The sequence below is a fragment of the Mustela lutreola genome, chromosome 3, assembly GCF_030435805.1.
Source record: "Mustela lutreola isolate mMusLut2 chromosome 3, mMusLut2.pri, whole genome shotgun sequence".
Taxonomy (NCBI): Eukaryota; Metazoa; Chordata; class Mammalia; order Carnivora; family Mustelidae; genus Mustela; species Mustela lutreola.
In genome coordinates this window covers 199,063,715-199,352,072 of record NC_081292.1, presented here as the reverse complement: position 1 = coordinate 199,352,072, position 288,358 = coordinate 199,063,715, and the positions used below count along the sequence as shown (strand labels likewise).

At 43.0% G+C, this 288,358-nt stretch overlaps 1 protein-coding gene, 4 long non-coding RNA genes and 1 other non-coding gene across 11 annotated transcripts; 2 read left to right on the top strand and 4 right to left on the bottom strand.

Annotated features, from left to right (window-relative positions):
* Positions 1-24,995: 24,995 nt before the first annotated feature.
* Positions 24,996-31,830, bottom strand: LOC131827597 (uncharacterized). 2 transcript variants are annotated; one of them, XR_009352066.1, is made up of 3 exons: positions 31,744-31,830; positions 28,408-28,675; positions 24,996-27,433 (listed from the first exon to the last, which is right to left on the bottom strand). It is a non-coding gene; the product is annotated as an uncharacterized LOC131827597 (long non-coding RNA). The 2 variants fall into 2 exon arrangements; XR_009352067.1 differs by lacking the exon at positions 31,744-31,830 and adding an exon at positions 28,808-28,923.
* Positions 31,831-33,617: 1,787 nt separating this feature from the next.
* On the bottom strand, positions 33,618-42,409 carry LOC131828211 (uncharacterized). Its single transcript, XR_009352288.1, has 3 exons — positions 42,277-42,409; positions 35,825-35,881; positions 33,618-34,010 (listed from the first exon to the last, which is right to left on the bottom strand). It is a non-coding gene; the product is annotated as an uncharacterized LOC131828211 (long non-coding RNA).
* Positions 42,410-108,985: 66,576 nt separating this feature from the next.
* Positions 108,986-109,087, top strand: LOC131828347 (U6 spliceosomal RNA). The gene has a single exon (XR_009352365.1). It is a non-coding gene; the product is annotated as a U6 spliceosomal RNA (small nuclear RNA).
* An 11,887-nt stretch (positions 109,088-120,974) lies between these two features.
* On the top strand, positions 120,975-288,013 carry SPATS2L (spermatogenesis associated serine rich 2 like). 5 transcript variants are annotated; one of them, XM_059168478.1, is made up of 13 exons: positions 120,975-121,090; positions 144,972-145,021; positions 202,576-202,636; positions 228,155-228,263; positions 232,093-232,142; positions 234,708-234,957; positions 249,871-250,077; positions 251,431-251,566; positions 271,348-271,406; positions 278,232-278,341; positions 280,857-280,959; positions 284,127-284,347; positions 287,097-288,013. In XM_059168478.1, the coding sequence occupies exons 3-13, from the start codon at positions 202,598-202,600 to the stop codon at positions 287,490-287,492; spliced, it is 1,680 nt and encodes a 559-aa protein (XP_059024461.1). In that variant the 5' UTR covers positions 120,975-121,090; positions 144,972-145,021; positions 202,576-202,597; the 3' UTR covers positions 287,493-288,013. The 5 variants fall into 5 exon arrangements, with proteins under 5 accessions (XP_059024461.1, XP_059024464.1, XP_059024463.1 ...); XM_059168481.1 differs by lacking the exon at positions 120,975-121,090 and adding an exon at positions 121,201-121,300; XM_059168480.1 differs by lacking the exon at positions 120,975-121,090 and adding an exon at positions 121,369-121,626.
* Positions 231,928-233,827, bottom strand: LOC131827596 (uncharacterized). Its single transcript, XR_009352065.1, has 2 exons — positions 233,214-233,827; positions 231,928-233,046 (listed from the first exon to the last, which is right to left on the bottom strand). It is a non-coding gene; the product is annotated as an uncharacterized LOC131827596 (long non-coding RNA).
* Positions 275,835-287,097, bottom strand: LOC131827595 (uncharacterized). The gene is made up of 3 exons (XR_009352064.1): positions 286,282-287,097; positions 284,674-284,859; positions 275,835-277,667 (listed from the first exon to the last, which is right to left on the bottom strand). It is a non-coding gene; the product is annotated as an uncharacterized LOC131827595 (long non-coding RNA).
* Positions 288,014-288,358: the final 345 nt, after the last annotated feature.

The window sequence follows — 288,358 nt, the reverse complement described above, 5'->3', positions numbered from 1 at the left end:
TCCTGTTGGCTCTGAACCCTTACAATATCATTGTGTCTAGAGCTCAGTTTGACAACATCTGAACGTACTCAGCCAGTGTCTCGGCCCCCTGCAGCACTCCCCAGGTCTTTTTTTCTTGTGTTCTGACAGGAAAATATTCCAGATTCGTTAAAAAGAACAAGTACTCACCTGAAACCTGTTGACCAACATTAATTAATTAATTAATTAATTCCCCACTACCACCACTACTGAAACAAGCCTCGCGAGGGTTACCTAGGACTCCAACTTTGCAAAAGCTAATGGTCACTTCTCAGTTCTCATCTTCCTTGACCTCATCACTTGACATTGCTGATCGCTCTCTCCTCCGTGAAACACTTTCTTTAATTGCCTTCCAGGGAACCATATACTTTTTTTCTTGGTCTTCCAGAAAACCATGCTTTTTTTCTGGTTTTCCTTCTATCTTTGGAGCTGCCCTGTTTCCGTGTGTGCTGCTGGTTCTTTTCATCTTCCTGGCCCCTAAAATTAGAGCACCCAGAGTCCAGTTCTTGGACCTCTTCTCTTTCTCCAGTCACGCCCTTGGTGATCTCAGCCAGTCCCGGGGTTGTGCACTCTTGGATTTATGTCTCCAGCCTACTCCTCTCCCCTGAAGGCCCAGCCTGTACATCAACAGTCTGTTCTTCAGTGTCTAGTGGTCATCTCCACCTTATAACATCCCGAACTGAACTCATGGTTTTCCCTTTTAGAGACTCTCTTTTGAGTTTTTGCTCTCTCATAAATGGCAAATCTGTTCTTCCAGTTGTTCAGGTAAATCTTACATTCATTCTTTCCCTCACTCCTCCGATCTAATCTATCACAGTATCTCTACCTTCTAAATATATACTAAATTCCTATTGACTAAGCCATCACGCTATATTCAAATGCAGCCACTCACCAATTCTATTATTACCATCCTGGTCCAAGTCTCTCTTCTTGATTAGAAAAACATCCTCCTGTCTGCTCTCCATCTTCTACCCTTGGCCCACCACAGTCAATTCTGAATATAGCGGCTGGAATGATCTTTTGTAACGGTAAGTCAGATCATACCCCTATCCCCACAAAACTGCTCCTTTCAGAGGAAAGGCTCAAATTCTTTCAGTGGCCTACAAGTACCTACACAATCTGCATTCCTCTGATACCCTTCTCAACTCATTTTCTGCCACTTTCCCTCCTACTCAGCCCCCTTTAGCCAAAGCAGCCCCCTACCCATCCCCGGCACATGCCTGGCACTCTTGCCTAAGGGTCTCTGCAGTTATCTCTTTCCTTACCTTGAATAAACTTCCACCAGATACTGCCGTGCCCCCTCACCTCCTTTAGGGATGCACTTTCTCAGGGTGGACTTCTTCAGTTGCTTTTAGAGCCACCAAATAAGCTCAAAACCTGGCAGGTAAAACAACCACCATTTTATTATGCTCAAGGATCCTATAGGTCAGGCATTCATAAAGGGCACAGTGAAGATATTTGTCTCCGTCCACAATGACTGGAGCCTTCAAGTCTGAGGGTGACGGGACAGCAAGAGTTGAAGGCTCACTCACTCACATGTCTGCCAGTTGATGGTGCCTGTCAGCGGATACCTCAGCCAGAACGTCTCCATGTGGCTTCTCCGTGGGGCTGCTGGGACTTCCTTACAGCATGGTGACTGAGTTCCAAAAGTGGGCATCCCAAGAGCACCACGTGGATTCCTAGCAACTCTCATGTCCTAGCTTCAGAAGTAACAGAGTACCCCTTTCACCACAGATGCAAGCCCATGAGGTTCAAGTGGCAGACAATCAAGGTTGCATTGTAAGAAAAGTATACAGGATGGGAGAGCTTGCCCTAGCCATCTTTAGAAAATACAGTCTGGCACACCTTCTCTGCTTGTTTTGTTTGAAATTATAATCACTCTCTGCCCCTGCCTCCTCCACCTCAAAATTCTCTATCCCCACGCCTTCGTTTTCCCCATCGCATTTGTATTAGCTTCCGATTGCTGCTGTAACACATCGCCTCAAATTTAGTGGCTTAAAACAAGTTTGGTGGGGTGTTTGTTTGTTTGTTTGTTTATTTACAGTTCTGGGTCAGAAGTCTGAAATCACAGAATTAAAATCAAATTCCTTGTGGAGGCTAGAGCAGATTTCACCCCTACCCTCCCCAGGTTCTGTTGGCTGCCTGCATTCCTTGGCTTGTTGCCCCACATCCCTCTGACCTTTACTTTTGTGGTCGCAATCCCCCTGACTCTGATTCTCCTGCCTCTTTTTTTATGGGGATCCTTGTGATTACATTGTGCCCATCTCAATATCCCCCAGTGCCCATCTCAATATCTCCCCACCTCAATATCCTTAGTTTAGTTATATCTGCAAAGTCTCTTTTGCCATATAAAGTACCATATGTGCAGGTTCCCGGGATCAGGATGTGGACATCTTTGGGGACCATTATTTAGCCTACGAAAGTGCTTGTCACCATTTTAAACACATGATACGTTCTAAGTATTTGTTCACATGCTCTTTACTAGAATATACAATATAATATCTCTAATAATCTCTAAAAATCTCTAAATTCTAAGTATTTGTTCACATGCTCTTTACTAGAATATACAATATAATATCTCTAATAATCTCTAAAAATCTCTAATAATAATGTAATATCTCTATTACATTAAAGATTTTTCCATTTTGTTTTCTGCTGTATCCCATGAGCTTAGAACAGTCCCTGGTACATGTTGGGAACTCAATATCTATTTGCTGAGTGACTTATTTGCTTGTTGAATGGAATGGTCCCACAGATGTTACTGAGAGCCTACTACAAGCCCCATGATATGCCTGACTCAAAGCCTTGCTAATGCTTCTTTCCGGTTCCTTTTTGCCACACCTGTGTCCATAAGGACAGCCTCCTCTGTGGTTCATCAAGGTAAAAGGGAGTCCAGCCCAAAACCACAATACAATAACTTTTTTCACTTCTTCACAGATATGATATTTTAAAAAGATATTGTCTTTCTTATAACCAGCATGCAGATTGATTCTCTGTGATTTCCTGACCCAATCACTCGTCCTGTAGAGAGGACATCGTGGGTGGAGGGAAATTCAGACCTTGGCTCTCAATTACCTACACAGGGTTTGGGTACTCTCTTCTTTTAGCTCTTAATTGTATTGTCCCAGGGCCATACTTAGAGTTTTGTTTCCATAACATTCCACGATATTTCTCCAGACAGTCCACAAATAAAAATGGTTTTCATTTTTACTTTGAATTTCCTGATTCTTTCTGGATCAAGCCAGATGTGTGGAAATGTCTGTGTTTGTGTGTGTGTGTGTGTGTGTGTGTCTGTTTAGACACCCATCCATATGCTTGCATGGATGTGAATTCTGTGACCTTCTGTTCTTTCTTTTGCTGGATGACTCGTACACACAACCTCATAAGGCAAATCTCATAATTAATTTGGATCTGGTTCAACCATGAATTTTTCAAAAGATCATAATCATCATGGTTTTCGTGTTCATTTAAGAAACAATGCAGTCACATATGTCCACAAATGAACCTCACAAAATACTGCCCTTATCAATTTGGTTTTGGAACAGGGGCCAAATTGGACTTATTTATATTCATTTCAGATGTAATGCCTTAGCCACTCACTAAACATCACATAGAAAGCAGAATCGCAAAACAACGTAAAATTAAAAGAAGCCAGTACTCATTTCTGTATCAAATAAAGTTAGAGACAATAGGAACAGAGTAACAAAGACTCGTTAAGACTTCAAGCTTCTCTTTAAGGCTCTATTTTCCCAGCTGTGAAATGGGAACAGGAAGATCTTCCCTGAAAACCTCCTGGATCTCTATAAATTTAATTCTTTATGTATAAAATCGAGATGATAATAAGACCTACCGCACAGGGAGTTGCTGGGATGAAATTAGTTTTAAGCATAAAGTGTTTCTTTCGATGTCTGGTGCTCAGGAAACATTCAATAAATTCTAACCCATTATCATTATGTACTCATAGCATTAGGTGAATTCTAGACATTGAATTTACATTAACTATGATTAGTATTAGTAGCTATGATTTTTTGCAAGCAGAAAAGACTCCTTTAACTGAAAGACTGAAGAATCACTTATATAGTGTGATCTCAGAAGCACCAAGAATGTTCTACTCACCCTTTGAAGGTCCTCTCCCACCTTGAAATAAAACCTGCTCTTCCTCCAATAAAGCTTCATTTATCTGACTTAAAATGTTAAAATGAAAACACTCCTAGGAGAAATATTACTTTAAGCATCCTTTGCTATTTACACTTTGAAATGAGTGAATTTTATGTCTTGTTCTGAGAAATTTCCCTGGGGGTAGGAAGAAACAACACGAGACCACTGGCAGCAAAGAAAACAACTTCACCTGCCCCACAATTATAAATAACTTCTATGAATATCAAGTTTAATGACATATATAATGTTTTGGTCTCTGTGCATCTCCCACAACTGCCTCGTGATACCCCAGCTGAGCCATGGGGCCTCAGAGACATTACACATATGGACAAAAATCCTTTTTATTGACCTTGATTGGACATCAGAATTGTATTGTTAATGTCAAATACGTTTCAAAGGAAAGCTACCACTGTTACTGGGGGGCATTTATTTGTTATAAATTTCATGGCTGGGATAAAGCTTGAGAGAAAAAGAGAGCCGTTGCTTATACATTCCCTCCTGTTTCTCCCTCCCTTCTGCTCTTGCCAGGCACCCGAGATCCGCGCATCTCCCCCACAAGGCACCCCAGCCAGGCCCGGGCCTGCCAATAGCTTTCCTGGCGGAAGCAGAAACACCGCACAAAAACCGCAGAGTATAATTAGGTAGATTGCCTATTGAGGAAGCAGCGAACATTTCCCTCAGCTGGTAAGGACCGAGGCGCTCGTCCCAGCTTTCACAAATGAGCTGGCCCTGGCAAGTCACATCCATTCTCTTGGCCTTGGTTCCCCCAGGAGTGAAACGAGGACTGCACACGTTAGTGAGTGAGACGACTCCTCTGGTTCTAACACTGGGCTTGCTCCTTGATGGTGGTGTGCTCAACTAAATGCCGGCTGTCTTGAGTTCCTAGGGGTTCATGGCCGACTGGAAGGTGAGCTCCATTAGGTCAGAGCACCAGCGCTCCCGCGCTCCCGGGAAAACTTGGCTTTCGTTGCCTACCCACAGCAAAGATGGTCCCCAAGGATTCCAGCCTCTCCTTTTCTCCCCCAGAGTCAACCAGGTAGAAACTCTGAAATCCCAGGCCTCGTTAGAACATGTTATCTAAATTCTCTGAGCAGTAATTACTTCTTTTTAAACACGGGAACAATAATCCCCACCTTAGTGGCCTTGCAGTGAGAATCAAGTCGCGTAGTGCACGTAACTTGCCTCCCTAGTGCCTGGCGCGTATTGGCCCTTGTCCCTTCCCTTCAGTTTCACTGCCCTATGCTTTTAAAATTCTAATTCTTCCTCCACATTAAAGGAAGGGAAACTATTTGGTGAGGCTGAAACTCATTTATACTGGATGTTGGTTTCCCCCGGGCTCCTCTGGGGTTCAGCCTTTTATCTCTGACCGTGGAAGGCTTTGACTCTTCTATAAAGGATCCCATGCATCTGGGGTGCAGGTGGCAAGTAGGGGTCCCTGGCTAAGCTGGGACTTCGCTCTGATTCTGAGCTCAAATGTCCTCAGGATCAGTTCCTAAGTCTATTTGAGTTATTTCCTAGGAAGCCAGAGAGCCGGGTAAGTCTGGGTGGGAAGGAATGGCCAATCTCCACCAGTTCCACATGCCAAAACGCCAACTGTCTGGGCTCCCTTGGGAAGCAGCGGCAGCTGCTGGAGATTCTGGCCTGGGAACGGAGTGGTGTGGAGGACTCGGAGCTGGCGGGGAGGGTTGTTTGCACCGTCTCCTCTGCCCCTCCAGCTGGCCACGGGTGTGCGGCTGAGGAACAGGTGGAAAGAAGAGGAAGAAGGGGCAGGAGCAGCTGGGCTCTCGCCACGGTCCCACAGAAAAGGCCGTTCCAGGACCTGAACCCTGGGACCCAGTTCAGGGAACTCGGCCCCAGGCCATTAGCAAGGGACTCACTCCCACTGTTGCCTGCAAAGGGAAGTCCAAACCTTCCACGGTGTCCGGGCCCCTTCCCAGCATAACTGCTACCCAGCTTCATCTTCCCACCACAGCTCCTCACCCTCCGCTGGGCAGCCTCCACGCCTCCACGCCCCGTGCGTCTGGAAGGCCCCTCCTTTTCTATACTGAAAACTCCAGCACAGTCACAAAGACTCTTCTCAGTCTCACCTCCTTTGCGTAGACCTTCAAGTCTCTGCCCTGTGTCTCCACTGCTTGCAAACCTCCGCTATGACCTTCCTACCGCTGCATTCTTGCCAGCTACTTACACGGTTAGTTCCTCCCCTAGGATGCAAGTCCCTTGAGAACAGGGACCCTGCTTGATGCCCCATAATCTCCAGCCCCGAGCCTGTGCTGGCACAAGGCATTTGCTCAATAAATGCTGATCCCGTAGCCATTGAGCCCCCGTTGCAAGAGAATTTATTTTTTTTAAGATTTTTATTTATTTATTTGAGAGATAGAGAGAGAGATTGAGCACAAGTGGAGGGAGCGGTAGAGAGAGAGCAAGAAACAGGCTCCCCATTGAGTAGGGAGCCTGACCCGGGCCTCCATCCCAGGACCCAGGGATCATGACCTGACTCGAAGGCAGACACTTAACTCACTGAGCCACCCAGGCGCCCCTGTAAGAGAATTTAGAAAGAGAACTTGACGTTCCTCCCTGAGGACATCTAAGAGGTCTGAGGAGCTCACAGTACCAAGAACTCAGTCCACGCTGACACTGATCAGAGTCTATTAGAAGATTAACCAAAAACAAAAACTAGAAATTTGACCCAACTGTTCAAAAATAGTATTCATCTTGGGCACTTTCTTCCATATTCAAAAAATTTTTTTTCCCTTGCCCACGGAAAAAGTCCTCTTATGGTGATAGCAGAATTGCCTGCTCAGCTTCTAAGGAGATGTGTGGCGCACCGCTCCCTCTTCCTCATCTTTATGATCCTGGAGAAGCAACTGAGAGGAAAAAATCAAACAAAACAAAGATCATTCTCGGATGGAGTCAGAACTCTGTCACTAAATGGGCATCAGAGCAGCTAGCTGAGGGTAATTTTTCTTTAAGAAAAACTCTGTGATATATTAAACATGCAATAGCGTTTTCTAGATTCTCTATCCACTTCCTCCACCCATGGAGGACTTCCAAATCTAATTATAGGCATTTATGGGAACTGCTTTCATTTGTGCCTAATTGCCATGTAGTACAATAACTATTATGTACACCACTATACGCGTCAGATTAACTTTGCTGTAAGTTTTATTGGATTATCGTATTAAACTCTTCCAAAGTGCGCTGGTCTCGCTAAGCGAGCTTGTCCACCCTGCCTGGCTGACCATCTGCAGAGGACAGTCATCTACCCACATTTTAGAGCAAGCTGGCAGGGATTTGGTGAGTTATCTCTGATCCCTCCTTTGCCCCCTTTATAACTCCTACCTGCCCCCCCCCATGCCATTGCCCTGGGCAATTTCAGGAACATCTGCCACGACTGTCCCCTTCGGAGAGAATGTGCAGCTCGGTGGAAGACGCCAAGAGCGCACAGAACGCTCAGTGGCCCAGAAGTCTTGGGAAGACTCTCCTAGACTTCTGATCTGGCAAGAAGAGCCACACTTTATTTTATTTTATTTATTTGACAGAGAGAGAGATCACAAGCAGGCAGAGAGAGAGGGGGAAGCAGGCTCCCCGCTGAGCAGAGAGCCCGATGCGGGGCTCGATCTCAGGACCCTGAGACCATGACCTGAGCCGAAGGCAGAGGCTTTAACTCACTGAGCCACCCAGGCGCCCCGAGCCACACATTTTTAAAGGGGTCTTTCGAATAACTCATTAAAGAGAGATGTGATTTTGATTTTTTTTTTTTTTTTTGTCACCTTCAGACCTTTCAGATACTACTAAAAAGCAGCCCTGCCATAAGGTGGGGGCAAATGTCACCGAGAGCACATTTCCCCACGTGAGGAGGGGCGGGGCAGGGTGGGGTGATGGACGGTGAGTTGGCGTCAGAGTCCATCCCTGTTCTATCACTACCGGGGGACTTGGGGTACCCCCCACCCCAGGCTTCCCGTTGGGGACTGCGGGGGAGATGGAGATGTGAGCAAGTCCTAAAAGCCCCAGGGAACATTGACGGCTCTGAAAGTCGCCCCGCATGTTTGCGAAGCACAGTGTCACCTGCCGTGTCCCCACAGCCCTTCTAGGCCTTCTGGGCCTTCTCTCTTGGAGACATCGCTTCCTATTTGGACGATAAATGACTGTTCACGACGCTGACATCTCAGGAAAGCACAGGAAAGAGAACTTGTAAAATGGCTCCTTTGGTGGGTTGGAGGGTAGGGGGGTGCGATTCGACATGGCTGAGGGAGACATCAGCCAGTCCCGAGATGGGACTTGAACCCCCAGTTACATGGGGGACACGGTCCTAAAAAGCACTGTGTTTCCTGGAAACTAATAACTGAGGGAATGCAGAGTGTGGACACTGGGGAAGAAGGACGGTGGCAGCTGCGGAGGCCGGCCGAAGCTTCTGGGCTTGATGTCCCTGGAGAGAGAACCTGCCCCGGGCACCTGGGAGCTGAGTCAGGCTGCCTTGTTCCCGGGGAAGCTTCCAGCCCACAAAGGAGGCTGAGCGGGCAGGGGGACAGGGCCTGGCCCGTCCTGTCTAACACCAGACGTCTCAAAGAGCCATCTTTGTTCCAAATGGAGCTCCGCCTGGGGCCAGCCAAAATGTCTCAGAGCTTCCCGGCAGCCGGGCCTCTGTCCTTGCCCCTCTCCTTTCTGGATGCCAGACCTTCGTCACGGTCTGAAGACTGTCCCCCTGCGGAGCTGCTTCCCTTTCCCTTTAACCAACCAGCTATCCCAGTTGCTCCTACTTCTCATTATGTGTAATGTCTGCTTCCCAGAGGACCTGTATTGAGATTAGATGTATGCCCCTAAGATAGGAGAAACTTATTATATTTTTAAAAGGTTATTTTGACTCAGAATATAGGTGCACAATATTTTACTCACAGTTGAACATCCCCAAATCTCTGAAAACGCCAAAACTTGATCCAACCTTCTAAGAGCTTCATTGCAGTCTGTACTCCCTGCACCTGAGGCGTGCGTCGTATTACAGAATCATAAGGTTCTTGCTTATGGGAGGCCGCCCCAAAGTTTGCTGGGCGTACTAGATACAGGATATGCATGCTCTTCCTCTATTGACTATTTAAAAAACCTGAATTATGAAAAATATGTGACTCAAGGGTTTTGAGTAACAGATCGTCGACCTGAGCTGTACACAAATTAAAGTCAGCATGAAGGGCTGACCTTTGAAAAGGACTCTCACTGGGGGCGCCTGGGTGGCTCAGTGGGGTGAGGCCTCTGCCTTTGGCTCAGGTCATGATTCCGGGGTCCTGGGGTTGGGCCCCGAGTTGGGCTCTCTGCTCAGCGGAGAACCTGCTTCCTCCTTTCTCTCTGCCTGCCTCTGTGCCTACTTGTGATCTCTGTCTGTCAAATAAATAAATAAAATATTAAAAAAAAGAAAGAAAGAAAGAAAGAAAGAAAGAAAGAAAGAAAGAAAGAAAGAAAGAAAAGGACTCTCACTGAACCACACGCTCCAGTCTTCACACCCTTCTGTGAAGACTCGAGGTCCTCTCTCCTTGAGTGTGGGTACTTTCCCCAGAGCGTGCGGCCTCAGTCGTCTTTGAGACTAAGCCTTAAGAGAGCCTGGCATCGGACTCACCGGGAAACCTGGCTGCCCTGAGAAACCGATGACATGGAGAAGCCACGCGGAGACCTGTCCCAAGATCACCCGCGGAGCGCCCCAGCTGAGTCCATCCTTCTGGCCACGGCACCCAGGAACCGGACGTGTCACTTAAGCCACCCTGAGTGTTCCAGCTCCCGCCCCCTGACAACCGTAGCACAGGACACTCTAAGTGAGACCAGAACAAGGACCATCTAGCTGAGCCCTGGTCAGCTCACAAACTTGTGAGAAATCATAAATTGTCATTTTAAGTTACTAAATTTTGTGGCAGTTGTTATGTGGCAGAAGATAACATGACTAAAGCGTACTAAAATCTTGCTTGCGAATGAGTCGAGGGCCACAGGATGGGTAAGGGAAAAGCTAAGATGGCCCCGAAAAGACGTAATGCTAACAGTTTCCACTCTTCCACCAGCGGTCCTGCTCCTGAGCTCCTATATCTTATCCCAGAGCAACCCTGGGGAGGAGAGATTCTGTAATTTGTCCAAAGCTTTTCAGCTCGTCCATGGTAGAGCTAGGATTCACACCTGGAAGGTTTTTGCTCAAGTGACCCTGACCACCCCCCTCCGATGTTGGCCCCAGTGGAAATTAATCTCTCTGACCTCCAAATGCCCCCGGACTGCACCCCTGATTTCCCTCCGGGGGATCACCCACCCCACGGTCAATGCATGTACTTTGGCTGGAGATCTGCCCCATGACCTTGGCCTCAGCCCACAAGCACATCCATTCCTCAGGACACAGTTTAGGCTGGAGCAAGGACAATGAATTTAGTGGGAAAAAAACTCTCTTCTCTACACCAGACTTGATACAAAGGAACGTGCCCCCTACATGGGCCCTTGAACCTCGTCAGGGTCTTCGCTTTTACTCCAAGCCTTACTGCGTCCTTAACATTTTCCCAAGCACGTCCTTAGCCTCTTGCCTGCGACACCATCCTCCTACCTTGTTTTTGTCCAGTCGTTTCTCACCCTCAAGACTCGGTTCATATCTCCCCCTGGTCCAGCCTGACCTGACCCCACCCATCCCCCTCATCCCAGGCCCTGAGTCTGGGCTTCCGCGGGCCCTGTATGTACTTGGGTCACCTCACCGGTCACACTGCTGTATCCTCTCTGGTCCGCCTGCCTGCTTCTCTGCGTTCTGCAAATCGCTCGAGGCAGGCGGCATGTCCTACCTGTCTTTATGCCCCCGTCTCCTTGCACGATGCTCAGTCTGTAAATGATAACAAAATCAGATGAATGGCTGAGTGACTGTAGGGTTATCGTGACCTCCTCCACTTAGGGTAGCTTTCTTGTGTCATTTAATAACAGCAAATAGCCGATGAAAATTTCAAAGTCTGTTTTCGGCTTTCCGGGTGTTCTGGTCGTTGATAGTTGGCATTGACATGTGTGAGAACTGAAATACTGGTTACTTTGGGGCTCGGGAGATCATAAATAACATCTTCCAGTGAACTGAGAGCTGAGACGTAAAACAAGACCGTTAAGATTCAAATGTCAGTTTCATTACAGTTAAAACCAACCAGAGAACATGACTTTAATTTGGGGGCCAGGCTCGGCTTTCAAATACTGTCTCAAAGGGAGAGTTTGGGTCTGCAGAGCAAATCATTCATTCAGAATTAACTGCCTCCCTTCATGGCGAAAGGTCCTTCCATGGAGAAAGGACCTTCAATGTTTGCAATGTTCTAATAGTTTCTATCCACACATTCAAGGAGCATGACCGACAGAGGCTGATTCCTCGCAAACCCATCAATCACATCACTACGCGTCTCACGTGAGAAAGCGAGAAGGATCTCTCGCCCCTGGGACAGAGCAAGAGTGTTACTTAGGACGAGTCCCCTCCTGGAAACACAAGCCGAGGACGCGTATGCACCCTGTGTGACGGGCACGCAGAAATCAGGAACACCAGAGCTCAGGAAGCTGGCACCGGGTCCCTAGAGAGACACGGAAGGGCTGGTTTCTTTCCTAGTTGGAAGGAACCACCAAAATACCCAGAGAAAGTGCAATCATGAAGTGCCTATATGAGTGCTTGAAAACACTGATTAGGAATTTAAAACCCGTGCATTTTACCCACTCAAGCAGTAATATTTATGGCACGTAGAATAACAAGGCTCTTTGCTAACATATCCAATGACATTTCTGAAACATGAACAATTATAGCGTTCTTTAGTTTACTTGGATATGTGGTAATTTCTTGGTTTTAATGGAAAATGCTGAAATGTTATATTACAACGCTCAGGCTGAAATAAATGAGTTTTCTGTATTGTTTAGAAAACTTGGGGGAAAAGTGCAACCCCCGCTTACTTCCTATTATAGATTCAAATTTAGCGTGCAGTTGATGATTTTTTTGTACATTTCAAGCTCAGTTTTGTTCTGAGGTAATAAATGGGAGAAGGAGTTCAGCTATATATTTTTAAAATGGCACCAGAGACCTGGTTTTAAGTGTTAACACGGCCAAGTAGCCCATTTCCCTGGAACTCAGTGCCCTGATTCCCCTCTGTAAAATGGGGTTATTCCAATACTTCCATCCCTCGGCTGAAAGAGGGATTGAATCGGACAAAGTGCAGGGAAACCTGCAGGTCAATGCTGGGCATCAAACTAGGTGCTTGATAAATTTTTTAAAAGTAGTCAGCAGGCTGGGACGCCTGACTGGCTCAGTGGGTTAAGCATCTGCTTTCGACTCAGGTCTTGATCCTCAGGTCCTGGGATCGAGTTCCTCATTGGGCTCCCCACTCTGTGGGAAACCTGCCTCTCTCTCTGCCTGCCACTCCCCCTGCTTGTGGTCTCTCTCTTTTTTTCCCTCTCTGCCAGATAAGTAAATAAAATCTTTAAAAAAAATAAAATAAAATAAAAGGAGTCGACAGGTCATCCCAAGATGTGTTACCATCCTCCAGCAGCCAGAGGACACGGGAGTATCTGATTTCACGAGTTTATACGCTGGTGTGGGCTTACCCCGGTGAACACAGAACAACGGCTAACGTGGAATTAGAGAAACACAAGTGTTCACTCTTGAAAAATGTAGAGGGAAGAAAAGAAAATCTCTAAGGACTTTCTCGAAGCCCTGTGACTAAAAATGTCATAGGGCTTCTCAGAATGTAGGCACAAAGGAATGATGGGGACTTCAGGGAGGGAAGTCTTTTCCTGCAGTGCATGTGCCGTTGGCAAGGAGCTACACAATGCAAGAAGTCATTCATTCAAACCTGAACACTCAGCATTTTGCATTAAATATTCAAGGATGCATCTTCAAGTATGCTGAGAGCTGAAAGTACACTTAAGGCTGCAGGATATATGCTGCACAGACCAAGTGACGAGACCACCAGACAAAGGGGCGCTTGGAGGGCTCAGTCACTAGGCATCGGCCTTCTGCTCAGGTCATGATCCCAGGGTCCTCTGATCGAGCCCTGCATCGGGCTCCCTGTTCAGCGGGAAGCCTGCTTCTCCCTCTCCCACTCTCCCTGCTTGTTTCCCTCTCTTGATGTGTCTCTCTCTGTCAAAAAAAAAAAAAAAAAAAAAAAAGAGAGAGAGAGAGAAAAGAATACCAGACAAAAAGAAAAGATCTGAAGGGATAGTCATTGCCTATCTGAAAGTTTTCTGTAAGCATTTGTTTACAATTCAGTCTTTCCCCAGTTGGAAGTTTGGACAGCAAACAGGAAAAACAACTAGGTAACATGACAGAAGCACATTTTCCTAGCAAGTTATTGTGGTTCTTGTATTAAAGCACAATTGGATATGATGCGTACAAGGTTTTTTGTTCAAGAAGGAAGTACATTGATACACATCTTCAAACTGACATTTGAAATTTTCATTTCCTAATTTGACTATGCAAATATAGGACTTACAGAATTAACTTGATCACAAATATTATAGCACTGGGTGTGGCATAAACAATGAATCTTGGAACACTGAAAAAAATAAAATGAAACTAAGATGTTAAAAAAAACCAGTTTATAAGAGAGAAAAAACTATATGCAATATTTTAAGCTCACTAAGCAGAAATTATATCTTTTTTTTTAAAGTTTGTATGTTTTATTTGTCAGAGCGAGAGCGAGAACTCAAGTAGGAGCAGCGGCAGGTAGAGGGAGAAGCAGTCTCGCCACCGAACAAGGAGCCGGATGCGGGTCTTGAACCCAGGACTCTGGGGCCATGGCCTAAGCTAGGCAGACGCTTAACTGACTGAGCCACCCCGGTGCCCCAGCGATTATTATACCTTTTAACCATTGCACCCCTCTTAGTACCTGTTCTACAAAGTAGACTCTCAATGCATCTTAAATTAATATAAAAACTATAAATAGGTTTTTAAGTATAACAGATGACAAATGTTTTTCATGTTTTTCTACATCTTGGAAAAGAAAAAGAGATGTACTCACACACACAGTAGTAGGAACACCTGAGCTTGATTTTGAATAAGTGCAATTTCTAAACAATAAATACTATTCTTCCTATATGGCTGCTTTTTGAGAGTGAACTTGAGACAACCAAAAAGGCAGGTTGACTGACTCAGGCCATCGGAGGATCGTCTCAGGTGTTGTAGGAGCGCCCGGAACAGGAGGACATCCAACGTCTCCGCCCTGCTCCAAGGGGCAGTCGCCCGTCCCTTGCCTTCTCTTGCTTTCCTAAATCCAGCAAGGGTTTTGCTATTGTGTAGATCTCTGGTTTCTCCATTAGGAAAAACAATGCAACTCATAAAAGGTGATCAAAATATTACCTCAAATAAAACCGTTTTAGGTGAGAAAAGAAAGCACCAATAACTTTTCCTCTTCATCTGCTCTCAAAAGCGTCAGGAAGAAAGACATTTACTCTAACAGGAAAAAGAAAAAATGCTCCATTCTGCCATTCGTGCACGGTTTCCTGTGTCATGTCACAAAGGAGGATAATTAGCCTCTCCCATCTTGTTCTTCTTCAAGATAGACCGACACCGGGGCTGCTCAAATCTGGAAAATCCAGGCACAGAACGGTAGGGAAAGCAGATCACCTGGGACCAGAACGGGGCTGCGACATTTTACTAAAAGTGAAGTATTCTTGGGGCGCCTGGGTGGCTCAGTGGGTTAAGCAACTGCCTTCGACTCAGGTCACCATCCTGGAGTTCTGGGATCGAGTCCTGCATCGGGCTCCCTGCTCAGCAGCGAGTCTGCTTCTCCCTCTGACCCTCCCCCTTTTTGTGCTCTCTTTCTCCTTCTCTCTCTCTCAAATAAATTAATAAAATCTTTAAAAAAAAAAAGTTAAGTATTCTTCTGATTCATTTCCTGCAGGATTTATGAAGACAGAGCCACCATAAAGTTTTATTTCCCTGGCACACTCCAGGCACCGGGGCTAAGAGAACTGCCTCTGGGTTCTGCCTGTAGCAACTTCAACTGGAACTCACTGCGGCGGTTCACCGCCAGCGCCTCACTCTGTGTCACAATGACCCAAACTGGGAGACTGATAGCCCGGACTTCACCGAGCCAACACAGTTTCCCAAGGAAACGCGTGTATTTATTAACTAAAGAAAAATGAACACCTCTGTTAAGCATGTGTCTTGGAAGCCTCGGAGTGATTTCTGTAAGACACAGACAATGGCAGACTATCCAAGAAGCAAGCAGCAGAAGAGGAGATAGGATCGACTCAGCAAAGCTCAAATGAAACTGAGAACAATACAGTGCTTTGATTGATAAGGTGATTTAAAAATTAAAAGAAGCGAGTCTATCTGGGAGCTGAATGCCAGTTACCGGGGATTGATGGATGGCATGAGTCTTCTTTTCTTTGTGGCGTCTTTCAGATAAAGATGTGTTTTCTTTTAAAAAGGATCTTTTAGAAGACAATTGCTTGACTAGGAGGGTATAAGTGTGTGTGTGTGTGCGCGCGCGCGCGCGCGCGCGCATGTGTGTGTGTGTGTGTGTGTGTGTGCGTGTGTGTGTGTGCACGCACTGCAGCATTTTAGGGCAGAGTTCTATGCCTAGAATGCAAAGCTTCGTAGCTTTGCAAACTGTCTGTGCTTTCCGTAGCTCATGCATAGATAGTGTTCTTAAAAAACATCCTTTCTGGATAAGCCTTCATTTCCAACTGTGTCTCTGCACCATGTGGTAGCCAGCATGATTAAGGAAAAAGTGATTGTGTGAGCCTCCAAATCCATCTGTCATGTCATTGGCAATGAAGAGCCTCGCTGAAAAATTAGCCTCCCCCTTCCCCCAACTTGTGTTTTCCCATCCTCCAGACAATACGGGAAGCTCTTAGCTAGGAGAGAAGGGAACAAAGGGGCAAGGAATTCAATAAAAAAGAGATCCTAGGCAAAATGAAATATTGTTTCCCTGTCTGCATTGCTTTCTTTCTCTCCAGTTCCCCCCGACCATTAACCACTTATCTGCTGCACTAAGAGGCAGAATTATTTCTAGGATTTGTCTGCAGAAGGCTGCAGTCTTTGAAGAGATCAGGGATGTCCAGAGCGATGAGTAGTCTGGAACACAAGAGACTAAGCTGGACATAAAAATTACAGCCAAATGGGAGGAAATACTCATATTTCCTCCTTTGGAATTTTTCTAGTACACTTGCCTATTTAGCTGCACATACAGGCTCACAGGCTTATTGGATTTTTATATTCTCTGTACACATTTGAAGACCTCCTGAAATTGCATACAAAATTTTATTTACCTGAACATGTGTGCATTTTTCTGGGGAAAGGATTTTTGCAATCTTCAGTTTCTTTAAAGGGTCTATGACCCACAAAGTTAAAATTCACTGCAGCAAGGTGTTTGCTGGTCTGTTTATTTTCTCAGCTATACAGGGTGCATCTTCCCTTTGTAATTCACTGGAGATTAGAAGTTGGGAGAAAAATTCTAGCCACCAAATACTTAGACCAAGAAGAAACCACAAAAAAAAAAAAAAAAAAAAACACAGATAAACCAGGCAACAGATGCTGAATTAGAAGATGAAAGACGATGAGGGGAAGGATATTAGATTTATAAGGAATTTTGTTTCATGTCACAGTTGCAATTCAGACTCCGGCGAAAGGCATCTTATGTGGATTTTGGGATTTTTTTTAACTTTTTTTTTTTTTTTTTTAGAAATTTTCTTTTTTATTTCTTCTTATTTCAGTCGTTGAGAAGAAAAGATGATGAGTGTTTGCACTAATGAACTCATTTAAAATTTCCTCAGTTGATAGTACGTTTAAAGAAAGCTAATGAAAATGGGAAAATTACAGGGTAGCAAACTTGTTTTAGGTTTAGGGGCTTTTGATGGAAAAGATGATTAACGTAGCTCTCCACAAGCAGGCTGGCCTATGGTCAATGAAATGTTTAATCCATGTACATTCATCTTCACCGGAATATTTTCTAAAAGTTAAAAAAAAATCAGCATTCCTAGGTATATTTTATGATGGCGTGTGTTTGCTACAGTAAGAATGAAAGTTTTTAGGCAAGAGAGAGACCCCTGATATTGGGAGTAAATGATGATACTATCTCTCATGAAGAACTGAAGCCTAACACTGATTGCTCATTTATTAGACCATGTAAAATAGCTTAGAGGGACCAAAAACATCCTTTCGTGACCAAAACTCAGCAAACTAGAAATAGATGGAGTTTCCTCACTGCTCAAAGCCATCTATGAAAAGCTCTGGTTAATGAGTAAGAGTAAAAGCTTCAGTCTTGATGGGCAGTATGTTCACCTGAAAAGTCTATCGATTAACCATTTGTGGTAGATTGCATTATTTTTTCCAATTCTTTATCCCCTGGGTAATAACAGTATAAGGTTGAACTATATAAAACTGACATTTTGGTTAAGTAAAAAAAAAAAAAAAAAAAGGTCAGGTATCAGCAGTTTCATGTGGTTTAATCTAACACTACCTATACCTTTTGCCGTGTAGATTTGCGGTTCTCTCCCAGTGGAACTGGCGTGTCCTCCATCAACTCACTGATGCTGGGCTTAGGCTTGGCCATTTGACTTGCTTTCAAGTCAAGTTAGTGATTGTTTGTGAGCAGAGATGTTAAACACGCTTGTAATGTTTGCCTTGTACACCACACTGCTCACCATGAGACCTTTCCCTGGGTAGTCCCTTGCCCAAGGTGGATGAGATACATATGGGGCCCACCTGGAGTCAACCCATGAGCCCGATAGACTTGTGACCTCACAGAGGGCCTCTTAGCTTGGAGCCCCCGAGCACCAATCTTCCTGCAGAGTACTGTGAGTATGAAAATAATCATTTTTGCTGTAAGCCTCCGAGGTTTGAAGCTGTTTGTTACTCAGCATTATCATGGCTATCGCTAACTAATACAGCATTGAGCAAGGCAGAGCAGCCAGAACACAAGCAGGGTGTCTGTCCGAGCAGTATTTAAAGGAAATGGAGTCTTGTTAGACTTCACCTGGGAGTTTCCTAAACTCTTGAAAGAAGACAGGCAGAAGGATGGAGTGTGGCCGTGGTGGCGGGTACCCCAACCAGCAGACCATAGCCCGAAGACAGGCTTTGGACAGGTGGTTGTATATCACACTAGAGGGAAACACTGACAAACGTCAGTTTTTAACACTTCTCAATCGTGACCAAGGGCTGTCTTGCAGCCCAGGCTCTAATCTGAATTCTCATAAACAGGGGGAGGAAATCAAAAAAGGAAAGTTGGATTACAAGCAAGGGCATGGTATTTGTTATGATTGTAACACACTGAGGAACAAAGGCCTGGATTCTAATCGCTTTCATTTACTCTGAATTTTATGCTCAGTATTTTTCACTTCTGCAAGTCCTGGAGTTGAGAACTGTTTCAGAAACAAAACCACAATTAACTGAAGTTGTCGGAAAATGTATAATCATGGGCTCATGCATTTATTTATGCCAACAGTTCCAAAGGAAATTGCTACTAAGTTTTATCAACTGTCATCCACTTGTCCTCTTTCGTATTCTGGGTTAAACTATTACAACAATATCCTCCAGGTTCCCTCATCGTATCAGTACCGCTGTTTATTAAATGCTTACTGCCGTGTACCACAGACTCCGCGATGCACTCTTCAAATGAATGTTGCATCTAATTCCCACAATAACATTGAAAGACAAGTATTATTATCCCCATTTGAGAAGTGAGGTATCTGTGACTCAGAAAGATCAAGTCACTTCACCAATAATATAAATAGCTACGGAGAATGGGAACTGGAATTTGAACCCTGGTCTGACTATGATCCTATTTAATGTTGAGCAAACATCAGTTCTAGCTGGAGGTTTAGTTGTCGAAACAAAAACATTTTATCCATGGAGATTCAGCTACTCATATAGGAAAGGAACTTATAATAAGGTAGTTGCAGTTACCTTATTTACCTATCTAGTGAAATCTATCAAAAAGTTACCAGAAAAATGCCAGTTTGATCTAGATTCTATGTCTCTTCCTTTGTCCAAACATTTAATTCATCCTCACTTCTGTTATTTCCTGTGTCTTTATAGCAGGTTCGTCATGGACCTTTGGCTCTGTCCAGAATGGAGTTTTTGAAAAAGTGTAGTATAAATAAGAATTCCAATCTTTACCTGTATGTTTGAAAAATACAGTGTGGGATATGAATACAAAATCTCTGACAGCTTTTGAAAATTCTCTATCTCCTGGGAACGTCTTGCTTTCCACCCCAGAAAATTCTTCTCTCCCCTCCTCTCCCCTCCCCTCCTCTCTTCTCTTCATTCTCTCGCTCAACTTCTCTCTCTCACCCCTCCCACCTGCCTCCTTCCCTTGTGCCCCTGTCCTTTTCAGCTTATCAGTCCTCTCGGCCCTGCCCCCTGCCTAGACAACCTCTGCTCCCTCCACATTCCCACACTGCTCCTAGGCGCTGGCCTACACGCAACTTATCCAGCCCCATAGAGCACTCAGTGCCTCTTTTATTAATACAATAACAGCCCTTTGAGGCAAGAGCCTCCCCCTGAGGCTCTGATGTCTTCTCACCCTCTCCCTTTCTTTTCTTCTTACTCACTTTTCCCTCTCGAAGTTCTGAAAAAGCAAACTAACCTTCAGAAGGTAGCCCGTAGCTAGTGGGTAACCCCAGAATGTTCTATCTCTGGGAAATAGTCTGAGAAGACTGAGACCTTCCTCATACCCCCATATGAACGCTGTTTGCCCACCATGTGATGCATTAGTTTCTTGTTGCTGCTATAACAAGTACTACTCATTTAGTGGTTTAAACAAGGTCATGTGCTGTCTCAGAGCTCTGTAGGTTGGAAGTCCAACATGGATTTTATTGGGTTAAAACCAAGGTGTCAGCAAGCTGCATTCCTTTCTGGAGATTCTAGGGGAGAATCTGTTTCCTTGTTTATTTAGTGTTATGGACAGAACTCAGCAACCGGAAGTCAGACACAGGGACTGAGATCCCCATGTTGTTGCTGGCTGTCAGCTGAGGGGCCATTCCTAGCTTCTAGAGGTCACCTACATTTCCTGGTTCATGGCGTCTTGCTTGCATCTTCAAAGTCAGTAAGTGGTAGGTTGAGTCCCTCTCGTGCTCCAACCTCCCTCTTCCATCTCACCCATCTAACCCACCCAGGGGAAATTCTTTGCTTTTAAGGACTAGTAACTAGACAGGGCCCCCCTGGATAATCCAAGCTCTCTCTCCTTCTCCTGTCCATACCCTTCATCATATCTGCAGTGTTCCCTCTGCCATGTAGGGTGACATGGTGACAGGTTCCTCGGATTAGGGTATGGATATCCTTGTAGAAAAATCAAATAATCACCTTTGAAAGTCATATGATAACTGTTTTTCATTTTGTTTTGTTTTTACCTGTCCTCCAAATGTCTCCATTAAGCTGCAAGCATTTGGAAAATTTTCCTTCGTAGTATAAGAAAAGATACAAGCTGGAAGATGTATACTCTTTAAAAAAACAAAACAAAACAAACCTAAAAAAAAAAAATACCTGTGGTCAAAAAAGAGAAATCCCCATTACTAGTTCTATGAGGCCACCTTTCTGTAAGATTTGGTGATTTTTTTGTTGAAAGTTCTCCTCACAATGGTCTTCCAAGAAAATACCATTTTCCTACAACATCCTCTCTAATTTTTTTTCTTTTTTGACATTTTGAAGGTTTTTTCTAAATTTTATTTTATTTCTTTTCAGTGTTCCAAGATTCATTGTTTATTCACCACACCCAGTGCTCCATGCAATACATGCCCTCCATGATACCTACCACCAGGCTCACCCCGACCCCCACCCCTCACCCCTCCAAAACCCTGTTTGTCTCTCAGAGCCCACAGTCTCTCATGGTTTCTCTCTAAATGTTTTGAGTTGGATTGCTTGAGATACTTCCAAAGTACCCAGCCCCCAGGGCCCATCACATCGGAATATCACATTTTGCCTTATGTCTCCTGCTGAAGATGCTGAAGACGAGACATTTTAAAATCCAGGGCTAAATGGAAGGCTTGTCGAGAGGAGCTGGGGAAGGGAATATTCGCGGTTATCACTTCTCTGAGTAGCTACTGCCGCTGCTCCGTGCTATCTAGGAAAATTAGAAGCCCAGATTCCAACAGGTGATTGCAACATGCAGAAACAAAGCGGGATACACACACGGAGGCTGCCAGAAACAACATCGATTAAACAATCAACAACGAACAAGTCAAAAGGAAAAACACGAAGCCAGCTAGAGTGCCAAAACGGAGCGAGATACCATCACACATCCACAGCTGATAAGAAGGAAAGCATGTGGGAATGGAAGGCGTTGCCTGAAAATGAGATAAGAGGCTGCACATGCGGGACAGTCTGGGGGTCTCTCGAAGACCTTTCTCAAAATAAATAGTATTTCAGAAGGATGCCGGAATGCAGGAATGCCTGCCTTGCTGTGGGGAGTCACATGCGAGAGAGCTCCGTGCCGTGTTCTTTGCCGTGCATTTTTATCCCACCTGCCAGAACTTTCTACTTATGCTTTCTCTTTTTCTTCAGCAGAGAACAGGAGAGTCATGATGGGCAGTTGATAAAAATGGGGGGTCGCATTTACATAGTCATTCAGAGACTGTCAGGTACCCTGATGCTTATGGAGTACAATTAAGAGAGTCTCTAATCTGAATAAAAATCTGTTCTTTTCATTTCGTGTCATATACAATATCACTACAAGCTCATCTCCATAGTCTATTATAATGCACACTTTTATACTACTATAGCCTTCACCTAATCAGTCCTCCACGAGCTAATCAGCTCAAATACTGTCACAAGTGGCATAATGCATGCAATTATCCTTAATTCAACTTCTAAACATGGAGGTGAAAGATCAGATTTCACCAAACAGGCTGATCAAGCATTCATGAATTGATAATCATGATTAATGGGAAATCACAGCGCAAAACTTGTTTTAATTTACCTGTTCATGTGTTAACAGAGAAATGCGAACTTTCATCCAGCGCAAACAAAGAATGTCTAGACTAGCAAATGAATTTTAACCCCAGAGTAAGAAACACAGGCATTCACTATTTCAAGGATAATCTTAAATGACAGGAATCAGTGTGGCTAATTCAGGATTATAGTTTTGAAAATATCCCGACCTTGACTCACTAAAAGAGAAATAATTACTCAGAAATGGAATCTCTAGTTATCGCCAATAAACGTGGAAAGGGGAGATTTACTTTGAATGGGATAAATTGAATGGCTTGTCTGTGTAGATCTTCAGATTTCTACGGAGCTGGGCAATTTTTGAAAAGTGGCCTTTGCAGGTCACTATGGTAGGATTTGTGTTCCCTTAACTATTGACCACTTTTAAGGCACTCCGAGTACTGACCTATGACTCATTCGTCTATTGAAATAACGTTTATTGAGCAAATATTAGACAGCAGAATCTATGCTAAGTATTGGGGATAAAAATGGTAGATAAAAGCAGTCTCATCTTTGAGAGACTGGCAGTCCAGCGGGCAAGACAACACAAAGAACTGTTGTAACAGGAGGAAACCCTGAGGAAAAGGCTGAGGGTGTCTTACTTTGCGGGGAGAGTGAAACGTATGCTGGCACAGCACCAGTGTTAAATCTCCGAAAGGCTTGGCTTTCCCTTCTAGACCTTCCACGGTGGCAGGAGTCAACACCCCTCGTGTCCCTGGCAGGAGTGGAAGGGATGAGAGCAGACGGTACAAGCGATGGAGAAGTGAGGACTGGTGTCCTGGGTCAGAACTGGTGGCCTGGCCCAACCCCAGGAGGCAGCTTTCCCACAACTGAAAGGGGATGGTGGCTTGGAGGTTTTTGAGGCAGAGATGCACTTGGCTTCTGTATCACGGCGGGGAGGGATGGCACAGATGGAAAGAGAGGCGAATGGGCTGCTTACGGAAACAAGGAGGCTAAGTGCTGTGATTAGGGTCTGTGTCACCGAGTCTTTCGTCCAAGGAGAGGACCCCTGAGAGACACACCTCCGAGCCCCCCTGCTCACCCACAGCGGGTCGGGCACAGAGACAGCAGAGGAGCCGCACCGGGCAGAGCACCGAGGCCATGTTGGCTCCCTTCTCTGGGAACCGCTCCAACACGGAGACCGGACACATTCCTGCACATGTTTGGGAACTCCACAGACGTGACTGAGATTGGATTTCTTGCCACAGGAATCTACCGGCGGGGAGCAAATCCGTACCAGGTGGTGCCAACTAGATGCCTACAGGTCCTACAGGTGCTACAAAGAAATCTGGCAATGAAGACGGCCTGGCTTGACCAAGGGAAACTGGAAGCCATCTGCCTTGTGAAGAGAGTGATTGCTAACCAGCTCCGACCAGTTATGGCCACGTGGGAACACTGGCAGCGCCTAGTGTGAGCTCTTGGATTTTTCTTTACTTTTTTTTTTTTTTAAAGATTTTATTTATTTGACAGACAGAGATCACAAGTAGGCAGAGAGGCAGGTGGGGGGGGGGGGTGAGGGGGTGGGAAGCAGGCTCCCCACTGAGCAGAGAGCCCGATGTGGGGCTCGATCCCAGGACCCTGGGATCATGACCTGAGCCGAAGGCAGAGGCTTAACCCACTGAGCCACCCAGGCGCCCTGCTCTTGGATTTTTCTGATTCATTTTTAAGAGAAGTTGAAGTATTATGTAAACACCTTGAATTTTAAGTATTGCAAACTAATTCAAATTTTAAAAGAGTGTGTAGACCAAATCCATTTCATCTGCCTTATTTGATCCAGAAACTGGTCATTTGCAACCTCTGAGCTACACAGAGGATAAAAAATTTAAAAAAAAAAAAAAAAAGTTTTTTTTTTTTTTTAAAATGTGGAAAGTTGTGGGAAGTGGGTAGAGATGTTACATTTTGAAATGGGAATAGGGGAATGGATGGGGCTTCTGAGAAGATGTGAGATATCAGACACAATGGGAAAAATGAAGCACCAGAATTCTGAAGCTTGTTTATTTCTCATTTGGTCAATATTTACTGAGCACCCCATCTCCGGCACATGCTAAAAGTTAGTACGGAGGTAGGGTTCTCTGCAGAGCCCAAGGAAGTCCGTGGGCTGGATGACAGGGTTCAAGGGGAAGGTGGTAAGAGGAGGCCAGAGTGGTTGGCAGGGACCAGTGCCTGGAGCCCCCCCACACGGGGGCCCCCGCAGAGGAATTCGTATTCATCTAAAAGGCAGTGGAAGATTAATGAAGGATTTTAAACAAGAGTTCTGTGATCAGGTGTGAATACTCAAAGATCACCCAAGGTTCGAGTACAAAACATCGAAAAGAAGGTCAAGTAGGGGGCAATCCTGTTATTCTGGTGAGACCGAAATTCCAGGTAAAGCAGAAAGAAGTGAATGGAGAGAAGCGAACGGATTCAGAGCCATTTAGGAGCTGGAAGGCTGATAAAGGGGAATTGAGGAGCAAAGAATGAAGGCGAGAAAGGATTTAAGGTAACTCCCCCAAGTTTCTGATTTGGGCACAGTGTGGATGATGGTGCCATTCTCTGAGACAGTAACCTCGGGTCCAAACAAACAAACAAAAAGGAAGCAGGTTTAGGGGAAAAGTTGATTTATTCTGCTGTGGCACGTTACATTTATGGAGCCAGAGAAACATCCAGGGAGAGATAGGCATAGGCAAGTGGGTGTCAGGGCGTGGACTTAAAGGAAAGGTTTGCTTTTGGTGCCGTTGGCATGTAGCGGGCACCTAGAGCTGGGGAGAGAGAGCACTGTCCCCAGGGAGTTCAGAGGAAGGAGATCAGACAGTCAAGAGACGATCCCTTGGGGCTAGTGGTATGTAAGGAATGAGTAGAAAGGAAAAGATTGTAAAGACATGAAAGAAGCAGCAGCCAGAGAGACAAAAGAAGAATCAGAGGATTTTAGCTAGAAGGCAAGAGTAGAGACTTTCTTTTTTTTTTTAAAGAAAGCAAGACAACCAAAATATCCTTGAGATTTCAAGACATGTAGGACATTGGGAATTTAGGCCAGAGTAGCAGAGTAGTTTCAGTGGTGGGGAAGCCCAAGGATAAGGTTTATCCCTATCCCTGGTGAAGAAATATAAATAGCAAATGTAGACAGTTCTTTACAAAGTTTGGTTATGAACAAGTAGGGTGCAGTTGCTCGAGCCTTGATGGAAAGGTGGCATGGGACGAAGGAAAGGAGGGTGTGTGTGTGTGTGTGTGTGTGTGTGTGATAAACCTGAACTTCTCTACATGTGGGTAGGAAAAGGAACCAATAGAAGAAGAAAGGGTATTTCGTCCAGTGTAAGGGATGCTGAGTGGTTTGTAGATGTGGCGACCCAGTCAGGGGGGTTCATCCTCACATCTCTTATCGACTGAGAAGGAGTGAAGGAGCTGGGGGCTGGAGGAGACTGAGCGAGGTGAGACCGCGCTCGTGAAGAGTGAGGATGGGGAACAGAATTCTGGGAGGCTTTAGAGCCCTGCTGAGATCGGTGCTCATAAACGTGTAGTGACACAGACTTCCTGAACTGTGATGGTCTCTCTGGCAGAGCCCAGGAGCCCAGAGTAGGGCAGCTGGGTTCCTCTAGTGCTGGGCCATTGCCGGAGGATACAGCAGAGGGGAAAGGGAATGAGGATCCTAGAGAGAAAGCAATTAAAATGTTGGACTTTACAATCTGAGGCCTCCCTTAATAATAATATCACAATAATTTTTAACTGTTATTATTAGTACATACACAATGCTTCCTATGTCCCCGACAACATTCTATATACTTCACGTAAGTGACTCACAACCATGAGACGTCAGTACGAGTTTGTTCCGCATTGTACCGGCAGAGAAACTAAAGCACAGAAAATTTAATTAACTTGCCCCAGGTCACACAGCTAAAAAATGAAGAGTTAAGACTTGGACTCAAGCAGTCTGGAGGTCAGGTTTGTAACTGCTGGTAACGTGTTTGCTGGTAATTCGTTCGTAACTGTCTCCGCCCTTTGTCTCAGCGGGTCTTTCTCTGACATCTATGCACAGGCTTTCTTTTCTACTCAAGGGGCAGAAACAGATGAGCCAGACTTGCTACATTGAGGTATGCACACATGCACACAAAGCCCAGAAATCAGAAGAGGAGTTGGGAGGTTATTAACTCCATTTTTTTTTTTTTTCCTAAAATATCTAGATCGGACATACGACTAGGTGCTCCGTCCCAGAAGGACTGGGAAGCACAGTGCTCTGAAAACCAGTGTCTGTGAGGATTGTGGCCACACCCCATCCCGACCACCCCTTGGGCAGTGCTGGTGGGTGTCACCTCTACTCGTCCCTTGATGCTGCCCAACAGCAGGCGAGAAAGGATCGCTGTCCCCATGCTTCCCTCCTCCCCTCCCCAAAGTCCTCCATCCCCGATGGGCATTTACTCCTTTACATTCGGTTCAAGTGCACGTCCTCTGCTGAGCTCCAACTACCTGCTCTTTTCCATCTCGTTGTGAAAGTGTTTTCTGAACTCGATCTTTACTAGATGGAGATAACAAGGTCATGCAGGGGAAGGAAACTAGGAGTGCAGAGTGGACAAAACACAGCCCCTACTTAAAATTTTATCTCTCCGCTGATGGCGACCGTAGCATTTATAGTCACAGAACAGTCCCACTGAACTGTTCAGACCTAGGACTTAATCTGGACTGGGATTCACTCCTGAATTGGAAGAATTTTGAGAATGAATGTATTTTCAGTGTCTTTCAAACAATGGATTCTTGCTTGTTCTTCTTTTTTAAGTACACGCAACATAGCATTTTTTATAAAGTGTGGTTTCTTTGAGGTCTTTAAAAAGACTCCAGCTGTATAGAAATAGCTCATTAGTGACAAAGACAAAGCAAGTTTTTTCCCCTTTGTTTGATCTAACAATGGAGGACTCATCAAACCCGGGTGCCTCGCAGGCTCACAATGGATTGTACAAGTCGGGCATTTTGTTACCGTTTTTTAAAACGTTTCCTCCTCCTCGCATTTGTCCAGGTGTTCAGACCTCCTTCCAAAGTCACAAAATACAATATGAGTTGAACATCTGGCTCATAAAAGTCCTTTTGAAGGCAAAGCAGCGTGTCTCTCTAGTCAAAGGAAGATGCCGAAGAAAGTATTCCCGAAGATATCTACCAGATACGGCCTGGAGGCTCGGCTTGCTCACCGAAAACCGGAAAGTAGTTGTCCTTCCTGGATCCTCTGCGGCTTGGGATTGTAATCAGGACGTGTTCATGAGCGAAGCATTCCTCCCGGCAAGAGACGGGGCGCCCATCGTCATGCCCTGAGCGCGCGGTCTGGGGAGGCTCGCCAAGGATGTCCCGCAAGCCAGACGGAGAGAGGATGCTGCTGTTGACACGGCAACCATCGGAAAGTGGTGAGCGCTTAATGATGAAGATAGGAAGCAAGAAGGAAAACAGGGAAGCCACTCATATGAACGAATGATGACAAAAATCTGTGTCTGCTAAATCCTAGATGACCTGTTGAACTTGCGGCTAAGCTACAATCAAAGGTTCTGCTCTTCGCTCGACATTACATGTAGCAGTGGTGGGTTTCTTTTAAAGACTTGTTTTATTTATTTGACGGACAGAGATCACAAGTAGGCAGAGAGGCAGGCAGATATAGAGAGGAAGCAGGCTCCCCGATGCTCAGAGAGCCCAATGTGGGGCTCGAACTCAGGACCCTGAGATCACCTGAGCCAAAGGCAGAGGCTTTAACCCACTGAGCCACCCAGGCCCCCCCAGTCTTGTCTATCTTAATCAACAAATGGGTCTCCTTTGCCTTAGATGAGGCCTCCTGTAGGGCCCTGAATCATTTGTTGAATTCTTTAAAGGCCAGATGACCTAGACTAAACCATTCTATAAATTACCTACAAAACAGTGGTTAAAAACACGTACTGAAACGTTGTCAATAAGATTTGGCCTCCAAATAAATAGCCTGTTAAATGGTTTTGTTTCCCCTCAGCTTTGTCCATGTTTTAATAGACATACGTCACTTACCTCACGGTCTTCTGTTCCAACAGAACAGAAATAAAATGATCTTTTCCCTTAGGTAAGTCCTTCCAGAAGGATATATTGCCTCCAGAATGATTTGGTAAGTTTCTACCCTGTTGGGTTCAAATTCCGGACACCCAATTTAGCCAGAAAAGAAAAACTATTGTCTCAATAATTAGAAGGGAAAAACAAAAAACAAAAAAAAACAAAAAACAAACCCAAACCCAGGCCCCTATTGCCCAATAAACCTCCAAGCTGTGTGACAGATATCGAACAAGCACAAAGCCTGAGAGAAATCCAATAGCATCCACCTCGAGAAACAGCTGGTCTCGAGGGAGGACAATTATCAGGTGACCAGTGCTTACCTCACGGGTGTTTGCTGCAGTCAGGTACAAAAGCTCTTCTGAGATTCCCTGACGCATCCCCAGCGCTGGCCCCTGGCCTTTGGCTCGGCCCCCCGAAACTACCAGAAGCACTAACACCCCTGGAAGCAGGAGACTTCCACAAGCAGGAGACTTCCACGAGCAGGAGACTTCCACAAGCGCGCCCCGGTTTCTTTCTCTTTCTTCCTTCTTGCCCTTCCTCCCTCCTTCCTCTCTGTTTCTTTTGATGGTTCAAGGGTTAAAACTACACCTGAAGCAGAGGACATATGGGGTGGGGGAGAGATCATTTGAAAAGAGTTTAATAAAGAGGCTATGAACAAGAGTAGCAAAAGCACAGGAGTATTTTAGCACTCAGCACCCAGGCTGCCTCCGGGGAACTCACCGCCCCAGGCCTGACGGGGCAAGGTAGGCTTAGTGAGACCCGGGCGGCTACGGAGAGATGGCTGACAGGAGCTTCGATGGGCTATGGGCTATGGGCTGACAGGAGCTTTGATCTCCCGTCACTTTTCAGTGACCTCATAGGGAGGGAAGAGCCCAATAAATATTTGTTCCTACAGGGTCCTTCCTGTACTTCCTGTTGCCCTAACCCAACTGGAAGCCAAAGGGCTGCAAAACTCGTTAACATCCACTATGGGTCAGACTCTGGAGACACAGAGCAAAGCAGAAGGAGGTCGAGAGAGAACCTAGGAGGGTAAGCAGAACACGTCCAACACAGGACCAGATCCCTGGCTCCCACATTCAATTTCTGGCTTCATGCCATAATTAAGAAGTCTCTGAGCCCAATTTCCCCCGCTCTCAATTAGATTTGAAGGCATCTTTATTCTTCTGTCTGCTGACTAGATAGCCTATTGTATTTTAACTTCATAGACTTTGATTGCCTACTTTCCAAACTCCATGATTATTTCAAAAGTCACAAGCCAAAGTGATCATGTAGAAAACCAGCCTAGCATTTAATATCAGACAGACACTGATGGGTATTCAAATACTCACTGTTGGCATGTTCAATATCTAGGGTTTACTTTAACACACACACACACACACACACACGCACGCACGCACAGTTTTCTTGGAGCCTACACTAAGAGAGCAAAACCTAAAATCCCTCAGTCCCAAGCCAGACTAAAATGCTAGTTCCCCTAAAGTTAACTACATAGACATCTTTTGTGCTAAAATTCATCCAGGGGGGCTGATACAGCTTATGTGACAGGGCTTGAATCTGGAATGATACACGGAATTCAAGCTTGGAAACCAGCCAGAGTATTTCACCTGCAAAGTTCTTACACTGGGAACTCTCTTCCCGGCTCCAACCCCATTGTGTGGGCAGAGAGATCCTGTTCCTGTCCCCGCCCCCCCCCCCCCCCCCCCCGCCTCCACACCCTCACTCCCTCCGGGTACGGTTTCCCAGGTTAACCATCATCTGATGATATCTAGCCAGAGAAATGTTTTGGTTTTAAACACAGAACTACTTCGAGTCATACATGGGTCGTTTTTCCAACACGCAGGCTTATAGGAGTGGATTTTCAATCAGAACTGCATGTCCTTCAGGCTAGCTATTTTGGATACCATATTTTCCAAGTGGAAAAATAATCATGGTCGAGCAAAGCACATGGCCAGGCGCACACCTGTGGCACTCCACCTCTGGGGCGGCCGTGACTGAAGGCAGATGCCCGACAGCACCTCAAGACAAGTGAGCCCGAACACGCGGAGACCCCGGAGCCCAGACATTCAATGCTGTCTCTTGATTTGTTCCACTACCTAGACTCAAACCAGAGTTTCTTTCTTTTTTTTTTTTTTTTTTAAATTTTATTTACCTATTTGACACAGAAAGAGATCACAAGTAGGCAGAGGCAGGCAGAGAGAGGGGGAAGCAGACTCCCTGCTGAGCAGAGAGCCCAATGCTGGGCTCGATCCCAGGACCCTGGGATCATGACCCGAGCCAAAGGCAGAGGCCTAACCCACTGAGCCACCCAGGCGCCCCTCAAACCAGAGTTTCTTGAAAATAATTTAGGAACTCACCAGGAAAGAGGAGTCATCAGCTTTTTAATGAAGACATCTGTGTATCTCTATGTCTCTATCTATGGATAAGGGTATTATCTATTGCTGGCTCTGGTTACATTATAGTTCAAGTTAAAGGTCCATGTTTGGTCAAGAGTATCTTTATGGTCAGGATTCTAAATGTCTCCCATGATTATACTTGGTTGGTATTGAATCGTGTATGTTGTGTTGAATATTCCTTGACATCTACTCTTGGTCTGTAAGTCATGCAGCAAACTTTAGTCAAAAGCAATATAATTCCGGGGTGCCTGGGTGGCCCAGTCGTTAAGCGTCTGCCTTCGGCTCAGGTCATGATCCCAGGGTCCTGGGATCATGCCCCACATCGGGCTCCCTGTTCAGCGGGAAGCCTGCTTCTCCCTCTTCCATTCCCTTTGCTTGCGTTCCCTCTCTCACTGTGTCTCTCTCTGTCAAATAAATAAATAAAATCTTTAAAAAAAAAAAAAAAAAGACAATACAATTCTGACCTCCTAGTACACTGGCTGGATTCTCAAGGCACTTTTTTATTTGTCTATTCATTTGATCCCTTTATTAAGTAATCAGATAAGAAGAATTTTTAGGTCCTTCCATGTGCAGTACAATAGGATAAAAAGAAATGAACCTCAAGGAGGGTGCCTGGCAGGAACCGTCTGGTCCAGAGAACCAGTCAGCCTCGGGCACCCCACCAGAAAGGAGCTGGTGAAGTAAATACCTGACCTCACTACCTTCCCTCTACTTGGCTTGTACCTCATTTTTCTCTACTTATCAACTATTGACAAATTTATTAGCCTCCCTTAACCTTAACTTTTCTTTTTCTTTTCTTTTTTCTTTTTTGCAAATTTGGGGTGGTGATAAAAAACTATTCCATTGCGTTGCTGCGAATGTTGCTGATTAAATGAAAATGTAAATCCCTTAGGATATCATTTATAAAAATAGTGAAATGAACAATAGCTTCATCCACTGTCTCTTTCTTCCCCACTCCACTGGGCCAGGCAAAAGCACTTGCAAACAAGCTAGGAATCACAGAATTTTATCCTTCAAAATGATCCTAGCCGTCATAGCCCCTCCCTTCCGTGTATCATTCCCATTCAAGGCCCTGTTGCATAAGCTGCGGGGTTTGAGCCTCATTCAGATGCTAGAGAGCTTTGTGACTTTGAACAAGTAAGTCAACTTCTATTGGACCTCAAGGGCTCCAGGAAACGAGAACCTTAACACCTGGCTAGACCTCTCTGGGGGTGGGGTGGGGCGGGGCTGGGGCAGGAGGACAGGGGAGCTCGTGGACACCACCTGACGGCTCTGTCGTGCTCCCCCTCTCTGGCCATGCTTCAGCTCTTCTCCACCTGACGGCACCCTCGTTTCTTCGAATGGTGGTTTTTCACCGGAAAATATTAAAGGACAGGGAATATTTTATGATGGAAACTGGTGACAAAAAATGCCTAACAAAAAGCGACAGCGGGCGAGGGTCTTCCAGACGATAGGCAACAAGGAAAAGGTTCTGACGTTGAGTGTAAGCACTCAGGACGATCGGCGCCTGGTCCCAATATTATAAAGGAAATAGCATATGCCTTCCTGAGAGTGTGGCTGATTTGGGATCCCGCTAAAAAGTTTAAGTGAGAAATAATAATAGAAAATAGGGACTTCTGCAAGTTTTGAAGCCAGAGAAGGAACATAAAAGTGTCTTCCCCTTGGGGCGCCTGGGTGGCTCAGTGGGTTAAAGCCTCTGCCTTCGGCTCAGGTCATGATCTCAGGGTCCTGGGATGGAGCCCCACATCGAGCCCAGCATCAGGTTCTCTGCTCAGCAGGGAGCCTGCTTCCCACCCCCCCACCAGCACCCCCCCCTCCGCCTGCCACTCTGCCTACTTGTGATCTCTGTCAAATAAATAAATAAAATCTTAAAAAAAAAAAAAAAGTGTCTTCTCCTTAAAGGAGGAGCACTCAGCCCAAGATTGTGGGAAAGATGGGGGACATGAAAGCTTAGGGTTAGAGATACCAAAAGTGTGGGGGGCGGTAATGCACACGTGAGCTGATGGGAGCCTGCACTGGGGTGGGGGTGGGGCGTCATGACATAAATAGATAAAGAAGATAAATAAGTAAACGAGACAGTCTGAGGAAACCTCTGATGGGCTGTGAGAACTTCCTGGATGAAGGAGAAAGTGGGAAGAAGTGCGATTCCGAAATTTCACATCCACACACCTGGGAGAACGTGGGAACTTGGATCAGCGGCGGGCGAGGGAAGAGACAGATTTCTGTGGCATTCAGAGCAGAGGGGCTGGCCTACGGGTCACGTGGGTGATGGGAATAGATCCACGGGAGGGAAAAACGTGGTGTTCCTCTTCAAGGAAGCCCACACACGTGGGAGCAGATGGCCCAGTCTGGCTCCAGGCTATACTGTCTTGGTTTATTTGGGTTTATTTATCATCTTTGAGTGGCAGTCCTATTTCCATAGCTACACCATTTTACTCATACAGTTTATGAGTCTGTGTGTCATTCTGGTTAGTTACGTATAGCTTGTCCTTAGCAGACTGGAAGCTCTCTGAGAGCAGGGATCCTGCCTGACTTTTCTGGATACCCTCCAGGATGTCTAGAAAATGGTTTGCATGCAGAGGTGCTAATCGATATTTGGAATCGATGATGAGCTGGATTGCCTACATGCACTGATGAGATCTTCCTAAAAAACACAAAGCAGGCAAGACAGCCGCCTCTATTTCAGGCATGGAACAATGGGAGATAACACATGAAAAGAATATTTAAAAGACTGCTCAAAACAGGAGCCCCTGGCTGGCTCTGTCTGGGGAGCGTGCAACCCTTGATCTTAGGGTTGTGAATCTGAGACCCATATTGGGTATAGAGATTACTTAAAATGAAATCATAATAAAAAAAAAAAAATTCAAAACCAAAAACCAAATTCTTCTTGGAAAAGAGATGAAACAGTAAGGCAAAGCAACAGGAGGCAAGATCTGGGTGCAGAAGCAGCCAGAGGTAGCGGGGTCAACCGTCATCCTGCAGTGGAGCTAAAAGGGTCCCAGGCCAGGCTGAGATGACCCAGTGTTCCTTTTATGTATTATAGCATAACAAGCCACCCCCAGACTCAGTGGTAGGAAGCAACAACCATTTTATTTTATTTAAGAGATTTTATTTATTTGTCAGAGAGAGCGAGCACAAGCAGGGGGAACAGCAGGCAGAGGAAAGAGCAGGCTCCCTACTCAGCAGGGAGCCCGATGTGGAACTTGCTCCCAGGACCCCGGGACCATGACTTGAGCCAAAGGCAGACGCTTAATGGACTGAGCCACCCAAGCGCCCCGACAACCATTTTATTAGGCACATGGATTCTTTGGGTCAGGAATTCAGAAAGGACAAAGGGGACAGCCTTCTCTGCTCCGCAGTATCTGAGGCTTCAGCTGGGACCACTCACGCAGTGGGGAGCGATCTGAATGGCTGGTGGTGGGGACAGCTAGGGCTGGAGAGTCCATTTTCAAGATGGCTTCTTGACTCACATGTCTGGAGCCCAAGCTGGGCTGACTGAACGACAGACTCAGCGTCAACTATAAACCTCACTAGAAAGTAAGGCAATGTGGGAAGAAATGAGAAAAGACAGACAAAATAACAAGGGTCAGCAAGAATGTAAGAAAATGAGATCTACCACGAGCAGAAGGAAAAACTTGTCAAATCCCTTGGAATTTAGTCGTATCTGCTGCAAATAAATGAAGATTCATGTCCCTTGTAACCTAGCAGTTCCATTTCTAGGTAAAAGTCTTAGAACTTTCATTTATGTGGGCATCTGCCATATTAATTAGATGTTGTTGCATAACAAAGGCCACAGTAACTCTATGGCATCCAAGAAGAAACATGTGTTGGCACGCTCACACTTCTATAGGCGGGCTGGGGATCAGCTGAGGCAGGTGGTTTGGTTCCCAGCAGCTGGGGTGGTTCACACCCATGTGGCGGTCAGCTGATAGGACCGGGACTCAGCCAGGAGGCCCAGCTCTGACCCATTTGACTCCTCCTCCTAGGCCTAGACAGTGGTCTACGCATGTTGTCATGGCAATGGCGGACTCGAGAATGCTAATCTGACCACACAGGTTCTTTCCAAGTGTTTGGTCACATTTTTCCTACTAACATTCCACTGCACGAAGCAAGTCACATAGCCAAGCAGGAAAGTTAGTGGGAATAATGGCAAAGTCACCTGGCAAAGGACAGGATCGGAGGGATTCTCCCCTAAGAACGAGTCTTGAATGCAATCTACCACATTCACTGCAAAACTGTTTCTAATGGGATGAGGAGAACCTAAATTGTCATCAGAAAAAAAGAGAATGGGTAAGTAGATTGTGGTGTTTTGGTCCATCCAGCACTGTAGAACAATGAAAATAAACTAGGGCCACCCATATCAACGTGTATAAACATCACAAACAAATGGTTGATTGAAAAAAGAACAAGTTGTAGAATGAAACGTGGAGCGTAAAACCCTTTATGGCAGGCTTTTAAAAGCTGCAGACTCAGATACATATTTCTTATGTACAGTAAAACTATAAATACATAGTAAAAATATAAATACAGTAAAACTATAAAGCAGGGATAAGAAAGATTGACCTAAGCCTCAGGGGAGTGATTAACCCTGGAGAAAAACAAAGATAAAATGGAATCCTGGAGAGGGGCGCCTGGGTGGCTCAGTGGGTTAAGCCTCTGCCTTCAGCTCAGGTCATGATCTCAGGGTCCTGGGATTGAGCCCCACATCTGGCTCTCTGCTCAGCAGAGAGCCTGCTTACCCCATTCTCTCTGCCTGCCTCCCTGCCTTCTTGTGATCTCTCTCTCTCTCTCTGTCAAATAAATAAATAAAATCTTTAAAAAAAAAAATGGAATCCTGGAGAGAGATAAAGTGGGCTCCAGCCATATCTGTGACATTGTGTTTCCTAAAGAAAAGATACAAAGCAAATACAGTAAAATGTCAACATCTGCTAAATCTGGAATGCTGAAGGAAAGATGCTTCTTATCTTGTTTGGTGAGGAAAGGGTTACAGCCAGCCAATGGAATAGCGGTTTTGGCCCTGGAAGAGAAACCACTGTCTGCTGCAAAGCACCTCAGGATTCTGCCCACTCTTTCTGCTGCCTCCCCCCCCTGTCAACATTTTGAAACTGCACCAGGTATGAATGCAAAGCAAATGAGGCCAAAAATGATGACCAAGAATGAGCAAACCCCATTCACCTCATTCTGATCCCTTGTGGGCTTCGGTTTTAAATCGCAGACATACAGACCTCCTCTCGTTTTGTGACACGTTTGGCTGCTTCATGAGTCAGCAAATCAAGTGACTAGGACACCGAGTCAAGGTGCCTTTGTGGAGGGGACTGAGCGTGGAAGGGTTCATTTCACTCACCTTTCTTTCCTTTTAAGTTCATTGTTTATCAAAGCACCGCAGAGTCTCTCCCCATCCCTAGGGGAAAGGAAAGGACCATTACGGAAAGAAAATGACACCCAGATTTTGTTAGCAAATATTAGGAAAATTTTAAATCATGGCAAACAGAAACTACCAGCTGGCCTGGAAGCAGAAAGCCGTGTTGACGTGGGAGCTGGAATGTAAGATGACTCCAAAGCCCTTCACTTTGAACATACGAGTAAAGCAAAAGTCAGAGGAAGAACATTGATTTTTAAGTAATATAAGGTTCAATATATTTTCCCCTGGTAGAGTTCAATTTACTGTCATTTTAGTTTCACTGTGATATTTCACTCGAAAATGTTGGTTTGGGATTGAAATGTACACGCGTATGAAAAAACTTAGAAAAATCGCACAAGTATAATGTAGCCTTTCTAGATGGTCGCCGCTGTTACACCACGGCCGGCTGTGTTTGTATGTATTAATGGTAAACAGAGGACATGTCTTCAAAACACGCGCTTAATTGAAGAAAATGGGATTGTTGGATGCAAGGCCACAAAGGTGCCAGCTTGTATATTTTCCAGAAGCACTCAGCCCAAAATGAATATCCTTGCCTGTTTACGATGTTACAGTCAACATTAATCTGAATGGTTTTTCAATGGAATAATTTTAAGGTCATTAGCTGTGATTTGTGAAGTTGCTCACGGTGGTTATTAATAAAGAAAAATCTCTCGCCCCTCCTCTGACACCTGTCTGAAATTATTTGTTACATAGTTCTCCTTCCAAAGACCCGTTTGAATTTTTCCACTTCTCCCAACTCTCATCCAAGCCATCCCCCTCTCTCCCATGACATTCTGTTCTCCCCGTAGTCCGTCTGGCCTCCTCTTTCTGTCTGTTCTCCATACAACAGCAAGAGGAATCTTTCTCAAGTATGAAACTGGTCGCACAATTTCCGCTTGGAAAAAATGTTTCCAGCACTTGCTTCCTATTGCCTTTAAAATCCATAATATGGCCTGGAAGATCCCACCTCTTGCTTAGGACTGCAGACTCCCCTCATGCAACTCCCTACTTCCTCCAGGGACTCCCGCCACGGGGCGGTTTTCATTTCAATCCAAGTTATAGGACAGTTCTAGAAGAAAGTGAAAAAAATCCTGTGATGTTCATAATGCCCCCATCTGAAGAAATGTCACACGCCCCTCTTCCCACAGCCTCCATCTCCCCAAAGACAACCACATAATTATTTCAGCTGACTCTTTGGAATTTTGTGCTCACATTTCTAAATATCATGGTTTTAAGGCTACTTTTATTTTTGTTTTTATTTATTTATTTATTTTTAAGAAACCTCAAAGCCCAACATGGGCCTTGAGCTCATGATCCCAAGAGCCACATGCTCTACTGACTGAGCCAATCAGGTACCCCCTTTTTTGGTCTTTATTTACTTCACTATTTACTTTAACTGTTTTAAAAATAAAGCTCTAAGTAATCTCTCCACCCGCCATGGGGCTCGAACTCATGACTTTGAGATCAAGAGTTGCACGCTCTACCGACCAGGCCACCCAGGTGCCTCCTATTTTTGTTTTAAGTCTACTCTATTGAGTTCTTACTGTGCAAGGTAAGAACTTATTCTTTAATCCCGTTCTCCAGTTCTGCCCCCAACACCAGCCTTCCCGTTCCCAATATAGTTACTTGATAATTATGGTTAGACATACCCTATATTTACATTATTTGGGCTATATAAACATTTTTACAGCTCAACCATGTGTGTCAGAGGTTCCTCTCCCTTCCTGAATAACTTACTTTCCCTGTAGTTATGAATTGTTTTTTTTTTTTTCCATTGGTTTGATTTTCTTATCACTAAGTCAACCCTACACCCACCTTAGGTGAATAAACATTTTCTCCATACTCTCAATTAAGTACATGTCAGTGTTTACTAAGGTATTTCCCTTGCCCAGACTTCCACATCTGATGAGCAACTGTCATACTGGGTTCTCCCTCTATTCCCATTTTAGTGTAATTTCAGGAAAAAGCAAAGTAAGGGCATGTGTCCCATTTGCCATCTTGAGCCACACTTCTGGCTTCCTTTCAGATCCTTATTCAGAGGCCCAAGGGCCTTTGCACATGCTGTTCTCTCTTCCTCAAATCTCTTCCCCGCTCTTTGCCTAATCTCTTCTTGTCCCTTAGATCTGAGCTTAAAAATCACTTCTTCAGCAGCATTCCCTGATTTCCCCCCAACCAGCCATCCTCATTATACTTTTTCTTAATATCCTGTACTTCTCCTTCATAGCACTTATCACAAGTGTTAGTGCAGTGTGATGGCAATGGAAATATTAATTTTTTCCCTCCACAACTTGTACATGACCTTTTCCCTAATCAGACCATCCATTTATTCAAGGAAAGTGGGATTTGTATAGAGGGAGTGACAAGAGCAGGAAACATTTCATGCTCAGTATTTCAATTTCCAATAGAAGCTTATAAGAATTAAAAGGGCAAGTCATGGGGATGCGTGTGGAGAGCAGAGCTGATGCTGTAGCTTGGGGACTGGGTAAGGAGGAAAAGTGGGGTTGGCATCGGGACCCTGGCCAAGCATCATCCTTGGCCAGGACCGGGGAGCCCTGGGAGGGAGCAGAGACATACAGTCCTGGGTGTACTTCACATATTTGGCAATCTGTTGCTAATATTCACTAGTACATAAGCCAATATATAGATGAAAAATGTAAAAGATCCCCTTTTATTGTCAAAATTATCGAGGGTCTGAAACTGCTTGCAGTGAATAGAAATTACAGTACAAGTCAGTCACTAACTCATTCTACCAACTGCCAAAACATTTGTTGGGTTGTGACAGTTGGTGTGCCCGTGTGTTTGATGCAGCTGTCACTGTCTGAGGAAGATTCTCCAGGCACACCAGGCCACCTCCCCTGGGCCTCCCTCTGATTTCAGTTGCAGCTGAGGTAGTTGGCTTCCATGCACACCATCAGCAGCCCAACACAAGTGTCTGCTAATCTCTTCGCTTTTCTGCCTGGAAGTACCCAACAGCAAACACCCCGGGGGCCAACCTCGCACAATGGTAACCAGACATCAACGGGAAACAGTGCCCTCAGACTCCCATCCTTTGGGAAGACAATTTTGAGGCACGTTCTACATGGTTTCTCCAAGGGTCCCTAGAGGGATCTGGCATCAGTTGCCCACAGGGGAAACCAGCACCATCACATGTCAGCTGTTGACATCCCTTCCTTCCCCATCTCATTCCCACTCCCATCCTCTTGCCTTCTGGGGTCGACTTCCAAATGTACGCCCTGTACCCAGTGCAGTATCCTTGTCTCAGGCTCCGTTTTGGAGAGAAACCCAAGCTCACATGCTCTCTGAATTATTTCCTGGAATGAGTCACAGCTCAAGATTGGGTGTTGCAGGAAACCTTTCAAATGACTTCCCTCTTGAAGTGATAATCATTAGGAGAGTGGAGACCCTGTGAGGACCTGAGTGGTGGTTCACACAGAGGCCCTCCCTCAGCTCAGCTGTGGAAGGAAGACCTTAAGAACTGGGGTGATGGATGTGTTCCTGAACTGGCGGGAGGAAACCTTCACAATGTGTATGTATATGTTTATCAAATCACAGTGATGTACACTTCACATACCTTACCATTTTGCATGTCAATTATACCTCAGTAAAGCTGAATTTTAAAAAAAGGAGGGAGGCTTTAGGAACTGGAGGCAACTTTCCAACACCTGAAATAAATAATCTAAAATCCAAAGCAAGTTCCAATAACCCGCACTCAAAGTCAGAAAAACAGCCTCAGTACTCTGGTACATGGGGTTTCTGCGATAAACCACATGTTCTGGTCTTCATGAATAAATGAAATTTATTCAATTTTACTTCATACTGTCATTACTCTTATATTATTTTGCAACTGACATGAAAATAATCCCGTAGTTTAGGAGTCAGCGCAGTCATTCTAGTGGACCTGAGGGTGATGGGTCCTGCCTGCAGACTTTTATCTCCATTCCAGGATAGGCCTCCACGGGTCTCTGGATAAAGCAGCAGAAGCAAGAAGGGTCAGTCAGTGAAAGACAATTATCATATGATCTCGTTGATGTGCGGAATTTAAGAAACAAAACAGAGGATCATAAGGGAAGAGAAGAAAAAATGAAACAAGATGAAAACAGAGAGACAGACAAACCATAAGAAACTCTTTTTTTTTTTTCACTTTTTAAAAATTAATTTCATTAATTATTAATGTATTTTTTGCCCCAGGGTACAGGTCTGTGAATCGCTAGGTTTACACACTTCACAGGACTCATCACAGCACATACCCTCCCCAATGCCCATAACCCACCTCTCCATACCTACCTCCCCCAGGCTGCCCTCAGTTTGTTTTGTGAGATTAAGAGTTTCTGATGGTTTGTCTCCCTCCCAATCCCATCTTGTTTCATTTTTTCCTTCCCTACTCCCCAAGCCCCCCACTTTGCTTCTCAAATTCCTCATATCAGGGAGATCATATGATGATTATCTTTCTCTGATTGGCTTATTTCGCTCAGCATAATACCCTCTAGTTCCATCCACGTCATTGCAAATGGCAAAATTTCATTTCTTTTGATGGCTGCATAGTATTCCATTCTCTCTATATATATCCATAAGAGACTCTTAATTAGAGGACACAGATGCAGGGTTGCTGGAGGGGAGGGGAGTGGGGGGATGCAGTAAGTGGGTGATAGGCATTAAGGAGGCATTAATGTAACGAACACTGGGTGTTGTACGCAGCTGACGAACCGCTAAACTCTACCTCTGAAACTAATACTACACTATAAGTTAATTAACTAAATTTAATTAAAAAAAAAAAAACAGAATACCACCTCTCCATTCCTAAGACTGTTAAGCCCCATCCAAATGTGGACATGTGGAATTCACCCACCCCACCCTTTTCAATGCCTCTTCAGAAATAGAAGTCCAGGCTTTGTTTCAGTTTTTGCTGCTATGTAAAAAAAAAAAAAAAAAAAAAAAAAATCCCAAAACCCATGAGTTAAAACAAAAATTTATTATAATTTTTTTTAAGATTTTATTTATTTATTGAGAGAGAGAGACAGTGAGAGAGAACATGAGCGAGGAGAAGGTCAGAGGGAGAAGCAGACTCCCCATGGAGCTGGGAGCCCGATGTGGGACTTGATCCTGGGACTCCAGGATCATGACCTGAGCCGAAGGCAGTCGTCCAACCAACTGAGCCACCCAGGCGCCCGAAAATTTTATTATGATTTCTAATGGCTCTGAGGATTGACTGGTCTCAACTGGCTAGTTTTCAATTGTGGTCCCTCATGGGGTTACAGTAGAATGTCAGCTGGGGCTAGTCGTCCAAAAGCTTGACTGGTGGGACATCCAAGATGGCTTCTTTACCACATGTCTGTTTCCTAGCCGGGGATGTTCGGAAGAACTGGAGGCTGTCCAGGCATTTTTCTTCCCATGGGGCCTCCCCATGTACTAGGTCAAGCTTTCCTGCAGCATGGTGGACTGAGGTCAATGTCTGGTTTGTCTTACAGAGAGCCTTCCAGGAGACCAGGAGAAAGACTTCTTCTAGAAGTCTAAAAGCCACACCATGTAATTTCTGCCATATCCTCTTGCTCACTAGCAGCTTATAGGTTAGCCAGATTTAAGGTGAGAGGATGACCAAAAGAATCTGGATCCTGGGAGACCCAGTTCATTGCGAGCCATCTTTTAGAGACTTCCTACCACAGGTCTAGATATTAGAGGGTGAGAAAGGAACTTGGGTAAGACCAGACAATGGCCAAGCCCACCCACCTTGCTTAAATATCTATTTATTTGTGTGATCGTGTGTTTGATGGATTCTATCAAGACCAGGGTTTGGCAAACATTTTCTGCAAAGGGCCGTGGAGTAAAAACGTTAGGTTTTGGGAGCCATGCATCTCTTCACACTTATTCAGCTCTGCCCTTCTGTGTAAAAGCAACTGAAAACAATAAATAAATGGGCAAGTGGGGCTATGCAAAATAATACTTTATTTACGAACACTAAAATTTGAATTTCTTATGATTTTCCCATACTATAAAGTACTGCACTTCTTTTGATAATAGTTTTCAATTATTTACAAATGTAAAAGCCATTCTTAGCTGGTAGGCAGAACAAAAACAGGCGGCTGGCCAGGTTTGGCCCAGGGGCTATAATTTGCCAACCCCTGGTCTAGACTGAGGCAGGGACTGTGTCTGCTTTATCCACCCTTATAAGCCCTGTATTTAGTACATCCCAGCAGTGCTCGGTAAATATTTATTGAATGAATAGTTGATTTATACACAAATTATAACACCCTGAAATAAGAATTTCTCTGAGAAGTCTTTAGTGTTCACCCTCTACATCAATCTCCTCCACTTAAAACCAGGGTCAAAAATTACATTTGCAGCTTTATTGACATTTTGCTGGAAATATAGCAGTATCAGTACACCCAAGTCTCACTTACCCATGCTAAATGTGCCCGGAGTACCTTGAATAATCTGAGATTTCAATACTGCAGAGTGATGGAGGTTTACTGCCTTCTCAGCTTCTCAGAGAGAGGCAAGCGCAGGCCGTGAATCGGTGGTCTCATAACTCGAGCCACACATCACTACGTAAATGCTGACATTATGACACCATAGGGTCCTGGAATTGTCCAAAGTTGTCATGGAGACTCCTGCTCACGTCCCTTCATTTTCCAGCCATCCTGCTGGACACCCCTGCCACGGAGGCCCTAACCACGGGACCTGCTGCCAAACCCATGGTCTCTTCCCTTTCTGCATTCCATCCTGCTGCTGCTCCTTCCTCATCGCTGCCTAACTTCCTTGTTTCCATTAAGGGCACAATCAGTCCCCAGTCCCTGAGGCTCAAAACTCTGGAATTTCCTTTTTCCTCTGCCTCTCCCCCATTATCCCATCTTCTCATCGCTACAGGTCCAGTGGAGATCCTAACCATTCTGGTCTAGACTCTAGACCAATATAATCTCCAACGCACCCCCCCACCACTTCCCACCCTCCCCACTCACCACACATGCACTTTTTGCTTCTTCTACCTCCAACACAATCTATAGATGTAAAACTAGGAGTAACCCTCAAACCCAAGGGTTATTAAGTAACCTTTAATAGTTACTGCCTTTCTTCTTAATCATTCGAGTAGCCAGGTTCTTCTTCTTTTTTTTTTTTTTTTTTTAAGATTTTATTTATTTGACAGATGGAGATCACAAGTAGGCAGAGAGGTAGGCAGAGACAGAGGGAGGAAGCAGGCTCCCTGCTCAGCAGAGAGCCCCAATGCGGGGCTCAATCCCAGGATCCTGAGATCATGACCTGAGCTGAAGTCAGAGGCTTTAACCCACTGAGCCACCCAGGCACCCCAAATAGCAAGTTTCTTAAAGTATAAATCTCATCATGTCACTTGCTTGCCCCAAAACCTTTGATGGTTGTCCACTGTCAACCAAAGTGAACAACCTCCCTGGCCTAACATTCAAGCACTTCTAACCAAACGTTCTAGCCTCACCCATCATAGAGTGTCTACGTTTTCAGCAAAGCAGGAGTGGGACAGACTGCCTGTCTCCCAATACTTATTCTTTCCTTTTTCCTTAGAAATATCACACTTGGCTTTTATTCAGGCATGGGGCCACTGCATTTTCCAGCCTGCCTTGCAGTTAGGCATGTCTACTAGACAAAGTTCTGTCTAACAGGATGTGAGAAGAAATGTCATGTGCATCTTGTGAGAAGTATCACTAAATGGTAGAGGGCATGCCATTTTCCTATTTCTTCCATCCAGTTAGGCAGAATGTGGGTGTGATGCCTGGACCTGGGCAGCCATCTTGGGCTACAAACTGGAAGCCACAGATGAAGGGTGGCCACATAACATGATGGAAAGAGCCTGGGTCTTTGATGCTCACGGTCATCCTACCAACCCTGAACTCTCAACTCCTTTGTAAGAGAGAAAAAGAAACTTCTAACCTGCTTAAGCCATGGCGGTGTTGTCTGTTCTTTTGTTTTATCGCTTGCAGGCAAACCAATCACAGGAATGTCAGGGGTTCCTCCTCATTTTCTCAGAATTTGTTGTTCTTGTCTCCAGGTCTCTCTGTTGTTCCCTCTGGCCATTGTACCCACCCCTTTTTATCCCTGTTCCCTTCTGCTATGCCTATCTCTACATTTACAATCAACCCATTGTCAAGGCCCACCTCCGGTGTCTTCTCTGTGAAACCTTTCCTAATTCTTCAGTCATTAGAGTCTCCCACTCCATAGATGCCTCCAGAACTTTTAATTCCCTTATGCAATGCCATTCTTCCTAGGGGTCATCTATAAACTAATCTTACCCCATGACCCGCCTTTTCTATGTGAATGTGGACAGCCACCTCTGATAAGTTGGTATTTGTTGAGACACAATTCCGGGGTTGCTAGAGCTCACAGTGACTCTCCTTTCTTTGGGAACTCCCACTCCCCACACCCACTCCCATGACCTCTGTCAACATGCTTCACTCTATGCCTGTCCAGAGCCCTGGTTGACTGGACACGTGATGGACACCTTTCTCTTAGCTGACCCAGTCAGATTCTCTCTTCTGAGAAATGGAAGTAGAATTCAGGGGGAGCACATAATCTTGAGAGCTGTGGGCAGCCATGTTCTACCACAGGAGGTGAGGAAGTGGTTAGGGTTGGTCTGCAGTATGAGGAGAGGTAGACAAGACATGGAGAAAGGTTCTGATGACTTTCCACCTTCTTGGAATTTTATTTAACTGAAATTGTTGAAAGGTGACAGATTAGTTAGTGGCCAAATAAGGGAACACATCAGCGCTACCAATTTGGTGGAACAACCACATGGGTTAAAAATTTCACAGACTTCTTTTTCTTTCTCCCTAGGCCCAAATTGTGCCTTCCTTTGGCTTTTTGTGACATTTGTTATCTGTGGCACTCACATGACATTTATCAATTATTTACTGCCTTATTTGGCTAGTCTTCATGTACAAATCTAGCTCATAAATTACAGAGGGGCACAGCTCTCTTACTTATCCTCCTGCTCCCCAAAGCTCAATGAATCCATTGGTGTGTTAGCTTTTCTCTATTTGCATTGGGAATAAACCAAGCGATCACAGGCCAGTGTTTGTTACCCAAATTAGATTAATACCAAGATTGAATTTATTCATAATTTAATTTGGTAGGAAACGAAGTCCACAGATGGAAAGAAAGAGAGAGAAGGCTTTATTTTCTGTACTACCTAAAAATCCTGACCCGAAAGAGAAGGAAAAACCAGAAGTGAGAAGGTTGAGGAAAAATAAGTTTCAGTAAGTGAATCACTTCAGGCTCTAACGTGAAATTCACTCTCAAGCGTGCTGTGCAATGGAACACGTATTCTTCTGTTTTCTGAGTTCAGCGGACAGCTGGAAACCCACACAGGATGCCAAACTATGTGACCTACATTTGCAGCTAGACGGCATTTGCTAATCTTTAGAATCTTTTAGTTTAAATTTCCTTGGGAGTATTATGTGTACTGGGTAATGGGGTAACAGACGCTTTACTCTGTTTTCTTCCAGGTATTTAAAACCACGTTAATCTATCTCTCCACTCATTGAAAACAAAACAAAACAAAAAAACACAAAAAACCAAAACCAAAACCAAAACCAAAAACAAAAACAAAAACATTTCCCTTTTTGAAGGATTTTTTTCAGGTATGAAATATGAATCTATTGAAAGCTTAACCACACGTCTGCATCTTTGGAATGAAGGCAAAATCCTAAAATGAATGGAACCTCTTGCATTTTGGCTTACACTTGCTTTTTGTTAGCGTGGGTGAAATAAATAAGGCTAAATAATTAATATTGCAGTCAGATTCATTTTCTCTTCAGGCAAATGGTCTGTGAGTACATTTTCAGAAGCCAAAAGCAAATGTTTTAAGGGGAACTCCACATTTCCACAGGATTCCCTGAATAGGCTGACTCACATTTAGCAGCTGACTCCTTAAAGAGGGCACAGAGTTCGTTTTGATGATTGTGGTAACCGCGGAGGTGGGCGGGAAACTCTTTTCTGAGGCCCAATCAGGGAGGGACTTCCCTTAAAAATCAAGATCTGGGGACGCCTGGGTGGCTCAGTTGGTTAAGCAGCTGCCTTCGGCTCAGGTCATGATCCCAGCGTCCTGGGATCGAGTCCCACATCGGGCTCCTTGCTCAGCAGGGAGCCTGCTTCTCCCTCTGCCTCTGCCTGCCATTCTGTCTGCCTGTGCTCACTCTCTCCCCCTCTCTCTCTCTGATAAATAAATAAAATCTTAAAAAAAAAAAAAAAAAAAAAAAAAATCAAGATCTGTTCTGCCTCTCAATCCCCAAACCGAGCAAGGGCAGCCTCAACCTGAAGTGACCACGTTCCCTCGAAGCCTGTAGAGGCAACTCACTGAAAGCCTTTTATTTTCCTGCATGTCCAGGAGAACTTAACAAGCTCTTCCCACATTTCGATGGCTTTCATTTCTGTCTGGAATGTTTTTCCTATTCTTCTTTATTATTTCTTCCCCGCTCCCCCCATTCATCCAACTAACATGCTAAGATCTGTCTCAAAGGTCATTTCTTCAGGAAGTCTTCACCAACCCACCAAAATGAATCATTTTCTTCAGTGTCACCCACAGTTCTATTCTCATATCTACAACTCTTACAAATCACCTTAGTAAATGTTCTGTCCCCTTTCCCCAGGGGGCTGCCGCTCCCCCAGTGTATGAACTCCCTTTGTGATGGTGGCCCTGGTTTACTCCTGTTTGCATCTCAGTGCCCAGACTAGACAGAGTTTAACAGAGCTGCAGAACAAAAGTTCGTTGCTTTGCCACATCAATTATGCACTCTCCCTCCTCTTTCTTCCCTGGCTTTTTTTTTCTATGTCTATAAACGTGCTCAAGTGTCTTGTTGGCTTTTTTTAAAACTATCCATGGTAAGAATGAGATCTTGGGAATTGCAACAACATGGTTGGACCTCGAGAGTGTCATGCTAAGTGAAATAAGTCAATCAGAGAAAGACAAACACCATATGATTTCACTCATGTGGAATCTAAGAAACAACAACAAAAAAATAGATAAACAAAGAAAAAAAGAGACAAAAAGAAAAAAGAAAAAAACCCCAGACAAATAAATGCAGAGAACAAATGAGCAGTTTCCAGAGGTTGGGTGGATGGGGGAGGAATGAGATAGATAAAACAGATTAAGAATACACTCATCTTTTTTTTTTTTAATTTTAAATTTTTTTTATAAACATATGATGTATTATTAGCCCCAGGGGTACAGGTCTGTGAATCGCCAGGTTTACACACTTCACAGCACTCACCATAGCACATACCCTCCCCAATGTCTATAACCCCACCACCCTCTCCCTACCCCCTTCCCCCAGCCACCCTCAATTTGTTTTGTGACATTAAGAGTCTCTTATGGTTTGTCTCCCTCCCGATCCAATCGTGTTTCGTCTATTCTTTTCCTACCCCCCCAAACTCCCCATGTTGCATCTCCACTTCCTCATATCAGGGAGATCATATGATAGCTGTCTTTCTCTGATTGGCTTATTTCTCTACGCATAATACCCTCTAGTTCCATCCACATCATCGCAAATGGCAAGATTTCATTTCTTTTGATGGCTGCATAGTATTCCATTGTATATATATATATCACTTCTTCTTTATCCATTCATCTGTTGATGGACATCTAGGCTCTTTCCATAGTTTGGCTATTGTGGACATTGCTGCTATAAACATTCGGGTGCACGTGTACCTTTGGATCACTATGTTTGTATCTTTAAGGTAAATACCCAGTAGTGCAATTGCTGGGTTGGAAGGTAGCTCTATTTTCAACTTTTTGAGGAATCTCCATGCTGTTTTCCAGAGTGGTTGCACCAGCTTGCATTCCAGTGTAGGAGGGTTCCCCTTTCTCCACATCGTCACCAGCATCTGTCATTTCCTGACTTGTTAATTTTATCCAAGGAATACACTCATCTTTATCGCCATCGACCCACAAGGACGACAAGAACCCCCAGTTCAGATGTATCTTTTTTCTCTTTATTTCCGCAAGTCTACACACTTATATACGTTTACATGACCAATCAGTGAGCAGGGTACAGGAGGGAGCGAATCAGGCTGTGCACCTAAATGATCAATTTTGCTAGCAACCAATGCTGTTTACTTCCTCTTTAGGCATTCCGCTTAGTCTCACGAGGAAATCCTAACCTGGCAACTAGCCAGGCGCCATCTTTTAATGGTGGAAGCTGCTCTGGCCAGGGGCCTGCCTCCGACATCTCCCCCTTTTTTCTTTTATGGCAGGGATTGGGCCTGTCTTAGGTTGTCAGTGGCGGGGAATATCCTTACCCGTCATCAGATGGCGGATATCAATGATCTGCATCCTGTCTTAGGTTGATATATTTCCCCCACCAATCTTACCCGTGGTTGACTACCGATCCAGCATACTTAGCCACACTTGGGGGGATGTTCCAGCCTCGATGTCTAACAAGGCCTGCACCATGGCTTGCTGTTGCCTAGGTTGCTGTCGCCTCCAAATTTGCAGTTTCCTTACTAGTAGAATCAAGCCCACTACGAGGATTGTCATCAGACCAATTATGCTAGCCCATTGTTTCGTAAAGGTTAACACATCTTGCAATGTTTTGATTATCTCTGGGAGGGTTGCAAGCTCAACTCTGGTGTTATTTATCCTTGTTATGCCTAGTAGCAGGTGCTGAGTATAGTTTTGGAATTCTGCGGACTAATTCCCCTGCAAGTATTGGGAGAGCTGTCGGGAGACATTCTGTAAGTCACTCATATTAGTATAGGCTATGGGAGTTACACAAATTGCTGGGAAGGGTGCTATACATCCCAGTCCTAATAGGGCCCCCATATGTCCACTTGTTCTTGAACCAAATCCACTCTCTGGTTGACTATCAGGATTCCTGCTTGCAGATGTGCATTGATCTGAGTCTGCGTTTGAAGGGCAGCCGCCATTCCTTCTGCAAGGGTGTTCACAGCTTCCACAGTGGGTATAGTTGCAGCAAGCGAGACTGCTGCTGCCGTGGCAGCTGCTGTAGATATAGCCAATGCTATCACACCAGCGGCTGTGATACCCAAATCTCTCTTCTTTCTGGATAGCACCACCGGTAACTTGTCCTCTGGAATGGAAACTGGGATAGGAACATGGGTAGGGATACGCATAATCACAGCCAGCTTAAAGGCCGTGACATTCCAGCACTGGGAAAGATAGCAATTCTTAGTGCAATTCAACGTATCATTCAGCTCGCTAGCATTTGTTACGAGGAAAAGGAACGGTGGCGAGACACATATGGGAGTGGGTTGATAAGTAATATTATTGGGACAAGACACATTGACTGTTGTCTCAAAGGTACTAGAGTCATTTTGTTTATAAGAACAGTTGAGGAATTTGCCACCATTTAACATGGACACTGCTGAGATATCAGTACATGCTCCTAGCAAGTTACAGACCTGCCATGCATCAAAGGGAGAGGAGAGATTGCTTTGCTTAGGATTTTGAAAGGAATAATTGTACCCTGTAAAGGTATTATTTTTATAAGTAGGAAAGTGTGGAGTGAATGTAAAGCTATGCATTTCATTGATGTAAACTGAGCACAAAGTACTCTGACATCCAGACCACTCCAGTGGCCATACCCTGTTATTGGTGCACCTGGGCAACTTAAAGGTTGATATGGCCCCGAGGCATTAATAGGTTTCACAGGGGCCAAACCCTGGATCACAGGTCGTCCCATTGAGGTATGTTTAGCAAGCCTTCATCTAGGAACCATGGAGCTGCCTTTTCCACTGTATTCAAAAAGGCCCGAGCAGTTTTTGCTTTTAGTGGAGTTCCATTGGCTTTCAGCAGGTCTTTTAAAGACCCTTCTAACAGCACTTTAGATACTTCAGATCCCATTATGAACACACAGACAACAGACGCGGATGTTAAAGACACTAACTAGCACATTAACTTTTTACATGCATATACTTCAGTCGATCTTTACTTCCCGCTTTACCGCGGATTACCTTGCAAGATTCCTTTATTTACTTCTCAGGTTTCGGCACCATTTATCGCCCTCGACCTGCAAGGACGACAAGAAGCCCCAGTTCAGATGTACCATCTCTCTATTTCCGCAAGTCTACACACTTATATATGTTTACATGACCAATCAGCGAGCAGGGTATAGGAGGGAGCAAATCAGGCTGTGTACCTAAACGAACAACTTCGCTAGCAACCAATGCTGTTTACCTCCTCTTTGGGCATTCCACTTAGTCTCACGAGGCAATCCTAACCTGGCAACTATCCAGGCACCATCTTTTAATGGCGGAGGCCGCCCTGGCCAGGGGCCTGCCTTTGACAGTCTTGATGAGCACTGAGTAATGTGTAGAACTGCTCTTTTATTATACATACACATGAAGCTAATATACTACTCTATGCTAATTATACTTTAATTTAAAAAAACCCACAATAAATGATTTTAACTCTTTGAATTAATAAGGATCCATGGGTCCACAGTAACATGAATGAATCATTAAATGAATGGAGAAGGGAAAGCTCTTCTTTATACTGTGAAGCCAATTAATAAATGTAGAAGGAATAATGAATTTAGAAAATTACCATTTTGCAACCCCATATAATAATAATTGATTCAGCAGGAATCATCAACAGATGCTATAGCTAGGGGTGAAATTTTGAAGAAAAATGAGCCATTTACATAGTTCCAAACTATATCCCATAAGATTCTTATTAATTATAAAGAGAAAAACAGAAAGTTTACAGTGAAGAAATCTAGCAAATATCATCACCTTGACCAAACAATTAAAGTGACCAGTGCGGGGCAAATCAGCACTGTGTGCCTCCTGATATGATGCACTGAGAAAGACACAACGTCACGTCCAAAGTATTCCTGCCTGCCATAAATGAACTGGCAGAATGTAATCAGGAGGAACATTGGACTAACCCAACTCAAGCAACATCCTACAAAACAACTGATCTATTCTCTTCAAAAATGCCAGACCACTACAAAGTGTAAAGAAAGATTGATGAACTATTCCAAGTTAAAGGAGACAAGAATGATGACAAATGAATGCAACATGTGGTCTGGGATTTTCTTTTGCAATAGAGGACATTATTGAAACAAATGATGAAATCTAAAGAAGATGTGTAAATTAGATGATGGCATTATATCAACATGAATTTCCTGATATTGATTACTGGGTTATTGTTATGTAACAGAATATCCTTCTCTTTTAGGAAATACACTGAAATATGAGGTATAAAGTGGCATCATATCTGTGACTTATTCCCAACAAGTTCAGAAAAAAATATAATGAGGTGTGTGTTGAGACCTGGAGAAGGGCATAGAGAGAGAAAGAGGGAGAGAAATAAAGCAAATGAGGAAAATGTGATGAAACACTAACATCTAGGAAACGTGAGAGCTATATAGGAATTATTTGTACTATTTAGAAATGATCTGAAGTCTAAAATTCTGTGAGAAAAAAAAAGTCCATCAAACTTCCTTTAACTCTTCATCCTCCAATCAAGTCTCCAGAAGAAGGTATCTGGCAGTCTCTGCACTTGTCATTGACTCTCTCACCCACGATAATCCGTCATCCTTATCTATTACCCAACTGAAATGATCTTGATTTAATCTTCAGGGATCTCAGTGCCGCCAGATCCAGTAACATTTCTCTGTCCTCTTCTACTTGTCGTCCCTGCAGCATGTGACACTCTCTTTACCTTATTCTTATTCTTAGGTCCTTAAGCCTAAACACGGTTTCCTTACTTACTTTTGTAGCTTCCCTCCTGACGATGCCCCACAAGGGTCCTTCCTTACCATTATCGGAAGTCTAGTACTATTTGTGTATGACTCTTTTCATGCATTCACTTTTCTTACACTGCTCTCATCTTCAGTTAGCAAAACCAAATTCATCCCCCATCACCTCCTTTGAGAGGTCTTCTCTGAATGCCACATCAAATTTTAGTGGTCCTTGTACCTGTGACTCCTCTCCACAGCACTTAGCACCATATGATATAGTTGTGGTTTTACTTATCTGTGTCTCCACTATAAAATCCCGAAGGACAGATACTATAGCTTATTCATCTTAAGGTTTTCAACATCTAGAAAGTTCCTGTCCCAAACAGGGCACTCGGTGTGTCTTGGGTGAAGAACTGATTGGCAGAAGTGCCACATTGAATCGGAGGAAAGAATCTGGCTTCTAGACCTCAAAGAACAAAATTTTATTCTCAAGTAGAATGTTGTGGTTGGAAGAAGGCATTCCTTTTTTTTAAGTAAGCATATTTCATAGTTATGGCTACTTAGTTCTTTAGAACTGTAATACCATTTGTGAAACGACTGTCTGGCTCCTATAATAACAAACCAAAATGGGAAAGCAAAAACCTTCCATGTAGACGTCCCTTGACTTGCAGGTCTTCTCAAGATTAATTTCAGTTATATTTCTCTTTAGACTCTAGTTTCCTAGTGTTTTCCATTTTAGAGAGAAAATGAGGTCTGGCATATGGCATAAAATTTGTTCATTAATCTTACAGCAGCTTCAAAGTGATGCTTAAGTAATGGCTTTATTCTTCTGCAAAAATATTGGTCAAATTGTTGAAACAGAAGGAAAGCCTGGAAGAGTTTCACAAGAGAAACACGTTCTTTTTGTCCCCCATAAGGATTCTGCCAGAGACCCACATTCGGAGTATCTTGTCAACTAGAAATGCGCTGAACTACAGCTTGTTTTTCTAAAAACCATGACGATGTGCTAGAGATGATACATTAAGCCCTTGACAGAGTTTACATTTTATGGAATAACAAATTTGGTGTTGCTATTCTTTCTGAATAGTAACAAAAAGCATTACCTTTTTGTGTGTGTGTGTGGGGGGGAGCGATAAGAAAGGGCACATTCAGAGCTAAAACTGGCATGGAGCCTAGTTTCATTGGCCTGAAGTTAGTACCTTTCTGTACTCGCGCTTCCTCTGTTATCTTAAGGAAAACACGGCTTCAGCTCGGTGTGGTTTTGCGGGGTTTGGATTCGCATAGGCATTCTGGATGGACAAGAAACTGTTAAAGCCCATAAAAGTCTCAACAAACTGTGAGGGAGGAGAATTGCTCAGAATTCAAGGACTCTTCTCAAAGACTCCTTTTTCACACACCCAAAATGTAAATCCAAATGCCGCTGTTGTGCCGTGCTCTGCACACAGAAATACAATATTTAGTGATGGTGATGATTTAGGATACACACAGTTTCTGAGGTATAAAACTGGAAGTATAACACAGCAATCTTTCTTGTTCCACAAGAGTACGAGAAGGAGAAAAGGTGACAATAAGATCAGTGAGGACAATTAAGTATTTGGAGACTAATTTTCAAAGGAGAGTACAAAGAAACATAGGAAAACATCTTTGTGCCCTTGGAGTCGGCAACATTTCTTTAGCAAGGCACAGAAGTAGTACTAAGCATAAAAGAAAGGTGGATAAATTAAACCATCTTAAAATATATAACTTCTGTTTATAAAGAGATATGATTCCTGAAAAAGAGAATCTACCCCTCCCAAAAAAGGGGGCAAAATATTATTAACATGAAGAATTTGATTCTAGGACATTTAAAAGGAAAAAAACTCCTATAAGTCAGTAAGACAGAAAGCAGAAAACTCAGTAGAAAAACTGGTTATTGATTTGACAGTACTTCATGAACAAAGATATCCAATTGGCCAATTAGCATATGAAACGGTGTTCAACCTTATTAGTCATCAGGGAGTTAAAATTATTAGTGTATCTTCAAAGATAAGTGATTGTGGCTGTATTTGTTTATGTGTATAACAAAGTATTCAAAGATATGGTAGGACACCTTTTTATTATTTGTCTATTTACTTCATTCTGCATTGCCTAAAGAGAAAGAAAATGGATTCCAAGATGCTCTGGCTCTGTCCCCAGTAACGATAACTGAGTCTTGAGAAAGATCTCAGACGTCATCAAAAGACCTGGCTCTCACTGAGGAAATAGGCTTTCATGGCTGGCCTCTCCTTCACATGTATTCGTTTCAAAATGACCACATCTCAATCACATCAAGCACCTAGATGACCATAATCATCTCAAACCATTCTCTTCAATGGGAGTGGCAAGAAGGAAACAGATAAAAGAAAATCTTTAAAGTTTAAAATGGCAAATAATCTACCCAAATTCCCAAACAAACACGAAACTTTGGATTTTAATTATTCAAGTATTATTTGATCCTTCCTTGGAGAAAACAGTCATTTTGTAAGTATGCTCTACCTGTCAGGCACGGTTCCAGAGTTTCAGGGATGAGAGACATATAAACTTTTGGCAGGTGTGATATTTCAAGTCACTAACTCAGAAGGGCACACATGTAACTTATTTTTTGCTAACTGGAATCAGCTTCTGTCTGGCTGTTGGCATGTCCCTTAGTTTAGTCATTTCCAGATAAAGTCAGTTGTTTCAAGGTCTACTCCCAGATTTTTTCCTTTCCCTCCTTGCCTTCGCCAGGTCATGGGATTCGGAGTTCCCGTGGGCTAGCACCGCAGTAGTAGTGGGAAGGGGAGGAAGGATCTGATTGGCAGTCCTCCTACGCAGGCAGCTGCCAAGGCAGCCAATCAATCATTTGGGTTCTCAGGCACGAGCACACCTCTGTCTGGGATTAGTAGGACAAGTCCTGTCTCCAGCCTTCAGTTTCTGTGTCCTCCTCATCCAGGTCTTAAAACCTACTGTCAACCATTTGCATAACCCTTTCGGAGCAGAACAGCCAGGAACCTCTCTTACCCTTGGGGGGAGTGTCAAGCATCTCAGGGAGCACATCCCATGATGAACATTTCCGTGTTATTGGTACTACACGCGGGTAGATGGGATTATTTCCCCCAGTTGCCCTTTATCACCTTTGGGGTGTGGTCGGCCCCTGTTCGGTAGCTTGACTAGAGGAGAATCAGAGTTCCAAAGAAGGAATTCAGTGGAGACCAGGGTGGGGTGGATATACTTTTATTAGTAAATCAAAATAACATCCCAATGAATGCTCCCAAAGAATTTACACCCTCCTAGGGGAGATAGACTTTTCACCAGTAAATACGAGGAAAGCTTCCAGATCTGTTTTAGACACATGTGTGTAAGGAATTTATTGGAGTCCAAAGGAGAAGAATAGCAAGTTCTATCTGGAAAGAGGTATGAATGAGAAGTTTCCTGGAGAGGGGCGCCTGGGTGGCTCAGTGGGTTAAGCCGCTGCCTTCGGCTCAGGTCATGATCTCAGGGTCCTGGGATCGAGCCCCACATCGGGCTCTCTGCTCAGCAGGAAGCCTGCTTCCCTCTCTCTCTCTCTGCCTGCCTCTCTGCCTACTTGTGATCTCTGTCAAATAAATAAATAAAATCTTAAAAAAAAAAAAAGTTTCCTGGAGAAAATAATTCTAAAATAAAATTTAAAAGGTGAACACAATTCCCACTGATGACAAGTTAGGATAAAACCATTTGGGGCAGAAGAAGGAATATGAGAAAAATCTGAAGACTTTTTCCTAGATACAGCCAATACTGAAATCTCCTGTTATAATTTTTATTAAGTTCTCTTTGGCCTCCCAAATGACTTTGCTTTATTTTCTAGGTTGTTTGGTACATATGGATTTTTAAGTATTATAGGTTCTTCATAGATCATGCTTTTTGCCATTGTATAATCTGGTTCAATGTCCTATTTAACACTTTTAATGCAAGTTCCAGCATATCCAATATTAAAATTATTTTCTGCTTTGTTTTTTATTTTTTCTGGTTTGGTGTTTTTTGGGTTTTGTTGTTGTTGTTTGGTTGGTTTTTTTTTTTTTTTTTTTTTTTTTTTTTTTAGTATCTCTTCTCCATTCCTTTATTTTTATCCTTTGTTTTAAATGATTCTCCTTTAATCAGTGCATCACTGAATTTCGTTTTGATCCTAATTTAATAGTCTCTGTCTTTTGTGGGAGAATTGTGTTGGTTTCCATGTATTACCATCACCAATGTAACTGATTTTATTCCATTTATTTCATATTTATTTTATATTTTCATGTCTCCCCTTTTCTCCTGGTTTTTTTTTTTTTTCTGATTTGATCAAATTGCTTTTCATTCCTTTTCTTCCCTAGTGAGTTCACAATATTTTTCTAATCCATTAAGTTGTAACCTCTTCTACCCTCTTCTCATCATTACTCATCAACTTCTCTTTTATTATTTGAAAACAAAATAGGATTATACGGGAGTGCCTGGGTGGCTCAGTGGGTTAAAGCCTCTGCCTTCAGCTCAGGTCAGGGTCCCAGAGTCCTGGGATGGAGCCCTCCATCGGGCTCTCTGCTCAACGGGGAACCTGCTTCTCTCTCTCTCTCTGCCTGCCTCTCTGCCTACTTGTGATCTGTCTGTCAAATAAATAAATAAAATCTTTTAAAAAATAGGATTATACATTAACTAACTTGAATTTAAATGTTAAAAAAAGAAGAAAACAAAATACTATTTTAATCAACATGATGCACTGTTTCCCCATTGACAGAGTCTCATGCCCTTCTGTCTCTCTCCTGCCTCGGTAGGTGACCTTTAGAATAATTTCACTTCCCTCTTACGCCCTCCCATTCCTAGTTTCTAGGTTCGATCAGACAACTCAACACTTTCGATGTCAGACTGCTTTTGGATTTCACCTGAAGTATGTCATTGATAAGTTTTAAACATGGGATTGAAATGGTCAAAGTTCTGTTTTAAGAGAACACTCTGCTTTATTGAAGAAGCTTGAATAGGAGGCAGATAGACTTTATAGCTCACATTTTCAGATGATCCAAATGCAGAATAAACAGTCAATAATGAAGGATTCAAGCATGCATGAGTTATGTGCAAAAACACGTATATTGTTTCCAGTGACAGCCACGTTTTTCTATTTTGTGCTTTACAAATATCGCCTCATAAACCTCATAAAGAAGTGGTAGATAAGCTAGAAGCAACCGATAGAAATTCAGATGATGATGGGATCATGAACTTCATTTTTTGATTGCTATCTTTAAGTCTAGAATGCCAGCAGCTTAACTTTATGGTAAAGAGAAATTAGAGCAGTTGGGGGAAAAGCATTCACTTAGCATTTGACTCAGAAATCTAAGAATGTCAAAGACCAAAGTCTAATTCTACTGCTATTTCCTGTGGTTTTTGCTTTGTTTAAATGAGATATGTGCTATCTAAACTAATCTATATATATGGATTTAAAATTTTATGTATTTATTTGAGAAAGAGAGTGAGCTCAGGTACAGTGAGAGGCAGAGGGAGAAAGAGAGAGAGAGAGAGAGAAAATCTCAGGCAGACTCCATGCTGAGCACAGAGCCCAAGGCGGGGCTTGATCCCACGACCCTGAGATTATGACCTGAGCCAAAACCAAGAGTCATACACTTAACTGACTGAACCACCCAGCACCCCATCCTATTCTATATTTAAGGGAAACATGGATATACTTTCTTCATCAAAGTGTGGCATTCCTTTAACATTGTAACTCCTTATAATATAACTAACAGTATGACCCCTAAGTCTGATGTCACAACATGTCAGGATATCTCTAATTATCTCAAAGCATAGCCATAATGGCAATACTATCTAATGGGTATTGTGTGATTACCACATGCCCAACATTGTTCTAATGCTTTATATGAATGTTGAACACTTGTATCAGAATTCTCACAAAATGAGCATTTCAGTTTGAGCTAATTAAAAATACACTGTGCCTACAGGTTAGCTGTGTTAGACTCAGGCCTAATGAAATGATTCAGAATGGGGGGGGGGAGAATATGGAAAATGTCCTTTACATGACTATGAACATTGCTCGGAATAGGAAACAAGGGGGAAATACGTAAAATGGGGCATATCCACCTGATGAAATATTAGTTATATATGTTAAATGATCATCCAACACATACTTTCTGCAGTTATCTCTTAAATACCTGACTGCCCTTTGAGAATGCCATCCAAATTTCTGTTTTCTTCCCTACTATACTCTTCGTGGCTGCATCATGTGTCTGCACATAACTGGTGCTCACTTAATGATTGTTAAATTATCGGGGGAGCAACAGAGAAATAGGAGAGGTGCTTATAACCCAACAGCAGATCAAACAAAGAAAAAAGGTCATTATCCTGAATTTATAACTACATAAAATATGTCTAAGAGAAAGGCTGGCTGAGCGCTGCCCTACAGGGGCAAGATTAAGAAATTTATTTTCTACTGTTGTCACAGGACCAAGACTGAAACAGGCTCTAGATGGGACTTTTCCAGTCTATGAACTGAGACAGAACCATTCCTGTTTAAGCGCTCACGAGTTTTCGAACCATTTCCGAACCACACGGGCATGGCTTCTAGACCCTTCTGCTTTCGGCGTCTCTATATAAGAAAAGGTCGGCTGGGTGGCTCAGTTGGTTAAGCAACTGCCTTCGGCTCAGGTCACGGTCCCGGAGTCCCGGGATCGAGTCCCACATCGGGCTCCCAGCTCCATGGGGAGTCTGCTTCTCCCTCTGACCTTCTCGCCTCTCGTGCTCTCTCTCACTGTCTTCTCTCAAATAAATAAATAAAATCTTTAAAAAAAAAAAAGAAAAGAAAAGAAAAGGTCGGCACGGGGAGAAGGTTGGCAGAGAAGTTACCTTGGGAAGAGATTTGTTGGAATGCTCCGCTTTCCTCAGCCACTTTCAAATAAGGGGGTGGCTCGGGCTTGCTGTGGGCCCATGACGTTTGGAGGCCATAGGTCTCTGCCTGCCTCTCATGTCCAGAAGGCCAAAGTGAGGGCAGTGAGCAGAGCGGGTGAAGTGGAAGGAGTCAACGCTCTGGGATTTGGCAAGGCAAACACTCCTGGGGCTTCCCATGGAAACGCAGATGCCCCAACAGGTAGCCAAGCATGCTTTGTCCTGGGAAGACCTCATCGCAGGAGGTCACCAGAGAACCCCCGGAAGTGCCCCCGTAGAGACAACCACTGCTTACCTGTCTGCTACTCTGAGCCAGATAGCAAGGAACAAGAAAAGAGGGGGAGCCCTTGTGTCCTTTCTTCTCTGCAGGTGTTCAAGCATGATTCAGGTGAAAGTACTGAGCAGAAGCAAAGCTTTAGGTTACACAGGAGATGGGAGTTTGCAACCTAGATTACGCTGGACTTTTTAACACCTGAAGCTGCATCATTAGTACACAGAAGTGACTGGAAAAATAATGTGACCCGCCTTCAGTAGCTTTGAGCAAGGAAAGCAGATAGAGCAGTTTTCAGACACGGGGTATGAGAAAATAAAGCTGTTTCACAGTACCACTCCACGGACTCTAGCTCGCTCAACCAGCTGGTTCTGTGGAGCCAAAAAGGAGACTAGGCCTTACGCTTCTTAAATTGTGCGCGTGCGTATGTATGCACATGTGTACCCTGAGGAACTGAGTTGCAGAAAAACACAAAAATAAGTAATAGGCATCTTGATTATGAAGAACAGAAAGAGGAAAAAGGCAATGGCAAATCTTGGTATGAAAGTGAAGAGAATAAAGCCAAAGTTTCAGCCACCAAGTATTTCTTTAGTGCCCTTTTGGTTTGCATCTCCAGCTCTACTGTCTCCAGTCTCTTTCCTGTTGACATCCACGGGCCGCGTCACCAAACCCCTTGTCTCTGGTTATAAAGCCCTTACAAGCAGGTCAGTGGGCTTGGGGGGGGGGGGTACAACCATAAGCTGGAGTATTTATTTCCCGTCGCCTAACCCCTCCCCAACCCGACCCTCCGCCAGTCCTGTAGTCTAGCAGTAGTTGCATTCCTCTGGGTTCCTCTAGGCTTTTCTTTTCTTTTCTTTTAAGATTTTATTTATTTATTTGACAGACGGAGATCACAAGTAGGCAGAGAAGCAGGCAGAGAGAGAAAAGGAAGCAGGCTCCCTGCTGAGCAGAGAGCCTGATGTGGGGCTCAATCCTAGGACCCTGGGATCATGACCTGAGCCAAAGGCAGAGGCTTTAACTCACTGAGCCACCCAGGTGCCCTCCTCTAGGCTTTTCTTTGTCCTTCGCTTTTCTCAGTGGTTTCCTCTTTTTGGGGGTGGCTCCGTTGTACCAGATTCCAGTACTCTCCCTCCACTTCCTCCTCAGATTTCGGGGTGGTCATGGCTTCCTGCAATTCTGGGGTGCCTCACCATCCCCTCCTGGTTCTCCTTATCCTACCCACACCTCCGTAAAAAGAACTTTTCTTAAGTTCTATCCATGAAAGCTCTTGATTGAACCGTCTGATTCTTTCTGAGAGTCTAAATAAAACAGCAGCTCTCCTTGAATCTCTTACTGTTACACCAGGAGAAGAGACGAGGTAACTCCCTTCAAAGAACTTACTTGCCATTTACAAACAAGACTATTGATGTGTCTGGCATACTGTTGGGCACTGTGGAAGCGGCCACAGAAGTGCAAGGTCACTCTTCGTCAAATAGTGACCTTGGAATCCAAAGAGCTGGGTCTGGCTTTCAGCTCTGACAATTACTGACCAGTTACACTTTCTTGTAATTACCAAGGAAGAATAACTCCCACCTTGTTTCACAGGATTGTTACAGGGAAAGAAGAAAAGTTTGTACACGAGAGTGCGTTGCATGTTTTCAGAGCTCTACAAGGATGAGGCCACAGGGCATTGGCTTGTATGGTCCCTAGGAGAGACAGCCGGAGAGCGTTCAGAATATGGGTGGAAACCATGGCCCCAGGGAAATGCCCCCTTCATAATCTTCTGTCTGCAGAGGATCAAGAAGGGCGAAAGGGCAGGGAGAAGAAACGTGACCTGAATCTGCTGAGACTCCAGCCTTCAATCAGGCACCCTGCAGCCTCACTCTGGGCCACTCATCCCCCTTGCTTTTAAAAAACCAACGGAAAAAAAATAAATAAGTAAAAACCAATGAGACTCCACAATAGCTTTGCCTTGACCGTCTTGCTTCTAGCCCGGTGATTCCTCACTTTTCCAGATTGCCCCCTATTTCCAGACCTCAGAGAAGCCACATGATATGAAATTATCTGATGGAGGCACCACACCTGTGTGCCCTTTGGGCATTGTAGGAAACCGCTTGGGCAGACGAGTGCAGAGAGAGAACTTCACAAGGCCAACTGCTTACAGAGGCTGTGCTGTTGCCATTCAAATGTTCTACGCTGTTCTAAAGTTCAAGACATAATCACATCACCTCCTTCAACAATCAGGAGTGGCAGAGACAAGATTAGGTGACAGTCTCTGAACATCTGTTTGCTGGCTTTACATATTTATTAATGAGACTTTTAAAACATGTACAGACTATAAAATTACTCAGAAAATTTTAAATACTTGCTCTTTAGAGGCTAGTGGGGCATATTAATTTCCCATTGCAATAAACTTAACTGATTCTATGAGATGCCTCGATATTTGCAGATCTCGAAGCTCAATACCTGCCAGCACAGAGTTTGCTAACTTTGAATTTGCCCTTTAATTTTTAATCCGTGTGGTTCTTAAGAAAGAAATTTAATATATTGATTTGAAATTGTGTTCAATGAAAAATTAGCTCTCTCTCTGGGCTGCGGTTTTAAATTAATCATCGGTGAATTTATTGAGTCACTACGAAGGACCCGAATCTCTCTTACATGGGTGGTAACATGTCAGTAAGCAACCTCCTTCCCTAAGCAGGGAAAAGATATTCATGCATGGGGATGAGTGAAATGCTTCTAGAATCGGAATGAACTTTGCTGAAGGTTTGCAGTGAGCATGCGTACTTAAATAATGAGGAAAACAAATAATAAAAGACTACTTTGAAGGAGAACGGCTTGAAGACAGACAGTAAAACTTCTGTCCCTAACCTCATTACCCCTTTCTTTGTTCTTGGTACTTCTTTCCCTTCTAAAAATCTCTCCAAGATCCCCAACTGCGAAGCCACATGCAAGAATCATGTAAACTTTAGTAAGCCGTTGAGATAACTTGTCCAAATTATATGCCCTATCTTTAAGAGCCATTCATTTATTCAACAAACATGCCTCTGTCCCCTCCGGTGTACTATCCGATGAGGTAAACCATTCAAAACGCACGGAGTCGGCACGCCTGGGTGGCTCAGTTGGTTAAGCAGCTGCCTTCGGCTCAGGTCATGATCCCAGCATCTTGGGATCGAGTCCCACATCGGACTCCTTGCTTGGCAGGGAGTCTGCTTCTCCCTCTGCCTCTGCCTGCCATTCTGTCTGCCTGTGTTCATGCTCTCTCTCTCTCTCTGACAAATAAATAAAAAAAAATCTTTAAAAAAAAAGAAGAAAAAAAAACGCACGGAGTAAGTTAACTGAGATACTGTCAGTTACACAGTGAAGTCATCATGCTGGTTTGCCCAGCATTGTGCGAACTGCAAAACCTTTTTCTATGAACAAGAAAAATATGGTCCCCGGCCTTGAGTGCCTTCCTTTATGGTTGGGCAAGACAGAACACACACAAAAATAAGCAAGATAGTAACAATGCGATAAGCACTATGAGGGAAACAAATGGGCTGTTTTGAGAGAAAAACTGGGGAAGTCATTTTTTAGAGGATTGAGTTTTGTGTAAAGGGCTGAACCCATGGGCCTAGGGTCACTTCCTTTTGTTAAAATACCCTGCTTCGTTTAAAAAAAAAAAAATTCATTGAAACTAAGTCTCTAGGACGTTTGTTTAGACCGGTTAAGAAGAGCAGACAATCATCCCTCTCGTCTTTTTCTTGGGCTGTGGAAGGTTGGATCCATGTTTACTAACTTTATTTATCAGAAGCAGAATGAAATTTATAGAATTCTCTTCTGAGAGGGAGATACACGGAAGGAACCACCCTACCACCGTGAGGACACAGATACCAGAAATAACCAATTCTAAATCAAATCTGTCGTTGCAGTTCCTGCCTAAAATTAGTCATTGGATTCATTGCCCCCCACCTTTTTTTTTCTTGAGTGTAATCCAATTACTAAATGGTTTAGAAGAAATCCTAACGAAGCAAGAGTCCTGGTTAAAGGGGAAAGAAAATGAGACTTTGAAGTACAACCCAAGGACTGACTTTTTTTCTGTTTCTCTGCGAGCATGATGTTTTCGCATAATTTAATTGGCTCATTGCTCATTTTTTGTCATCTCTTTCTTGTTTCCTAGCCCAGGGGCAGACCACTGTACTTTATACCATTGTTTTAACCTCTATCAAAGGCCTTATTATGCATACCCCATCCTAAGTAATATCAAAATCCATAATCCTTACCTTCAACTGAGTTCAATATAATTGGACTTAAAACAACCAATTATGTCCTCAATTCAGCTCGTGGATAAGGTGAAGAATGTAATTTCCCTGGAGGAAATGGGAACACCCTGATTCTGTGAAATACTTCTAAAGGGATTTTATAATTGTTCCCATGTCCTGTCAGGTCTGTCTCCCCTGCACCTCCTGGAGCATAGGCTCCATTTGTATATGTTACCTACCCTTTCCCCAAACACCCCCACCTTCTTCCCAGCAGTCCTTCGTTCCTCCTTCCTCTGTAGAGAAGGCCTTTCTCTCCTCCCTGCCATTCCCTGGCTCAAATCCTTCCGGGCCCAGCTCGGCTCAGGTGGTAGCTCCTTCGAAAAACTTCCCCCATTCCCAGAACTGTTCCAACCTCTTGTTTGCTCCTGTAACGTGTCTTCTCACTTTGTGCCTGATTTTGTAGATCCTTGTGGTCTTTTTCTTTTCACTTTCTAATTTATAAATCTTTTTAAAAAGATATTTATTTATTTATTTATTTGAGAGAGCACATGCAAGCAGGGGGAGGGGCAATGGAAAAGAGAGAGAATTCAAGCCGACTTCTGGCTGAGCTCGGAGGCTGACACCGAGTTCGATCCCAGGACTCTAAGATCATGACCTGAGCCGAAACCAAGAGTCAGATGCTTAACTGACTAAGCCACCCAGGCACTCCTCTAGTTTGTAAATCTTTAAGAACAGGAATTTAGAAACATATGTTTAGTTTCCTTTATCCTTTCACATGTTGCCATTGGCCTACAAGGCAGTCCATATTTGTGTCTAGTGATTGAGTAATCAACCAGTCTACATGCTAGACCCATCATGATTTTCTTATGTTCTAAGTTCTTATGGAGTAGAATACGTTTTTCCTCCCCCAAAAGAATATATACTAATAAAAATTCTTTTCCTGCTCATGTTTATAAGAAAATATAAAACCTGGTACAGAGAAAAAGGCTAATGTTGGCTTTTTTTTTTTTTTCTGTAGCAGCAATTGCATGTCTAGAAAACCATTTTTCTCTAATCATTGCAATGAACATGTAATGTGCTCGGGTAAACACTGCTGTCTGAGGTGAACTTTTCCTGATGTAGGAGGCAGCTCCCAGCCAGGGTTTTCATTAAACAGAGTTCCACACTGGGAGCTGGGAGCCGTATAATGCAGATACTACGGCAAGACATCTGAATCTTTTACTGGCACGTATGTGGTGGTTCCAGAATAGTAGTATTTTCCACCTCTTCATTACTGAATGCAAAGGTAATTAACATACACTTATTGGTTTGGTAATTTCTTTTAATTAATTCCAGATTTGAAAAGGAGTCTCCTAGAGGATACCCAGCCCTTGTGGACTCAGAGGCTTCAAAACGGGAGTGGTCGGACATTCAAGTCATTAAATCAAAGAATGCTCCTCTCCCTCCCTGATGTTTGGAAGGAACTTTTAGCACATATGCGTGTGCAGGTGCACACACACACACACACACACACATTGGTTTTTAGAATACTTCATCAGTTTAGCTAATCTAAAAACAGAGCAGAACATTCAGTTTTTACGTGTGTTGGGCTGATCACCAAATTTGATTCCCTTTGCAACAAAAGGCTCTATGAACGAGTTGAAGAGAGATGCCCCAATTAGAAAAAAAATTTACACGAGTCTCCAGGCTCTCCGCCACCCTTTTCAGACCCCTCAGACTTGCCCTACGGTCGCGGACTGGGTTAGCTCAAACTCTAGCAATTAAATCTTCAGGCAAGCTCCAAATGGTGCTTTCGGGAATGTGGATAGTGACTAGTTTGGTTCATCCCCCCACAAGATGTGCCTCCAGACGAAGCCAGGCTCTGCCGGCAGCACACCCCCCGGATGACCGGCTCCTAGCCCGGCCATGCCTGCCCTGTGACACAGCAGAGTGCCGCAGACCTTTTTCTGCAAGCCTGAGACTTCACTGTGTCCAAAAATAACTAGACAGGCCAGGTTTGGATCGAGGAAACTTTTGAGCTCATAGACATATTTAATAATGGAAACACTGGTCCAAAATTTCCTACAGAGGCCTCTGCTTTGGAAATGGTTTTATTTAATACACAGCTACAAAAATACCATTTCTGAAATAGTGATGTGGGGCCCAGTATTTAATCTTTTCGGGACTTCTAGAAAAGTTCTTTCAACTGGTAAAATCCAAAGCTCTTCTGTTTTTCCTCAACAGCCACCTCTAGAAGGGTAACCAAGACTACGAGAAGCAAGTGAAACAGAGGTCGTCCGCCTACTTCTGATCTGATGCTTCCCTGATAAGGACTTCTTTTTCCCGGAAAATCTAGGGGCATTCTGTTCTGTTTCATACTCTCCTATATTTAAACTTGCAGAAATGGTGGTGGATATTTTTTATTTCATTTAATACTTAGCAATGCTATGCATATTGCCATTATGCAGCTTAAAATAAATGGTATCATTCCAAGGGAGTTTTGAATTCCCTGGAAAATCTTGCAAAATGTTTAAATCTCATTAAGTAAAAAAAAAAAAAAATACTCTTTTTAATCACCAGAGTATGTGATTTTTTTGCCGGCTCTAAAAGAAAAGGCATCTTCCTGCAGCAAAGACAACAGACCTTTGCAGTGCTCTGGTTGGTACTGCAAATAAGGCATCAAACAAGACCCAGCCCTTCGTCATCTCAGAGAAGAAAAGGACTTTGGCTTTAAAGTTTTGGCATTGAAGTGCTGGCTTTGCTACTCCCGGTACAAACCTAACCTCATTTTACAAAACCTTTATTTTCTCTTCTGTAAAATGGGGCAATTCATTCCCCCCAGGATTGTTGGTAGAATCCAGTAATATATCTTTTTTTTTTTTTTTTTAAAGATTTTATTTATTTATTTGATAGAGAGAGATCACAAGTAGACGGAGAGGCAGGCAGAGAGAGAGAGAGGGAAGCAGGCTCCCTGCTGAACAGAGAGCCCGATGCGGGACTCGATCCCAGGACCTGAGATCATGACCTGAGCCGAAGGCAGTGGCTTAACCCACTGAGCCACCCAGGCGCCCGAATCCAGTAATATATCTTATATGTGCAATCCTTTGGGAGCTCTGAAAGGTCAGAGAAACACATATATTGCTTTAAAAAAAAGAGAGAGAGAAATGAAATAAATTACTTTAAAAGCTATGGCTTTCTTTAAATGATGGAATATGTTGTCTTTTACTTTCCTGATTGCTACTAAGAGGCTTTCATAGCAGAAGAGAGCTTTTCTGTCTGTCCTCCAGCTTTTTGACAGATAGGCGGAGGAAACTGATCTGGGTCCAGAAAGTTTTGGCCAAAGGGTTATCAAAAGGCAAAACTACCCAGCACATGTCTATTTGTGGACGTGCAGGAGCAGTGCACAGACACTGGAACTGTACCAGGAGCTCTGTACCTCCAGCTGCCGGATCTTTCCGGATTAGTGAGGGAACACTGACCCTTGCCACAAGCAGACCCTCAAATGTTACAGTGACCCCAATACAATAGAAGTTGATCTCTTGCTCACATGAAGACCAACAAAGATGTCCCTGAAAGGTAAGGGCTTTTCTCCAAGCAGCATTTGAAGCACAGTTTCCTTGTATTATTTTGAATCACATATTAACCTCTAAATCTCTCTATATTTTTAAATTTGAAGATAAGCACCTGTAGAAATACTGCCAGCAGTATATAAATACTTAAGAATTTTGAATGTTGAGTACATTGAAAAATAAGGGTTTGAGGGAAAGCCTGGGTGGCTCAGGCAATTAAGTGTCTGGGTCCCAGGGTTCTGGGATCGAGTCCAGCATCAGGCTCCTTGCTCAGTGGGGAGCCGGCTTCTCCCTCTGCCTGCCGCTCCCATTGCTGGGACATGATCTCTCTCTCTCACAAATAAGTAAACTAAAAATCTTTTTAAAAAATAAGGTTTCAATTTGTTTTCCCTTTTATGCATCTGTCTTAATCCTGAACTCAATTTTCTCTTAGGAAACATTTAAATTCTAAAAACATCTTGCCTCAGAAATGCTAAATTTACTTCTAAATCTCCACTCTTCAAAAAAAGTCTAAACACACAGGTATGCAAAACTCTAAAATGATACGTGTGCTTCCTTCTTTTCTCCCAATGTTATTTTCAAATTATAGAGTCTCTTGGAGAGCGGAACTAAGCGAGTATTTGGAGGCGGAAGAGCCCCGGCCTCGTCAGAAACACTGCCATCTTGGTCTTGAAGGAAGAACAGTTATTAAGAAGCGAAAACATCTCTGAAATGAATACACCCTCTTTAGATTCCGTTGCATTTTTCTTTTTCTTATATTTTGTGCAAGATTCAGGATGGTCTCATGATCTCTTGCCAGCTCTTTTGATTAACAAGATGGTGTGGGGTGGGGGGAATGCTTTTTTGGAGCACACATCATACATTTTCCTAGAAGAATTGCACCGTACACGGTAATTAATGCTATAAAGAGTGAGTGTTTATTTGTGTGAAGGAGCTCCTAGGTGTATGTTCCGGCTGGCTAGGTGAGTGTTTCCTCGGCTGAGAGATGCACGTTGTAAGGGCAATGGCATCCTTACCCAATAGGGGTGCGATGGGAAAGGAGCTTAGGGATACTATTCAAGGAGGAGAGAGTCCCACATTTCCTCCAAGTTAGCAGGACTGGGCTTCTGATCCTAGAATCGGACTACATTTTCTGGAAGCATCAGTGTGACGTCAGGCAGTAGCCGTGTAGAATGACGCTGAGACCATGAGCTTTGGGCTCCAATGGACCTGGATCCGAGTTCTGACTCTTCTCCTTACTCTCTAGGTGACTTTGGGCCATTCGCTTTACCTCTCCAAATCCTCAACGAGTTCTGTAAAACAGGACGACCTCCATTACAGGATTTTATAAGGATTGAATGAGATAATACGTGTGAAATACTTGGACGATATCTGGCATATGGAAAATGCCCAATACGGACTATTATCGAATTGAATTTTAGGACCCAAGAAGGAAGTTCGCAAGTAACTATGAGGCTTAATTTTTTTTTTAACTACTCATGAACAGATTATTTTGAGTGAGAGAAGCATGATTATTGTTCTAAAGTTCCAAATTTATTTTTAAAGGTCCCTCTAGGCTGAATTTGGTCTTCTTTAAAATTTAGTAAAAAGGCCCTTTACGGGCATCACATGACAATATAGCAGATTAATTTTTATTTAGAAAGAAAAAAGTGTATCATCAGTCTGACATAGTGAGACACCTGCCACTTTCCCGAGTATCATCCCCGGTTGTCCTCCCCTGATCATTTGCCTGATGTCTCCAGATAAGAATTGCTCTTAGGGGCTTTCCTGGATTTCAACACTACACACCTCCACAGGTTCGGAACCCTGGTTTGGCAGTGTGACGTAGTGGAAGGCAAATCTCTTTACACTGCTAAAGGATCCAGAGAAATAAACAATACCAGGTAATCACATTACCTGGCATCTCACCCCGGTCATCTTTAAAGGTGAAGAACTGTGATAACCACTGACAAGCCACGACTGTCTCAGGGAAGGAAGGCGAGGCTTTTCTCCATGCGTTTTCCTAGTTGTCGTCTGGTGTTTGAAATCCAGTTTCCTCTCCTGGCTCTTAAGCCATTTAAATCTCAAAGACTTAGGGATTTATGAACTTCAAAAATTATTTTCTATTTAAATGCATTACTTATTTTGAGAGAAGATTTCATCTATTATACACCGGTATTAAAGCATGATATTTTCTGCCTTTTGGGGAACTTTCTTTTTCACTCTAGGGACAGAATAATAGCAATTCTGTATTTGTTGGTAACTTTCAATTTCTGCATCGTATCACATTAGACCGACCCCATAAAATACTTGATTTCAAAGGCAATTTCACAGGAAATGCTAGCTTAACTCTTTGGCAATGACTATGCTGTACCTTTAATGGTCCTGCTCCCTGCTGCTTCCCAGCACTTAGACCTGCGCCTGACACATACTTGGCACACAGGAAATATTAGTTAAATATGGTGATGATCGATGAAATCAACCTTAGACATAAATTTATGTTATAAGCCCTAGTTTTAAAATAAAGATGCCTGCAAGATCACTATGGGATCAAAATACAAATAATGATTATTACTCAGTAAAATGAGACTATTAAAATATCTTTATTGATTAGCACATATTTTTCAAGAGTCAATACTATGTAGCTGAGCAGAATCACTGGCCATATTCTTTTACACAGATAAATCTTTGATTCTTCAAGTTCAAAGTCAAAACCATCAGGCACTATAAACTCTTTTGATCAACTGAAACTATTCCTCTGCTCCAGGAACTGCTCCAATGAACAGAATTTTCTTGTTTGCAATTTTCAGCTGGCAGATGAGAAACGCATGAAGCTTTATCCAAATGGAAAACTCAGTCATTCTTGGTAAAGTAGAAGGGGAAAAAAAAAAAAAACAAACCCTGTCAGCTCTAAGAATTTGTCACTGGGAAGAATATTAAGGCGCTGTAACTTATTTGCACGTTACTTGAACTAGAACAGGCATCGACTGAGAACTCCTTAACTTTCACATTTAACTGGACTCTCCTCACAATTATCCTTCTCTTCATTCCCCAGTTCTGTGGCAACACACACACACACATATGGGTGGTTGTGTGGTTTCTAGGAATTTCTTGGTGGGATTGGAAGGGTCACAGAAGGGGGAGAGATTCTCTCCCATGTACAGTTACTTTCAGTCCTGCTCAGCCTAGGACTCACGCAGGGGAGGTGAGGCCAAGATGGCTCTTGTGATACTCCTTCTGGGTCAGCTCTCTCCCCTCACCCCTGCCTACAAGTTGCATGGGAAAGTACATATTGCTGATGACTGCAGAGGCCCTCCAGGGAGGAAAGGCGGTGTTTACACAATTATTACTGAGCTGGATTCCAGACTCTGTATTGTTTTAGCTGTCTGTTTTAAATCAGAGAGAAAGGTTAGGAAGTATTTTGGAAACTGACCGAAAAAGAGAAGTGATGTGGACTAACGCAGGAGCTCCCAGACTTTTGGGTTTCCAGCACCAGTAACATGTCAAATAAGTTTGAGAACCAAGACCCAGTTGCCTCCTTTTATCTTGCCAGGTAAGACATTAAAACAACAATATCAAGCCATACTATGTATGTTCACCAGATCTCCGTAAAAGGAGCAACACTAATACCAAAACAGTAGGAAGAATGTATCTTTGAATAAAGGACCATCCCAAGACAGGATGGTTGGTGACCTTAAACCGGGAGGGAGAGAGAGGAGGCACAGTTAGGGGATCCCATGGTCATCCTAGGTCTCCTCAGATCCCCCTTACTGGTTCTTTGTGCCCACCCTCCCACCCCCACACCCCAGCCTCGTTTCTGTGCTTCTGGTCACTTCCACCAGCCATCTTCTTCAGAGGACTGCCCTCAGGCTTCTAGAGTTGCTTTGGGTTCGTATCCAGAAAACCAGAAGTGGCCAGAAGTGCCTGAGTGTGAAAGCCCAGTTCCCTTCCTTAGATATAGGCCACATCTGAGGGATAATTAAGCATGATCAGGCTGAGAGTGGGACTGCCCCTGAAGTCATGCCCCTACTGGGCTTCCCTCCCATCCTGTCCCATTTCCCCAGCCCTTTATTGCTTTCTTCCTGGGAGCCATTCCTTAATATTTCCCATGCACATAGACCCTCCTCTCCAGGTAGCTTCTGGGAAACCTGACCTAAGGCACTCGGGTAAACATCTTCCCCGATCAGTACCCGTGTGCTTATGGCCTTTGAGGGAGCCTCTGGAGAGGAGACTTGGATGAGAGGGTTGGGGTTCCAGTGCAAGCTTCACCATCAACCAGCCGTCTGCTTTTGGCCACATCTGCAACCTTTGGCTTTTCCTGTTTTGCATCCATGTGACATGGTGGCTATGTGGGAGATATGAATGAGGGTGACGTTGAGAGCCAATTCCACAAACATAGGTAAGGCGAAAATGCAGCTTCTCCACCTCCGAGAGCTGATCTCACTTTGCTCATAAGCCTCTGCCCCAATGTGGAAGGACGACAACATGCCGTTCCAACCCAATCAAGGTAGTTCATCCAATAATTTAAATAGACTCTTGACATAAATCAGTTTTTATCGGCCAAATGCTATTCTTTCAGATGTCCTCCTTTCTGAGGTGGCATCTGGAGAACAGAAGGAAGGTGTGTGGCCTCAGGGTGGCAGAAGAAAGGGGGACCTCAGAGCTGTGGGTCACAGACTCAGACTTGACCTCCCACTGTGGTCTCTTTGGCCTTGTCCCCCAGCTCCTGCTCACCCTGCTGGCGTCGGGTGTTGAAGATAGGGCTGGGCAACAGGGAGCACCTTCCTTGTCTCAGTCAGAGCATAACCCACTTCTCTGTGGTGTAGACCTCTCCAAGAATCTCCCTGACATTAGGACCCCCTGAGGTCTGACTGTGATTTCCATTCGATGGCACCTGGATGGCACTCTGTATGCTTGTCACACTTCACTGTGTCCCCGCTGTGGTGACCCCTCTGGCAGGCTCCCCAGCCACACTCAGTCCCCATATGTTCCTACAGATCAGGAAGGACATTCAGGTCTCTGCAATCCCACAGAAAAGCAGAGCGAGGCTAGTCCCCCCTTCGTCTCTGCCTGTCACACAGTGTCCTCCCTGTACAGTGAGTACAGGACGCGTGCAGCAAAGGTCGGAGTCTCGAACAGGAATAGGGATGAATGCATTCTTCTTGGAGCTCTCCCTTCAACTTACCCAAATGCTGCACTCTCTGGGATTTCTCTGTAAAGAAGAAAGATGGGGGGTAGGGAGGAGTCAAGATGGCGGAGAAGTAGCAAGCTGAGACTGCTTCAGCTAGCCGGAGATCAGCTAGATAGCTTATCTAAAGATTGCAAACACCTGAAAATCCATCGGCAGATCGAAGAGAAGAAGAACAGCAATTCTGGAAACAGAAAAACAACCACTTTCTGAAAGGTAGGACCGGCGGAGAAGTGAATCCAAAGCGACGGGAAGATAGACCCCGGGGGGAGGGGCCGGCTCCCGGCAAGCGGCGGAGCAACCGCGCACAAAATCAGGACTTTTAAAAGTCTGTTCCGCTGAGGGACATCGCTCCAGAGGCTAAACCGGGGCGAAGCCCACGCGGGGTCAGCGTGGCCTCAGGTCCCGCAGGGTCACAGAAGGATCGGGGGTGTCTGAGTGTCGCAGAGCTTGCGGGTATTGGAACGGGAAAGCCGGCTACAGAGGCAGAGCCGACAGTAAGCTCGCAGCTCCGTGTTACCTTGAACCGGTCGCAGGCTCGGTGAGCTCGGAGCGCGGCCGGAGGTCAGGCAGACGGGAGTAACTGGGCGCTGTTCTCTGAGGGTGCACTGAGGAGTGGGGCCCTGGGCTCTCGGCTCCTCCGGGCCGGAGACCAGGAGGCCGCCATTTGTATTCCCGTCCTCTGGAACTTTACGGAAAGCGCTCAGGGAACAAAAGCTCCTGAAAGCAAACCCGAGCGGATTACTCACCCCGGCCCCGGGTAAGGGCGGTGTAATTCCGCCTGGGGCAAAGACACTTGAGAATCACTACACCAGGCCCCTCCCCCAGAAGATCAACAAGAAATCCAGCCGAGACCAAGTTCACCTACCAAGGAGTGCGGTTTCAATACCAAGGAGAGCAGCAGAATTCCAGAGGAGGAGAAAGCCAAGCACGGAACTCATGGCTTTTTTCCTGTGATTTTTTTTAGTCTTGCAGTTAATTTAATTTTTTCTTCTTCTTTTTTTTTTTTTTTTTTTCGCCTTCAGGTAAAATTTTATTTTTTATTTTATTTTTTTTTATTTATTTTTTATTTTTTATTTTTTTTTAACTGTTACCTTTTTCTTTTTTAACGATTTTTTAATAGTTTATCTAATATATATATATATTTTTTTACATTTTTCTTAGGTGTTTTCTTTTTTAAAAAAAAATTCTTTTCTTTTCTTTTCTTTTTTTTTTTTTCTTTTTTCTTTCTTCCTTTTTGAACCTCTTTTTATCCCCTTTCTCCCCACTCACGATTTTGGATCTCTTCTAATTTGGCTAAAGCATATATTCCTGGGGTTGTTGCCACCCTTTTAGTATTTTACTTGCCCCTTCATTTACTCTTATCTGGACAAAATGACAAGACGTAAAAATTCACCACAAAAAAAAGAACAAGAGGCAGTACCGAAGGCTAGGGACCTAATCAATACAGACATCGGTAATATGTCAGATCTAGAGTTCAGAATGACAATTCTCAAGGTTCTAGCCGGGCTCGAAAAAGGCATGGAAGATATTAGAGAAACCCTCTCGAGAGATATAAAAGCCCTTTCTGGAGAAATAAAAGAACTAAAATCTAACCAAGTTGAAATCAAAAAAGCTATTAATGAGGTGCAATCAAAAATGGAGGCTCTCACTGCTAGGATAAATGAGGCAGAAGAAAGAATTAGTGATATAGAAGACCAAATGACAGAGAATAAAGAAGCTGATCAAAAGAGGGACAAACAGCTACTGGACCACGAGGGGAGAATTCGAGAAATAAGTGACACCATAAGACGAAACAACATTAGAATAATTGGGATTCCAGAAGAAGAAGAAAGTGAGAGGGGAGCAGAAGGTATACTGGAGAGAATTATTGGGGAGAATTTCCCCAATATGGCAAAGGGAACGAGCATCAAAATTCAGGAGGTTCAGAGAATGCCCCTCAAAATAAATAAGAATAGGCCCACACCCCGTCACATAATAGTAAAATTTACAAGTCTCAATGACAAAGAGAAAATCCTGAAAGCAGCCCGGGAAAAGAAGTCTGTAACATACAATGGTAAAAATATTAGATTGGCAGCTGACTTATCCACAGAGACCTGGCAGGCCAGAAAGAGCTGGCATGATATTTTCAGAGCACTAAACGAGAAAAACATGCAGCCAAGAATACTATATCCAGCTAGGCTATCATTGAAAATAGAAGGAGAGATTAAAAGCTTCCAGGACAAACAACAACTGAAAGAATTTGCAAATACCAAACCAGCTCTACAGGAAATATTGAAAGGGGTCCTCTAAGCAAAGAGAGAGCCTACAAGTGGTAGATCAGAAAGGAACAGAGACCATATACAGTAACAGTCACCTTACAGGCAATACAATGGCACTAAATTCATATCTCTCAATAGTTACCCTGAATGTGAATGGGCTAAATGCCCCTGTCAAAAGACACAGGGTATCAGAATGGATAAAAAAACAAAACCCATCTATATGTTGCCTCCAAGAAACACATTTTAAGCCCGAAGACACCTCCAGATTTAAAGTGAGGGGGTGGAAAAGAATTTACCATGCTAATGGACATCAGAAGAAAGCAGGAGTGGCAATCCTTATATCAGATCAATTAGATTTTAAGCCAAAGACTGTAATAAGAGATGAGGAAGGACACTATATCATACTCAAAGGGTCTGTCCAACAAGAAGATTTAACAATTTTAAATATCTATGCCCCCAACGTGGGAGCAGCCAACTATATAAACCAATTAATAACAAAATCAAAGAAACACATAAACAACAATACAATAATAGTAGGGGACTTTAATATTCCCCTCACTGAAATGGACAGGTCATCCAAGCAAAAGATCAGCAAGGAAATAAAGGCCTTAAATGACACACTGGACCAGATGGACATCACAGATATATTCAGAATATTTCATCCCAAAGCAACAGAATACACATTCTTCTCTAGTGCACATGGAACATTCTCCAGAATAGATCACATCCTCGGTCCTAAATCAGGACTCAACCGGTATCAAAAGATTGGGATCATTCCCTGCATATTTTCAGACCACAATGCTCTAAAGCTAGAACTCAACCACAAAAGGAAGTATGGAAAGAACCCAAATACATGGAGACTAAACAGTATCCTTCTAAAGAATGAATGGGTCAACCGGGAAATTAAAGAAGAATTGAAAAAAATCATGGAAACAAATGATAATGAAAATACAACGGTTCAAAATCTGTGGGACACAACAAAGGCAGTCCTGAGAGGAAAATATATAGCGGTACAAGCCTTTCTCAAGAAACAAGAAAGGTCTCAGGTACACAACCTAACCCTACACCTAAAGGAGCTGGAGAAAGAACAAGAAAGAAACGCTAAGCCCAGCAGGAGAAGAGAAATCATAAAGATCAGAGCAGAAATCAATGAAATAGAAACCAAAAAAACAATAGAACAAATCAACGAAACTAGGAGCTGGTTCTTTGAAAGAATTAATAAAATTGATAAACCCCTGGCCCGACTTATCAAAAAGAAAAGAGAAAGGACCCAAATAAATAAAATCATGAATGAAAGAGGAGAGATCACAACTAACACCAAGGAAATACAAACTATTATAAGAACATACTATGAGCAACTCTACGGCAATAAATTTGACAATCTGGAAGAAATGGATGCATTCCTAGAAACATATAAACTACCACAACTGAACCATGAAGAAATAGAAAGCCTGAACAGACCCATAACCAGTAAGGAGATTGAAACAGTCATTAAAAATCTCCAAACAAACAAAAGCCCAGGGCCAGACGGCTTCCCGGGGGAATTCTACCAAACATTTAAAGAAGAACTAATTCCTATTCTCCTGAAACTGTTCCAAAAAATAGAAATGGAAGGAAAACTTCCAAACTCATTTTATGAGGCCAGCATCACCTTGATCCCAAAACCAGACAAGGATCCCACCAAAAAAGAGAGCTATAGACCGATATCCTTGATGAACACAGATGCGAAAATACTCAACAAAATACTAGCCAATCGGATTCAACAGTACATTAAAAAGATTATTCACCACGACCAAGTGGGATTTATTCCAGGGCTGCAAGGTTGGTTCAACATCCGCAAATCAGTCAATGTGATACAACACATCAATAAAAGTAAGAACAAGAACCATATGATACTCTCAATAGATGCTGAAAAAGCATTTGACAAAGTACAACATCCCTTCCTGATCAAAACTCTTCAAAGTGTAGGGATAGAGGGCACATACCTCAATATCATCAAAGCCATCTATGAAAAACCCACCGCAAATATCATTCTCAATGGAGAAAAACTGAAAGCTTTTCCGCTAAGGTCAGGAACACGGCAGGGATGTCCATTATCACCACTGCTATTCAACATCGTACTAGAGGTCCTAGCCTCAGCAATCAGACAACAAAAGGAAATTAAAGGCATCCAAATCGGCAAAGAAGAAGTCAAATTATCACTCTTCGCAGATGATATGATACTCTATGTGGAAAACCCAAAAGACTCCACTCCAAAACTGCTAGAACTTATACAGGAATTCAGTAAAGTGTCAGGATATAAAATCAATGCACAGAAATCAGTTGCATTTCTCTACACCAACAGCAAGACAGAAGAAAGAGATATTAAGGAGTCAATCCCATTTACAATTGCATCCAAAACCATAAGATACCTAGGAATAAACCTAACCAAAGAGACACAGAATCTATACTCAGAAAACTATAAAGTACTCATGAAAGAAATTGAGGAAGACACAAAGAAATGGAAAAATGTTCCATGCTCCTGGATTGGAAGAATAAATATTGTGAAAATGTCTATGCTACCTAAAGCAATCTACACATTTAATGCAATTCCTATCAAAGTACCATCCATCTTTTTCAAAGAAATGGAACAAATAATTCTAAAATTTATATGGAACCAGAAAAGACCTCGAATAGCCAAAGGGATATTGAAAAAGAAAGCCAACGTTGGTGGCATCACAATTCCGGACTTCAAGCTCTATTACAAAGCTGTCATCATCAAGACAGCATGGTACTGGCACAAAAACCGACACATAGATCAATGGAACAGAATAGAGAGCCCAGAAATAGACCCTCAACTCTATGGTCAACTAATCTTCGACAAAGCAGGAAAGAATGTCCAATGGAAAAAAGACAGCCTTTTCAATAAATGGTGCTGGGAAAATTGGACAGCCACATGCAGAAAAATGAAATTGGACCATTTCCTTACACCACACACAAAAATAGACTCAAAATGGATGAAGGACCTCAATGTACGAAAGGAGTCCATCAAAATCCTTGAGGAGAACACGGGCAGCAACCTCTTCGACCTCTGCCGCAGCAACATCTTCCTAGGAACAACGCAAAAGGCAAGGGAAGCAAGGGAAAAAATGAACTACTGGGATTTCATCAAGATCAAAAGCTTTTGCACAGCAAAGGAAACAGTTAACAAAATCAAAAGACAACTGACAGAATGGGAGAAGATATTTGCAAACGACATATCAGATAAAGGACTAGTGTCCAGAATCTATAAAGAACTTAGCAAACTCAACACCCAAAGAACAAATAATCCAATCAAGAAATGGGCAGAAGACATGAACAGACATTTCTGCAAAGAAGACATCCAGATGGCCAACAGACACATGAAAAAGTGCTCCATATCACTCGGCATCAGGGAAATACAAATCAAAACCACAATGAGATATCACCTCACACCAGTCAGAATGGCTAAAATCAACAAGTCAGGAAATGACAGATGCTGGCGAGGATGCGGAGAAAGGGGAACCCTCCTACACTGTTGGTGGGAATGCAAGCTGGTGCAGCCACTCTGGAAAACAGCATGGAGGTTCCTCAAAATGTTGAAAATAGAACTGCCCTATGACCCAGCAATTGCACTATTGGGTATTTACCCTAAAGATACAAATGTAGTGATCCAAAGGGACACATGCACCCGAATGTTTATAGCAGCAATGTCCACAATAGCCAAACTATGGAAAGAACCTAGATGTCCATCAACAGATGAATGGATCAAGAAGATGTGGTATATATACACAATGGAATACTATGCAGCCATCAAAAGAAATGAAATCTTGCCATTTGCAACAACATGGATGGAACTAGAGCGTATCATGCTTAGCGAAATAAGTCAAGCAGAGAAAGACAACTATCATATGATCTCCCTGATATGAGGAAGTGGTGATGCAACATGGAGGCTTAAGTGGGTAGAAGAATAAATGAAACAAGATGGGATTGGGAGGGAGACAAACCATAAGTGACTCTTAATCTCACAAAACAAACTGAGGGATGCCGGGGGGAGGGGGTTGGGGAGAAGGGGGTGGGATTATGGACATTGGGGAGGGTATGTGATTTGGTGAGTGCTGTGAAGTGTGTAAACCTGGTGATTCACAGACCTGGGGATAAAAATATATGTATATAAAAAATATATGTTTATAAAAAATAAAAAATTAAAAAAAAAAAAAAAAAAAAAAAAAGAAGAAAGATGGGGGCTCAAAGTCGATCCTTCTCTGACCTCTGTCTTTCTCCTCCCCACAATCCATAGAGAGATGAGCTCTTTCTAGCCAGCTTCAACCCCGTGGTCCGTCAGGGGCCACCGGTACGCTTGGGCAAAGTGCCTGTGGGAGAATGCCCAACCGAGACAATGAGTAGGACTTGAAATCCAGTCTACCCTCTGCTCAGGCAAAGAGTTTTGTCTCCTTAGAACAAGAAGGTCATTTTTCTAGATGTCATGAAACTACTGGAAGGGCTAGCAGCAGCTCTGGTCATAGCCGTTGTCTTCTGAGGGTGTTGCCCACCCCTTCCCCGGAACTCCAGTGGCTGTCAAGGACGCAGTTTACAAGAGAGAAGAATGGCATACACATGGCTGCGAACCACATTCTAGAGGCTGAAGGCCTTTGAAACCAGAGGGGTTGCGGTGGTCAATTAATGGACAAGTAGATGTTGTGTTTTGCCACGAGTCAGTGCTGGGCAAGGACCGGTGTCCTGAGGGCGGGAGGGCGGGGTGGTAAGACGTGACCTTTAAAGAAGCAAAACTGAAGCGAGCTTTGGGGAACAAAGCTAGAAACCACGCAACTGGGCACCAGCGGTGCAGCGCGGGCCTCCATCCCATGAAGCTTCCGGGCCTACCATCCAGGGAAGGCCGGTAGCCATGGCGGGACTCCAGGTGGGTGTGGCCTGGTGGGCTTCCTAGACGTGCCACAATCTGACTTCTCTTTGCAGCAAGCTCTATCAGTTGGGGCTTTTCCTCTCTTCTATCTCTATTCAATCCCTTCAAGAAAGAAAGAAAGAAAGCAACAAACCAGCCAAGCTTCCGGAAGTGGCTGCTGTTTGCGTGTGTACCTAGAACAGGGGTGTTCCTGGACCACCCTCAGGAGGAAAACAGTCACTTCTACCAATTTCAATGTGATTTATTTTCTGGTCAGATAAAAACCTGAAACATGATTATCAAAGTCAAACTTGAAGTGGATAAAACAATGCTGAGCCGCTGTGGATTCGATCCCCTCTCTTCAGCGTGACTCCCCACCCCACGCCCGCGGAGGTTGTGCCCCGCCTCATCTCCTCAGACAGGGGCGCGTTTGCCGGAGCTATCTGGCCAGCGTCCACAACAGGACATGAGGACATCTGAGCTGTTGTGGCCGGGTCTCTTTACGTCAGATGTATTCCTCCTCAGGCTGTCAGGGGTCATGTTTGAGTGCTTCCCTCATACACTTGAGTGTTGCCCAGCGGTAATTTGTGCGGATCAGAGCAATGGGCTGACTGAGAGGTGATGGGCCCAAGCGTCCTCCAATACCTCACAGAACCAGTAAGGATCAGCATGTCCCTGAAGAGGCTGCAAATTTAGGAGATTCAGAGAAACCAGAGAGTGACTGACTTTTGGTGAACTAGAGTCTATACCTTCTTTATTTCTAGAAATAGATTTATAAATCTGTGTGCTATCTATAAATATTACAGATTGTTTCTAAGGAATAGAGAGAGAGGGAGAAAGAGAGTAAGAGGAAGAAAAAAGTGGAGAGAGAATAAAGAATGCTGACTAATAAGGGTGATAAAAAGGTATATTTATGATCCGTCTCAGAAGATGTTTTCTGGTGCTTTTTCTTTTCTTGTATTTATCAGAATAGATGCACTATGGAAAAATAATGCACTACCTAAATTCTACTTATATTAGCATAAAAATGAAAAGTAATCACAGGAAATGATTATAGTATAAGTATGCTTATAAATTCAATATTTTTCTTTGCAAAAGATGCAGTGCATGATTTTTAGTAGGAAAAAAAAAAAAGCATGTTTACTTCACATCTAAAAATGGACTTTTTTTTGGCCTGAGGAAGGAAAAAATACCCAGGATGCTTTACGTGAATTAGTAGAATTCCAATCAGTCTGAACAACTCTCCCTACTGTCTGAAGCACTCACCAATATTTACAGAAATGCCAAGTCTGGCACGCTATCACATGAGAACAGTAACATTCATGGCTGTCCCTGCCCATCCCACAGGGTTCTTCTGGAAGATAAAATGAGTCAGTAGTATGTACAGAAGAGATCCAACCCTGCATCAGCATAGGGCTTTTCTCTCCATTTTGTCACAGTCTTCTGATTGTCCCGGCCCAACACCATCTGTACACACAATGCAGGGTACAAGTGTGCTGAGTCATTGAAAAGAATGGGCAGATAGCAAAGTCTCAGAGAGGTGCCATCTTTCTCCCAATGGGCAACCCAGGACCACTGTGCCGGCAACTGCGGATGACAGAAACATGACCCAGGGCCTTGAGGCAACAGCGAACAAGACTCCTACCCCTGCAGGGCTACCTCTAAGTATGACAATGAAAGAAAATAAAATAAGAGCATTGCAAGATTTTATCTTGAAACAGGCTTACATTTTTGTCCTCTCAACTTCCCTCTCTTCTCTACCTTACAAATGGCCTTCTTTCTTTGCCAGCCTAGTTTCCGGGTTCTGTGAGGCAGAATCTGAAGGTTGGGCAGGAGAAAAACAGGACTCTGGTCTGGGCCTGGGGAAGACAGTTAACCAGTACGTAAAGGCTAAGCGTTACAAGAATGAGGAGCTTCTCTGTTCACCGGGTGTCTGCGAAAATGAGAGAGGAAGAGAAACCCTCAGAAAGGTTTCTAAAGATTGTGAAGTGGACTGTGGAGTAAAATCACACAATAACCGGAAGATACAAGTTCCTTCAGAAGAATGAGTAAGGTTTGAATGGCTCCTGAATTACCTTTGGAGGTTTGACTGTGTTTTTTTGGCTGATACACGAGCTAACACTGGGCTGCATGAAGCCGTGGTGTTTCTTTAGTGTTCATCCGGGTACCCTAGCCACCGACTCTCTTAATGGCATATATATTGTCTAAATTAAAACATATCTCTGACAAAACTCAGAGGATAAACCTAGTGAGATTTTAATAATGAGACCTACCTCGTGTGCCTAAAAAATTCTTGAAACAACTAGAAATTCCTTCAGATCTCCACAATGATGTGGAAAGCAAAAGATTCTGTTTTCCACATGAAAGTGAGTGTTTCTAAGGATGCAGTATGCTCTAGTAGGAATTAATATGTGAGTCGTGAGTCTTGTCATCTATTTCCACTTACAACTACAGAATTTTTTTTCACTTTGGCTAAGTCATCCTTTCTGACTCTTTAGAACTCTCCCAAGGATGTAGTAAGAGAATAAATCAGATTATCATTTGTTTCTGTAACATTTCAACAAAATGAGCCAGATTCTCACAAGACTGGTACCTTAGTCCCTGTTCCAGGCACCCTGTGGTCCAGTCAAGTTGACACACGAAGTTAACCATCACAGCTGGGGTTATAAAATTATAAATAAAACCATATTTTCATTGATAAAATGTTGTGTGCAATGTGTCTCTGCCTGTTTGCTTCAGAACTGGCCAAGAATTCATCCTTCTGGGTAAGGGCATGCCGACAGTGAGGGATTCCCCTGATAGATGTTTTCCTCTTAGACATTGCTCCTGAAGAGCCAGCCTGCTCATAAGTTGAATTAAAGGGGGGGTCAAATACAAGGTCAGCAGCAGACTGAGAGTAGTATGGGCAAGGGGCTTATGGGATGACCAGAGGCTTATAGCTGGAGGCCTCACTAGAGCACATCTATGGAAACTACTTCTTCCCACGTGAAACTCCCAAGACCTTGTGCCACACCAGCGACTTAAGAGTTGGACCACCTTTGAGACATACACCCAAGGGCACAATGAAGTTGCTCCAAGAGGAAACAAAGGAAGCCCCTGGCTGATTGCCGAGCTCACATGTCAGCCCCAGAGAGCCAATCTCCCTTCTTTGCTTTGTCTCTCAGAGTTCATTTTGTTTTGCAACCAGAAATAAACTTCATTTTAAAACTGTATCTAAGTCACACCCCCACTCTTCTATATTAGGGGGCACCAACACTTCCCAAGGTGTGCCTTGCATCCAGATGAGACATCCCAAGTGAATATCGTTCTGGAGTAATAGCTTCTTTGTAATAATGACTTACAAGTAACTCATTACCTTCTCACCAGCCAAAAATATGCACTTCTCCAGGGCATATCTACATGACAGTAAGTAAATATAGAAGGAAAGAATTAACTGCTTTACATGGAAATATGCATTAATTTCTTTTCATGGAAATTGACTTGACAGACGGATAGTTCTGCCCTGATTCTTCAGTAGGTAACTATTCTTAGTTGATTAATTCCCATAATAAACAAGACTCTGGTATACTAACTTACTGCACCAGCCTCAAGTTAATCTCTCTCTCTCTCTCTCATTTATCTGTACATCTCCTCTGGATTATCAGTCTTCTGATATAATTATTTCGGTATACATCTTATCTTTCTGCTAGATTGTAAATTCCTTTACCTTTGTGTGATTCACCTTTATACCTTGCATAGCACTGAACACAGTGCTTTGCTTTTAGTAAGTTCTCTATAAATATAAGCAATAGAATGAGAATGTATATTTGCCATGCAAAAGCTAGTTAATACTTACCCAGCAGCCGCTAAGTAACCCATACTGTGCTATCCCAATGGAAGGACGTGATGGCCAACAAAGAGAGATTTAAAATGATGATAGTGAAATGACAGTTACTTATACACAAACAACCAGACATTTTGTGCAGTGGCTATTAGTGAGTTACCTTCTGCTTTGGTTAGTATCTTCTTCAGCTTGATGCAAAGACAAATGCAAAAAATTGTTCAAAGTAAGTGATACCATATCATGCAATACCCGGTTTCCGTAAATATTACTGCAGTGTATTGAGAAATACCGACTTATGTGTAAGCAAGTAAGAGAATAAATATAACTTGACTAGCAAGATACTTCTGTTTCATGGCTAAGTAATATTCCATTGTATATACAAACCACATCTTCTTTATCCATTCATCACAAAAAAGAATAAAATCTTGTCATTTACAACGACATGGAGGGAGCTAGAAAGTGTTATGCTGAGCATATTCAGTCAGTCAGAGGGAGACAAATGTCATTTGATTTCACTCATATGTGGAATTTAAGACACAAAACAAATGCAAAAGGGGAGAAGGGAGAGAGGCAAACCAAAACATAGACTCTTAACTGTAGGAACAAACTGATGGTTACCAGAAGGGAGGCGGGTGGGAGGTTGGATGAAACAGGTGTTGGGGATTAAGGACGCACTTGTGATGAGCTGTGTTGGATGAAAAGGTTGAATCACTGTAACTATGCACCTGATACTGACATTACGCTGTATGTTAATAACTGGGATTTAAATTAAAACTTTGAAATGTTTTTTTAGATTTTTTTAAAAAAAGAAAAAAAGATGTTTTAGTAAAAAACCCTATACTATTAAAAATAAAGATATCAAGTTAATTGTAAAGGTTATTTGCAAGAAGAACAAGCAAAAATAGCAGGAAACCCCCTTTTTAAAAGTTTGTACAAAAATCCCCACACACAACCAAGCAATAACAGTAGGGGAAAAACCTTTAAAAAAGATCATTTGTGGAGAAGTATATCGAAATATAATATCAAGCCTCTATAATGAAAATTGTGTGGCATTGGCACATAAAGAGAGGGAAAGACCAATGGAAAAGGGAATAAAAAATGCAGAAACAGACTCAGTTGCACATGAGAATATAATGTCTGATGAATCCGAAGTCTCAGATCAGTAGAGGCAAAGTGTATATTTTAGCAAATGGCAAGTGATAATTGAAGAATTACAAGGAATAATAGAAAATTGGATCCATTCCTCACACCATACACCAGGATAAATTTCAAATGGATAGCAAACTTAAATGTCAAGGAGTAAAACCATATAATAACTAGAAAAGAATAATATGAGTGAATTTATAATCTGAGAATGGGAAAAACTTTCCTAATCAGAACTCAAATATCTAGAAGGAATCCAGGGAAAGATGGATGGATTTGGTTATATATAATTTAAAAAAAAAACAAAACAACAACAACCAAAAAAAACGTTGAATGGTTAAAAAAAATACTATAAGCTAAATATAAAGATAAATGACAATTTGGAAAAAATATTTGATAAAGTGTTAATGTCCTTAGTATATGTGATGATATAAAGAAGTCATTGTCAACTTTTTAGGTGTGATCTTGCTCTTGTGATTACATTTTGCAAAAATAGTCTTTATTGTTTAGAGATGCTTATTCAAATACATATGGATAAAATTATATACTGTCTTGGATTTGCTTCAAAATAATCAAGGGGAGAAGAGGATAGATGAAATTAGAGTGGCTAGGAACTGAAAATTTTGAAGTTGGGTGATCAGGACATAGACTTCCATTCTACTATCCTCTGTCCTTTTGTGTATATTTGAAATCCTCCATATATAAATATCACATCTTTGGGGGGGGGGAAATCTATATAAAATGCACAATTAGGTTAAAAAAAACTGTCATTAGAATTATGCTCATTACATATGTGTGAACACAAATGGAAGGCAAACAATCTCACACATTTGGCCTAATAAATTCTCATCCATTGTATTTTTAAAATAAAGGTCACTGCCTTCATCATTATGGCCGACCAGATGCTCTGAGGGACTCCCCTTCCACAAAACAGTGAAATCCAGTTGAAGACAAAATCTGGGACCTGACTGATTTCACACAAGATAGGGGGTGTGTTCAGAAGTCCTTCCCTACTATGCCCCCACCCAAAATTATTGGAGACCAGAAGTACCAGGATCTGGGGCAGCTGGAAGGGACAGGGTTACCAGAGGCTAGCTGGACAACAGTGGGCTGGTTGGCCTGCTGTGGCAAGAGTAAAAGGAACCTCAGACTCTCTGTGCTAGCTGAGACCCTCAGGGAGGGTGATATGATCCCAGATATAAAGCTCCCAGGCCACTGGCAGAAGCAAATCATATCTGTGGAAAACACAGCCAAGCTCCTGTGCTTTACTATTGCCCATAGCTGCTTTTTGCTACAGGAGCACAGTTGAATGGTTGCAATGGAGTCTGTAAAGCCCACAAAGCCTAAAATATTTTATTTTTTATTTATCATCTGGACCTTTACAGAGAAAGTTTGCCAAGCCCACCTTAGATCTTTAAGGATGATGCCAATTCCACTATCAACTCCCCTTCTCCCAAAAATGTATGCTGGTTTTGATTTACTATCTTGGCTGGGCAGAGGAACAGTTTCAGCAGCCTCTAGTTCACTGCCCTCCTACCCCCACAGGTGAAAGATCCAATATGGGGATTATTCCAATTGCCAAGCATAGAAATTCTAACTGTACCCTTCTCCGTACCCTTACATCCTCAAGCTGATTAATGTCATGACTTGGCCCTAACTTTGGCCGAGTGGCCCAGGGGAGGGTTGGGGCAGATCCTAAGGGGGTACATGTTGTCATGTGGAGGAGAAACTGCTCAATTATTTCAAGGAAGGGGAATGTGCTAATTCTTAACAGGGGTAGATGGAATACTTCTGAAAGCTTAGAGGGTGTAGGGGTCCATGCACTCGAATTGTGAGGGGTGATTCACCCAGATGCAGGCAACCCAAAAGTAGGACCCCACTTTTCCCCAAATTAGGCATGACCTGGGCACAGCACACCCATCTTGGTTGGATCTTTAACCTTCTCTGGGGTTTGGTGACTTGATTAAGTCTTGGGCCTCAGCCTTGTATTCAACTTTCTCTGCCCTTCTGCTGTAAGAGATGAGAGCCCCTTTGTAAGTTACCAAAGAAGTCGTGCCTAGCTTTTCAATTGCTTGTTCAGCGTTTACAGCTTTTCATCATCTGTTTCTAGGGCATCAACAGTGCTTAGCAATAGGCATCCAATCGCATTCCCTTTGGAGCTGCTATTCCCATATAGTTCCCAACTGTCTGACACATCAGAGCAGCTAGTGTATTACACTCCAGTACACCATCCCAATTCATCTCTGGTAAGAGCATTAACCAGCAGATTGCTGCTGTGGGTCAGGTGTTACAGTTAGTTATCCTACCACTGTGACCGGGGGCACCATCGCCGATAGGGAGGTGTGTGGTCCAGCTCCAAAGCCTCATCTTATCATCCAGTTTCTCTGACTACTCCTAGTACCGCAGATCTCTCAGATTGGGTTACTTCTGCAGGAAAATGGGGGCTATACAAGGGAAGAGCAAATAGATTTATGGAAATTCTACCTAATATTCCTGTTCTTGAGTTGAGTGGTTGAGATCTGCTGTTGTTTATTGTGTTATCTGGTAATTTACATATATTTACATATAATCTTTTGGGTATATCTAACAATATTTTTTAAAGATAAGTAGGCAAAAAATAAACTACTTAATAATTGTTTATAGTGCATAGCATCTTAGGTACAATAATTAGAAAACTATTAAAAAGCATTACTTCAGTAAAAACATTCTCTTGTTGGTTCCTGGATACTTAAAAACAGTACATGTATTCTTTGCTGTGGTTGAAAGTATAGATGATCTCTTGGAATTAACCAAGAAGAGTAGTAGTTCACTGTCTTTGTCACTTTTTATTGTAATCTTGGTAGCTGATTTTGAATAGGAAAATGGCTCAATTAACTTTTAACAATATAGTCTATTTTAGTTTTTTTGGCAGGGGAGGGACAAACAGAGAGGGAAAGAATCTTAAGCAGGCTCCATGCCCAGTGCAGAGCCAGATATGGGGTTCAATCCCAGGCCTGTGGGATCATGACCTGAGAAAGTCAAGAGTCAGATGATTAAATCTACTGAGCCACCCAGGCTACCCAAGTCAGCTTTAGCTTTTAACCAATTGATGTTTTAAGTCTCCATTTTGAGGTGCAGATATCTCTATAAGAAGTCATGACCTGAACGGGGCTCTGAGATGGCATTCTCAATGTAATAAAGGATAGTTTCCTGGATCAAGGTCTAATAAATCATTCATGCTGAACCTGCTTCATTGAGTTTCAACTTTCTATAAACTTGTTGCAATGTTAATGTACTGATTCTCAGTTCTTTGCATGATGGAATCCTTAAATATCGGTAAGATTTTACATGGAGTCATCAACAAAAATCTTGGATGACTATTTTTAGTTTTTTAAACAAGGGAGTGATCATATCGATGTTTTGTAAAAACAAAACAAACACCAAAACCCACAAAAGAAAAAAAAAAACCACCAACATATCTATCCTGCTGTTCTGTGGATAATGAATGGAAAGAAAGAGTGTTGGGAAGGAAAGAAGAGAAGCCACTGAGGACTCTTAACCAAAGTCCAAGTGAAAAACAATGTCTGAGTCAGATGGTGGCAGTGATGATGGAGAGGACTAGCCAAACCAAGAGACCTTCTGGATAAATCCTGGGGAAGAACATGGTGATGAATTCAATATAGAGATTAAGGGTAAGGACTACTCAAAGGTGACCAACGTTTCTAGTCAGGTGGGTAGGGTGGAAATGGTGCCATCTGCACAACTGGGTCATCAATAATGAATTGATAGGTTAAGCAAGGAAAAGCTTAACTCAAGTTTTAGCCATACTGATTGTGAGAAGTCTGTTGAGCACAGGGGTAGGGCCATCAGGGATATCCAGCAAGGATATTTGCCAAAGAAATACTCTGTAAAATTTTTAAATTTTTTAAAAACTTCTTCTCTGCTATTATCTCAGTTATGACTTTCCTATTTTTCAAGAGGAAACCAAATAGATCTCGTGACCCTGGCCGAAGGAAGACAAGATAGCCATAAGGACAACCTGAATTCAAAACAGCCCTGGGCCAATCCTAGTACCATGTGTGGGCCCATGGAGGTTTAATACGGAACTGAATATTTCCCCATATTTTTTTCTATTTTATTCTTTTTAAAATCATAAATATAAAAATATTGCCCAAACTACAAGTTCAATTCTTTATAAGTTTGCAACATACAGCCTGTGCTAAAAATGAATGATCATACACCGATGACCGCACAATCTGTAATTCCCATTTGGGTCAACACAGAAATAATCAATATACAGCAATAAGCCAACCGGTCCTTTTATAGATGGAATGTATAAAGCATTAGCAGCCGGTCCACTTTGGGCTTTTATTTTTAGTTGAGCTTAGCTGACCTTTAAATAGATTTGCATTGGGAGAAATGCAAAACTTCCTCAAATATAGTACCACTTAATTCAACACAAGTCATAGCAGGGGAGGGGGATGTGTCTGGAGAGACTTTTTATATTCCAGGAATTACAAAAGAAAGGTTCAAGACCAAGCTATTTCCCTGAAATTCCTACATTCGAGTGTCTTTGGGCTTAATAAAAAGCCATGGAAGTGTGTGCCCCCTCAGAGCTGTTCTCACCTCCGGGATTAGTTTTTGGCATGTACTCTCAGGTGATCATTTGATTTTGATAGCTGTCCCTGCAATTTGGTTATAATGCCACCAGATGGTGATAAAGAAAAAATATTAAGATCAAACTCTAGAGGCCACACCTCTGGGATGCAGCAAGGGCAGGCAGTTAATTGATTAGGGGGTACATCTTTTCCACTAACAATTGTAGTTGGTGTAATCACAACAGCACAAGTCCATTGTTGTGGCAAGTCTTACGTAAGTGAATTGTCTTCTGGACCTCAACTTTTCCATCCAACCCCTTATGATCGTAGGTACTTCTTCCATTCTCTTGCTCACCAATCAGTGCCTGCTTCTGCAACATCTGGCTGTTTTCTCAAACACTATTTCAGTTATTCCTCAAACTTATCCATGAGATGGATGTTAATTACCCTTTCACTGAGGATTATAATACCAGGGGAAACTAAGAAGCCAAGAGATTAAATAATTTGCCCAAGTTAACCCAACTTATTGGGAATTCTATTAAACATCAGAGATTTTTTTACTGAGGTATTAATAACATATAACATATTAGTTTCACATATACAAAGTAATGATTTGGTATCTGTCTATATTGCAAAATGATCACCACGATAAATCTAGTTACCATCCATGACCTACAGTTTCAAAATTTTTTTCCTGTGATGAGACCTTTTAAGATCTGTGCTCTTTGCAGCTTTCAAATAGTAATACAGTATTATCAACTATAGTCACCAAACTGTACATTGTATCTCCCTGACTTATATATCTGATAACTGGAAATTTGTACATTTTGACCCCCTTCACCCTTTTCTTCCGCCCCACACCCCACCTCTGGCAACCATCAATCTGTTCTCTATGAGCTTGGCTTTTTTGTCACTAACTGTTTTATTTTAGATTCGACATATAAGTGAGATCATACAGGATTTGTCTTTCTTCATCTGATTTATTTCAGTTAACATAATGCCCTCAGGGTCCATCCATTTTTGTCATAAATGACAAGACTTCATTCTTTTTTATGGATGAATAATATTCTATTGTGTGTACATACACAATTTTCATTATCCATTCATTCATCAGTGGACATTTAAGTCGTTTTCATGTCTTGGTTATTGTAACTAATCCTCCAGTGAACATGGAGGTATGTACATCTTTTCAAATTCTTTTTCATTTTTTTCCAGATAAATACCCACAAGTGGAATTACTAGATCATAGGATAGTTTCATTTTTAATTTTTTGAGGAGCCCCCATGCTGTTTTCCAAAACAGTGGACATTTTTTTAAAGATTTTTATTTATTCATTTGACAGAGAGAGAGATCACAAGCAGGCAGAGAGGAAGGCGGAGAGAGGAAGAGAAGCAGGCTCCCCGCTGAGCAGAGAGCCCGATGTGGGGTTCGATCCCAGGACCCCGGGATCATGACCTGAGCTGAAGGCAAAGGCTTAACCCACTGAGCCACGCGGGCACCCAAACAGTGGATATTTTTAAACCAGTCTTAACTCTAAGACCTCATCCATTACACGATCCTGATCTCATATGCATTGACCTGGGCTCTTCCAAGGTTTTAACAAAAGAGAATCTTTTGGGGAAAAGAAAAAATGGAATTTCCAGTGTGAAAGAGTTGGGGGGAACTAGAAGCTCTCAGGGGATATAGATTCTTTAGCTATTGGACCTACCAAGCCTCAGATGACATGTTGGTTGGCCTACTTGATTCAATTTAACAAACAATGATTCAAAGTCTCCAATTACTGAACACTGCACACAGTATTATGGCAGAAGTAGAGATAAACGAAACCAAGTTCTACCTCCTAAGAAGCTCATATCTCTCACCATCTTTGTCTAGCAAACATTAATGAATGGCATGCTTTCCTAATAGAAGAATTTGCCTTAATTAAGGCAGCAACCACCTCAGATTTATTAAGTGTAGATTAGTACACACTACAGGATTTACTTGGACCTATGCCAAGTCCCTACATTCCATATAGTATCAAGAACCACATCGAACGACAGAGGAGGAACAGGAATGGAAATGAGGAGCACCCGTAACCTCTTATGTAGTTTTAAGACCACTAGAGTCTTATGGACCACTCACACGTTGCAGTGGGCATTCTTTTTATTTATCATCAACCCGTCCTTGGAGAATCTAGTCCTTTCACACACGGTGAGATCCCGATGGAGGTATTAATCACACCTTCCTGCCACACTGGCCATTGGGAGTAGGTACATGACTCCTCAGATGATACAATTGTGTTTCTCAAAGCACAGTGATTGGTCCAAGGATGTATATCCTGTATATCCGCTCCAAGTAGAGCCAATCAGAATCCACTTTTGAATATGACCAATGGAACCCAGTAGAAGAAGCTATTTTTCCCACTGTGATTTCTAATCATGGACTATGTAAATTTCACCTACCATGTGGAGTGTGTAGGTGGGATATAGCCAACCAAAGGCAAAGCAGTGCCAAGACCTGGAGAGAGTCACAGGACATGATGACATCATTTGAACTCTTGGATATATTACTTGGACTTTCAGTTATATGAAATAAACACATGCACACAAACACATAAGGAAAACATTTTGTAGGCATCCATTTTTTCAGAGCTGGTTTATTGGTTTGATTGTCCTGAAGAAGCAGTATGAAAAGTTGGGTTGAAAGTATGAGAAATTAGATTGAGTATCTGCTGCTTGGAATCAAGAGTCTTGACCTAACAAAGGAAAAAAAAAATCGATGATACCCTTAAACTTAGCAGTTAATGGAGCCACACCTTAAGTCTCTGAGGGTAATGAGGTGCTAAGTAGACGGTCTGGTACAGATGCCTGCTCCTCATTGGCTGTGCTCTCCTCGCTGCTTTTCCCAGGTCCATTACAGAAAGATTTGGAGCAATTTCTGCAGTTCTCCGTCAGTATCAAGGACATCGCTGATCCAAGCCAGCCTGTACCTCCCTATTAGCAATTTGAACAGTGTGCCGTCAGGTATTGGGACCTGACCCTTTTTCTTTGCTCTGACTCTCCGCAGATGCTGAGCAATGAATGGAGATCGCTGATCTAAGGTTTCTACCTCCACAAAGAGAAATATTTTACCTCATTCCTCTTAGTCCTGAATAAATAGACACCCAGCTATGCATAATCTGAAAATAAGCATTTTGTGGGCCCTCGCTGACCATTGTTAAATTGCTAGGTCATTAATCAATTTCAATTACCTTGCACGATGGGAGGGTAGAGTCTGGAAACCAACCTCAGGGGTAAGAAGGGGGCTAGGGTGCCCTGGTCTGGAATCCGGCTACAAAGAAACATGCAAAAAGTAGCTGAGGTTTCAGCCTCACAAGCTCTGATAATTTACTGCTAAAAATAAACATGTGCTCAAGAGACAACGACTATGTAAACACTCTCAGAAAGAATTTTCAGGATCTGCATACAGAAACTCCCATCCAATTCCCAGGGAAGCTGAGGGCATGGCACACAAAGAAGGCTTTATCTTTTGGGGGAGCCAGCATCTGCTGAGCATGAAGGAAAGGCAGGACAGAGTCGCTTCTCTTGTTCAGGCAGGGAAATGAAACGTGATTCATTGTCCTGTCTTAAGCAGTTGCGCATTGACTGTTCCAAAACTATGCTAAATACTGGAGTGTGCCTTTCATTAGAATAAAATGCCTCTCCCTAGCCTTGGCATTGGGCTCCAAGCTACTTCCTGGAAAGTAGAGACATCAATACACCTTGTTCTCACAGAGTCCTCTGGGCCACATCCAGGATGTTACCTGGCCCTGTAGGCACTTAATTGTATGTACTTCTTGCCCACCTTTCCATTAATACTGTCTATTTTAGGCAAATGCCGTTTGTAAAAAGCAAAACCGTAAGGCAGTTAATGAGGACACAAATATGCAAAAATCAAAAAAAGGACTCTTTCCTTTGCCTCAGGTTAATCTTACACTGAAAGTTCCCTCACTTGAGGTGCATTTTAAATGTACAGTTTTACAACTTTTCAGCAACACTTCTAATATGTAAGAAACAGGACACGGTTTGTGAGTGCCATTTTACCTCCATCAGGATTCACAAGAGAAGGCTAGAGAGGAAGAATTGACCAAAAGAACAGCTGTTTCATGAGGCAAGAAGTTGAAAACTTAAAAGCCTTTAACTTGAAATTAGGTTTGGGGATTATCTGACGTCTTCAAATATTCATACAAATTGTATTCTCTGTTATCGCGGGTCAGAAGAGAGACGGCGTGATGCATGAGAATATGCTGTCCAGCACTGCAACGGGAAAACCTCCAGAATCATCAGTTTGTGGATTTGTGGGTTTTGAATGTGAATTTTTGCCACGGATCACACACTCATCAAGTTGCACTGGCTGAGCTGTGTGGGACACAGATGCCCCTGCCAAGACGAGGAGGGGTGGGAAAGAGCCGTGTGCTACTTGATTTCCTGCTTTCTGGGCTTGTTTGGAAGTCTGAAAGCCTTAGGCTGCCCCTCACCAGGGATCAAAGTTCCGTGAATAAAATAGCCTCCCAGTGGAAAGCCTCATTCCCCACCAGCCCAGCCCTGCCCTGTGCTGTGCCTTTTCACATCTGCCCGAGACATTGCAATGAAATTCTCCACCCCCATCTAAGCTGGCGTGTCCCTACAGGTGTCTTTCTAAATTTAGGTAGATGGTTTAGTTTCTTTTCTCGTATTTTGAGTTTGTTTATGAGCTTGTGATTTTATATAGTTACACATAACGCTTAAGAAGGATGCGAGTTTTTTCTAACTAGTTGGAGTCTGATTCTCACTTTGAGCATTTACTGAGTAACTAACATTTCTGACCACCAGCTAGCTCCTTTTCCATTCTCACTCCCCACATTAGAATTTTTTTGAAAAGCCATCATCTAATTCTAGTGCTTAGTAAGTCTCTCACAAGGCCTAAATTATGCCAGAGACCAGAATTTTAGAAAAAAATCTTGTGACTAACTCCATAAGCTTGAGTAATTCCCAGACTCCAGGATCCTTGCGATGGTTAATCTTATGTGTCAACGTGGCTGGGGCACAATGCCAAGCTATGTGGTTCAGTGTTATTCTGGATGTCTCTGTGAGGGTGTTTTTGGATCACTGCGCTAGTATAAAGCAGATTGCCTCCATAGTGTAGGTGGGCCTCATCTAATCAGCTGAAGGCCAAAATAGAACAAAATCACTGAGCTCCTCTGAGCAAGAGGGAATTATGCATCAGACAGCTGGCTTTCAGACTTGAACTGCATCATTGGCTCATCCCTGGATCTCCAGTCTGCCAGGACTTGCCAGTCTCTCAGCCTCCCTAATTATGTGAGCCGATTCCTTAAAGTCAATCTCTCTCTGTGACTCTGTGCGTGCATGCGTGCATGTGTGCGTGTGCGTGTGTGTATATCTTATTTCTCCTGTTTTTCTGGAGAACACTGACTAACATAACACTTTTTCTTCCATTTCATATTACGGAATAATCTGAATCCACTCTACAAACATCATGACTGGTATGAAGAGCTAAAGGAATAATACATGCGAAAGAGATTTGAAATCAATAAAGAACTGAACAAATATAAGGATTTACTTCAGTAAACCCTGAACTTAAGAATTACAGTGAAAATCAGCAATTTATTTAAAGATGAGCACCAGAACTTTCTTCTTCTGAAAAAGGCTCTTGTATGAATTTCTCTTCTTTGGTCAGGTTCCCAGCAGTGAGCTCAGACAACTTTGACCTAAAGATGGCCCCAAGGGCCTCAGAAGAAGTGGCGCTTTTTCTAGATGAAAAATCAAAGTCGTTCTCCCCATGTTGCTCCCCCAATTCTGGAAAAGATGGGGGTCCTAACTAGTCTCTAATAGGTCCCCACTCTCTTCAATAGGTACCCAAGGGTTTTCTAGGTGACTCCTCATGTTCACATACATTTTGTTCACCAAGACCAGACTGATGACACAGAGACTTCTTTGTTCATTCATATTTTTTTTTACCTATTCCTTCAACAAGTTTATAGAAGAATCCATTGATGTGTCACACACCAAAGGTCCAAAGATGATGAAGAAACCATCCCTGTCTAAAAATATACCCTGAAGACTCAGAATTTCCAAGAGAGAAGACCAGAAACATTTTCAAATTCCTAAAATCAAGAAAAGGGAAATACTTTCGTAGCATCCTGGCTTTTCTCCTGAATCATATTTTTTGTTCAGTGCCACGTACAATCTATGAATATTTTCACAACACACATTAACCACCCTTTCAACTTTTCTCAAGCTTAATCTCTTTACAAGGCAGTCATTTTTTCCTTATGCATTGAAAATTGTTCTGTTTGTTATGTGTTTGTTCCTGTTACTGGAGATATAATCTCTGGTGATGACCAGAGGGTCAGTAGAATCAATAGGCCAGGAGATTTATCTATTTACCTGATAACCAGCCTTGGACCAAGAAAACTAACTGAGAGGCTTTATCGATTTGCCAAATTCTACCAGCCTGTTCCACATGGACTACCCTAGTCCACACTGTTCCATTTCAGTCCAATTCCTGATACCCAATCTCATAATTCAAGCAATTGAACTGATACCCAAGTCTGCTTACTGACATTTTTCTCTCCTGTAGTTGACAAGGTATGTATTAAACACTTAAATGCCAAGAGTCGACTGCAAAATACATCTTCTCGTGCATAACTAGGTTCTCTGGGTGCTGATGCCATTCTGTCCTCTGGGACTTTACACCTTGCCTGGCCATTCTTTTTTTTTTTTTTTTTTTTAATTAACATATAATGTATTATTTGTTTCAGGGGTACAGGTCTGTGATTCATCAGTCTTACTTACACACTTCATAGCTCTCTCCATAGCACATACCTTCCCCAATGTCCATCACCCAGCAACCCATCTCCCCTACCCCCTTTCCAGCAGCCCTCAGTTTGTTTCTTGAGATTAAAAGTCTCTCGTGGTTTGTTTCCCTCTCTGGTTTCATCTTGTTTCATTTTCCCCTCTATTCCCCTATGATCCTCTTTTTTGTTTCTCAAATTCCTCATCTCAGTGAGATCATATGATAATTATCTTTCTCTGATTGGCTTATTTCGCTTAGCATAATACCTTCTAGTTCCATCCATGTCTTTGCAAATAGTAAGATTTTGGTGTTTTGATGGCTGCATAATATTCCATTGTATATATATACCACATCTTCTTTAACCATTTTTCTATCAATGGACATCTAAGGCTTGGTCATTCTTTACAGTAATGTTTGCTTCCCACCCAGTGGCCTCCATTCACAAGCTGCTCTTTTCACCCTACCTGCCGCCCAACTGAGAGGCTTTATCGATTCGCCAAATTCTACCAGCCTGTTCCACATGGACTACCCTAGTCCACACTGTTCCATTTCAGTCCAATTCCAAGCCCTGATAAGAGGCTAGGCCAATTGTTTAATTTTTATTATATTTGAAATAATTATTTGATTTTCCATCAAACTCTTCCATATTTCCTACTATATTAAACTCTTCAATATCGTTTTTCTTTTGAGCTTGGCAAATAATCTTTTTATTTCTTTTTTTTTTTTAAGATTTTATTTATTTGGCAGAGAGACCGAGAGAGACAACAAGCAGGCAGAGCTGCAGGCAGAAGGAGAGGGAGAAGCAGGCTCTCCACTGTGCAGGGAGCTTAATTCAGGGGCTCGATCCCAAGATCCTGGGATCATGATCTGAGCTGAAGGCTGACGCTTAACTGACTGAGCCACCAAGGGGCCCTTCATCTTTTGATGTTAATATTACATAATAAGAAAAATATACAATCGCTAAGTGCATAGCTCAAGGAATTTTCAGAAAGTGAACATATCTGGTGTGTTGGCAGTACCCAGATGAAAAGACAGAACATTATCAGCACCTAGACATTCTCCTTACATCCCTTTCTAGCTACTGCCGCTATCTTGGCTTATCTGTTGTTTAGTTGTATGTAAATAAGAACAAATGGTATTGAAGTGAACACAGGTATGTGTCATTCTGATCTCCCTTTAGGAGAGAACTTGCAGTTCTCTCCTAAAGGAGACCAGTGAGCCAACAGACTACCTACTGCGCCATCACAATCCATTACAGAATTTACAACAAGACCATGCTCTCTCTAGGCTGCACCCAGCCAACAACTGTGCACAGTGGGAGAACTAGAGCCAAGCTATTTCTGCTTCATGCTACACCCTCTCACTCTTTGGTCTGGGGTCCTCACCGACCTGGCTGCCCCACTGTCAGAGAGTCTTCTTCCCCATCCTTCCTTCCTCCTTTTCTTTACCATGTATCAGACCTGCACTGTAGTATGACCGTACCTACAGACCATACCTGTAGTAAGACAGCTCTCCCAGCCTATTTCCACTCTCTCTCTTTTACATATGACCTGTCTTGGAACTTCAATTCCACTTGGCATCTGCTTCTTAGAGGACCCAAACTGACACACTTTCTTTGCATCTGGCTTCTTTTGCTTAACATTATATATGTGAGAATGATCCGTGAGCAATCCTTTCATTAAGAAGTCAAATTATAGGGGCACCCAGGTGGCTCAGTTGTTAAGCATCTGCCTTCAGCTCAGGTCATGATCCCAGGGTCCTGGGATCGAGCCCTACATCGGGCTTCTTGCTCCATGGGAAGCTTGCTTCTCCCTCTCCCACTCCCCCTGCTTGTGTTCCCTCTCTTGCTGTGTCTCTCTGTCAATTAAATAACTAAAAAAAAAAAAAAAAAAAAAAGAAAGAAAGAAAGAAAGAAAAGGTCAAATTACATACCAGTAAGGCTATGAAAAAGCTATGGACACACACGTTAAATTTTGGTAACTCACTGTAGTGTCTTTCTCATCTTTGCGAGTAGATCTATTTTCCCACCTGCCAACCTCTTTGAGCCTCAATTCTCCCAGAATGTCTAACGCAGTTTGAAGCACATCTCTGAGAAGAACAGGTCTCAGAAACAGCTCACAAACTTTCAACAGCTCACTCGGTCATATAACAAACAGACATTAACGCCTACACTGCCAGACGCCAAGAGGGGCACCCAATGGCAGGTGAAATCAATTCCAATAAATCAATTCAGTATCCTAGCATTTGAGAGCCCCACAGTGTGGCTCCAGTCTGCTTTTTCAGAGGCATCATAGTGTTCCCCCCACCCCACCCCCCACCCCCCACCCCCGCCCCCGCCATTTATCCTTGAAGGTGTGCGTTCCTCCATTCCAAGGATTCCTTAGAACTTCCCACCTGTGACAGTCCTACCCTCAAGGCAGATCTGGGCAGGACTGCAATCTGTCCCTATTTGCATCCCCCAAACAGAGCCAAGTTTGGACGTCAGCTGTCGGGCAGAGTCTACGATGCTGGTAATAAGAAAGACAGGCCTTAGAAAATAAGAGGGGAAGCACTGGGCTGAGAAGAGACAGAACAGAGTTCAAGACCCTGTTCTTCCACTTTCAGCTTTTGTGACTTGACCTAGTCACTTCATCTTTCTGAGCCTCATTTGTTCAATAAAAAGATCAAACTGGATTGATCTTAAGTCCCTTATGACACTACTGAAGACTCCAGCCTTGATGATCAGAGAAGAGACAGCACTGGGGCATTTGGCTGCATAATGAGCCACAGCACATACTAAACGGTTCGGTCACTTTCATTTTGTCATTTACTCAGAATCTTCTGCACTGCCTTGCCCAAACACTGGGTAACCCAGGTCTCCATTTGGTACCTATTCTGTGGGCATTTCAGGGACTTGGATTTCCTGTATTCAAGTCTGGAATCCTTGAGAGCCCTAATTTCAGTTTGGAAGGGGATAAAATTGGCCCTGCATGTCCAAACTTAGAAAAGCTCCGCATTCTATGATCCATCTGTGTCATAAACATGTTCACACGCCAACACACCCCCAAATCCAATGTCTTTAATATGTAACAGCTGTTGTGCATATCAATAACTTTGACTTTTAACTTGAGTTTATACAATTGAGTATGTCCTTTTGTATGGGTCTAGAAATTTTAATTGTAAGAAGCAAAGTGTTCATAATTCTAGGAATGCAAAATTCATCATTTCAATAATATTCTTTTGGTTTAGAATTGCTGCCAATGATCTAAAAATAGTTGAAGTTCTTTTGCTTTTATTTTAAATATGAATTCCTTTTGACTTGATCATCTGTCATATGAGGCTCCCAGCTTCCCTCTGAATTGAATTCTATGTGTGAATTTATAATGCCTGAAAATAGTAGGTAAAAAATGTAAGCATCAACAACATGCACACAACTACACTCAACTTAAAATGCTTACTATTAATGAGTGTGATTATGTAATATTTTAAGCACTTATTAGCACTTAAAAATCTTCATACAACTTTAATTTTCCCAGGAGTTTTAATTCCATTCTCTAAGCACAGTTACATGCTATTTTAGAGATGGCTAGAGAAACCTAGATAAATATCCAACTGGAAATTTAGTACATCTCTTTTCATTTATTATGTGACAGGAAAGAAAGGAAGCTAACACTGATTATGAGTATACATGCTAACTCATCTGCTAAGTACTTTCTCATATATACTCTCATTTAATTGTAGACAAAAAAGCTTATAGTAAAATAGAGAAAAGTATAAATGAACTTTAAGGATTTAGCAAAAGTCTGATGACTTTACTGAATTTATGAAGATGTTTTCAATGCCTAATTTAAGTTCAAGTTGAATAATGAGTATTTATTTGAGCTCCCCAAAACATCACCTCTGATGTATAATTAAAACAAAATCTTCCAGGACGACCTTGATAATTAAAAATAGGTTCAGCATTTTGACCCTTCTATTTCTTCTGTTCTGTCATGTTCATGTAATATTAAAATTACATTTTATTTAGTCCCCCTTTGTTCAGCTTATTTTCTAGGAAATCTGAGAACAGATTTTCATTAAGTATGATATGTTTTTCATTGAGTGTTGCAAAAATGGGCTTCATTTGTATCTAATAGACTTCATTGACATAGAGTAAGACATTTTTAGGTTAGTTCTAATTCAAGTTTTGAATTGTTAATGAGTCTGCCGCCAAAAAAAATAGCAATTAAAAAAAATAATAGCACTTAAATAGACCCATTTGTACCTCTAAAGTATACTGAAATTGCCCAAGCATGTAATCATAAAATAGAAATTATTGGAGGGGCAAAAGCTCTTTTATCCTGATTGGCAATGAACAGTCACCAAGATATAAGATTATAAAAATTCCATCTTTGAAGAGAAAGAACAAAACAAAATTCTGCCCTTTCTAGGAACAATTTGTGGAAGATATAAGAACGCATTCTTTACTCATGCAGAAACAGAAAAACATGGATAAAAGATGAATATTTTTAAATATTAAAATCTGTAACAACAATGGCAGTGCCAATTTTACCAGTTGATTGAAAGTTAGCATTTGGGGGAAATTGCTACATACTACTGTAGTTCACCAAAGTGGAAATATGATAAATAAGACTCAAATGACTTAAAAGAGTGATGTTATTAGAAACAGTTATTGATATTCAGGAGCAAAGAACCATCACATTAGTTTCCTGTTTGGTTTACACAACAGCCCAGGAAGTTCTCCAACATTATCACTATTCCCTTGTTACAGGCAATAGCGATGTTAGAGGCAGGCCAAGGTAAGAAAGGCCCTTGACTGATTTTTGAACTCCCTGTGAGCCCCATTTTCCAAGAGGTTTAATTGGGGGCATCAGATATACATAATTATTTACCTTTGTTCTCCCTCACCTGTATTCAACTTCTGTTAGCTTAGTCAATCAAGAGATTGTGTAAATTACAGGCCAGTGCTTCTCAAACTTTAACCTGCATAAGAATTACCTAGAGAACATGTTAAAACACAGAAACTCAGACCCAAACCCCAAAGATTCAAATTCAGTAGATCTGGGTGGGACTCGAGAATCTGCATTTTAATGAGTTCTCAGGTGATGCTCCTAATGCCAGCCCATTGGTTATGCTTTTCTGGAGAACCCTGATTAATACCACTATACGATGGGAGCCGCACCCACGTCATCTTGACGTTGCCTATTGCCATGCGTGCTACTCAATGGTTTCTAACTGACACACTTGCCATTTTAGCCTGATGGATTCCTTAGGCCAATAGAATCTACTTGACTGGTACACAGAGCAGCTGAAAGTGTCAGACAGACGGTGGGTCCTAGAGCACCCTCAACCAATGACTGAGAGGAGCTGGTTGCCCGTTGCCTCTCAGGAGTAACCCAAGGCCTGTCGTACATTATCTCCCAGAGTTCAGGGCAGGATTGCAGGCCACTGCTGTTGTCTATGGCAGAAATATTTGAAACTAAACTCTTTATCAGGTTCTCTGCCCTTCCCTGTCTCATTTCCCCACAGTCCAACTTGTACTTCTAAGGATTACCTCCTAAGTAATCTGTTTTATTCAAGTCCTTGATTCAAGGTCTACTCTGGGTACGCCCAAGCTACATACAGGCAGGGTGAAAGAATCAATAAATAACAGTCTGTAACAGTCCAAGCCTGTTATTTAGAAACACGGGGAAGAATGCCAGAAGAAACAGGGAAAACAGCTGAAAGTAATTGCCCTTGGGGGGAAGGAGATCTGGGATAGACCTGGGGAAACAGGTAGGTGAAGAACAGCTGGGGTTTGTTAAAACTTTGTAACGTTATTTGATTATTTGATAAATGCACATGTATTTCTTTTGTGAAAATGAAAAATAATAGTAAAGTATGTTTTTGAGTTACTTACAGAATAGGAGCAGCAGGGGAGAAGAAAAATTTTTTAAAAATATTGGTTGACTAAGTTAGAAGAAGAGAAAAATTTTCTTGGAAGAAATGTGATCTTAGTAATCAGGCCAGAAAGATACGAAGGAAAGAAATCTACACAGACTTAACCTATACAGTATAGAAAGGAAGATGTACCCGAATCTAACTGCTTATATATATGGGAGGATAAAACAAGGTGGTGTTTTAGTCATTGCTAGCCCTCGAAAAGTGAGTGGGCTCAAAAGAAATGGAAAAAAGAAAGACTCAAGATTTCAGGGAGCAAAGTGGAATGGTGTCCCTTGAGAGGGAATTCAGATGCAAAAAGTACTGAGTAGCATTCTCTTAAAGCCATAAGCAGGATGTCCATAAAAACATGAACTGGCCTGGTGATTCACAGACCTGTACCCCTGGGGATAAAAATATATGTTTATAAAAAATTAAAAATTTAAAAAAAAAAAACATGAACTGGGAAGTACCCCTTGGAGAATGAAATGTTTTCATTCAACGTTTCAGAAAACTTAAATGGCTTTTGAGAGAAAACAGCGGAGAAGATCAAGATAGAGTATGCAAAGCATTATTAAGGAGGTGAATTTCATGGTGACCTAGTTATTGTAGCATGAATCCAGAAACTGCCAGTCCTGTGAGAGAATTCACTCTAAACATTCATAGAATTAAGTGGTTCAGCTTCTAGAAATAGCTGAATAAACTCCTATTAGATGATAACTACAGACTCCAGGAAAAATATAATAACAAAATAATCTGAAGTCTTAGAGAGTGAAAACAAAAAGGCAGATTTTGGAAAGGAGGGGATGAAGTAAGGTGAATTTCCCTTTTCTGTGGCTTTTAGGTCAGAGCTAAGCTGTAGTTGGCACCATGCAGAGCATCTCGAAGTCTGAAAGGAAACCAGTTATTCTGCCTTGAAGAACCAGAAGACATAGTGTGAGGTACAGCTGCAAGAAGCTGAGAGAATTATTCCAGAAAGTATTTGGATAGATGGAGCTCCAATAGCTCTGTACAAATATCTGTTGGACCCCTCAAGTCTGGGTAATGATAAAAGGACTGAACTGAGATTTGAACCCCCACCTGAGAAACAGTGTTTGAAGTTTAGTCCAAACTGATAGTCAATTGCCTGATAAACTAAACTGAAATTAGATGAAACAGAAAAGTCAACACTCTCCAGAGGAATTTAATACAATCCAGTCTCTACATAATAATAACCACACAGTCTGGGATACAGCCCAAAATACCCAAATAAAACAAGGAAATTGTGACCCAGACTCAAGAGAGACAACAGTCAATGTAGATCCAACCCAAAATTAATGAGATATTAAAATTAAGAGGCAAGAATATTAAAACAGATATTAAACAATGGTCCATGAGGTAAAAGAAAATATGCTAAAAATGGATGCAAGATAGAAAACCTTAGCAAAAAAATAGAAATTATAAAAAAGCCAAATGGGAATTCTAAAACTGAAAGGTAGAATACTTGAAAAAAAGCATTTGCTGGATGGAGCAGAATAGAGATAATAGAGGAAAGAGTCAATGAACTGGAAGACAGATCAATAGAATTACTCTGAAAAATAGGGGGCACCTGGATGGCTCCAACAGGTGAGTGTCCAACTCTTGGTTTTGGCTCGGGTCATGATCTTGTGGGTCATGGGGTCAAGCCCTGAGTTAGGCCATGCTTGAGATTCTTTCCCTCTGCCCCCGCTTGGGCTCACTCTCTCTCAAAAAAAAAAAAAAAAAAAAAAAAAAAAAAAAAAAAAAAAAAAATAGAAAGGAAGAGGGAGGAAAAGAAAGAGTGAGGTAGAAAAGAAATTTTCTAGAAAGAAAAAGGAAAGGAAAATTAAAGAACAGAAACTCAGAGACCTGAAAGACAATATCAAAACATATCAAAACATCTAACAAATTTATAATTAAAGTCCCAGGAGAATAATAAAGAGAGAATGAAGAAGAAAAAAAAATATTTAAAGAAATCATGGTCAAAATTTTTCCAAATTTGGGGGTGCCTGGCTGGCTCAGTCAGTTAAAGCATCTGTCTTCAGCTCAGGTCATGATCCCAACATCCTGGGATCAAGCTCCACATCAAGCTCCTTGCTCAGTGGGAGTCTGTTTCTCCCTTTCCCTCCACCCTTCCCTCTTCTAATGCTTTCTCTCTCTCAAACAAATAAAAATCTTCCAAAAAAATTTTTTTTTCCAAACTTGGTAAAAGTCACAAATTCACAGATTGATGAAGCTCAGCAAAACCCAAGCAGGATAAATGTAATAAAACCCTTGTCTAGCACACAATAATCAAACTGCTAAAAAACAAAAAATAAAGTTTTGAAAGAAGCCTGAGAAAAATACAGAGAACAAACAGAAAATGAATAACAAATGAATAACAAAATGATAGATATAATTCCAACCACATCAATGAAAACAATTCAGTGGTGATAGGAGTCTTTCAAGAAATGGCATTGGAATAACTGGATTATCCATATGGAAAAAATTGAACCCAAGCTCACACTGTGCATGACTATGAATTTGCCATGGTTCAGCCAAACCTATGATCAAAATCAAAATTACAGTGGTTTTAGAAGAGAATCTAGGAAAATAGTTTCATGACTTGGGGAAAAACAACATTTTTTTTTTAGGCAGGATACAAAAACAATCAACTGACATGGAAAAATGATAAACTAGACTTCACCAAAAACAAAAATTTCTGCTCATCAAAAGTCACTGGTCTTTTTTTTTTTTTTTTTCCTTAAGATTTTATTTATTTGTCAGACAAGAGAGAGAGAGCACAAGCAGTGGGAGGGGCAGAAGGAGAGGGAGAAGCAGACTCCCACTGAGCAAGGAAGGCAATGCAGGACTCCATCTCAGTATGCTGGGATCATGACCTGAACTGAAGGCAGATGCTTAACTGACTGAGCCCAGGCATCCCAAAAGTCACTGTTAAGGACAAAGAATAGATAAGCCACAAACAAGGGGAAAACTGAGATTTATTTATAAGGGTACTCTTTATAAAGATGTGATCAGAGTATAGGGACAGTAAAAGAGATAGGGCCAGACCAGAGCTGGCCACAGCAGAGGGCAGGCAGAGGTTACCAGAAACCAGAAGGATAGAATCATGTACAAAAAGTCACCTTTAGAGGAGCTGTGATCTCCAGAATGCAGATCAGTGATCTTTAGTGGAGGAACACAGCCAACTTGGGGCAATTCCACAGGATAACACGCAGGGGAATAAAGAGCCTAACATTACTCTCCTCTATCTCTCTCATCTTTCACTAGGACTCCCTCTTGACCAAACCCAACCAGAAGCCAAGGGCAGGGAAGCTGATTGATATAATCGGGAGGCACGGTAGGAGACCGAACCCCATCACCTTGGCATTTATATTCCCATATGAGTTTTGTCAAAATCACATTTGAACATTTTTATTGTATGATTACACAGGACTTGCCAACAGGACCATTCCAGACGTCCCCATAGACACGTGGTCAGATCTCTGGCCAACTCTCGGCTTCCCAGTTCCTTCAGCTCTCACACTCCCCATCATAAGTTTAGGGATCCCAGATAGCACAGTCTTGGACAGCACATTCATGATGCCTGACAGACTCCTTTCTGAGAAAGCTCAGCGTAACTTTCCTAACAGCCTACTATGGAAGACTTCCTTACCTTTCATCACCACACTTTTTAACCTTCCATCTTCTTGTCTGCCAGGGTAGAGTAGACCAGCCAGATACCTGTATATTTGCCAGTGATGTTGGACAGAGATTTTGAAATTACAACTGACTGACTGAATCAAAATTTGAATGTGAGATAAAGCAGAAGAATCAGGCAACTGCTAGTATTTGGAGCAGAAAACAGCTAAATCAGCAGTATATTAGAGCTCTAGAATAGGGTTAGAGTCTAATTTCTAAGGAGATTTTAAAAATAAGATTTGCTAAATCTCACCTGTTTCTTGAACCAAGTTTCAACTTTTCAAGAGGCTGCTAAGGTTTTGTGCTATATCCCAAGAAACCCTAACAGATCTCAGTTTCTTGGAAACTTAATATACCCAAATGTATCCTTCCTTCAGTTAGGTGACAGATGTGAAAGAAAAAGGAAACTTACTGCCTCACACAATTGAGCAGCCTTGAAGAAGTCAAGTGAAGTTTGATCTGACCATTCAATTATATCGCCAAGGACTTTTTTCATTGCCTATTCCTTCTGCCATCTATAGTGTTTCAGACAGAACCTGTCTTTTCATGGTGGCAGCAATTTCAGCCCTTACTATTTTATTATTGAGTGCTTGGAGGAGTAGAAAAGAAACTTCAGATAATTTCTGTACAAGTCTTGAGATTCACTCTTACTGAATCAACTCATGTCACATTCGCATCCATGAACCGATCTCAAGAGCTGGCGGCATTATTAGAGCTAATATATCAATGTCATACACCCGAAGTTAGAGGTAGGTTCAGCATCTGACTTCAGTTCACCATCTGACTTCCCAAAGATATGGGGTTATGAAGAATGGGATAGTGAAGAATGGATGCTTGGAAGCAACACATATGACCACATACATCCACTACCTAGCCTAAATGGCTACCCAAAGATGTACCTCTTCCACTGTTTTATGGGGTCCTGGCATTTGGCTTTAGGGCTCCAGAGACCAATCCAATATTTCAGATCAATTTTACTAAGTTCTGGTAGGCCACTCCAAAGGGGGAAGATGGGTTTATCTCAGGGTTTCTCTCTCTACTAAATTGAAATAAAATCTCCAATCAACCATCTCCTTCCTGCCTCCTACTAAAATACACAGATGCACACATATTATTAAAGGCATTTCATTCTTGCATGGGTCAAAATCCACACAGAAAAGATGCTTCATGGGGCTCCAGGGTGGTTTAGTTGGTTAAGAATCTGACTCTTGATTTCAACTCAGATCATGAGCTGAGGGTCATGAAATTGAGACCCATGCCAGGTTCTGTGCTCAGTGGGAAGTCTGCTTGATTTTCTCTCTTTCCCTATGCTTCTGTCCCTCCCTCCTCTCTCTCTTGAAAAAAAAAAAAAAAAAGATGCTTCATGCAATAACCCTGGAGTTTCCCTAATGCAGCATCTAAGAGTTTTGAGCACTTTAATGAGGTACCAATTAGATATATTCATCTCTATTACATACCTACCTTCTTTCTCATTATTCCTCTCCTACCTGAAAGGCCCAAGAGCTATCTAGAAAAAAACAAGCTTATAGAGCTCAAACATAACAAACTGATAAGCCAGTGGAACATGGGATACAAACAATGTTGATTTATTCCTTTACTATACAAATAAAAAAGTGAATAGAACACCTTGAAAAGAGAATAAATAAAGAGTATGTTTTCAAAAATTAGGCAAGCAGTTGGCTTAGGCTGTTGGCATAGTATCCCTGATTACAGACTTTTAAATTAAAAGCTTCCACTGATTCACAAGAAAAAACTCTCTTATAATTTGTTTAAATTTATATATGTTTCAATAAATTATTTTTTGCAAAACAATGAACTTCAACCCATACTTTCCACCATATATGAAAATTAACTCAAAATGGATCATAGACTTAAATGTAAAATCTAAAATTAAAAAATTTCTAGAAGAAAACATGGGAGAGGGGCACCTGGGTGGCTCAGTCTGTTAAGCATCTTCCTTCAGCTCAGGTCATGATCTTGGGGTCCTGGGATCAATCTCCCATCCATCCAGCTCCCCACTCAACAGGGAGCCTGCTTCTCCTTATGCCTTCCCCCATCCCCACTTGTGCTCTCTCTCTCAAATAAAAAAGAAAATGTTAAAAAAAATAAAAAAGAAAACATGGGAGAAAATATTTGTAAACTTTGGTTAGGCAAAGATTTTTTGGATATGGTATAAAAGTACAATCCATAAAAGAATACATTGAACTTCACCAAAATTAAAAATTTCTGCTCTTCAAAAGACAGTTAAAAGTGTAGAGCAGACAAGTCACAGATTGGGAAAAGATATTTGCAAGTCATATATATCTGGTAAATAGCTTGCATTCAGAATATACAATTTATCTTTGGACAACATGAGTTGAATTGATCTGGTCCACTTTAGACATGGATTTTTTTTATATAAATACAGTATAGTACTGAAATGTATTTTCCTTTCCTCAGGATTTTCTTAGTAACATTTTCTTTTCTCTAGCTTATGTTAATGTAAAAATTCAGTATATAGTACTTACACAAAATATGAATCAAATCAACTGTTTATGTTATCAGTAAGGCTTCCAGTCAATAGCAGGCTATTGGTTAAGTTTTGGGAGAGTCCAAAGTTACAAGTGGATTTTTTACTATGTGGGGGAGTCATTGCCCCTAGCCCCCATGTTGCTGAAGAGACAACTGTACAAATAACTCTCAAAATAGCACAGTTTAAAAATGGGCAGAGAAAATAAAGAGATACTTCACCAAAGAAGATAGAGGAATGGTAGGTAAGCACATGAAAAGATGCTCAACAGTGTTGGTCAATAAGAAAATGCAAATTAAAACCACAGTAAGACACCACTTAGCATCTGTTAGTATGGCTAAAACTAAAACTATTAACCACACCAGTGTTGTTGAGGATGTGAAAGAATTAGAACAGACCATGGTGGAATTGTAAAATGATACAAAACTTGGGGAAACATTTGGCAGTTTCTTTTAAAGTTAAATACATACCTACCATATAATCTAGTCATTCTGTTCTTATTTATTCAAGAGAAAAGAAAGCATATGTCCACACAAAGACTTTTCCACAAATGTTCATAGCAGCTTTATTTGTAATCACTGAAAACTGGAAACAACACAAAGGTCCATTAATAGGTGAATGAATAGACAAACTGTGGTATACCAATACAATAAAATACTATCCAGCAACCCTCTTACACTGTTGGTGGAAATGCAAGTTGGTGCAGCCACTTTGGAAAACAATGTGGAGATTCCTTAAAAAATTAAAAATGGAGCTACCCTATGACCTGGAAATTGCACTACTGGGTATTTACCCCAAAGATACAGATGCAGTGAAAAGAAGGGCCATAGGTTTATAACAGCAATGTCCATAATAGCTAAAATGTGGAAAGAGCCAAGATGCCTTTCAACAGACGAATGGATAAAGAAGATGTGGTCCATATATACAATGGAATATTACTCAGCCATCAGAAACGATGAAGACCCAACTTTTGCATCAAAATGGATGGGACTGGGAGATTATGCTGAGTAAAGTAAGTCAAGCAAAGAAAGTCAATTATCATATGGTTTTATTACTTGTGGAACATAAGGAATAACATGGAGGACATTAGGAGAAGGAAGGAAAAGTGAAGGGGGGGAGTCAGAGGGGGAGATGAACCATGAGAGACTGTGGACTGAGAAACAAACTGAGGGTTTTAGAAAGGAGGGGTGTGGGGGGATGGGTGAGCCTAGTGATGGGTATTAAGGAGGGCACGTATTGCATGGAGCACTGGGTATTATACTTAAACAATGAATCTTGGAAAACTACATCAAAAACTAATGATGTATTTTATGGTGACTAACATAACACAACAAAAAAAAAAAAAAAAAAAGAAAAAAATACTATTTAGCAATAAAATGAATGGACTATTGATAAATAAAGAAATAAGGGTAATTAAAAAAGAAGCCAAGCCCCAAAAGAGAGTACATAATATATGAGTTCTTTTATATAAAATTATAGAAAATAGAAACTAAGCTACAGTGATAGAAATTAGATTGGTCATTGATTGGCAGTGGGGGACTGGAGGATGGGGAGGACAGGAGGGATGAATCACAAAGGGGCACAAGAGGGAACTTTTGGCAATATGACTATGTTCCCTGTCTTGATTGTAGTGAACATTCAATAGGTGGACATATGTCAAAACATCAAATTGTACAATTCATATGTGTTTAATTTTTTATATGTCAATTATATTTCAGTAAAATGCTAAATAAATCAATATTTAGCAAATACACTAAAATTGGAATGATACGGAGAAGACCAGCGTGGCCCCTGTACAATGATGACACACAAATTCATGAAGCATTCCATATTAATAAATATGTACATAAGTGACATTTAAATGTGTTTGTTGAAAATATCCAGCCATGTTGTCATTTGACAATACTTGCTGAATGCTTCCATGCACTGAAGCTATAAGAGGTAGGAGACATCCTCCCATACTCCAAAGGCTTTCAAAGCCATTGGCAAATTCTCATTTTGAACTCATGGGGCTGGAGCTGGTGGTGGGGCATATGGAGCTGGTGGTGGGGCATATGGAGCTGGTGGTGGGGCATAGGATCTAGAAGTCTAGAGCCAAGGACAAGGTATGAGCTGAAGGCATAGATACTGGAGTTGGGATACACAGAACAAATGAAATACCTTACATGGGAGGAGTCTAGAAATAGATTATAAATGGAGGAGTGTAAAGACTGAGGACAGAACACTAGGGACACTAACCATGAGATGTGCTAGTGTGAGATGGGAAGGGGGTGATGGAGCTGGGATGAGAACTCAGAGTGTTGGCACAGAGGAGGCGGTGTCTGAGGACTCAAAGAGGCCATGGATAAGAAATGAACAGTGTCCACTGAACTTGGCAAATAGGAGGTCTCTTGGTGACAGCATTGCAGGTGCTATCATAGAGAGGAAACTAGACACCAGTGCACTAATATTCTTGCACTGTGCTTTGGTTATTGTAAAGGGGGCAGAAAAGAAGCAGTTTTGGACTTTTGGGTCATCCCTTCTCAGATAAGACACTACCGTACTCTAGAGCACTGAAAAGATGATGTCTGAGTCTAGTTTTTACTGCTCTGCTCTTTCATGGCCCCAGATAAACACAATCATACCCTCCTAATTTTGATCAGAATTCATGGCAGGTACCATTCATTATTTTTTTTCTCCTTCACTCAAGCCCTTCATTCAAATGCCTTCTTTCTTTCTAGCTCCATCTCTGTCCTTCAAGCTGCATCTCCACTAGCTTCCCTCCTCACCATCCTCAGGCTTCTTGAAATCTGGTTCTGAGCTGACTGTGGGTGAGGACTGTGATATCAGATTGTAGCCTGGAGAGTTTCATCACCAGACCGTGGGAGGCCAAATGTGGGCTGATCATCCAGATGAGAATTACAGTCTCATGAAAGCTTCATAGGTCTTGAAGTCTTCTATATGTCTCTGAAACCTTCACTACCAATGCAATTGACCTTCCTGGTCCCCTGCCCCAAGATGGCCCTTCTCGATTCCCAGCCACCAAGCTCTTGACTGCTCTCTCTAGACTATCTGCCATCCTGTTCTTGGCTTATTGACAAAAGGCAATGTTGAGTGGGAGACTTTAAATTTGGATTGAAGTAGCTTTTTCAGAGAAGTAGGCTTTGAGTAGTGTTGTTCCTTTGGCTCTTTTATTATTATTATTAACATATAATATGTTATTTGTTTCAGGGGTACCGGTCTGTGATTCATCAGTCTTACACAATTCACAGCCCTCACCACCAACACTTACCCTCCTCAATGTCCATCACCTACTACTTTGGCTCTTACCTTATGTCCTGGTCCTAGTAACTATGCTTCTTCCTTCTTCTTCACGTTGTACTGGAATTCTTAAAACAAAATCCCATCTCTGCTTCCTTCCTATTCCTTAACACTTGGCTTGTTGGCTGGCTGTATCAAGAATTTCTGTTGGTACAAAAGCAGTGAATAACAGTGGCTTAAACAAGGCAAAAGTTTATTTTTCTCTCCTGTAAAAAACATCCGGAGGTAGACAGCCCAGGAATGCTCTGACAGTTTTCAGTGGTCAGAGACCAAGATTTTGTTTTTCTTTCTAGAACAACATCCTTAGCACTGTTTCTATTTGCAAGGTTTCCTCGGGGCCAAATTGTCTGTTGAAGCACCAACTATCATTGTTGTCTTTCAAGGAAATAGCAGAAGAAAGAGATAAAGGGGAAGGAGGTAGGAGGCACATGGTAGCTCTTTGTCCTCTTTTTACAGAATTTTTCAGGAAGTTCTATCTAGCAATAGCTGCTTATATTTCATTGGCTAGAAATTAGTTACATGGCTAAACCTTTCTATGCAAGCCAAATAAACAAAGATTCTAAGTAAGAGGGAACAAATGGATTTTGTACATATAATCCAAAGTGTCTGACATAATTGCTCAGCTTAGGAAACTTTGCCATTCATTTTATCCCTCTCTTTCCCTGGTACAGGGACCTATCCTATCTCCATGATCCTAATATTTGCTGATGGGCTTCCAAAAATCTGACTGCCTGTTGATTACCCACCTGGGTCTCCAAATTTTGTCTGTTTCTAGAGTTTCTATTGCTGTATATATAATTGTTTAAATTGCTTGATCAGTCCTATTTGGTATTCCAGGCTGTGGACACCGGGCTTGGACTTCTTGTCTACAAATTCCTGGTGAGCAGTATTTTCCAGTATTGTCAAAGATGCTTGAAATTCCCTCAAGGAGAGAAAGATGAACATATTGCACAAGAGCAAACGTGGAAAGGGCGATGACAATCATCATGTCAGACAGGAATGCACATCTGGTCTGAGGCAAGCGGATCCTTACCCTGTGTGAACTACGGCTCTTCCTCTTCTCCTCCTTGTCTAATCAGTCCCTGTGTCTGGGCTATGCCCCCACATCCAAGGGCTTCATTTTCAGTTTGGTAACTAGATTGTTACCTTCCAGAATTTCTCTTCATTGTGGCCTCCTTGACTCTGAATCATTTCTGGCTGTAATTTCTTCAGTCTTAGACTTCATCTTAGAAATGATGCTTTCTTGACTTTTCCCTTCATCTGAGCTATCAGACGCCCATTCTCAATCACAGCATCTCCTGGCTCTACCTTGAGAATGGTGATGAACAAGTTTGTTGGAACAGGCTCATACAGGCTTGAGAGAGCCAACTGTTAAATTTGAAATGTGTTAAAAATAAAGTAAATATAAATATGTTACATTATTGAATTGTTGATCGCTTGAAACTGGCTGTGGTAAGAGTATTTACAACATGGAACTTGGCAAGTGCTACCAACTAGGACCTGTTTTTCCCCAAAAGGTGGTTTACTAGTGCACTCTTGCTCATTTCTCCCCATAACTGTCCCTTGTGCGTGTGCGCACACACACACATACATACACAGTGGACATTTCTAACTCCAGACCTTCACCTCTTCAGTCTTCCTTAGCTTCCAGTGCCAGATGACCTTTTAATACTTCCCTACAGAGAGTCAACATTTTGACTCCCACCTTAAAACACTTCTGACATTCGGTGATCAAATATATATTTTGGAAATATATTCTGGACCCTAAATAGACTTACCCAAAACTCCTGACCACACTATTTGAGAACTGCTCATGTAGCACATCTGTCTGTCTGCAGAACACCTGCAGGAATCATTTGTTGGGGGGAAACCTACACACTTAAGATGGCGTTCTGGTAGAGGGACTCATGTATCAGCATCAGGGACAGCTCCACACAGGCTATTAACTTTTGTGAGCTTACTATTTGGAGGAAGAGAGTCAATTAATTATTACAGGTATTTCAGAAAGCCTTGTGCAAACCGTGCGATGAAAAAGCTTCACGAGCCAACCAAAATGATCGAGTTGCTTTGCCTTTGGTAAGAATTCTATTAGTTCAGATCTGGCTGTTCCCTTACCATGATCAGGAACTCTGTGACATGTATCTTCGATTAGTAGCAGTAAAAAATGAGTTCTTACTTATCATTACAGTATTTTAGTAAATAAAACCATTCAAAAGGAAAAATAATAGAAGGACGATGGAAGGCTAGGGACCACTCGACTATGAATTTTTTAAGGGCATGCCGAAGTTTTACTTTAAAAGAGTTAATGTTTATAAACATGTAGAGGTTGCTGCTATGATGACTAGAAGCACAGGCTCTGGAGACAGACTGCCTGGGTGTGTGATAGAGCTGTGTTACTTACTAGCTCTACGATTCAGGGCAACTTAATCTCTCTGTGCCTCAGTTTTCCCACCTGTGAGACAGAAATAACAACACCTACCTTACATGATTATTGTAACACCAAAATGAAATACTCCATAAAGTGCTTAGAATGGTGTCTGGTATGTAGCAAATAATGAATAAATATTTGCTTTCATTCTTATTATCAATGCTCTTTTTGGAGTGCTTATGAGGTGTCAGAAACTATGCTACATGCTTTAGAGTCAATCTCTTGTAACAGTATGAGGAAAAAACAAAACCCATTTTGTGAAAAAGAAAACAGACCTTCAGGGTGCCTGGGTGGCTCAGTGGGTTAAGCCTCTGCCTTCGGCTCAGGTCATGATCTCAGGGTCCTGGGATCCAGCCCTGCATTGGGCTCTCTGCTCAGTGGAGAGCCTGCTTCCCTCTCTCTCTCTGCCTGCCTCTCTGCCTACTTGTGATCTCTCTCTCTCTCTCTCTGTCAAATAAATAAAATCTTAAAAAAAAAAAAAAAAAAAAAACACACACACACACAGACCCTCAGTGGAATGAGGTAGTTTTTCCAAGTTCTGGCTAGTAGCGAAAGAGGTTGGCTCACTGCAGTTTCGGAGTTCCCATTTAAATGAGAGAAAGATGTAAAACCAACCCAAGCCATCCTGGTATTTAGTATTCTATTAGGAAATTCTTCCTTTGTAGGCAGCCTAGCCCTTGCATGCTGTTGCATAAACTAGCCTTGTTCTGTCTTTAGCAGAGACAGAAAAACTCATCAACATCCCTGTGCTTCCACTTGAAGGCATCAAATTTCCCTTCTGACTTGCTTTCTCCACATTTTAAAAGCTCACAGCTTCATGAACTTTATTTATTAACCATAGGATAATTTCCAAAGAAGTATTTTCACTTTGTCTAACTGTAATTTTAAAATTAGGCTTTAGGGGTGCCTCGGTAGCTCAGTGGGTTAAAGCCTCTGCCCTGGGCTTGGCTTGGGGCATGATCTCAGGGTCCTGGGACTCTCTGCTCAGCAGGAAGCCTCCTTCCTCCCCTCTCTCTGTCTGCCTCTCTGCCTACCTGTGATCTCAAATAAATAAAATCTTTAAAAAAAAAATAAATAAAATAAAATTGGGCTTTAAATCTAAAGTTTATTATTAATGTAAGTAAGGTGCAGTATCCTTTGTCTGAACTTGCTTTGTTTATGAGGCAGCTGGATATAAAGATCCTTTTCCCCTGTTTTAGACATTTTTTTAAAATCCCAACTTCTTATGTAGAAGTTGCTGTCTACAAGGTGTCATGACATACTTAATAAGAATTTTAAAAATTTTCAAGTTTGCGTGTCATGTTTTTCATGGGGGTGAAGTCTAAATTCTAACATTTAGTCGTGCAATCAGGAAGTCAGGTTTTTTGGGGAGGGTGGGGGAGATATTTAAATAGCTGTGTGGACTGGTGTTCTTTAAGAGATGAATATTATGTCATCGTCAATCATTCATTCATTCTTCTTGTCAGGCACTGTGCTAGATACCCGGAACTAAAGACAATAGTCTCTGCTCACAGGGAGTGTGCAGGTCTCATCGGGGAGATAAGTGTGTAATTACTTAATTACGATGATAGAGCAAAGTGCAGAAATCAACAGGAATGTGGGGAAAAGGAGCAGAGAAGGCACCCTCAAATGTGGAGATGGTGGGGTCTGATAAAAACCCTGGGTGACCAATCAGAGACCCAAGCTCTACACTTACGCTTAATTTGTTTCATTATTATGCCTTCCCTTATGGCTGAATTGTATCCCTTCCCTTAAAAACCTATGTTGGAGTCCTACCCCCCAGTACCTAAGAATGTGACCTGACTTGGAGATGGGGTCATTAAAGTGACATTAGGGTGGACTCTAATCCAAAAGAGAGGGATTTGGATACAAAGACAGATGGGCATGACAGGAAGACAATAGGGAGAAGTCAACCATCTACAAGCCAAGGAACACATCCTTCCCTTACCGCCCTCAGAAGTAATCAACCCAGCTGACACCCTGATCTTGGACTTCTCCTCTCCAGAACTGTGAGAAAACAAATTCTGTTATTTAAGCTTCCCACTGCACAAACCCCACCCCCCACCCCAGTCTGTGTGGTACTTGGTTATGGCGACCCTAGCTGACTAAACGAGCACTGAGCTGTCACCAGCATGGCCCACGTCTCTGACTTCACTCCCGGCAAGGCACTCGAAACACAACCAACCAGAAAACTGCCTTGATCTGCCTTTGGCTCATTTGTATGCTGTGACTCAGAGGAATCTTGAGTTTTCTTTAAATAGCGACGTTGAGTCTACAAGGTTCCTTTGTCCCCTCTAGTGTAGACACCACCCGTAGGCCTTTGTTTATAAGGTAATTTTAATTTACAGTAATATGGGGGATTTTTAGAGTACAGGCGACATCCAATAGGAAAACTCTCCAGTGAGTAACAGGTCATATGGCGCTACTTATGATGGATGGTTCACGAACATATAAAAGGATGTTCTATCTCACATGTAATCAGATTTGTGACAAAAGTACTCTTGGCAAGTGGAAGACATTAATACCAATCAGAGAACCAACAAACGCACGTTTCCAGAGTGAATGACAGCCTGTTCACCTGTAACACACACACCTGTGCCCTTTGCCTTCCTGCTGGCACAACAAAGGTTGAATGAATCTGGAATTATCTTCCTAGGATACACAGCGATGTGTAACTTTTAAAACCGAAAACCAAAAGCCAAAAAAACCCCACCTTCCATTAGGTATATATTCATTTCACACAACAGCTTCTGAGGGGAAGTTTTCAACCTAAAAAATTCTGAAGCAGTGAAAAGATAACCTAATATTTAGCTCTCGGGTAGACTAAGCAAGTTTAGCCAAAGGACATTATTTGTTTGGGGTTTTTGTTGTTTTTGTTCCCAACATGTTTTGCCCTCAGGCCGGCAGGGCTACCCTTTCTTTGCTCACCTCAAGTCTTTCTCTTTCCTGGAAAATTTCCAGGCAGAACCCTGGTTCCGGGTCATAACAGCTCCATCTGCTGCCACTGGAACTCGGAGGGAGTGACTCATTCCTGTGCGTTTCCCTCAGCAAGCCTTCAACAAGCCTTTGTTCCTCTGCCCAACCATCCCTCAGCTCCTCAGCCTTGGCCCGTGTCCACAATGGGCTTTTCTTTCAGTCTTTCTTCATTTCTGTCCTTTTACTTAAAAAAAAAATTATAATTGTGAAAATGATATACATAAGGGAAAAAAAGAAGTGCGTAAAGTTAAAAATGGAAGTCCCTCATTCCAAGGGTTATCAGTGTCAACAGGGTGCATATCCTTCAAGATATATAGATTCCTGTCTCCTTTCTCCTTTTTAGAGTGCATTTGGGGTACATATTGTTCTGACTTGCTCTTATCGCTTAAAAATATGTCAGCAGGTGTATATCTCCCTCATTTTTAACAGTTGTTGTTTCTCGGTGTATATGTATTACATTTATTTCGTTATTTAGTTATTACCTTAAAGATTTTATTTTTATTTATTTGACAGAAAGACATCGAAAGAGGGAGTACAAGCAGGGGGAGTGGGAGAGGGAGAAACAGGCTTCCCGCTATGCAAGGAACCCAGTGTGGGGCTCGATCCCAGGACCCTGGGATCATGACCTAAGCGGAAGGCAGAAGCTTAACGCCTGAGCCACCCAGGCACCCCCGTATAACATTTACTTAACCATTCCTCTACTCATGAATGTTGAGGTGTGGTCCAGTTTTTTTGACTCTTACAAATGGTAGTATAATAGACATATAGCATAAATGTATTTTTGCACACTTAGTGTTTCTGTAGGACAAATTACTTGTAATGGAAGTGCATGGACAAAGTATATATGCATTTTTAATATTTGTAAATGCTGCAAATTGCTTTCCAGAATTTTTATCAATTCAGACTCCAGTCAGTTGAGTTTGCAAGTTGTTACTTCTTATATGCACTCATGAACACTTGATATTAAAACATTTTTTTGCCAAACTGATGAGTAAAAAATGCTGCCTTGTTTTTACTTACACTCTGATTATCGGTGAGACTGAATATGTTTTTATATGCTTATTAGCATATATTCCTTCTTTTGAGAATTACTTCTCCATATCCTGTGCAAGTTTTTAAATTTTGCTTATTTTCTTTACCTTGCTGCTTCTTTTTCCTATTGATTTCGAGAAGCTATTTGTTGTTTTGCATATGAAGCCTCTTCCTGTTGTTTATTTATGTTGCATATATTTTCTCCCACTAAGTAACGTTCAAATGTTGGGTTTTTGTTGTTGTTGTTGTTGTTGTTTTTTGTTTTTTTTGTTTTTGGTACTCAGATCTGTTTAATCTTTTCTGTTAGTTTCTGGAGTTTTTATCATGATATTTCTAACTAATATTATAAAGATAGCCAATATTGTGAGTCTGTTACATTTTTTAATATTTTTTCTATTATTAATCCATCTGGAATTTTTTCTGGACTATGGAATAAGATAGTGTATGAGTTACACTTAGCCCTACAGGTCTTTACTCAGATAACAATTCCCTGTGGGTGGTCAGCAAGTAGCTACCACAGAGTGACTCAGAGACTCAAGCTCCTTTCATCTTTACTCTCTTCTAGGTAAGTAGTCAGCAGATGACCACCCAGGGCACACCGACCCACTGCCTGTTTTTGTAAATAGGGTTTTATTGGAATACAACCCATGTCCATTGGTGTACATAGAGTCTGCTTTCCTATAAAACAGCGGAGTTGAGTAGTTGTGATAGAGACTTTATGACCCACAAAGCCTAGAATGTATACTATGCGGCCCTTTATAGAAAATGTTTGCTGGCTCTCGTTCTAGAGACCCAGACTCCTGAGATACCACGTGGCAGATTAAACAGAGCGCTCACCTGGTAGATGTTCCATGGGAGGGGCGGGGCAGTGTCTGATTCAACTTTCCCTTACATTCCATTGGTCAGAATTCAGTCACGTGGCCTTACCGAGCTACATAGGAGGCCGGGAAATGTGGAATTATTAGCCAATCTCTGGCACAGCCTACCCTGCAGTGATTTGTTTCTTCCTATTTTTGATCAGAATAGGCTAGTTATACTGTAGAAACATTAAAAACCCTGCATCTCAGTAGCTTAGAACAAGGTTGATTTTCTTGCTCGTGCTGCATATCCACTGAAGGTGAGCGTGGGCAACATCGCTCATTGTCGTTGTACACTCCAATCCAATGGAGAAGCCATCACCAGGCACTTTGCTGGTTGTAGTACCGGAGGGGAACGAGAGTGTGCTGAGGCATGAAGCTCTTAACTTCTGCACAGAACTGATACTCATCGTTTCTAAGCAAGCTGCAGGGCTACATCGTCCTTCAGTAGGATGGAGAAGTGCAATCCTACTGTTTGCTTCAGAAGAAGCAAGGCTAGAATATTTGTGGTCAGCCCTAATACATGTCACACACACACACACACACAAAGAACACATTCATCTTGTCCCTGAGCGAAATCACCCAGATTCCGCCCAGTCACTCCCCGAGTCAAAGTCAAGGGTCTCTAAATGATGACTCTCCAGGAGGTCTGAATACTGGTTTGGAGCATAGTAGTCTAGTGGTCTTAGAATAAAGCCTGGCAACTAAAATCATTCTCTGTCCCCATTACTTATTCAGATGCCCAAATGGTAACATCGAGACAACAACCGCTCATGGTCTCTAACAGCCTTCTGGGATCTGAGCTGCTTGCATGAGGGTAAGCCCTACTCTGAATGCCCAGAGAATCAGGAGCCCAGCACAGTCTATGGGGTGGAATATGGCATTTTGCTGAAATCGATACTGCAGGGAAAGAGTCAGCCTCATTGAAGAATAGGTCAGTATTGCCCCACACTTATGATTAAATAGATTGGGTGAAGGGTTTGGGTAAAAATATGGAGGAAAGCATATTCAAATTACCTATGTAGAAACATTAGACTATATAAACTAACATACTTTTTTCATCTCTCAAAGAACATTTGTTCATATGATTCTTGCTTGTTTTCTTAAGACTTCACTGTTCTATTTAATTTAGAAAAGAGTAAAAAGGGTTTTGTGGATTGTAATTATAGAGAATCATTTTGAACCATAGCATCATACTAGTATTAGAGAGATAACCCCCAGATCAAAATTTCAAATAATATTTTTCAAATAAATTTTCAATATCTGGTGCAAACACGGATACATATTTTTTCCATATTCTATTTCTTTCAACTTTTATATCTCCATGCAGTTATAGAAATGTAATTCATATGTTTTTAAAATCATTTATGCTTAACTCATCAAAATACTGCTTTGGGAGTTATTTGATGCACAGAAAGTTTTTATATACTATTTAATAAGCATTTAAAACCCTCTCCCCCAGAAGTAGGAGAAGTTTTCATCTTTTCCAGAGTAAATAATTATTTTCTTTAGTGACTTTATAATTGTCTTTCCATGGGCTAGGTCATTCCCAGGAGAAGATTAATTTTAGTCTAGTCTGTGGTACAGTGGCCACTATTACACTCCTATTCTCCATTTGTTTTTTTCATCAGTTCAATGCTTTAACATTTTGCTCTCAATACACATGCCAGTTGTTCTTATAGCTACTACCTACTTGCTGGGAAACAGCCCCCAAATGCAAAGGCCATGTATGGGCTTCGGAAAACTCTTCCCGCTGGTGATACTCAGTTCTTAAACGTTTTTCTTTCCGATATTACCAAACAAGTTCGATTTGGGAAGAGTATGAAGTGGTAGAGGAAAGGAATGAAGACTGAGTTCAATGTTATTTCCAAAGGCTTCCCAGGAAAACAATTTATCATTCATTTTGGAATTGTAATTATGGAGGTACCCCCATCAATTAAATGATGTATTTTGCCACAGAACCTAAAATGCATATCAAACTTAAGTCTAATTGCTACAAGTTATCTTTTACTCTTAAATTTAATGTGCAATGGGGTATTTATTCTCCATATTTCTATGTAATAAGGCTTCTGGAAGCAAGTCTTATCTGCAGCACTGGTGGGGCCAGACTGTACAGTTTCAAATCCTCACTCCACCATTTGCCACTCCACCACTTGGGCAAGTAACTTAACTTGTCCGTGCCTCAATTTCTTTAGCAGGAAAAAAAAAAAAAAAAAGGACAAAAGTCGGACCTATGTGATAGGATTGTTTGAAGATTAAATGAGTTAACACTTATAAAGCACTTACAAATGTTCAAATTATGTGATCAGTATACAAATCCAGTATAACAAGAACGGACACCACAAGTCACATAAGAAAATGAGTTCCTTTACTTTCAGTTCCTCCTTTTATTATGGCCGTGCTTTGTCAACTGAGGCACATAATGTTAGCAGATTTGAACTTTGCCAGAAAGGTGTCGGATTTTATTTCAGATTATGAATTCTTCAACATGGAACGATAACACCATTTTGCTGTACACTCAGAAACCCCTTCGAGTTTGGAGCGTGAGAGACATTCACTGACCTTGGTCTGATATTTGTAAGGGGCTTTGACATCCAAGGAGCCGCTGAGAAACACTAGTATTTAAAAAAAAAAAAAAAAAAAGGAGTCTAAGAAGTCACCCTTTTCAAAAAAAATAAACTGGAGTGCTGCCTGCATTTCATTCTCCTGCCTCTGGAAGAGCTGTGTTATCTGAAGTGCTTCCATCATGAATACTGATTGAGAAACTGCCTTTACTTTCCCGACTCCTGCACTCCCAGGTAGAAATCCGTGGGCTGATGCCCAGGTGTCGATCTGGAACTCGGTCATTACTCGCGTTAGAGTATCGCATCCTCCGGGCGCCCAGGGTGAGCGGGCCGCGACGGGGAGGGGCGGGAGCGCTCCGGGGCCGCCGGGATCTGAGCACAGATCGGAGCCCCAGGACTTTTTAAGCGCCTCGTTGTTCGGGTCATTTGGAACCCGGCTCTCTGTGTTTACATTTCGAGCCTGGCTCGGGACCCGAAAGCATGACTACCTTCTGAAAGGAGAAGCATCCTGCGTTCGGACACAGTGCTGGGGGCAGGGGGGTGGGGCGAGGGGGCGGAGGGGCAAAGTCCACCCCCCCGGGTGTGGGAGGACGACTCTCCTGCCACACGTGCGGGCGGTGCCAACCTCTCCGAATAGCAGGGGCAGCTGAAGTGAGGTGGCGGTTCGGGGACAGTCGAGGAGGTAGGTGTGGGGCAAGCGAGCAAAGTGCGGAAGCTGAACGGGGATTCTTCTAGAAAGTGGGGTGGGAAAAGGAGCTAGGGAGGGCGTGTGGAGCGAAGGCATCTGTGTCAGAACGTGCGTGTGAGCGGATACAAAACCCGAGGGAGGCGTGAGCAGCTGTGTGTGTGCGAGCGGGAGCGAGGGGCGCCGGCTCGGGGTGTGTGCGCCCGGGTGAGTGACACGGAGGGGCGGGCTGGCCGCGCGGCCGGCGGGCGGGGGCAGCTGCGAGGGGCGGGAGTGTCCCTGCGTGGAGCCGGCCGAGCCGGAGTTGTGTCAGTGAAGGAATCCAGTCCGGGGGCCGAGCTGGCTGCGCCCTCCGCCGCGAGCGCCGGCAGCGCGGGGCGAGCTCCGGACGGCGCGCGGCCCAGGCAGCGGCTCCCGCTCGGCCCGCCCTCCGCGCCGCGGGGACCGCCACAGCCGCCGCGCCTCCCTCGGCGACCGCGCCCCTGGTCGCCGTCCCCCGGCCCGGGACAGAGCGGCCGGCGCTCCGCACAGAGGTAAGCCCGGGACTCCCGGTCGCCGCCGCCCGGGACCCCCCCCGCCCCGGACCCCCGCCCGCTCCCCGCGCGGCGGGCCCGAGCCGGGATGCGGGGCTCGGGCGGACGCGGCGGGGCCTGGGCGGCCGGGACGGAGGCTCGGCCCGGGCCGCGCGTTCCGCAGCCTGGGCCGCCCAGCCCCCGCCGCCTCCCGGGGCGCTGGGTGTGGCCCCCGCTCGGCGCCGCCGCGGGCCGGCGGCGCGGACCGGACGCGGAGGTCAGCGTCCTTCCTTTCTCAGGCCGGCGCGAGCGAGAGAGCGGGCGGGCGGGCGGGAGGAGGCGCCGGGTCGGGCGCACATTTGCGCGCCTGGGGCGAGCGTGTGGCCGCCGCGCTCCGACGTGGACCCGCCCGCCCCGGATCTGAATCGGCCGCGGTGCCTCGCCTGCCCGCCCCGGGGCGAGCGCCCCCTTCCACGCGCGGAGCGGGGGGAGACCCACCGCCGCCCGCCGCCCTCGCTGCGAGCCGCGGAGCCGCCCGCCTCGGCCGGGACGAGCCCGCCCTCGCCCGCGTCGCGGCGCCGGGCGGGAGCGGGATGCGCTGGCCCCCGGCAGCCGCTCAGTCTCCGCGGGCGGCGGCGGGCGGCGGCGGGAGCTCGGGACCGAGCAAGCGGCGGATTGAAGCCCCCGGCGGAGGTTGTGGCGGAGGCGCGGAGAGCGTTCTTGGCGCCCTCGGCACCCTCGACTTGGCGTGTCTCGGGAGATCGGCCCTGCTCGCCCGCACTCTGTCGGGTCAATCCTTGCGGCAGACGTGGGCGGTGAGGGGCTGAGACTTCACCTGGGCAGAGATGCGATCGCGGCTTCGCATCCTCGCGAGTAGAGGCTTCCCGGGGGGGAGGGGCGCGGGGGGGCTCGGCCGGGGGGGGGGGGGAGGGGGTGTTTGTGAACTTCGTGAGCTTTCAGTTCCCAGCAGTCCTGGTGTGAGCGTCGTCAAGCTTTTGGAGACCTGACACTGGAGATTCTTTCTGTACAGCGTTTTCCTTTCCTTTACAGACTCTGTAGCTCGAGAACTGGTGAAAAACCTTGAACTTCAAACACAGCCCCTTTCCTTACATAAAACGTTGTATGTAATATTTTTCCTTTGCTTTTTGAAACAAGATTTAAATGTTATGTTAAAAGCTTTTGCCTGTCCTGTCAAAAGTCAGGAAACAAACAAAAAAAAAGTCTCCGCAATTTTAGAACCTATGCAGATTAAGAGGTTTATTCCAAGATTTGAAAGAGTATTGTCGTGTGACCTTTATGGCATCGTTTTAGTTTGTCTTAGAGGAACAATTCATTGCCGTTCTGATTGATTTTGTTTTCTGGAGGTTAAGCAGATGGGCAAGATGGCAGGGGAAAGAAGGGACAGGAAGTCAAAATTGCTTCATTCTGAAGAAAAATAAAGAATATTCAAGTAACAGATCCAATAGTTGTGAAAGATACTCTTAAAGACTAAGATTGCCTTCTGGATAAAGTAATTCATTGGCTTTTTAAAAACTGACACTTAACTGGAAAGCAGTGTGTTGTATACATGGGGACAGTTTTATCAAATAACTGTACTGCTTAAAACTATGTGTATGATAGTATTTATTGGATCTTTAACTGGAGAAAATCAACTTTGGGAATGATTTTCTGTTTGAACATGGCAAATATGGCTGCGGTCTCTAGTGTTTTGGATTAAACTCAAGCTTTGTTAAAACCTGTTTTATGAAGGAAGAGAATGTAAAATATGTCAAATTCTGTATCTGTATGGCTTTATTTTTTAAGAAGATTTTATTTATTTGAGAGAGAGAGAGAGCATAAGCAGTGGGGAGAGGCAGAGGGAGAGGGAAAAGCGGACTCCCCCCTGATCAGGGAGCCCCACAGGGCTGGATCTTAGGACCCTGGGATCATGACCTGTGCCTAAGGCAGAAGCTTAGCGGACTGAGGCACCCAGGCGCCCCCCTGTGTGGCTTTAAACACACACACACACACACACACACACACACACACACACACGACTAGCCTAGCCCCCAAGGAGAATTTGCATAAAAATACAAATCACTTGAATGCAGGGAATATTTAAGAGGATAGTAAAAACTCAACATCTGGCAAAGGAGTATATTGCCAATTTTCTTTCTCTCTTTAATGCCCGCCTCTGAAAATATTAAATTATTTCCTAGGAATCAACTTAATTTAACATACTAATCTAGACAGGCAGGATGATAAACTTCTTTTGTATTCATATCGTTTTAGGGAGCTCTCTAATGAAAGTCTTAAGTTGATGTTTCTATGCTCCCACTGATTTTTTTAAGTGGCCATTGTGGGGATGGCTGTCTGTGGGCTTGTGAAGCTGTTTTACGCTTCGTAATGATCAGGGAAAGAAAATGTTTAGGCCACACCATTGCAGTCTCTGAAGTGCTGCCAGTCGGAAGCATCTCGTAGAGCAATTTTGCTGTGCAGATGGAAATACTTGCCATAAGAAGTAAAGCTTTAGAGTCGTCTCATTTTTGGTTCTATCAGTTTCTCAGTCTATGATCATACAGTTGTACTGGCATTAACCATGACTATTCATTTATGGTGTATGTATGAAAGGCGCCTTGGTGGTCTTTCTTCTATTATCCTTACACAGTCTTAATCAGCATCCCATGGTGGGAGCCAGGACAAGAACTTTTGGTTATAGGTTTGATGAAATGGAAGAAGTTGAGCTTGCTTATAGTTAAGATCCAAGCTGCCACCACCTGTCTGGCCATTGATGAGAGTGGAGTGGGTTTTGTACGTAATAGATAGATATTGCCCTGTCATCTTCTGTAGACACTTTCCTGACTCTGATAATGGAATAGTAGGACTGTTAACAATTTTTGTACACAGAGAATAGTCGCTTTTATCAGCATGGCACAGAACATGAGGGCAGTTATATGATACGGAAAGATATAAGTGATGGAGTCTGTTTATTGATTTCTGAATGATTGTACATAATTCAGCTAATCAACTCATTCCATCACTGTTCTGCCTTCAAGTGTAATCACACAATTAAAATATGATTTTCCTGATACAAACAGTTAAAAACCCAGTATACATAATTATAAAAGAAAAACAAACCTTTCTTTTTTTCTTCCTTTTTTGAAGTAGTCTGCTGTGAAGGTGTTATTTCCTTGACACATCAAAATGGCTAATTTGGAGTTGTGATGCTTGTTATGTAAATAGGCCATATGTTGAATTTCTACAGAAGTTTATTCGTTCAGTGTTGTGGTAATGGATAGGATCCCCTAAGTACCAGAACTAAGAAACAGTCTACAAAAATGTATTTCTCTCTACTATTTTTATCAGACCCATTATTTTTGTTTAATCGTGAGTATTTTTATTTTCTAATAAAATATTCTTAAATGTGATGGTGTTAGCTATTCTTACAACATGTACATTTTTATCTCTAGTACTGTTCCCATTTATGTACCTGTTTAATAGACTTTTCATGGTGGGTGTCCTGCTGTGAGACTACAGGCTGTGTGGCTGATAGCAAACCTTTCAGATTCTCTGCTAACCCTGTTCCTTTCACAATGAAAAGACTTCCCTTTTTTTGACACCCAGCCATCTCTTCAGCACCCAGAATTGAGACCCAGGGACCCTACCTGACTCCTCTTCCTTTCATTACCTCAGTAAAACTCCATCAAGACCTGTAATAGTTTGTAGTAGTTTCTCTGAGCCAGCCCCTACCTACATCTCCGCATTCCTCATTTTCCCCGAAGGCTCTGGTCCTTGGCCATCACTGGTCTAGGATGATTAGAGCAGCCTACGTCTTGGTCTCTTAGTTAATGAGTTCTCCTACTAAGCGTGCTTCCACATCAGCCGTTCAAACTCTTCTCCTTAGAACTTCTGTCCAAGGACTGTCTTGCAGGAAGACTGTGTGGACCTCAGGTTTATCTGATTCAAAAACCAGTGTTCTTTCTACTAGTTCAAGTTCTTTCCATGTGCCTCCCCCCGACCCCCAACTTCAGTCCCACCTCTCAACCAGGTTTTAATATACTCCACAGTCTTGCCCAAATTTGACTTACTGACTTTATTTTCTCCTTCTTTCCAACATGAACTTCTCTTCCTGGTAATTGGATCTCACTGCCCTTCTAAGATGACTGTGTGCCCTATTGTTCATGCTCTGCCTTTTAGAACGCCTTTTCCTTTTTCCTCTAACCTAACAACCATCTCCAAGTTAAAGTCAACCTGACCACATTTCTCATTTGCTTCTTCTTCTGCCCGTTTGTCCGCACCATCCCTTTAGAACATCAGATACTCTCCTGTGCCATGATATGCTTCATCTTGCTTTTCCAACTAGACTGCAAGTTCCTTGAGGGCACTGATGGACCCCATATACTGTCCTTGAACCATCTACAGGGCTCTGGCATAGCAAACTCTTGGAAGTGTACCAGTAGAATCAATAAGGGTGAGTTTTTTGTAAATGATGGGGTTTGATATTGCCTGTGTCCTGCTCACCATTATGTCCCCAGAGCCTAGCTTGCAGCTTGACACCTAGTCATGACCTCAATAAATATTTGTTAACATAGAAATTAATGTTGACATTAGATAAAAGGGACAGGCATTTGAAGGAGACATCTGTCAAGGAGTTTTTTCCCATTTTTCTTCTGTGGTTCTAATCAGCCTCTCCATTCATCAGCTGTGAGATTCTGAGGCCTCGGCATTTTCCAGAGTCGAGATAATGATGGAGGCTGGCAGTTGTGAGTTGGAATTAAGGAGGCTGTCGTTATTTTAAGGTGGAGTGATGGGTCTCAGTAGCGAGCAAAAATAAAAGCATTCAGGCTTTATGCCAGGATTTTATACCTGAAACAATTAGCCTGGAGTCCTCAGTTAAATTCAAGTTCAGCTAATCAACCATAAAATCCCCTGTATTGCAGGGGCTGCCCAGCCTTCTCATTTTAAAACTTCCTTGTAAATAAGAAAAAAAAAAAAAAAAAAAAGAAAGAAATTCATCTGGGGATCCATCCAGGGATGAAAGGTAAGGTAGGGGGAAGTTGCCACATCACCATATTGTATTCAGGATAGAATTCAGTTCTTTTAAACTTGGAATGAGACTCCTTTTATCCAAGACCCTGTTTTTGCCAGGAAGGAGTTTATAGTTTTAACAGGAGGAATGACACATGTAACCCGGAAACAAAGGTCTGAGAGAGCTCAGAAGGGAAGATTTTCCTTTTGCTGGGAGGTGGTGGGTCCTTTCTAAAGTGACAGTTGCCTGGGCTTGTTATTGAAAGATTTCAGAAGCTGTTATTGGGAATATGGGGGGCGGGGAATGGTGGCGGGGGGTGGGGGTAGGGAGGGCCAGGCATTCTCCAGTTGCGACTGTAACATCAGTGCCCAGTGTCGCTGCCCCTGCTCCTGAGCTGAACCCCCACTGGACCTCCCCCGGGCCTTGGTGGGCTGCGGTGTTCAATAATGAAACTTTAAGGATACACAGATCCCTGCGACAATTACTTTTGCTGCCAAGTGCTGAACTGACCATGATATAAAGCCCAAAATAAATCTTGTAAGCAATATAACCAGTGCATTCCTGGGTAGCATCCAGCTTGTTCAGAACACGCGAAAGGTCTCCTGCATTATGGAAACACGGCTGAAGGTTGAAACTTTAATAGTACTCTATGCAGGGAGAGGTCTGGCCCCAAGGAGCCAGCCGGCTGTGAGGTGCTGCCCAGTGCACCCAGGAGAGCTCAGTAAAGGAAGAAACGTGCCATTCTCTAGAACCCTAGTTCTGATTCTGTAGAGCTACCCCCACAAACTGCAAACCTAGGACATATTTGGGATCAGCGTAAGAAAGGTGGTCCTATTACAGGTTGTGCTGTTTCATGAGGTGGCTAAGGCCCCCCACCCCCCACCCCTCATTCCAAAATGTATCCAAGCACAGGCTGTAACAGGCGGTGTCTCGTTTAAATACATGCCTTATCTCCTTTTTTCCTCACAACAGTGCTCTCAAGTACAAACCCCCATTACCCCCTTTTACTGTAGGGCAATACCAAAGCTTAGAAAGGTTGAGCAGTGAGTTCGGAGTCGAACAGATGTCAGGCATCTGAGGGCCAAGACGGAGTATGTACTGTAACGAAGAAAGGACACGAACATTGGGTGGCCATTAACATTTTTAATATATTTTTTAAAGATTTACTTATTTTTTTAGAAGATTTTATTTACTTGACACAGAGCAAGTGAGAGAGGGAGAGAGAGAGCAAGCACCAGCAGAGGGAACAGCAGACAGAGGGAGAAGCAGGCTCCCCGCTGAGCAAGGAGCCCGATGTGGGGCTTGATCCCAGGACCTTGGGATCATGACCCGAGCCAAAGGCAGATGCCCAACCAACTGAGCCACCCAGGCACCCCTAGACTCATTTATTTTAGAGAGAGAGAGCATGCGAGCAGTTGAGAGTGAGTGGGGGTGGGGAGGCAGAGGGGAAGAAGAGATTCCTCGAGCAGACTCCCAAGTGTGGAGCCCAGCGCAGGGCTCGAGGCGGGGCTCAGTCTCTGGACCCATGAGCTCACGACTTGAGCCCAGATCAAGAGTCTGCCACTAAACCAACTAAGCCATCCAGGCGCCCGTGGCCATTAGGATGTTCAGGGCCCTTCCCAACACTAGGATTGATGGTTCAGTTTTCCTCAGGCCTCAAGATGTTGATCGCTGCGAAGTACAGTTTCTTGAGCAGCGGCACCTGATTCTAAAAATTCAGAACAAAGTGAACACAATTACCACCATCGTAATAGGTATCATTTACTGATCATCTCATTTAAACCTCATGGTGGTCTTGCAAAGTAGGGATTAGGTTATCTTTTTGAGAGAGAGAAACACAGAAGTCCGGGAAATTACGTAACTTGATTGAATCTGCAAAGCTGGTAAATGGCAGAGGAGTCTGTCTGGTGCCTGGTCCCCCCAAGCCCGGGCTTTTTTCTCAACACTGCTCTGCCAGATAATTCGTGGTGATACTGAAATATTTACCTATCCGTTCAGCACAGACACTGACCAACCGGAGAGCCCACAAGCTATAGAGAGCCACTGTCGCTCTCTGGAGCAACCAAGGTGATCTAGGTAAAGCACAAAGGTAGGGGAAATATATACCAAGACCACAGATCTGAGGCTCCAGGAAATAAGTGACTTCTGTGCTCAGCATTTATCTGATTTTATACATGATATGCAGTACTAGTTTTAAAAAGCCTTCCTATATAATTATATTTCATTTCTATTCCTAAGTAAGGAAAAATAGTTTCACAACAGTAATGTTATATCTTCCTCACACCTTTCCTTACCTTTATTGAGCCTAATCTTTCTGGACACCATTCCCTCTTGCTTCCCTGCGGACCCTGCTCTAGCACCTCTCCTTTCCTCTGGGCTCAACCAAACTTCTTTTGCAGTGCATTAACATGCGTAAGTCTCTTTGTGTTTTTATAAAAACAGAGGGCGAGACCAGCAGAATCTCCCTGGCCCTTCCCTCTTGGTCTGGTTGGTTCCATCCCACTCCTGGCGGTAGGGGGATTGGTTCTTACGTAGCACCTGTACCTCCCCTTCTGCCCTTTCTCCATAGCCCCCCACAGCCCTGTCCTCTCGGGACGGCCACCTCTGACTTTCACACTGGCAAGTCCATCGTCCAGGATTCTCTTCTGATTTTTGACCTGTGCACCCTAGTGATCGGTCTCTGCTCCTTGAAACTTGGCCCACTCGTTTTCCGAGTCATTCCTCTCTCCTGATTTCCCCTGCGGCCTATTCCTAATGTAGTTTCTCTCTGAATCAATGAAACCCACCTCACCAATTTTTCAATCTGGGAGTTGTTCTAGATTCTTCCTTCTTCCTCAACCCCTCCATTTCTCTGACCACCAAGCCCCGTCGAAACCATCTTTCTCAGAGGCTTTGGAATCTGCCCTGGCCTGTCTGGAACTTGTGCCACCATGACAGCTTTGGTTCAGGGCCTCTTCACTTCTCTGGAGATCACTGCAGTGGCCTCATAACCGGCCCCCCTGCCTTCTGCCTGGCCTGCCTCCAATCCGTGCCCCACACTGCTGCCTTTCTAAAAGGCAAATTTGATCACGGCTCTCTGCTGCTTAAAACCGTTCAGCAGAGCCACTGCTTCTCCAGGATAAAATCTAAGCTCCCTAGCATGGCACAAAAGCTCCTTTGTGATCTGGGTTCTCCCTTCGTGTGTGTATCAAAGTCTTCTGTAATGATCCTAGTCCCTGCCCGGGCTCCGAGCATCCCTACTCGAGGAAAGGAGTTGTTACAGGAGAGAAATGAGAGGAAGGATGGGAACAGAGAAGAGCTTCTAGAACTGTGCTCTCTAGTACGGCAGCCACTAGCTACGTGTGGCTCTCGAGTACTTGCAATACGGCCAGTCAAAATTGAGATGTGACGTGAGAGTAAAATATGCCCCAGTTCAAAGACTCTGTGTGAGAAAAAAAATGTAGAATATTTCATTAACAAATTCAGATATTGATTACATATTGAAACAAATCTTTCGGATATAGCAGTTTGAATAAAACATTATTGAAATAATTTCACATGTTTATTTTTATCTTTTTTTTTTTTTTTAAAAAAAAAACCATGGCTACTAGAAAAATTCAAATTACCTGTGTGGCTTGCATCCTCGTTCTATTGGACAGCATCGTTAGGGAACAGCTCTGCATTCCCAGGAGATACATCCTCTATGAGCCAAGCCCCTGAGCTTGTTGAATGATTAAGTCAGCCCTACAGGTACAAAAAAGCAGCTATTGCTCCATTCTTAAATCCAGAGATACGAGTGCTATAGATAAGATTCAGAATCAAAGAGACAGATTGCGCAGGCTGCAGCCCGGAGTCATACACGCAGTGTGCACGGTGCTGAAATCATGATGATAGCACATCTGTCTTCCTTGGCTACCCAGGCGCCCTCGTGAGTGGGAGGGATGCTTGTGTGCCAGAGGGAAGGTATGAGATAGCCAGTAGGAGCAAGGGAAAGGTAAGTGGAGGCACATTCCCGAGAGGCCCCCGACTTGTGTGGCATCTAGAGTCTTGCCTAGGACCCTGAGACACCCCATCCTGCCATTGATCTTTCCCAGTGGTCTAAGGCCCAGCTCCCCCAGGATTCTGGACAAACTAGTGAACCAGTGGGTCTCGACCCTTAACAGTACATATGACAACAGCTGCGAGAGCCCTTGAGATACCGAGGGCAGCCATCGGGGATCAGTTGGCCCCCGAGGCTTGGAAGAAGGGCACATGGGCTCTCTGAAAGACCCAGAAGGTACTATGTTGTGTCCTAAAAGATATGCAGAGCTTTATGTTTTCACAGTAGAAAAGCCGACCAGTGGTAGGAAAACCAGAGCTTATCGGGCTGGGCAGGAGGGAGAAACCTGGAGGTGTGGGCAAGAAACCATGACTATCATGGGAAAAATTTAGCAGGATCAGATTCCAGTGAAGTCTGATAGGCAGAGTGACTCAGCGCCTTCTCTCCTAGTTGTCTGCAGATCGTGTTCTGTCGAGCCCCCCTTTGGTTCAGGGAAGAGTCCCCCTGAGCAGTTGTTTTTACCTGTGTCTACATATTAGGCATGTGTCTAAGATTCTCCTAAGGAGAGAGTTTCATGTGCTAAAAATAAAAGTTCAAAAGGCGTCGATCTACAGAAAATGGCCCGAGAAAATGGTGACCAAGTCGGTGTGGTTATTGCTCCATGTGCAGGATCTGGGACCAGTTTAGGCCATTTGCAGGAGGGTCCCAGCTCCTTTGCATCCATTCCTTACAGACTCCTTGTGGGATTGGCTCTGCAGTTTGCCTTGCCCAGGCAGTTTACCTAGAAAGCCGTAACTCAGCCTCATTCTCGGGTAACCACATGGTCACTTTGTGCCCTAGGTTTCCCTGTCTCCCTCATTCCCGGGTCCCTGCCTTGTGTTTAGTGTAGGAAACCCAGATTGCCTTCGGTAAGGGTCCCATCATAATTATCCGAGCTTTCTTAGGACAGTAGTCTTACTGCCGAGCTACAAGTCCTAGGCTGAGTCTCCGCTACTCCTTTCCAGGCTTCTTCAGTACCGACACCGGCCAGTAGTGGGCAGGAAACTCAGCGAGTTTGACAGCTTGCCTGGATACTGGCTGTTACCTGGTTCTAGACCCCTGACACCAAACACTGCTTCCTAATGAGCTGCCCTCCTGGTCTCTGGATCCCATTTGTACCCACGTGCAACTTGTGGAGAGACGGGGAAGGCTTTTTCTAAATTATGATACATCCACTTCTTTGTCTCCAGTGGGAAGGCTGGTCTCCTGTGTAGCCAAGAAAGGTAGCAGCCTTCACAGTGTGATTTCAGAATCCATACTGCTCGAAAGGGCCCTCCAGATAGCAAGAGCTTCTCTCTCCTGCTCTCTGGTATGTGAAAGCCTACATACAAACTCTGTTCCCTTTTCTAAGATCAATAGTGCTTATCAGAAAAAGAAGACAAATTTGGTGCTTGAAAGACTTGATTTTGATTTATGTAATTGGCTGTCTATATTATTTAAATTATTTAATCTTCCTGAGTCTTAGTTTTCTTATATATGAGGTGAAATCAATGATACCTACATGTTTTGTTGTGACTAGACAAAAGGAGACATCAAGAGCCCAGCCGCAGGGCCTAAAATGCAAAGGCTAGGGAAGTGGTAACTTACACGTGCTGGACACGCGCTCCTTCAGCTGAATACTTGGATGGACCCTTCCCTGAGACTGATGAGGAGGAAAATAAGCAATCTGAGTCGCAGGGCCCAGATCTCCCCTATCAGGGGTGAAAAAGGACCACAAGGAAGTTGCCTTCACCTTTCGCTCAAGGCCAGTCCTACCTGATGGTTTGCATCTGTGCAAGCATTCATCTGAGATTATGAGGACAGCACGAAGGCATGGAAAAGGGCATGTTCACATCCTCCACCAGGATAACATAAGAAAAAACAAAGCAAGTCTTTAGATCTCTGAATAGCCAGGTGCGCTGCCATCAAAATAAACTTTTATTTCTATTCTTTGCTGATAAATTACAAATAAAGGAAGTCACTAAAATACCATGAAAAGGAAGACTCATAGACAAATTAGACACCAGGGACAGATTTCACACTTACTTTGTTAGAGCTGTTCTTTCCTTAACTGTGGGTGTTTGGGAAGTTCTTTTGTTGTCATCTTTGTTGCTTATAAGAAGGGGGAAGAGCTTTAGTGTACTAAGGGAAGAATGGTTTTGATTGGAGGCAATAATGTTCTCAGTGTGGGCTGGCTTTCATACATTACAGTGATTGCTAATACAGAACCGAGAAAACCCATTTATTGAAGTGCCATAAACAGAAGTGAGATGGTCTGATCTGACATATTGCCACTTCTGATCGATGAGTGTTTATTATAGGAATGTGGGCAGCCTTGTAATTCTTAGGAGGAAAGTGGAAGATGTTATTCTGGCTATTGCGGCTCCTAACATCCTGATCTAGGAAGTCTCTGTCCTTTCTGTTTACTTCCCCTGTGAAGTGTGCACGGCTGGCTGGACGCAGTGCATGCACGGGGCTCCCCGTGACTTCCTTGACTCTGGATGCAATTGACAACCCCGCCGTAACACCAGAGCCTCAGTGTAGGGTCATGAGAAAATAGTGAATGCTCAAGGAAAAAATGCAAATCAACGGCCTCAAAAATTAAAAAATGAGAGCATTAAAAATATTATTGAGTGCCGGTTTGTGACATAGAATATATAAACCCATTTATTGTTTTGATAGTCCCAGAGCAAGAACTGTTTCAGCCGCACGGGATGATATCAGCTAAGGTTGCCATGACAACATTAATTTATAATTTCCGAACTTTGGTAGAATTTCACCTTCTGGACTCTTCCAGATTGCATTTAAATTTATAGTTATTTCTCATTTATCAAGGCAGGCATAGTTAGATATTGCTTACATAAATGCCCTAGGACTGTCTTCATGAAAGTTACGAATGTGAAATTAGAAGCATAGGATGTGTGTTGCAAAGGGATAGTGGGTGCTATGTTTTTTTGTGTTGTATTTTTTTTTCCACATTCCCCCCCAAATGCAGGATTCCTAGTCAGCCAGCTGCCACTCAAACCCTGCCAGGAATGAGGACTTCCCAGTTTTTCTGTGCTGAGGAATTGTGCTGACAGTCATCCGCAATATTTCTGAAGCTCCTTTAGATGTGGACCCTGTCTCGTGTGTGGTTGGACCAGACTCACTATGAAGCACAGGCCGATGAAAATGCTGAAATCTGCCTCCGTTTATCCTTTGGGGTGCCCCAGAGTACCGCCTTCTTGTAGTAGGTCTTCAAATACTTGACCACAGCCATCGGACCTTCTCTTTTCAGGCAGATGTGGGGTCCCAGCTCCTCGGGCTGCGAGCTCCCATCCTGCCGTCGCTCCTCTAGTCACCCACCGCGCCACCCATGCCTTTTGGAAAGCAAGGATTTTGAACTCAACACCCTGCTCCCAAGTTCTCTAAGCCGTAGGAAACAAACTCCTTCAGCACACCCTTCTTTTGTTAATCCAGTCAAATATTCTGTTGGCCTCCATTTTAAATCTAGGGCAGCACGTTGTTGGTTTATGTCCAAAGTCAAATAAAATTTCCAAGTCTTTTTTTAAAACAACTACTCCAAAGCCACGTCTCCCTCACTCTGTACTTGTGCAGTTAATTATGTGACCCTGTGTGGACGATTTTACATTTATCCTTGTTACATATTGTCTCTTTCTGTCGAATCATTTTTCTTCTCTGACAAGACATTTTTGAGTTCTAATTTTTTAAAATTCAATTTATTAGTGGTACTTCTTTCACTTACTGATTACACGTTTGAGGATTATACTTTCTCTCTCATCGATCAAATGTCCACCGGGACAGCCCTGTGACTTTCTACAAGAGACTTGGCATCAATATGTGAATTCTGTTAGGGTTTTTTGTTTTGTTTTTTCCTTTTAACCAGTTTGATAATCTTTGACTTGCATTTTCTTTCTCCCAGACTGCCTAAGAGGATAGAGTCAGGAAGTAATTTAGTCAAATGCCTCAGTAATGCTATCACTCTTGGTCCACGTAATGCCAATCATAGGACCTCTATTATGAAGTGACACGATTAATTTGGAGTCACTTTTAGATGGTATTAATCAGTTTTTCTTTTGAAAAATGGTCTGGAAGCATACCTAAAGACTCTTACTTTTCGTTTAATTTTAAAATAACAATTTTGTAAAATAAATTCATCCCTCGTCTATAATTTGAACTTGTTTAGTTCAAAGCAATTGCTTTTTTGTCCATCATTCAGTTCTCTTTATAGAATCATTGCTCCGAAAACGAATCAGTGGTGTGACAGGAAATCACTCCTTAGGTGTCACTCCAACACATCATTAGATTCACACCTTCTGGAATAGACAGTAATCAGGCTGAGGCATGTCCAAACAGTGTGCTAGTGTCAGCGTCAATGGCTCCATGACAGTATCACTTAACATGACCATGACAGAGAATGCGCTGATGGCATCGTGTCACTAATAGATGTGTTTTTGCTAAGTGGAAAAGTCTGTATTATTTGAAAAGATGTCCCTGCCCCCGACCCCCACCCCCCGCCACACACAAGCTCTTTGAGTTTTTGTGTCAGTATCACATGTCTGTCAAGAATACATATGGTGTTTCCTGTCCTATATTTGGTTGTATTCATATTCTAAATAGTTTCTTACATACTTTTTACCTTGGACTCAGTGGAAAGAAAAAAAATCATTTAAAAGAATAGTAGCACTGAGGAACTCAGATCTGTAAGTGAAGGAACAAACCATCACTTCCTAAAAATACTACCGTTTGTATAATACTCTACATTTTGCTAAGTACTCTCACACATTTTCTTCTTTGAAATTTTTTTTTTTCTGATTGTGAAAACAACGCATACTCCTTGAATTTGGAGAAGATATTGAAATGGATAAGAAATAATTACAAGTCAGCTAAAATCTCACCACTCAGAGATTGTCACTGCTAGCATCTGGTGTGCCTGTGTGGTGTGGCTTTGAGTGTGCATGTGTGCCTACGTTTGTGCGTGTTTGCGTGTGTTTAAACTAGCCTCCTGGTGGACCTAGGAAGTTTGTATTGAAGAACCAATACAATACAATACAATAACCTCGTAGTTAAAAGGGCTTTAGGGGTGCCAGGGTGACTCAGTCAGTTAAGTGGCCAACTCTGGATTTGGGCTCAGATCATGGTCTCAGGGTCCTGGGATTGAGCCAGGTGTCGGGACATCCGCCTGCGGATTCTCTCTCTCCCTCGCCATCTGCCCCTCCCCCGCCACATGTTCTCACACTTTTCCTTTCTCTCTCAAATAAATAAATCTTTAAAAAAATAATATGGCTTTGAAATTAGACAGTTTGAGATTCCAGTCCTGGCTATACTTCTTATGTAGTGCCCGTAATTTGCCCAAACGATCGAAATTTCAGTTTCTCCTTCTATAAAATGGAGGTAATAATAGTATGCATGTAATAAGTTTATTGTAAGAATTAATAAGGTAATGCATGTAGAATGCATACCATGGTACGTGGCTCATAGTCCATGCTCAGTAAGTGCGAGCTGTTATTATACAGGTTTTCTGGTCTGTTTTCCTCACTTAAATTCTAGGATAACAATTTCCCTTGTCATAAAATATTACTGAAAAAATATTTGGATTGATTGCTTACATTTCAGTGTATGAATATACCTTAATGTAATCATTTCCCTATGCTTAGGTCATATCGCGTTCTTCGCCATCATAAAGAGCACCGGCATTGATACCCCTTACGTTATTTCTTGTGCACAGACAACAGATTCCAAATGAATCACTAATGGCAGTTTTTAGATGGAAAAAGACCCACCAGTTCCTTAGTGTGTACTCATATACCAGGTTGTATGCCAGTTGTTTTTTTTTTTTTTTTTTAACAGCAAAATTTTTGTTTACCTCTCCTGCAACCCCTTTGAGGCAAATCGGTTCCCCCCATTTTTCAGATGAAAAAGCTCTGAGAGGAGATAAGTAGTTTGCCCAAGGTCACAGAGATAATGGTGGTGGAGATGGTATTTGATGCCAGCTGTCTGATTTCAAAGCTTAAGCTTCTCCATTCTGGCATGCAGTCTGTGCCTATCCTTTTAAGGCTAGTGGAATGAATAGTTACCATTGTGCTTTTTACAAAATGTCACTTGGTGCCACGTCAAAGATCGGACACTTGGCTGGAACTCTTGGCTTCCTCAATATAGTACCTTTTGTGTGCGTATGTTCTTATATGTTTTGGAATCAAATCTCATTAAAAGAAGGTGTTAACTAAAGGAAATAAGACATCGATAGGATTATTTGATGAAAGCAAACCTCCGAGAAGAAAACATTTATTTAGTCAATAATACAAAGGTCGTCTTTGTTTTAGTGGTATGGACTAGGTCAAAATGACTTCTCTGCCTAGGAATCAGAATATCTTACAGAAATCAGTATAGGAATGAAGTGATCATAACAGCCAAAGTAAATTGATGGCGTCAAAAGGAATGGTAAGTTTCATTACTTTTATATTAGGGGTTGAAAAGAAAAATCTTTAGCTTTAGCTATAAGATGATACATCCGGAAAGAGCTATAATATTTGCTAAAGGTATAGGTGTAGGGGAGACATGGAATATATACTGGGATGAACCCCCAAAGAATTATTCGGTGAACTGACAAGTTGTCTTTAAAAAGTCAGCCGTTTGGAACATTTATCTTGGCAGCTCTCAAATCTGACTTACAGCATGCAGTGTGGCAGTCAATTTTGTAGGAAAAATGCATAATTAATATGAAGATCAAGGTGTAGGTATTGCCAGTCAGTACCTAACACAGTTTCTTAGAACAAAGGAACAATTGAAGTTGTCTTTTAATAGGGTAATCCCGTTTTGTCATTTTTAGGCTTCAGTTCTTAGTAAAAATGAACGAAAAAAAAATCCTAGTAGTAAAATTCCACATTGAAAAGGTACTTTGTTGCAGAGTTTATAACCAACTATTGTCTAATCAAGAAAGCTATCTTTGCTTAAAAAGAAGAAAGCAAGCAAGCTATCTTTGGTTTTGAGTTCTTGAATTTTTATAGCCTTTGAGCTTACACATTCTTGCATTAGAATTGTTCCAGTTTTCCTTAAGTCATCTTAGTTCTTGCAAGGGATAAACAGTGTTGCCCACAGCCAAGCAACTAAAAAGGTTTGGATCTTGACAGGACATGACCACCTACTTGACCTGTTGAGAGGATGTCCCCCATGGTAATGTTCTAGCTGGAAAGGGCCCAACAAGCTAACTTTGGGCTCTGTAATTGTAACAGTGAACAGAGAATTGGACATGAGTCTACAGACTGGATTCACTACGTGGCTCTATTGTGTAGTAGCTGTCTGACCCAGGGCCGACTGCTTGACTGTCCCTGCCCCTCAGCTCCCTCAGCTCTCATACAAAGATAATGACTGGTGCCCAGGCAAGGGGCATATGAAGGATTACATGTATTGAGCAAACCATGTGGTTAACTCAAAAGTGTTTTTATGATGCATTTCCAAGTTATGAATTGATGGCCATGGGTCATCCCTCTCAAGGAGAAGCCAATTTTCCTTTGAAATATTTTCAAATGAATAATAGGAATATTTGTAAAATGTATGCAAAAACACACCACTCTTGGGGCTAGTCTCACCAGACCCTTCTCTTTCCTCGTGCTTTATCCAGTAATAATGGGATAGGCCCATTCTCTGCCCTGGAAGCCCCTGGTCCCTTGCTTGGAGTCTCTCAAACCTCATGCCCATGGTTTATTCCTCTGATGAAGGAAGGTAACCTTTGGCATCAATAGGTGATTCCTCTGAACACAGTCAAGACCTTTGTGAAAATAGGCATTTAGATCTATTACGTTGCCCCAAGACAGAAGATAGAAAATTTTAATATTTGATGCATTATGTAGCTTTCGATTAAAAAAAAAAAAAAAAAGACTCTAAGAACTGTAAGGTGGAAAAACATATTCCAACTAGATAGCTTTATAAAAAGTTCTAGGAAACTCTTTGATTTTTAAAGTAATCATTGTTGCTGGAGGGGAAAAGAAAAGAGAACCAAGAGGTTAAGAATTTTGACACTGGGCAGTGTCCAGCAAGTTCTTCAGAAGTCTCTCTTGGTTTTTCTCGCAGCCCGATTATGTCCCAGTTAAGGGCACAGAAACTACTTCTGAGTGTTGGCTGTAACAAAGGAACTCCCAATCCTGGGGCTGTGCTGACTCCCTTTCCCCCGGGTGCTGTGGGCCAACTTCTCCGCCTCTTATTGCCTCCCAGGCGGTCACGGTGGTCCTTTCTCTCAGTTCTTTAGGACAGACTTGGATCCTTAGCTGCCTGAGGGCTGAAGGGGCTGTAGGACTCCGATGAAGGTGTTTCAGGCAGTTAATGATTGAAATGTCCCTGTGGCATTCCCCAGGGAAGGACATGTGGAAGCTGGGTGCTGGACGTTTTAGACAAGCCCGTTGAGCAATAGGGAGCCACAGGAGGGCCCACAGAGCCTGGGATGGCTTGAGCATCCTGGTTGGGAAGGGCTAAACCTGCTTGCTATACTCATTCTGAATCAATTTCTAAAATTTATTTCTCTTACCCTACCTGGAATCTATTCTGAATTTCCCTCATTTGCTTTGGTACCACATTTTATTCAGCGCATTTCTTCATTTTATTAAGCTATTTCTTGAGTGTCGACTCTGTATTAGGCACCGTGAGAGGAGGAATCAGACACTGAAAAGGAGAGATCATTACATGCCTTTGGTAGAAAGCGAGATATGCCTCCAGAATTGGGAAAAAGGAGAAGTTAAACACATGATTTTTTTTTTTTTTTGGCTGTACTTTCTACAATAAATTGTACTACATAAAAATCTATACCAATATTCATTTATGTAGCAAATCCCATTATAATGAAAATTCATGTTATCTGTGACTGGGGCAAGCATCACCAGAACACAATTCCAATACAGCAGAAGACTTTGGGCAGTCCCTCGGAGGGAGCTAAAATGGGACCTGACCTATATATCAAGCTTTTCACAGTTTTGATATTTTTCATTTCCACATGTCAACAAATACCGGACTTGATATGAAAGCCAGTTAAATCAATATTTCTTCCTGTAGTCAAGGTACAGCAACATATATCCGAGGGCAGCATATCCCCAACAGCCATATTTTGTTGAGTACATATATTTTGTCATACCCTAACTGACTGAACTACCTTCAGCTGAATAGGATGAAAACATCAACATAGCTAGCATTTAAAAAAAAAAAAAATCTTGTCCCTCAGCCCTCATTTAAGCAATCCCATAATTTATTTTGCTCACTTTAATCATAAGGAATGAGAAAATGGAAAAGATCTTGATTGTGGTAGCTGTGGTTCCTCTGAGCTCCAGTGGGTCTGCCTCTCCCTTTCCCCCAACGCCCATCCCAACCAGAGGATCTCGGAACATGGCAGCAGTGTAGCGGGTACAAGGGAGCCCAAGAGTTTTAGACCACAGGGTCCTAATAAGTGTGAGGGAAAGGAGAGTAGGGTAGAAACTCATCCATCTTTTGGGGAACTTTTAACTATGAAAAGATTTCTGAAAGTTACCTGTTCAGAACTCCCAGTGTTTCTCTAAACAGATGGCCTGAAGTCAATTTATAAACACAAACAAATTTATTTACTGTCATCAAAGAGGCCTTCCTTCCCTGTGTATTGTGGAGAGAAGAGTGATTATCATTCCCTGGGCTCCTGCTCTGTGCTAAGCACTTACAGTATCTCACCTCTAGGAGACAAAATGGGGCTTCAAGCCATGTGTTATTATTTACGTTTTCTGTGCAGCAGGGACTGCCGAGTCGCTTATCTGGTGGCACCAAACCAGAAAGGGATTTGAACCCAAGTTTGTCTGATTCCGAAGCCTTTTCACTTTTTATATCAGGTGACTTTCCATAATACATCATGAGATCGAAAAAACATTTTTTAAGAAAAATTGTTAAAGTAATACCTGCTCATTATAGGAAATTTGGAAAGCAGAGACATTATAAAAAAAGAGGACAAAAAAACAAAACAAAACAAAACAAACAAACAAAAAACCTGTAATTCTTTACCCAGGGGTCATCACTACTAAATTTTTAACTTTATTCTTTCCAAGCTTAAGAAAGCTCTCCTTTATATATCCGACAGAGTATTGTTCCTCAGTTGTCACCTTGGACATTTATGCAGGTACTCCAGCAATGTTGCTTTAAAATACTTTGGGAATCTCAGGGCCAATTTAGGCATCAAATTCTTAAATCGGCAAAGAAGAAGTCAAATTATCACTCTTCGCAGATGATATGATACTATATGTGGAAAACCCAAAAGACTCCACTCCAAAACTGCTAGAACTTATACAGGAATTCAGTAAAGTGTCAGGATATAAAATCAATGCACAGAAATCAGTTGCATTTCTCTACACCAACAGCAAGACAGAAGAAAGAGATATTAAGGAGTCAATCCCATTCACAATTGCATCCAAAACCATAAGATACCTAGGAATAAACCTAACCAAAGAGACACAGAATCTATACTCAGAAAACTATAAAGTTCTCATGAAAGAAATTGAGGAAGACACAAACAAATGGAAAAATGTTCCATGCTCCTGGATTGGAAGAATAAATATTGTGAAAATGTCTATGCTACCTAAAGCAATCTACACATTTAATGCAATTCCTATCAAAGTACCATCCATCTTTTTCAAAGAAATGGAACAAATAATGCTAAAATTTATATGGAACCAGAAAAGACCTCGAATAGCCAAAGGGATATTGAAAAAGAAAGCCAACGTTGGTGGCATCACAATTCCGGACTTCAAGCTCTATTACAAAGCTGTCATCATCAAGACAGCATGGTACTGGCACAAAAACAGACACATAGATCAATGGAACAGAATAGAGAGCCCAGAAATAGACCCTCAAATCTATGGTCAACTAATCTTCGACAAAGCAGGAAAGAATGTCCAATGGAAAAAAGACAGCCTTTTCAATAAATGGTGTTGGGAAAATTGGACAGCCACATGCAGAAAAATGAAATTGGACCATTTCCTTACACCACACACAAAAATAGACTCAAAATGGATGAAGGATCTCAATGTACGAAAGGAATCCATCAAAATCCTTGAGGAGAACACGGGCAGCAACCTCTTCGACCTCTGCCGCAGCAACATCTTCCTAGGAACTACGCAAAAGGCAAGGGAAGCAAGGGAAAAAATGAACTACTGGGATTTCATCAAGATCAAAAGCTTTTGCACAGCAAAGGAAACAGTTAACAAAATCAAAAGACAACTGACAGAATGGGAGAAGATATTTGCAAACGACATATCAGATAAAGGACTAGTGTCCAGAATCTATAAAGAACTTAGCAAACTCAACACCCAAAGAACAAATAATCCATTCAAGAAATGGGCAGAAGACATGAACAGACATTTCTGCAAAGAAGACATCCAGATGGCGAACAGACACATGAAAAAGTGCTCCATATCACTCGGCATCAGGGAAATACAAATCAAAACCACAATGAGATATCACCTCACACCAGTCAGAATGGCTAAAATCAACAAATCAGGAAATGACAGATGCTGGCGAGGATGCGGAGAAAGGGGAACCCTCCTACACTGTTGGTGGGAATGCAAGCTGGTGCAGCCACTCTGGAAAACAGCATGGAGGTTCCTCAAAATGTTGAAAATAGAACTGCCCTATGACCCAGCAATTGCACTATTGGGTATTTACCCTAAAGATACAAATGTAGTGATCCAAAGGGGCACATGCACCCGAATGTTTATAGCAGCAATGTCCACAATAGCCAAACTATGGAAAGAACCTAGATGTCCATCAACAGATGAATGGATCAAGAAGATGTGGTATATATACACAATGGAATACTATGCAGCCATCAAAAGAAATGAAATCTTGCCATTTGCGACAACATGGATGGAACTAGAGCGTATCATGCTTAGCGAAATAAGTCAAGCAGAGAAAGACAACTATCATATGATCTCCCTGATATGAGGAAGTGGTGATACAACATGGAGGCTTAAGTGGGTAGAAGAAGAATAAATGAAACAAGATGGGATTGGGAGGGAGACAAACCATAAGTGACTCTTAATCTCACGAAACAAACTGAGGGTTGCCGGGGGGAGGGGGTTTGGGAGAAGGGGGTGGGATTATGGACATTGGGGAGGGTATGTGATTTGGTGAGTGCTGTGAAGTGTGTAAACCTGGTGATTCACAGACCTGTACCCCTGGGGATAAAAATATATGTTTATAAAAAATAAAAAATTAAAAAAAAAAAAATTCTCTATAGACTTCCATGCCCAGGGTACTTTACCTGAATACCTATCGAAATAATACATTTTTTGTATGTTCTCCCATTTTTTGCCTTCTAAATTTAGATGCTAAAAATGTCTAACTATCCTGCAAAGAATGCCATCATTGCTCTCTTTAAGAACCATAAACATCTTGTACTGACTTCTGTTGTGGTGGGAGACAGACTTTGCCAAAATGCTGCTTCCTCCCATATCAAAGATTGATAGACATTCTGGGGCATGTATAAAAGTCTGCATTAAAAATTGTATCTATAAATGTTTAATAGCTTATTTGACGACTCATGTTATTTATTACATTGTCTCCACACCATTATTTGCCCTTTTTAGTTCATAAAATCAAAAAATTGTTTTTATCAAAAGCTTGAAAAGCATATTTAAAATCAATGTCTTTTTAATGGAAGTATTATACTTGCAGAATTACTCCCCTCCTAGGAGTTCTGTGAAAGAAACATGTTTAAGGGTGATGAACCGATCTTTAAATAAAGTCAGTAGCATCTTGTATCAAAGTTAATGTTTCTCAAAGAAGCAGTCGCATGTGCACTCACACACACGTACATCAAAGATTGCTACCGAAGTGGTCATTAGTATACCTTAATAAAGTCAAGAAAGTCACATCAAGTGTTGAATGAGTTCTCATCTCTTTGGTTTATCGCACACAACACTATTACTCTTAGAAAACAAACCTAAAAACCCTCAGCCCAAGCATTTCCCTGCTTGTCTAGTTACTTTCATAGACATTCTGATCTGTCCCCATCATTTTAGCCTGGCACTCCCTCCCCCACTGTGGGACCCCGGTTTTGAATTGGTACAGAATTCACTGGGGCCACTTCCCGGGGTTCAGAGAGGCCAGAATGGGGGTGCGCAGCTGTCCTCAGGGCTGCAACCTTCCCTAGTGTTCTGATCGCCAAGATTTCCTTGATGGGACCTGATCCTGCTCTCAGAGCTAATTACAGAGTGTAGGCCAACTCTTGTGTTGATAACCTGAGCTGTTCCCAGTGCCTGGCATTGTGTTCAGTCAATGTGTGTTGGATGAATGAAGAATTAAAACATATTCTCTCAAATATGGACTATGGAGAGGAAGTTAGACTGAAAGAGAATCAGAATAGAATTGTAAATTAGAATCGCAGATCTGTCCGCTCATTTAAAGATAAAACCCGGAGAGGTCAGTTGACTTGGAGGAGGCCAGCCAGAGAGCTGGAGCCAGAGCCCGGTATGGTACCCAGTGTCCTGTCCTGACAGCCTCTCCCGCCCTTTCCTTGCTGCCTCCTTGTTGGCATTCCCCATTCGCTGCGCGGAGGTTGACCTGATCAAAGACCCAAGCCCCTGCAGCCCCACACAGCGCTTCGCAGAGTATCTCGGGGACACCTGAAGTGATTGTTGGCTTAGTGACTTAGGATCCCGGCACCTGTCTGTGTGCCTGAGTGGTGACTAGCTAAATGGTGAGCTCCCTGGGGTTTCAGGAACATTAGAAGACGATCTCTTGGAGAGGAGAATTTCATAACAGTAATAATAACAGTAGCTAACATTTATTTGTAATGAATTAGGTGGGATATCACTACATAGCGTCCTGCTTCGCAGGACAGATGGTCCCCCGTACCCACTCCACCGCTTACCCGGTATGCTTTGATGAAACATGATGTGACCTTGCAGTGCCTCATTTCCCACACCTACAGAATGCCAGTGGCACTAGTGCCTACCTCAGGGTGTTGAAGAGTTAGCCTATTTGAAGCCCTAGCACAATGCTGGGCGCTTTCTAAACAATGCATGTTGGCTATTATACTTATTAAAACTACTGTGTTTTGAGTTCATGGCATGAATTCCATATTATCCAGTCTTCTCAACAGCTCTGTGAGGAGGGTAATTAATGTTCTTATACCCCTATCACAGTTGAGTAAACTGAGGCACAGAGAGCTTAATCTACCTAACAGCTATGAAGTCGTAGGTAAGGAAGGACCAATCTCGTGTCTGCCTGACTCCAGATCCTGTGCTTGGGATGTGATGGAACAGGGTGATCTGCCTGCTAAATGTGAGATCTGACCTCCCAAATTTACTTTTTTCCTAGAACGTTCCAGAATCCAGGCTGCTTTCAGGAATATCTCCGTGGATTCTTGGGTAAGTAGAGATGTTCCTTCCCTTCTCCATGTTCTCTTCCATTGCCCACGGCCCAGCTGTCCCTGCACGTTCCGCTGATGCCCAGAGGCCTCATCACAGCCCTTGGCAGCCCCTCAGGGTCTCCACGCCAGTTCTTGTCTATAGAGGTGTAGGCTGAAGTCACACGTGATGGGGTGTAGAGAAGGCGCAGTGGACCCAAGGCACTCCTGCCTCGCCTATACCCCCTTCTCCATCTCCGACTGTGCATTTCTCCTGAGGAGTTTCATGCATGCAAAATACTTCCACCTACCAATAGGGATATTATAGATGCCTTTGTGATGTATAAAGGAATCATTCTTTCTACAGACAAGAAGGATGGAGCCAGACTGCCTGGCTGTCCCTCCTTGTAGGGATTCTCTTTTTGCTGCTGTTGTTGAAGAACTTAGTCCAGTGACTCTAGAAATCTGTTGTGCTGTCTTCAGGGCTCACTTAGTGTTGAGTGGGAGTGGAAGGGCATAGGCTTTTGAGCCAGACAACCTGGCTTTGCACCCTTCTTTGGCTGCCTTGTAATTACACAGTATTTGCATGTCACCTGCTTCTCCAAGCCTCGGTTTCCTCCTCTTTGAGATGGGGATAATTCTACCCATCCTGCAGAGTTGTTGGGATATTTCTAGCTCATGTATGTAACCTGAACTGTACAAGACTGACATTCAATTAAATGGTAATTACTATTGTTATTAGTATTTGGGTACATCAAAAGTGTTTGCTGGAGAGAAAGCATGTTGTTATTTTTGATTATCATACTTTACCTGAAATATTTTTATTCACCCACCAGTAGTCTTGCTTGTTTAAATTAATTTGCTTAGCAAGCCATATATTCATTGTGATAAGATCACCCCTGATCTGGACACTGTCAAATGATTAAATTCTGAACTGAGGTAGACCAAATGAATGAGGTCTCACTGCAGCTGGATATTTCCATGAATGTTGAATCTGAACTTGATCTTTTTTTTTTAATAACCCTGAAACTTTAGTAATAAGATGGCTAACTTTTTGAAAAGACCCATTAACATTGGTGGGAGTTGGTAGTTTTCCATGAGTGGAAAAGAATACTTTTACTTCCTCATATCTGAATTCTGAATCACCATTGAAAACACTTTGTAGTTATCCAAAGAGAATTATTATGGAAACTACTGGCTGGATTTCCTCTCTCTCTCTCTCTCTCTCTCTCTCTCAACACACACACACACACACACACACACACACATGCCCGCTGCTTAGTTTTTCTTGGGTTAGGCGACTGAAGAGTTACTATGTAAATTCTGGCAGCCCTCTCTCCATCAGACAAGCAAGGGCACAATCAATTACTGTTTTCTTGGAACGTACCAAATAATCAGAAACTCTGATTATTCTGCTAGGAGGCAACAAACAGCTTGATGGGAAGATATACCAACTGAAAACCATTCTGATCATATTTTTGTCAGGAGACTGAGATGCCTCCAGCTGTCCGTCACTAATCATATTAGAGGTGGAAAGCAGGAATCTTTTGGCCTGCGAAAGATGACCTTAATCGCATGTCAGAACACTACTTTTACTGGCCGCTTATCCCAGGACAGTGAGACATCGGACATCCATTCTGTAACTCGTCTTGCCTCTTAGTCGTCATCTCAAACATATGTCACATGAGCACACTCAAGGAATTTTCTAATTACAGTTCAAAGGCTTTTCTTTTCTCTTTTTATGCTCGCTCTGCACACATCACTGATTGAAATGATTTCTCCCTCAACATAATCCTACTGCCAGCAGTTACAAAAGAGTAGGGAGATGGCAGATGAAACCCACAATAACTGAAGAGGTGTCCGAATTCAATTAGGAAGAGGCCTCTCCCATGTGGACGCATAAGCCATATAAATCCATTTTAATTGTGAGCTTGTGGTTCTTATCTGGTCATGTTTATTTTGGATGCAAGTGCCAAAGCTGGATGCAGACCAGAACGCCAGATCTTTGAGCTCTGATGACTAATTTGGGTATGCATTGAATCCCTTAATTCATTTCTTAATTAGTTCTCCCAGAGTTAGAGTTGCTTGGTTACAGTCATTTTCACAAAATTTTCATAGATCAAAACAAATGTACATAGATTTTTCCCCCCCTATTGGTTCACATGCTTGCTCTGGTTTTAAAGAACTGTTCTTGTCATTATCAGAATAATAACGATGCCAACAGTGATAACAACGAAACCAGTATGTTCCCAGACAGTGTGGTAGAGTACGGACTGAGACACCAGGAAGCTGAGTTTTGATATCTAACTCGACTACTTACTGCCATGGACCTTCGTCAAGTTACTTTCCTCTCTGTACCTCAGTTTCCCTTTTAGTTGGGAAGAATAATAGTACCTACTTTAACGATTGTTTTGAGGATGAAAATAGCATTGCATATGTGAACTAATATGCAGAAAGTACCTGGCACTATAATAAATGTTCCTTACCATGTTTGTTATCAGTAAGACAATGTGAGACTGATGTGCAAGCCAGTTTTGCTGGTGCCACAATACCATCATCTAAGTATGTCCCATTTATTCAGGCCATTTGGAGATCATTTGTGATGGTTATGAAACATTGGAGACACTAAAGTTGGAATTAATTTCTTTTTTGTATTTGTATTCCTCAGACTGGCTACAGAGTTAACATTTTTGGCTTTTCATGCTTGATCAATATGAGTGTTAACTTTGAATGAGCGTTTTGTAGATACAGTGTTGGCCCTCCTTAAAAGGAAAATTGTGGTTACAATAGGTAAAAAAATATATATATGTGGGGAGGGGGATTGAGAGAATTGACTTCAATAAATTCACTGGAAAATTTCAAACTATTTTTAACAGAGTTAAATGTATTTAGTATTGTAGTTCAAATTTAATGAATGTTCAGGAGTGAAAATCCAGGGAAAGATAAATCTAGTAATTTAATGAGCTTTCATCATGGCTCCAGAAAAGTTAGTTCATATTAAAATTGATTGCCAAGAGATGCACTAAAATTACCTTCCCTTAGGGGGATTTTGTTTTTTGGTTTTTGTAATCTGTAGTCCTCTCTATTTTCTTCTTTCTTAAAAAAAAATAGAAGTTTCAAAAAATATATAAGTTTCAGGTGTATGGTTTTATAATTGGACATCTGTATACACTCCAGAGTGACCAGCACAAGGCTAGTTACCATCCATGATGATACAGTTGACCCCCGTCATCCGTTTTACCCATTCCCTACCCCTTCCCCTCTGGTAACCATTTGTCTGTTCTCTGTATCTGTGAGCTTGTTTTTGTTTGTTTTGTTTATTCTTCTGTTTTGTTTTGTTTTAGATTCCACATATGAGTGAAGTCGTATGATATTTATCCTTCTCCATGTAACTCTTTTTTTTTTTTCCATCTGATTCATTTTGCTTAGCACAGCACCCTCAAGGTCCCTCCATGATGTTGCAGATGGCAAGATTTCATTCTTTTTTACAGCTGCGTAGCATTCCATTATGTAAATAGACCACATCTTTTTTATCCATTCATCTATTCACAGATACATAAGTTGTTTATGTATCTTGGCTATTGTAAATAATGCTGTAGTGAACACAGGAAAGACTTTTTTGTGGAAAAAATGAAATAGAACTACCATATGACCAGCTACTCCATTTCTGGGTACTTATCCAAAGAACATGAAAATACTAATTTGAAAAGTTAATATGCACCCTTAAGTTTACTGCAGTGTTTTTTGAGGAACCTCCATATTGCTTTCCATAGTGGCTGCATCAGTTTACATTCCCACCAGCAGTGCACAAGATCTCCTTTTCTCTACGTCCTCTCCAACACTTGTTATTTTTTTGTCTTTTTGATAATCAGCATTCTAACAGGTGATATCTCATTGTGGTTTTGAAAGCATTTCCCTGATAATTAGTGAGATCAAGCATCTTTTCATGCATCTGTTGCCTATGTGTATGTCTTTTTTGGAAAAATCCCTATTCAGATCCTATGCCCATTTTTTAATTGAGTTGTTTGTTTTTTTTGTTGTTAGGTTATAGGAATTCTTTATGTATTTTGGATATTAACCCAAAACTGGGTTGGATATATGGTTTGCAAATATCTTCTCCCATCTAGTATGTTGCCTTTTCATTTGGACAATGTTTCTTTTGCTGTGTAGAAGCTTTTTACTTTGATGTAGTCCCATTTATTTTTGCCTTTGTTTCCATTGCCTTTGGAGTCAGATCCGCAAAGATGTCGTTAATAACTGATGTCAAGGAGCTCACCACCGATGTTTTCGTCTAGGAATTTTATGGCTTCAGGTGTTATATTGAAGTCTTTCATCCATTTTGAGTTAATTTTTGTGTATGGTTTAAGATAGTCGTCTAGTTTCACTCTTTGGAATATGGTTGTCCAGTTTTCCCAAAACCATTTCTTGAAGAGACTGTCTTTGTCTTTTCTCCATTGTATGTTCTGGACTCTTTTTTGTCGTAAATGAATTGTCCATATATGTATAGGTTTATTTCTGGTCTCTCAGTTCTGTTCCATTGATCTGTCTGCCTGTTTTTCTGCCAATACCATATAAATATAAATGCCATATAAATACCATATAAATATTCATATAAATAGAATCAGACTGCTATATATTCTTTTGTATCTTCCTTTGAACATCCTGTCTGTAAGATACATCTGTGCTATTGTGTGTAGCTCTGGCTCATCCTTTTATTATTTATATGAAGTGTGAAAACAGACAAAACCACACTTTGCTGCTAAGGGGGCCGTCCATACGTGGCTCCAACTATAAAGAGAAAGAATTTATTACTGAAAGAATTAGGATAGCGGTTACCTCTTAGGGGAGGGTGTGCTAGGGAAGAGAAAGGATCTGGAGGGCTTGCGGGGGTGCCGGCACAGGTCCTGTTTTTCCACTGGCTGGGTAATTCCGTGGACAAAAGGCAGCACATGGCATCAAGCATTAATGTTTTATGTGCTTTTCTGGCTGAGTGAGAATTCATGATTTTTAAAGTTTCTAAAATGCAAAATAACTTTCTCTGTGGCCTGGGTTGGTTTGTCCTTGTCCTCCATAGTTTTAGGCCTAGATATTCCTGTGATTGTAGGTTGCTGTGGAAGTAAATTATCGCCTTGTTGCATGGCCTCCGAAGTGTGCTGTCCACCCTGGGGAGCTCCTGAGAGGATTCATTTGGGTGGAAAAGAAACTCATTAGAACTTGCATTTACATTCATTTTATTTTCATAAAACATTGTGATGACTGCTGGTGATGACACTGGCACTGGCGTAACCCCTGGGTCCACATGTCGGAGGGGAGGGGGTTGGGGTCTGTTACCACCTGGAGAGAGGGAGATGAGGCCTGGCCCTTCACAGTGGCTTTTCCACTGCTTCCTCCACGTAGGTTTTCTGTGAAATTTCTTGTGCCTCATTAACTGGATTTACAGATTTTATATTTTAGTTTTAACAAACCCTCACAAACTAACAGAATCTTTCACAGATTCTGTCAAGACTTTCCCTAAATGGAAGAGAATTTTCATATTGTAAGCCACAACTAAATGGCAGAGTTCAACACAAACTCTTTGTCAGCCACATTATGAAATAATGACCATGACCATAGAGTCAGATCTTGCAAGAAGCTGACCATGAAAATTCTAAAGTATTTGGGAGACCTGTGGATTGATGTCTACTATGGTTAATTAATCATTAACCTTATCCTATGTGTATTTGCCTTAAGATAGTCATGATTACCAAAATCTGGCCTTTTCTATTTTGTTCATGTTCTTTAAAGTGTATAACCTGTTACTATAATAATATCTGTACATGAATTGTTAGTGAACAGCTACACATATTTGGGGATACATGTTGAAAACACCTTCAACAGCACTGCCTTGTAGTGCAAAAGGTACTCCCTGCTAATAGTTAAACTACGTAGAAGATGGTAGACTTGCTACCCTTATCAAATAAGGCACTTGTCAGCCCTAATGTTTTTTCTGTTGGCAAATATCAATAGCGAGGCAATAGCTTAAATATTTTACTTTATTTAAACTTTTCTCAAGCCTGTGTTGGAGTTGGGAGTAAGAGAGATGAAAAGATACAAACACACACACTCAGAATAGTTCTGTTTTTCTGTTTTGTTTGTATTCTCTTTTACTTAAGGGTTTTGTATGCTAAAAATAAAAGTTGAATACCAACAGGTAGGCTTTCCCAAGGCAAAAATAACAGCAGGCACTGGACGGCACACGCATCATGGGAAGGGCACCACCTGCTGTCAGTCGACTTGACTCCTAAGCCTGGTTCCGCCCTTTGCTGGCTCCCCAGCGCACAGGTAATACCCTCTCTGAGCTGCGTTGCCTTTGCTCCATTGCGAGGGTGATATCAGCAACCCTTCTCCAGCCCTTACAGGGATCACATATGAGAGCATCTGTAAAATGTAGAGTTTCCTACAAATGCGACAAATTATGATTGTGCCTCTTATACTTCTTCTTTAAGGAAATGTAACTTTTTTTAAAAATTTATTTATTTGACAGACAGATCACAAGTGGGCAGAGAGGCAGGCAGAGACAGAGAGGGGGGAAGCAGGCTCCCCGCTGAGCAGAGAGCCTGATGCCAGGCTCCATCCCAGAACCCTGGGATCACGACCCGAGCTGAAGGCAGAGGCTTTAACCCACTGAGCCACCCAGACGCCCCGGAAATGTAACTTTTTATTAAAGTGCTGATGCCCTTAACCTATAAGCTTCTTTGGTGCAAGCTACAGAAATGGACTGATTTGCTTCGACAAAAACAAAAGCAAAGAAACACCAATTATTTTAATGTTTTTTACTGGAAGTATCCTGGTCTATATCTCCCAGACTTGAAGGAAGCGCGGGACCATGGAACCACATGAAGGGTTGTAAGCCCGGAAGCTCTGGCCATCCCAGCACAGGTTCTGTGCCCCTCTTCTCTGAGATATTGCTGTTAATGTGACACTGGTGACTTTTACCCTCTGTGTTTCATGCTTCCAGGTTTGAGCTCTGGGAAGAGAGAATCTAATTTGTCCAACTTGGGTTGATTGACTGCTTCTTACTAGTCAGCCTTGGGTGAGGGGCCAGGGTCACCTAGTATAGATAGCATTCTTAGGAGGTCTGGTCCCAGGAGTTTCTACCTATAAACTGGGATTAGTAATGACTCAACTTTCTTTAAGGAATTTACATTAAAAGAATCAAGTATAGGGGCGCCTGTGTGGCTCAGTCCTTAGGTGTCTGTCTTTGGCTCAGGTCATGATCCTAGAGTCCTGGGATCGAACCCTGCATCAGACTTCCTGCTCAGTGGGAAGCCTGCTTCTCCCTCTCCCGCTCCCCCTGCTTGTGTTTCTTCTCTTGCTGTATCTCTCTCTGTCAAATAAATAAATAAAATCTTAGAAAAAAAAAAAAGAATCAAGTATAAATAGAGAATTAGAGGAGTGATTTCTTTAGTAAGTGTCAACATACCTAACCAAGCCTGGGCTTCTTCTCATGTTCTTCAGGTGTCCACTGAACTTGAAATCACTTTCATTGATGTAGACATTTCTGTGTGGGTGCTAAGGGGGATCTTTTTGCTTAGGCTGTATCTCTTGGGTTCAACTCTGTGTCTACATTTAGCTACTGCTTGACCTCTTGTTAGAAAGAAGGTATTGGGGTGCCTGGGTGGCTCAGTCGCTTAAGCATCTGCCTTTGGATCAGGTCATGATCTCTCAGAGTCCTGGGATCAAGCCCCACATCAGGCTCTCTGCTCAGCAGGGAGCCTGCTTCTCCCTCTCCCCCCTGCTTGTGTTCCCTCTCTCGCTGGGTCTCTCTCTGTCAAATAAATAAACAAAATCTTAAAAAATATATAAAGAAGGTATTAAATACACTTCAGCATTCCTAATGCTGATATTCCCTTCACTGACAGCCCGACTTGCCTTAGCACTTTCTACCAAAGCGGAAAGATGGAGAGGTGCCGAGTCTGCGTACTGCAGACAAGTCGTCACACTATTAAAGAACCATAACTTTTTTTCTGTTGGGAGCCTCTTAAAGCATATTTGAATATATCACAGCCTTTCCTAAACAGATGTGTACAGCCAGTCCTCACAGCAAACAGGTATTTGATAAGGAGCATTTGTTCTACTGGGGCTTAGGCAATTATTTGTAATATTTCAAGAATGGAACTGATGAAAATACTTATATGCCTGAAAAAGCGATGACTGTCTTCTAAAACAACTAAACATCACTTTCAGATTCAGTCTCTGACAGGTCCTAAATAGAATATTGTCCCATCTGGATCATTTGCCATAAAGCTTATAAAGAGTTCCGAAAGTCTTTGTTCACAAGCACATGTACATCTGAAATCTTCACGGTTTTTGTTGTTAATGCACAGGGACGTCTTCCTTCTGTAAAGAAGTTGCTTTCTTAGAGAAAGCATGCCACTGAAGACAGACAGTAACCTTCACCATTTCCTTATCCTCCTCTGTCTGAAGTGCTGACTTAAATCACAACCTAAAGTTGCTTCTTTTTCACCAACTCTCAATACCTTACCAACCAAGTGCCTCACACTGGTTACAAGGATGATTTATTATTTGTCATATTTTAACTGCTGAGCCATGAAATGTTAAACTGGTATTGGCAGCTGTTGTCTGAAGGTTTGCAGGTATCCTGTCTAATGCTTTCAAAGTCCAACATTAGCAATAAATCACAGCATACATAATTTTTCAATAAAGGAATGGGAAGGATTTTGCATTCTGGTTCCCCAAAGCTTTGGTATTTGGGAGTTACTTACGTGGGAAATTCAAGTCAAGGGGTAAAACATTCTCAGGCCTTAACCCTTGAACTTTGGGCCGGCCATAGTCGATAGCAAAAGCATCTTGGTAGCTTTGTTCTCCTAACCCTGAGATCTCTTGGCTCTGGGAACTGACAAAGTGCCAAGTATAGGCCTAATTGCATTCCTTGTTACTGAGGAAAAAAAAAAATCTCAGAGGAATTTTCCTTTTCTTTTAAAGGGGTACCTTGAGCATTAACATTTTCTGGAACAGCAAAATTGTTCATAAGACTTTTGCAAAGCTTTCTGAAAAGAGAGCTTGAAGAGGGCTCTGGCGGCCAATTAAGAGGACATATGTTGCTTACCTAGAGTGGCAAAGAGTTAAGGAGATTAAATCAAAGTAGGAGAGATGCGGTTTTGTCCTCTGTGAGCTTGCGCTCTGATTAACGAGCTGGTGTTCCCTTTTCGTCTTCTTTCTCTGTGGTCTGCTCAAAGATTTATCAAGATGGTACATGATATATTCAGCTAGCCCCATAACAGACCACGGGCTGTCTGAATGTCAGTTCCGTTCACCAGTATTCCCGGTGCTGGTGCCCATTGCCAGGTACGTAGGCATGTTTAATTAGTATGTATTGGAAGAAGAAATAGACCCTGGCAATTCTTCCTGTGATGTATATATTGATGAATTATGTATCGGGCCAGATATACTCTGGGCCAGATAAATTCTGATCAGGGAATCAGTACCCAAGTTCAGTAGATTGGGATCTTTCAGCACTGGGAACCGATAATGTAGTAGAGGAGCCGCAGAGTGAAGACACAAGGAACCACGTGAATAAACACAGCAAAAACAGCTAGCAGTGAGGGTTGCCAAAGACCTCAACAGGGTGAGCGCTGTGATGGGGACTAAAGGATTGGAGAAACCAAGACCCAGAATAATGTAAAAACTTGGTGCTATAGAAGGAATTGATAAAATTTCCCAGAAGGCTTAATTTACTCCAGAAGTTAACATATCCGAAGAAAAGGTTCAGCTGATCACAGCATTTCTTAATGTAAATAGGTTTGCGGAGTTTTCACCATACTGGCAGTAGGAGTTTCTACTTTATAGCATTTTGCTTTAACACATCCGTTGATGAGCTCTGGGTGCCAAGGCCAAGGGTTAGCTCCCTGCTTCACTTCCCCTCTCCGGGCTGCAACTTCTCTCCCAGAGCCGGGCAGCTGTCTCCCAAACGTATGCTGTCAGTCACATAGGAAAGCAGGTGACCAAAAGAGGGTAGATCAGCACAGATCTATCATCAAAGCTGAAAGAAAGAAAAAACTCAGAGCGAACGCGGTGCTGACTGTGGGTCAGAAGGGTTATCTTCGTATCTCAAGGACAGAGTGTTTAATAAAGGTTTGGGTACAAAGTACACATCACCCTCCAGGCATGCTGAACTATGTCAACTAGAGCACTGTTCCTTAGGGTTTACAAATTCCCCCTTTTCCTAAATTAAAAAATGCTAATGTGAACTCTTAACTCCCAACAACACATGTTATTATTGTATATAGGGCAAAGAGTAAATAAGACACTTGCCTAATGACATGACAGTTCATTTTAACTCAGCAAGCTGGAAGTAATTTTAGCTCATTTTCTTTTTTTCCATGCTTCTTTATGGAAATAGGCCACAATCATTTGTACTCCACCATTCTTCATAACCTTATAGCATGCTTCCTGTTTATGCTATTAAGAGCTGTTTTTAAAGACCCTTGAGGGATATCTTTTAATATATTCTTTTAAAAATAATTACTCTTCTATAGTACCCCCTTCGAATGTCTGAGGGCTTGGAAACACCGAAACTTCTTAATGAGATATGCTTAGTGGTCTGTGCAGAGTATCGCAATGTTTACACCTAGTTCAGTTAATGTAAATTATGTTTAATTAGTCACTCTGGAAAAGTAGTAGATGTTTTGGAACAGATTCAGTATCTAAACCCCACCATTTGGCTTTTATGTATCATATTTATAGATAAAACTGTAAGTAGTAGTTATAGATTAAAAAAAACAACAACAACATTTGCTGTAGCATCAAGTCAGTCATTAAACAGGACTCATAGTAATGTGAAGAATGTGTCTTGTGGGGGCATGAAAAATATCCCTGTGGGACAGAAGATCACTTTTATTAAAATGCTTTATAAACTTGAAAATGCTATACAGATATCATATGTTACGTTCTTTTTACACTCGTGACATGCAGAACTTCTGGGCTAAACAACAGTTCATAACTTTGTGTTTTAATGCTGAATATGTTCCTGTTTTGAGGGAGATTTCCTTTTTTTTCACATGGAACTCTTAGGTCAAAGACGCCCTGACCCTCGCTTCCTTTATTGGGTTCCTTCCTGCTGCACTTGACGTTGGAACCCTCCGGTCCACACTTGGGCCCCCGGAAGCACGCTTCACATGGGACTGGCGGAGGAGGCCAGTTCCTGGGAAGAGCCCTCGGCCGGCCTCACAGGGCCAGCTCATAGGTGCTGGCTCAGACCCCACCGAGGCCACCTCCCAGCCCCTCATCTGCACTAGAGAAAGACTGAGCTGTCACTCAGTCCCTCCTTCCTGTCGTCTGTGGCTCTTCTAGTGGCCCCTGACATACGTACTCTTCCAGAACTTCTCCGCCAGGACACTTGCTTTGCTCTCTCGCATGACGCTCTTCGGGATGCTGTGCGGGTGGTTCTTTTCCCCTTGTTCTCCCAGCGGCCTGCGGTTCGCCTCTGACAGTCTCGAGTATCGGTTGCTCCCTCTGTTCTTTCCTACTCTCCCAGCACCACATTCTCTGCACTTCGGCCTTTTTAAAATTTGATTTTATTATTTTATTTTATTTTATTTTATTTTTTTTGGCCCCCACGGCCACAGGAGAGTACAAACGAGAAAATGTGTCCTGGCGCGACTGCTCTGCTGATTTCCCGCTGCCCTCTTCTCTGAGGGAAATTGCTCTTCCCCCAGCGCTCAGGAGTTGCCAGCTGCAGCTTTGTTCTCCTCCCGTCACAGAAGGCTCACGTGGAGTGGGTGCAGCAGGAGGCGGGGGGGTCGGGGGGGCCAGCACGGCTCGGAGAAGTGCTTCATTGTCCACATCAAGGACCAGGCCATGGGAAACAGACTCCCCGACAGTCACCATGGGCTACACAAATATTACTTCCATTTAGCCTGACCTTTCATTGTGCTCGAAAATGACTGAAAATACTTAAATCGTGTACAGTATTTTTCTGGAAACAGAAATTAATGGGGTTCTTTCAAGAAACCGCACTTGAACTTTTGCCCTTTTCTTCCCTTTTGACTCATTAGATCCAATTCAGGGTTTCCTTTTAGCATGTATTTTCCTTTTGTGAGAAATAGCTAATTCTCTACTGATAAAATTATGAATCGCAGAAGCAATGTAATTGTTAAAAATAAGGATACCTTATTTGGCCTTAAAACATTGAGCTCTGGGAACTGACTCTTCCGAACATTTTTTAAGTGCTTACTGTGTAAGCCAGACGGACTTTCTAATTCTATACCCACTCTAATGTATTAACTCGATTGGTTCTCCACAGACAGTTCTGAGACAGAGGTAGTATTGTCGTGGGTCGCCGTTTTATGACGTGGACACCTAGGCATGGTGAAGGTGCGTTGCCCAAGGTCTCGCAATTAATGGTGGGCAGGGCCTGGTCTTGCACCGAAGTGGTCTTGCTTCAGTGCGCTTAGTCACTGGACATAACAGCCTGAAGGACTCGACTGTGTCCCGTAACCTTTGGGTGTCTGACTTTCCCCATCTCTGAAGTGGGAATAGTAACACCTTCCTTACTAAACCATGGTGAGGATCAAATAAAATAGGTATTTTATTCACACATTGTGAAGAGACACACTGTGAGGCTTAAGTTTGGGCCAACCATTGATATCTTCTGTTAGTTGGGTCATTTTGGCCCTTGCTCCTTGGGTATACTGCTGGTTCAGATGAAAACAACATGTTTCTCTTGAGGTTTTCCTGAAATCTCAGCAGACCTCAAGTTTCACAACAAAAATGCTTTTTTTTTTCTTCCAAAATGGTGGCATTCGGGAATATTCAGCGCCTCAGCAAATTCGGCATAACGCTTTTAACATGCCAAGGAATCTCACTGACACTTGTTCCCTTTAACTCGCCCTCATTTTTCTTTTCTTTCCTAAATCACGCAAAATCAATTTTCTTTCAAGTCTCTGCTCACCACATACTGGTGACTTGTCATTAAGCTTCTTTCAATATGTTGTACAGGGTCTGGGACCTTGTCTCTTACGCTGGCGTGGGGCCGTGAAACGAGGAGGATGTGGGGCAAGGTTTCGGCCAGTGGGAAAGAAGTGGAGATCAAGTGCGAAGATGAGGACGTAGAAAGGCCATGGCAAAAAAAAAAAGGGGAGGGGCGGGGGGGCTTCAAAATGTGGGACCGGAGAGCAGAGCCGGACTCCCGGGAGACGGGCTGTGTGGCGCAGCGAGAGGAGGACCAGGGAGGACAAAGGAAGAGGACACTGGGAAGACAAGCCGCGCAGGACACGGGTCTCTTCTCGCCACTGGTCTAGAGAAGATGGTACCTTCCTCCGCCTCCTAACTCTGGGCTTGCTTTCCCTGCTGGCAGCCTCCTGCCTTTTCAGGTCTCACAGTTCTCTCATAGATTAGGATGTTGGGGGATCTGAATTCTTACAGTCCGTTGAGGGGAATGCACAGCCTAAGGGCCTGACTTTTTTTGTGATTCTTTGAAGCTTTTATGCATCCTGGATACCTAGTTCTTCCTGTGTTTTCCACTAGTTCTTTCTAGTGTTTTCTATCACATACCCAGGGTCACTTGGTTTCGGAGGGTCTTCGTGATCATAATGAGTTATTTTTCCCCCTTTTCTGGATAAGAACAATATCCTTGTCATTCAGTCTCCAAATATAGCAAGCAGTTATGATAGAAGAATATCCTTATGTTAGGAAAGAAGTTGGCAGTCTCGATGATATGAAAATGTCCAATTTAGAAAACATGTTTAAAAAAGATTCCTTTTTGGAATCAGGTGGGACAAAAAGGAACAAATAAAATTTAAAAGAAAACGTGTGGTCTGACAGCACCTGCCACTTCCTGTCTTTAGCCTTCCAGGTACTGTGGATTTGGCCCGAGCGTCAGATGTCTTTGCTATCATTTCATTAAAATGTCAGACAGAAAACTGGTTCTGGCATCTAATTGGGAGCCTAACTTGGATGATAGATTTTTTAGCTGATGCACGTAATCAGAGGACTACAAGAATGCTGCCAGGGACTGACTGTCTGGAATCTCTTTAAGAATGGTGTGAAGTGTATAAAAAGAGTGCTTGAACACAGGGAAGGGGAAAAAGGCATCAAATCCCAAAGAAAGAGTCGAAAGGAAATATGTAAGTTAATCATGGCTGGAGGTGTATAAACAGGGAGCTCCTAGTATAAAATCATCTAATTGATTAAAGTGTCTGTAGTTAACAGTCATCAGAATCGTAGACAGAAGTGCATCTTTCGTGTCCGACCAATCCCAGCATACCTGTAGTTTCTCTTCCTAAAGCGCTGAACTGACCCAGATGCTTGATATGCAAGTAACTCAAGTAAATCAAACCGGGTGAGTCTCTTTGTAGAGGGTAGTTTGGCAATATATGTATTTTTCAACCCTTTATTTTTTAATTTAATTAATTTATTTATTTTATTTTGTTGTTTTTTTTTTTCTATTTATTAAAAATTTTTATTTTAAGTAAACTCTGTGCTGCACTTGGGGCTCAAACTCACAGTCCCAAGATCTAGAGCCCCAGGCTCTGCAGCCGGTCGCCTCGTTTAATCCTTTAACATGTGTCCACTGTTTCACTAGAGAACTTTTATCTCTAGGAATTTATACTGACGGTATATGCAGAGGTTTTAGCCACGAAGATGTTAATCCCATCATTGTTTACAATAGGGTAAATAAAAAATTGCTCACATGTATAAAGCAGATTAGTTACAAGCAGCATGTTGTAGTCAAAGAATGAAATACTATTCAGATACTACAGAGGATGTTGTAGATGAATGTTGATAATGAGAAGAAATCCTTTCTGTATTGCTGGGTGAATAAATCATGTTCTAAATGTGCACAGTGTGGTGTACATTTTTGTTAATGTATGGATGTATTCTTAGAAAATGGCCTGGAAGTACGTTTAAGGGTTTTTTAAGTGGTTCTCTGGGTGGTATGATCATGGGCATTTAAAATGTTCTTTTTTGTTTATCTGGGTCTTTAATTTTCCCACTCTAAACATATACTGCTTTTACAAAAAGAAGGAACCAACAAAGTTTATTTTTAATTGAGGAGAGGGAAGTATGTGAGCCAAACCATATGAAAATGACTGATTCTGGACAACCAGGGACGTCCCAGGATGTGTTTTAGCTGAATCGATTCACAAACTGACTTCAGCTGAGCAAGTGCACCGTGATTTGAGGACAGTCATTGCTCTTCGACGTACCTGATTTTGCAGAGATTAGGAGATTTCCCCCCTAATCTCTGCAAAATGAAGGGACTCAACCTAGTAGACCAATTCTGGGCTTCCTTCCTACTTCCAGTTCCCAGGTCTGCACCTTCTAGGGTGACACAGAGAAACTGCTGATCTGGGGACTCACTGCATTTCTCATACTTACAAGCTGCCACGTGATGAGAACATATTAATAAGGATTTATCTTATTCCTTGTAGTACACAAACTAACCCACTCTGCAAGTTTGTCCCTGGTGTCTGCTTTCCGCTATTTTGAAGAGAGACCTTCCAAAGATTTGGTTTTCCATCACTTTTTGCCTAGTTTTGAATTTGGGGGGAAAGCTTATGGTGAGGGTCACACTGCCGAGAACTGCTCGGTGCTCCAGGGGAAATTTTGGCAATAGGTGGATGGCAGTTGAAGCAGACAGTGGCAAAGAACTCACTTCCATTAGCAAATGAAATTCTCACCAGCAGTTAAACCCTGATGACCTCTCGGCCTCTTCCTTTGGTATCATGGAGGCTTCTGTCTGTCCACACCTCCTGGGCCCAGTTTAGTTCAGGGATGGGCAATATCATCTATTTTTACTCATTGTTCACTCTTGACAGATTGGTATGACAGTAATTTCCACCTCCCTTTAAAAGTGTAATTTCAGAACGAGCTCACGGTCCTCATTGAGGTAGATTATAGTATACATCTTGCTGACGGGCTTCCTCATTCTGTATCTTCTGTAATGGAAGTTAGTGGAAAAAATGTTGTGCCATGGGTTAGGAAACCCGTGTTTTGACTCTGGCTCTGGCATGAACCTGTTCTAAAACACTGGAGACATGACCTAAGCTTTTTAGGTCCAAGGTTTTCTCTATAGAGCAAGTGGGCTGAATTTGGGGGTTTTCAAGCTTCCCTTCAGCTCCAGGATTTTATGAAAATGATCTACAAAGGCCATGTATTGTTGCCTACATAACTCAAGACTGAAGACAGAGCTTCTGTTAACAATTCAGCCCCCCTCCTTCTTATCTCTCCCGGTGCAATAAACCATTGTTTTCTTGTTTATCTTCCTTTCTCATGCCACAGGACAGGATTTCAGAGAGAATCTCATTCTGGCATTCTCTATATCCTCTAATGTATGATACGTCTTTGTGACTTATGAAAAAAATTCTTAAAAGCAGCCACTTCCATTATTCTCCAGTTTTAAAAGCTATCCCCTGAGAACTAAATGTCAATTCAAACATTCCTACATTTGTTATCATTTCTAGCCTAACCTATAGAAGTTTAAGGCATAATTTGAAACAGAAGAATTCTTGCCTTGAGACAGTGGACTCATAAATATGTAGTATGATTTATCCATATGATTTAGGAAGAAATTAGGATATTTAACATTTCTAGCAACACTTTTTTTCAGTATCCACATTGAATATGAAAAATTTGGCTGCCACACACGCTTGCCAACCCTGCATTTTTTAGGGTAGATAGCATATTTTAAAATGGAGTAACAATTTCAAACAGATCTACTGTAAAAGAAAAATCAGGTTACTCTAATGAAAGATTTACAAATCAGAGATTTTACTTGTGTGTTTTAGCTTGGTGTCTGATTTGTAGACTCTGAAATATGTAGTATCTCCTTAACTTATATAAGATACCTGTTTTCTGTAGTAAGCACAGAAAACCCAACCTAAACAGGCCACAGAAGAGACTGGGAACTGCCCACTCAATACCCATTCTTTCCTCCTTCCTGAGTTACACACCCTGCTTTTATTCAAGGGACCAATGTACCCACCCAAAAGACTGCCTCCTGCAGTTAGGGGTGGCCGGCCGAGAAATCTTTAGACCAGATTTCCTGGAAACCTCCTCAGCAACAGTTGCCTGGGCTGTGCCTGCCTTTTTGCCTTTTTTTCCTTCTTTCCTTCCTTCCTTCCTTCTTTCCATCCTTCCTTTCTTTTTTTTTTTTTTTTTTTTTTTAAGATTTTATTTATTTATTTGAGAGAGGGAGAGAGAGAGTAAGCACAAGCACGTAGAGAGCAGAGGAAGAGGGAGAAACAGACTCACAGCGGAGCAGGGAGCCCGACGTGGGGCTCTATCCCAGGGCCCCGGAATTGTGATCTGAGCCAAGCCTAAGGCAGACACTCAACTGACTGAGCCGCCCAGGTGTCCCAGGCTGTGCATTTCTTGACTCTGCTTTTACATTCCTCTACATTGGCTCTTCTCCGGGCTCCATGTGTTGACAAGATGGCTAAGGCAGCTTTAGTCCCATCGTCTTCATTCAAACTTAGCAAAGAGGAAGTCTAGTTTTCTCATAGCTCAAAGTCTAGATTGGCTTCTGATTGGCTTGATTGCCCACTGAGGGTGCATCAGAGCCATGACTGAGACACTCAGAGTGATGTGCTGTTCATGCTGGTCCACGTATCTCACCCCCAGCCCATTCTGGAGGTAGCTCCACCGAGTCTTCTAGAGCAAAAGGGAGCTGCTGTGGGAGTGGATAGATCCTGGATGGTCAAAGCACAAATATCCACCCTACCAAGTTTGCCAGTTTCTTTAGGTCCATCATTGAGTTATTATAGACTCTGGTAATGAGGCAAACTAATCATTTGGTTTGCAAAGTTACGGTATGCAGTGATTTGGTCATTGAATTCATTTATGGCAATGAAATTGAATTCTCAAGGCCACACCATTAATCCAGATTAGATATCAAAATATCTGAATTTAATTTTCCAGATTAATGTCTTGCAATAAGCCATATCACTTCCCTTGCTCATTATCACCCTATATATGGCCCTCTGAAAGGGTAGAATCCGAGTTCGCCAAAATATGTATTTCAACCCCAAGCAACTGTATTTTCCAGTATAGCTTGTTGGTGCAACAGAGGACATTGTTTCCGAACATAAAGTTGTATAACAAGTTAGAGCTAAATGGAATTTAAAATGACTTGTGATAAACCCGGAAAAAGTGGTACTTTAAAAAGGTAATGTCAGCAAGCTGCCTATTACTATGTAACCATAATGCCAGGGCTCTGAGTTTAGATGGAGGAGCTACAGGGCAATGATAAAAAATATTGTGGGCTTCTGTTTTGTATGAGTGAACATGCAGAAGTGATTTTCAAGTGATTTACTGCAGTTGCATGTTGGGACATGGTATGCAACAAGACAGATGATTATGGCCACAGTTCTGAAAATGTTCAGATGGCTTTCAATTAGCTTTGGGCAAGGCTGCTCCTTGCAGAAGCCAGTATTGATTTTTCAGAGCGCCTCATCGCTTTTCAGCGGAAGGGCTGATCATGTCAATCCTTTGAAACCACAGGAAATGTCACCAGAGAGTGGACTGTGGAAGGCCTGCCTGCCGTGGCTGGGAGACCGGCTCTCTGAGCTGAAGACAGTAGGAACAAGACTATAGGTTCAGTTAGAGGGAGACCTAGGTCTGACCCTGACCCCTTCATGTGTCCCAGTAGATCAGTCAAGCTTGTGGAGCCTCCATCTTCTTATCTGCAAAATGGGGTACATCAGACTCTACTGAGAAGAGGCAAGTAGAGCATCTAGCCAGTGTGTCAGACTGTCTAAGTATTTAGTAAATGTTAACTATTGTTCCCTTTTCAGAGTTGACCCTTGAAAAGAGGGAGTGGTGTTGAGGTTTTCGCTCTTTTCTCTTGAGTTTCATTCAGGACAAAAAAGAAAGTGTGAGAGTGAAGAGGTTGAATTTGGGTTGGCTCCACCTGACGATGCTTTTCCTTTTGTGTGGAAAAAGGGAGAGTTGATGTTGGCAAATTGTAGGTGCCCTGTCCTGTACTTACTTAGGAGGCAAGTTTGTTGGACACAGCCTCTCTGGAAGGAAGGCGTCATTGCCTCCCGTCTGAGAATGGCAGCCATCTGCTGTGGGAGCAGCAAGGATTTCAAGAGATCAGTGAGACCTCATGCTGCAGACGGCACCACGCTAAAGACCCCGACTGTCTGTCTGTCATCTGAGACCTCCTGGGGAGAGTGAGCATCTGAAAATAACTGAACCCAAGGACTGGAAACTGAAGCCTAGAAAGGAAAAGTGACTCAGAGGTCGCGTGAAGAGTCAGTGACACAGGCAGGACCTAAAGCCAAGGTTCCTGAGACCCAGGTCAGAGGAAATAATGACTGTGGCCACCGGACTCTGTTGGTTATCCTCAAAACCTCTCCTTCTGCTCTCCTGTTAATGGCCAGTCTCTTGAAGCCCTGAAAGACAGGAATTTGTTCCCTTCTGCAAATTCCGTTTGCAAGAAGCCACCTAACCCCTCCCTAAATGTCAACATCTATAGGTCTTGCTATCATGGTCACTCTGTTTCACATGAATTAAATCCTCATCTCTTGCCTGGAGGTCTAAGAGTAACCATTCTTCTAAGCTGTTGAGTTGGAGGTCTCTCTATGAGTGCCCCGACTTCCTCCTAAACCCCCTGTTTCCAGCCTGGTGCTCAGATGTCCTCCATCCCAGCGGAAGCCTCTGGCCTCTTGGAGTCCATTTTTCTGGAGAATAAACCCATGTCTTAAGGCTGGGGACGAGGGTTGCCTGGCTGCTCTGAGTGGAGGTAGATCTGTCATCCTTCTGAAACTTCTTGGGGTTCTCTGGGGACCGACTGGCTGGCCTTCCCTTTACATTTTTGTCTGGGGGTCCTTAGGTGTCAGTCACCTCGGCAGGGCCCCTTGGCTCTTCAGTATGCCTTCCGTCTTCCCAAACTGGTGTTTCACGTGTCAGCCCCTTGTGGCTCCTTGCCCATTTGTTGTCCTCCTGGGCTTCTCCCTTTTTTCTTTCTTTCTTGTGATACTAGTAGGTTCTGGAAGGAAGCAGAGATCAGCATATCTCCTCCCACCCCCACTGAATGTTAGTAGCTTTCCCTTCTCGATATATTGTCCAAAATTTCATCTCTCTTAATATGAGGTTCTCATATGTACCTAAAAAGCCCAGTAAATAGTGACTGACCAAGGATGACTGCAGTTAATTTTCTTTTCTTTCTTTTTTTTTTTTTTGAGTGTTGGGGATCATGATGATGGCCTTCCACTACAGAGAAAGGGTTAAGGAAATCTCTCAATACTGATGTGTGAGGCGTTACCCCCAGCAACAAACACACCATATGTGCAGTCACTACCAAGGAACCTTCCAAATGACAAATCTCGGGTTTTGTGTTATCACCAAAAATTAACCTCACAGCGTGGCTCACAATCATGTTTATGAAAGTGTTTTGAAAATGAAATGTGCCGCTACGAAATCAATGGATGGAAATCAATGAGAATTCTGAGGGGGAGGTGGATTTGTATGTTTCTTCCGTAGCTGAGCACTCGCTAGGAGGAAGGGCCAAACATCTCTCAGTGTTTGTGTTTTCAGATGCACTAACCAGCCATAGAGAGCTTTCCCACAAGTGCGCACATATCAGGGATGCCGGGGATCGAATGTGTGTTAAGTGAGTAAACTTAACGTATGGTGGTGGGTTTTTGTGACGGCAGCAACATGTCTGCAGTAAAAATATTTGAATGCAAGACACTTTGCAAAATCCTGAGAAATAAAAATTAAATGAATGGCACATATTTTATTTTGCCAGGGACTAAAATTTTCCATTAAAAAAATAAATTTATTCGCCTGTCAGTAACTTTTTTCCAACACTTGATGTATTTTAGTTAATCCTGCATTATTCCTGGTGTTCTGACATGCATAATTGTTACCAAAGGGAGTCACTAATATTGGATTCAGAATTGACGACTGATTTACATACCTTAAACTGAAAGGTGAGACATAAGAATTTTGGTGTTTACCCCTCCCTCATTCCTCCAGTGAGAGATTATAAATTGAGTTTTTGCTTCAAATACAGCTACAGCTCAGCCCTGTAAAAACATAGCAAACGATAATGCGGTCTTTAAGTGTGAGATGGTCTTGGACTTCATACAGGAAATACTGGATTCTAGAAACACCTGAAGAGCTTGGTTATCAATCCCTGCCCCCCTGACATAGTTCTTTTAGAGGGTGGGTCTAGTTCAGTATTGTTCAATGAATGGTTACTTTCTATTACCTTTTAACGGCTTCTGACAATGTTGTTCTATCTCTTCTCCAGTCCATTTGGCTATCTTTCTCATTCAGGTACATCTCAGTTTTTATGTTTCAGGCTCACATCTCAAGTTTTGTGTTGATGCGCTTGAAGAAACAACCAGAGACTGATGCGATTCTGTGTCCTTCCTTCTCGGGTTTTGATAGCGCCTGGCCAATGAGACTGAGACGATGCCTCATAGTTTAGAACCAAAAGAGAAGCAGGCTGCATTGGTATTCTGAGTTTGTATTCTCGCGTGAGGGAAACTGGCGATTTAAGGCCGATAGAAAAGGGCATGCACTTCAAGACATAAAATGAGTTTTGCAAGCTGTCTGTAAAATACAAAACGCTTTAGTCTCGTAGCCACTATACAACCAGCAGAAACTAAAAAAGAAAGGCAAACAAGCAGTGTTTCTCTCTCTTAAACATCATCCCAAATAACTGGTTTAACTGGTCCCCCCCCCGCCCCCCCGCCGCCACCCCCAACCCTGCTATTGATCAGTTGCTCTGGCCTTGTGCACACGCAGCTATGGAATGCTCCTGTGAACCTGCTGCCTTTTTTTTTTTTTTTTTTTTTAAACCCTTGGCTTTAGAAGAGCTGGATTTAATGGTAGGGAGCCTCAGCCTCTGTTCCTGAAGCCTCTTTTCCTCCCACTCCCTTGGAGGGGGCAACATGATTGATTTCTCCCCTTCCTTTTTGATTATAGGAAAAACCGGATACATCGTAGCTCAGTGCCAGCTCACCTGAATTCAGGGGGCAGCTCCCCAGACAATCGCTCCCTTGTTCCTTAGTCTAATGGGCTTGGGGAGCAGTGAGGGCCAAAGGGTAATGAATTCCTCTAGGTGGTGATAAGAGCTACATTCCAAGAGGATTAACAGCACAAAAACCAGCTTCTAGGAGGAAAAAAGTGAAAAAGCCGGGGAAGGGGAACACCCACATCGACACAAAAACACAGCCACGGTGAGCTTTCTTGTGTGTGTGCTCAAAGCCACATTCCAATTTTAGCTGTCAAAAGGGAGCTACTTTGACGGGAACATCTACATGTCGTACATGGCAGGGCTGGTCTTTAAAAGGCTTGGGAGCAGTCTTGGTTTGCTGCAGCAGACCCGGGGGGTCACAGGTTCTGGTTTGCCCTAAGAACTACATCTGGTGACTATCAGTGCCTCATTGATCAAGACGCAGAAAAATCTTCAAAATACCTTGATTTCAGTAGAGGAGCCTAGAAAAGTAGAGGAAAAGTGCATGTAAGTTGTTAACCACATCTGAGAATGGTTCTGCAAATAGAAATTTGGCCCCATTTAAACTTTCCTCAAACAGCATGATCACAGCGTTGAAATTTGGGATCTTGCTTGTGCAACTAAAGTGGAGGCCCCTTGTGTGTGTTTCAATGGATATATTTGGTGAAACGTAAAGGCAGATCGTTCCTTTGTGCTAATCAAGGGCCAGAACCAACCCACACACATCTGCCTAGCGATTCCTCACTGCTGTTATGAAAATAAACCTCTCATTTTTTTTTACAGGAAGTCAGTACCCCCCAAAGGGGAAAACGAGAGCACATGGATGTAGCCCCTGATTTTCTCACTCACTTCTAGCCCTTCACCCTACCCCCCGTTGCTGCAGTACCCCAAATGTCCCAATTTTAAATCTGAAGACCCTTTGTTTCATCCCCTCTTGTGCATGCGCGCGTGCAAACACACACACACACACACACCCCTGACTTACTTTAGTTTATCCCCCCAACGATAATTCTGAAGGTGTTTGCTACTCAGACACATTTCTATCAATTCTTCCTGAAGCTGTGACTTTTACAAGTTCTGTGCTCTAGTCTAAACCAGAAATACGTCACACTATTGTAGGCAACTACAGCTCCCACATTTTCTTGCCTGAACTCTGCTCCTCTTTCTAGTCAGAAGAGAACATTCCATAAATATCCAAGCAGGCCTTCGGTGAGGAGGCCTGATCCACATTTTGGATGGCGAGGTCCATTGGAAATCTACCCTCTTGATGTCAGTACAGGCTTAATGAAGTTAAACATTTGCCTAGTGAGTTTGTTTTTAAGAGGAGACGCTTCAGGAAGGCGTGTTGGAACAAATCTTAAGCTTAGCTAACCATGAGTAATTCTTTGCCCATGTCCATAATTTTAACAACGTGAATCATTAGCTCAGACCCTCTCTTTTCTCCCAAAGAAGAGAAAGTGCATTGGACAATCCCACGAATTTTAGGGAAGGTTCCCTTTGCACTTAGTAGGAAAGAATGTTGATGTTCCTCGCCTTTGTACCATGAGATGACTTCAGCCATAGCCTCGTGACCCTGGAAATGGGGCCACAGACCTTCCCCAGTGTCGGCAGCCATGTTTGGCCGCCTCCATCCTGCTCTGTGCTTCTTCGGTCTTCTGCCTCCAGAGTCCATGCCAAAGGGGGAGGCTAACATTGCCAAGGATTCCTGTTCATGTCCTTTCTTCCCATGTTGAGGCATAGTGTGTAGAAAATCCAAGTGGCTTTTACTGTCTGTAGATGTCTTTTAAAGTGATTTTTGGGATACACGAGAAGATGCTTTTCAACTGAGTTTGTGAGTTATTTGCTGTGACCGAACAAAGCCGATTTTAGCAACAAAGGCAGTACCTTTGACGTCTTGCCAGGGTTGTGTTTTGTAGCTAAACATGACATTTAGGAAATGTCAACTCTGAATGACTTTTTAAAAAATTGTAGTAAGTATGGTTGGATATACGTACAGTCCCTGACTTACAAGAACTTGACAAACAAGTTTCCAGTCGACATAAAAGGCCGCCCTTCCTTCTTCCCTCCCCTTTCAGGATCCCTTTCATTTCTCCTCTTTGCCCTTCAACCGGCCTCCCTCCCGTCCCCCTCAGTGTCAGGCCACTCGAACACTGCTATGGAAACTGCCTGTGGGAAAATTGGGCTCTTCTGGAAAAAGTGTGGTTTCTATAGAAAAAGCAAAGAAGAAGCTGTGTATAATAGGCAGTGATTTGGCCTGGCACCAGAAATAGCTCCTGGGAAGGACCAGGTGGGTTCCCCAGTATTTTCTTTAATGTGGCATGATTCCTTTTAACTTCATTTACTTTTATTCATCTTAACTTACAAGTATCCTATTTTTTCCTCTCTCTCTCTCTCTCTCTTTTTTTTTTTTTTTTTTTTTTTTAAAGATCTAGATGTCTTTGAGAGAGTTGAGGAAAACCGCCTTTGTTCGATGAACTGGGTCAGGCTATAGTGACCGCACATACAAACACACAACCCTTGTGTGTGTTTAGTGCTTTTTGTCTCTGTTTACAAAAGGTTTCCACACACACATTTGTTCTTCAGCTGCTTTACAAATGGTGAGACAGACTCAGAGAACTTGAAATACTTGAGCTGCTAGAAGCAGAACTAAAAACTGCATATTTAAATTCTGAATTTAGTTCTCCTTCCATTCCATATTCCATTGTGCGTGTCAATATTTTTGTGCATGTATGTTTTTGTATATGCACACATGTGCATACATCTCTGCCTTTTTAAGTAGTGAAGAGACCTATTGGCAGATGATTAAGAAACAATGCAACTCACAGAATCTCAAACAATCTCTCACCTCAGTATTCTGCTATTTTATAAGATCCTTATGCCTAGATGGTGGAAGTTAGATAACTGGGCCTTATTTCAAGAGCTTTAGGGATTGAAAGTATTGTGTGTGCCTATAAAACATACCTAAAAAACCTGAACGTTAAGATTTTTATGACTTGACTAAGAAATAACTCTTAACTCTTAATTTAAAAATTACTAAAACTCACGAACTATATATTTTAATAACAGGCCTGAGTCCAACACTAATAGTATATTTACATCTGTGGTTTTGCAGTCCTTGTATATACTAAGTCAGAACACTCTTGGCAAATGAGTATTATTTGTATCTACAAAGTAAATTTGAATTCCATACCAGAAAGCCAGGTCCGTTAGATGTTTTTATGTGTTAACCTTCTGATCAGGGCTTAAATAGCACAGTTCTGAAACTGAAAATGATGAAACATGCCGAAAAGCACATTTTACAGGTCTATTTATAGTAATAATAATGATAGTTCTAAACAGATTGTCTCACTGGCAATGAACATACAATGGGGACATCATAAGAAATGAACTGGTGCCATTTTCTGAGATAGAAAATTCTCACATTTTACATAAAGCCAGAAGTAAAAATGGTTCCAAGAAAAAACATGTGTTAAGAATTATAAGTGTTTAACTTAGAAGGAGGGAAAAAAAATTGGGTTATCACAAACATTGCTTTTTTTTTCCTCCCAAAGTATAGAAACAGTTTCCATTCTCTGACTCCATGATGTCATACTCAGAATAAGAAACGGTGAAGGAAATGGAATTATGCAAATGAATGACAAACTTGTGATCAATTAGATTTAATAGAAAATGAAAATCTGAACAGTGTGATAAATATCTAATATAGCCTTAAGGATCATGAAATTATAATTTGTTAGAATCTTGTTTATGGTGAAAATTATGTAAAGTAATGCCTGAGTATTTTCTCAAACTATAGCATCATCCTCCAGCAAATGAATTGTTCCATTCATTTTTATTTTATGGCCGGGTTTTGGTGGACAGCCATTTACCCCTCCAATCTGCCTCCCTAGGATAGATTACTACCTGCTATTCTTTTTTTTTTTTTTAAAGATTTTATTTATTTATTTGACAGAGTGAAATCACAAGCAGACGGAGAGGCAGGCAGAAAGAGAGAGAGGGAATCAGGCTCCCTGCCGAGCAGAGAGCCCGATGCGGGACTCGATCCCAGGACCCCGAGATCATGACCCGAGCCGAAGGCAGCGGCTCAACCCACTGAGCCATCCAGGCGCCCCGATTACTACCTGCTATTCTTGATGGTCACCGCAATGGCGGTATCTGTAGGATTCCACATGCTTGGGCCCTGTGCAGTCTTTAGCATTGCTGGCAAAGTGAGACCACCGAGAAATGAAGCCAAACCCCCAATGTCACGGGAAGACTTCTCCCCATCCGGACCGGGCAGAAGTTCATAGGCTCTGCTTCTCAGCTCACCCTCTTACTTTCTTTGGAGACTCATAGGTAGCTGTAGAGACCAGCAGCTTCTGCCTTTTGAGAAACTTGGAAAGGGAGAAAAGCCACTATGTAACTGATGAGATTTTTTTTTTATTATTATTATTAAATGTCTCTTTTCTTAGTTTAAACAGGATTTGAAAAGCCAACCCAGACCAAATTCTTTTTTCCGTACTTTCATACATCTTGGCCAAATTTTAAATCACAGGTTGTATTTTATATGACGAGGCTAGGGAAACTTTATTCCCATTTCACACGAAATAACTTAGTCTAGATCCATTTAGATGCAAGTAGACCATCATACCGTTAACTGTGAACTTGGGTTTTAAAGTCTTCGTAGTTGGGGCACCTGGGTGGCTCAGTTGTTAAGTATCTGCCTTTGGCTTAGGTCATGATGTGGGACGGAGCCCCACTTCGGGCAGGAAGCTGGCTTCTCCCTCTCCCATTCCCCCTGCTTCTGTTCCCTCTCTCACTGTGTCTTTCTCTGTCAAATAAATAAAATCTTTTTTAAAAAAAGTAAAGTCTTTGTAGTTAATTTTAGAGCAGCCACATATATGCGAGAGCAGTACCTGTCTCAAAGTGCGTTGCAGACGTCGTGTCTTGAGAGAGGACAAGGATAATCAGTCTGACTTCATAGCTGAAGGCACCCGAGCACACAGAGCCTGGGGGAGACTTACTTACCCAGAGACAAGGAAACTGCTCTGATGTCAAGCAGCTAATGTCCTGTCACTTGCCAAACATTCCTGCCATGGAGTCATGTTCTGAAATTTTCATGAACCAACCAGACCAACAAACTGTGTGGTCTGGATTAAATAATATCTGCTGAAAAAGAAAGGAGTGAAGTTAGCCAGAAGGCCAGATGGCAGCTGTATTTTCTGCAGAACTCTATTTGGAAAGTGAGCTTTATGTAATTTTTGGTCATTTCTTCCCATCTTAAGTCCGTTTTCGGAATAAGTCACACCGGTTTCAAAAAATGAACTGCACAGACATAAGCACATCATTTAACCTGTCCACAGAATTACAGCTATTTGGCGAAAAGGCTTGGTTTCTTTTTCTTCCAGCATTGTTGTCTGTTCTAGCCTCTATCCCTTTTTATTTTCCAGCTGTCCGAATTACCCCAGAGCTAAACTCCATAGCTAACAATGCCATGGAGTTCACATATAGGAAAAATGTGGCTGAAAAGGTCATGAACTTATTACTAGTCTTTGTGGTTGACTAGATGGTTCACTTTTGTGTAGGAAGCCAGCAGCTGTCAACTGCATAAACACAAACGTGATGTTCCCTTTTTCTTCAAAGCCAAGTGCCATTTCGTGATTGTATCTTCCAGCAAACTTAGTAAATAATACCCTGGACTTGTGAAAATGTAGTCCATGTTCCATGTTTCAGAATTTACTTTGAGTTTATAGGGTGAGCCTCAAGCATTTAAATAGGAGCAAAGAGACATCAGTCACACTGGGGTTACTTAAGCATTGCAAATCGTGAGAGAGGAAGATTTCCAGAAATCAGTTAAATTTGTTCATTTTCCAAGTGGTGGAATCATCTCCAGGCATATATGTTTTCTTCTCTTTCTTCCTTTGTATCTTACTGGTTTCCAAGGCTGGATCATATTCCTTCTAATTGACTATACTTTCTTCCCCATGATTTCCTTTATCATCTCATCATCATAGCCAGACTCTCATCATCTCATTCTAGACTCCTCAGAGCTGTTCTAACCAAACGCAAATATTAATCCTTCTGATACGCCTCCTAACTCGTCGGATCTTTATAAAACATAAAACGCGATGATGTTGACGTCTTTAAAGTGTCTAGCAATTCCGTATTCTGTTGTACAGGGAATCAGGTGCAGATAGAACGAAATCTGCCTAGATTCCATGACCCAGAGTGACCTGCCACCTTCTCTCTTCTCCCTCTCCTCCGGTAACCAGCTTCGTTTCCTGCCGCTTCACCTTATGTTGGTTCTGAAGTCAGGGTCTGATGAAAGCCAGCCTCTATCCCACTTCTGCGATGTCTGTTTTTGGAATAAAGTGTTCCAAGAGAAGTCACACTCGGAATGCCCTTCCCTTTTTGCTTCTAGCTCAATGAACCCATTCATCCGCTTTCTCCTTCCGATTCAGTTCAACACATACTTCCTGGGCATGTGCCATTAAATGGAGAGCCTCCTTACAGTGTCTGGTGAGGAGGGCAAGGCTGCACGAAACGGGGTCCCTACCAGCCTGCCAAGGTCTGTTCGGACTGCTCCAGACTACCAGATCCTTCTCTCCTAGCCTTGTGCAGTAGTTTTTAAGTTGAGACCAGCAGGCAACAGAGTGGAGTACTCAGAATAGTCCACTGCGGGGTGGGAAGAATCTCCTGGAACTTAGGTTTACATTTGTTCATGTCATTTCAAGTTTCTAATTTAGAGTATTTTTATAAAGTATGTAATGTGTTAGTACCAAGGTACATGGTAACCATTTGTACTCATTGGGTATCCATGTGCTAGCATTTACTAATGGAGTAAATGATTAAAAAATACAGAGCCTCATGGTGGCTCAGTCAGTTAAGTATCCAACTCTTGACGTCAGCTCAGGTCATGATCTCGGGGTCCTGGGCTCGAGCACTGCATGGGGCTCTGCTCCGCAGGGAGTCTGTTTGAGGATTTTCTCTCTCTCTCCTTGTCCCTCTGCCCTCCGCTCTGCTCTCTCTCTTTCTAAAATAATTCTTTTGAAAAAAATAGAGCCTCAAATTTAGAACTTTCATTGGGATTTTAGGGGGTCAGCAAACTGGCCCACCCAGGTCCATATGTTTTCCCATTCAGAAATATTTGCTAATCTACCCTACAGTGGGCCAAGCCGTGTGGAAAGATAGAGAAGTCAAGTAAGGGGAGATCGAAACGTCCGCTTTATTTCTGATAGATGCTTCCTGGAAAATGTGGCTTTGTATCAGGGCCTCAATGGTTTGCTAACACTTTATCCCTGCAGTAAGCAGACCCAGTCACAGGCAAAATGGGAAATTATAGGACATTTTCTACTCAGTCAGGGACTGTGCCTGTGCCCAAAGCTTTGAGCATGGTCAGGAGCAGCTGAGAAGTCACTCTGTTTGCAGGCAGGCGGAAAGGTCCTAAGGTGGGGGAAGGGGGATTGAGTGGGGCGGGCTCAGTTTATACTTCTAAATGCATCTGTGAGCTAAGCCATTTCTTCATGGGGGAGGGAAGGTAGGTAGCAGGTAAAGAGAGGTCACAGCGGTTCTGTAATCTGCGCGTCCCGCCTGGTAATTATACCACTTTTGTTTCAGCTTTTATCACCTCTTAATAAGTAAGATTTTCTGCATTTTCAAATGTATCTTCCTAAAAAGGAGTACTCTTTTCACCAAAAGTACAAGCAAAACACATAAAACTTGTTGACAGGATTTTGACTTGTGTGTTTGAAGGCCTTCGATGTATCTGGACGGAGGCCTGGAACTTATGCCATTATAGGGCCCTTCCCCAGAAGCCCCTATCTGATTTCCCAAACCCTGCATTAGAACAGAATGTGTGTGTGTGTCTTTGAAAAGAATGATGTGGCCATCAATCTGGATATATTGTGAAACTCCTTTCCTAGCTCTACCTCCCTGTTCCCCACTGTTGCACACACATGCGTACACACATACAGAGTCCCCTAACATTAAATTTTGCAGTTTTTGGCACATTAGGGAATGGAAGACATGGGTGAAGGCATGTTGTTCTGGAACACAAAGCAAAGAGAAACAGAAGCTTGTTGCTTCTCACTGCTTATAAGCAGAAGGTAATTTAGTGTCATTCTAGAAAGAGGGAGGAAGGGAGAAAGAGGGGTGTGTCGGGATCACATCTGGCCCCTGAATGAGGGACTTTGTTGTCCTCAGTCCTCCTGCCTGACCTCATGGGGTAAAACTCTAACATGACATCCTGAGAGATTAAAATCTATCCCGTTTCTAAATACCTACAGAGAAAGATTTCACAGCCTCCCTCAATATCGGATTCACATGATTAAACAAGGGCTCAGAGAACACTTTTCTCCAAAGTGTCAAGGCATTCTTGCTGCAGTTGAAAATGGTTTCCCTTCTGGAGTGGAAGAGGCAGTCCGTCACCATCCTGTGTGACATCGCGGTATTAAGAGGACCTCCAGCTTTCTGAATAAACCAATCCAATGCCATCCTATACCTCTTTTTGTTTATTTTGAATCTTCTGTGTGCTGCCTTCTTCCTCAACTTTCTGCACCATGTTTTAGTTGTGGAAACTAGATAAAAGGAATATATGATGGTTTTTATGTGCTTTCTTAGGTTTATCCAAAATAGTCAGCTTAAAAAAAAATTACAATGCTAATTTAAAAATCAGCCTTTTTCCTGTCCATTTTGATTTCTTTGGAGGTATTAGGACATTTGTTCATAGTTCTTTAGGATACAGAAGTCTTCTTAATCCAAAACATTAAATGCTAGAAATTTTAAGAAGGGCAGTGAGGGAAATTTTTGAGCAAATATTAGTTAGGATGCCTATTTGGCATCTGCGATAAAAGCAAAACAACGGTGGCCTCAAAATGTAAAGGTCAGTTTCTCCCTGCGAAAATGTACGCGAGCGCGCAGGCTGATGGAGGGACTCGTCTTTTTATCTTGTAGCTCTTCCATCCTGTCCTTAAGACTTCTGTTTCAAGATATTGTCACCCTTCAGCCGAGGAGAGGGGGGCAAGAGGCAGAGGAGACCACACCCCTCGTTTTAAGGGGACAACCCAGAAGTTATACATCTTCCTTCCATTCACATCCCACTGGCCAGCACGGAGCCGCATGGGGGAGTCTCAAGGGGGTCCTGGATTATGCTGGGTGTGCGTGTGCCCAGGTAGGACTTCAGAGTTCCGTTACCGAAGAGCGGAGGGGACAGGTGATGGGGATAACAGCTCTGCTTCGGGCTCCGTAGAGCCAGCCCGAGACGCCTGCCTTGACCACAAGTTCAGCCAGGGGACTTTGAAGTCTTGTAGAAAAAAACCTAAGGATGTGAAGGAGGAGGCAATCTTGCTGTGCAGAAGGAGCCCAGACTACAGGAGAAGACTGGTGGTGTAAGCCTGCAGATCTCAGTCCTGGCCTTGTGTAATGAGGTACGCCTCTTCTGCTGCTAGACACGAAGTGGATGCTTAATTAACTCCAAGAATATTCTTTGACTACTGTACCACCTAATTAAAATAGATTACCTAAGTGAAGTTTCCAAACGAAGTAGGTTCAATATAAAACCAAGATCCCAACTTGGCCCGGTTACTCTCGTTTTGGGCCACAGAAGTCACACTAGTCTATCGCCTCTTGATCTAGATCATTCTATTAGTCTGAGGTACTTCGCTACACTTCGTGTATTTGAGGGCTGTGATGAAAAGAAAAAAGTAATAAAACTTTTTAAAAGCTAATAAATAAAAATTTTAAGTTTAAAGAAATCGTACTACTGCTCCCACCCCCTTGTAAGATCTGCATTACTTTAAGAATGTTCTAGGAAAATAACCGTAAAAAGACATTTTGCTGATTACAGTGCTATACATATTCCATCTGGGACTTGCAAGTCCTATTTGTTTACTCGATTAGCCAGGCGCTTTTTACTGTTAGTGTCCACATTCATCTTTTTCAAGTGGAACCCTGGTTTTCATCTCAGCCTGACAAGACCAACCTGGATTTTGACAGTCACACTGATTTTTATCTATTTAAACTGCTAGAAGCAAAATCCGATTTTGTTCCTGGCTTTTGTTACTGAGAAAAGTAATAAAAACCAAGGCAGAATTAGATCAGGGACATCCATTATTTTAACCAGGAACAAGAAAATAAATGTATAGCTCTCCCTAAGTATTGGATTAATTTAAGGATATGGGGGATGTTAAAAATTGCATTTAAAATGTGTTTCTCGGCTGATCATTTATTTGACGTACAAATTTAACATTTCTATTGTCTGTTGTAGAAATAATAGTATAATAATAATGGAAACTCTCGTGTCTTGAGTTCTCAGTATGTACCTTCCCTGCACAAATTTTTCCGTGCTTAGTACTTAAGCCTCGAGTCAGTTCCATCCAAACTGCATGGCTGCTAACCCAGCAGAGGAAAGGAAAGCCAAGGAGCTTTGGGTGGGAGATAAACCAGAGCTTCTACCTCAACGCCAGCATCCCTGATTGGAGTAGATTGTGCATTCTCAGCTGGGGCTACATTGCTCCCAAGAGGGTGAAACTTCATTCCTGAAGAGTGAAAGGGTCAGATACTATTGCTGAAGTCAGAGTGGGGGCAAGGGGAAGATGTGACAATGGAAGAATGGCCAGAGAGAAGGTACAATGCTGGCTTGGAAAACGCAAGGAAACAGGTCCTCTTCTGGAACCTCCAGAGAAGAGTGATGCCCCAGCGACACGTTGATTTCAACCCAGTGAGCTCCATGTTGGACTTCTGCCCTGCAGAACTATAAGATAATACATTTGTGTTCCTTGAAGCTGCGAACTTTGCTAATTTGTTACAGCAGCAATAGCAAACGAATGCCCCAGTTTCCTCTCTCTTCGTGAGAAGAATAGAATGGTCTATGTCACGGGTTTCTGGTCAACATTAAATAAAATAATCCATGAGAGGTACTTAGCGTAGGGCCTTGCCAGTGTTCAGATGGTTAACGTTTGCCTATCTGTTGCTGTGTTTATGTTGCTGATAGACCTCTTTCTTTGTATCAGTGACAAGAGTCACGTTTTAGACTGGCCCCTTCATTACTTTAAAAAGATTTTGTAGATTAGCAGCCAAGTAAGGGAGGGGGAGCCCCAGGTGGGCCAGCCATTTCAGAGAGAGAGAGACATTCCTTTTTTTTTTTTTTAAGATTTTATTTATTTATTTGACAGAGCTCACAAGTAGGCAGAGAGGCAGGCAGAGAGAGAGGAGGAAGCAGGCTGCCCACTGAGCAGAGATCCCCATGCGGGGCTCAATCCCAGGACCCTGGGATCATGACCTGGGCCAAAGGCAGACGCTCAAGCCACTGAGCCACCCAGGCGCCTCAGAGAGAGACATTCCAAATGAGAGCCTGGCTGGGCTGCGACGGAAGGATACACTCACACTCGGGTGTATTGTTTTCTTTTTCTAACTTTAAGAAAGTGTGTGTTTTCATTCTTGCTTTTTTGTCAACCAAGACAATCCCCACTGAAAAGGAGAATCTTCACAATGTAACATTCACTGACTTGCTTCGTTAAGTCAGTTGGGTAGAGCCTAGCGTAAATGAAGTCGACCGTTTTTACCTGTGTTTGTTGAGTCAGTTACTTTCACAGAGAACAGCTTTTGCATTACCACAGGAAAAGAAACTAACAACCTTGTATTCCTGCTACCCAAGTGTTAGACCTACGTGTGTTTACATATGTTATCTTTTAACTCACAGCATTGCTATGAAGTAGGGAGTATGACTCTCATTTCCTGCTGAGGAAGAGGGCGTGTCCTCACAGTATCATTATGAAGTAGACAAATAGGTATTATCACTCCCGTGTAGAGCCGAGGACCCAGGGGCTCAGGGAGGGTGGCATCTCCCCTGGTTTGGGTGCGACAGCGATGCGACTGCTCTCTGGGGCTGCCGCTAGCTGGTTGCGCACGCAAGGCCTTTTGGTTGAGGCCCGTTTCAGAGCCTGGTTTTTAGTCTTCAAGGTCCACATACTGGACTTTGTGAGCTCGGAGGTGCTCCGGCTCTACAGTGATATACTCGAGCTAACAAAATTTCAGTAAGGATGACGGTTCAACCTCTTGTCATTAGAGCATCTCTCTTTCTAAGGACCAGGACATGCGCTCTCCGGTGTCAGTGGCTCACTGACTTCTCTTGCTCCACACCAGTCTGATCCCTGCACTGCCTTAGCATTCACCCTGAAATGTGCCTCTGGCTGGTTCCACCCCTCACTTATGACCCTTCAGGGACTGCTTGCTAACCTCAGGATCAAGTTGAGGCTCCATAACCTAGTTCATAGACGTCTTTCTCTCTAGATTCATCTCTTCATTTGGTTCTAGGGATAATGATCACCCTGTCAAGCCCAAATGTCTTTCACATCTTGGCTTTGGTGTATCCGAGTTCCTCTGCTAAAATCATGTTCTCCCATTTCATTCCCTCTTCACTGTGCCCCATTCCTCTGGGTAATCTGGATCCATGTAGGTCTGATCTCCATCTTGAAGCTTTCCTTGACTCTCCTAATCTTGCTTATTTGCCCCTTTCCCCCACAAGTCAAAGTGCTCTAATAAGACCTTGTACTTCTCCTCTAACAGTGTGCATTGACATGTGTCCTTTTTATCTGGCTGGTAACCCTCAGCAGAATCAAAAGTTCTCTGAGGCCAGGGTTGGTACTCCACTCACTGTTTTTCTAGTTCTTGGCACGGGTTTGTATATCTAGGAAGTTCTTGATAAAATGTTCTTGAATAGAATAGGACTAGAAGACATATATTCAAGGCCTGGCCCTGCTACTTTTTAGTTGGCAAGTTCCTTATACACTTCAGGTCTTTTTATAAAAAGAGAAATTTCACTGAGATGTTTTGAAGTTCTTTTCCAACATGAACATGCTGGGATTCTAATGCAACTCATTAGCCACCCAGAAACCATAAATCAGCAGTCATGTCTTGCAAATGATCAGTTGAGCGCATTGCCATGGACTTAATTTCTTGAGCACAGATTGATTATTTCATTCCACCCACTTCTATACATTAGTGGTCAACAGACTCATGACTGTTCTTATGTTGATATTTTTGTTCTTGACCCAAGGGTTTATTTTCTACAGGGTACTCTCTTCATTTTATACTGATTGGCACATCTGAAAAGGCCTCTTAAGCCCAAGAAAATAAGGTCTGTTTATGTCTACTTTTTTGTTCTTATGTCCATCTGTTTTTACCTGGAGGGAGTTAATAAAACTTTTTGCTGTGCCAAGAATTTCAAATGAAGGTAATTTAAGAAACTATTAGATGAGAACTGTAGTCTCAAATAAGAAACAAAATCTGCCATTTTTGCTGATCACTCATGGCCTTGAGTTGCCAATAGGTATAATACCATATATAATTGTGTGAAGTATATGAGATGAAAATAAAAGGAAAAAAGAGAACCACTGACATGTCAGCAGTAAAAGGGTTAATGTCGAATGTGAACCATCACAGTGACTCCCAGGTGATGTCTGCTGGGTAAACTTCCTGCTCAAAGAGTCCAAGGCCACTATGGACTGTATTTGTACTTATACACTCTAGAGGTTGCTAATGATCATAGGGATCACAGTATTAGTATATCTCAGTTACTTCTTGTTAGTAAATTAAACATGTTTAATTATTTCATTCATATGTTCTATATCCTAATCAAAAGAAGTAATTTTACTAAGAGTTTCCCCAGATATAATTAGCTTTTCCTAAAATTTGCTCTATATTTCTTGGTAATTGTGACCAATTCAAACTTGAAAACAGACTTAACATTTTTCAAAAGTTGCTTCTTAACCGTATTGCAAAGTCTTGATCAGTGTTATTAAAATGATATACCTCATGGGATAAAACATCAGGACTTTTAGGCAACTCACTACACATGATTTTTGTTTTCTGCTTTTCATTGAAAGTTTTCTTGCCCAATGCAAAATTCTTTTTGTCTTTGGATGAAACTGTATTTGGCCTAGCTGATAGGCTAATTAGCATTAGGATCTTTTCCCCTCTATCTCTGTTATTTTTATGCATTGTTGCTTATTTAGCAGTCCATGGTGATCTCTGACCTCCTGACTCAGCAAAGCCCACTTCCAGGTCAGGTGGCCATGACCTCGTGTGGACAGAGCAATTTGTTAGCAGGACACCAGGAAAACACCAAAGACAAATGGATTTGTTGTTTCTTTACTGACAAATTACTCTGAGCTCAAAACACAGCCAATGAAAGTGATTTGATGACTCAAATACTTGGTATAGAAACTCTGATGAAAGTCTGTACTTTTCAAGAAAATAGTATATCTTTATTTTATATGGAAAATAAGTTGTGGTTTATTTGGGGGACAGTTTTTATATTTGATTACAGATTATGTAAATGACTTTGCAAAAAGTAGATCAGAGGAATTAAGAAAATAATGCTGATATTTACATGTCTGAGAGTTGAAAGTGAATTCCAGTTTTTATGCTGCATATGGGGTATATGAATATGTAAATGAAGTTCAAATCCCTGAAAGTTACAGGTCCTGTTGATGAATCAATGAAATAGTACTATAAATTTGGCTGTGTTCTTCTAGCATGTTAATTACTTCCATCATTAAGATCAATGATTTTTTTTTAAGATTTTATGTATTTATTTTGGGAGAAAGTGAGAAAGAGAACACAAGCAGGGCAGAGGCAGAGGGAAAGAGATCATCTCAAACGGACTCCCCACTGAGCCCAGAGCCCCATGTGACACTGTATCTCACAACCCCGAGATCATGACCTGAGCCGAAACTCAGAGTCAAACACCCAACCTACTAAGCCATTGAGGCACCCCAAGATCAATGATTTTTAATGGCAGGTGGTTACGGATGCAGTTACCAAACAATGTAGTGCTTTGTCTCATAGCTCTGACTTTTAAAAATCACTTAATTTGGTATTTCAGTAACATCACAGGAAAATAAGAATGTTTTCCTTACCAAAAGATTGAGAAACCCTGCTTGAATTAATCTGCAGTTAAAAACAGGTTGGTTAATGGCAGGATTTATGACAGAGAAGACATGGACAATAAGCTGTCCCATGCAGCAGGAATCCAGATGTTCCAAGGTAGGCAGAAGGGTGGGCATCTGTAAACCCAAGAAAGGACACACACCTGGCAAAGTTAAAAGGAGGAAGGAAAAAAATACAGTGTCCAGAACAGTTTCTTGCACATAGTAGGCACTCCGTAAATAGTTTTGAGAGAATAAATGAACTGAGACCTTCCAGCCATATCAAGCATTGGTGTCATTTACTTCTGATATAGCATACAAAAGTGACCCAAAAATAATAAATGGGAGTGATGAGAAACTTAAATTTTTTGGCATCTGCTAGAAGTCTTATTCATGTTTAAAGGAAGACAGAATTTCAGATACCAATTTACCTTATTTTCATCTCTAGGAAGGTAAACGAAGTGAAAGGAGCTACTACTTTGGATCTAATTTTAACGAAGAAGAGATTGGTTGGTGAAATAGAGGTAGAAGGAAACTTGATCCATTTATTCAATAACATTTGCATGTCTACTACATGCCAAAACTCTTGGAAGATAGTGACCATGTCATTTTAGCTTTTATGATAACCAAAGAGCAGGTGATGGAGATAGCCAGATGTGTATCTCAGATATTAGGAGCGAAATTGCGAACCTCAGAGAAGAAATAAATAGGATTCTATAGGGGAAACTAGATTAAAGAGATGAGAAACCCAACTTTTAAAACTGAGATTAGGGCTCTTTCTATGTGCTCTCCAAGCTTCTTAAACTTCCTTCTCAAATTCGTATCACACTGGATCATGAGTGCCTTTGCACTCACTTATCTATTTGTTGTGAAACTTTAAGCTTCAAGAGGGCAGCACTATATCTATCATGTTTATCTTTGTATCCTAGTAAATAAGACCGAACTTGGCATATAGCTGATACCCAGTAAATGACACACACACGCGCGTGCACACATGCGTGGACACTCATTGTATATGTAATGAATTAAGCAAAAAAAAAGATGAAATTCTGATAATATAATGATGAATATTTTCCCAGATTATCAAAGTTAATGCACACATACACACACACAAACACACACACACATTTGTCAACTCTGAGAGTCCACAGTTTTTTGAACAATTAGAACTAGAGGTCTGAAAGTTCTAAAACAGGTAAAGAGATGGCCATGGCCGCAAAGGGCATGCTCGAATTAACTCAAAATATAAAAGGCCGTTTAAAGAAGAATGCAAGGACAGGCAAATAACCAAGAACAAATACCAAAGAGAGAGATAATCCCACTAGAATGGTGTCAGGAAGCCTAGAGTCCAGAGTGAGCTGAAGTATGTAAAAAAAATTCTAAAAACAACAAAAGGGACTTAAAAAGCTGGCAAGGAACAATTCTACAGAAAATGAAGGTCGCAGAATTAAACCAGATGTAGAAAATTGGAATGCTTATGATGCCAAGTGTGTTGTTCCCATTTTTGATAATAACATAGTTACAATTTCTTGTCAAGAGTGGAGTATTATTTTTAGTTGTACTTTTTACTGTAGAATTTTATTTTGCTATTGTAGAAAAAAGTACAAGAGAAGGACAGGACCTCTGACAAGAAAAACAAAGGACTGTTCATCTCTTCTTATTCTTGGCTTTTAATCAAGGATCATGATTTCCCACCTGGTAAGGTAGAACAAAATGATGATAAGAGGAAATTGAAGCCCGTGGCAACATAATACCAGATCCGTAGCCCTTCCTGGTGGATTGGGGTCTCCTGGCCCAGATTGCATCCACGGGCCTGAGAACACTCAGACCCATGACTTTCCCTCTCCAACCACCCATCTTGAAGGAATGTCAGCAAATGGATAAAGCCCCTAATGCCCGGGGATTGGCAAAAAGAGAAAACATAGAATCTCAGCAGAATTTTAGAATTCATTCTGAAATTTTTGAGAACATTCAGAAATGAAAGTGATAATCATTAGACGCCAACAAGAAATCAAGGGGGACTAAGTGATATTCTTGTTCGATAGAGTAATTGGAATGCAAGATGAAGAAAATGTGGTAGTGGGTGCCTGGGTGGCTCAGTGGGTTAAAGCCTCTGCCTTCAGCTCAGGTCATGGTCCCAGCATCCTGGGATCGAGCCCCACATCGGGCTCCTTGCTCAGCAGGAAGCCTGCTTCTCCCTCTCCCACTCCCTCTGCTGTGTTCCCTCTCTTGCTGTGTCTCGCCCTGTCAAATAAATAAAATCTTTTAAAAAAAAAAGAAAATAAAAAAAGAAAATGTGGTAGTTATGGTATAGAGGAATATCATGCAGCCAGTTTTTACAATATCTCTAGATTTCATTGTGGATTTAATAGAGAAATATGAATGGAATAACAGTAGTTGTGCAGATTCACAAGTAGGTTTGCATAACCAGACCCAAAGAGTACTGAAGATTATGTCCATGTGATCATAGAAAGTGATTTACAGGGGCGCCTGGGTGGCTCAGTGGGTTAAAGTCTCTGCCTTCAGCTCAGGTCATGATCCCAGGGTCCTGGGATCGAGCCCCACATCGGGCTCTCTGCTCCATGGGGAGCCTGCTTCCTCCTCTCTCTCTCTGCCTACTTGTGATCTCTGTCTGTCAAATAAATAAATAAAATCTTAAAAAAAAAAAAAAAAGGAAAGTGATTTACAATTCTGTTTTATTCTAGATTCTTCTTTAATAATGACTTTAACAATGATGAATTGGATAAAAAATAATAGAAATAACAGATACCTGTTGATTCTTATGTGTCAAGCACTGTTCTGTTACTCTGCATATATTAGTTTATTTAATCCTTACCACCATCCCATGCAGTCAATACTTTATTCCCACCTTATAGATGAGTAAGCTGCAGCACAGAGTTTAAGTGACTTCCTCAAGGTCACACATATCTTAGGCGTCAGAGCTGAGATTCAAGCCCAGATTGTGTACTTAATGGCATAAGTTAGATAAATGATATCCTTCAAGCTTGTGAATGACTGAAGGGAAATGTAGAGTTGGAGTGGAAAGTTGTAGATTTGGTATCCAAAAGAATTCCAGTCAACTGGAAAAACTGGCCAAATTAACAAGACAAAACTGATTTAAAATAAATATATCCACATGCACTTAAGTTCCCAAAAAAATCAACTCTAAAAGTAAAGGTTGGGGAAAATGGAACTTAGTAATGGATCGAATAGATCGAATGAGAAAATCCTGGGAATTTCATTAATATAGGCTCATTATGACCAATGTGTAGTGTGATGTGATTGTCAATAAAATGCAAACTTAGGTTGCATTAAAAAAAGGAATAAGCCCATAGAATGAATACATATACAGACTGTTATACAATATCTTGGTATACAATATGATATAACATAACATATGGTATAGGTATCTTCTATACCAGGGTGAGACGACGCAACACTATGTCACATGAAGAGTGAAAGCACGCACATAAAGAAGGTTCTGAAGTTTCAACAATACAAAATGTTTTATCCATAAAATAATTTAGAGATTTGTGAAGTCCTTACCCAATCTAACATCCTGTGATTCTATGAACAATTTTATACTGGAATAGAGAAAGCATATGTAGGACAAATGTGACACGTGGGGAAGTGTGCTCAGACTATCCGAAGGCCTAGCTAGGAGCCTTGCATGGGAAATTATAGGAATATAGGTTGACTCCATTATTACCTAAGAATTTACTCAAAACTAGTCTCATGCCGCAGCAGCTATGTTAAGAGGGGCAGAATCTCCATCTGGAATTTGTTTGAGCAGACACTGGATGGCTACTTAGCGAGGGTGCAGGAAAGGAGGCTCATTTGTAGTCAGGAAGACAGGAGACTTCTGAGTCTCTTCTGACTCCAGATTCCAGAAGAGTGGACAATTACTAGACCTCTCTCTGTGAAACAGGTAGTGAGGGAAGGATGTTGAATGTTGAAGCTGTTCCAGCTTGCAGGACTGTGGGTAAGTTGAGATCTGGAGATGCATTCCATGGGAGTCAGATAGATTTATGAACCAAATCAAACAAAAAAATATAAGCTACACAGAAAGTATTTGTGCCTTTCTGGTGACAATTTTCTTTCGATTTTGCCTCAGTGGTAAGTCACAAATTATTTTCCAACAAAGCCATATATTTGGAAGCATTTCACATCTTGCCTACAAGCAGGCTCTTTCCATGACCATCTCAGAGCCCTAGGCACAAAAAGCCTAGAGGAAATATTTCACTTCTGGGAGTATGCCTAGTATCAGCTAGACCTAATTTGATTTCAATGTTCATTTCAAGCTTTTAAACAATATGACAATGGCAGAATGAGATACTTCATGGGAAACGTAGAGGAAAGACTGAGGAATGATTACAAAACCACCTTGCCTCCCCTTTTGGGATCCTGGAGTTGCAAGGGACTCAGAGGTCCCCCATTTTCCTGAACTAGAAGTGAGTCCCTTCTCCAGCATCCCACTAAGTGGTCGCCCAGCCTACACCTGAATAAATCCTGTGCCAGGAGACACATGACTCTTAGGACAGCACCTTCCACTTAAAGACACCAGATGTTAATATTCCATGTCAATTCTACCTCAGTTGGAAATTTTTTAAAAAATTTAAAGAATAACAAAGACATAAGTGGTAACAGGAAAAAGGGGGAGGGAACACAAGGAGGTAGCAAGTAAAGGGAAAGGTGAGCAGGAGGATGAAAAATGGTTTGGCAAAGTGTATTCCACCAAGATTTGTCCTCACTGGGAAGTGGAGAACAAAATTTAAAGCATTGAGAAAATATTGGTCTTTCCATTGATAATTTTTCTATCCCATTTGGCTTTTCTGCCAAGCCAGCTTTACATTTCTAATTCTAATGCTTGTGAATATGAAGACTTCCCAACTGGAGTGAACCCATGAAATAGTTTTTAAACAGTTTGCTTTATGTGCGTTGAACCAAAACAATGGCAGCAGTCTAGGGAGATAAGCCCATGCCTGGGAATTAGTTTCAGACACTGGAGTCCCTGCCTTGCTATTGACCAGCTCTGGGACCTTGACCTGAACTTCTCTACACCTAGTTCCCGTATCTGAAACAAAGGATAAAACCCAATGCAGTGCTTGAGGAGTTTTTGTTTGCTATTGTCTTCCCCAGCACCTAAGACAGTGCCTCACAAAAGGAGGTGCTCACTAAATGTTTGCTAAATGAATGAATGAATAAGCTCAGTGTATGATAGCTCTTGCTAAAGGCATGACAGTGTTATCAGACATGAGAAGTCTTTGTAAAGCAAGAGGCTGCTGGATTTTCCAGAGATTTGAAGAAGGAGAATGCTTTGTCACAGATCAATTTATTTTTTCCCCATCATATGGCATAGCTTCAGGATTTTTAAAAAAATTAAACTAAAACTGTGAGCATTATGTAGTCTTGGTAGTCTTTCCTTATCCTTCCCCCAATGTTTTCTATGAGGTTATCTAGAGTGGTTTCATTCTGTCTAGTCATATATTAGAAGACTTGAAATGAAAAATGAAACCAACTGAAGTCTGGCTGGCAGCCATTCAGAAATAGATTTTTTTAAAAAGTAGATTAATTTTCAAAGACATTTTCCCTCTTTAACACTTACTCATATTTTTAAAAGAACCACTTAGTGAAACAAACAAGAGTGTCTTTTCAGTGTCTGGTTATCTCTTTTTCAAGACCAATTTTGGTAAATGACATAATATTAACTGTTAGGTATTCCCAGGATACAAGTCAGGTAAAAATAGAACCAAATGAAATTTTTAATGCAATTTATGAGTTGCTTTCCTAGAGTGATGAAACTCAGCTGCATAGTTTTTGTTTTGGAGTATATATTTAATATTAGTCAGATTAAAGTGTATATTTTTGCAAAACTAAAGAGACAAATAATCAAGTTGCATCAAGTTGAAATGGTTAAAAAAAAAAAAAAGGTCAAGTTTTCAATTCAGCATATCAAAAATAATAGAGAAAATTGGGTCTGGTTTCAGAACCCATAACCAAAAATGACAGGGGAGTGGGCCAGAGAATTGGGGTGGGGAAAGATGACAAGGAACTCTCCCATTTGCTAAAAAGAAAGCAAAACCAGGACATGATCTCTTTGCCGCATTACAAGCAGGACAAGTGTATAACCGAAACCTCACCACACACCTTTCGCGAACTGCTTTCCGAGGTCATCTAATCGCTTATCCCTGCTACTCTTTTAACTCTGTTCAAAGCCAGTCTTAAAATTATACTGCATTACAATAAGTAAACACTTTGCATCTATCCAAGATACGTAGCGGACCCCCAATAAATATTTATCGGTTGACTTCTGTGAACTCTGGAGGCAGGCTTTCTCTCCGGCCTCACACGTGACTTACGTGTTTCCGCCAGAGGGGTTTCCGGTTCGCCTTTCCTCTTCACCGGGAATGCGGTTCCCATCGCTGCCAGAACTTCCCTAAAGCAGTCTAAAACGGCCCCTCCCGGCAGAAGTCCTGTCTGAAAACCCACCTAAGCTAGAGCCTTCTTGCCCCTCTAGAAGGCCCTTTTATAAACGTGACTGTAGACATTACAGGATAATTTAAGATGCCGGTCTTATTTCTGTTGGTTCTGACACACCCCACCCAATGCCCCACGATGTCCATCCCTCCAGAAGGGGCACTGAGTGTCATTTCCCACAGGGACACACATGTGCAAATTACCCCCTTCATGCAGTGTCCAGCCCGCAGGCAGTGCCCTCAAGAGACTTCTATGACTGGATATTGACATTTTTAGCATCAGTAAAAAATCAAACAACCCCGATTGCTCGTCTCTATCAATCCTCCAAGGATGGTATGGTGGAATCAAGGCGGTGAGAGATGGATCATTTCCATAGAACAAAGGATCAAAACCCAATACATTTACACCTGAAAATTGCTTTAAGGTAGGTTGGATGACTAACAGTCTTCCGAAGGGAAATAATATATGGTATTATATTTATTTGAGAGGCCTGTACAATATTTGAACTACTGTACAAAAACCAGTTTTGATACAATCTTTAGAAAAATGGTTTAGAAGAGATTAAACTACATATTGCTGAGGCCTATAGACCATCATAAGCATGCGGTACTTTCTGAACTTCCCCCAGTGCGAGCTGAGCCACAGGGCAGGCTGGAGAGAGGGTCAGGTGCATGCTCCCAGGCCTTTCATGCTATAAACTAAAGGAGTAAACAGGTAGACCAGGAAAGAACTGGTCTTTCTACAAAAGAACCCACAGCGTACATATGGGTGTACACAGCAATAAAAATCCATATGTGTGGGTAGAGTTCATAGGGGTGTATATAAATGGTAGTGGTTAGATGTTGTTTAGCATTGGGTAGAAAGCCAATTAATTTTTGTTTTCTCATATTCCATAGAAAGTGTACAGTGTTAGCCCTTCTCTTTTGGGCAGAGTATAGGTTTTGATGGAGAGGAGTGAACTAGAGGGTTAGTCTAGTGACCTGGTTACCCTAAAAACAAGACTTTAGGTGAGGAAGAAATAAAACAAGTAGAAGACATTGGGGAAGTTACCTGCTTAAAGAGATGGGGCACCTGCTGTTTGAGATGGGAAGGTGTGGAGGGCTTCAGTGCTCATGATTAGACCTTGACCTTGAGAATGACCAAAATATTGCCGGGTGAGAGGAAGAGGAGGATTAGGAGTGGATTGGAGGGTGTGTAAAGTGATGTAGCTAGAACAGCATTCGATGCTGCTGGTTTTAATGGTGGCACTTAAAATGATAACCCAGTCCTAGATGTTGAACGCCAAGGAATGAATTATTAAAGGCTCATTGCAATCAAAGAAGGAAAAATAAAATGAGAAGACATTTATTCCTCTTTTCCACGTCTTCCCTGAACATTTAATTGTCCAAGACACTCTGCTAGGTACTTTGGAAAAGAGAAAGGGGAAGTGGAGTTTATTCCTTTGAAAGGGAAAGGATTCTTTCTGTAATTCATTAAATCTATAAATATCTTATAGATTTGAAGTACTTTTAAAGTCCGTATTAATTTTCCCACCATAGCATATTTCAGGTGACAAATTTGTATTTTTTATTACAATTAGAAATTGAAAGAATTTACTAAGATAGTAAATATGAACTGTAGAATTTTTAGCATATCATAAAATGGTGAAAATGAGTTTTTATTATCCGTGATTGCATTAGAATAAACTCAAGGGCATTAAAATCATATTCATTCCCTCTCTTTTATCCATCCTTAATACAGTTACCTGAAATCAGAATGTATGAAAGGAGATTTAGTACTTTCTAAGTTGTTCTCTAATTAGCTGTAAGACTTCATTTGAACTTTGCTCTCTCTGTATTGTAACTGCTTATCGTCCTCTGAAGAGTACCTTAGCTGAGTTTGGTCACCAGAGCTTCGATCACATCTGGTTAGCTACACGGCTGGAAACTCTGACCTGGCATGGGTTTCCAAGCCATTCTGCGTTGAAGAGGTCTTTGTGAGAAAGAACAAGAAGAACAAATGACCCTGTGGGCACAGAGCCCTGTGAATTTATATCCCTTCTGGCAATGCTGCATCCGGGCCTTAGCCTGCCACCCACGCCTCCCTGGAGTTGTCCTGGTCCTCCCATAAGGTGTCAGTGTCCAGGAGAGGGGAGGGCATAGCCCTATAAGGACACTTTGTGGTCAGAAGGTTGCGTTTTGAGGGCCAGCCCCATCACTGGCTAGCTGCATGACCACCTAGATGCCAGGCTTCATTTCTCACCTGTAAAATGAGGAATATGGAAAAGCAATCACACAGGCTGTGGAGGAATCCAGTGAGATGATTTCTCTATTTATATTTATTTTCTAACACCTGCTGTGTGCCCAAGCACTGTTTTCATCACTTTTACGAACATGAACTCATGTCACCGTCATTACCACCCAATGAGGTCCTTATTATTAGCATCCTCATTTTACTGGTGAGGAAGCAGAGCCACTGAGAATTTTGTGTCTGCCCAAATACCAAGACTAGTAAGAGGCAGAATTGGGATCCTGGTAATTATTTATTTTCCGTCATAAGAAAATAAGGAAGAATCGAAATAGCAGAAAATTGGCAGTTTCCTTTCTGTAATCATTTATGGACAGGCACTCTGGATGTTGACGGAAGCACCTAATTCACGCCCAGGCCTCTAGCACTCTACCATAGGGCCAGCGGTTGCGGGGGGGAGGGGGGGCGCTCCTTGGATGACTTTGCCTGTGGGTCGTGACTCACATGGGCTCTATGCTGGGGACCAAGACAGGCCTGCCCCGAAGGAGAAATAGCATCTTTCTGAAAATATGTTGAATTCACATACTCGTTTTTTTAAAAACCAAACCAGCAAACAGAGGTAACATACATAGGACTAACTTGCCTCTAGGTAGAGCAGGCGTGACAGGTAAGAAAGCCTTCTCCATTCTCCCTTCCCCTCCACAGCCAGGGGTTATCTCCACCCCCATACATCTCCCATGAGCTTTTCCGGTAAGGACTGAACGTTCACCATGAGAATTTCATTCCTCCGGATGAGAGCATGACCCTTCGTAAAGTGTACATACCCGTGGACATGGTAGTACACGATTCACTTAGTGCACAAGTAGCCAGCAGATGCTTCCTCCAGTTAGGTCTAGAACCTGGAACAGGTTTTAGATGGGGGAGGGGATAGGGCAGGCCACAGGGTGTCGTGCCAGGAATGTTTGCTAATTGATTGATAGGCCTGCACTAGTGTCACGGGAAGATTAGAAGCCTTCCGCAGATGACCATACCCAGAAACTGACCTTTGGAATGATGACTAGAGTCCCAGCCTGTATGTCCCTTAGCCTCCGAGGCAGTCCGTGTAAAGGTTGCAAGTTCGGTCTTAGAGCTGCGCCTTCCCTAGGATAGAAAGAGTGGAGAACCGGGAATTCACTCGTAAGAGCCCGAAGGCAAAGCACTGCCCAGTTAGCAGGCGTTTCCCGAAGGTGAGTCCCTCCGAGCCTCAGGTGTAGGCCACCAGCCTACTGCGGGTTACTGGGCCACACCCAGGATCCTGCCACCTACCCTGGTTTCTGATTCCACCCGCGTCACTACTGAGATGACTTACTGGTCATGGTAAAAGCATGTCAATAAAGGTGGCCGGTCGGAGAACTGGGCTTATCTGCCTGGTGAGAGAGCCAGAAGCTCAGCCTTGCACGAGGAGCCCTGATTTGGGACACGCTGGGAAGCCTTAAAAAGTGAGTTGAGGTTGATTTTGTCAGAAAGCCTTAGGAGGAACAGTAATTGTGCTGGAGGGGTTGGGGGCGCTGAGGGGTGGGGGTTATCAATGCATTAGAGGGGCTGGCTCCTTGTGGGTTCTCTCCTGCTGGATATCAAGGTGCTGCCTCAGTTTCCTAGTACTCCCTCCCCACCCAAGGCTGGGGCCTGTGAGGCAGTCATCTTAGACTGTCTTTACTGGGCCAGTGCCATTTCAAGGAAGCAGGAAAAACCTTTCCATGCTACTTGGAGAAAATCATTAAACGTTTACTCAAAGAGTTCTGACTTCATGAATTAGGAATATTGTGAGCTTCTTGGAACAGAGGTTTCTGCAAGGAGACACGGGTCTGAAAAACGGATGGTTCCTTTACCAGGTGTTTATTCCACGACAAATGAGCCAGCTTCCACAGAGCTGGCTTCGAACGTGTAGCTTCTCTTTGCCAAGTTGAGTTAGGATTTCTCTTTGCCAGTCCAGAGTTATGTTGCAGAACCACGATGCATGTTTTCTTTGGAGGCGACTATCAGGGTTTCTTTTATAAAGTTGCTATAAAAAGTTTTTAAAAAGCATGCAGCCCCCGCTGGCCGCGAGCCCGCCGTGCCCCCTCTGCCGTGCGGGTGTCTGCAACGGCCCTGGGGCTGCTCTGCCCTGCTGCTGGAGCCAGCTCCGTTCCAGCTCTGATTTCCTGAGTCTACACTCTGATTTCCTTCTCCACCTCCTCGTCTGGCCTTCGTCTGTGTTTTCGTGTCCATGTCTGTCTCCCTCCGGTGACAGAAGGATTCAGTAGGTCCAAGTTGAGGGGTGTGACTCGAGTAAGTAGCTTACTCTCTGTGCTTCCATTCCGTTTTCTGTAAAATGAGGCCAGCATACTCCATAGAATTATTAGGAGGATTAAAGGAGTTAATACGTGCAAGGTGCTTAGTGCGGTGCCCCGGCCACAGTAAGAGTTCGGTTAGGGTTCTTTTGTAACCACTGCGCGCAGTCCCCATAGAGCATGAGAACAAGCATTGCCCTCGGTAGGACTTGCCCATAGCCAGGGGACTAGGAAAGAGAAGGAAAGGGTGTCCTTTTTCAGCATTTGGGGAGTCTGTGTAATGCAGTTGGTGCTCTGGTGTGTGAAGGAGAACTGCGCTGGGCTTTTGTGTCCACACCCCTCTGGGATCAGAGATTTGCTCGAGGGCCAGGAGGGGGATGGGAGCAAGCAGGTGTCATCTGCGGTGAGGGAGCCTGTTAGAGCGTGCTTCTTCCGAACCTCACAAGGCCAGTCACTTCACCTTTCCCAAGGCATCTCTGAAGATGGGCATGTTTTAAAGCCTCGAGCTGACATCACCGCATCTTGAAACATAATTGAACGGCTGGTACAAGTGGGTACTTGCACCGGGCCCAGGTCACCCACATCTCTATGGAAACGCATGTTTGCCTGAAAGCCCAGCGATCAGAAGCAGAGCCTTCCCCGAGCGCCAGCATCGGGTCACTTTTAGTAAAAAGCATTTATTTATATTCTCAAGCCGTCAGAGACATAGGAAATGAAATAATTTCACATTAAATAGAAAAATCCTGCTACAGCTGAATGCTAAGAAAGCCTGCCACACGCCCACCCCGGTGCTTGCAGGGCCCAGGATCCGCTGCATTCATTGATTTGAGTTCCCCTCTGCTCTTTTGCTTTCATTTGCATTCTGCTGCTTCGGGGAGGTGGTTTGGCACTCTATGCAAAAATGGGTAATCTTCATTCATACGCATTTGCCAGCACTAAATGGAAAATTCAAAGCCGGGCCTGCCATAGAGTGTGCTTTGTGCTGTCTGCTGCCTCGGCGTGCAGCATACACGAGGGCGGCCGAGCCTCCCGCGCCAGTGCCGGGCTGTTGAGAGAGGTCTGAAACTTGCATCAGCACATCTTGCCCTAGATGTGTTCAAGTGATATTCTAAGTGATTGGAAGCTTTTATCTGCCTCTGGAAGCAGGCCTTTTCAAATAAGTATTGACTGTTAATGACCTGTTTAAATAAAACATTCAATTTTCTTTCTTCTCCCCACAAAGAACTTCGTAGGCAGCGACATTTCTAAACCAGAGGCTAACCCTGCCTTTCAAAAGAGGCAGAGTCTGGGCTTTTTACATGTGAAATTTTTTCTGACATTTGCCCTTAAAATGCTTTTCAGCGAAGTTGTTCTAACAGTGAGTTTAGTACATTGAAGTGTCTTTGAATAAAAATGCAACCTTGAGGTTGTTTTTTTTTTCCCCCCTCCAAATTAAACAAAAAAGTCTCGGTAAGTATCTTTATATGAAATTCATATTTCAATCAGTGTTCTCTGTTTCATTGTTTATGTGTCCTCATTCCTAATAATTAAAGCAGCTTTCCTCTGAGGAACAAGACACAGCGCAGGAACTTTTATTAAATTGTGGGAATCAAACCACAGAAGAAAGAGCTAAAGCCCTTGAAACTGGAGAGACCTCAGTAATTACAACACCAGATAAGGAACAGCAAAGGACTGAGGGAAAGGGAAAAGAAGGATTAGGCCACGGGAGAGTCCAGCCACAGAAATCCTACGTACTCGTCCGTTTAGACGAAGTCCCCGTTTTACCGAAGGAACACTGTCTCCTACTTAGGTGACACCTGCTTAGGTGACACGCAGGTACCCCCGACTGGTCATGGGGGACTGGACAACTAGTCCCTGATCAGTTTAAAGGTGATCTTCACAAGGAAATACTGCAGATGGCACCCATGCTTTTTTTTTTTTTTTAAGGTGCATTTTCACCTTGCCTGTGCCTTAGCAGGCGAATGTTCCCGTCATTCCCAGCGCCCTTCCACCCTTGTAGTCCTGAGAGCCGAAAAGGGCCACAGAGGTCATACTCCGAAGGGTGGAGAATATGCCGCCCAGAATATGACTGTAGATATACAGGACTTGCTGCCAAACTGTGCCCCTTTGACCTATTGATTTTCGGGAGCTGAAGGCACTGGGAAAACAGCAAATGCAGGGAGAGGCTGTATCTGAGCTCCCCTTGGGCAGTTTTGTCAACCACATAAGACTGTTGCCTCCTGTCACAGGAGAGGAGCCTAGGAGTCGACATCACACTCAGACACACTGTGTCACGAGCTGTCGAACCTCTCATCCCTCCTAAAAATGATTTGCTCTCCCCTGAGAGGCCTACATCCCTCCTCTCCTTTCCCTGTGAAGATGGTATTTGATGCTGCGCTCTAATACGCCTCGGGAGTTCCTTGCTTTTCCCTCGTATCTCCCGTGTATACAGGAGGTACGCGCGTTAATAAATTTCTGTTTATTTTTCTCTTGTTAATCTGTCTTTTATTACAAAGGGAAGAACTCAGAAGGGTGTAGGTAAAAAGTGTTTTTCTTTCCCTACAACACCAGCGTCTTATTCTGTGTCTGGAGACCTGAGGCCCTCACGCTATACAGTGACAATCTAGAAACTTTTTTGCGACATCCGTCAGGATGTGGCACCCCATACAGTCAGTTCTGTTCAAAACATCCCAGACCCGTTTCTCACTGACTCAGAGCGCTGCTCTCTGCTGAGGACCCGCTGACGGCAGTGGAGAAGGAAATAAACGAATCAGTTGTATTCCACCTCCTTCCAGAGGTAGACCGAGTGAAAATGCAGCTGTCTCTTAAGCTTGCACAGGTTAAGGACTGGCACTCTGGGAGACCGCTGGACACTCGGCTGTGACCAAGACTTTCTGCTGCTCCCGCTGGCCACACCAAGTAACTGACCACCTGCCTGCAAGGTCGCTTCTCGTGCCTTCTCTCTGGGACAGCCGTGAGCAGACGGCTCAGCAGGGCCTACGTGACCACAGCACTGTCTGGGCTGTACCTGAGTCGGACACCCAGACACTTTAATTACTTGAATTTCGAAAGAAGAAGCAGTTAAGCTTCAGGCTCTGGAATGTCATGGAGCCCCTGGGCAGGGTGAAAGAGCCAGGGAGACCCTTCGTTGGCTCAGGGCCAGCTCAGGGCGGCTTTTGACAATCTCCTCTAGGGCAGGAAGCCGCCGGAAAACAACCAGCCTCTCTAACAAGTATATTCCTGTCCCTTGCCGTGTGAGTTCCGTGGTTTTGCTCTGCAGCGTGTACAGGGTCCACATAGGCACGGGGCATATGCATCGAGTGCCCGCCCCGCCCGAGAAGCCGATGCGTGGGACGGGCCCCTGCAGTCCCTGCGGGATTCTCGCGGCGCTGCCCATCACAGCGCGCCCCATGACTCGCTTACCGTGACTCTGAAGCGCCAGCAGCGCGACAGCTGTGGGCTCCAGAGTCAGACTGCCCAGGGCTTGAGTCTTGGGCCTGCTACTTACTCGGCAACCCTGGCTGAATTACTGAATTTCTGTGCCTCGGCGTTCACATGTATAAAATGGGGAGTAATCATAATTTCGACTTTATAGGGAGAGAGTTAACTGGAAGAAATGTTTACCAAGCACTTAACAGAGGGCCTGGCATTATAAATGTGTTAATTATTATTAATAATATGCTGGTCGAAAGATCATTCGTTAGTGTAATCTGTGGGAAACCGGCCCCCCATTTATCTCTCTAGGTTTCTGTGAGACTCAGTGTGTTGTGTGTAGTGGTTGAGATCCAGGAAGAGGCTTTTTCTTAATATTCCCAGGATGGAGACTGGAGAGTAGGGGTTCTCAAAGCTTAGATTGAGATCTGGGGGCCTCTGGGAGGAGGGGGGCAAAATGCTCACTGCTGAGCTGCCCTGACCCCAGACTTCAGTTTCTCTAGTGAGGGGCAGAAAATCGGCCTTTCTAACAAGTTCCTAGGTGACGCTGATACTGCCCTTCTGGGAATCAAACTAAGAACAGCTACTCCAGGACAGTGGAAACACAGCATAAGCCACATAGGCCATTTAAAATTTTCTAGTAGTCACTTTTAAAAACATAAAAAGAAATGGGCAAAATTAATTTTAATATTGTGTTTTATGTAACCTAATAAGTTAAATAGTATCATTTTGACACATAACAGATCCAAAAAATATTGGGATGACTTACATTCCTTTTTCGTTGTTTTAAGTCCGAAATCTAGGATATATTTTACAGTCTCAGCACATTCTGGTCCAGCCCAGCCACATTCAAATCTGGCTTTGCATGAAAATGACCTAGGGAGTTGCTTTGCTCAGGGCTCAACCCTGTCCTACTAGTTGGCAAGGGGTTCCAGAACTCTCTATTTCTGAAAGCTCCCCAGTTGATTCTGATGATCAGCCAGAAAGTCAAGTGGATCCCCATCTTCTACGAACCTGCTCAGCTTCCCTCTCTGCACATTCTCACTGGGATGTCTGCCTCTTCCCTGTCTCCTTCAGCTACATTATGATAATTTATGAAATACTCTATTAACTCCAATTATGTGTTGTGATCTTTACACTTTTATAAATCATGGAAGAAGTTCGCATAAATGACCTTGAAAAAAATTGCTAAAATCATTATTTTAAAATTTTTCTTATATATTACCTCTGGTTCCTTGGATCCATTTCAAGAAAAGTGACGTAGTACCTGAGAACAGGAAAGTGAATCTAAAAGCAGTCATAGGTTTCAGAGAAACAAAAGTGAAACCTCGTTACTATCTACACAGTAAAACACGAGGGAAACAGAGTCAGAAAGCAATTTGGCATTTCAATACCTTGTTTTCACTCTCTATGTTGTATATGATTGTGTGAGAATTAGAAGTACATATTTTTTTTAAACACAGAGTTTGGTAGCTGATTAGTTTGGCACATATATTGAATTTCACTGATTTGTATTATTTAGGAATGCTGAAACATATTTGCCAGAATTTGTGCTCTGCAGATTTATTTTTCATAAAAAATATTTATCTTTGTTATAAACCAATAGATTTCCTGACTGACATTAACGTATATTAAGTAAGATCTTTGCATAATGAATACTTCAGTTTGATACAACTTTGCATATGAAGTGACTAGTGGTAGCTATATTTCTGGATTATTAATTTTGCACCAGAGAAGTATATAGGTGATATATTGGTGATAAATTGTGAAATTCTTTTCTTTGGGATTGATATCTTTTCCTAATAAATTTTTGACTATAGTATATATATATGAATATATATAAATATATATATATATATACACACACATACATACACACACATCTATATATGGAATGAAGTAAGAGATAAACTTGTTATTTCATTTTTGACTATGGAGTATATATATCTATATATGTTATATATAGATAGATATATCTAGACTGAAGTAAGAGATTAGTATGTTATTTCATAAATAAAATTTCAGTCAACAATATTCTTAACCTTTATTTTTGTCTAGGATATGTATAAAATTTAAATGATATCTATGTATGTTTGTAATGTTATTACTGAAAGCAAAGTACAGCTTTAAGGAAAAAAATTTCAAGCAGAACCCAAGCTATTGAAACACTATATCGATATCAGAATTTCTGGTTATTTTAATTTGATATTGATTGACAGGCACAGAACACATACCTATGGATTTGAATAACTGGGCTTCAGTAACTGGTCAGTTCTGAGAACACTCTTAAGGGATAGTAGAAACTAGAAACCAGATGCTTTTCCAAGAAGCCAGAGATCCTATACTTTTCTGTGGATTTAAAGCTCTTTTGATCATCGTATATTAGGATATGGACATCCATCCCGTCCCGTAATGATAAACTACGATGTGTGGTGACCAAGTGTGACGCAAGGGAATTAAGGAGGCCTGTTGGTCCCCAACACCTGTCAATCATAGCCTTAGAGGGCTCTCAGGTTAGCTCAGAGGTCTGCAACTCTTAAGTTGCCAAACTCTGGGCTTATTACTTTGGAGGATGTGACAATATGTGTCCTGGAGGAAAAGTTCTTTAACTGTGTAAGCTAAATAATGAAGGCACGCCTGGGTGGCTCAGTCGGTGAAGCGTCTGCCTTCCGCTCAGGTCATGATCCCAGGGTCCTGGGATCGAGTCCCACTTTGGGCTCCCTGCTTGGTGGAGAGCCTGCTTCTCCCTCTCTGTCTGCCTACTGCTCCTCCTGCTTGTGCTCTCTCTCTCCCTGACAAATAAATATATAAAATAAGAAAAAAATGTTAAAGAATTAAGATTTAGATCAAATTGAGCTGACTGTCCCAATAGAGTTCATGGCAGAAAAGAGACTCCCAAAAGAAGAGAAGCACAGCACAGTTTCATTTTCACAGGGGAGAGGAAGTTAGTTCAGGAAGGGTAACAAGCATATGACACCGTGCCACGGTGAGGTGTACTTTGGAATACCAGAGGGACTGGCGCCAGACTGAGGGTGTGCACATTTAACACTGATGATCTACCTTGCCCTCACTTTGTCCTTAGCGATAGGACTCAGTTTGACTGCCTGGCCAGTTAAACTCTTTAATTCTTTAGGGCAAACCAAATTTATATTCTATTTAGATTAAAACTCTTCCTCTAGTTTCCATAATTGGAACTACAGTTGATGCCCTCATCTCTCTGTTATATGCCAGACAGCGGAAAGCCTTGATGTGGAGAGAGCGCTGGAGTCCACCTGGGAGGTGGAGCCTGTAGATGCGGTGCTCCACATGGGGGGAAGGACCAAGAGAAGAAGATGGACAAAGAACAGCCCCCAGCATTATCTTGATCTTCTCTTACCATCTGAGAAACCTGTAATAGATCATTTCACCCCCAGAGCCAGCTTTTCCGCACGCAAACAAACACATTCACAGACGCGCACTCGCGCGCACACCCACACAATGTTGTAATTAATTCACTGTCACCACTACCAAAGAAGAATCTTCTTGAGTTAGACTTTGAGGTCAAAAACAAAGAGAATTGCCAAGGAAATATATATGAATAGATATATATTAAGTAAAAGAAAGCTACACATTCATGTGTATATTGTTCGTCTACAAATAGATCTCACCATTCAGTGCTGCCGCCTCCTCAGAGCTCAGAAATTTTCTGTCTTCGATGGAATTCTTCCCTGATTCCGCCGTGGATTATGACACTCCAGCCTTAGAAAAGGCTTCACACCCAAATCTGAGGCATCAAAGCAAAATAAAAACAGAACGGTTTTTCTATCAGATTTCACACATCTATAATGGCAAGATTAGATGTGTCCGGAAGATTGGCTAATCTAGTTTAATGAAGGGAGCTGTGGCTCATAGATCTATCCTAACAAATAGCACTAAATCCTGCTACCACCCTGATCCTTCGTAGTTCCACAGGGATAACCCATATCTGCCTCTTCCCCATCCTCATTTTTTCATTCTCTCTCTCTCTCTCTCTCTCTCACACACACACACTCACACTCACAGTCACACGCAGAAAAATCCACGTGTGTACACAATGTGTATTTACATGCCAAAACTTCCATTTGAATAAGAAAATCAACCATCAGAAAATAATCCCATTCTCGGTTATTAGTAACTCTCAAGAGCAGCAATAAACAAGAATGAAATTCAGGTATTATTTGCGAGCTATTATTTTTTTTTTTAAGAACTTATTTATTTATTAGAGAGAGAGAGAGCATGCAGAGGGAGGGGCAGTGAGAAAGGGAGAAAGAATCTCAGGCTGACTCCCCACTGCGCTGGGAGCCACACTTAGGACTAAATCTCATCACCCCAAGATCACAACCTGAGCTGAAACTCAAGGGTGGGTCACTCTTGGGTGCCACCCAGGTGGCCCCTCTCCGCAGCTCATATTATTGGCTTTCTCCCATATGCCAACTCAGAGATGCAGAATTGCGATTTGGGACAGTTATTTAAGTGGGAGCAATGTGTAATGGCATGGACACTCTTTGCAGAGCATATGGGAATGAGCTGTCTTACTGGGGATGGAGTTTGCAGAGTCTTTCCTGCTAGTGTGCCCAAATGCATGTGTCTGTCATTATCACTTGGAAACTTACAAAGATGGAATCTTACTGGGGCGCCTGGGTGGCTCAGTGGGTTAAGCCGCTGCCTTCGGCTCAGGTCATGATCTCAGGGTCCTGGGATCGAGTCCCGCATCGGGCTCTCTGCTCAGCAGGGAGCCTGCTTCCTCCTCTCTCTCTCTGCCTGCCTCTCTGCCTACTTGTGATCTCTGTCAAATAAATAAATAAATCTTAAAAAAAAAAAAAAAAAAAAAAAAAAAGATGGAATCTTACTATTTATAGTATCTAGTAATAGATAATAATATATCTATGTGGATTTCCTATGTGCATGGTAATAGAGTTAAGATTACATATTGCCAGGCTTTCATCCTAAATCAACAACAAAAAAAGATAATGGATCTGAGTGTATGTTTTATTTAAGACCTGGGTTTAAAAGAAAATGGCGAGGAGAAATCCGAGAATTATTGTAAGTTATTCCTGAAATGTATCAACTCTAGATACACTCACTGTAGCATGAGTCAAAAAGAATAAAAGATAGAGTTTCAGTGGTTCTTGATTGACAAAAAGCGTTAAACATGCAAATAGGGAGTGTATTGATATCTTGGCCTATCCTGCTGCTAATTCCTGAACCAGTCTTTGCCCATTTAAGTCATTTATGCTCTATTTCAAAAAGAGATCGAAACTATTAAAGACTTAAGTTCTATCTTCCATAATAATGGGGAAAGATTTAGACCAGATGAGAGGAAAGAAAACACCACCGCTTCTTATTAAGAACACAGATCTTCCCTGAGTGGGTCACTTCACAAGGAAGATTGGACACCCGAGTTAGAAAATCTAAAGAATTTAGGGAGACAGAAAGATTACGGGCAATTTTAAGACTCCATTTCATAGAGATCATGAATTTATAGTCGTTAAAATTATGGTGAAGGAATAGGTATGCCTTGATCTGGAACGAAGTTCATATGTTGATAAGTGAAAAAACCGGTTTAAAAACTGTTATGTATGGTGTTTCTTATGTTTAAATCTTGAATAATTTCTTCTGTTTCTTCCTCGAGAGCTTTGGTGTATTTATGTGTATGTAGGAAAGACTGGTTAAATATTTGTTATATTAACTAGAGGCAAATAAAATAACTAAGAGACAGGAAGGATTGGGATGACAATGCTCAGTCAAAATAGGTATGCTTTTCCTTCTCTCAATTTTTTTTAAGGATTTTATTTATTTATTTAACAGAGAAAGACACAGTGAGAGAGGGAACACAAGCAGGGGGTAGTGGGAGAGAAAGAAGCAGGCTTCCTGCTGTGCAGACAGCTTGATCCCAGGACCCTGGAATCATGACCTGAAACTAAGGCAGCCACCTGGGCGCCCCGCCTCTCACTGTTTTGACCATCTTTCTTTTATTTACTAAGAAATACAGTTTGGGTGCACACGCGTCTGTCTTTATCATTTTTCATGTCAATACAGTATGCATAAAAGATTTTACATTGTCTTCTAGAGTAATCATAACATGCTTTTAGAACATCTAAGACAAATGCTTAGCTTGAAAGTATTTTTACATTCTAAAATGGTATTTATGATTATGGCTGAATGAAATTGTTTTCTATGTTTGGAAAGAGCATGGAAGTAACACACTGAGAAATCAATTTTAAAAGTTTAATCTTCTTTTCCTTCTTTATAGGGTTTATTCCACTAGAAGCAAGATGGCTGAACTCAATACGCATGTGAATGTCAAGGAAAAGGTATGATATAGTTACGTATTGGCTGTAGAAACTCCAAACTGGATAGTCTCTAGCTAGTAAAAAATTCAGTTACAATGGAAGAAGGGAAAAATGGTTTTGGGGTATACATAGTAAGTTTGACACACTAGAAAACCACTCAACAGAAAGAATCATGAGGGGCATTCACTGAATGTGTGTTAAACATATTTTCATTTTCTCACTTAATCTTGACCATAACCCCATGAAGTTAATTGTATTGTTATTCTCATTTTACAGAGGGGAGAACTGAGACACTGAAAAGCTACGTAATTAGCCTAAGTTCGCATAGCTAGTAAGCTCCAGAGCTGGGATTTGAACCCAGGCAGTACCATTCTACAACTCAAAGTCTTAACCACCATGCTGGGTTACAGCTGAGGACTAGGGTATTAGGTTACACCTCCAGAGATGGCCTCACAGAGAGATGGTCACACCATTGCCTAGTGGTCGTGCTGGATAACCTGTAACGTTTCTTTTAACACAGAGGGTTCATGACTCTGAATATCCTCCCTTCTCATTATTTGCTGGGGTCTGATTACACTTCAAAGCCCTTCTTTTTTTTTTTTTTAATATTTTATTTATTTGACAGAGAGAGACACAGCGAGAGAGGGAACACAAGCAGGGGGAGTGGAAGAGGGAGATGCAGACTTCCTGCTGAGCAGAGAGCCCAATGTGGGGCTCCATCCCAGGACCCCGGGATCACGACCTCAGCCAAAGGCAGATGCTTAACCAATGAGCCACCCAGGCACCCCACTTCAAAGCCCTGTCTAAGTCTTGTCCTCCTCTGCAAAGTTTCTTCCTGTTAGGGTCAAAACTCCTCACTTCTTTATATACAACCTTGCACTATTAGCTCCTAATGATCATAAACCACAGACCATATGAGACCATGGAGATCAATTCGTCCAAGCCTTTCATCCGGCACCGTGGAGACGGAGGCCCTACGAGAGATTTGTCCACGGTTCTAGGACATGGACAATTTCCCCACCTTCTACAGGGCCACCTCCCACCTCCATTAGACTGGAAACGACTTGAGGGCAGAGTTTGTTGTTAATGTCTTTGTATCGTCACGGTACCTAAAACACAGAATGAGGGATGGGAGAGTAGCATTTGTGGAGTCCCACTTTTTTGTCTTTTATTTGGCCCAACAGCATTCTAGATGCTGGGATTATGGAGCTGAACAGGTAGATGAGGTTCCTGCTGCCACGGAGCTTGCTTTTTTTAGGGCAGGGGAACAGAGAGTCCATATGGAGACCGCATAAATACACACAATCTTTTCAGATAGTGGTCTGATAAGGGTGGCTCGGGGAGGGGGTGCTTTCGATGGGGCTGCTCAGCGCAGCCGACTCAGAAGAGGTCACACTCGAGATGAAGACAATAGGAAAGAAACACCCTGCAAAGAGCCGAGAGCAGAACATTCCAGATAGAAAAGCAAAAGCTCTGGCAGGGGATGGGGGGTGGTAATTTAACGTGTTTGGAGATCACGTGGTCAGTGTTGCCAGCGTGTGGTGAGCAGAGAGAGACGGTAAGGGGAGGTGAGGTCAGCAAGCGCGGCGGGAATTGGTGTTGGTCGAATATTCACTCTTCGCCTGTGTTCCTGGACCGCCACGGGATCTGCGGGTGGAATCCAGGATTCCACAAACTTGCATGAAAAAAAATGCATTTTCATCTTCACTCACATCCAGATGAAATTTAGCATCGCCTTCAGTCCTGAACGCAAGCGGAGAAAAAAGCTCACGGTTGCAGCAGGAGTACCTGTGACTTTCACAACTAGAAGTCACAGATGCCTCAAATCAAATTACAGTTGCCACAGATCTCCTGAAATGCGGTTTGTTTTTCGATACTTCAGAATGACTGCAGTTACAGGAACTGCCCCTCCATCACCTTATTATTTTTTTAAGATTTTATTTATTTATTTGACAGAGAAATTTCACAAGTAGAGAGAGGCAGGCAGCGGGGGTGGGGGGTGGGAAGCAAACTCCCTGCTGAGCAGAGAGCCCATGCTGAGATCATGACCTGAGCTGAAGGGCAGGGGCTTAATCCACTCCACTGAGCCACCCAGGTGTCCCCTCCATCATCTTATTTGATGTTAATAGAGGAGCCCAGATAATCCCGTGGCATACTCTTTTGTTCCAACTTTATTTCAGTATGAATGGTGGTTTCCTTTCTAATCATATGTATTTTATTTAAAACACTCTAAGAATGAACTTGTAGGCTTCACCAGACTGCCAAAGAGGGTCTGTGCCCGAGAGATATGAGCCAGGGAGGGCTTTACTCAAAGGGCAGAAGTCACTGCTGGAAGGTTTCAAGCAGGAGCAGGACTTGTGAGATTTTTTTTTTTAGAGCTCTCCCTGGCTCCGTCAACGGCTATGCTACCTGTTTTGTAGATCTTCCTATTAAATAACATTCTGAGGACACGGAGGCTTAAGGTACAGTGACTTGGTCAAAGTCAGACTCTCAGGAAACGTGGAGGGGCAGGGTTTCACACCCAGCTGTGTCTGGTTGTAAAGCCTGGCCCCTTTCCACTACATGTCTGCTTGCCAGAACTTTCCACCCAAGTACCGCCAGGACACAGAAGAACAAACCTGTGAGCCCAGGTCTCTGAGAATGTGGCCAAAACCATTTTCCACAATGTGCAGCGTATTTGGAGTCCTAAGTGTCATCACAGAAATTGATGCAAATTTGTTAGTCGTTGTCTTGTGTAATATATTCCATATATCATTTGCATACAAAGTTGCTTTTACTTACTGAGCATTGAGCAAAGAAGAGCAAAGCGATGTGCCCCTTTGATAGGAGGGCTTCACATTCTCTCTGACTCCTGGTCACCTCCTTAGGTGAGACCGTGTTTTCCAGTGTGAGAGGCTGGTGCTGACCAAAGTTTGGCCCCTTTCCAAATGGCTGTTGATGGATGCATGGGACAGCTCCTAACGCTGGGTTATGGGAAGGAAAAGCACTTTAAAGAATCAGAGTCATAGTAATCGATTCTCTGCAAAGCCTGGCTGGTTGGACAGATTAATATGGTAGGCTCAGCAGAGTGTCTTATTCAAAACACTGGTGGCACCCCGCCAGTGAGGGGACGGAGGCTGATCTGTCAGGGCCCAGACCACAGCAGTGCGGGGTGTGTGCTTCAGGCACTGGCTTAGGCGCCATTTCCATCCACTGGTCCCAATCGCTGTCACGTACGTGCGCAAACATGAACAGTAGACGGTATTTTTTCCATTGCCCTTCAGTAACTCGTCAAAGCGCTGGCATTGTTTTGAAAGACAGTGATGTTTAAGTTGTAAATATTATCAATCTGCATGGCAATGAAGGTAGAGCTCCTCTAACTCATTCAGTAAGTTCCATCTTCCTACATGAAAAAGGTTAATAGATTTCTCAACTCAATAAAATAAATCACGATAATAAACAACTGAAAATTCCGGTCATTTATAATTTTACATTGATTTCTTTTAGTACATGTATTTCCTTTACTTATTAGCTTTTATGGCCTTTTTATGATTAGTTTGTTTCTCAATCTGTCACATGAGCAATGGCATTTTAGTCCTGAGAATTAAGAATAATTACAACTGTTATGTCTTAAATTACCAATTACAAGCTTTTAGAGATATGAGAACAGATCTATGCAGTATTCATGTAAACACCTAGCCAAGCATGGTGGGAAATTAATACTTAACAAAAGCCTTGTGATGGAATGAGTTCATCAGTGGATCCTCTGTTGGATGAATCGAGAAGGAACAGGTACTTTGGTGAGGAAATAATTTCTGTCCTCCGGCAGCTTTTAGACCAAAGGAGAAACTATAACTTAAGGTTTAATGTATCTAAGACAATCGAAATTTACAATCTGCACTATCTATGGCTGTTTTATTTTAAAATATCTTTATATTAGTGGATTACAGCTGTAGGGATTTAAGCTGGAAGTATCGGTGGACTAAAGTTCAGTCTCCTCAGTGTGACATAGCGTCCTCCGAGATCTGACCCCATCTGCCTTTCTGTCTTATTTATTGCCGCTTCCCCACAGGCTCCCTTCAGTGGCACCATCCTGACCTTGAATGTTCCTGTGGACCTTCGCAAAGGCAGTTTTCCTCTGTTTGGGAGGTGTCTCCTGCCTTTCAGGAACTCTTTCAGAGGAATCACCCCCCCACCCTCATCTCCTCCTGCCTCACCTGAATTCTCTTGCCCTCCTGTTCTCCTTTGAGCGTGTGCTTTGTGCACCAAAGTTGTCTTCTCCCCATGCGAGACTCTGTGCTCCTTGGGGACAGGGATTGGATTCATATTCTTGGATTTGACACATAGCTGACCCCCAAATACCATTGGGTAAATGAATGGATAATGAATGAATGAACATGTCTACTTGAGTGGTTAAGTTCTTTAGAGACCACATTTCCCATTCACAATATTTCGCAAAATCTTGAGCCTTCTTGAAAACTGAAATATAGGTTAATGGAATTGTCACCTTATTTTAGTACTCTTTGCTATTAAATAAAGCAAGTTTTAAATTGCTTCTTAAAACAGAAAGTAGGGTTACATAGGTTGACTACTTTGTAGTTCTGCAAAAAAAAAGCAGCATCTTTATAAGATGGTTATCAAATACAGGTGGCCTCAGGAAGTTTTCACCATAGTAAGTGAGGTCCTTTGGTGAGTAAAATTAGTCATATTCTGATGTACAAAAAAAAAGGGGGGGTGATCCCCACATCTCACTTTGTTAAGGAAAGATACCAGAACAAAATCTTCACGCTAATTAGGGACCTTATATTTTGAACATACTCACTTTTTATAACTCTTTTCTAAATGACATTTTTTTTTTTAAGATTTTATTTATTTATTTGACAGAGAGAAATCACAAGTAGTCGGAGAGGCAGGTAGAGAGAGAGAGAGGGAAGCAGGCTCCCTGCTGAGCAGAGAGCCTGATGCGGGACTCGATCCCAGGACCCTGAGATCATGACCTGAGCCGAAGGCAGCGGCTTAACCCACTGAGCCACCCAGGCGCCCCTAAATGACATCTTTTTAAAGAAGTTCAGTACTAGAAGGGTAGCTGGGTGGCTCAGTTGGTTAAGCGGCTGCCTTCAGTTCAGGTCTTGGTCCCAAGGTCTTGGGACCTGGCGTCTTGAGGCTCCCTGCTCAGTGGGGGGTCTGCTTCTCCCTCTCCCCTGCCCCTCTCTCCACTTGTGCAATCTCTTTCTCTCTCTTCTCTCTCTCAAATAAATAAGTAAAATCTATAAAAAATAACAAAACAATAATAATAAGTTCAGTACTAGAAACTCATGAATGAATTAAGGTTAGGATCTCCATAGTGACTATTATATTATTTCTCACATGAAACTGCAGATTGTCAAGCTGATTTATAAAATTTTGTATGTAATTCTCCACTAAAAAGTTATTAGAACTGCCATAGACAAAAGAAAATTTTTAGTCAAATATTGTCATGCATTATTATGTATCAGTTTAAGTAGAATATAATTCAGCAATACAATTTGGTGATGGAAAGCAGAGGGGATCCTTGCTTATAAAGTGGGGTTACAGAATAGTATTTGCCGACTGTCCAGGTATGTACTGATAAGTAATTCCAACAAAGAGTGAACCCTAAGCAACCTGAGGGAACCACATATACTTGGGAAGTGATCTCCAGGGAGGTAAGGTTATAGAATTTAGAGAGCGAGGCAGAGATTATCAGCCCCCCAGATGCTAACTAATCAGTCTGGAAGGAATCACCTAACTTCTCTGAGCCTCAGTTTCCTAATCTGTAGATTGGACGTGGTATTAATAGCACCTAACGAGTCTGCAAATACAATAATAAATTGAGCTTCATGAGCTCTTAATTACATAAACTCTAAAAGATCTGAGGAAAGGGATGCCTGGGTGGCTCAGTTGGTTAAACAGCTGCCTTCGGCTCAGGTCATGATCCCAGCGTCCTGGGATCGAGTCCCACATCAGGCTCCTTGCTCCTCAGGGAGCCTGCTTCTCCCTCTGACTCTGCCTGCCACTCTGTCTGCCTATGCTTGCTCTCTCTCTCTCTCTCTCTGACAAATAAATAAATAAAATCTTTAAAAAAAAAAAAAAAAGATCTGAGGGAAGCTCATCTGTTTATTTTACAATGTAAAAAATGGAAAAGGAGCTCTGGTTTGGAACTCAAAATACAAATTTACATAGAACCGAGATTAGAAAAATAAATAAATAAAAAGCCCAAATGAGAAAAAGAACATAAAACTGGACTTGACTTTTCCAAACAAAAATTTTATAGCTATTGCTGAGCCTCGCAAAAAATAAGTGAGGTTGGAAAGCAGAATGATACAGAAATGGGGAATAGCTTAGTCTAGAATACCCTTGCTGAGCTGTACCACTTACTGGGAACGGCTTGTAGAGCTATTAAAGTTCTAGAAGTTGGGTTGTAAACAATAATCATAGTCATTAAAATGAAGAAGGAAGAATAGAAAAGGAGAGAAGAGCCTCTAGGCCACCATGAGGACAGAGAGGTGTCGTTTCTACAGATGACCGAGCTAAACTGCTCAACCATACAGTCTGTCCTCAACAGGTGGCAGATGTCCCATTTTATTATTGTTTTTTTTTTCCGTAACTATCTTCGTCTGTGTTTTACAATGTCCTGAAATATAGTTCCAGTCTTTATGTGTGGTGGAATATGGTCAGAAAACCCCAGGCATCTGATTAAAGAAATTTTAGCAGAATCAGAGCATCTGTAAAATGTTAACCTCATTTAAAAGAGAACTCATTTCCTAGGACGTGGCCAGTTTTAATGATACATTGTTGTGTTTCTTTGTTTGTTTAATTCCAGTGTAACACACAGTGTTATATTAATCTCAGGTGTAGGACACATAGTTGATTTTAAAGACCAAATCATTCAAGCTTTGGGGCAAATCTTAATTTCATCATTTTGGAGGAATGTGTAAATCAACTGAGTCCAGTCCTTGGATACAAACAGCAAAAGCACAGACCACACAAACAGCTTTCGGGTTTCACCATGGACAGGTTCTTGTCATCATTTTCTCATAGGAAAGGGTCGTTAAATTTCCCTTTCAAAGAAAGGAGAAACATTGACAATAGTTATTGCCTAATGCTTATGTACAGAACGGCTGTTTTTGTTGCTTGGCAACTAGGAGAGATTTGACAGGGAGGCTAAAGGAACCGAATGAATAGATGGAAATGTCAGCATCAGTTTCGGGGGATAAGAAGAAATTTACTATTGCAGGATTAGCATCACATTGCCTTTTCCAAGCTACATGATTGGAATTCACAGTGTTTCTGTTCTGCTTCTCCTGTCCCCCCTCCTTTCAGCCTTTTGCTGGAGAAGGGGCCCCTTTTGCACTATGGCTGAGAGGTCTATGTAATGTGTGTAACACAGACAGTTAATGCCAGAGTACACAGGAACATGCCAGAAATGAAAACCTTTGGCAGCAGGGGAACCGTTACCTCTGTTGGCAATCCCTTGGAATTTATGGGCACTTCGCCGATCTTCTAGCTGTTTCTCACAATGATCCTTCATACTATATTATCCCAGTTGAAACAGGTTTTTAAAAATGACAAGGATGCAGTGGTTTCTTCTCTTTTGACCTTGAGCACAGGCATTGGATGATTAGATTAGATTAGATTAGATAGATTCAACACTTAACAGTGTGCCACTTACCTCATTATTGAAGCCACTCTTTCTTTCTAAGTCCTTCCTCTACAACTTCATTACTTGCTCCTTATAAACACAGATGGACTTTAAATTTAGTTATGTACTCAATAGCTCCTGTAATAGTAATATCATAGACATTATGTCCCTAAAATACTTGTTAATCAATATTTAGCTAAATAACTGAGCCAAGATTCTGGAACGGTGGTTCTCAGCTCTTAGGAAGAAGGGAGAAAGGAGAGGACCATGCCTCCCTGGTTTGGGGCAAGCCCTGGAACGCCAATAGAGAGAGACAGGAGTAGTTAGAAAAAGCTTATTTGTGTTCGTTTGAGTCCTCCAAGAAGCAGATGCCAGCATGGGATTAGAGGAGCAAGAGATTGCTTGGGGGTTGGGGCAGTGAGGGAAAGCTTATGAGAGAAGAGAGAGGCTACACTGCAGGCAGGTCTGGAGTCTCTGAAAGAAGAGGGAGAAGAAAGGAGAAAGTCAGGTAGGGAGAATCAGAGTTGGGAGTGCGATTTGAAGGACATTGCTGCTGTTGGGGAGTCCTGGGACCAAACCTACCTCCTGGATGAGCCCCGCATCCCTTAGAAATGAGCTTCCACTACTGCCCACCAGCCCAGGCCTTGGGCGGGGAGCACCCTGTGGGGGCCGTGGTTTGGGTTTGGCTCGGCTTCCTGCAGCGAGAGATTTTCACAGCATCACGATATTCTAGAGTGTAACAACATTTTCTAATAAAAAAGAAAATTGTAATACTTCTTTTGAAATTCACTCATGCAAGAGAAAAGCACGAGATTTATATGTTCTTTGAAGAGAATTAATAGAAAGTTTGGAAACCATTGTTCATTCGTCAATTAACAGGCCAACTCCAGGATTTCCCCTCCCTCAGCCAGCTGAGCTGTACCGCCACTGGCGTAGGGAGTCTCTGGCAAATAATAATTTGAGGGTCCTATTTTCTATTAAAAATGTACTCTTTTTAATCACATCTAAGGAAAGAAAGCATGTTAATTTTGCTGAAAAACTGTGTATCTTTTGGTAGATACCTCTCTGGCCTTCAGTTCTGTTATCTGCCCAATGAGGGGGTCCACACAAAGGCTTTCCAGAATCTTCTCGAGCGCTAATGTTGGATGAATTTATGGCCTTTCCCACCATAGAGGTGTCTTACAAGCCCGACAAAGTGGACTGTGTCACGGGTCACAGAGCCTGGAGGCAGTCTTAGCTCTGATACAAATGAGCTGCCTCGGTTCAAGTATAGGACATAACCTGTCTGTGCTCAGTTTCTTGGAACATCAAGAAATTTGATTAAACCAACTCTAAGGTCCATTTATGGTTCGCTGGTAGGACATGTCTGATGTCACCCTATCTGCAGGCCCTTCAGAACTCTGCTTCTCATCCTTGAAGGTGACTATCAGTTTAAAGAAAAAAAAAAGGACTGAAATGATGATGGGGATCAATTGCATAACCTAAAGCTAACATTTTTTCTTTTATTGTGATAAGAATGTTTCACATGAGTTCTATCCTCTCTGAGGGTAGAATGTGTGCTTAACCACAGCCCGGTGTCGCACAGCACTCCCCTAGAACTTAATCATCTTGCAAAACTGAAAACTTCTACCCACTGAAAAGCAACTTCCCATTCTCTTTCCCGCCAGACTCTGGCAAGCACTGTTCTTACTCCCTGGGTTCATAGGAGTTTGACTGTTTATAGAGACCTCATGTGAGTGAAATCGTGCTGTATTCGTCCTGTGTCTACCTTATTGCACTTAGTAGAATGTCCTCAGAGTTCATCCATGTGGTCACACGGGACAGGATTTCCTTCTTTTTTTTTAAGGTTGAAGAGTATTCCATTATATATACATACAACATTTTTTTTTTCTGATAGACTTGTTTTGTTTTAATTTTTAATTATTTTTTAAATTTGTTTTCAGTGTTCCAGAATTCATTGTTTATGTACCACACTCAGTGCTCCATGCAATACATGCCCTCCTTAATAGCCACCACCAGGCTCACCCAACCCCCCACCCTCCTACCCTCCAAAACCCTCAGTTAGTTCCTCAGAGTCCACAGTCTCTTATGATTCATCTCCCCCTCCAATTTCCCCCAACTCCCTTCTCTCCATCTCCCTATGTCCTCCGTGTTATTCCTTATTCTCCATACGATAATTGACTCTCTCTCCTTGACTTATTTCACTCAGCATAATCTCTTCCAGTCCCATCCATGTTGCTACAAAAGTTAGGTATTCATCCTTTCTGATGAAGGCATAATACTCCATTGTATATATGGACCATATCTTCTTTATTCATTCGTCCTTTGAAGGGCATCTTGGTTCTTTCTACAGTTTGGCAACTGTGGCCATTGCTGCTATGAGCATTGAGATACAGACGGCCCTTCTTCTCACTACATCTGTATCTTTGGGGTAAATGCCCAGTAGTGCAATTGCAGGGTCATAGGGAAGCTCTGTTTTTAATTTCTTAAGGAATCTCCACACTGTTTTCTGAAGTGGCTGCACCAACTTGCATTCCCACCAACAGTGTAAGAGGGTTCCCCTTTCTCCACATCCTCTCCAACACTTGTTGTTTACTGTCTTGTTGATTTTGGCCATTCTAACTGGTGTAAAGTGATATCTCAATGGAGTTTTGATTTGAATCTTCCTGATGGCTATTGATGGTGAACATTTTTTCATGTGTCTGTTAGCCATTTGTATGTCTTCATTGAAGAAGTGTCTGTTCATGTCTTCTGCCCATTTTTTGACATGATTATCTATTTTGTGTGCGGTGAGTTTGAGGAGTTCTTTATAGATCCTGAATATCAGCCCTTTGTCTGTAGTGTCATCTGTGAATATCTTCTCCCATTCCGTGGGTTTCCTCTTTGTTTTGTTGACTGTTTCCTTTACTGTGCAGAATCTTTTGATCTTGATGAAGTCCCAAAAGTTCATTTTTGCTTTTGTTTCCTTTGCCTTTGGACACATATCTTGAAAGAAGTTGCTGTGGCTGATATTGAAGAGATTAGTGCCTATGTTCTCCTCTAGGATTCTGATGGATTCCTGTCTCTCGTTGAGGTCTTTTATCCATTTTGAGTTTATCTTTGTGTACGGTGTAAGAGAATGATCGAGTTTCATTCTTCTACACATAATTGTCCAATTTTCCCAGCACCGTTTATTGAAGAGAGTGTCTTTTTTCCACTGTGTATTTTTTCCTGCTTTGTCGAAGATTAGTTGACCATACAGTTGAGGGTCCATGTCTGGGCTCTCTACTCTGTTCCACCAGTCTATGTGTCTGTTTTTGTGCCAGTACCATACTGTCTTGGTGATCACAGCTTTGTAGTAAAGCTTAAAATCAGGCAATGTGATACCCCCAGTTTTGTTTTTCTATTTCAACATCTCCTTAGCAATTTGGGTCTCTTCTGATTCCATACAAATTTTAGGATTGTTTGCTCCAGCTCTTTGAAAAATGCCCATAGAATTTTGTCGGAATGGCATTGAAAGTATAGACTGCTCTGGGCAATATAGATATTTTAACAACATTTATTCCTCTGATCCATGAGTATGGAATGGTCCTCCATCCTTTTGTGTCTTCTTCAGTTTCTTTCATGAGTGTTCTGTAGTTCCTCGAATACAGATCCTTTACTTCTTTGGTTAGGTTTATTCCGGTATCTTATGGTTCTTGGTGCTATAGTAAATGGAATTGATTCTCTAATTTCCATTTCTCATACTGCATTTCTTTATTCACTTCTCCATCAATGGGCATTTTTTAATGTTTGGCTTTTTTATTGGCTGACATTATAATTTTAGCTGTTTGACTGAGATGGAATGTGCAAACGAGCTTTAATTCTCTTTTTTGCTGCCGTTAGAGGAAAAGCAGCCTAAGTCATAAAATCATCAGTAAAACAAGTCATGATCAGTTGGATGATAATTTTTACCAAGGCTTAAACCAGCATGCCTGTTTTGAATTGGTCAACCCTGTAGGAATTAAAACATAGTATGTAGGTGAAAACAAACACACTTCCCCCAAAGCAAGTGTTCCTGGTTTCCATGGCATTTAGACAGTCTCCTTACTTAACACCACAGTGAAAAAATATCCAAGGTTGAAATAATTTAGAGATTAACTTAACTCCTTTATTCTGGTATTGACTAACAGTCAATTAACTTCTTTATTCTGGTATTGATTAAATGGTAATCGTGACATATCTTACTGGTACTCTTTGTCTGAAAATTTCTGTGAATGAGCAGGAGAAAAAAAAAAAACTCAGAGTGAGAGTGGATGTCAGGAATTATCTTTTTCCACCACCAAAGTGGAGACCTCAAACTCCAAAGAAAAGGAGGGAAGATTTTTACTGAATATTCTAAGAAGCAGAAGATCAATCAAAAGCATCTTACTTTTCTATTCTGATTAACATCTCAAAAACAAAATCCCTTGTAAAAATAACATTGCCTTTTATTTATTCATTTATTTATTTATTTATTTACTTTGTCCTCACTAGTAAGTCCCAAATGTGGAATTAATCAGAGAAAGTAGCTAGACAGAATATTTACCTAAGTCCTAATACCGTGTGGGTGTAACAGGCTGGATGAAAACACTTCCAGCAGACTGGGGGCTCGCCATGCTCTAAATTATGTGCAAATGTAACTGGTAGTTCTGGAAAAATATGAGGAATCGAGCACAATTACAGTAAACATGCAGGTGTATACTGAATCCGTGCTAGCTAAATCGGTAAAATAAAATAGGCATAAAGCTCATTTCTTATCTCAGTATGAATTAGAGGTACCACAGCTGCTAATAGCAGCCATTTGATATATTTTTTAAACCTGCAGGTGTCAGATTAAAGGTCAGAATTCTAATATGAAAATTTTATCGTGGACTGAAATTAAAAGAATTAAGATACTTTGGTTATCTGATTTTTACTATTAATTTTACTATTTCTATAGATAGGAGAAAACTCCATTTGAATGTCTCTTGCTCTACAAGTCATCAGGTTAGTTCTAGGAATTCAAGAAGTTATATAACTTTAAGCTATCAATTTCCATTTGGTATTACAACAACGGTTCAATTAATTTGCTTTTGTCCCCCTCAAATGTTCAGTGACTTGACAAAGAGTAGACCTAGAACTGATGGAAAGAAATCTGGGTGGTGGTGGTTGTTTTTAACCCTTTGAGGTGGACTGTATTCTCCAAGAGCTTTAACAATATTTCTTCCATTGAGAGTTGAGTTCTGGGCCCCTCCCCTTAAAATTAGGCAGGTTTTGGGGGTGCCTGGATGGCTCAGTGGGTTAAAGTCTCTGCCTTCGACTCAGGTAATCATCTCAGGGTCCTGGGATGGAGCCCCACATCAGGCTTTCTGCTCAACGGGGAGCCTGCCTCTCTGCCTACTTGTGATCTGTGTCTGCCAAATAAATAAATAAAATTTTTTTAAAAATTAGGTTTTTGGAACTGGTTAACCAAAGCGGTGAAAAGGAGGGAATGCCATGGGACTTCTAAGGCTGGGTGATTCCCCCTCTCTCTTACCAGTTGGGACACTCGTGCTGGTCCTCTGGGCTGCCATATAGACACTCTGACTGTTCGAAGCCCACCATGTTGTGAGGAAGCCCAGACTAGCCCATAAGGATAGCCCATGTGGAGAATGCCTGAGTCTCCATAAGGAGAGAGAGCGGTGCTGGCTGGACCCCACCTGCGTCCCTCTGCCTACCCCACCAGCTCCTCCACCTGCCTGCACAGGAGACCCTAGGCCAGACCTACACAGCTGAATTCCCAAATTCCTGACCAGCAGAAACGTTGGAAAATTACAGATTGATTATTGTTTTAAACCACAGAGTTCTGGGGTGACTCTTTAGGAAGCAATGGATATCTGGAGTAGCCTCTCTAACGCTAACAAAAGTGTCCTAAACTAGAACGGATACTTTTGAAGTTATGACATTGCATAAATAATGGAGAGGTATGGATGGCTAGGTTGTGTACACAAGTCAGTCTGTTGACAGGTGAGCAGTCATACCCAAAAAGAGGTCTGTCCCGAGCCACTCTCTTTTCTTTTCCTTCTACACTGTCCCTTACCTATGTAGGACTTCCCTTCTAGTTCTCACTCGTGGTTCTCAGTTTCTGGAGGGACATTAGAATCACTAAGAAAACAAAACAAAAAATCAATGACCAGGCCCAGATGTACTTGTTGGAGATGGGACCCAGGTGTAGGAATACATTTAAAATTCACCAGATGTTTCCAGTTGGCGGCCATGGCTGAGAACCGCTATCTGATGCCAACAGTGCCCAAGTCTCTTTTCCTGGCTCGGTTCCTCCTTGGAGGTGCGGATTCAGAGGTTGTATTTCTGTGGAGTCTTCATAAATCCCCCAGGTAGGGTGCTCCCCTCTACCAGGACTCCTTGTCTCTCCAGTGACATCACTGTCACCTGAATGATCAAGCCAGAAACCTGGCTCATTCATAGTCTTGTGTCTTCCTCATTCCTTGCGTCTAGTCAAACACCCATCAATCACTCCTCTCAACTGATTTGGGAGTCATCCTCTACACTGCTCCCATCTTGGTCTGTTTTCTGTCCCCTGGACACAGATGGCATTAGAATCCTGCCATCCACTTGACCTCCTGCTGCTCATTTCTATAGACACAACGGTGACCTTCTTAAATATGCAACTGTCACTATCTTCTGGCTAAAACCATTCAATGGCCTGCTCTCAGAATCAGGCTCAAAATGACAGCACGGCTTGCTGAGCCCTGCATTACTTTGCCCCATGCCTTTTCCATCCAGCTTCATCTGAAATCCTCTTCCTTTTAACATTTAATGCTCCCACAATCCTGGAGCATCATGGCTTTGAACGTGCTTCTAGTCACTCTGTCCTGTCCATCACTAGAGGTTGTGTGCTGTTGTAGAACACTCCATTTCTTCCTCCCCACCCCACCCCCGACCCTCTCCTGGTCTTAATCACCCTTCATCCTCAGTTTTGGGATGGGGCTTCCCTGATTCTAGATAAGGATAGGTTCCCTTGTTGCTGTCACCCAAATCATCTTTATTTTCCCTTTGTGACATTCACGGAACATCTGCCTTCCTACACTGTAAACTCCGAAGCTGGTCAGGGGTGTGCCTGTCACCACGTGCAGTCCAGCCTTCAGCAAAGTCCATGCACGGTGACTGAATGAATAAACATGGGTTAAAAGGTGAACATCAGCTCCAAAGGAAGTTCTTGTAATACTCTGGTCTCTGTACTTGGCTCCGGCCCATCCAAACCTTCAAATCAGTTTGGGAAAGACATAGAAGACATCAACTAATTTAAAAAATTATACAAAGTTAGAAGGAAGAGCTAATACATTTCATGTTTTGTGGAGGGGGGCGGGCAAAAGCAAGGTTCCAGGGGATAATAGCCGACTGGAGGAATGGGCCGGGATTTACAGATTAAAATTTAACAAAGATGAATACAAAATTCTACCCTTGCATTCTAATTACTGCACAAGTATAGGACAGGGGACACTTGTCGCAGAAACAATCCACGGTGTGTTAGTAGCAAAGTAAGCCCCCATTTCAGCCAGTAATTGATGAAAGTGCTAATGCCATCTTAGATTCCTCTCATGGATAAATGGAGCCCATCCAGGACAGGTGCAGGGCCCACAGTCCTCTGCTCCGATCCTCACGCTCTGGAACAATGTGCTTCAATTAGAACCGCATTTCAGATACACTTAGAGGAGCTTGACCAGGGTGGTAAAATCTTGGGAAACACTGCTAATTAAAAAAAAAAAAAAAAAAAAAAAAAACCACAACAACAAAACCTGATGAAGAGCAGACATTTACTCCATAAAAGATGGCATTCTGTAGAACACTTTGGTTCCTTGAGAAAAGCCAAGGGCTGACCTTAAGGAAAAGGATCTATTTATACTGCAGAAGACTAGGACCAATGACTGGCAATATCAACATCCTTGTGATCACTGACGTCTCTCTTCCTCCCCTTCTCTTCGACATCGGCTCTGTTCTCGGCAGGATCCCACAGCCCTCAGCCTCCCCCACTCTCTGTCGGTCATTCCCCTTCATAGACGACAGATCCCTCCATCAGCTGCATTTATGACTCTGTCTATATCTCCTGAGCCCTAAGATGTACCACTGTGTTCCTTATGGTTCGTACGCTTGAAGCATTGTTTTCTCTGCGCCAGCTCTTGGCTTACTGAGAAGTGCTAGGGGAAATCAGGCCAGGTCCGTGCTGCCCAGCGTTCGTGGACCCTCACTCCTGCCCTTCGTGCTTCCTTTTATTAAGACAAGTCCTCTCACCTTCCCATAAGGCAGCTCTGAGCCTCTTCCACCTTTTAAAGCCTGAAGCAAGCTCTAGAACTCTCAGTCAGCAAATAGTTTCCTTACAGTTCCTCCTCACAATCTCAAATTTGCATTGTATCTTCCTTTCTCTCCTTTCTCAGAATTCCAAGAATGAGAGAGAAGAAACTCCACTCCTTTCCAGAGTTTGCTTTTCCACATGGACTTGGATACCATTTTCTCCCATCTCCTCCGGGCCTTTGTTTCATAATCCATTCATCTCCTGTCTTCCCTCTGCTCAAATTCTTTCTCACTGCCGGCCCCTGCCCTCAGTCAGATAAACATACTTAACCATTTTGGGGAGATTTATTGTGCAGTGGTTGTTTTAAGATGGTTTGGAGAGAGGTAAAAACCAAGCCAGAGAACTCAATCAGAAGGCTTTTTCCAGAGTCCAGGCCAAAAACAAAGGAAACCTGTGAGGGTTCGTGGTGAATAGAAACATAGAGAACATGTGAATCAGAGAGGATTTCGTTGTCAGAATGACTCTTGTCTGGTTGTTATTTATGACTTTGCCTTATTTTCCCACTGTTTTGTCAGTTCCTGGGGGCAAAGATTGTGTCAGATTCATGTCACTTTACTTCACAGAATTTGGCTTGAATGAATAGTTAGAATTCCCTCAAAATATGGAAGTGCTACCCTTTAGAAGAAGGAACAGACTCCCCGCTGAGAAGGGAACCCAGCGCGGGGCTGGAGCTCTATCCCAGGCCCCCAAGATCATGACCTGAGCAGATGCTGAATGGACTGAGGCATGCAGATGCCCCTGGAAGGTGTATTTTCCCTTTAAGGGGTCAGTTGGCAAGCAAGCGAAAGACATTCCCCTACCAGGAGGAAGAAACGGGTAGACCTTGCTCCTCAAGTTGCACACCACTGTATTAGTTTCCCTTTGTTGTAGCAAATCACCACAAATTTAGTAGCTTTCCATAGCACGGATGGATTATCTTCCATTTCTGGAAATCAGAAGTCCAAGTGGTTATTATTGGGCTAAAATCAAGATGTCAGCAAGGGCTGTGTTCCTCTCTGGAGGCTCTAGTTGCAGAATTTGTTTTCTTGCCTTTTCCAGCTTCTAAAAGCTGCATGCCTTGGTCATGGCCCCTTTCATCTTCAGACTTAGCAACGGCCGGTCAGGTCCGTTTCACGTTGCATCACTCTGACCATTGACTCTCTTCCCCCTCCTTCCACTTACAAGGATCCTGTGATCGTATTGGGACCACTGAGATAATCCAGGATAATCTCCCCATTTCAGTGTCATCTGACTAACAACCTTGATTCTGTGCAACCTTAATTTGTCATGTAACCTAACATATTCACAGGTTCTGGGGGACTGGGACACATATGTCTTGGGGGGCCATTATTATGCCTACCACATCCTTGGACAAGCAGCATCTGCATCACCTGGGAGCTTATTAGAAATGCAGAATTTGGGGCTCTGCCCCAAGCGTCTGAATTAGTTCTGCATTCTGATCAGATTCCTAGGTGACCTGAATGTACTTTAAAGTTTGAGAAGCCACAACTAGCCTATCTCTAACATCTTCTCTACTTTAAACTTCCCATGATCCTATGAAAATTGCATTTTTTCCACTTCCAAATCTTCATTATTCCTTCTAATCCTGGTTTCCTGCAAAAAAAAAAAAAAAAAAAAAAAAGTTAATTTTGATTTGTACCCCTGGTGTTAATTCCCCAAAAGTCAGCCAAGTAGAAAATGACAACACCTCATGCATATTTTTTTGCTGGCAGAAAGTAGATGTTAAAAAAGGCAATTAAATTATAGAATTACCCGGGATGCAGAGGTGCTGGTTTACAAAGAGTATTTTCTTCCTCAAGAAGATTCATAAGAGAAGCGCCTTCATTAGTGTGTAGATGATAGTAGTGGTCCAGCAAGTGAAGCAGAACGTACAGAGATGAGCTGTTTTTAAGGCATCTCCGAACGGCTCAGCATTTGAGAAATGTGACCAAAGCTGATTATAAAATTCCTTTCAAAGTTGCAGGAATGGCAAACCCATAAATAACTCTGGTTCTTGCTGATGTGAAAAGGAGGTTGCTGGCTGTTTGATTGCTGTCCTTATTGTAGGGGAGGAGATTAAGCTACAAGATTGCAAGCTCTTCAAGGCTAAGATGAGCCACATATAGTGCCTGGGACCTAGGACCTGGGACCTCCCATTTGGAGCTCGAATCCTTTTTAATACTGCCATACTTGGGCATCTGGGTGGCTCAGTCATTAAACATCTGCCTTCGGCTCAGGTCATGATCCTGGGGTCCTGGGATTGAGCCCCGCAATGGGCTCCCTGCTTGGTAGGAAGCCTCCTTCTCCCTCTCCCACAGCCCCTGCTTGTGTTCCCTTTCTCAATGTCTCTCTCTATCGAATAAATAAATAAAATCTTTAAAAATAAGTAAATAAAATACTGTCATACTTCATGCTGAATTTCAGAAATGCACTGGAAAAAAAAAAAATGAAACTGGGCTATTTCCATAGCCATCTTACTAGACTCCCTACTTCCTTCAGTTCATACCGTTGGTCATTCATCTACTCAACAAACATTTATGAATCATCTACTGAATGCCACCCATTGTTCTAGGCCCCCATAAACATGAAACAAAGGTCTCTCTCACTGACGAGCTCCTATCCCAGTGGGACACGTAGTCACATAAATAATGACACCAACACACGTGCAGGAAGAGGTACGTGAACCAGGCTCATGGGCCTTCTCCATTCTGTCCTTCACATCCTAACTGAATTTATCTGTAAAATCGTCCATTTCTCCCTTTGCCAACTGAATCAATTATTTGGCTTTATTCTTTTTATTTTCAGCCCTAGCTGCTTGTGTTGCAGCTAGGCACTTGCTGCTTACTCTAGAAAGTGAAACCCTCTTGAACTAGGGCAAATACAAGAGAGGTTATTAGAAAGGTCTGGTAGGGTCTCATGGGACTTCAAGAAAAGTTGAAGAAGCAGGAAGGCAGGACGTCAGGCAGCTCCAAAACAGCCCTCTTCATCTCCACTCTGTTCTCTCCCAGTGTCGAAGAGCCCAGACTCCCCAGGCTGACAATCTGATTAGCTCACTTGTCTTTTCTCCCAGGCCACTTCCTAACCCCTGTGATCATTATCACTACATCCTGATTGCTTCCTTCATATCACTCACTTAGCACGAGCTGCAATTATATACATTTTAAGTGTATACATTTCCGTGTCTTTTCCTCTATAGCTTTGTTGTGACCTTAACTATTTTGTTGCTACTGTATCCAGCCACTAGTACAGTGCCTGATCATAGAAGGCATTTAGTGAATCAGTAACGGAAGAAGGAGCAGGGGGTGGGGGTGCAAAAAGCACATGTTGTTAGTTACCCTCGAGATGGGCTTCCTTATGGTGCATCAGCTTGCAGGAGAGGGAGGGAATGAGGAGAGCCTTAGGTCCACTGACCGTTCAATGAGGCTGTGTGGGAAGTTTCTTAAGAAGAGAGGAAACCAAGTAAGTTTTGGCCATGACCCTGGCCAGATGTTCTTTCCATTTCAAAGACATGCCAGAGGGACCTTTCTTCTTCGTGGCCCAATGTAAATGTGCCAATGCTTTTAAAAATTTATTGAGCAGCTAATATATGCCAAATTCTATATCAAACACTTGACATGCATCATCTCTTTTCATTTTTATTGAGACCCTAGCAGGTAATATCCTCATTTTACAGCTACAAAACCAAATTTTAACAATTTAAGCAGTGCATCCAGGGTCCTAGAGCTAGCATGTAGCCGGGTCAAGAATAGACCATAGGTCTGTTCAATTCCAAAGCTCCCTCTGATATTTGGCTGTCTCCTCTGTAAAGTATTCCCCCCTCCTTGGGCAAAAGTTACTGTTTCTTTCTCTGCAGTACCCCAGCGTGATCATAAAGACAGCACGGGCTTGCTGTACACTTCCAGGTACAAACGGTTCTGCCCCACTGCTCCACTGTCCCTCTTAGGGCAGGAACTGTGTCCGGGTCCCCTGGGCATCCTCAGAGCCCGTGCCTTAGGGAGAGCTTAACCACTATCTGTCCCCTGGGCTGGCCTTTGGAATGATAGCCAATTACTGTGCTATTTCATATTTTTAAAATTTCACAAAATCCTATGAGTACCTAAAAGGAAATAAAATGATCAAGTCTCCTAAATAGCCTTCTCATCTCTGTTACTGAAATTTAGGTACATATTCTCCTCACCACAGTCGACTGACTCCCCGCTGCCCGCCCTGTTACTGTGGATGGTAAATGCAGAGTGGTGGGTAGGGCTAAACTTGCGGGCAGGATCTTCCTTTGACCCAAAACAGCAGCCGGATATTAGCTACAGGCTGGCATTCTCCCACTCAACAGAGAGTTGCTAAGTACCTACTAGGTGCCTTATCAGTCGGCCGGGGTGGGCGCACTGATTATGCAGAAAGGTCTGAGAGAACTCGTGCCCTCGTGTTGCTTACCGTCTAGTGACCACAGCACCGGCGCACTTAGGGCAGAGAGCAGAAGGTACCGGGTGTGAAGAGACGCCTACTGACTGAGAAGGGCTGCGGGATGTGAAAGGAGGTGGGGTCACTTCGGGCGGGGCTAGGAAAGGACTTCATGGGACACATGGCATTTCAGCTGGCCTCTACGATTTGGACAAGCAGAGGCCTCTCCTGTCAAGGGCAAAGCCGACAGCAGTGGGGGTGGGAGCTGATACTGGGCCGAGCCCGACCCAGCTTGGAAGCCCAGGTTGAATGCTACGTTGTAGAGCCACAGCTTTCCTCGTAAGAGAGGGGGAGGAACGGTGGTGATCACACTTGAGTGATGTAGTCTGATGGCAGCCTCGCAGCGAATTTGTGGGGGTGGGCGGCAGTGGAAGCAGAGAGAGCGGTTGTGTTATGTTTATTGGAGAATACTGGGTCTGCTTCACCGATCACAGAGCTGTGTAGTGCATTGAAAACCCTGGTCTGAGAACCATTTTTGAAACTCAGACATAGTCTAAGTGACTCATCAGTAAGCCAAGAAGAATTTCTAAGCAGTCATCCCAGACAGGCTCCGCGAATGCACACCGGGAGCGAGCCCATCGGACCGCTCTTAGCCCGGACCACTCCAGTCCAGGGGAGGTGGGCTCCGTGGGAAGCTGAAACCAAGCAGCGTCTGTGCAAGCCCCTGGGCCTAGCCTCCTGGAGCAGGCGGACCCCGGCGGGGCGCCGCGAGGCAGCCCGGGCCGAGCCTGCCCAGCCAGACAGAAAGCCCCCGGGAGAGCCCGGCAGGGGAGACGACCACGCGGAAGGGAAAATCCGAGCAACTGCGGAGGCGCAAAAGGCACATTTCTCAATGGCAAACTGAATTTGCCAAATCAGACTTAAATTAGGAGAAGCCCAGCAAGGGAGCAGGGGTTCGAGAGAGCGCAAGCGGTCGCTGAATGGGCCGCTGCCGCCTTCGCGGTCCCGACGCCCCCCCGGGCCCCCCCCCCCCCCGCAGCCCGCGCCGCCCGCCCCGCACCTCAGGGACAGCGGTGTCGCGGGCGGGACAACCCGGCAGGGACCCGGCGGGCGCGGCTCCAGCAGGGCCTTGGGTGCAGCGGCCGCGGCAGCCACACCGGCTTGGGCTGTGGCAGCGAAGCAGAGGCCGCGCGTGTGCAGCCGCGCCAGAAACGGGCTCTGCGAAACAGGCGCTGCGGGCTCGAGTTGTGTGAGCTCCCGGGATGCGAACCCCCGGGAGTCGCGCGTTCACTGATCCGCTCCTCCGGGAGCTTCATTTCCAAACGCAGAGGCAGCCTCTCGTGCAGCCTCTCCGTAACCCACTCCTTCTTCTGGAGCTACTTCACCATGAGGTCTTGTTTAGATGGAAATGCTCGGACCCCTTCTCACGCCTCCTGCATCATGCACAGTGACACCCCGAGGTGCTTGTATTTTTACACGCACACAGGAGCACACAGGATTTCTCCATCTTTCCCAAAAATGTCTTCATTGGAAAATAGAGGTCGTGGATTTATAAAGAGGAAGGTGGAAAGACAATAGTACTGTCTTCCCATTACCCAAGCCCTGTGATGAAAGCAAACAGAGCTTGGCGCAGAAATTCAATAGAATTCAACATCGCTGTGGAATGCCTAAGGATAGGCAGAAATCCTTTTTTCTTTTCTTTTTTCTGTTTCTTTAACAGGACATTCTTGTCTTAGGGATCTTCCTCTGAGGACTGTAGGCAATATTCATAGTTAGATTTGATATCAGAACTCAGTTATTGGCAATTTTCTTAGGATATGTTTAGAGTTGGAATATATAAAATGACAAGGATAGATGTTTTCTATATCTGACTGTGATTATTATTTTTTATTCCTTTTAAAGAGGAATAGGCAAGACTTGTATAAATGCCTAAAAAAGAACTGTCTCCATATGCTATGGTTTGTGTATTGTGCTTCACCTTAACATAATAAAATGTGTTTTGCAGAGGAGAGACTGGAGGCAAGGACAGCAGTCCCTTTATGTTTATTCCATAATTCTGGGTCTTTACGATCACACAATTGTACAGGTAGATTGAAAACTTTGATCTAATGTAATTATAATGCAATTAATGGAATTAATAACTGATCGTTGCATTATATAGAAGGGTATGGGTGATAAAGTAATGATAATGATAATTATTAAGAAATTTTAGATAATGCTAACCAACCTTGAAACGCTTGAAATGCTAGAATTTTATTTAAAAGAACTCCGGGGGCGCCTGGGTGGCTCAGTCGGTTAAGCGTCTGACTCTTGATTTCAGCTCAAGTCATGTTCTCAGGGTCCTGAGATCCAGCCCTACCCAAGTCAGGCCCCACACTCTGCACAGCGTCTGCTTAAGACTCTCTGTCCCTCTGCCAAATAAATACATCTTTTTAAAAAATAAAAAATAAATAAAAGAACTACATTAGAGGGGTAAATGTAGTGTTCATACATAACTCCAACGGACTAGGAACTACTAGGTCAATTGTATCTGTTATTGGACACACACTATTAGTGACTTTCCTTGGCTGGATGAAGGTGTTTTTGTTCTTGTTTTTCTCTCAGGTTCTCATTAAAAAAGAGACAGAGAAATGGGGAGATATGAGTCAAAGAGCACAAACTTCCAGTTATAAGGATACCAAGTTGTGGGGACCTAAAGTACAATGTGGTGATTATAGCTAATAATGTTCTATGATATACTTGAAAGTTGTGGAGAGTAGATCTTAAATGTCCTCACTACAAAAAAGAAATGGTGATTATGTGACAGAATAGAGGTGTTAGCTAATACTGTGTTGCTAATCATCTCTCAGGATATAAATTAGTAAATCAATGTACTGAATACCTTAACTTACACAATTAGAGAGAAATAGAGTGAGAAAGCTATTTTTCTAACCCAATGAAGAAGAAAGGGATGGTTGGGTGCCTGGGTGGCTCAGTTGGTTAAGCAACTGCATTGGGCTCAGGTCATGATCCCAGGGTCCTGGGATTGAGTCTCACATGGGCTCCCGGCTCAGGCAAGGAGCCTGCTTCTCTGACCCTCTCCTCTCTCATGTTCTCTCTCACTCTCTCTCTCTCTCTCAAATAAATAAATAAAATATTTTTTAAAAAAAGAAAAGAAAAGAAAGAATGGTTGAGGGATGCCCATAAGACCTAAATCCTTTGCATGGCCTTGTAGGCCCTGCAGGATTTAGCCCCTGCCCACAACTGGCCTCATCCTCTGTTATGAAAGCCTCAACCACAGCCACCCACCTCCCTCCCCTCCAGCTACTCCTTCCTCATCTGGGACTCTGTCCTCAGTCATGCTGTTCCCTCTACCTAAAATGCTTTTCCCCTTACCTCCTACCCGTCTCTTCTTACTTGTCTTTCAGATGTTAGCATGCATATGTAATGTCAAGTCACCCTGTTATATGACAGTATGGCATTAATCACAATGTAGAAGTATGTATTCACTTGTGTGATCATTTGATCAATGTATACATCCCTCTTTAGTCTCTAAGCTCCAGGAAGCTTGGTGCCTTGTCATACAATAGGCGTTCAAAAAAATATTCACTGAATGGATCTTTAAAGAGGGAAAGGAGAAAAAGTGAGAAAGAACTTATATCTGAAGAAGTTAGCTTTTTTAATGTGTAAGCTAAAAAGCTAAGAATCCTAAAAGGTGAGAACAGAAAAAAAAATTAAAGGAATCTTGAGTCACATACATACAAATATTAGAGTCCTCAGTAAAACCCACATGTGGCATTTATGAATGTCAAGTTTCAAAACCAGTTTTCTGATCAGTAGTGTCAGACCTCTCTTAAGTTAGATACTCATAGCTTGTGCTGTTTGCTCGTAATAATCTAAATACTCCTGTGTACAGATCTGTGTGAAAGAGGCTGCCCGTTTTCTGACGTAATTAGAAAACAGGCTACGCTGCTTAACCAAACGTTCTGGTCACTAGAGTCACACTGCACATATCATACCCATATAATCCATCACTCCTGGATTTGATTACAGTAAACTGTATGTAATTCCAAAGCCCCATTAGCCACACTTGAACCATTGATGAAAACATGTCAGGATTCTGCAGCCCTTTCGTGATCACTGTTATGGATACCACATGACCTTGGCACAACGCAGACTCTAGAATCTATCACTAGAAGCTAAGGAAATCCCCACCATAGAAAACTGGGTGAGGGGGTGCCTGGGTGGCTCAGTCGTTAAGCACCTGCCTTTGGCCTAGGTCATGATCCTGGGATCCCGAGATTGAGCCCTGGGATCCTGGGATAGAGCCCCTGGTAAGACTCCCTGCTCAGCAGGAAGCCTGCTTCTCCCTCTCCCACTCCCCCTGCTTATGTTCCCTCCCTCGCTGTCTCTCTGTGTCGAATAAAAAGAAAAGAAAGCTGGGTGAGCTAAGTTTTGCTCAAATAAGTAGTGCATCCTGTAATAATTCCAAGTTCTGTGGGATAGAGGTCAACCAGTTCTGTTAGTAAAGAACATGTGCTAAATTTGATTAAGAAATACATCTGGCCATTAAAATTTTATTATCAACTTAACCTGTGGAAATCCTTAGCCCTCATATAGGTATTTACTTTTACAATGTTTTGAATGTTTGATTTTCAGAAATGTGCTAAGCTTGCCATTTCAAAAGTACAATGCCCCACGTTTTTATATCTCTGTAAACATTGGTGGAGTTTTACAACACACTTATGTGAGCCTTGAGATGACTGTTTCCACTGTGCAGATAAGAGAAGCTGAGGCATGAGGCTGCTTCTGTCCGTTTTCCAAAGATAGCCCCTGAGCCAGTGGAGAGGAGGGCCGGAGACAGAAAACAATCTGTGTCTTCACTGAAAACACATCTTGTACGCATCTGTAGTCTTGGGGGTGGGCTGGGGTGGGTGAGCTGGGGGCAAGGCGGATCGCAAGACCAGAGCTGGCTTTTCACACTTACTACTACAGTCCCCACAAGGAGCTCTTTGTGAAAATGTGTACATAAATAAAAAGGGTATCGAGGTGATTACTAGGATGAATCTTCACTGGTCTGAAATGCCCGAGTCCGCCTAATGGCACGAAGAGAGACCAGTTGGCTTTGCAAGGCCTTTCTAACAGTTACAGTTCTATCCCAATGAGAGATTCATGGGTGAACGATATTTAAAGTGTTTATCTTTCTTTTTCTTTATAGATCTATGCAGTTCGATCAGTTGTTCCCAACAAAAGCAATAATGAAATCGTCCTGGTGCTACAACAGTTTGATTTTAACGTAGATAAAGCAGTGCAAGCCTTCGTGGATGGTAAGTCTGCGTGACCCCTAACTCTTCTGTGTCTTCTCAATGCATTGAATTTTTTCCCCCAAATGCATTGAATAACAATTCGTTCCTAATATTTTAATTCTCATAAAAATATGCAAAGCTTTTTTTTTAAGATTTTATTTATTTATTTATTTGTTTGTTTGACAGACAGAGATCACAAGGAGGCAGAGAGGCAGAGAGAGAGAGAGAGAGAGTAGGAAGCAGGCTCCCCACTGAGCAGAGAGCCCGATGTGGGTCTCGATCCCAAGACCCTAAGATCATGACCTGAGCCGAAGGCAGAGGCTTAACCCACTGAGCCACCCAGGCACTCCCAAAATATGCTAAGGTCTAAAAACACATCTACATACTCAGTAAGAGCAGGATTTGGGGTTTCTTTTCCCTTCATTAAAAAAAAAAGAAGAAGAAGAAGATTGTAGCTAGTTTCCAAAAGCTACCTGTTATAATGATATTAATTCCATCATCCACCAGTCTTTCCAGTTTGTTATAAACATGTCCTTTACTTGATGGTGTCCTTGTTCATGGAGAGTAATGCACTTCCGGATCGGGAAGGCCTCCTCAACTCCTCAGCCAGCACAGTTCTCCACAGCCTGATTGACTGCTGTCCTTGCACTTGATGCTTACACAGTCTGAGAGGAATGGTTTATTCTGTAATATCCTTCGTTTTTTATTTGAGATTGCCTACTTAATTGGAATATCTATTCATCTTATCAACCTATAGAACCTTTGTGCTGTCTAAAAGTGACATTATTGAATCTAAAGTCTCAGGAATATGTTTATCTTATAATCTTGTGACCTCCTCCCTTATATTTTCTGCAAATTATGGGGAAATTTTCCTCTCCTCTTTGAGCACGTTCCATTTATGAACAAAGATCTCCTGCTTGTCCTTCGTTACCATATGTCTTCCATTCTGGTGTTAGTTTCTCTGTCATAAATATGGACCAGCTAAACATATCTGATAAATGAGGTCAGGGAAGACCCGTCAGTCCATTTCTCAGGTATATCCTGCTTATACTTGATTTGTTAAGGATGGCTTGATTTACTTATTTTCCTAGGAATAGAATAATTTTCCCAAGGTTTACAAGACATTTCAGGCAAGATCCTGATACACTCTCACATTCTGATATCCACAATCAAGGTTTAGGGTCCCAGTTGAATTTAAAAATGATTGTCATTCAAAGTAGACCTGCAGGTAGACCCATAGTGAGTAAATTTTCTGTTTTTTTTTTTTTTTTCTGCCTCATGAACGAGCAGATACAGAATTTTGAGTCGTAAGGAACAAATAGTAGAGAATCTGATATTCACTTAATTTGTAGCATTTGGCGCAGTTTGTCTCAAGAAAAAAATTTTTGGAAATCTGCACATCCTGGCTCCAATAAACTCTCAAGATTCACTTGCCAACATCACTTGCATGGAAAAAAGCTTTAGGAAAGGAAAAAGGTTATTATCCCCATTCCTCCCCACCCTCACTTGGATTGAAGCCCCCACATTCCCCATCATGAAAGTTTTTATTACAAAGTGGCCCTGATGAAACACACAGATGCCCAGGAACTGAAAGAAAGTCATCAGATCCATTTGTATCTAAGTAATGCACCTTGCTTGTCCTTGAAATTGTCACCTCATCAGTGTTGAGATCTCGTTACAGTAACTCATTGATTGCTGAGAAACCTCGTATCACTTTGGTTGGGGACCAGTTGGGAAACTTGTTTAAAAACCACTGATATTCAAAAATATTTGTTAGGAATCACTAATGAGGCATATTAAAAGCACTGTTTCCAAGTGGCTTCAAAAGCTCTGAGCAGTTTCAGTATAATTAAAATTTAGTAATAACGGTTTCAAAATTTGCTGTGAACATGAGTATTTCTCCTTCAGAATTACTGTCTAAAAGCTCATTGTCCAAATTGCAAACAGAATTTATGTCAAAATAGGAAAATTCGGGGAATAATTGAATATTGCACTTCAAGCAGTAAATAACTCACCTCCTTTCTCTGATTAAAAAGAACAGTACTTGACACTTTCTTAAAATTTAATTTTATTTGGAAAACTGAAATGTAGCTGTAAGTAAGAACTACCCTAATGATTATTAGCCTGGATTGACTAACCAAGAAGCCTAATGAAAGTGACTTTCCTTTTCCAAAAGGAAAATATGGTGAAACATTAATTCTCTGGGCAAATGAGAGAGAGACCAGCTCAGTTAATAAAAAGTCTGAATTATAGCTTACTTTTAAGTGCCGTCGTATTATTTCAAGTACATGTAACTCAGAAAGCCTAAGAGGGGCATTGAATTGGAAACTTTGAATAGATAGGAATAATTAGCCTGTTTAAACATTAGTCAAAGCAATATGGCCTTCTGCTTATCTAACAGTGACAGTGGACTCAATAATTGGGACTCTACTAATTTGAAATTTTGTTATAAAGACCAGCCTGAAGTTCATCTTTGTTTAGCCAACACACTCATCGTAGAGAACTATTAGTATAATGAGATTGTACGAGAAGGCTTAAAATTGTTAAAAGAATACATTTAGGGGCGCCTGGGTGGCTCAGTGGGTTAAAGCCTCTGCCTTCGGCTCAGGTCATGATCTCAGGGTCCTGGGATCGAGCCCTGCATCGGGCTCTCTGTTCAGCGGGGAGCCTGCTTCCTTCTCTCTCTCTGCCTGCTTGTGATCTCTCTCTGTCAAATAAATAAAATTTAAAAAAAATTTTTTAAAAAAAAGAATTCATTTAAGAGCTACTCTTTTAGAAGCACCTATTTAGGGGCGCCTGGGTGGCTCAGTGGGTTAAGCCTCTGCCTTCGGCTCAGGTCATGATCTCAGGATCCTGGGATCAAGCCCTGCATCAGGCTCTCTGCTCAGGAGTGAGCCTGCTCCCCCCCCCCCGCCTTTCTCTACCTGCCTCTCTGCTTCCTTGTGATCTCTATCATATAAATAAATAAAATCTTAAAAAAAAAAAAAAAGAAGTACCTATTTATATGAAAACAACCCATGTACCCATTACCAATAACTCAATAACTTAGTGTTGAAATGACGCCCCGCCCAATTGGAATGAGTGGAGAATTCGTTAGGCCATGTGGAGACAGTGACCATAGCTGATCAGTCTTTTAAAATATTTTACAACTTAATCAGGTTAGGCTTTTCCTCTCTGAGCCTGTGCATGGCCACATAGGTATGTGAACGTAAGTTTCACATATGAAAGTGAAAACCTGGAATCAGCTTGTCATTCGACGAACTACTTTTTTGTTTCCAGGTGGAAGCCTGCCTTCGGAAGAGCCCGTTCCGTACCTTTGCGAGGTGACAAGCGTGAAACTAACATCAGATAGTCAGTCTTTCCTCTTTACCGAGCTGCAAACTGGGACTGTAGTGGGTGAAAGGCAGGGAAAGGGCAGGAAGGGCCACACAAGAAGCTTCGATTCACTTGGTTAATAATATTCCAAATCCCATGTTTGGTCTGGAAGATTACAGGTATTTTGATTCATATATCAAACAGAACAATTTTAATTCCACCTATGGCAACACAGCTGACAGAACATTCTCGATATATATTTCATTTTCTGTAAGACAACATAATGATACAAAGGTAAGCTTCATGTAGTGAGGCTTTAATACTTTGATAAAACCAACATCATGCAGTGAATTAAATGAAAATCTGGAAATAAAAAATGAAACTGGCATTTTTATTAAGGTAGGATGTATCAAAACAAATTGAAAAGCCAAAAAAAAAAAAAAAAAAATCGCTGCCAGGATGGAAAGACAGAGGTGAATTTTGTGCGGTGATTTATTATGTGAATCCGTGTTGAAGGTTCTTTGTCTTTGTCTAGGCAGTGCAGTCCAAGTTCTAAAAGAATGGAATATGACGGGGAAAAAGAAGGTAAGATGAATATCGATTGTAAATTAATAACATCTCTAGTCAAAACCTTCATGGTGGTTACCATTTAAACAAGGTTACCAATTTCATGCCTCTTCCAAAAAGGTTGATAATGTATAAACAGAAGGTTTGCAATTTGCAGGCTCTCCTCAGTTACCAGCCAGCCTCACTGCTAATGCCCTTGCTTCCTGTTCGAGTGTTTTGAACCACCAGGTGTGCCGTGGAAGTCCCCGACTTCTTTTTTCAAGTATTAAGGGGAGCCCAGACGGGGAATTCAAAGGATTCAAGACGTTAACTTGCCTGAACATATTCCATAGCACAAAGGAAAAAATTAGGGAGTGTTTTAAAGATACTTAAAAAGCTCTAAATATATTTTCTCATGCTCTCCCAAATGTAAGAATCTGTCCAAGGCTACCCTGAGATACATTTTTTTTTCTTTTTTGCCGAGTTCTAAATTTGATCTTTAACAAAAGAAGAAGAAAGAACATACCTTGAAGTCATAGTGAGTTAGGGACCTGTTTTCCCTTCTGGAAAAAGCCTTTCTTCGAGAGCACAGATAAGGAGGTTTTATTCTGCCCACTTCGGGTCCTTTTGCTCCCCTGGCTAGTCACAAGGAGTGGGGCTTCGGGACGCACATGAGATGTGCCCGGGAACCCCGTGGCCCTCGGGGTCCAGCACGGGCCCGCCTGATCTGTGAGCATCTGTAGAAGCACACCAGCTCCCATATGGTGTGCCACCCTTGTTTGGGGCCTGCGACCTGCTGGATGACTTTCACAAAAAGTCCTATTCTCCTTCCAAAGTAGCTGCTCCCCCCACGCCCGTTATTTCGCAGTCGGGCCTTGTGTTTTGGGTATCCCACAATATAACAGGCCAGCCCAGCCTTCCCCACCAAGGGAAGATCGCACGCCTGCAAAACAGGTTGTAAGCAAACAGAAAGCAATATTACTTTCCTAAAATCTTGAGATGACTGAAATTACCCTTCCTCTTTCTTTCACCCCCTAGATTGATGGAAATAGGAAGAATTACTAGATATTTTTTTCTTTCCTTTTATTTTTATTTATTTATTTTTTTTACCTTCTTGAGTCAGCCCCTTTGACAATCTCTGCTTAACTCCATTCATGGCTTCCCTGAAGTCTGTGCCAGGTGACGATTCGCAAGTGATAGAAAGGCAATATTGACACGTCTGTGGAAACATGCCGGATGTGTGGTTGAGGTATCGAGTTTCTCTGACGTGAATCGGGGAGCAGCAGCCGTAGAGTCCGCATCTTAGAGGCTCATTGAGAAAATGGTCTCCCTGGCCCAGCAGACTCGGAGCCTGGGTGGGAATTTGGGCGGCCAGCCCTCCCCTTCATCCTGGGAATGGCTTCTCTGGGCTGGAGGAGCCCTCCCTCGGGGCTGTGATTGTGGTTTCAAAGGGAAAGAAGAGGAGCTGGGAGGAGAATTAAGAGAAAACTGTTCCCTTTTATTTTTTTCCTTTCATATGTGCTGGAGAACAAAGCCAGGCTGGTGTCCAGCGGGGAGCTCCTGCTGCAGCGGGGTGGGGACAGGGGTCTGGGCTGAGGGGTCAGGCCTGAATGTTAACTCCACGGAGCCCCCTGTGGGTACAGAACCGAAGTCAAGGAAAGCGTTCCACGGAATTGGGAACATCTTCTTAATTTCCTCTATGTTATTATATATTGACCATTAGGGCATTTTAGGAGAGGGACAGCAAAACCTGCCCTATCGTGATCACCAGGGTCCAAAACGATTTTGATGGCCTAAGATGCAGGATTGGGTGTAAAGTGAGGCCTGGTCATGCTGTTTGATTAGCCCTGAGAGGTCCAGGATTCCAGCTGCGCAGTCCAAACCCAGGGTGGACGCAGAGCATTTTGCCCTGACTTTATCGCAGTTGGGTGCCTCCTTTGAAATACTCCCGGGATGACCATGGGACCCATGGCCGCCTTGCGCCCCGTGCCCTAGGGCAGCACTTCCAGGAATCCCCTGGCTGATCCGGGCTTAGCTCAGAGACCCAACTTGGACTTTGGGACATGCCTTCCACTTCCTCATTTTGCAAGGCCTTGTGGCCTTTTTCGTACTGATTGTCCCCCTCGAGCTCCTGTCCTCCCTCAGACCACCAGCGCCCTAGAGTCCTCCTTGCCGCCCACCTGGCGCCATCATCTCTGTAAGGAACGGGAGCGCTTCTCCAGTGGCGCGCCGTCTCAATTCAGGCTATTTCAAAGCAGTTCTCACAAGGTTCGACTGTATTCCCCTTCACATACATCAGGCTTCGGTTTGCTCAAATAATATTTCGGCTTTTACGCCATTCCCTGCTGTTTTTCCCTTCTAGGGGAATTTCTTTTGTTTACTGGGTCCATGAGTTAAAAGTTTACACAACTTACTGTGAGGGGGAAAAAAAGAGATTTATGTCTACATGGGTGGTCAGTAAAGACGTAGGTGTTTCCCCACATTCGATTAGAAGGGCCAGAGAGCAAATAAGTTAACACATTTTATTTTGATCTCTCAGGTTCACCTTCTAACTCAAGGGCCTGAGCAGAATAATATTAACTTCTCATTTGTTTCTCGTTCTAGAACAACAAAAGAAAAAGAAGCAAGTCCAAGCAGCATCAAGGCAATAAAGATGCTACGAAGGACAAGGCAGAGAGGCCCGAGGCCGGGCCCCCGCAGCCGCTGCCGCCCCAGATACAAAACGGCCACGTGAGTGGCTGTGAGAAAGACAGCTCGTCCACAGATTCCGCCAGCGAAAAGCCAGTCCTTGTCCCTCGTGAGAAAAAGATCTCGATACTCGAGGAACCTTCAAAGGCACTCCGCGGGGTCACAGGTCAGTAATTCTTATATAAAGTTGCTTAGGAAGACACAGAAGAGAAGGAGGCAGAGGGAAGCCACAGAGGCAGTGGTGGCCGCTATGATACTGTTGGAAGAGAAAGGGCTTCCTTCCAACAAGGACTCAAACGTCTTCTGCGGGAACAGGGTCGGGGGGTGTTAGGGGCCGAAGGAGAAAGCTCAGTGTAGCCCTGCACTAAATCAAAGGATAATTTTGGCCAAAGAACATAGTTCTAGTCTATATTAGGGTCATCAGGAAAACAGAAATCTCAGTTAAAAGAATTTTCTTTCAAGAACCTTTGCTGGGATAAGGGAGGAATAATTGATGATAACAACAAATGTTATTAAAGGTTAGATCAAATTATTTTAACTGCTGGTATTTCGTATTACGCAAGAGAACGTAATCTTCCAGGGTATTAGAATCTGGAATGTTAATTATTTGTGCTAGAGCTATATCTCAATTAATCTACAAAAGGCTACTTTTTAATCAAATTATGACCTTGGGTGCATCATTTCATCTCTAGTGTCCCATTTCCTTTCTGTAAAATAAGGACACCATCCCAGAATGTACTAGATCAGTGGTCTCAGCACTAACAGAATGCTCCACTTTTATAACAAATCCTAAAATAAAAATCAGAGATAATGTTGTCTATCTAGAAATGGAACTTCAGTAAAGCAAAAAATATAAGAAATCAGGAACAGCTAAACTAGAGGACTTTTATAAAATGGTCAGATATTCACACCCACTTAAAATGAATCACTTTGCACTTAAAATAAAACAATGGTCAATGGGACATTGTGGACACTAGTTTTGTTTTGTTTTTTTTTTTTTTTTTGATATTTGACACGTGAAGCAAGAACAAAATAAACATGTTTGTATACAGACCTAGAATCACTCCGAAAGCAGCTACTACAAAGGCAGGCTGACGCGGGGACGCTGGTTGTCAAGTCAGATTCCATGACCACACGTGTCATTGGCTGTGAGACTTTCCAGACAGTGCAAAGCTTTTGGTCAGTTCCACACACCGTAAAGTACAGTTTTTTCTTAATTTACCCCATATTAAATCCTGGAAATCCATAGGAGGATTGTACAAAAACTACTTTGTGTGTATATATAAAGCATCCAAGAGGACCTGAGAAACCCATCGGGACACGAGGCGATGCTTTATTGTGCAGGATTCCTGTGACAGTAAGTTACTGAACTATAGGTGTAGGCCCCTCCCCCACCCACACATTTTTTTAAAAATGCCTCCTAATTCCAAACGCCTGGCAGGTCCCCTAGCCAGGACCCCACCACCGGGTAATCCCTACAGTCCGTCTTCTAGTTACAGAATCTTTCACTGATGGACTCAGAGACTCTCCAGACTCCTTTTCCAGGCTAAGCCCTGTGCTGTTCTGCCCTGGAAATTCCCGGAAGGATATGATACGCTTGAGGCCCTGAGGGAGTCGCTTTCTGTTATTCCCGAAGAGAGGACCGAGTTTACAGTTTGGGGAGGAGAGGGGCTAGCTGCATCTGTGAGTGATCCGGGAAAGCTTCGGTGGGCATCATGGTTATTGAAGGATCCGTAGCCTCGAGGTGGTAGAGGGCTTTGGAGGGTTAAAACGAAGTAGAAAGGACAGGACTCCACATCCTCTGCGGTCTGTGGGGCAGTACTATCCTCTCGGATCAGCCAACAATGATCAAGAGGGGCCCTGCCAGGAAGAACTGAGTCCGGCAAGAGACAAAGGCAAACAGACCATCTCACGCTGACAGGCACCAAACCGGGGCTCCGGTGGGGAAGCATTAAATAACTCACGGGCCGTGTAACAACGCTAGGGTGTTTGTAGTTTGCTCAACAAGCACTGATTTTCTTCCACAAACACATTGCCTATCTCGATAGACAGCGAGCAGTAAATCAGGAGAGCCTCCCAGAACTGCGCTCCCTTAAAACCAAACAAACAACAACAGCTCATTTCCATTTGGAATCTCAATTTTCCAGGAATTCTTAAATTCAGTTTTTACCAGGCCTACGGTTTTGAGAATGTTTTGATTTATAGTAAGGGCAGGAGAAAGAAATGAAATAATTGGGTGGCAGATTCCCAGCCTGGCTTGTTACTGCTTTCCTATGAATTACTTTCAAAATCTAATTACTCAAGTTGCCATTTTGATATCAATCACAGACTAAAAGCCTAGCACGTATATTCGTTTATTTACTTATAATTTATACCTTCTTTTCTAAAACAATTTCGGTAGCTCTGTCAAGTATATGGCATTAGGACAAATTCAATATTGAAGCGCTTCATGTCACAGTGGTTAGCTGCCTTGAAAGTTAAGTATGCACGAGAGGAGTTCTCTGTATGAGGCGGCTTTTGTCGACTCTCACATGAAACTTTCTGTGAAGCCTCCTTTACTGCACAAAAAGCCATCTCAGGATCCTTTTGGTTTTGTTAGGTTCGGCACAAAGGTGTTGAAGTACGTCAGTATTACCAGTTAATGTTGCTGGTTCAGTACAAATCCATGCATCACGTCAATTTTCTTGTTAAAGAATAAATGATGATCTTGGAAGGTCATTAGATATTTTTGCAAAAGGAAGGGAGTCCTGGTTGACCATGAACTCATCAATGGCTCACGTGCTATGATCATACATTTAAAAGTGAGTTTGTAACTGGTTAGGTTTTCCTTCGCAAAGACAGTGGTGCGGTTTTGAAATGTGCATCCCAAGGCCTCGAACCAGGTATTTCACAGACGAGTGTTAGGTCTTGGACGGTCTGCAGCCTATTATGAGCAGAGCCTTGGAACTGGAAAGGTGGGCAGTGACCCTTTAACACCATCCCCTCACTGAACTGGAGGAAGCCGAAGCCCCCTACCCACGCCCCCGCCCTGGGTTGAGAAGACAAGAAGAGAACCCACACCCCCTGGGGTAACTCCTACTGCTTTGCAAAAGCCTGACTCAGGTCTGTGCGATTTAATGCATGCATTGGAGAACTACCGCTGAAACCACGGGCTTCCTGACTCCAAAAAGATGTATAATTGAAAAATTAGGAAAAAGGGATCATAACAAAGCCATATAATGATATTCTGTACTTGAGTGGGTTCGAAGTATGAGCGGAAAAGAAATCTCCAGGCTGCTTGGCAGCGGAGCGTTTATCAATCTCTCCAATAATGAAACTGGCTCAGGGAAGCTTGCCCCGACTGCCCAGCTGAGCGGCGGGCTGTGAACACGTGCAACACATGTTTTATCTTTTTATAACACCTTGACACTCAAGATCCCTCTCTTTTTAAAAAATTTTAAACAGAATCATTTTCTGGGAGGGGAGAAGTGAGCTCGAAGATGTATCCAGGTGGTCCAGGGGTGTTGGTGTGACTTCCTACATGAAAACCCGCCACCGAAAGCATCATCGTTTCGGGCTGTAAATATAGCACTGTCGTGTGGGACAACGCTGCCTGTCAGCCTGTGGCTTGCAAGTTTGGGAGCTTGATTTAAACTTAGTACAAAATTACTTCTTTAAGCCATGGAGTAGTTTTTTTCCTGTATTTCAGAATTTTTAATAACAGCTCAAATTAGATCTTTTACATAATCCAATCAAGATCATTCTGCGTCCAAGTACAGAGTCAGGCAAGGAGCAGATTAAGATTTATTTTTACCAAAAGTAATGCCAAGGATCATTTTTAATCCCGAGGCCCATCTAAATGTCTAAAGCACATTATGACTTTAGGGGCTCGAATTTCCTAAGTATACTTCCTGCTCTACTTTCCCCAAGGCTCCGGTTGCTGAGATATTTAAGTGCTTATCACCGTGTAGGCCTGAACAGGATTTGGGATTTCTCTGTCACCCTCTTCCCACTGGACACAATTCCCACTGAATAGGAAAGGAGCAAGATTATGGGCCACCAGCTGGCTCCAGTGACAGAAACTTCGGGGGCAGGGCTTTCCTTGGCGATAGCCTGTCTTGCTGGCTGGCCTGCTTCCTTTATGTCCCCTCATCTCGGGAAGCGTCCCAAGCTCCCCTGTTACTTGTTACCTGTCTCCAATAGAAGGCTCCACGCTGTGTTCACTGACCTCCGCAACCCGGGAGGTTTGTATCCAAGACCAGGAGCAGCCCTGTCGTTTTTGCCGGGACAAGGCGGATTCTCTGTTTTGCTGTGGGCCTGGCGCAGAACTGCTTTCTCATTCTCAGAGTGAACTGAAGCAAATGCGACAGAAAGGGTTCTGTTATTTTCAAAAGTTGACTGTTTATCTCTCATCTGTGCTTCTTGTTAAACACACACACACACACACATACACACACATCTCACCAGACTATTTCACAGTATTTTTACGCTGTGAGGTTCCCTATAGGATTTTCAACCAGGTTTTTTGTTCTTTTTTTTTTTTTAATGCTGCTGTTGGTCCTAGCCTCAAGATTATCTCCCCGGCTTCTCTAAGCCCTATATTGGACCAGGGGATTAGAAAAGATCAACAAGATGAAAGCAGCTTGCCTAGAACGTTAACAGTAAAGCCAAGTGTGTATATTCCAGGATTTCAGCAGAGCCCGCTCTCAAATGGAAGCAGTGTCAGATTGTAGCGAAGAACCAGGCTTTATCCCTGAGGGTGTTTGGATTCAAGTCTTGGCCTGGTCGCTTACTAGGTGTGTGACCCCGCACAGGTTAACCAGTCTGCGTCTCAGTGACCTCACCTGCAAAATAGAAAATAGAACTTCACTTCACAAGAGCATGTGGGCAGCGGTGGTGATTCGCACAGCATCTGGCACGGGGTAAAGCCACAAATCATTTATCTGCCTTGTGAGCCTTTTTAAGCGCCCTGCCGTGGGTCAGGAATTCTTCTAGAGGAAGTGAACAGGACAACACGGTCTCTGCCTTCGTGGGGTTTGTGTACATGTTTGAAGGGAGGAGAAGAGATACCTGATAAACCAGAACACAGCCAAGTTACCGAGAGAATTCTGGATTGTCATAAAAGCCATGGGGACAGTGAACAGGAGAGAGACCAGGCCAGGGGTCGAGGGCGTGCAGGGCGATGTGAGAGAAAGCCATAATGTCAGGCGAGTCATTGAAGAGGAGACATGGGGGCCGAGGCCCAGACGCCCCGAAGCGCGTTCTCTCACGCCAGCTTGCCGTGGCCTGAGCAGCCCATGTTTTATTTAAACCTTAATTAAGGACTTGAGCTGAAACCCTCGCAGACTTTTATAATCATAGGTTTTTACCCTTTTTTTTTAAATTAAAGATGCCGCACTTTATTAATCTATACAGCTGATCTTGGGTCCTGTTGTAAGAACAGGCATTTTGGAAAGTTTACACTTTAAAGCAGGATTATCGTGACTGTCACCCCTCCTTAATTATTATCTTAGCATCTGAATACGTAAGGTTAGCTCCTGGTCTAGTTGGGAGCTATTCAGCGCCCCCCTAGGCTCCCAGCAGCACCGTGTCCAAGCTGTTCTAGTAGCCAGGGGAGGCCTGCGACCGACCGCATCTTCCGGGACTGGGACCGCTCCTTCCTTTCTCTGGGTAACGAAGCAGCAGAAAGACACCGGGGCACAGGAAATGCAAAACCCCTCGGGTATTTTTCTGTCACCTGGGTAGAGTGAAATCCAGAGCTGTCTCCATTCCCTTCTCATTTGCATACGCCTTTTGCTGCAAGCCTGCAGCAGAAACAAAAAACGACTCCTCCCTCAAGAGCTGATACCTTCCTAACTTCCCCTCCGTACTTTGTTAGGGGATTTCCCTTACAAGCAGCCCTTACTGAGTGGAATGCACTCCTTGCAAAGAACAAAAGGCCTCCTGAAAAGCCAATTTTTAAAAAAATTTTCGAACAAAGATTTAAATGGCTCTATCCCGATGCAATGAGAATTGAACCTGTTTTGCAGTGAAATAAATGAAGGGAACCCATCCACCTGTGCCATTGACAGCTTAGCGCATTGACTTTATTATCTATTATCTTTTTCTTTAAAATTGTATTTATCTTTTTGAGAAAAAGAGCATGAAAGAAAAGAGGGACAGAGGGAGGAGGAGAAGCAAACGCCCCGCCAAGCAGGGAGCCTGATGGGGGGCTCGATCCCAGGATCCCAGGGTCATGACCCGAGCCGAAGGCAGACACTGAACCCAGTGAGCCACCCCAGCACCCCTATTATCTATTATCTGTAAATATAAATAAACCTGTAAATGTATTAATGACATATGAGACCTTGAAAGTTCACATAAATAAAACCAAAAGGTTTCTTTTCCAATCTGAAAAGTTACGAGCCTTTTGCCCACTGAATTGATGAAGTTTCATAGGATTTGAAATAATAAAGTCCATCTGTCTTTGATAAAGAAGTTACGAGAAGGCAGAACTGACTGACACTGTGTCTTCGAAATAAACCTGTGTGTCCGGGTCTCCGTTTCAAAGTTACGGGTTCCTCTGACTCTCTGCTCATTCCTCTGTCGAGCAGTGACAGAAGAATGGTGGAACATGCAGATCCAGGGGCACCCATCACTGTCCTGTGAAGAATTTTCTTGGGGCATCATCACTAGAACATCATTCTGCAACATTTGAAAGACTTATCTTTACTCACTATCTCCAGGTCTTCACTTCTACCTCTTGGTTATCAGCCTACTCATTGTGCCTTACAGCCCCGTCTCGCCGAAGACATTGCTCCCACTAAGGGAATCAATATGGCTTCCCTGTATTGAGTCTAGCAGGCATTTTCAATCCTTCATCTTTTTTTCCTTCTGCAACATTCAGTGCTGTTGATCACTTTGTCCGTAACTACTCTGTGTCGTCTTTTCGGTGCCTGGGACATGACACTCCTGATTTCCCCTCCATCTTCATTGCTCCTCTGTTTCCTTTGAGGTCACTGTTCTCTACTTGGCTGTTAACCGGTAGAGCTTGACAAGGCTTGGTTGGTTCCAAGTCCTTCCTCATAGAAAACCATACCATCTTCTTAGATCGTTTCAACCGTGCCCGAGTTTTAATTATGTAAGCTGGCTCACAAGTTCGTCTTCCCAGTCCAGGCAACCCTCTGTCTTCCAGGCTCTTAAACTTGACATTTTCACTCTAACAGTTTAAAGCACTTCAACAACGTGCTTAAAGCAAACTTATGATCTCCGTCCCAGTCTCGGCTTTCTTACAGTGTTCCTGATCTTCGTGTCCTCTCTATTTAATGTGCCAGCCAGCAATCTAGGCATCAGTCCTGACATCTTCTCCTCTCTCACCTTCCACATCCAATCCATCAACAAGTCCTGTTGATTTTCTTTTCCAAATATTCCTAGAATTCATCCATTTCTCACTGTCTCTACCTGCGCCTTCCCACCAAAGCCATCATCCTCTCTTGCTTGTGTTGCTTTAGGCGTCCACTGATCAGTTTCCTAGCATTTGCATGGTTCCCCTCTAAGTCAGTCCGTATCCTGAAATCTTTTCAAAACCACAACTCTGAACTCTTAAGATAAAAATCAAAAGTCTCACCGTGGCCTGCAGGTTCCGCATGATCTGGCTCCTGTGTGTCGCTCCAGCCTCGTTATATGACCTACTCTTTCTCACTGTCTCTACTCAGCCATCCTGGTCCTCTCGCAGTCCCTCATTCTGGCTGCGTGAATCAGTCAGGTTCAAGTCTGGAGACAGAAGCCACAGTTTATTTGAATGGGAGGAAGGTAATACAGAGAATTACTAAAGCACTAGAAACACCAGGAGGTGGTTAATTACTAAAAGGGATAAGTGAGGACTCTGAGGGATCCAGACACGCAAGAGAGCAGTTACTGTCTCCAGGAAGGTTGGACAATCAAGAGCCGTCCAGTCCAAGACTGAGATTCTGATCCCATCAAAGGTATATGGCCCTCAGAGGAACACACAGCCTTGTGGTGACCAAACAACAAAACCTTGTGGAGCCAGAACCAGGCTGTTCTGTAGACAGTTACCATTGCCAGAGGGCGTAGGCAGACTGGCACTGCTCAGAGTCACGGGACTGGAGCAACTGGAGAAGGCGGCCAGGGTGCGGCTGGGAGCTCCTATGACGAACAAGCATAACAAAGACCCAGACGTGGAAGAGAGGGGTACGCCTGCCCTTTTAGCCCTGCATGGTCACCTCACGGCCCTCCCCCGCTAAAGCTAACATTCTGCCAGCACCCAAAACAGGGCCACCAGCTCCAGCAGCACAAAGTGAGGCAAAGAAGGGGAGATTTGAACCAAGAGACAGTAACTTGGTAACTGGCACACGATGCTTCCTCCTGCCTCAAAAGCCTTCTTTGCTGGACTGCACTGATTGGTCTCCTTACCTGATCTGTTAGTTCATGGACTTTCAAGTGACGGAGGGGATGGCTGGGGAATTACTAGCGTGAAGTCAGCTACGCCAGTGACAGATTTCAGAACACTAGGCACTTCTCTTTCATAACACTTATCACAGTCGTAATTCCACATTTGTTTGTGTGGCCATTTGATTTATATGTCTTCGTAACACCCAGAAAGTTCTGGAAAGACTGAGAGCACATCTGTCTTTGATCACCCTTGTAGTTCTGGGGCCTAAAACAGTAACTGGACATTAGAGGTGCTCAAACAAGCCTTTTTCTGTTGAAGTATTAGTGATAGAATATGTAAAGAAGTGTAGGTTAAATTTTGTTAAGTCACTGTGCTGCTTTTTAAGGACAATTATGAACTTTGTATTTCTTATTTTAAAAGAAATTTATACTAATGAAGAAATTTGAAAAATGAAGCAAGTCTTAAGAGATTAAAAATCCTCCCTCCCCAAAACAACCACTGTTAAATTTAATTTCAGAATTTCTTAACTGCACAGATGTATGGGACTTTTAAAAGCAAATATCCTATTAAATAGCATGTGAACTTTTGTATTCTTTTTACTTAAGGTGACATTATAAACATTACCTCGTTTCTTTAAAAACATGATTTTAATGGCCACCTTGTGTTTTTATGAATTTGACGTATTTTTAATTATTTCCAAACTGTTGTCCATGTGGATTGTTTCCGTTTGTTTGCTCTTGTAAATAATGCTCTAGTGAACATTTCCCATGTATAAATCTTTATAAACAACTATGATTTCCTTGGCACATTTTCTTAGAAATGGTATTTTAAGGTTCAAAGAGTATGAATATTTCTGAAATTCTTAATATATTGCTGTCCAGAAAGATTGTGCTTATCACATTGTTTCTATTTGTAAAACTGGTTAGTAGGGCAATGGCATACTTGAAGATGTTTCATTTCCATTTGCATTTCTCTTTTTGTGAGTACTTAAGAACACTAAGATTATGATCAAAGAACCATTATTATTATCAGGTATCATTAAACACTAACATATTGACTTAATTACTTTTAAGTGAATGTAACACGTTTTTAGTAACACAGACATTAGCAATTTTAGGCAGAATTTTATAACAAAATTAGACTTTGTTTCCTTTCCGGTTTTTTTTTTCTTTTTTTTTTTTAACTTTTTTTGAAGATCACAAGTAGGCAAAAAGGAAGGCAGAGAGAGAGGGGGAAGCAGGCTCCCCACAGAGCAGAGAGCCCGATTTGGGGCTAGATCCCAGGACCCTGGGATCATGACCCTAGCTGAAGGCAGAGGCCCAACTCACTGAGCCACCCAGGTGCCCCTCCTTGCCAGTTTTCTTCATAATACCATATTAATCATCAGGCAACTGTTTTACTATGTATAGGAGTTGGTGTTTTACTGTGTATAATAGGAACTTAATGGGTTAAAATTATTTTTTTAGACCTGCTCTTATATATAACACATTTCTTAAACTTAGATTTGAATTCCATGTATACTTCCTTCAGTCTGGTTATAAATACATGAAGCTTTCACTGGAAAGTAAAATCTAACAAGAAAAAGAGTTTTCAGAAACTTTCAAGTCTGAACACATACATGACTATATATATATTATGAAAATCTCTGAATCCTAGTCCTTTATTTCTCCCAAGATGAAGATTTTGGTTTTTTTGGTACTGTTAGCAAAAAACAACCACCACAGTTTCTGTTTTGCTGTGTAAAATAAATCCACACAAGACGCAATCAAATATGACCTACAGTGAAGAGAAAGATTAGTCATTAGAAGCAGAACAATATCACTCATGATTGAAGAAGCAGAATATTCCACAAAATATTAGCAGGTTGGAGTAAGCAATTCTATCTTTTTATAAAAAGATAATGCACTATGACCGAATGTGCTTTTTCCCAAGAATGCAACTTTGGCTTAACAGGTCAAAACCAATTAATGTAATTTGCTATGCTAATAAAATATGATCATCTCAATAAGTGAGGCCAAATAAAATTACTTGGCAAAATAAGAAAAACTCCCAGAAAACTAGGAATACAGAGAATTTCCAAATAAACATATAAAAAACCTGCTGTACCATTAATATCATATTTAATAATAAGTATTGGATACAGTTTGCCTAAGATCAAGATTGTATTATTCTGCATTGTACTAGGGTTCCTAACCAGTTTAATAAGGCAAGGAAAGACTGGAAAGAAAGATGCTAAACTGTATTTACAGACGCCATTATTGCCTACATTGAAAAAATTTAAAAACCTACAAAGACAAAAAAAAAAAAAAGAAAATTAGCAAGGTAGCTAAGTATATAAAAAGGCAGTTGTATATCTACATTCTAGCAGCCAACAATTGGCAAATGAAGTTTTAAAAACATTATATACAATAGACTACGACATCTAAAATACCCAGGAATAAATTTAACTAAAGATGCCTAAGACACTATGAACTGTAAAACAGTGCTGAGGCCAATTAAAGAGTAGCTAAATAAATGGCATGATGTATCATGTTCGAAGATCAAAGTATGCAATATTGTTAAGATACTAAATATTTCCAAATCAAATTAGAGATTCAACTCGAGCCCAATCAAAATCCCATCAAATTTTCTTTAGAAATACACTGATTCTTTTTGTAAAAATGAGCTGATTCTTCAATTTACATTGAAATGCAAAGGACCTAAGTTAGCCAAAACAATCCTGAAAAAGAACAGCAAAGTTGGAGGACATGCATTGTCTGATATTAAGACTCATTATGTAGTTGCAGTAAAAAAGTGTGGTGTTAGAGGGGAGGATAGATAACTACATCAGTGGAATAGAATGCAGTCCAAAAATAGACCACACATATATAGTCAATTGATTTTCAACAAAGGTGCCAGCATAATTCAGTGGGGAAAGGTGAACTCAGATTTACTGCTATGGTCTGTTACTTTTTCACATTTTACATATTAGTTGTTAAGGGCAGTGAGCCTGTCCCATTTATCTCCTATGAGTAAGCCAGGGTTAGCACTTAACTGGGCACTCCTTATGTATCTATTGAGTTAGAAATCAGAATGGTACTCAGGAAGATATATACCATCGATGTTGGGATTTGATAAGTATTTTTAATAAAGGGAAGGCTCAGGTAATAGTTAAATTCAAAAACATTTACCCTTGTAGGAGCCATTTTAGGATTAAATTAAAATGTATATAAATTAAAATGTATATAGTATTTATTGAAATGTGAGCAGATGAGGTGTGTCCAAGATATAACTACTTTGATTCAAGTATTTGATGAATATTGGATAAAGACACAGCCAGAGACGCATATCAAACTAGACTCCCTATAACAAGAAGGCCCCCAGTGTGGAAAGTACCAAAGTAATGCTGATTCATTCATTCATTCATTCGTTCATTCATTCGTTCAGTAGTCACCATGTACTTAATAGGCACCAAGCACATAGTGTTGAACAAGACATACATAACTCTGTCACCGCTTTTCTCATGTAGAAATGCAGTGGCTATTTTAAGGTTTCACTAAAGTCAGTACTCTTTTAGTCTAGAACATAAATTAGTAGTGATGGCAGATTTTAGATCAATAATCTCATGCTCCTTCTGATTTATAGTAGTGCTACCCAGTAGAAATATAATGTGAGCTACATGTATAATTTTAAAATTTCTAGTAGCAAAATAAATAAATAAATAACATTCCTAGTAGCCACATTAAAAAAGTAAAAAGAAACAGATGAATTAGATTGGTTAATATATTTTTTCCAACTTAATACACACAAAATATTATTTTGACATATCAGTATTTTTTAAATTATCAAAGTAATATTTTTAATTCTTTTTTTTGTACTAAGACTTCAAATCTCAGTGTATATTTTACACTTACAGCACATCTCAATTTAGTCAAGCCATATTTCAAGTGTTTAGTGTAGCTAGTGGCTACCTTATTGGACAGAGATAGGAATCAAATCTGAGTCTGCTGCAGTCTGTTGAAGTTTATAAGTAGATTCCAGAAAGATAGAGAACTGATGGTACTTCTGGCCATAATGTTAGAGGGAAATCGCTCTATCCAGGAAAGAACCCCCATTATTCTGTTGCTAGAAATACCAGGATTTGTGGTTAAGATGAGCCTAACTCTGTTGTAGATGAATAACTTCCACCAGCTTTCTTCTGAAAGCGCCTCAGAGTTTTACTATATTTGGAGACAGATCTGTACAGCTAATGTGCAAATATATCCAAGCCATCTTTGAGAATTTCAGATCTTTCCAGTGTGCAGTGATTTCCACCAATAAGACAGCTTTTCAGAACCCTAAAAAAAAGAAAACCCTGCTATTCATATTTCTCAATGAATTTTTGTTGGATGAATGATGAAATGAACCAATAGCCCACATACCAGTTCTCTGAGACACAAAATATTTTCAGCTCTAGGTTAATGAACCCATGCTCATTTGCATGCTTGCCTTCCATTTAAAATTCTTATGCACCCAACAGAATAATGCTTTCCCTTCATTCTAAGGTCATTATTTCCATTAGGCTATAATATAAACCCCCTTATTTTCAAGAATAAGACTAATTTACTACACTGTGCACAGCGATCTCTACTTTAGATTCTCAATTTATAATATTTCATCCAGGCTGAATCTTCACTATGATTTAGAGAGGGGGTGAGTTGTAGTCAGCCTGTACTTAATCACTATTTTAACAAAACATTCACTGACTCATCAAAAAATCAGTTTTTCATCTTAAGCAGTAGAGCTTCTTTAGCCATCCATCTTCACCCCAGCAGAACCACCTGGCAGGTAGGATCCTGGGCCCACTGCTGAATCAGAATTCCCGGAGGTGTTGTCTGAGAATCTGCATTTGTAACAAGTACTAAGGGAGATCTCTACCTCACTAAATCTTAACAACCACTGCCCTAAAGTTCCATGTCAGTATCCCTAGCAATAAAATCGCATCCTACGATTTAAATCTGTTTCACCACTGGAGGAAATGCTGTTTTCAGTACTTAATTTGTTCACTACCTTTGTTGAACATTTCACTGTGTATTGTAATTTCCCTTTAGAGAGTACTCATCATTCAGCCCATAAACTGTATGCTGTGTTTTCTTTCTTCTTTTCTTTTCTTTTTTTTTTTTTTTAAGATTTATTTGTTTATTTATTTTAGAGAGAAGGAGCATGGCGGGAAGGGGCAGAGGGAGAGGGAGAATTCAAGCATATTCCCTGCTCAGTCTGAAGCCTAATGCAGGGCTCAGTCTCATGACCCTGAGATTATGACCTGAGCCGAAATCAGGAGTCAGACACTCAACAGACAGCCACCCAGCCACCCCTGTGCTTTCTTGATGTATAAGTTATGAATGATGGATTCAACGAAAGTCAAATTTACACTTCTCGTAAATGTCTAAAATCAGACTGACTAGGACACAGGCGATAGTCCTTTGCACCTTCCAAGTATAGTCTCCATAATATTTGTGGCAAATGTTAAGAAAGGCTCTTCATTTTCCTATGAAATCATTTTATGAGTACTTCAATTCAGTCACAAGTTCACAGATAGCTATCGAGCCAGACCCAAGTACCAGTGCTTCAGAAATGAATCAGACTTCAAGGGAGTTCTAGCCTTCTCAAGGCAGGGGTGAGGGGCAGACACATAAGTCTTGTGTTTGAATATAATGCAGTAAATTTTTATGAGGTACCCTGGGAGTAGAGAGAAGGGAGGCAGGGCGCAAAGGGGCTGGGGTTCATAGAGACAGTGCTGTGCTCTGTTTGAGTGTGAGCCACAGGCAGCCAGAAACGTGAAGTCATTCCTACAGGCTCGCCCAGGACACAGGCTCAGAACATGGGATCCTGGATCCCCACCTGCCCTCTCTCTACTACACTCAACTTTCTCCAAGAACCTGGCCTTCAGTAGCACACCGGCTTCCTTTTTTTAACATCCAAAGCTCTCTCTAGTTGTGAGTAAGATGTTAAGGGTGATACATTTCCTTTTCCGGCCACTAAGGTGCCATTTAATTCACTCCAGCAATAACTAAATAGAAACCTACCTTTAAAAGATGCTGAGAGCAATGTGCTGCTAATTTATTGCCACATCTATTAAAGCTCTAGAGAGAATTTGACTCCCTAGATTTTAAATATAGTAGAGATATTATGTTTCCCGATTTAATCCCTCCATAATAAATTAAGTGAAATGATTATGGTACCTGTTGTGACTTCATTCTTGCCCTATCTCCAATCACTCTTCTGCCTTCATTAATTCAGAATAAAATACCACAAGACATTAATGTAGCACTTGGAGATAGGAAGGCTGCATTTTTATAGCCTCAATATGAAACCATACTTAAAGATGCTTATACCTTTACTGAATGAGGAGAGAAAAAACCCAAAACCCTCTTCGTCTCCTAATAACCTTCATCATGAGTGAGGAAACCAGGGCTGAAATGTGAGGTGGCTGGCCCAGGGCCACCGTGTAAGTGACTACCAGAGCCAAAACGCCCACCCAGGTCTTCCAACTCCCAGTGCAAGGCTCTATTTCTAGGATATCCTCAAATCTTCTAGAGATTCTATTAAAGCAGTTTCTTCACTGTTTGCAATGAAGGGCATTATTGCCAACATGAAAACAAAAACAAAACTCTTGGCATTTCCCCATCACTTTCTCATCAGTGTTCTCAGTGTATCACTTCACAGTCATTATTTGGTGTTTTCTTACAGAAGGCAACAGACCACTGCAACAGAAACTATCCTTAGATGGGAACCCCAAACCTATACATGGAACACCAGAGAGGTCAGATGGCCTACAGTGGTCAGCTGAGCAGCCTTGTAACCCAAGCAAGCCTAAGGCAAAAACATCTCCTGTTAAGTCCAATACCCCCGCAGCTCATCTTGAAATAAAGCCAGATGAGCTGGCAAAGAAAAGAGGTAAAGTGATTTCTTTTGCACAAATGATTCAACACATTTTGCACCCCGGAGAAGTGCCAGAATGCTAGAACATTCCAAAAGGATGCTGCTTAGTGAAAAGAGATGCACATGTAATTGCATTTCTCTCGGTGACCCACATAGATTGAAAAGTAGATGTGATACCTCCCATGTGAACCAAAGGTCTCGAATGTTCACGAGGAATCACCTCTCCTTTCTCTGCCCCTGTGGCCATTCCGCTCTTCGTAGACATGGACAAACTGGCACCTCGAGTGCTTTCTACCCTCGTGTTTCATGAAGCGAACGGTAACGCGGGAGCCGTTTTAGCAGAGGGAATGCCGACTGATTCCCTGGCCCGCAAGTTCTTCCCTTACCCTGAATGAAGATGATTCTAGAGGCTGACCCGTCTTCTTCAGATGTGACCTTCCTCACAGAACCTCAGTTCTGTGCTAGAACTTGCAGAGACACTGTAACCCCAAAAGAGGATTTTATATTTGACACACTATGTTTTTACTAATTTTTGAGCTTTGTCGTACTTTACACTGAACTGGTATTAAACACGAAAGGGGCTAAATCGCTTCCTTTTTGGTTCCCAGAGGATGAAATCCATGATATTTTTCACATTCAGCCTCGGTTGTATCTGATTTCCTTGGCTTTGGTTTGATAGACTTTCTTACTTCTCTTGAGGGAGAGTTCTTGTTGGGATCAGTACAATTGGCCCACTTGCTTTGCCCTATCTGTGTACCTTGGTGACGGTTTCAGGAAATCAGGCGAGACTGGCAGCCTTCGAGCAGCTCTAAGTGCTGCTGCTCTAATTACAGGGCTGGCTCAGGACCGCTGGGGCGGGAGCCAGCATACCTGGCACCAGAGCTCCCTCCTCTCTCAAGCTCATTTGTACCTCTCCCAAGCTCCATGGCCTTTTCTTCATCCAAAAGCCCTGCTGGCTTTTAACCACGCAGAATGGTGAGAGCCAGCAGCACACAAACAGTCTTCAGACATATCAGATTCTATGAAACTGGAGTTTGCAATAGAACATCATGACCACAGCCTCTTTCCAAAGCACAAAGGAGGCGTGGGTGCCCCAACTGGCCCACCCACAGAGCCCCTGGTCAAATCCCAGCAGTCCCAGGGGCCACACCAGTCACCCACTGTGGATTTTTACAACTCTGGGTTATAAACACACAAACCTCTTCTAGACGGAACTTATTTTTTTCCCCCATTGAGAAACAAAAGATAAATCTCTCTCTTTTTATTAGGGGTAGGGGAGATCGCTGCTTTTGTTGTTGTCGTTGTTTAGCTCAGATGTAAAAAGATTAAGTGTTCAATTTAACATTGTTTCCATGACATTACTTTTAGGCCCAAACATTGAGAAATCGGTGAAGGATTTGCAGCGCTGCACTGTGTCTCTAACGAGATATCGTGTCATGATCAAGGAGGAAGTGGATAGTTCGGTGAAGAAGATCAAAGCTGCCTTTGCTGAATTACACAACTGGTGAGTAATTCAACTTAGAAACTATAAACTTACGGCACTTGAGCTGTTCCTACAGGTAAAAGCATCTGATGGGAAATGTTGTTTATTTAATACATAAACATCACAGAACAACTCCTTGGCAAATTTTTTAAAGTCCTGCAGGCAGAGGCCTCTATCTTGGGAATAAAAAAAGAAGGGAAAATGTTTGAATAAGAAGAAACCTGATACACATAATTCACTGGAGTTTGAAGTTGGCCCCAAAGTATATGAATGATGTAGAACACAACCTCAACAAATGATAAATTTGACCAATCCCTGGAAGGCTGATATGATGAATGCTACTGAGACAAAAATATTTTCCAGCCTTATTGTTGTAAAATAAGACTCCCTTAACAAAACTCAGAAACATCTTAGGCAAGCTTAGTGATGGAATCCCATCCTTGGACTGGAATTTAGGAATGGTTCACTGGTATGGTTTGGGTCCTGCCCTGCCCTGCTCTGCAACTGATGTTGATGGGAGACATTTCTTTGAGCTGTGTATATGTGCTTACATGCACAACTGAAATGAAGTCACTACTGGTGAAGGTTATTATCCATAGAAAAAGTTCTCAGTGTATCCATCAGGACTCTTCCAGCTTCATGTGACAGAAACCCAAGTCACACTAGTTCACAACAAAGGATAGTTTACTGGCTGATGTACATGAAAAACCCAGAACATTCCTTTGGGCAAATTTGGTTCTAAGCCTAAATTGTGTTCTGAGAATTCAGTTTCTCTCTCCCTCCCCTTCTCCTTTTCTCCGTCTCTCGCTCCTTTCCTCTCTCAGCGTCTCCTGCAATCTCTTGGCTCTGCTTATTCTTGGCTTGATTCTTAGGTATGATCTCTCCATGTGGTAGCAAAGATGGCGCCCTAGCAGCTCCCAGCTTACATAATCCTTAGTCCCTGTGATCTGAGAGAGAGCTTTGTCTCCAACAGTTCCAGCAAAAGTCCAAGGGCTAATTTGCATTGGCGGGGCTGGGTCACGTATCTGTCCCTAAATCGGTCACTGTGGTAAGAGGGACAGTCTCTCTAGTAGCCAGGCCAGGACCATGTACCCACCACAGAGTTAGTGGTTGGGCGAGCCCCACCTGTATCCCACAGACTGAGAGTTAAAGAGCTGTAGTTTCCTGAAGGAAAGTCGGGGTGCTAAAGAGAAAAATATATAAAGACAAGAAGAACATATCCACAGTGCCCAGGCTCACATGTGTTCTCTGTATCTCATTGGCTCTCCATGATTCTAGAATTTGATCCCATGTTTTTCATAGCTTTCTTTCCAAGTCCTTTCTTTGACACCGATGTGCTTTTCAGCAGACTAGAGAGTTGTGTAAAACCAAGGATTACACTTGACACAATCTAGAAGTCTTGAATTTTCAACCATCTGCTATATATAAGATCCCAGTGTACATAAGCTATCAGAGACTTGAAAGGAAACTGTCTCCATCACTGATCATTCAGGGACGGACCCTCTCCCCTCCACCCGGTCATGTCATCTTCACCTTAGCGGAGCTCTTCTCTGCCTGATCAGATGCTAAACTAATTGTTCAAAGTAAACTGCAGGCATATGTTTGAAAGTACTTAGAGAAGATAAAGATGCTATGGAAATGAAAGGTGTTAGTAGTATTGCTGATTTTTATTTTATTATTTATTTTTAAAAAGATTTTATTTATTTATTTGACAGAGAGAGAGAGATCACAAACAGGCAGAGAGGCAGGCAGAGAGAGAGGAGGAAGCAGCCTCCCTGCTGAGCAGAGAGTCCGATGTGGGCCTCGATCCCAGGGCCTGAGATCATGACCTCCGCCGAAGGCAGAGGCTTCAACCCACTGAGCCACTCAGGCGCCCCAGTATTGCTGATTTTTAAATCATACACACACACACACACACACAAACACACACACATATATATGCACACTCAACTTCCAGGCCTGTTCTCCAGAGCCAGAATCAGCAACCTTTATCTATAAAATGCCAGCTAGTAAATATTTTGAGTTTTAGAGTCAGTCGTGTCTCTGTTGCAACTACTCAGCTCTACTGTTCGGGCACGAAAGCCAGATAAATGCAGAGAAGCAGTGGACCCGATTTGGCTCGTGGGGGTCGCAGGTTCCTAGTCTCTGGAGGGACTAGTCAACTGCTCAGAGGAGACCCCTCTGTGTGCATTTTAGAGTCAACTCTTCCTCTGGGGCCTCTGTATGATACCTTCCCTCCGAGTGACTCACACACTAATTGACAAAGTGTAGCACTGACCTCAAGTTACCTCTCTCCTCCAGCTGCTCGGAGTCCTTTTTTTTTTTTTTTTTTTTTTTTTTTTAATTTCCTTAGTAAAATGAACACCACATGGGTCACGAGACATCTGGAGATTTATAACAGACTCTTTGAGCGTTTCACTCCTCAAGAGCTGAAAGTGTGGGCCAGGGAAGTCAGGTTGTGTGTCTTTTCTCTGCTTGTGTGTCACACTGTGTTTTAAACTGAGGGTAGGATCGCCTCTGAGTGAGCTCTGCCAAGCAGGACCGCTGTTTAAAAGTCACCCCGTAACGAATGGCACCTTTCCTCCGTACAGAAGAAGAATAAGTATAGATTAACCATTTTTTATGTGTTTTCCAATCTAACCTTTACTAAAAATGATCCCCAAGTAAGGGCATTCGTGTCAACTTGAAAAGAAAACAAAAGGCATTCTTTCTCATCAGCCATTAGCAGGCATTTCTGCCAAACGAGAAAACGTTACCTCTCTGTTCCAAACAAGCCTGCAGCCTCGCCAGCATGGTGATTGATGTACTTGGATAAAGTCTTCCTCTCGTCTTCTGAGGGGGAGAAACCGATGAATTTTAGGGATCAGGCAGCTCCTAAAAAAATAACTGGGCACAGAATGGAGGAAGGCAGCTTACACATTTTCAGAAATGAAGCTTTCCTCTTGGGGGTGACATGGCGGACTCCAGGCATTGGAGAAAATTGCGAATGCAGCGCCACTCACTGAATAGAATCAGAGCCTCGGGGTTACGTTGTAAGGCATATCCAGATGTGGACCAGGTGGGACAAGTCCTCTGGAGATTTCCCAAACAAGTGATGGTCCTGAGACACGTTTACCTGGTGCACAGGCCTCACTGCCCTCCTGACCCCGCTCTCCTAGCTTCAGGCCAGCCGGTGCCCTCACCAGACCCTTCAACAGGCTTTGTGTGTAGCTTGGAAATAAACAGAAACTCTCAGGTAAGACATTCTAAACATCCAGCAGGCTACCAGGCTTCAGGAGGTAGATCCTGCCCGATCCAGTTCTCCACAAGCCGGCGGGGATGCACGGAAGGAAGATTTGGGGAGGCGGGGAGAAAGCACTTGCTTGCACACGCCCAGCCCCCCAGTGAGTGCATATCTGGGTATAATGAACCCAGTGCTTTTCTGACCCCGTCTGGCAGTGGAGAATGCTTTGTTCAATCCAGTTCCTGAGGAAAACCATGAGGTGGCTCAGAGCTGGCCTGCGACCAGGACACAGTTACGAAAGACTAAATGACCATTCATGGATCAATCTCATTTGCCCATAAAGAACTGGGGATCCGAGAGGACAGCAGAGATGACACGATGCTCTCACGCCGTCTTAGCAGAAAATAAATTTTGCAGCATGAGTGTCTGTGTGAAAAGTCACATCAGGAACTAACATGAAACAGCTGGTTTCCTTTCTATATGATTGGCCCCCTACCACAACTGGAAAATATTCATCCTTTGGAGTCCTAGCTGCCAGATTTAATTGCTTTGTGTGCAAACTAGTCTAGCTTCTCATGACAAGTGTGTGTGTGTGTGTGTGTGTGTGTGTGTGTGTGTCCAAGCTGATGGTGCAGGCTTAAAATGAATAATAAACATTAAATTCAAACAACATTAAGGAAGGAGAATGGGACTTGATCGCTCTGCCATATGCCGGGGGAGGAAGGATTCCAAAATGGAGCTGTAAAAATTGCTAGGTGCCATTGTCAATTTAACATCTAATTAAACGCACTCCTAAAGGAAATGCAAGATGGTAATGAGCCAGAGGGTGGAGCTTGTGCTGGGGATGGGGTAACGGGTCACAGAGAATGGAGGCTGGGGGAGACCATATTTTTCGGCTGCTTTGCGTTCATGTAGGAGAGGGAAATCAGTCCCAGCCTGTGTCCTTATACCTCATGTTTATTTTTTCCTGAAGCGCCGCCAGGTCTTACTTCAGTGGAATTCGGAGTAGGTCAGGAGTTCCAGGCCCTGTCCTGCCCCACCTCCCCTCTCCCCTGCCGCCCCTCCTCCCCCTCCCCCCTCCCCCCTCCCCCCGCCAGCCTTGCTTTCCTCTTCCCTTGCACCTTGGAGTTTTGTCCCCCAGAGCAAAGACAGGTGCTCCCCACTCACTACTACAAGATAAGCTTGCACTGGAGCCCCATAGCACTGTCCTTTTTTCCTCATTAATGACGGACACTCATTCCTGTATCACTGATAACCTCATCCTGCTGATGGCCGTGGGTCCTCCTTCCCAAGTGTCCTACTTAATTCAGATGTTAACAGTGTTGAGACCCTCTCCATCAGCCAAAAGCATAACCCTGCACGGGAGAATTTGAGGCTGCAGAAAAGCCTGCCTTCTCCCAGCATTCCTCAAATCCCACTCCGACGTGGGCCTCTCACCTGTCCTGGAAGCTTCGGAGGTAGCCAAGCAAAACCACGCCCGGACCACCAGTAGTTAGCAGGGTGACCCCACACCCACCAGAGAGCCTCCCTGTGACATTTTAAACATTGTGTCCTTTTTCTGAGAAGCCCTCCCGAAGGGGAAATTGCCAGCAGGGCCTTTCAGAGCACACGAGGCAGCCCTGTGTCCCACAGTCCCGGTCGGCTGCTCCTCGGGTGCCCAACTCAGGTACAAATCTCGGAGCATACAAGGCTCGGAACAACTTCCGTTCAAGTCCAAGTGAGACCATCTTTCTTTCCTAGCAGGTTTATCACACAGCAGGATTCTTTCCTCCTGGGTTGGTTCTCACCCCGTCCCGCAACCCCCCAACATTCCCCAAACTTTTAGCTGATTTTTGGTGAATACATGGCTTTCCATTTAATGCTAGAAGACCGGTTTTCCTGTGCTCTTGGAGTTTTTTAATGTGCTGTCTTTGTGAATAATGTACCATTGACTGAAAGACGGTGCTTGTAAATTAATATTTACTTCTCTCCATACTCAAGGCCATGTGGTCCACTAAATTAAAAGCCCTACAGCTTTGCTGAGGTAGCACCGCCAGAAAGGCGGACGCTCCTGGTCTGAGGAGAGCTCAGGGATAGGTGGTGGGTTTTTTTAAGAATTCCAAGTGATTCTTTTGTGTGTCTGTGGCTGAAAGCCCCTCGCGGAGAGCCCTCCAAAGGGAGTGCCACGTCTGGAGCTAGCGCACTGTCCACCCCCAGGACACAGTTGCCATGTCTGGAAATATTTTTGGTTGTCACAACGGCTGGCACCTAGTAGGTAGAAGCCAGGCATAGCCCAGCATGTGCTAGAATGCACAGGACAGCCCTCCCCCCACCGCCCATCACAAACCACTGTCTGTCCCAGGACAACAGTAACCCTGAGAAAGCTTGGCCGGAGGACAGTGAGAGGAGTAAGAGAGTGAGAGGGTCCAACCGTCCTTTTGCGTATCCTGCTATAGCTCCTTGAGGGGGGATGGGGATCCCTCACTTGGCAGCACTTCTGAGTCCTGTCTGCCCCTCCCCCAGCGGCCCTCCTAACCCACGGCCGGAAACGCAGGAGAGGACCTGTCCTTTCCAGTCAGTTCCATACCCTCCAAAACATAACCATACTGTCCTCTGATCGGTGCTGTAGGAAATTTTAAACCTAAACTTTCTGGCTATATTACATTACATTTTTGTCTCCTCAAGACCAGACAAACAATTATGTGGAAGTGTAGCAAATGTGAGGGCTTGGCGGGTTTTGCTATTTGACATGGCAGAATTCAACTCGGTTCTGAGGAGAAAAGGGAAAAATGAAGACCCAGAGGTTGTTGCTAACACCAGGCAGGCACTCTCATTAGCCAGTCCGTCTCTACCTGTCTTTTTCTCATTCTACAGTAAAACCAAATATCACAGGGGCTAGGGCTAGGATGAGGTATGTAAAGAAAAATACAGAAAAGAGTTTTTTCACAGAGTGTCTGTTTAGAGGATCGCTATTTCTTTTTGGCTTCGGCCAGGCGGCAGTAGTCCTTGTTGCTTCTGGGCTCACGTGGCCTGTGTCCAGCTGCCATCACGCTGGTGACATCGGCAGCTGTGACGGCCCTTGAGCTACTTAAGCTGAAGGAAGACAGGTCTCTCTGTCACTTATGGTGCAGTCATGGTGGAGCAAAAAAACTGGGTGACCATCTAGTTAGCTGAATCATGCACACTGTGGTGCTGGGTGCACCTCGGTAGCTGAGTACAAGGAAAATATGGATTAGTTGAAGCGGTTTCTAGAATCAGAGTAGATGCCATGACAACAAGCAAACTTGGTTTTCAAATTCAGTCACATGGAAACATTGATTTAACCCCAGATAATGAGCAGAGACTCGATTTTTTTTTTAAGATTTTAGTTTTTAGAGAGAGAGAGCGTGAGAGGGGAGAAGGTCAGAGGGAGAAGCAGACTCCCCAAGGAGCTGGGAGCCCAACACGGGACTCGATCCCGGGACTCCGGGATCATGACCCAAGGGGAAGGCAGTCACCCAACCAGCTGAGCCACCCAGGCGCCCCCTCCATTTTAAAACCATGGCTGAGATGGTGCTCATTCCTCATGCGCCATGTATATCATGAGTTCTGGAGGCGTGTGTCGTCCATGAACGGAGTGATGCTTTTCTCTAGGCCCTTTGATGGGGTTTGCTCGTAATGGGATTAGCTGTGGGAGAGCTGATGTGGAGAACCTTTGCAGCCACTTGGCGTTGCTAAGTGATGCCGTATAGACTCTGGTTCCCTGCAGCATGTTCAGCAGCATGTTCAGTGATAGCTAGATTTTGCCAGCTCCTTAGATTAAATGTGTAATGAAGTCAATATCAGGAGTTTGCTTTGTCCTTTTTATAGTTTTAGAGTGAAATTTTATAAAAGGTCTCCCTGTCCTTCTGCTTTGGAAATAAATATAATCCTCCCGTTGATCAAAAGCCACACTAACAAAGACTTTCCGACTAACCTCTTTCCTTCTCATTAAATGGCTATTCCAAGTGCCCACCTGCTTGTGACTTGTACAAAGAGCTAGACGACGGAAATCAAACAAACCTGTACCTTCTCCCCACACCCGACATTCGAGACTCTGCCAGCATATTTAAGGAACTCACAGTATGGAGATGAACTTCACCTGCAGAGGAAATCAAGAGGCAATGACAGAGGAGGCTAATAAATATATTTATGCCTCAGGAGAGCCCTGTGTATGGTTTCTGTCGCTGTCCTCGCTGACAGATTGCCCAAAATGACTCCTTTTCCTCACTCTGCACCAGTCCAATAAACAGAAATAAGCTCCGGGATCCATTCTGAATTGTGAAAAGGGTAAATACCATAAACCACGGAGAAACTCAAGGTCCCTGCGACTTTGGGACTACGGCGAGTCCCCGCGGTACACTGTATTTCAAATCTTGCCTCGTTCGTGAATATGTGTCATTCTAAATAGGCGTAGCTCTCTCTTTGGAGGTGAAAGCTTCTCTTTTCCTATTTTCTCTCCTCCCCAAGGTTTTTGTGTGCATTAGATGGTTCCCTCGGGCCGCCGCAAGGACTCAGAGAATGAGTCGACGTGAAGGAAGAGCAGGTTGATAAACACAAAAAGTACAGAACTGGCCTTTTCGGTTGGGTAGAGTCCCCAGGAAACCAACATAAATAGCACCTTGTATTAATAGCCTCGCCGAGCTCCAGGTGTGATTACCTCCATACGTTACGTCCGTCATACACTTGGCGCTGGAGGTCAGCTTTCCTTTCACCGCAGACCCACAAGAGCTGGAGGACAAGAAGCTGATTGTGATTTCAGCTTGAAATCTGAAAAGATCTCTGAATCTTTTTCAGCAAATGAAGGCTACCCATCCCACCGGCTTAGCAGCAGGCTCCTGAATAGGGTTAGTTTTCCTGATAGAATAGAGATAATAAAAGGAATGAAGCAAATTGTTCTTATCTGTACAATCCCAGATGGAGAGTATGTGTTTTCTGTATGTGTGTGTGTGTGTTTTAATTTATGGTTTGATCCATTTTCACTGGGAAAATAAGACAAATTTGTTCCCATATATTAGTATAAATATAAAATACGTTATAGTTTCCAAACCGGGATATCCTAGGTCACAACTTCAGAATGGATCTTAGGACTTATTTCCGTTGGTGACACTGATACAGAGGGAGTCCCTCTGCACCCTCTTGGGGTGAGACGAAGGAGTCATTTTGGGCAATTTGTCAGCTAGGACAGCAAGAAATCCCGTAACAGACTGTGCCTGTCCGTAGAACAGAATTCCTTATGTCAGTTACACTGTTCTTCCGGTGACTGTAGCCATATTCGCACAAAAGTCACATCTTCCAAGGTTTATTAACCACATAATTAGGAGGCATGGTGCGTGGAGTTAGAAGAGGGTTTAAATCTCATTGTCACATATTCTAGCTCTGAAGATGGTTGAGTTTCTTCACTTCCACTCCATTACAAAAAGGGGTACTACTGTCAAGGAGTTTTATGAAGATTTTGTGTGCAAGGTATGCATTGTTCAGAGTATTCTAGAAAATCTCTAGCCTGACCCATCTAGGTTGATTCTCTTTTCTTCCAGGTGAGTATTTAGTCAATTTTATTCTCTCTGTACCAAGACAATGGGACGAAATTCTCTTTCTCCAACTTTTCTGTTCAGCATGCAGCAGATCCCAGCTTTGGGGTGCGAATGTCTCATCACACGGTTCTACTGTTCGTTGCTTGATGGAGAGAGAAGTGAGGCAAAAGGACCCTGATTCTGCATGGCCACCGTGGCCACCAGATCAACCCTCCTTCCGCTCTCCCATCTGGCCATGCCCTCCTTCTGCCTTCTCTCCTCCCTTTTCCGTCCGCCCCTCCAGGAGGAGGGAGAGGAACATGTCGTGAGCTCATGCTTCTCAGACCTTGGAATGCACAGGGAGCACCTGGACGCCATTCCCAGAGGCTCTGATTCTGTGGGTGCAGGGGGCGCCCAGGAACCTGCGTGTATGAGGACAGCGGGGGCCAGTGTACATGGTCTGAGGACCACACTTGAAGAAGCATTGCTAGAAATGCTGAAAGATAAAAGACGGTGTCCTTCCAAAAAACGTCCAAGGTCTAGTGGGAGTAGACAGAAATGTGTGTAACACAGTATGGTGAAAACCAGGAAAGGGAGCACACGTTGGGGGTGGGGGTTGATGGCCGGCAGGAAAAGACTCCATTGCAGAGGTGACATTGGACTGGCACTCGAAGGAGGCTAGGAATCGGCAGACTGAGAAGGGGGGGAGGATTCCCTGCGGGAGGAACACGAGGAGCCCGAAGCAGAAAGACCACAGTGCACTCTGGGAGGGGTACGTTCCCTGGGTCTCATGCCATTAATAAATGAGTTATGAACACATCCCTCTCAAACCAGAAAACTCGTTTATAAGTCAAATATGTATACCGCTATTAATCTGTATCCTAGAAATTAGGAAAGTCTGCTTTCTTAAATAAAGAGTAAGAACATGAAACTTAATATTTCATTTGTGCCCCCCCCCCCCCCGGAAAGCCAGCGGACTAGGGCAGGTGCCCTGCAGGAGTGGCAGTAGCGAGCCTGGAGATGGTGGGTGGGAAAGAGCCTCGGGGCCCACACCAGGAAGCTCGGGCCCTTCTCACACAAGAGCGCATCCGGAGGCCGGGAGCAGTCTCCCTGAGTCCTGGACCTTGGGCTGGACGTGGGCCAGCATCGCTGGGACTCCTTGTGCCACGTCGGTCCTTTCCGGCTTCCGTTTGTCTTCCTTGTGTTCAACAACCAGGATGGCTTCTGCATAGACGACTCCCTTCCCCGCTCAGATTAGAGAGAAATGCCACAGTGTTCTGAGTGCTTGACTCTCTTTGGGGTATGAAACGAAGAGATACTTTGCCTTGTTTCATTTTGAAGTTGGTTTTATTTTATCCTGCTTTCTATATTTTCCCACTTTTTTAATGAGCATGTAACATGAAATAAAAATGTGAAGAATGTTAAGTCAGTGCCTTTAAGGCACCCTTGTGCTGTGAGACTGTTAACGTCCACAGATATGAGTCCGCCTTCATAGTGGGAGTATTAGTTTGGGGGTTTGTTTAAGGGGGTGAGAGTAAATGATATAATGTCTATAGCTATAGAGATTGAAATACCATTAAGTTATTTTCCCTGATTAGTGATCTCCATAGAAAGAAACAAAACTAAGAATAATTAATAAAGACAAGAAATTATATTATTAAGTGAAATCATACGTAAAATTCTAAATGGAGGTATACAAGGAGAGATTTTTCAGCTGAGCATGTGGTACTGTGAGATTGGTAGAATTTGTAGGATGGTGCAACTCTCACATCACTTTTTAAACTCCAAGAAGAGAAAGAATCTCTGTGGTTAACAATTAACTGTTTGCTTCTTAAGGAACTTCTGGATTTTAGAAGTATTGGGCATCAGTCCTTATGCTGTATCTGCATGAGCCTCACTCCAGAAGTGCCCCTCAGACAGTGCGGTGAAATAGTCATTGACTGTGATTTAAATTATTGTAGGATTCCAATATGAGATACGCAACCAAGAGATATTAGCGTTAACAGATGATATTACTTCGGATAAAAGAGAAATAAAACAGGCCCAGCCTGATTGGCAAATGGACGGCGGTTACTGCGTTCATTGACAGCCAGAAGGCTTTTGGCTGCTTTGTCATTTAAGCATGATTCATGCTCTGAGGCGCTGCCGCTTTGTTTCCCCGATAGTCGCGATCACAAGGCACCCCTTCGAAGGGCTGTATCCCAACCCCAGTCTACCTGCCGGAGGATGTATGTTGCATTTTGCCGTGTTTGCCAAATAACTGTGTGGAATTCAGGAGACATTTAGAAAGATCAGTTTGTCACCACAGCTGCATTCAGAGAAGAAGGGTTCCAATTATAACAAAAGAAGCCAAGGGCTGGTAAAATCGAATGGAAAAAGGTACAGAGTAGAAGGCGACAGACCCAGGAATCCCCACAAAACCACAGAATGAAACTCAGCCAACTACTTGATAATGAGCGGGGAGTGAAACTGGCCAGAGCAGGTAGGAGAAGGGCAGGCGAGAGCTGTCTGCAGTAGACTTCGGGGGCCGTGATCGCATGGAAGGGAGGCAAGAGGAGCCGCACAGAGCACATGACACCAGTAAGCAGCATACAGCCTACAGGGGAGGGGCCGAGATGGGGATGACGGCAGGACAAAGAATTTCCCGTCCACCCTCCGGGTTTTGGCCGAGACCCCTGATAAAGACAGATTAACAAAAGAAACACGAACAAAAGTTTATTAACATGTGTACCTCATGTATACATGGGAGAGACCCAGAGAAACGTCAGGAAGCTCCCTAGGGGGCTCAGAATTCAGAATTAAATGCCGTTTCAGCAGGGATGGGGGCAAGAGGGGGGTAGGTGTAGGCCTCTCAGAGGAGAGTAAATGATTCTAGAAAAGATGAGAGGACTCTCAGAAGGACAGACGGGAGGCGTGATCACTTGTAACGGTGTGTCTGAGTGTGGTGTCCACTTCTAGGCTCCTGTCCTGTGACAGAAGGCAGCAGTCTCACCGGGTTGACAGAACCCTCCAGGGGGGGATTTATGACAATTGAGTTCCTTAGAGGCTCTGTCTTGAAGCAGATGAGGGGAGTTCAAATACTGCCTTGCCTTGCGTTGCTGTTTTTCAAGTGCCTGCGGCTCACGATGATCCGTACACCGCAGTTCCATATTTGAGAGTAGGGGGCGAATTCTGTGACCCTTCAGAGAGCAGAGCAGACAGAGCAGGAGTGGGGAACGGGCAGCACTCGAGATCACGGACGCCGTTCGCGTGCACCTGTTGTACTCGGTAGAACTGCCAATCCTCTGTGCCAAGGACGAGGAAAGCACCTGTTGGTCCCACTGCCCCTGTGTCTCTTGGGCCCAAGACAGAAGCTCTGTTGACCACAGCAACCGTTGAGAAATGGGTTTTACCCTGGGCCCATGAATTCCTTGGGTCCACAAATATTTGGGGAGTAGGACTAGAATGGCATCCATACAACAGGATAGTACCCCTTAAATGTTTAATAAATGGAGTTTTTCTGCCATCCACCTGCTGGGCAGACAGGCTGCTTCTTCCATCATCCGGGGCTCCTCAGCTCGAGGCCCTCGTGGTGGCCACTGGGCCCGGAGGCTGCCGGGAGCCCAGCCGGCTCTCCTCGGGGCCTTCACAGTCCTTCCCCCGATGCCATGGGCAGGAGCGCAGCCCACAGTGGGGCAATGATTTTACCTTACTCTCTCTTAGTGAAGAAGGAGAAAGTCTTCATACAGGAAATCTGGCTTCATGGCTTTGCCCTTCATTTGCCTGCTTTATGCTCTTCGGTACAGGCCGGAAGGACCGGAGCATCACCTCCGAGCTCATGGGCATCCTTTCTCCGAGCCATTCCCATAATCTCATTCTCTCTGCGGGGCTGGGGGACAGCACATGCTGGCCTCGCCCCCCCCCCCCCACCTGCTTTGTCCTGCTTGGCACCTGAGGAGTTAAGGAGGCTCTGAGCAGAAGCTCTTCATCCACAAGAAAGTCCTGAAGCCAGATTGTCTGGGATCAGATGGTCCCCGGCAATTTCTCACTGCAGCCTCCCTGAGGCAAACTCACCGAGATGAAATGTGGTCTAGTTTTAACTCTTTTTAACATCGAATCTGGCTGCCGCTGCAGATTGATTTCTTGAAATTCCCTTTGAAATTCTGCTTTCATTCCTCGGTAGCCACGAGCAGGTTCCGCTCGCCGGCTTATCAACCACTGCCAGTCCCGGGGCTGCTCCCTATCCCAGCATCTTTGTTTATGAAGGACACCGGACTCAATGGGGCTCACCCCTGCTTCCAAAGGAAGACACTGCCCCTCAGTATCTTCGTCTCCGGGTTTAAGGAAAAATCTTTCAAGAGCAGAAAATGATAAATCTCTTCCTGCTAAAGTGCCTTTCTGATTCTTTTTATTATTGTTATTATAACTCCTCTGTAGAAAAGAAGCAAGACAGTAGAAACATTTTTATAAAATGACACTTTATCTCTGTGATTAACTGCATAATAAACCGTAAGGGCTTTGCCATGGTAATCTCCTCCTTACACCTTATTGCTTTAATAATAAAAGCTTTTTTATGGCAATAGAATAAAGTTTTACTGTCCAGACAGTTTAGATAAAATGAGAAGATGTGTTTTGGGAAGGATAAAGGGCACATCTGAAACATGTGAGGTCAGCATAGGTTTTATGTGAGCTCAGTTGATATAGAACGTGTTCGATGTGTCTTGAGTCTGGTGCCCTCCGGAGGACTTTATCCAACCATTTAAAGAATGTTTAGTGGGAGGGGTGCCTTGGTGGCTCAATTACCTGAATGAACATCAGACTCTTGATTTCGACTCAGGTCTGGATCGGAGCCTTGAGATAGAGCCCTGCGTGCTCAGCAGGGAGTCGGCTAGTCCTTCTCCCTCTCCCTCTGTCCCTACCCCTGCCCTGAACGTGCTCTCTCTCTCTCTCTCTCTCAGATAAGCAAATAAATAACTGTGAATTCTAAAAAAGAGAACTTATAGTGGTCAGTGAAAGGCTAGTTAAAGAGTTCTGTATTTCTGTCAAGTACAGAGGATTACCGTTTCAAAGCAAAAATGTTCAAAAGCAGGAATTACAGATGATCAGTGAGGGAAAGCACAAATTTCAATAATTTATTACCACCCTAATTTGCATACAGAAACATCAACTATCTGTTTTGATTCTGAGCCAAACCCTGTGTGGTTCAGTGATTATCATTGCACTGTTATTCATAAGCTTAGGTCTCAAATGATTAGATTCCATCAGTGGCAAAAATGATATAAATTTTTGCTTAAACGTGATTTATATGCAAGCGCTACAGTATAACGATTAAGAAGTTTCATTATTGTTATCCCACAGAAAAATAAATACGTTGTCTCTCCTGCTCTTCACTGTTGGGCAGTTTCTTCAAGTTTTTATTTAAATTCCAGTTAGTTGATATATAGTGTCGTGTTAGTTTCAGCAGTAGAATTTCATCACTTACCTATGACACCCAGTGCTCATCCCAAGGGCCCGTCACCCATTTAGCCCATCCCCTGCCCATCTCCCCTCCAGCAACCCTCAGTTTGTTCTCTAGGGTTAAGAATCTCTCATGGTTTGTTTCCCTTTCTCTCTCTTTTTTTTTTTTATCTCTTCCTCTATGGTTGTCTGTTTTGTTTCTTAAATTGCACATATGAGTGAAATCATATCTTTCTTGTCTTTCTCTGCCTGACTTATTTTTCTTTGCATTATACTCTCTAGCTCCATCCATGTTGTTGCAGATGGTAAGATTTCATTCTTTTTGATGGCTGGATAATATTTTATGTGTGTGCGTATGTACACACATTCACACACACACACTATGCCTTCCTTTCATCAGTTGATGGACATTTGAGCTCTTTCCATAATTCGGCTATTGTTACTACTGAGCAGTGTCTTGTTGAGCAACCCATAACAGTCTAAGACCATAAAGTTGAACAGAAGTTTTTAAAACTCAGAGTTTCTCCCTGAAAAAGTGATGACTTAGTGGAGACCTGAACGAAGACTCACAGTTAATGAAATAAAGAACAGCAGGGTTGGGGAGCAGAGTTGTCTTCCAGCAGCAGGAAGGGCATGTGCCAAGGCCCTGTGGTGAGGAGAGAGCAGAGCAGAAACCTTGCAGGGTTTCATGAAGCTGGTGCCTAGCACACAGTAGGCACTCAGGTTGTGTTAGTTATGATCAGCTCTCATTCTGAAGCAACTCAGGGCTAACCTCTGTCTGCACAGGTGTACCTAAAAAGCAAACACGTGACCTTTCTGCTCCTTGGTAGGAATGTGGTCTGTGACACTGCCTGTGATTTCTCTATGACTCTTCAACTCTCTGATGTCATTCCTCTCAAGACCCTCCCTCCGGGCCTCTGTATCTGCTGACCCCGACCCAGGGCTTTGCCCAGCACGCTCCGTCCTTGCCAGCCTGCAGAGTGTTTCAGGAGGCGCACTTGTATGTATCTGTCCCAGGACCCCTGAGGAGATCCAGCAGGGCTCACACATGGCGCTGAGGCACGTGCTCATGGAGCTGGCTCTGACACCAGGCCCTGGAAGGTGCTGGACGCAGCCTTCCCTCTTTCCCTCCTTTGGTCTGGCTCCTCGCTGTCCGACCTTCACTGCTGGCCTTTCCGACTGCCGCCTCTCTGTCCTCCGTGTCTACTTCCCATGATGTCCTTCCCTTCCACGGTCCTGCCGCCTTTAAAGTGAAGCCCAAACAGACCCTCAGGCGTAGCTTACTGAGATTCTGGAGGGAGGATCGGAGGGCGCTGCTTCCGCTGGCCCCGAACCCTGGTCTGCGTTCTGCGCAGGGTCCGGATTCAGCAGGGATCCCTGGCTTGCCTTGGTGCACGTGAGTTTTGAAAGTAGTCGCACGTAGCGGTGCTTGAATTACTGAGACGCTTGAGGACAGTCTTTTGTTGAAATACCCAGAGGAGTGGAAGCACGGTTTGATGCCAGCTTCACGGACGCCTTCACAAACTCAAGTGGGCATTAAGCAGATTAACAGTTTCCTGTGAAAACCTGCATCCCTCCTGTTGCTGGCCCGGAAGGTCCGAACTAACCACTGTGTCAATATCTAGCTTTGCTGAGGATGTGTTGGGCCTGAGGATAGGTCTTATACCCCTGATGTCCATCTTGTTAAACTCTCTGGGCACATAATTATGTGAACAAACTTAATCAACAAGAATTTACCCCGATCTTGCAGCTGGCAAAGAAATTAGCAAAGGCCCCTTCCTCCTCCATTCTCCCCTCCCAACACACACACAGGCGGCAGGGCTCCGGGCCTTGTTTGGGAGCTGGGTGGGTCGGAGGACCAGCCAGGCTGCCCTGGCACTCACCCTCGGGAAGCCTGAGCACACCCACTCCTGTATCCTGGGCCTGAATTTCCTTTGGTTCATCCCTTGCATGCTCTCGGATCCCAGCGACTCTAATTAGAAGCCTTTGGGTTGGTTTTGGGGGGGTTGGGGATATGGAGGTATTTCTTACCATCATCGTTTTCTTCCCTTTCCAGCTGGTTTTCCGCTTTTTCTCCAGTAAGTCCGGCAGGTCCTCTCACCTTCCTCTCCCCTTTGCCGAAAAGCCAGTGGGCTCCACGGGGATGGTAGGGCGCCTTCCTCCCCAGCTGCATTGCTCTGCCCCATCACCCTTGCCGGCACGGGGCAGGCACTCAGCGAGTGCTTGTGCCACGGCTGAATGTTCTCTGAGTCTCCGCATTTCCCGTGCTCGCTGTGGCCTAAGCCCGCGCGCCCCGCTGCAGCCGGCAGGTGCACGGGGAGCTCGAGTTAGCTGCGGGCTCGCAGGATTCCGCCGCAGTATCCCCGCCCCCTAGTTCTTGGCACTCCTGTTGGTGTCCAGTGGAATTCACATCCCTCCCTGAGAATTGTGTCCGATCCAGGGGGGAAGGCGGGCCGGATATTCTCGCGCTCAGTCGCCTTCATCTGTTCAGCCTCATACTGACCCAAACGTGGAAGGCGGCCCCTGCTCGGTGTCTGTGTGCGCACCTGCTCGCGTTCAGACCGTCCGCGCCCCGTACAGTGACGGTCCGGAAGGCTCACATCACACTGCAGGCCGTGTACACCTTCGGCCTTGTGGCTCCTGGAAGTTCCTGTGCGCGCCCCCCCCCCCAACCACCACCACCGCTGAGGTCTCTCTTTGGCTCTTGACCCCCCACGGCCCCACCCTTCTTGCTGACTTCTCCCCTCCTCTTTGGCCTCTTTCTGTAGGGGATACAAATTCAAAACGTGTTCCCAGGCAGAGAAGCTGAGTCGTATCGTTGTGACTGGGGCTCCTGACTCCAGATTTCTAGGTTCTCCCCTTGTCTCTCTAACAGCTCATCCATTAGCCTCCCTTTCCTAAGCAAACGTGGAACTGCCCTCTCCGTGTGAGACACAAACCCAAAAACACAAACACAAAAAGTTGCCTGGCCCATCTTGGCTACATGTGTGAACTTGACAGAGGAGCTAAATATACCTCATAATCAGGGGCACACAAGCCTCTTTTGACTTAACTCAGCATTTCATATGATTAAGACACATATGCTGGTTTATGAGTAGATGGTCTCTGGGAAGAAATGGAAGAAGCTGGTGTTGGTGGAGACGTCCAGGGAAGGGAGCCAAGTACACGGGGACAGAGGGGAGATGAAGACTTTTATTTCCTCTGTTTAAAACACATTGACATCATACGTATTTAATGTCAATAAAGAAGTTACGGGTATCCTGATGGACCGGTCGGTTCTTTCCCTTGGGATTTCCTCGTTGGAACGAGCTGAGTTTCTCAGCACACAGTCCTGACTCACCAAGTGTTCAGGTTCTATTGTCTGGATGAGGAGCCCAAAACTCCTATAGACATATCTTACAAAATATGAATATTACAAAATATTCGTCCTAAGAGGAAATAAATTTTAAATACACTTTAAGTTTTAAAAGTACACCTGATGGGGGAAAAACATATCGGTTGGAACAGAAAGGTAGTAACTATGGATGCTTACTGCCATGTATTGAAGCACCTTAATTATGAGTTCACAAACTGTACAAACAAGCAAAAAAATCTCATTGGTTTCTGCGGAGGGAGGCCAGGGAACCAGCTATATCATTTGGAAAACGGATCTCCCAGCATTTATCCTGCTGACCTACATAAATTGTACTACATGTTAACCCGAATAGTTGGTAAGGCAAAGTTTCTCTTTGTGCAAGACTTCAAGGTAAATAAATGAATAAGGAGTAGTAGAATTTGAATAGCCCCATTTTTAAAACACTATTTATCCAGGTAAGCATCATCAGTGACTGCTGATAATCGTAAAAAAATAGAGACACCCTTTGTATTTCCTACAGATTTGTTATGAGATGTAAGAATTTGAATACGTTCAGGTTTGGTTTTTTCTAAAAGGAATATTTATAACTGCGTTGGGTCGTTATATGTCTGCTGGTGGAAGGAGGTAACATTAGGTACCCTTCCTGAAATATAAGCAAATCTAATCAGATGTATATATCTCATACCATATTCATAGGAAAATTTAAAGAATGGGTAAAATAATACCATGCAGTACAAATCAGCAAAATTAAAACCTTGGACAACTTAACAGAACAAACAACCTGCTTTCTTCAACAAATGAGTTGCAAACAGGCTGTGGAGAGATAAAAACAGATTTCCTAGACAATTAACCAATGCAGTGGCCAGACTTACTTAGATCCTGGCCCAAACAAACTGTTAACAAATACATAGGGAACAAATATGTAGGGAAATTTGAACATTGAGTAGATACCTGATAATATTAAATTATTGTTAATGTTTTTAGATATTCTAGTATTCTATGTAATACTATGGTAGTAAAAGTATAAAGTAATACTATGTAATATAAACACTATGTAATATAAAGTAATATTATGTAATACTTTGTAATACTATGTAATACTATGGTTGTAGTCCCAACAAAGTCATTATCTTTGCGAGATATGTATTGAAGTATTGATGGTTGAAATGAAAATTTAAAAATACCTCGCATCTATACTTATCTATACATGAAAATCTGTGAAAGGATATGCAGCTGACCCTTGAGCAGTGGAGGGGAGAGAGTTGGGGTGCCTACCCCCCACTCAGTCTAAAGTCTGTGTATAACCATTTTGACCCCCCCAAAACTTAACTTACAGCCTCTTACTGACCAGTAGCCTTACTAATACCATAAAGAATCCATTCACACATCTCATATGTTATATGTATTACATAGTATGTTCTTACAATAAAGGAAGCTAGAGACGCGAAAATGTTATTGCAAAAATCATAAGGAGAAGACACTTGTGGTATCGTATTGTGTTTACCCAAAACAACACGCATGTAAGATGACCTGCAGAGTTCAAGGTGTTGTTCAAGAGTCACCTGGATGAGGGGATTCTGATGCTGTGTTCTGTTGTGAGGGGAACTAGGAGTCAGGATGGGAGAGAAGTGAACTATTGGACAGATTATTATTTATGCAAAGAACTAACCAAAAAGTAATACAGTGTGGGGGAAAAAGTTAATTTGAACTTGAAATGCTTCTTTGGGGGAATGAGAACGTATGGAGTTCTATTATAGAACCTGTAGATGGACTGATCCAGGCCCTACTTCTCAAAGCAGATCCCAGGGCCATCTGCATCAGAGATGGGCCCACGTCCCCGCCCACCAGCCAGTATCTGAGGGAGCAACGCACAGAGGCATGTGAGAACTACAGGCCTAGATCCCCTGAACCCCGGGTTTTCAAATACTCTTCATATAGTCGTGGAACTTCAGAATTCATAGGGCAAAAATACTGCCAAATTTAAATTCAAAGCAGCACAATTCTGAAAGTCGGAAAAGGCTTTTTTTTTTTTTTTTTAAAGATTTGCTGACAATGATTTAATCAGCAGATGTCACTTTGAAATACTTGGGAGCAACCCTTCCGTGTTGCCTCATTTTTGGAAAGGCAGAGGGTGCTGCTGGCATTGTAACATAGAAATATTTATGGTAATTTTGTATTTTGTTTAATGAAAATAATTTTTCTTGTGCTTCCAGTGCTTATTAAAAGTTTCTCTTTGATTAAGCATTCTTTGCTTTTGTTTCTGTTTTTCCCCTCCCAGCATCATTGACAAAGAAGTTTCATTAATGGCAGAAATGGATAAAGTTAAAGAAGAAGCCAGTAAGTAGACACACGGTTGTTTGGTTAGGCGCCTCCTACTCTGAAGCAATCTGTAGGTCCGCTGGCAGTGATATGGATTCTGAGAAAGGTCCTAAAATTCACACCGAAATCCTGGCTAATGAGCTCTGGGACGTTGGGCAAGTCACGTAGCCCCTGGAGAGCTTGGGCACCTCGTGTGGGCATGGCCCCAGGAGCACACAGCAGAGCAGGTACTCAGCAGGATAGGTGTCCGGCTGAGTTACTTAAAATTGGGGGCATATAAAGGGGTACTTACAGGTAATTGGGTTCAAAATGACATTGAATTTAGAATTAAATTTTCAAACATCAGTTTTATGCGTTTGCAACTTCCATATCTTGCTGTGTGCCTTAAAAGATACGTTTCCCTGTTCTTTCTTAGGTTCAGCTACCTCAAGTTTAACACATCACATTCCTCTAAGAAAACTGTCCATTTGAAACTTGACTTAAATTCCCCTTAACATTTCGAATCACATCTTTAAATTAAACGCGTCTGCCTTTTTTTCTGAGCACTTTGGATGCCAGCATCCGAGCCAGCCTAAAAGCAAGATGTTCCAAGCTTTTAAACAGCTCTTATAAGTTTAATAATTCAAACGTAGAGATGTACTAAGTGAAGTTTTCTTAAAACACTCCCGGTTCTGTTTACAGACTCAGTCATATCTGCTGACAGCTGCCAGCGTAACACCTCGCAAGAAAATCAATGACAGGTTTTAAGTTGAAATCACAAATGAGACTATTTAATGTCCCAAATACCCTGTTTAAATAATAAACACCCTCAGACAGTCTTAAAATATTCGTATACCCTGGGTTGGATTTATTGTATTCTCCTTATACTTATTTCTAGTTCTCAGTTTGTCCAATGGTCGTAAAACTAGTCAACAGATAGTAGGACAGATTTCAACTCCCGCAAACAGGCTGAGGTTCACGGGTGCGACATTGTGAGACCAGATTGCTTTGTCAGCGGCAATAGCAAGTCCCAGGTTCGGCTGCTAAGCCCTCTCTTAGGATCAAATGCAGTCCCGTGTCATTGATGAGAACCCTAAAACCACATTTTTCACCTGGGATCTAGTCTTACAATTCTTATCTCCTATGCATTTTATTTTTTTTTTAATTTTTTAAAAAGATTTTGTTTATTTATCTGACTCACAGAGATCACAGGTAGGCAGAGAGGCAGGCAGAGAGGGAGGGGGAAGCAGGATCCCCGCTGAGCAGAGAGCCCGATGCGATGTGGGGCTTGATCCCAGGACCCTGAGAACATGACCTGAGCCTAAGGCAGAGGCTTTAACCGACTGAGCCACCCAGGCGTCCCTCTCCTGTGCATTTTAAATTCTTTATCCTTACCCAGATTTTTCCTCACTAACTGGATGAGTGACTCTGCACCCCAAGAACCTAATTCCTTCCCCTTCAACAGTGGTGCCTTTCTTTTTACCAGAATGAAGGATCCGACCAAATTTTTCATTCTTTTTCTATTTTTCTTGTCTGGCCCTTGGTCGTAATTCAGTAGTCACTTTGTGAAAAGTAACGATTGGTATTTTTGTTACACAATTTTTAAAAAATGATTTTAAGCAACGTCTGAGAATTTCAAATAACAGCAAGTTTTTATGAAATAAAACGAAATGTGATCCAGGGTTCAGCTGTGGAATATTTAGGCAGTTACACAATCCCTTTGAATGTGAAATTATTTTATTTTATAAAATGTTTTTATTTTATAAAGTAAATAGTATTTTATTCTTATGAAGTTTGTTTATTTCTTTCCACATGATGGGGGATTTTCCCTATTTCTTAGGTATAACATATTCTTTCTTGTTAGTTTCATGTCCTATTGATAACAATGTGAGCAGCCAACACAGACACAAAAGGATCTCTAGCACCAAGATACAAAGTTACTAGCACATCCCCTCCTAAGAGATTAACAGTAGACCTCAGATATCACGTGCTCATTCTATCTTTTTTTTTTTTTTTAAGATTTTATTTATTTATTTGACAGAGATCACAAGTAGGCAGAGAGGCAGGCAGAGAGAGGAGGAAGCAAGCTCCCGGCTGAGCAGAGAGCCCGATGCGGGGCTCGATCCCAGGACCCTGAGAGCATGACCTGAGCCAAAGGCAGAGGCTTTAACCTACTGGGCCACCCAGGCGCCCCTCATTCTATCTTCTTGAGAGAATAATATTGGGATCCAAGACCTGTGGGATTTGGAGCATCTCTGGAGAGCTTCCCCATTTTTAAAATTCACTCAATTAATAAACATTTACTGTGCACTCGCATATCACAAACTGGGTTTGACGGCAAACAGCAAACTCTGGGACCTGCACACACACGGAGTTTTAGCTACGCTGCTAAAAGCATGAAATTGGTTGGTAGGGTTTGTCTAACTTCATTCAGTCACTGGTGCCAAGTCTCCTAGTTTGAGAACTGCCCAGAGCCCCGGGGAAGCCATCTTGCTTGCACTGGGGACAAGCAAGACTGAGTTCCAACCCAGATTCCACCTGTTTACTGGCTGTGTGCCTTCGAGCCATTTTGTTAAGCTCCTCAACATCCACGCTTACCTCTCAGAAGAGGCGGAATAAGAATAGTATCATCTCAAATAGTTACTGTAAAGATAAAAGGGGAAAATATATGCCAGGCACTTAGCACAGTGCCTGACCCAGTATGTGTACGGAAAGGGAAAAGCACTCACTAGTGAAGGGGTCAGTCCAGCCTCCTCACATGACCGCCAGAAAATGGAGCCGACGGACCTCAACAGCGTCTCTCAGGTGACACAGGCGTGTCTCCACAGGCAGAGGGAACCACTGGATTTCCCTCCACTAAGAAGTGAACTGTCTTGAGATGGCTCATCTCTGGTCTCCAGAGTACTTTCCACATTTTCTGTTTGCTGCCCATGTTACAAACCTTATTTCCTCAGTTATAACATAAGCCCCTCTGTCCGTCATGGCGCCTGACGTAGTGCTGAGAAGACTGTGGGTACTTCATAATATCTGTTAAGTGAATTATTGTAATTAATTCAGTGTCTGTAGGCTGTGGGATCCAATATTAGTAATTGCAAAAAAAAAAACAAAAACAAAGGAAGTGTATTCTAGATGAACATATCTCACTTTATGAATATTTGAGGTTAGCATTTTTTTAGTGTATGGTACTAAACACGTCATGTAGGTTATTTCATTTAGTTCCACAGTAGCCCTAAAAGTAATATGATTATTACGTTTATAGATGAAGAAGCAAAACATGTTGTAGGGCTGTTGTAGGGCTATGGTCTCAGACTGTTTGAAGGAACTCAAGACCAAAATAGGTGTGTTCTTGGAGCATCAAATTTATTGGAGATAGGGGAAGAAAACATATAAACAGGAGCGCAGATCTATTGGGAGATGAAGGAAGGACTCAGAACAGTAGGAGGGTAAAAGTATCAAAGAATCTTCGTGCTTGAAACAAACTTTGTGTCCCAGCTCCTCCCCCCAGGATTTCAAGCCCATGCTCTGCTAAAGGGTATTATTTGAGAAGCCCTAAAATTTTCCATGGTTCATGCAACAAGAGCCAGCTTCCTGCATGTTCCAAAAACTTGAAGGAATTCATAAATCCTATTATGAAAGTGGATTTCAGCCTACCAGATAGTGTTTATAAAAAGTACCTAAATAATATTAATGAAGTCCCAAATGCAGTGAAAATGAAAGCTGCATGAAACTGTCTCTCTACAGATTTCCAAAAGGATGTTGCTTTCAAAACATACCTTATTATTCTATTTTAAATTTGAGGATCAATGTATCTTAGGATCTGGTCTGGTTTTGTTTTTGCTTTTTGTTTCTGTGATTGATGTTTTTGAGGTGAACCTGTTAGTGTCCCCACAGAATATTGGCTTTAGATCTCTAGTTTTAAGGCTTTTTCATAATGAAAGGCTTTGAGATGTTAATGAGACTGTATGTAAAACTCATCCCAACACTGGCTGAGGCAAAAGTATTCACTTTCATACACATTTGCATGCGGGTAAACTCAGAATTTATTGGTGATTTTGCACCTGCATTCCTGTTTCAGGACCCATTTATATCTATTTCTACAAAATCTTTTGTGCGAATGCCCAAATTCTTCTCAAAAAGTACAATTATGCCTAATTGTCACCAGTCCCACAAATGATCCATTAAGAAAAGTCAGATCTGTTTAACTGTGTAGTCATTCAGGGTCTGCTGACCCCTTTACCATCGGCTCACCAAGTATAGGCCTTCGGAATTTCTTTTTTTAATCTTTGCAAGAGCAAAGCACTTTGTTTCAACTCCCTGCTCAAGAATCGTTTTTTCATGCTACAGATTTAGTCTCATTCCTATGTTGAATTATGGCAAATACATGAATAATCAAAGGTATAAATGTTAAACATGCCTCAGTGGTCCTTCTAGAAAAAGAACTTCTGTCCTTCTTTGTGTATTCTTTTTTTTTCCCCCAAGACTTATTTATTTGTTTGAGAGAGCGCACTCATGGAGGGGAAGGCCAGAGGGAGAACGAGAGTCTTAAGCAGACTCTGTGCTAAGCCCAGAGCCTGACAGGGGGCTCTATCTTATGACCCCAAGATCATGACCTGCGCCAAAACCAAGAGTTGGACACTTAAGCTCCTGTGGCACCCAGGCACCTCGCATATTGCTTTTTTTTTTTTTCAATAAGTGTTTTTTTTTAATTTTTAAAAAGATTTTATTTATTTGTTTGACAGAGAGAGATCACAAGTGGGCAGAGAGGCACGCAGAGAGAGGAAGGGAAGCAGGCTCCCCGCTAAGCAGAGAGCCTGATGTGGGGCTCGATCCCAGGACCCTGGGATCATGACCTGAGCCAAAGGCAGAGGCTTTAACCCACTGAGCCAAACAGGCACCCCGCATACCGCTTTTAAATAATGGATTGACCCAGTCGTTCAGTCCCTCATTCAGCAAGTGTACATACTGGGCACCCACATTGTACCAGGCCCTAGGCATTGTGGACACGGAAAACTAAGTGTAGCCTCTGCCGTGATTGGAGATGCTTCCAGGGGCCAGGCTGGGATCATTAATGAGCCAGGCAGGGCAGGGAGTGATCACGGCACGATGGGCGCCATGCTCCATCCCTAAAGGGTGACAACTCAAGAGTAGCCAGTTGTTGCCACATGTTGGCCAACTGTGGCCAGAAATTCCAATATTTTAGGAGAAGCCAGAAGTCCGGCTTCTGAGTGAAATCTCCTAATTTTTAAATGGAGACAATTCATTTGTATTAAGTAACATGTGGACCAAACAAAACATACGTACTCTGTGGCCACCCATGAGAGTAGGCCACCTCTGTGTGCCCTCTTGTGTGACTGGGTAACTGGGACATCATTCAGTAATACGGGGTCTGTACTTGGATGGATTCTTTCCACACCCATCATGGGAACTCGTTCTCGACTAGCTCCCCTGTGTCCTGAAAGACTACCGGCACACATCAGCTTCTGCTCAGCTACATGGGTTTGTAAATGGGAGGCAAGGGGAGTCCTGGTGGATAATCAGAGCATGATTAGAGGAGTTTAGCCAACAATTAGACCTTGTGAGTTACAGATTACTGATTCTATCGACATCTCAACATTCATATCAGCATTAGTGATAATGTTTCTCTGTCTGTAGAATGGATTATAGTTTGCAGGAAATCTTAACTCTTGATTGCTTTTCAACTTTTCGAGGGGTTTTGAAGTGGCTGTTTTTGACATTTATACATTAAGAACCCTTACGGTGAGAAATCATTGTTCAGCTCTGCGTGTATGCTGTGAATCTGGTCTAATAAAGCAGTTGACTTTTGTTCAGCCAAGAAAGGAATGTAACTCCAATATGTGTAGCGTCTTCATTGGGTGGACTTCTTTCTTCTCATAACTCAACATGCTTGTCCAAAAGAAAGGAAGGCAGTTCGTCTGTGACTTCAAGTTAGAGAATAAGCTATCTCTCGGAAGAGGAAATTTTGTATTTAAATCTCACTCTATGTGATTGTATGCATTGCTTTTGAGCTAGCTGTAGAATCTTTTGGGAAACACAGACACATGCACACAAATTCACCTGTGGACTGCTACCTCTGCTTGAACCTTCAGGCCATCCGACAGACATGTGAAATGTGGCACCGGACGGAAAGCTCCCTGGTGTCTTCTGCGCGGATGCTAAAGAGGATACACAAATCCCGTCCAAGCGGGTTTTGACTCACCCTGGACATTTTTCCATGGGGGACGCTTAAAACAAGGCACTCTGGTCTAGAACTTCTCTTTGGTTGCAAAAATGGAAACAGATCTGTAGAGTATCAAAAGCAGAGGCATTTTTTAGTTCACAAAAAGCTAATAAAGTAAAACTTCAATGTCACATTCCAATGATACAGCTAATGGCTCTCAATGAGTAAGTGGTAAAGTTCAGAAGGTCTGACGCTGTTAGAATTTCATAGTCCGGCACATCCAGGAGAATGGTTTTTGCTTAGTGGCCTCCCTATCTTTGCGATATCATTCAGACAGGATTTCACCAAGTGTCTTTTTTTTGGTGATAGTGGTTCTGAGTAATGCACAAGTTGCAAAGACTAAATTAAGGAAGTGAGATCAGACGGCGGTGAGGAAAGCAAAGGAGACCGTGGGTGTACAGTGAGTCCAAAGGGACCGTGTTTGATTGAGGAGTTGGTGGATAAGACATACAGAAGTGATCAGTCCCGAGCACTGAGGGCCAACCCACCTCAGTAACCAACTCAGAAAACCTAGTCATGGTCCAACAGAGCGATCAGTACGTGGAGGGAGAACCGATCCCAAGAAACAGGTCATTTAATATGTTTAGATCACTGGCCCTAATGCATTATTCTTTCTTATTTGGCAGTGGAAATCCTGACTGCTCGTCAGAAGAAAGCCGAAGAACTAAAGAGACTGACGGATCTGGCCAGTCAGATGGCGGAGATGCAGCTGGCGGAACTCAGGGCAGAAATTAAGGTCAGTTCTAAAATATCACAGCCTGAACCCGGAGCCAGAGATCTGATCCCCATTACGTTTGTTTTGCATCGATAGAGTGCGGCTCTCTGAGGATCTGATGTAATGCACCCAGCTTTAATGTTCTTTCCCAGTGCTGAGCTAGAGAATACAGAAGGGCAAAGAACCCACTAATCACTGTATTTAAGTCTACTATGGTTTGCAGGGATATATTATTACAGAGGAGAAGTACGAGCTCTTTTCTTAGTCAGTAGAGACTGACCCAAATAAAATGTATTCAACCACGAATTAGAGCTGGAATGGGGGATATTATTTTCACCATATGTAATTCAGGTGTATGTATATAAGCACTCCGACATGGGAACACACAGCGAGTGTGAACCTGGTAGAACAGTAAGGATGCTAAAGCTTACATAATACACAGCGACTTCTTTCTTGTATCCTTTTCTAGCTGACTTGCCCTTTTATTAAGAAGACCACCCACAGATATGTATTTATTGGATCTCTATAGTGGCAAGCGATAGAAGCTGACCCTGGCTAACCTCGAGAATAAGAGGAAGTTGAAAGAAAATGAGTGCAGCTCTCCAAAGTGTGATCGGAGGACTCCAGGCTACACTTGGGCAGAAACCCAGGCAGCCTCCTGGGTGACGTAGACAGCTGCAATTACCAGACTTTCTTCAGGGTGCCGTTAGAGTGGGGGACCTTTAGATGTCATCAGCCTTTGTGCCACCCCACCCGATTCACGTCCCAAAGAAAGAGATTCTGATTGGCCTCAGCCTGAATCACAGACACCATTGGGCTAAGGGAGGCCTTGACTGACCCACCAACACTGGGGATCTTTGAAACTGCATTGGGATACAGTTATCAGGAGGAGAGAGGTTCCCAAAAGGGCAAAAACAAGTGTCTACAACAAAACGGGAACTTCCAGTTTCTACATTTTCCATTATCCTCTTCTTTTTCCCCAATGCCCTGAACATACACACATGGGCTCAGCATCAGCATCTGCCCAGCTTCTAGGGTCTAGAGTGCTTTGAGGACACAATTGCTACTCGCTTTCTAAGTAGGACCGTCTGCTCATCCAGGCATAAAAGTTGCTGGGGTGGCAGAAAGTGGCAAATGACTTCAGTCCCCTCTGCCCTGGTTAAGCATGAAAAGGAGCCCCTTGGGGATAAGGACCTCTCTGAGGGTCCTGAGAAGGCCTGATGGTCGTTCCCTTCTCGTCTGGTCTTTGTTGTTGCCAACCAGTCCCTTGCAATGTCTTCCCACCCAGCCTTTCTGCCTCCACTGTCTCCCTCCAGCCTGGTCAGCCACCCTAAGACCGGAGTCGCAGTCCAGAGCAGATCTGCCCCCCCCCCATTATGGCCTACCCTCCCCTCAGAATGAAATCCAGAGCTGGACCCCATTATTTATATATATATTTTCCAAGCTCTGTGCCCAAGGGAGGAAGGTGAAATTGCCAGCTCCAGGTCTGGTGACATCTGCTTACTTTCCAAGTTTCATTTCTGCCTACCCAGATGCAACTCATCAAAAAATGGTTAACAGCACAGGCTTTAGGCCGAAAACAGTCCAGCTCCTGTGACCTTGGGTAAATTAAATTCCTCTCAGATTCCTAGAACCTTGATTCCCTCTCTATAAAATAGAGATAATAACAGAACTGACTTCATAATAATACGATCAGATGAAAATGAGACTATCTGTTAAGAATTTGGTCCACGTCTGGTAAGTGATCAATATATTTCTTTTAATGTTCCAGCACAAATGCTCCCTCTCACGTAACACTTCCCCTATGCCCCTTAGGAGGAAATCATTCTTCCTCTTTTGTATTCCTCAAGCACTTACCACATTCTACCTCGTATTGTGGTTATCTGTTTCCCTGGTCTTGTGGTAAACTCTCTGGCAAATTCAGGAGGGACTGAGTCATAGTTATTTCTGTATACCTCACTCTGTCATCTACACACAGATCTTAATTTTAAATGAATTGAAAAGTAATCTCTTTCCTACTTCCTTAAACAGCACTTGAAATTCTACCATTCAAGATAATGTTTTCTAGTTACTAAAGCCTTTTTGAGTGTCCTGCTTCCCTGTTAGGATGGGGAAGGATTACGTGTCTTCTTTCAAGAGTGGGTGACACCTTAGCAAGTCATTGGCCAAATTAGAAAGACTGCCAGAATGCAATCCTGCGATCCCAAAATCTGTAACGGGACAGAACATGCTAGAAGGTGGGCGAGGGGGCTGAGAGTTAAGCACGGGAGTCCAGATGCACATTTTGCCGGATCACAGTTTTCTCCAGGTCTGGGCAGGAGAAAGACAAAACCCTCACAGAGTCCTGAAAGGAGAAGGTGATGGATGTTTCTCCAGGCAAGTCAGACCAGGCCCGGTTTGACGGAACCTCCCAGGGGCAGAGCCGGCATGCCCGGCCTCCTGGTTAGCAGGGACAGCGGCCGCTGAAGGGCAAAGCAACTGAATCCGCTGAGTGCCTGGGTCACTCCCGTAACCGTGGGGCTCTTGTCTCCTCCAGCACTTCGTCAGCGAGCGGAAATACGACGAAGAGCTCGGGAGAGCCGCCCGGTTCTCCTGCGACATCGAGCAGCTAAAGGCCCAAATCATGCTCTGCGGAGAAAGTGAGTTTTGCGTACTTGCTAAATAATTCTGTGTGAGTTAAGCTCGGTGCTATTTGGAGTTGATATCGGAAATGTCAGGTGTGCGGTCCCCCAGGGGGGTTAAAGCAAGGTCTAAAGAGATTTAATGATCTAAGGTCACGACACAAGTCACTAGAAATGTCAAGATTTGAACTTAGAGTCTTCAAATGCCACTGCCCGTCCGTAAATCCCCGGGATTTATGAAGCAGAACAGAACGGGTCAGCTAGTCTATATCTTTTGCAAACTTTTCTTAAGCACCACCGGATAAACTGCCTTTCTGAATTTCCACCAGCCTGGCTCCACAGAGACCTGTTACCCTGAGAGCTGGGCTCCCTAACAAGTCTGGGGACAATCGGCTCTGGTCATAAAGGGCCCAGCTGTTGTCTGTGAACGGCTCGCTGTGCCTTGAGTCTCTCCCCCTGGTGGGTTCTGTGTGCTTGCGGGGGGAAGTCTGCAGATAATGAAGGACTTCACTTCAACCATTAGCTTTAGGCTTGTTCGCTATTAAGCCTTAATTAGAGCAGTTAATGTGCAACAAAATTGGCTGATCTTTCTTTCTCCTACTCCAGCCACCCATGGGGGCGGGTGGGGACGCGAAGGGACAGTGAGATGGCGAGTGAGATGGCGTTCAGGTGGGGACAAGGAGGAAGGAAGGACTGGAGAGGCACGTGAATGCCCCACAACCTCAGAGTCCGCTGGACATTTGCAACGTGGCTGCACTTTTGTTTTCAAAGTCAAAAGTGCTCCCCCCCCAAGTATAAAAAATAGAAGCTTGATCTAAAAATCAGAGAGCTGTATTAAATAGAACATGCCATTACCATTGTGTATCCCTCACACTTTCTATGCACGTTTCACTTGGGTTAAGTCAAATATTACATCTCTCATGATACTGTATGTTATAATTTATTATCCTATACTACATAATACAAAGGAATTGATTCGTTTTTATCATTTCACAACATACGGTTGAGATTTTTCCATGTCAACATTTAACTCATAATTTATATGAATATAACTGACACAACCAGTCCCCTAATTGTGGACCAGTTGCTACCAACTTTTTCACTGTTAAAATAACACCACTGTGGGCTCCATAGCTCAGGGCTTAGAGCACTGGTCTTGTAAAATAACACCACTGTGAGCATTCTTGTTCACGTATCTTTAGCAGTTATCTGATTTTCTGACTGAATGTCTTTTTTTTTTTTTTTAAGATTTTATTTTTGAGTAATATTTATAGACAACATGGGCTTGAACTCAACCCCAAGATCAAGAGTCACACGCTGTACCAACTGAGCCATCCGAGAACCCCCCTCCCGATGCATTTCTTTTCAATTATTTTCCTTTTTTTTTTTTTTCTATGTGTTCCCTCCCTCGTGTCATAATCTACCCATTTATCATTCTCTACCCCCCCATTTGCCCCATCTGAAAAACAAATGAGTGGGTTCACAGTTGGCCATTCAACTGTCCATGCAAGTTTCCACTTCAGCCTGGTGATGAGTGAGACCCTGAGGCCAAGTGACTGTCCCCATCTGAGGAGGGATGGTTGGTGCAGCTTCACACCCCCTTCCCTCCAGAGCACTTCCAGGGCCATCTCGTGGAAGGAACCATCCCGTACCAAACAGCAAGTGTCCACACGAGAGACAGCCTCCCCTGTTGGAGACAATAGTCGTCCAACAGAGGACTCCTTCCAGCTCAGCCTTGTTGAGAACACACTGGAAACCCACAGCTAATGAACCAGAGTCATCCCTGAGCTGTAGGAAATAATGACCACCCCCTCCCCGCTGAAATTGTATCTAGTGAACACAAGAGCCACTGAAATCCCCTGGTCACGTTGGGACAGTCCCCAATGGGCTGTCACACCTTACTTACAAATAAGGGGACTAGAGATGCATCCCTGTCCTTCCCATTTCTAATGTTCTGTGATCCCTCCTCGTCACTGCTGATCCTCTGGAAAAACCCAAGGATGAAGTCCGATCCAATACAGGTAGCACAGAATGTTGCTTTTTAAAAATTGTTGACAATTTTAAGATTCAAAGGTCTGATTGCCCAGCACAGCAGTCAAATTCTGGTGAACGGTGAGAGGGAGGTGGTAACTTCATCCTTGAGCGGTTCCCTCCAGCCCGGACTCAGGATCATCACACAGAAATCATCCCAGCCCAAACCACCTCATTCAAAACCGGCGGGGCTGGGGATCATGAACATTGAAGAGCCCAGTCCATTGGGATCTGTGTGATGAGGCACTGACTCGAGCTTTGACTCTGGACCCACCTGCAGATGAGCTGTAGAAAATGGCATCAGGAAAGAGGCCGGATCATGTGGCTCTCGTGGGACAGGAACAGTGCTTTAGGGCCTGTTTGGGCCGGCAGGCCTGGCTCCGTCATCACAGAACGTGCATGACCCAAAGTGACAAAATTCCTGACACCCAGCAGAACATCCACGTGTCCACATGCCTCCTGGTCCTCCTGTGTCTCCGCAGCCCCCACTGGTCTAGCGAGCAGACGGCAGACCCGGGCTTGGGAACAGGGAAGCCGAGAGGCAGATCACCCTTGTGCACAGGTGCGAGAGGGTACTTCGAGACTCCGCTGTCTCTCTTCCTTCTGCGGTTCCTAGCCTAAGGAATAACACTACAGTCGCTCATATATGTCTTCTTGCCGACAAGTGTTTCCCAACTTGTATGATGATGCCGTCATCACCGTCCGGTGACTCTCCCAGACAGGACAGTGCCCTTTCAGATGACATCTTAAATATATATACATGTACATGTTTTGAAACTCCTGTGTGTCTGTATATATACATATATTTATGCGTGTGTGTATGTGTGTATATATTTTAAAGATTTTATTTATTTGACAGAGATCACAAGCAGGCAGAGAGGCAGATGGGGGGTTGGGGAGCAGGCTTCCTGCTGAGCAGAGAGCCGGATGTGGGGTTCGATCCCAGGAACCTGGGATCATGACCCGAGCCAAAGGCAGAGGCTTAACCCACTGAGCCACCCAGGCACGCATATATATATATATATATATATATATATATATATATATATATATGCTTTTTGAAGCTCCTGCCAGTGTCTCCCGTCTGCTAAGGGCTTCCCGAGGCGGGAGGGGTCATGGCGCAGCCGGTAACGCCAGGCGCTTTCTCGTTGCAGTCACACACCCAAAGAACAGCTATTCCTCAAGAACGCCCTGCAGCTCCCTGCTGCCCCTGCTGAACGCCCACGCAGCAGCCTCTGGAAAACAGAGTCACTTTACCCGAAAATCGACCAATCACAACAAGCCCTCGGAGGGTAAAGCCGCAACCCCCAAAATGGCCAGCAACCTTCCCAGCGCTGCCGACAGCTCTCCCCAGGCCGTGCCAGCTAATAAGCAGGTGAGCCTGTGCAGGGAGGCCAGCGTGCGCTGCCCCCGGGGGTCCCGCAGACCCTGGTGCCCGGACGAAACTACCTGCCGGGCTGGGGAGGCCTCTGGCCCCCGGGGGGCCTCCCCGAACTCCCCTGGTCAGTCCACACACATTCCAGAGGCCCTTTTCCAGGCAGATGAGGTGGCCTGCATACGCCTGAAGGAGCCAGCCCTTCTTGTGCCTTTCAAGCCACACCCCTCACCCCCCAACACACCCCTGCACCCCCCCACTCCTCACAACACCCCCCCACCCCCCCACCCCTCCCAAGCCCCAGACATGGGAATAAGATTCCGTACCTGCTCACTGACACTACTGATGAAAGGAAATCTGGCGTCTGTTTTGTAAGTTCCTTGAATTCCCAATTATGTGTAGTTTTTCAGCACAAGGCCAAAGTCAGTTCAAACTTCCCTGTCTTCTTCTGGGCTTTCGGTAAAGAGAGTATCTTTCAAAATGACATTGGTAATTCCTCTCTGCCGTGGCTCCTAAAAATAGAAGCGTTCCTTCTTTCCTTCTGCTCCTCCACTGTATGCCTAAGAAGCGATTTCCCCCTGGTCATTAGAGGATGAACAAGACATGGGGTTTGATGATACAGACGTTGGGCATGCTATAAAGACAGCTTTCATGGTCTCTAAGAAAGAGAGCTCAAGTAAAGAGACTTCTTTAAAGCATTCCCAAATCCTGGTTTTCCAGCAGGTGCCCTGTTGGATTCTGTGGTCTAGGGTTTTTAGCCTTCTCATAAATGACACTGACAGGCATTTCTCTGGGCCCAGACGTCTTTCCCAACGTGAAAAGAGCACTTTGACAAGGAGCATTTCATATATTCATGGGCTAAAGATCATTATCAGGTCTGTTTTACTTGTCATCTAAACACATCTTCACACCATTTGTTCTTTGGTCATTACTAAACCCCATACAAAAAGTAAGTCTAAAATTTAGGCAGGGTTTCCCTTTCACTTTTCTAAAAACAAAAGAAGCCAAATTAAATGCGAGCGACATAGATACTTTTTTAGCTCACTGTTACCATTTCCAGTAAAACATTTCAGGAGATGGCTCATTTAAGCCGAAATATTCTTCCATAGAGAAGCCAGAACACTGCAGACCTAGGCAAGAAGGGCCCTTGGGCCAGGCCCTACACTTGGGAGTAACCCCTCCTGGCCCTCTCGCAGCCACGGACCTCCCTATGGAGCAAGCCCGAGGAGATGCCAGGACTCAGAATCGGTACTCTCCCTTCTGGAAGGTGCTCCAAATACTCCAGATCCTGAATTCTAGTCCCAAAATTGCCCCAAGCCTGCTCTTAGGATCTGTTTGGACCGCTTTCCTGGATATGGCACCCTGAGAGCCAACCACTCCACTGGTGTGCACACCCCCAGGTCCAGAGCAGGATTACTTGGGGGTGAGGACGAAGCTGAAGCAGGCTGGAGCGCCCACATTCATGCGTGCAAGGCCCACTCACAACGCGGGAAGGAGTCAGAGCAGGGAAGAGACACTACTCACTCGTGCGGTTATATGGGCCTTTGTACTGCCCGGTTCCTACATGACGAGGGGTGGGTCTGCCCTAAACCTAGTTCAAACTTCCCAGTCACTGCGCACAAATTCAGAACTTTGTATCTTTATAAGCCATAAAATCACACATTTTAATAATAGAAGTTTGATTTTCAGTAAAGGTCTCTGTTCATGGAACCAATTATTTACGGATCTTGTCAGGAAGACCATATGCGAAATGGGAACGTCTCTATCATTTTCTAACTGTAGACCTTGGGCAAGTCTCTTATATTCATTATCCTCATCTATAAAATGAAGTAACAGCAACTACCTTAAAGGGTCAGTGTGAGGACACATGAGACAGTCCCTTGCGTGAGACCCGGCATGCTACAAGCGCTCAGTGAATGTTGGCTGTTACTGACCTCGAGGAGTTCAGAAATCCTTCCCTTGTACAGGGACAGACACACTGACTGTTGCTTCCTCTCTACTCTTCCATTTACATTCGTGGCTGCTGGTTTGTTGAAGGGTGCCAGTTTTCCAGTATGATGCTTCAGAACTCATGTTGGCTGAGAACTCTGAAAAGTTTATTAGAAGAACGAATCACCTGTAGGAAAATTCACATCACCTCTACAGCCTGCCAAGATCTACCAGATAGACCTCAGCCTTGTGTTTACCCAAGACGATGTTTCTAAGCTATGATAGTTGTTTTGAGATAAAAATAGAAAAGCTACTTTAGAGAAGAAAACTTACAAACTGAATTTTAAGCAGAATTTTACATTTTGCTTCTATATCTAATGAGAATTCCTACACCTAATCCATTTAGAAGGTCCCAGAAATTTTCACGGTAGAGAATTACCATTGTCCTGCCTCTGTGTTAACATTTTATTCCATGATATTTTCAGTGTATTTTATGGGGTTTCGTTGGTTCTGGCGTTGTCTCTCTTAGACTTCTGAAACCTCTCTTCCAACATCAGTCATTTTCTTGGAGTTCCACTCACAAGATGGTCTGCTGTTCTTTTAAGCTTGAGGATTGTATCAGCTCGACCCCATTTGCATGTTGTCATCGTCCTCTAGGGTGTGAAAAAGGTTACCTGTGGCTTAGAGGTTTGGTTTCCCTGATGTCATCTGGAGTTTGGTGCCATCCAATACCCATCTCTTTTCTTTTCATTTTATCTTTTCTTTTTTCTTTCTTTCTTTCTTTTCTTTTTTTTTTTTTTTTTTTTTTTTTTTTGTGCAGAATGGGTCTTCTAGCCAAAGACGAAGATTTAATCCTCAGTACCATAACAACAGGCTGAATGGCTCTGCCAAGCCACAGGGCGGTGGAAATGAAGCTGATTTAATGACGAAGGGCAACAACCGCCATGAACACAGAAGACAGCCGCACAATGGCTTCCGTCCCAAAAACAAAGGCGGCGCCAAAAACCAAGAAGCCCCCATGGGGACAAAGACCCCCGAGGCCCCAGCCCATTCGGAGAAGCCCCGGCGAAGGCAGCACGCTGTAGACAACTCAGAGGCCAGGCCGTTCCGGGGGAACGTCGCTAGGGTTTCACAGTGTAATCTCTGCCCCACGAGAATAGAAGTTTCCACAGACGCCACGGTCCTCTCAGTCCCAGCGGTGACGTTGGTGGCCTGAGTGAGGAGGAAGAAAAAAAAAAGCAGTTTTCACTCAGTTTTGGTTCCCTGCCCGAGGTGCTGACCCAATCCGCTGCCGAAGGAGAGTCAATCAGAATATACAGACCCTGTATGGTTGTGTCATCCTCTCTTAATCATTTTTACTAATTCTAATAATCAGCTCTAGCTTGCTTTCATAACTTTCATGGCTTTGCTTGATCTGTTGATGCTTTTTCTCATCAAGACATCGCAGCATTTTAGCCCAGCAGTATTTACTCGTTTGTTAGGAAAATCAAGATGTGGCTACAGATCAGAGGCTCAGTAGCAACCTGTGTTGTAGCAGTGATGTCAGTCCATTGATTGTCTTTAGAGAGTTAATGTTGGGAAAAAAAAAAAAAAAAACTTACCGAACAGACAACCATGATCTGCTGAAGACACATGCGCTTTTGTAGAATTTAACACCTGGTGTTTTTCTGAAAAAGAAAATATATATATATACATATATTGCTTTATTTGAAACAAATTAAAATATGCTGCATTTGACACCTGGCTGGCTTTCTTTTTTATTATTGATGCCCACTTTGTTTTTCAGTGTAGGACCTCCGAGCAAACTGGAGGGAGTATGGCTCAGAGCTCTCCCCAGTACTCTTGCTCTTAGGACAAGTACCTTTTCAGAAAAAAACAATGCCTCACAATGGCCCCGGCCAGTCTGTTGCCCCACATATAAATGGGTGTGCACCCCAATCATCTTAGACACCATATGGTAATTCGGAAGCCTTGGTCGCAAGAAACAGACCTCAGCTCAGCCTCATTGAAACAATAAAGACAATTTATTGGTTCAGTGACCGAAAAGTCCAGCAACAACAAATGCCTTGGGTCCAGGTTGGT

What these genes read in the sequence shown, in the direction of transcription:
- SPATS2L (XM_059168478.1), top strand. Translation starts at nt 202,598, where the DNA reads ATGGCTGAACTCAATACGCATGTGAATGTCAAGGAAAAG. An exon ending in AGTGCAAGCCTTCGTGGATG is followed by an intron (nt 228,264 to 232,092) that starts GTAAGTCTGCGT and finishes GTCTTTGTCTAG; the next exon opens with GCAGTGCAGTCCAAGTTCTA. An exon ending in TGAGCTGGCAAAGAAAAGAG is followed by an intron (nt 250,078 to 251,430) that starts GTAAAGTGATTT and finishes CATTACTTTTAG; the next exon opens with GCCCAAACATTGAGAAATCG.